Source organism: Talpa europaea (assembly GCF_964194135.1).
Source record: "Talpa europaea genome assembly, chromosome: 15".
NCBI classification, from domain to species: domain Eukaryota; kingdom Metazoa; phylum Chordata; class Mammalia; order Eulipotyphla; family Talpidae; genus Talpa; species Talpa europaea.
In genome coordinates, this window is record NC_140083.1 from 79,603,914 (window position 1) to 79,889,312 (window position 285,399).

Below are 285,399 nucleotides of genomic sequence, written 5' to 3' on the forward strand. Positions count from 1 at the left end.
TTTGGGGGGGATTTAAAGAAATGGCGCTCGCTGGAGTCTCACAAAGACCCTGCAAATTGGCCGGCACGGCAGAGCACCCGTCGCGCCTGCCCCCACAGGGCTTCCACCCACATTCAGAGGCATCCGCCTGCTGCCGCCCACCAGGGGCGAGGCGGGCCTTCAGAGGTGCTTTTAAAGGCGGCGACGTGAAAAACCAAACTCAAACAAGCCCCCGCGGCGAGGCAGCAGCGCGCGCCGGGTGACTGGTCCCCACACTTGTTGAGCCGCAGGGCTCAGCCGCTGCGCACCACCTGATCGCTGCAAAGATGTCTCCTGAGGAGGGCCAATATGGCGACGGGCGCCTCTTGGCACAGCCCCGTTCCCTCCCCCGTGACCGGCGGCTCAAGTGACGCCCATTGGCCGACGAGGAGGCGGTGCCTGACTTCCTTCGTCGCCTCATTGGACCGAGTGACCGAAGGAGACGCCAATTCTCCTTTGCCCACTCCAAGTTCCCGCCCTCAGCGCTCCTTCGGCGTTTAATTGGCTTTCAGTTCTGTCAATATGCGTTCTAGCGTGTCGCTTTTCAGTATTCAGCCAATCATAACTTTTCTGGCTGCCCGCCTGATTTCTGATTGGCTTTGATAAGCTTCATCCTATCCCATTCCTGTCTCCTTTCTTCCTCTCCGCCCACCAGCCTTTGCCCAGACATGCTCAGCATTCTGATTGGTCGGTGGCCTGTCAGTCCTACCAAAGTTCTTCCTATAGCTTCTTCTCAGGGAGCCCGCCTGGAGGGTGACTGGTTTCGTCCCAAGCCTATCATCTCCAGTTCCCGCCCACCCTCACTTCCTGCGTCTTTCACTGGCTTTTAAAATTGAGAGGGCGGTCTCCTTGGGCGGCCACCAGGCACGCAACTTTGTCTTACACGCCTCAGGGAGCAAGCCGCACTTGCCATTGGGTACTCTGCCCGCCTTTCTTCTGCAATTCCCGCCTTTCTCCCTCCCTCATTGGGCGGGGCAGCAGTGAAGGGGCGGGGCCTAGGCCGGGCTTGTGGCGCGCTGCTCCCTCCTCCTTACCCCCCCCTCCCTGTCCGGTCCGGGTTCGCTTGCCTCGTCAGCGTCCGCGTTTTTCCCGGCCCCCCCCAACCCCCCCGGACAGGACCCCCTTGAGCTCGTCCCTCAGCTGCCACCATGAGCGGTAAGGATGAGTCCACTCCAAGCTTAGGGGTGGAAGGGGAGTGAGGGGGCGCGCGCGAGGGCCGACCGGGCGGTCCCCGCCGTGAGGGGGGGCGGGCGGGAGGCGGCGGCGGCGGCCTTGGTCCCGCCCGGGGCGGAGGGAAGGGAGGGAGAAGGGGCAGTGGCGGGGCCTCGGAGGAGGAGGGGGATGGGCCGCCCGCCCCGGGGGAGGGGGCAGCGTGGCCTCGCCCGCCCCCTGCCCGCCCCGGCCACGGGGGACGGGCCTTACCCCCCACTACTCGGCCGCCCGCCTGAGGCTCCTCCTGCCGGGGGCTGGAGTCGCGGGGGCGGCCCGAGCAGGGCTGGCCCCGCCCGGGCCAACCGCCTCCCTGGTCCGCCCTCCGGTCGCCGCCTGCCCCAGGGCCCTCCCCCCCTTCCGTCGGCTTCCCCTCCCCCCCACCCGGCCCGCCCTTTCCACGCCCCTCACCCCGAAACCGCCCTTTCGCTCTAGGGCCCGCCTTCCACCCGCCCTGAAACCTCTGGGCTCTTGCTCTTGGACCCCCGTGGCCCTGCACCCGTGTTCACAAATGCTCCTCCCGTCACGCTTTTTATCTCCTCGTCACCCATTCCCCCCCCCCCCGTCTTGTTATTTTTTACACTTGAATTTTTCCCTCTCTCCATCTCCTTTGACCCTAATTTTAGCAAGTTTTCCATCCACCCACATGTTGTTTTTTGCCTTACCTGTATTTCGGTTTTTTCCCTCCAGGATACTTTTTCTTATTTCGAAATTCTTTCACCATGCCTGCTGCCCTTCACGTTTCCTGCACCAAAAGCACTTCTGTAGTGTTTTCTGACTTGAATGTTACCCAGGGAAGAATGGGGGCCCAGTTTTGGCACCACAAAGACTAAGTCACCTCCTGCAGCTGTCCCTTTTCTTCTAATCCATTTTCTTTACTTTGGTGCCTTGACCTTCCTGTTAGTCATTTCTGTTTCACCATACCCTTCTTTCCCTTTCTTCACTTTACCCTTTTCCTTCCTCCAACCTGAAGTTGTTTATTTGTCATTCTTTTTAGACCAAGATCACTCCATGGATGAAATGACAGCCGTGGTGAAGATTGAAAAAGGAGTTGGTGGCAATAATGGGGGCAATGGTAATGGTGGTGGTGCCTTTTCTCAGGCGCGAAGCAGCAGCACAGGCAGTAGTAGCAGCAGTGGAGGAGGAGGAGGACAGGTAAGTGCCGATCAGGGCAGAGGCGGGAAGGTGTTGAGAGGATGTAAATATTCTTAGATGATCTTCTCTATTTTTCACAGAAAATTTTTAGGAAGGGGTCACATCATTTATAGGTAGGGAAGTAAGCACAGAGTCAAGTGACTCAGATCCCCAAAGATGAGAAGCTCAGCAACCTAAATAGCTTTTGTTTCTGTCATTATCTACTCTTTGCAGTATTTTGCTGTTTATTTGTTGTATCCCGCCCCTGGGGCTGACAGCTGGGTGTCACTAACTCTTCCTCTCCCTTATTTTCTGGCCAGGAATCCCAGCCATCCCCTTTGGCTCTGCTGGCAGCAACTTGCAGCAGAATTGAGTCACCCAATGAAAACAGCAACAACTCCCAGGGCCCAAGCCAGTCAGGGGGCACAGGTGAGCTTGACCTCACAGCTACACAACTTTCACAGGGTGCCAATGGCTGGCAGATCATCTCTTCCTCCTCTGGGGCTACCCCTACCTCAAAGGAACAGAGCGGCAGCAGTACCAATGGCAGCAATGGCAGTGAGTCTTCCAAGAATCGCACGGTTTCCGGTGGGCAATATGTTGTGGCTGCCACCTCCAACTTACAGAACCAGCAAGTCCTGACAGGACTACCTGGAGTGATGTCTAATATTCAGTATCAAGTAATCCCACAGTTCCAGACCGTTGATGGGCAACAGCTGCAATTTGCTGCCTCTGGGGCCCAAGTGCAGCAGGATGGTTCTGGTCAAATACAGATCATACCAGGTGCAAACCAACAGATCATCACAAATCGAGGGAGTGGAGGCAACATCATTGCTGCTATGCCAAACTTGCTGCAGCAGGCTGTCCCCCTCCAAGGCCTGGCTAATAATGTGCTCTCAGGACAGACTCAGTATGTGACCAATGTACCAGTGGCCCTGAATGGGAATATCACCTTGCTACCTGTTAACAGCGTTTCTGCAGCTACCTTGACTCCTAGCTCCCAAGCAGTCACCATCAGCAGCTCTGGATCCCAGGAGAGCGGTTCACAGCCAGTCACCTCAGGGACAGGGACTGCCATCAGTTCTGCCAGTTTGGTATCATCACAAGCCAGTTCTAGCTCTTTTTTCACCAATGCCAATAGCTACTCAACAACTACTACCACCAGCAACATGGGAATTATGAACTTTACCACCAGCGGATCAACAGGGACCAACTCTCAAGGCCAGACACCCCAGAGGGTCAGTGGGTTACAGGGGTCTGAGGCTCTGAACATCCAGCAGAACCAGGCATCTGGAGGCACACTGCAGGCAAGTCAGCAAAAAGAGGGAGAGCAAAACCAGCAGACACAGCAACAACAGATTCTCATCCAGCCTCAACTGGTTCAAGGGGGACAAGCCCTCCAGGCCCTTCAGGCAGCACCGTTGTCAGGGCAGACCTTTACAACTCAAGCGATCTCCCAGGAGCCCCTCCAGAACCTCCAGCTTCAGGCTGTTTCAAACTCTGGCCCCATCATCATCCGGACACCAACTGTGGGGCCCAATGGACAGGTCAGTTGGCAGACTCTTCAGCTGCAGAACCTCCAAGTTCAGAACCCACAGGCCCAGACAATCACCTTGGCCCCATTGCAGGGTGTTTCGTTGGGGCAGACCAGTAGCAGCAATACCACCCTTACACCTATTGCCTCAGCTGCCTCCATCCCTGCTGGCACAGTCACTGTGAATGCTGCTCAACTCTCCTCCATGCCTGGCCTCCAGACCATTAACCTCAGCGCGTTGGGTGCTTCAGGAATCCAGGTGCACCAGCTTCCAAGCCTGCCTTTGGCTATAGCAAATGCCCCAGGTAAGACTTCTGACCTTTTGCATTTATTTGTAGAGCTGAGCATTTCAGCTGAAAGCATTCAGTCTAAAGCAGTTAGATTTGTTGAGGGTAACACTTGTGAAGGGCTTTTTAAATTTTTTTTTTTTTTAGAGAAATAGCAATTAAAATATTTTAAGAGAAATAGCAATTCCATTTAAGTCATTTGGAATAGACTTAAAGGGAAACTCCAGCTAATCTGAGAAAGAAACATGCCTGGGGCATTGTCCTTGGGGTCTCTATACTTTCTGAGTCTTTGGTACTACAGAAAATGGATCTGGAAACTGCTTCTGTGAAGGGCCAGATAGTAAATATTTCAGGCCTTATGAACCACTTTAAGATCTCAGTTACATACTCCTCTTTTTGTTTTTTTTTTGGATCTCCCTTCAAAAATGTAAAATAAGGGCCTCCCTGGTGGCGCAGCGGTTGAGCGCTGGGTTGTGAAGCTGGCCGCAGCCTCTGCAGCACTGGTTCGATCCCTGGCCTCCGGAGGAGGGTCCCACATGGCGCGCAGACCTCTCCTGCCGCCAGCTGCTCCCCTCGGCAGTGTACTTTGGTCCTTCTGCCTGCTCTGCTCCCTGCTCTGGCTCTGGTGAATTCTCTCACCCTCCCGCGCTTCTGACTGTACCCAGTGCTTGTATAAATAAATAAATAAATCTTAAAAAAAAAAAAAAAGTAAAATAATCCTTAGTTCAAGGGCCTTATTCATCCTGCAGACCTACCCCTGTCTAGGATAAGACTTGATCTATTTGTTGGACAGTTACTAAATCATTATTTATCGTGAACTGTGACTCCTATGAGGGAAAAGTGATATAAGGGAATTCAGAAGAATTTTAAACATTAAGGTCCCTTGTTAATCTTTAGTTAACCAGAATAGCTCACTCTGTGAGCAGGCTGATTAAATTCATTTTTTTTTAACTCCTACTTACCTTAAAACTAGAATGTGTTTGCCTCCCCTTACACATGTATATTTGTAATAAGCTTTATATGTAATTTTGGTGCTTCCTAGCTAAGAGCAATACTTCCTAGATTGCTTTGAAAGTACCGTGTTGTACATGGTTGGGAAGGGTGGGGAGAGGAGGAGGAGTAGAGAAAGGTAGGGCCTGATGGAGTGGGAGGAGTTAAGGATTAGGCGAACATTAAAGGGAAAAAGTCATCAGGGAAGAGGTATGTGTTGGAATGTGTGTGGAACTGTTGACCACATTGTTCAGTCTTTCATTTTGAACTGTGCATCGCTGTTGGTTAATTTGAAATTTAAAATACTTGTTTAAAAAGATGAAAGTCCATATAGAGTTTTTTAAATCCCAGTGTAATGGAAGTAATCTCTAAGGCCTCATGAATGGGTGCAAAATACGTTTTTATTCTGGCATAATATATAAAAATAAAGATGGGAAATAATTCAGTAGCAGTTTCTTGTCCTGTTGGAATATATATGGATTTGTGTATTGTTTACTTTTATTAGAGTTCTCAGTTAGAGTTCTTATGTGAGGATAACAAATAGTCATATTTCCTGCCTCCTGTAGTTTTTGAGTATCTGGGATGGGAGTGGGGTCGGGTGTGGGGTCAAATTTACCTGACTTCCTTATATTCTTGTGCTGTGTTTAAAATGACTACATTTGGGGCTTTAACAAGGAAGTCATTATCTTAGTGAACTGGAGATCTTTGAGAGCTGGGCTAGAGGACAGGATCTGAGAAATCTTCTAGTACAACTCCTTGTTTTCTAGGTGAAGACATGGAGATACTGAGAAGCACTTAAGTGATCAGACCACAGCCAGACCTTGCAGTTAATTCTAACCTAGGGCAATACCTGTTAGTTTTTACTCAGGGTGTGAGAAATCCTTTGGAATGTTAAAAATGTTTTAGGAAAAAATATCTGTTTCTTTGAAATTTAATGCTCAAGAACTGGTGAATGTTTGCTGGACTAATATTATGGAAGTAGAAATGAGAAAAGCTAAATAAAAACTGAACTCTACAGTTTGGAAAATCAGGCACTTCGTGGTTTAGCTGTTCTAGCGTGTTTGTTTTCTCTTTACTTTTCATTTGTTGTAGTCCACAGTTTAGCTTTTTTCTAGGGAAAGCAAAGCCGTGGGATTGTTCAAATTAGTAATTTGGATCTTTGCAGTTTCTAAAAGGTTTATAACTTGGGCTCTAGAGAATAGGGCATTCTCACTGCTAAATCATTCTCTGGGGAAGTCTGCCATTTACTATGTCATAGGATAGGGCTACCTAGCTGTCACTGATGGTCTCAGAGCTCAAGAGAATGCCTGCCTTTCTGTCAGTTAGCAGCTTGACAGTCATTAATGAGAGAATGAGGCACTGAAAGGCCATTTTGTGAGAGTTGAGATTGTTTCCTTCATTATTAGCGGTTTTTCGAAGATATGTTTCCTCCTTTCTGGTTAGTTATAATTGTGCAACATTTTTCCTCTTGAATTGATTTGACTTTATCCTTAATGAAACATAATAAAAGCACTTACTGAGAACTTAATGCTTTTTAGCTGTTGTATGACTGCTACAAAGTGTCTTATTTTACCCCTTTTTTTGGTATATTATTTTACTGGAAAAACCTCTTGGCAGAATGATGTGGTAGAAAGTATTGGAGGTGAAATCATGTAGTAAGCTATGGATAGATCAGTGGAGAGCACGCTACGAAGTGAGATATTACTAGATGGTTGTAGAAGACAATAGCTTTCATAGTGTTCACTTAGTCTGTTTACATTTAGTTAAAAAAAATCATCCTTTAAAAATTTTCTAAGGGGCCTCCCCGGTGGCCTAGGGGTTAAGTCTCCCAATCACCTCTATCGCCTGAGCTCAATCTCCCACCAGGGAGCTAATCCACTTAAGGCACAGCAGACCTCTCCTGTCTCGCCTGCTGCTCCCCTTGGCAGTGTATTTCATTCAGTCATTCTGCCTGTTCTGCTCCCCACTCTGTCTCTGGTGAATCCTCTCATCCTCTGCACCTCTGGCTTACACCTCAATTCTTCTATGCAAAAATCAAAAAATAAATCCTCCTGCTTTAAAATTTTTTTTTAAGTTCTTCTTAGAGTGTTTACTTCTGTTTGCTGAAAACATAGGCAAAGGCACAAATTTAGGACATAAATAAACCAACCACCTCTGTAGGCCTGTGTTTGTTTCTCGGCCCTGCCCTTGGTTATTGGTAGTGAGGACGGACCACCCAGTAAACTGAACTTAGTTTCCAGACAGTGAAATGATCTGTGGATTCTTAGTTTTTGTTGTTGTTGTTTTTAAAGTTCGCAGCTTTTTCTTTTTCTTTTTTACATCAACACCCTTTCCTCATCTATCAGTAGCCTTCCTATTTGTAGTCACACTCTCCCATATCTTAGTTTTTTAATTTTTTTTTCCCCTTCAGCCACAGCTAAGTCCTGAAAACCCTTTCTCCACATTGAGGGATGGAGGTTGGCTTGGCTTTGAGTGACCGAGTTTGGATGAATTTGTGGGAGTTCTGCTAATAAAGAGTACAGGGCTGGGTTTTGGCAGGAGAATAGAACATATTTCCTTGATGGCTATAATTCACTCAAGAAGCAAATTTCAGGCACTAAAAATAAAAATTTCCCATCTGCTAGTTTTTATCGGGGTCAGGAAAATGTCTTCTCTTAGAAGTTAAGTTGAATGTGATACCAGTGTTGATGTGCCAACAGTGTTGCTAAACTTGGGGTCAGATTGCTGAGACCTAAATTTGTTAAAAGTTGCATTTTACACTGGTGCATTTGAAAGTTAGTGATAAGTAAATTTGGATGATTAAATTGTGTGAGAGGTATTTTCTATTTTAAAATAATATGCTTAATATAAGAACGACTATTTCAGCATTACTTGCCTTCTTTAATATTGCTTCTTAGGGTAACATTAGTGCATTTTAAATGATTTCTATTTGAGTAGAAAAGGTCACCTTTAAAACCTAGGTGCCTTGATTGATTTGAAATGACTGAAGTCAGTCTTCAGACATTTTCAGTTGCTCCTGTTTATTCATTCCAGTGGCTTTCTGTAAGTGACGTCATTGTTAAATCATGCTGCATTGTGTAATGTGGCCATTTTAGTTCTTAATTAAATAACTAGAGAACAAGGGTGCCTAGTGTTTCAAAAGAACTTAGTATCTTTTCTGTTTTCCATTCTTCTTTTTACCTTTAATTGTTCTACTTTGTAAAGTAGCATGTAAATGTTGCCACTAATTAATTTCTACTCCTTCTTTGTTTCTGATTGTTTTGTTTTCCTCATTGAAAATGTTTTATAATATAAGATGAATATCTGTAGAAAATCTTTAGTACAGAATATTCTGCACAATACTCATTGGGTGTAAGTATTAATAGATAATAAGTTGAAAAGTTTCACTTTGTTGTTTAGTTGAAGTCGACGCATAATTGTTTTCCATACTTTATACAGAAGGTGTGTCCTAGTAGTACGATCTCTTTCTCCGACATTGAGCATTCTTATATAGGCCCAAGTGTGCTGGAAACATTATTTAAAGGGCATTTTCCCAACCAGAGATATTTGCTAATGCTGTGCTAGATTTTAAGACTCCATTCCCCCTAGAAGAGCCTGTAAAACAGGCCTGTAAAACAGTTCTGAAAAACAATTCTGTATATTTATTTTTCCCGTTGGTTACAAATCTGGGTTGTAATTTAAATTTGGACTTTTGTTCCAATGTTTTTTAAACCCTGAATGGTTTATGAAAACTGGGTAGTAGTACTTGTTTGACAAGTTTGGCTGTGTCTATCTAATTTGGTATGAATCCTCCTTCTCACCCTGTATCTATGTCCAAAGTAAATAAACTAACAATTTTGAAGGAGTTAAAATACCTAGGTTAAGACAAAGACTTCCCCTTTAAGAGATGAGAGAACTGTTAAAAATCTTTACATATCTGAAATAAAAATAATTGTTTTCAGGAAAGAAATGTTTGCTGCAAATAATCTAAACGAGGTTGAATGTTATTGAGCTGGATCTTTTCAAATTATTTAATCTGTTCTTCATTGAATTGACCCTGCTTTTATGGCTTAAAAGTTATAGCTCTTTGCAAACGTAATACAGTTAAACCACACTGTCCCAGTTAATAGCAATTAAAAGGAAAATTGCGAGAGCTGGAAACCCTCAACCCCTCCAGTACTACCCTCACAATGACAGAATGAAAGATGTAGAAAGACTGAGTGACTTTCCAAAGGTCACTTGACAAAATTTATAAAGGTGACAGAGATTTATCTTTTGGCTTCAGAGCAACATCTTTTTCACTACGCTGCTTTCTTACTGCTTTCTTAACTTTTCCTCGGACTTCTTTCAAATAGAAAATGGATTTGTTTTTTTACTCAATTCATTTATTTTGAAATGGTACTAACATTTGTAACCTCAAGATCGGTAATAAGGAAAAAAGAAGTAAAGGGAATGGTTAACCAACAATTTTCTTTATAAACTAAGCTATGAATCAGAATTTGTTGTAACCAGATTAATTCAAATTTATTTAATCTGTAATTAAGTGAAATGTAAGCAAGCAATGGGAAGGAGCAAAACGACAAAAGAAATCAAAGATTTCTGTAGTCTTTGAAAACATGAAGGTCAGTTGTGTCTTTTTTTTCCTTTCCCAATTAGAACATATGATGTTTCCTTGACTGTTCCATTCTTCTTTTCTCCCTGATATGTTTGAGATATTCGTATAGCAAAATTTATCTCATAATTGCCCTGACTATTATTTTCTGTGCTATCCTGGAAATTCCCCTTTTTGCCTTCCCTTACCCCTATGTTTGTGATTAAATACAAAACTATGTATTTGTTGAGGACATTGTTTAACAACCCTTGAGAGTCTATATAGGGTTCGGTTTTGTCCAGGCCCTATGTAGTTAGTACATTTACTTCTTCAGTTATACTGAAGTATGTCACCAGTTATACTGTTGGTATATCTAAAAGTACTCTGCTTAGAATTTTTTGGCAATTTCTTGCTCTCATGAAAAAGGGCATTTTAATTTTACACAGACCATTTGTCTTAAAGAAGGAAAAGGACCTTTAACCCTGAAAACTCTTTGGAAATTTTCCTTGCTATCAAGAAATTTCTTTAGCTTGATGTTCTTTTGAAAGAATATATGGCATTACCATGTTTTGATATCCTTGAGTAGTGTTGAGAAATTCAGTAGTATTCATGGTTCAGTTAACTTAAGACAGGCATTTACTGAATACCAGTGTACTTACTAATATACTGTCCCCAGGAGGCTTAGGAATGTGATATGAAGTGTAATAGTGAAAATGTGTTCCAGTTTTTGAGGCTTCATTCATAGACAGATTTAGCAAACTATATTGAACCTTTATTATGTGTCAAGTGTGCGAGGCTGTCCAGAGTCCTTGAAGCGGATAATGGTCCCTGCCTTCACAGAGTTCCGCTGCTGTTGTGCCAAGTTACCTTCTTAGTGCACTTCGAGGGGGGCCCAATTTTCACACAGCTAGCCCTGAGGGTTGCAGCAAAACAGGAAACAATAGGAGCACAGATATTTTGGATTTATATTACAGTCTCCTAATACTGTGTTATATCTTGTCAGGTTATTTTTAATTAAAATGCTGTCCTGTCCTTTAATATTTCCTTTAAAAATTTATCTTTTTGCTTATTATTTTGACTCAAATTTGTAAAAGCACGTAATGAAAAAGGCAAGAGAATTGCCTAAGTATTGTGATTTCTTTAGTGGTATTTTTGTTTACTATTAAATCTTTACTATATACATATTTTTAGGAAAAAGTTGTTTAAAATGAAAGAATATACAAGGTAATATAGAGTTTCTTTAGATAATTACTTTTAAGTAGAAAAACCAACCAAATTTACCATTTTAACTACTGTTAAGTGTACAGTTTAGTATTGTTCAGTATGCTCATATAGTTATGCAACAGAGTGCTAGAACTTCATTATCTTACAAAACTGAAACTATACCCATTAAACTCTTCACTTCCCCTAGCTGCTAATCCCTGGCAACCATTAATTTACTTTTTATTTCTAAGAATTTGATTGCTTTTGTTTTTTTTTAAGATTTAATTTTTATTCATTTATGCCTACAAGAACTGGGGTACAGGCCAGAGGTGTGGGGGCAAGAGGATTCACCAGAGATAGAGTGGGGAACAGAGCAGGTGCATCTACTGAAAAACACTGCTGAGGGGAGCAGTGGGCTAGACCGGAGAGGTCTGCTGCCCGTGTGGGTTGCTTCCTGGCCTGGAATAGAACTCATGTTGCAGTGACTGGATAGCCTGATAGTGCTGAGACTTAACCCCTTGTGCCAGTAGGGAGGCCCTGGGCAGTTTTCTTATAAGATGATTTACAGATTTCCTAGTTTAAGCAAGATCATTAATATACCTACTATTCACTTGTTTCTACATCACTTAAATCTTGGGTATTTATAAAGTCGAAGTAAGATCCTTAAAATGGAGCTCAATGGTTGGGACCTGTGACAAGAGTTATTGCTGTTTAATATTGCACAAGAAAAATTGTCATGTTATGCAATGTATGCGAGCATGCTTTTAAAGAGAAATCATTCTTGGGAAACTGATAATTTCTTACCTCTGTTTTAATTAATGCATTAAAGATCACAGAAAGCTTGTTGCAGTGAGCATTCCTGTTTTAGAATTAATTCCATGGCACCCCTCACTTCCAGAAAATGACAATTGCCTTGTCATTCCAGACAATGAATATTCTCTTGTCAAGCTTATGTAGATGGTTAGAAAACTGCAGCATGGCCAAGCATCTTGGTGTAATGATAATTAATCTTTTGGTCAAATGCTTAGTCAGAGCTGTCTTAATGAAAATGCTAACCTATCATCGCATTTTATTATTTTTCACTAAAATATAAAGTGAATTCAGATGCATCCAGACTTAAATCATTTGATGGTTTTTTCATTATTCCTGAAAACATTCTGACAGCTAACTGGTTTAAGTCTTCAAAAATGTGTTGCAGTCACCAAATCATTACAAAATATTATCATACCACATTATCTAGATGCGCCTCACAACAGAAATTTAAGAAATAGGCTTTTATGTTTTTTTGTTTTTTGCTTTTTTTAAAAGATTTATTTATTTATTTATACAAGCACTGGGTATAGTTAGAAGCACGGGAGGGTGAGAGAATTCACCAGAGCCAGAGCAGGGAGCAGAACAGGCAGAAGGACCAAAGTACACTGTTGAGGGGAGCAGCGGGCGGCAGGAGAGCTCTGCGCGCCATGTGGGACCCTCCTCCGGTGGCTGGGGAGCAGCCGGGGATCGAACTGGCGCTGCAGAGGCTGCGGGCAGCTTCGCAACCCAGCACTCAACTGCTGCACCACCGGGAGGCCCGCTTTTATGTTTTTTTTTTTTTAAGTTTTATTTTTTATTTATTTATGCATACAAGAGCTGGGGTATAGGCCAGAGGTGTGGGGCAGGGGTGGGTGGGGGGGCTTGTTGGTGAGTGAGAGGATTCACCAGAGACAAAGTGGGGAGCAGAACAGGCAGACTGACTGAAATACAATGCTGAGGGGAGCAGCAGGCAGAAACAGGAGAGCCATGGCTCAGCAGGTTGAGCCATGTGGGTTAACTCCCTGGCTAGGGATGGAACTCAAAGCTTGATAGTGCTGGGATTTAACTCCTTGCACCACCAGGAAGGCCCCAGAATTTGGTGCTTTTTTAAAAAGTGGCACCAGCCAAGAAATTTGTCCCTTTCTAAAAAGCCAAGCATCAGCTTACAGTAAACTTTTTTTTTAGCTCCCCTAAAGCCTTAATACTATAGATGACATTGTTCAGAATGATTCTCTTCAGAATGGTACTACTATATTATCTGAAGACCCCTCATAAAGGCAACGGTCCAGGATCCTAGTGAAGATTGTTTGGAGATAGCTGACATTGTGCTCAGTATGTTCTACATGATTATAGCTAAAGGGAAAGAATATATAAAGGTTGCCCTTGGAAAACATAAGCTTTCTGTTCAGTTAGGAAGTCAAGTTCAGAGGCTTTTCTAGTTCTGTTTGAAAACTGCAGTCGGGCCCATGTGGTTGCCTTGTAAGAGTTGAAATGGAGGCTGATAAGGAAACCCACTACTATACGTGAATGGTTCTGTGTCTTGTTTCTCTATACCCTCTTCTACTCTGTCCGGGTTTCTAGTCCCAACCTCTCTTGAGACATTGATACTATGAACAAACTAGGAGCTTGCTAAAAAGTGCTGTTTTCTTTTCATCTGTTATGCTGCCGTGTTATGAGGGAAAAATGAAGTGGTTCTTTGAAAGTACAGTATAAAAATCAGAAATTGTTGGGAAATTGATGGGATGAGTTTTCCACTTTTGGATGGGAAGTTATAGAAGATTGACTGTAAGTGGAATCTTAGACCCAAATACTGTTTGGTTTTGTTTGTTTCCCCTTTTTTATGTACAATTTTTATAGATGACTGTCTCACATCCTGTGTTATATGGGCTGAACTGTTTAACTTTGGGTGTTGTCTTTGATCTGATGGAATTAAAGGGTGAACAACTGCACCTCTGGAACTGTCTAATTGATTGAAATCCTTTGTGAAAGACAAAGGAAGTTTGTACTGACTGAAATATTTAGTATGGACATGAGCGCAAAAGAATGGGACTTGCAGGCAGACACACTAGGGTCAAGTCATAACCTTGCATCTCACTGACTATGGCTTAGGGTAAGTTCTTCATCCTCTCGAAGCTGAGATTTCTTTATCTGTAAAATAGGGTTACTATTAATATTTACCCCCATGGGATTATTCAGAGTAAATGAGATAGAGAACATGTAAGAGCCCATAATCGATGCCAACACATTAATGCCAAATGTCTCAAAAGTTCTATTCCTTTTGTGCCGGTTTGATCCCTGGCTGCTCCCCGGCCACTGGTCCCACATGGCGCTCAGACCTTTCCTGCCACCCGCTGCTCCCCTCAGCGGTGTACTTCGGTCCTTCTGCCTGCTCTGCTCCCAGCTCTGGCTCTGGTGAATTCTCTCACCCTCCCGCACTTCTGACTGTACCCAGTGCTTGTATAAATAAATAAATAAATCTTAAAAAAAAAAAAAAAAAGTTCTATTCCTTTTAGTCCTCTATCCAGCTGGAAGTAAGATTTAGTTAAAGGCTGCTTTTCCACGTTATTCCAAGTTGTTGAAATGTCTAGGCCTTACCATTCTTTCTTTGTATTCCCTTTCAATGTTGTAGTCTTTAAACCACCACAACTCCCTTGCCAGTAAGCTTTGTTCTTTTGTAATCTGTTCTGGTAAAACCAGTAGGTGACAATAGAGAAGGTTTTTAGGATTATTCATGGTGTTCTTTCTTTATCTCTCATTTGCCTGGTTATAAACTTGGTAGTCTCTGCCTGTGTTGTCTCTACAGACAGGTGGCTAGGAAAACATGCTCATTGATGAGCACTTGGTTGGCGCTCTGTCTAACAATAATTGAGTTTATTGATTTCCTGTTTCAACATTTCTGTTCTTACTTTCTGTCCTCATTTTAATAGTTGTTTATTTTGCTGTAAATTTTTCTTTTAAAGATTTATTTATGTATAGAAGAGCTGGGGTACAGGCCAGAGGTGCAGGGGGTGAGAGGACTCACCAGAGAGAGAGTGGGAGCAGAACAGGCAGACTGACTGAAATACACTGCTGAGGGCAGCAGTGGGGAGACAGGAGAGGTCTGCTGCACCATGTGGGTAGCTCCCTGGCCGTCCAGGGATCAAACTCGCACCACAGAGGCTGCAGACAGCTTCACAGTGCTGCGCTCAACCCCTTGTGCCACCAGAGAGACCCTACTTTGCTGTAAATTAAAGAATTTTATTTTTTCCTTTCTAAAACCTGGCTTTATTAAAGTACAGTTTATTTACTTTTCCACTGTCAGTGAATTCCTCTCACCTATCACACTTCCCACCACTAAAGAGAGGTAACCCCAGCACTTCAAAAATGATTATGAAATCATTTAACATCTAAGCAGGTATAAAGGATACTCAAACAGATATTCTCTTACCCATATCATGAAACAGTACATTATAAATGCTATTAAAGTTCAGAAAATGTCTTTCCCTCCTAACTTCTTTAATATTACTGCTGAGCTGAGGTTTTTATCAAGGGATGATTGTTTTGCTTGTGTTTTATTATGCATTTGCTTGCTTTATTGCAAAATGAAAGTAGAAAATTAAGAAACTGGTTAGGTCTGAACTGACTTAATTTGGTGTTACTGGAATTTCATGACTTTCATTTATCTACAATATGAGGGTGATTATACCTGCCGAATTCCTCTTGTTGCTGTAGATGCATGATGTAAAGGTACATACTAACCAATAGATGTCTAAGACATTAGCTAACTGCTCTTTGTAAAATTTTAGGTATGTCCATGTTTCAGATGTTAAACGCCTAAAGGCGAGACACCACCTCTGTTTTTCTTATACAGAGAAGCTTTGGTATGAATATGGGTGCAGAAAAATCATTTGAGGGGAGAATGCTGGTTGTCCACAAAGCACTGTTGATGAAAATTATAGTTGTTTTTTTAAAAATTTATTTATTTATGTATACAAGAGCTGGGGTACAGGCCAGAGGTACGTGGGGTGGGGGTTGAGAGGATTCAGCAGAGACAGAGTGGGGAACACTGAAATACACTGCCGAGGGGAGCAGCGGGCGAGAAAGGAGAGGTCTGCTGCACCATGTGGGTAGCTCCCTGGCTGGCTGGGGATAGAACTTTGTGCTGCAGTGGCTGCAGATAGCTTCAGAGTGCTGTGCTTAACTCCTTGCACCACCAGGGAGGCCCCTTTCTGTCTGTTTTAAAGGAATTTGTTGAACTATAGTTAACTTTTAAAGATAGCTTTAGGGGCCTTCCTGGTGGCACAAGGGGTTAAAATGCAACCTATAAAGCTATCTGCAGCCACTGCAGCACTAGTTCGATGCCCGCCCAGGGAGCTACCCACATGGTGCAGCAGACCTGTCCTGTCTCGCCCGCTGCTCCCCTCAGCAGTATATTTCAGTCAGTTCACCTGTTCTGCTCCCTACTCTGTCTCTGGTGAATCCTCTCCCTCCCCATCCCCTGCGCCCCTGGCCTATACCCCAGTTCTTGTATGCATAATTAAATCTTTTTTAAAAATAAAAATAGCCTTTAGGGCTTTAATTCTTTTACCATATAATTCATTCTTTTAAAATATACAGTTCTAGGGCTCCCTGATAGCCTAGGGGTTAAGTCTCAGCACTGTTACCGCCATAGCACGAGTCCGATCCCTGGCCAGGGACGTGACCCACTTGGCACAGCAGACCTCGCCTGTCTCACCTACTGCGCCCCTCAGCTGTGTATTTCAGATCCTACTATTTTTCTCCCCACTCTGTCTCAGGTGAATCATCTCACCCCTTGCACCTCTGGCCTACACCCCAGTTCTATTATGTATAAGTAAATAAATAGTTATAAAAATATATACAGTTAAGTGAATTTTAGTATATTCAATACAATTGTGCAACTATTACTACAATCTAAGTACCTCAAAAAGAAACACCATGTTGCCAGTTAGTGGTTACTCCCCACTCCCATTCCTCATTTCCCACTTGAAGGCAGCCACTGATCTACTTGCCACCTCTATGATTGTGCCAGTTCTGGGCATTTCATATAAGTGGAACATGTACAGAAGAGTACATACTCTACTGTAGACTGACTTCTTTCATGCAGCGTAATGTTTTCTCTAGCACTGCTCCTTAACTAGTCAGCCAGGTGACTGGCATGTTTTCAGGGTTCATCCCTATTATAGTGTATATCAGCACTTAATTCTTTTTTATTGCCTAATAATATTTCATGTGTGGATATACCATATTTTGTTATCCATCATTTGATAAACATTTGGGTTTCTTCTTTTTGGCTATTACTGGTAACACTGTTATGAACATTTTTATACAAGATTTCCTTTTTTTTTTTTTTTTTAATTTTTTTTTTTTTTTTTAAATAGAGGCATGTTTATTTATTTATTTGTTTGTTTGTTTTGTTTATACATGCACTGGGTACAGTCAGAAGCGCGGGAGGGTGAGAGAATTCACCAGAGCCAGAGCGGGGAGCAGAGCAGGCAGAAGGACCGAAGTACACTGCTGAGGGGAGCAGCGGGCGGCAGGAGAGGTCTGCGCACCATGTGGGACCCTCCTCAGGTAGCCGGGGAGCAGCCGGGGAACGAACCGGCGCCGCAGAGGCCGTGGGCAGCTTCGCAACCCAGCGCTCAACCGCTGCGCCACCGGGGAGGCCCTATACAAGATTTTCATTGACGCTTATATATATGAGTGGAATTACTGAGTTAGATTCAGTTTTAGTGAGTTCTTTTAGTTTGTATCTTTGAGATCTTAAATATAACCTATTGCCTTTCTTTTGTTTATATACCTTACTGTCTTGCTGTTTCATTATATTTCATAAATTTTGAAATTCCCTGCATTAGCCACTCAATCCTGCCCTTTTACTCCTATTACTTATCTAAGCCTTTCTTTTCACTGGAATCACTGTCCTACTATAGATATTTTTTTTTAAAAATATTTATTTATTTATTTTTACAATCACTGGGTACAGTCAGAAGTGCAGGAGGGTGAGAGAATTCACCAGAGCCAGAGCAGGGAGCAGAACAGGCAGACTGACGAAATACACCGATGAGGGGAGCAGCGGGCGTGGCAGGAGCGGTCTGTCGCACCATGTGGGATCCTCACCCATGGCTGAGGATCGAACCTGCGCTGCAGAGGCTACGAGCAGCCTCACAGCCCAGCGCTCAACCGCTGCGCTAACAGGGGAGGACCTTTGTTTTTGTTTTTGTGTTTTGTTTTTATCTCTCGCCGTTATCTAATGGAATAACCCAGAGTATTCCACTTTCCTTTCTTCTAGTACTTTGTCTCCCAACTTATATACTTCTTTTATCAGAACATTTTATTCTACAAATTATAGGGCAGTTATTACATTTGATGATTTCATTTTGTGTGTTCCTAGGGAAACAGAAAACTATATATAACAGCAGGAATTATAGCTTTACTACCTGCACAGCTTGATAGAGTATCTGGCACATGACTTATTCCTAGAAGTGTACTTGCCGTGTTAAGATGAATCACCTTTTAAAAGACTTGATCTATATTGCCAGAGTCCCTCCACCCCCCCATCCCCCAAACATTGTTTTCCTACTGTATGCTTTTGTGTACTTGTGCTACTGGGAATTGTATGAAAGTGATTATCTCTTCATCTTTCTTTTTTAAAAACTTAGTCATTTAGAATTTTTTTTTAAAGATTTATTTATTTATTTATGCAAGCACTGGGTACAGTCAGAAGCGCAGGAGGGCGAGAGAATTCACCAGAGCCAGAGCGGGGAGCAGCTGGCGGCAGGAGAGGTCTGCGCGCCATGTGGGACCCTCCTCCGGTGGCCGGGGAGCAGCCGGGGATCGAACCGGTGCCGCAGAGGCTGCGGGCAGCTTCGCAATCCAGCGCTCAACCGTTGTGCCACCGGGGAGGCCCCGTTTAGAATCTGTTTTGCATCAGATAATGTCATCTGTTTTTGAGTTCATCTCCACCTCCATCATCACCTCCCATACCATGTTCTCCTCTACTTTCCTGTATTCTGCTCAGTGTTCCTGCATCCTGGGATACCTTTAGCTTGCCCATGGCCTTCACCTGTTTGCCCCCATGTGAGTGTCTCTAGAAAACAAGTCTTCTCTGAAAATTACAGACCAGGAAAATTGTCTTTTAAATTATTTTTTTAATACCCTTTAAGTACATTCTTTGAGTGGCTTTTACTGTGTTTATCCCATTAATTTGAGATTATTTGTGTATCTCTTCTCTAGTGAACTACAAGCTCTTCAACTATGAAAATTATTTCTTTGAATCTTTGGAGCTTAGTGTAGTACCTAGAACCATAGATAGCAAATAACTAATAAACATTTCTAAAGCTGACCCTTAGGAAGTCTAGATGTTATAGAGCACTATAGGGATAAGCCCTAAAGGAAATGTACATATAATTAGGCCTGTAAGTTATCTTTTTTTTTTAAGATTTATTTATGCATACAACAGCTGGGGGGTACAGGCCAAAGATGCAGGGGGTGAGAGGATTCACCAGAGACCGTAGGGCACAGACAGGCAGATTGACCGAAATATACTGCTGAAGGGAGCAGCAGACAAGATAGGAGAGGTCTGCTGCACCATGTGGGTTGCTCCCTGGCTGGCCAGGGATCGAACTTGTGCTGCAGAGGCGGCGGATTGCTTTGTAGTGCGGTGCTTAACCCCTTGCGCCACCAGGGAGGCCCAAATTATCATTTTTATTATATATAAATTATATCTTAATAACCTTGATATTTAAGGAGAACTGTGGTCACTTTTCAATTGTTCTGGGAAACCAACTCATTTTGAAAACTAGTAATTGGCAGAATCAGGCATTCATCCTCTCTCCTATATTACACTATCTCAAAAGTAATGAAGTAACTATTAAAGGGATGGATTTGGGAGTCACCTATATGTATATGTATTTTGTGGCATTACATTTTATCATTCCCAGTTGCCATTAAAACTACTATTCTGTTTTTTCCACTAATTTGCTACCTCTAGTTCACTTTGGGTTGGGAAACTAGATTAATGTTACTATTTACAAAGATTAAGTACTATGTATTATGACTCCTCTATTTCTGTTACCTAGAGATGTTTTTATTTCTTGATTTTTGGCCATATTCTTATATAAGTGATAGTGGTCTGAGATACACTTCTTTTCTTTTTCTTCCCCAAGATTTATTTATTTATGCATACAAGCACTGGGGTACAGGCTGGAGGTGTGGGGCATGAGAGGATTCACCAGAGACAGAGTGGGGAGCAGAACAGGCAGATTGACTGAAATACACTGCTGAGGGGAGCAGCGGGCAAGTCAGGAGAGGTCTGCTGCACATGTGGGTAGCTCCTTGGCTGGGGATTGAACTCGTGCTGCAGAGGCTGCAGAAGCTTCATAGGTTGTGTCTTAACCCCTTGCGCCACCAGGGAGACCCCCTGAGATACACTTCTTTAGATGAAATCTATTGTGTGAAAAAGAACATGTTCAGAAAACCTAGTAGATATAGTTTTAAAATTCATTCTTACTGAATTAAAGTTAACAAACACAGTGTTCTCAAAGTGATTCCAGAGTGCTAGGAAGGAAAAGCCTTGAAGTGTCTTTTGAAGTGTATGGGAATCACCCTTATGAAAATTATTGTTTCTTCTTATTTTTGTATTGCCCAAGTTTTTCCTCAGAGGAGAGTAGGTGGTTTTGTTTGTCATGGTGGTAGGCTTGAAAATTCATGACTTCAGTTATACTTCTTCACTTTGAGGGAACTTTAAAAGTGTATAACTATCATAACTATTTCAGAAGCTGATGCTAGAGGCAACCACTGTGCTAGGAAAGACTGTCATTGAACAGTCCCTCTGGTTTGCTAGTTATTTTCATTATAGAAAGGGAAATCATTTATTTATTTATTTATTTTAAAGATTTATTTATTTATGCATACAAGAACTGGGGTACAGGCCAGAGATGTGGAGGGTGAGAGGATTCACCAAAGACAGTGGGGAACAGAACAGGCAGACTCACTGAAATACACTGCTGAGGGGAGCAGGAAAGATCTGCTGTGCCATGTGGTTAGCTCCTTGGTCAGGAATCAGGGATTGAACTCATGCTACGGTGGCTGCTGATAGCTTGATAACACTGAGATTTTAACCCCTGCGCTACCAGTGAGGTCACAGGATGTGATTTTTGACTGTTCATTTTGTAAGAAATTGAAAGGGGGGCCTTTCTAGTGGTGCAGCGGGTTGAGCGCTGCGCTGTGAAGCTGTATGCAGCCTCTGCAGCGCGGGTTTCATTCCCAGCCGGCCAGGGAGAAACCCGCATGGCGTGGCAGACCTCTCCTACCTTGCCCCTTGTTCCCCTCAGCAGTGTCTTTGGTCCATCTGCCTGTTCTGCTCCCCGCTCCGTCTCTGGTGAATTCTGTCACCCTCCTATGCCTCTGACCTGTACCCCAGTTCTTGTATAAATAAATAAAATCTTAAAAAAAAGAAAGAATTTGAAAGAGGGTTGGCTATAGGGTTTTAGAGAGTCCTAATATCTAATTATTTCTTTGTTGCCCTTTTTACTGATTTATGCCCTGCCCTGAATATTATGTTTACATTTAAAAAAATTAGAGGACAGATTGCCTCTTTCCAATTGATTGGGACAAAGGAAATCTTTGGGAATAATGAATCGCTTCTCAACTTTTCTTTTTAAAGATTTATTTATGTATTTATACAAGAACTGGGGTACAGGCCAGATGTGCGGGAGGGTGAGAGGATTCACCAGAGATAGAGCGGGGAACAGAACAGGCAGACTGACGAAATACACTGCTGAGGGGAGCAGCGGGCGAGGCAGGAGAGGTCTGCTGTGCCATGTGGGACCAGGATCAAACCGTTGCTGCAGAGACTGTGGTCAGCTTCACAATGTGGCGCTCAACCACCTGTGCCACCAGGGGAGGCCCCGCTTCTCAAATTTTAATGAAGTTAGGTTATCTTGAAAAATGGATCTAAGGTCATTTGTTTATATTCCCCATAGTTTCATCTGATCTTGTTTCTAAAGATCCGTGACAGAAAGCTGGATCTACCAGTTCTGTAAATTTCTCTTCTGTAGTTAATTTTTGATGGATAACCGATAGCAATATTATCGACCTGTCTTGCCTGCTGATCTACTTGGGCTTATTTCAAAGGATAAATTCTCCATCACCACTAGGGGGAGTGCTCACTCAGTAACAAGTACAGTTTTAGGGCCAATGGATTGAACAGGGTATTGGGGTATTGATGTATGTCTTACTCCATGAGTCCTCACTGTGATTTTCCCATGATATTTTCCTAGTAATATTAGCTACAATGTGTTGAACATTTGCTGTGTGACAGGTACTGTGCACTTTGTTAAGCACCTCACATGTATTACTACTTTTGGTTTATGAGATTTATAGCTTTTTGAAATTGTAATATTTCATCCCACTTTTACTGATGGAGAAAGGGATTACTCAAAAAAAGAAATTACTTGCTCACTGTCAGAAAACTAATCAAATTGGGCCTCCCCGGTGGCGCAGCGGTTGAGCGCTGGGTTGCGAAGCTGCCCGCGGCCTCTGCAGCGCCGGTTCGATCCCTGGCTGCTCCCCGGCCACCGGAGGAGGGTCCCACATGGCGCGCAGACCTCTCCTGACGCCCACTGCTCCCCTCAGCAGTGTACTTCGGTCCTTCTGCCTGCTCTGCTCCCCGCTCTGGCTCTGGTGAATTCTCTCACCCTCCCGCGCTTCTGACTGTACCCAGTGCATGTATAAACAAAACAAACAAACAAGCCAGCAAACAAATAAATAAAGCATGCCTCTATTTAAAAACAAACAAAAAAAAAAACAAAAAAAACAAAAAAAACAAAAAGAAAACTAATCAAATTGTGATACAGGACTCATTATCTAGGTCTGTTTTACTTCAAAAGCTATTCTTTTTTTTTTTTTGTGGGACCCTTGCCGGTGGCTGGGGATCAAACTGGTGCTGCAGAGGCTGCGGGCAGCCTCGCAACCCAGCGCTCAACCGCTGCATCACCAGGGGAGGCCCCCAAAGCTATTCTTTTTTTTTTTTTAATTATTTTTTGGGCGTCCCTGGTGGGTCAAGGGGTTAGGACACAACCTATGAAGCAATCCGTAGCCTCTGTAGCACGAGTTTGATCCCCAGCCAGGGAGCTACCCATGGCGCCCCAGCAGACCTTTCCTGACTTACCTGCTGCTCACTTCAGCAGTGTACTTCAGTCATTCTGCCTGTTCTGTTCCCTACTCTGTCTCTGGTGAATCCTCTCACCCTTGCACACCTCTGGCCTGTATCCCAGTTCTTGTATGCATAAATAAATCTTTAAAAAGAAAAGATTTATTTTTACTTATGCATAGAAGAACTGAGGGTCAGGAGGTGAGAGGATTCACCAGAGAAAGAATAGGGAGCAGAGCAGGTCGATCTACTGAAACACACTGCTAAGGGTGGCAGCAGGCAAAACAGGAGAGGTCTGCTGTGCCATGTGGGTTAGTTCCCTGGTGTGGGATTGAACTCATGCTGCAGTGGCTGATGATAGCTTGATAGCACTGAGACTAACACCTGCACCACCAGGGAGACCCCCAAAAACTATTCTTTTTTTTTTTTAAGATTTATTTATACAAGAACTGGGGTACAGGGCAGATGCGAGGGAGGGTAAGAGGATTCACCAGAGACAGAGTGGGGAACAGAACAGGCAGACTGACGAAATACATTGCTGAGGGGAGCAATGGGCGAGACAGGAGAGGTCTGCTCGCCATGTGGGTTGCTCCGAGGCCAACGAGGATCGAACCGGCACTGCTGAGGCTGCGGACAACTTCACAGCGTGGTGCTCAACCGCCTGCGCCACCTGGGAGGCCCCAACAATGTTTTTCTTATTTTAGAAAGTTTCCCCTCAGGTTTTATATGGTTTCTGGTTTGTAATTCCAAACTCCTTTTTTTAGGCATTTATGTTTAGTTGATCCTATTGCACTTTAGCTAAAAGAAAGAATAAGATTTCTTAGACATCTTCCTGTTACAGTACATAACTTTATCTCATTCTTTCTAATGGGTGTGTAGTCATTTCTTACATCAATTTATCATAACTTCCTTAACCTTCAAAGAAGTTGTAGGGGACTTCCTGGTGGCGCAAGGGGTTAAAATCCAGCACTATGAAGCTATCCACAGCCACTGCAGCACAAGTTTGATTCCCGGGCAGGGAGGTGACCCACATGGTTAGCAGACCTCTCCTGACTCTCCCGCTGCTCCCCTCAGCAGTGTATTTCAGTCAGTCAACCTGTTCTGTTCCCTACTCTGTCTCTGGTGAATCCTCTCACCCCCCACACCTCTGAGCTGTGCCCCTGTTCTTGTAGGCATAAATAAATCTTTTTTTTTTTTTAAAAAAAGGAGGGCCTCCCTGGTGGCACAGGCGGTTGAGTGCTGCACTGTGAAGCTGTCCACAGCCTCTGCAGCACGGGTTTGATCCCGGCCGGCCGGCGAGAATCCCACATGGCAAAGCAGACCTCTCCTGCTGTGCCCGCTGCTCCCCTCAGCCAATGTATTTCATCAGTCTGCCTGTTCTGTTCTCCACTGTTGTCTGGTGAATCTTCTCACCCTCCTGCACATCCGGTTTGTACCCCGGTTCTTGTATAAAAATAAATAAATCTTAAAAAAAAAAAAAAGTTGTACTAATTTATCACTCCCTATGTATAGAAGCACATATTTCCCCAGGTTCTTGCTGATGCTCTGCACTATTAGGGTTTTAACTTTCGTAATCTTATAGGTAAAAATTACGAAAGTCCTTTATAAATGAGTTGGATTGTTAAAATTAGGTGAGATTGGCCATATTTTCATATATTTATTGATTCATAGCATTTTCAGTGATGCTTCTTAAGATTCAAGAATGGGCTGTATCAGTGAATATACTTTCAAAGCTTTGAGGAAATAGTGCTGTAAATGTGAGGTGTCACTGCAAAGCCTGCAGCTAACTTACCATACTTCCCAACTTGATCTTTTTTCTCTCTTCATTTCAGGTGATCATGGAGCTCAGCTTGGCATCCATGGGCCTGGTGGTGATGGAATACATGACGACACAGCAGGTGGAGAGGAAGGAGAGAACAGCCCAGACCCCCAACCCCAAGCTGGTCGGAGAAACCGGCGAGAAGCATGCACCTGCCCTTATTGTAAGGACAGTGAAGGAAGGTGAGCTGACTCAACCTGTTTCTTAAGAGTGTAAAGAAAAAAATTTCATGGATTTGGAGCTAAGAAGAGGGTTAATTTTTTAACATTTAAGACCTGGCAATGTTGCAAAGGGGTCAGAAGTAGTACAGTACTTCTGTACTGTACTTAGGTTATATTATAGCATCTCAGTTCCAGCTCTGATTCTTTCACTGACCATATCGGGCTTTAATAGATGCCTGCTTTCTCCTAAAGATAAGGAAATCAGATGGAGCCAGCTAGTCTTGATGATTATTACCATGTCTGTTTTGGGATGTTCTTTTTTTTTGTGGGACCCTTGCCAGTGGCCGGGGATCGAACTGGCGCTGCAGAGGCTGCGGGCAGCCTCACAGCCCAGCGCTCAATCGCTGCACCACCAGGGGAGGCCCAGTTTTGGGATGTTCTTAACACGGTTGGTTATAAAATAGCTTCAAAAAGAAAAAGAAACTTGTCTACTTTCATACAGTGAGTGTGTGAGAATTGTAAGTTTTTCAGAGCCTATTTTTCCCTCACAATAGACAAAAATACTTAAGTGTCCTGTAGAACAAAATTCTGGCAAATTTTCTCATTAGTAACACCTGTTATTTAATGCTATCTCTGGAGAGTTCTGAGTTTTATTTTTTCCCTTCATATCACTGCTTTTGAAAGAGACTAGAAAGTCACATTATTTTTTCAATGCCTTTGTAAAATATCTATTAAAGTTTTTTGTTTTGTTTTTTAAGATTTATTTTTATTTATACACGAACTGGGGTACAAGTCAGAGGTGCAGGAGGGTGAGAGAATTCACCAGAGAGAGCGGGGAACAGAACAGGCAGACAGACCAAAGACATGCTGAGGGGAGCAGCAGGCGAGGCAGTTGAGGTATGCCATGCCATGTGTGTTTCTCCCTGGTGGGCTGGGAATTGAACCCATGCTGCAGAGGCTGCGGACAGCCTCACAGTGCAGTGCTCAACACGTTGTGCTACTGGGGAGGCCCTCTGTTAAAGTTTTGTCCCAGCAAAAATAAGCACAGAAATAAAAATAGGGCCTCCCCGGTGGCGCAGCGGTTGAGCGCTGGGTTGCGAAGCTCCCTGCGGCCTCTGTGGCGCCGGTTCGATCCCCGGCTACTCCCCGCCCACCGGAGGAGGGTCCCACATGGCGCGCAGACCTCTCCTGCCGCCCGCTGCTCCCCTCAGCAGTGTACTTCGGTCCTTCTGCCTGCTCTGCTCCCCGCTCTGGCTCTGGTTAATTCTCTCACCCTCCCGCGCTTCTGACTGTACCCAGTGCATGTATAAACAAACAAACAAACAAACAAATAAATAAATAAAATTCGTGCCTCTTTAAAAAAAACAAAAACAAAATAAATTAAAAAAAACACTGTATACAAAAAAAAAAAGAAAGAAAAATAAAGAAAACTATCAAAAAATAATTTTGAGGTTTTTGGGCCTCCCTTGTGGCCTAGGAGTAAAATCTCAGCACTATCACTGTTAGTTATAACGTGAGTTCGATCCCTGGCCAGGGAGGTAACCCACATGTGGCACAGCAAACCTCTCCTTTCTCACCTGCTACTTGCCTTAGCAGTGTATTTCAGTCCATCTGCCTGTGCTGCTCCCCACTCTGTCTCAGTTGAATCCTCTCACTTCCCGCACCTCTGATCTACACCCCAGTTCTTCTATGCAAAAATAAAAATTTTTGAAGTTTTTGTAGGTTGCCCTATTTTACAAGAGAAATTGAATCAAAAGCACTGAGTACCATAGTTTCCCTCTAACAAGTTTAGTGGATTTAAATTTCTGAAGTAGGGGTCTCCCTGGTGACACAAGGGGTTAAGACACGGCAAGATCAAGCTGTCTACAGCCACTGCAGCATGAGTTCGATACCTGGCCAGGGAGGTGACCCACATGGCACAGCAGACCTCTCCTGTCTCACCTGCTGCTCCCCTCAGCAGTGTATTTCAATAGATCTGCCTGTTCTGCTTCCCACTCTGTTGCTGGTGAATCCTCTCACATACACCCCACCTCTGGCCTGCACCCCAGGTCTTGTATGCATAAATAAATAAATCTTTAAAAAGAAAATTTTCTGCAGTATCCCCCCCCCTTTTTTTAAAAGATTTATTTATTTATTTATACAAGCACTGGGTACAGTCAGAAGCGCGGGAGGGTGAGAGAATTCACCAGAGCCAGAACGGGGAGCAGAACAGGCAGAGTGACGAAATACACTGCTGAGGGGCGTAGCAGGCGAGACAGGAGAGGTCTGTCACACCATTTGGGACCCTCACCGGTGGCCAGGGATTGAACCGGTGCTGCAGAGGTTATGGGCAGCCTCACGGCCCAGCGCTCAACCACTGCGCCACCAGGGGAGGCCCAAGTATCCCCCATTCTTTAGAACCACCTTAAGTGTGGTTGCATTTCTAATATTTTCTTTTTCTTCTGCTAATATATTCTGTTAAAACCCAAAAATCGTTCCTCTTGGAAATAACCCCAATACTCTGTAGTAGATCACACATGGAACAGATTGGTTTGGTAAGAATATTTCAGAACCAGTTTGTGAGAGGAGTTTGGGATTTGCTCCATGTGGGGATATGTTTTTACATACCATGAATTTGTTAGGGTTCTCATTCCCCTCTTTTAACTTTCATCCAGCCAATATTCTCTTCCACTGAAGTCTCTGATACTGCTCCAGGTTTTCAACTTTTAAACATCACTATTTGGCTCTTGATTTTTATTTTATGAGAAAAGTTCTCAAATACTGTATTTTCTTTAATTTCTCCACCAGCTGCTTAAATGGAAAGATCCTTTATCCTCATTAAGTAAGTTCATAGCAAAAATTACTAACATATTCACAGTAATTCCCATGAAAAATGCTTATATTGGGACTAAAAGTTCCTGAAAAATAAAAGTAACAAAAATCCTAAGTCACCATCCAAATGTCAAACATCGAAATCGATTTAGGAACAGGCAAGCAGGAAAGAAGGAATAAGCAGTAGACAGAAACCTATGGCTTTAATTTTGGCTATTAAAATCCAGAATCAACTAAAGATGTATCTTTTGATACTAAAGAGAAGACTTTTTTTTTTTCCCCCAAGATTGATTGATTTATGCATACAAGTGCTGGGGTACAGGCCAGAGATGCAGGGAGTGAGAGGATTCACCAGAGACAGAGTAGGGAACAGAACAGGCAGATTGACTGAAATACACTGCTGAGGGGAGTGGTGGGTGAGTCAGGAGAGGTCTGCGCCATGTGGGTTGCTCCCTGGCCGGCCAGGATCAAACTCATGCTGCAGTGGCTGGCTTGATAGCAGGGGTGCCACCAGGGAGGGCCTTAAAGAGAAGACTTGAAAAATACAATTTTGGGGTTGTTTTGAGTAGATCAGGTGATTACTGTGGACATTTTGTTTTTTTGTTTGTTTTTAATTTCTGTCTGTAGAATAAATGATAAATAGTTGTATTTTCATTTTCAGGGGCTCTGGGGATCCTGGTAAAAAGAAACAGCACATCTGTCACATCCAAGGCTGTGGCAAAGTATATGGCAAGACCTCACACTTACGGGCACACTTGCGCTGGCATACAGGCGAGAGACCATTTATGTGTACTTGGTCATATTGTGGGAAACGTTTCACACGTTCGGATGAGCTACAGAGGCACAAACGCACACACACAGGTGAGTGGGAATATGAGGAAGAGAAAAAGTTAACAAAATATATATCTATGAAATAATGAGAAGATCTGAGCAACTTACGTATGAAATTGAATTTATGAAATTGGAGTTAATCTGGAAAACCATTAAGAAGGAAGAAGCCAAGTTTTGAGTGGATTTTTGAAGGTGGACGTTTGATGTCATTCTTATTCTAAAAACAAAAGTTTTTATTTATTTATGCATAGAAGAATTGGGGGGTAAGCCAGAGGTACAGTGGGTGAGAGGATTCGCCAGAGACAGAGTGGGGAGCAGAACAGGCAGATGTAATGAAATACACTGCTGAGGGGAGCACAGGCAAGGCAGGAGAGGTCTGCTGCGCCATGTGGCTTAGCCCCCTGGCTGGGGATCGAACTTATGCTGCAGTGGCTGTGGAAGCTTCATAGGTTGGGTCTTAACCCTATGCACCACCTGGGAGGCCCAAGATAAGCTATTCTGACTAATAAGTTTGAGAGCAAAGACTTGGACAAGGTGCCCCTGCTTCCTAAGTCACCAGTGTCTTACCTTCTTCCTTTGCATTTTTGTAGGTGAGAAGAAATTTGCCTGCCCTGAGTGTCCCAAGCGCTTCATGAGGAGTGATCACCTGTCAAAGCATATCAAGACCCATCAGAATAAGAAGGGAGGCCCAGGTGTAGCCCTGAGTGTGGGCACTTTGCCCCTGGACAGTGGGGCAGGTTCAGAAGGCAGCGGCACTGCCACCCCTTCAGCTCTGATTACCACCAATATGGTAGCAATGGAGGCCATCTGTCCAGAGGGTATTGCCCGTCTTGCCAACAGTGGCATCAACGTCATGCAGGTGGCGGATCTGCAGTCCATTAATATCAGTGGCAATGGCTTCTGAAGTCAGGCACCCAGGGCCAGAGACATAATGGGCCATACCCATCACCCCTGGGATGCAAAGTAGCATGGGTCCAAGAGACATGTGGGAGAGAGAGCCATGAGGCATTAAAATGCATGGTGGTGGGAATTGTTGGGGGGAGGATACAAGAGAAGAGATGGGGTCCTGGCACTCACCTATATATCATCAGTACTACCTTGAAGTGGTAAACATTAGTGACAATTCTGTTGGTGCCACTCTTTGAACATTTGTTTGACCCCCCCAAACAGTTTCTTCTTACACTTCTTGTCTCAGCTTCTCCTTCCTGCATTTCCCTTCTCAGCTCCCCCATGATGGATCCTCCCCCTTTTCCTAAAGCCATCATGCCTTGATAAATATATATGATCATTGAAATACTTTTTAACAAAAAACAGATTCTATATTATATATATATAAATATATATATATAAAAGATATATAGAGATGCATTCACCAGGGGTTGACTGGGAGGAGGAAAGAGACCATTCTGTGACCAAAAAACCTTGGTCATTTTTTATATTGCCTTATTTCCCTATGGCTGAGCCTTGTTGTAACACATCAAGCTTTTCCATAGATGTTGTCTTGGCTTCCCACCAGATTAAGCATTCATATGCTTTGCTTTTAGTTTATATATACATGCATAATGGTTTTCCTCTTAATTTTGTCTTTATTTGGGATCAGCTTCTTGCACTCCTTTCCTGACTCAACCCTTTTTTGTCTCCTCTCACCTGATCACTTTATGTTCTGTTTTTGGTAGTGATCCCTGGATGAGGCACTTCTGTCACTCTCTTTTGAAGTCTTTCGTCCCAGTAGCAGAATGGAAAAAGCTTTGAGACCCAAGCTGATGCTCGGGGTAGCTGTGGAGAGAGTGTTCAAAATACTACTGACGCAGGCACCCTCTTGGCGCTGGAGAGTCTTTTCATTAGCTGCTCTAAGCATCAAAAATCAGAAATCTTTCTATGGAATTGTATGAGAGACCCTTTGAAGATTATAATCTGGACTAAACTGTCAAAAGATGGTCAAATAATAGGTAGGGGTTATCAGTAGGAAAACAATGTGCTCAGAAGCAGAAGTGACTCTTAGTAGTCCGGTTCAGGAGTCAGTGGAATATTTGGATTTTTTGCACAACATCTTCCTAGGTAGCTCTAAGCTCTGATGTGTGGGCTTCTGAGTTCACAGTCTGAAAGGAAATATATTACCTCTTTTGAATATCCCAGTAGTTTCTTTCCCATTATGTTCTTAAGGAGCATCAGCCAATGAATCTGTTCGGGGTTTCCATTCTGCAGAACTCCAGAGCACCTGCTAGTGGCAAGGCAGTGGTTCTTTGAGCTTTTCCCTTAACTCTTCTTTGGGTGGATCCTAAGGGAAAAGAAAGCACACAATCATGGGAATGATAGCCCAGAACAAGCAGAAATCTTGTCTTACCACTGTGGTTTATAGGAGAGATCAGGAGAAAACGTTCTACTTTCTCCATGGCCTGATTCCTGAAGAGACTGTTCCAAAAATTATAGCGGCAGGGAACTCTTAGTGCATTTGGCACCGAGATTTAAATACAACCAGAGTTGTCCTCAAGGCCCAGCCATTAAAAAATATTGACTCTCTTGACCTTCTGATATCTTGTCAGAGAGCTTTTCACTGTGAGGAAGTGTGGGTGTATGTAATCTGTTAGGTTGGGGATAGGTTTTTCTGTTAGCCAATACTAAAGGAGACCTGCAATAAAAATTACCCTGATCTGATAGAAAGTGAAGTGTTTATGTATGACTGTGTGTGTGTGTTTGTGCCTGTATATACTTACACACAGATGAGAAATTATATTTGAAATTGTTAGAGAATAAATCAGATCAAAATGCCTTTCAGGCCCGTTACCTGGAAAAATACCTTGAAACCTGGGTGTGTTTCTGAGGTCATTTCTTTGCCTCTGCTAAAATTAATTACAATTATGAATGGGGGGATATTCTACACCTTTAAAAGAAGAAACTATTTTTGTGTTTGAACATGAAACCATTATCCAGCTCTATAGCGGGGTCCTATTTCCTTTCTTATGTCTTTTTTATCGTGACTACAAATAGATGATGCTATGATTCTGTATATTTTATATAAAATCTGTCCAAATTAGGGTTTAGGTGAGTTTGTGTTGTTACTTAACCTGAAATATAGTAACTGTTCATATTCTAAATAGTGGTTCACTCTCTTTGGTCCGTTCTCTGCAGACGTATTACTGTTTTTAATGCTCAGGAACTATTGCAAGGAATTTTCCCCAGATCAAATTTTGTTAATATTGAAGTGAGAGTCATCCATGTCCAGCCACTGACCACAGCCTTTAGTCCCACTGAAGGGCAGAACTCAAAACTTGCTACTTTATGTCCATAATCATGTACATAGACATCTTTTGGAGGAAAGGGACACAATAACTCACTGAAGTGTGCAGTATTTGGCTAGAACATTTCAAGGAATGGAATCTTCTCCAATATGAAATCATTAGATACAAACTACCTTGATGCTGAGGACTAGAGGCTTTTAGGTGATTTGATGCTGTTTCTCTGGGATGGATACTAGTTACCCTGAACTCCCTTCATTAATGCATTACTATGAGTGAATTTTTATCCAGTCCTTTCCATTTGTCCTATATCTTTCTCATTGTTGAAACTTCAAATCCAGTATCTTGTTTGACCCCCAAACTGAGCAACTGCTGCTTTTGTCTCCAAACAGCAGTATGCCACTCCAGTCTTCTTCACAGGAAAGTAGGAGCCTACATTCCTTGAGTCAGGAGCTTATGGCTGAAAATCCCTTTCCCTGAACTTTGGGCCAGCAGAAATTAATGTAACTGACAGGCATATTGATCTAACATTATTTTCATGAGCTTTTTTATTTAATTAAAAAAATTTTTCTTTAAACCTTGCAAGGCAGGGAATGCCCAGAGAAATGGTAATAGTAAAGCACTCATTCCCTGTACTTTTAGGTTGCCCCTTCACTTTCGTCTGTTTGTCATTTGACTGTCTCACTTTTCACCCAGAGCAATAACAACCCATGCCATCTTCCTTCAGGGACTTCCCAGCTGGCGCTCTCCTTGTGGGTGCCATACCGAAAACAAATTAATAGATATTTCTCAGCTTGGTTCAGAATAATTAGAACCCTTGATCCCAAAAAACTATAGATTGAAATGTGGGATAAAGATTATGATTGGGGGAGGGTTAGAGACAAAAGCTGTAAATTACTATGGCTGATTGATTTATTTCTACTATATACATATATATATATATTTTTTGCTTTTGTATATCCTATATAGGAAACTAAGCATTGTATTTTTTTAACAAATCTGAGAAAGCACTATGAACTGCAGATATTTGACTTTCAGAATATATTTTGTATTGTTAATAGCTTCACTTTGTGTGAATACTGGAAGCTGCAGATCTTTGCTAGAATGCGGTAAATTTATACTCTTTTTGAGGGGTTCTGGGGTATTAATCAGGCCCCTGTTATGCTTTGGGGAAGCCCTGGTGCTACTTACTTTCATTCAATTGTAAATACCCTGATGCCTTTTGGACCTTGGAATCAGATCAAATGAGTTCTGGAGATCCAGGTACCAAGGAAATGATAGTCTAGCTGCCTCCAGTGAGTAGCCACCTGAGTAGCTCTCCTGCCCCCCCTGCACCCCCCCCCCCATTCAAAGTTGGGTAGCCTCTTGGGATTGGGAGGAGAAATGTGAAATCTCAGAGTTTCATCTCCCTTAGAAGAGAGCCAGTAACTTTTGTGCTAGGATGAAAGGTGGCAGCAGTAGTTCTGGTAAAGGGAGGCGGATATGGCACTTCTCCAAGCCCGGAAAACAGTGCTTTTGAAAACTGCTGATAAAATATGGGCAGGTTATTACTTTTTGTTGGGAGCCTGTGCTCTCTCCGGTGCCTCTCTTGGCCCTGCTCCTAGGGTACAGACCTAGGAGAGTGAGCAGACCAGCTTTGAGGTTGACTTGTTTTTCTTTGTCTGCCTTCCCTAAACACCATCCCCCAGGAGGACATTAAGCAGCTTTAAGATTAAATTCCTACTCCCTCTTCCAGATTTGGCTCACTTGCCTTAGATTGAAGGCTGGTAAAGGATAAAAGGGGAATCCTGTACTTCATTCCTCCCCCTGGGTCTTCTCCAGTCTGACTTCCCCAGACCCAAAAAAGATTTCCTCCACGACTTTCATTTGACAGAAATCAGTATGTTTTCCCCTTTCCTCGTTATCAAACAACCCCCGCCAGCCTCATCTCTGCTAAGCCAGAAGAGGGCCTTCAGTTACCTTTAGTAACAGAAAAATACGTAACAAACGGGGTTAAACTGAGGCTGCAGGTAAGACTTTGTAGATACCTCTCCTGGGGTGGGGGGCAGGGGTGTCCCTCTTTCTTCAGGAATTATACTGTGCCTTCTCTGCAGGGAATGGGCTTGTCTACCCAGCCCTCTACTTTCCCAGCAACTGCTCTTAGACAGTATAGACAAGGGCAGGTCTTCATATTTCTGATCACCCCTCTCTCCCGGCGGCATCCCATAGCCCTCATCTTGGTCTGGGCACAAAGACTTCAGGTAAAGATGGGGGAATTATGCTGAGATTGACCTGAGGAGACCCCTTCCATGCACATCAATGGCAGCTGCCCCAGGGCCTGCTTCCTCTTCCCCAGCAGTCATCTTCTGAGGGGGAGGCGCAGAGCTCCACTCTGGTGCCTAAAACAAGTTTATTTCTCAGCTGGCAATAACCAGTCTCCTTACCACTGATGCCTTTTTAAATTTCTTAATAATCCCATGCTGTGCTACACATTGTTGGTACCAATCGGATTATCACCAGGGCTATGTGGGGGATACTTTCACGCTTTCTCATCTTTCTTGCTCCCCCACCCCCTTGATCTTGTGTATGTATGATGCTAATCTGCCTTGAAGTCACTCATTACCAATTACCTTCCTTTCTTGTCTCCCCATACCTTTTGTCTCTGGTGTTTTGGGGCTTTTTTTTTTTTGGCCTTTTTGTACAAAGATTAGTTTCAATGTAGTCTGTAGCTCCTTTGTAAACCAATTAAAAAAGTTTTTTTTAATAAAATGCCATGTCTCGTGTATTGAGAAGGTTGGGAATGGGGGCGGGGAGATGTTATGGTATAACTTCATATGCTGGACCCAACAAAGGTTTCCTGCTGTGTTGTGCTTCCGTACATGGTAATCAGCACAAGTGCCCTACCCTTAGCTCCAGGTAAATGGTTTCATGACCAGATCTATGTGTCATGACAACATAGAAAGGTAAAGGATCAAAATGAAGAAAGGCAGCCCGGGCCTCCCTGGTGGCGCAGGCAGTTGAGCGCAGTGCTGTGAAGCTGCCCGCAGCCTCTGCAGTACCGGTTCAATCCCCACCAGCCTCAGAGCAACCCACATGGTGAGCAGACCTCTCATGTCTCGCCCGCTGCTCCCCTAAGCAGTGTACTTCAGTCAGTCTGCCTGTTCTGCTCCCTGCTCTGTCTCTGGTGAATCCTCTCACCCTCCTGCACATCTGGCCTGTACCCCGGCTTTTGTATAAATACAAAAAAAAATTAAAAAAGAAGGGCAACCCCAATCTTTAGGTGTTTGTTGTTGTTTTGGAATACTTTTAAGGAAAAATAGCAAAGAAATTACAGTTATTCCGACAGCCTTTTAGGTTTCAGCCTATGATTTCACTTCTCTTCCTACAAATCCCAGAATCCTTAGTCATCTGTTTTTGCTTACCAGTATTTCTCAATTATTTTGCTCACTTAACTCCCTGTGTCTCCTTTGCCAATCACTCAGCCATGGATAAACTCAGTGACTCTATGTAGCTATTAACAATACAACATTTAAACATTTGGCTTTACTGGGGAGGTGGGAGTTGGGATTGTTTGGTTTGATTTTGCAATCTTAAATGGACCCTTAATAACTATATAATTTATTCAGTAAACATTTTTTAAAGGTTGGTTTATGCATACAAAAACTGGGATGTAGCCTGGTGTGTGTGGGGGGGTGTGAGAGGATTCACCAGAGACAGAGTGGGAAGCAGAACAGGCAGACTGACGAAATAAACTGCTGAGGGGAGCAGCGGGCGAGACAGGAGAGGTCTGCCGCGCCATGTGGGTTGCTCCCTGAGCGGCATCAAATTCATGTTGCAGTGGATGGCATAGCTTGATAGTGCTGTTTCTTTAACCCCTGTGCCACCGGGGAGGCCCCTATTCAAGAAACATTTATTGAGCCATTGCTATGTGCTGGGTACTATGTGCTATGTGTGGAGGATAAAAAAGATCCTACCACCAAGTACTTCATAGTCTGGCCAGCAAGACATATATCCGGAAGCACAAATTTCCCAATCATGACCTCATTTTCAGCAAATGATTGCCTTCCTATTTCATGGGGCAGATGGTAGTGTGGATTTCTTCCTCTCCCTTCCTACAAACTTCTTGTATACTCACCAATACCAATTTACTAGCTTCTTTCTTTTTTATATTTTCTTTGCTAGACCAATCTTGTCACCTGTGCTCTCAGCCTTATTTTCTTTGACTTCTTTTTGTTCCGTGTTTTGAGGATATTTTCTCCTTTTATGGATTCCCTTTTGTTGGCCGGTAAGAGGGTTAAAAATCTCTTCCCCCATTTTGAAATACCTCTTCTTCCTGTTCAGCTAATGATCTAGTTCTTTTCCATTTCCAAAGTTAGTGAAAGTTTACATTCTACTTTCTCCTTCCTTTACTCATTCCTCAGGCTACTTTGTTCAGTACCCATCATTTGCCAAATTGTTTCTCATCTCCATCAGTGACCTGCTTGCCAGCTTCAATGGCCTTCCAGTCATTAGCCCCTTACACTGCATCTTACAGCTTTCTCCCCATGGATTGTGAAACTAATGCTCTTGATTTGCTTTCAGCCTATTTTTAGCCCCTTCTTCCTCTATTCCTTAAATGTTGATGTCTCCGTCTTGTGTCCTTTCCTCACTCTTCCACAGCACCCTCCCGCCTTAAACCAGCCACGTCTGCTCTGTAGCTATTACATGTTGGCAACTCCAGGTCTTGAGACCTATTTTTTCTCTGAACCTGGCAGTCTACTTAACATTTTCATGTGGATGTCCCACAATTAACTTCAACAACATGTAAGAAAGAAAATAATCCTTTGTGTTCCTCATCTCACTTAGCTCTATTATTACCCTTGATCACTTACACTTGAAACCTCAGAATCAGCTTTTAATTTTCCCTTTTATCTACCAACATTCATTTGATTACTAATACAATGCATCTCAATTTTTTCCCTTTTTATTTTTTTAAATTTTTTTTAAAGATTTATTTATTTTTATACAAGAGCTGGGGTACAGGCCAGATGCGCGGGAGGGTGAGAGGATTCGCCAGTGACAGAGCGGAGAGCAGAACAGGCAGACTGACGAAATACACTGCTGAGGGGAGCAGCGGGTGAGACAGGAGAGGTCTGCCGCGCCATGTGGGATTCTTGCCGGCAGGCCGGTATCAAACCAGCGCTGCAGAGGCTGTGGGCAGCTTCACAGCGCTACGCTCAACCCGCTGCACCACTGAGGAGGCCCTCCCTTTTTATTTTAACTTCCACTGCCCTAGGATTCACCTTGGCTATCAGTTAGGTCTTAAAGTGATCTCCTTATTTCTGGTCTTTCTGCAGCCCAGTCTTCCATTTTCCACATGGCGGCCAAACTCCTGACTAAAATCTTTTGTTGTTAGCAACAGTCTAAGCTTCTTGGTAAAGAAAACCTTTCCAATCTGGCCCCAGTCATTTCTAGGGTGATTTTCTGCTCCCCCACCACACACTTTGTATACAGCCCTCTATGCCTTTATTTTCCTGTCCCCTGTGCCTATGACAATCACCCTCCTTTAATTTGTTACCCATGTGCTTACCTTTGAGAAAATTTGAATATCCCTTTCTCTGTGAGACCCTCTGGGCAACTTTCTTCCTTCATCTTTTGTGACCAGATTGGCTTTATTTGATCTGTCTGCTTATATGGTCCTTGTTCATACCCTAGGTCTGACACATAATTCTCTGGTTGCTTGTTGATTGATACATGTCCTTCCTTTCTAGACTGTGAGTTCCTGGAGGGCGGGTATCATTCATATCTTCATAGGCCTAATACCTAATGAATTACTTTTTAAAGACTGGGACCTAATCTTTTCTGCATTGAATGAATAACCCACTTTAGCCTGGTAGTCAGTGAGGTCAAAGATAAATTTTCAGCCCACTGCATACTTGAATTAGGGATCCTGATGAAGATCTTTGTATGTGTGGAACCTGAAACTCTGCTCTGGTCATTTTTCAGGGCCTTCCTGATCCCTCATCTTTCATATTCTTACCCCTTCTATCACCAACTCATCTCTAAATCCTCACTGCCCAGGGCAGTATAGTTCTGTAAACCCAGCTAGAATCTCTCTCTCAGAGTAGTTACCCAGTTTTGGTGAGGAAACTGCCTTTCTGCCTAATCCTTAACTTACCTCCCTCTGAAGGAGACAAGTCTTTCCTGAGACACTCCAGACACAAGAAGCTATTTGACCTTCAGCCCCTCCCCCCCTTATCTGATCTGGGAGCCGGTGGAGGGAAATAGCTGGAACTAAGTGCAGCATTCCACCTCACTGGCAGGGCCCTGCGCCCAGGAAGGCCCAAGGAGAAATGGGCAGTTGTCCATCTGCCTCGAGCCCTGGTCACTCCTCCAGCTTCTGCTTCACAACGGCTGCAATTTTCACTCTCCTTTTATACTGCGTCCGCAGGAGAAAGGCTTCAGAGTCAGTTAGTGCTCAGAACCTGGTCCCTGGTCTAAACCAGACCATTCCCAGATGGTCTGGGTGATGGTCCAGGCAGCCATCACGAAGACAAATGCTAGGAAAACAGGGAACTGTCCCCCTCTGACTCTGATTCTCTTGGGAGCCAGTGTTCACAGGTGTGGAAATAATCACCTCTTACTGTCCCTCCTTAACTCCAGGCGAGAGTCTGGCATTGAATGCCCTCTGCAGCATCAGCCAGATGTGGCAGCATCAGCCAGAGATCTGTCCATTTCCATTGCCTCAACACCCCCCATGCCCTGCCCACGGTTCACAGTCCCTGAAGTATAACAGATGACTGTCCTGCTCTGTGGCCATTCCTTCAGAGGAGGAGGCTCTTGCTGGCCCTGACTGGCCCTGAGTTTCTCCTATGTCTACCGACCTCTGGTGGTGATAGTCTGAACTGTTGCCTTTTCTAGACTGACCTGTGGGCAGGCAATGATGTCTATTTTCTCAACAACCCAAATTCGAATATCCAAATACTATATTAAATAGAAACATAGTTGATTGCCGAATTTTGTATTTGTTTCCAGGCACCATGGCATAATGCAAAGGGCAGAGCCTGAACTCAATCTGACTTAATTAAATTAGACTTAATCTAGGTTGAAATGTCAGCTCTGTTATTATCTGGTACAGTATCCTTGAGCAAGTGACCTAAACTTAGTTTTCTGACCTATAAAGTGAAGGTGATAATAAATACTCAATGAAAGGACAAGATGGCTGTAAGATGCTTAACCCTAGCTTTGCACGTAGGTGCTCAATAAAAATGTGTTATCTTCTCAATAACGGTGATTTTTTAAACTTTGAGAAATTTTCTAAAATTGCTTTGTGATGCTTCAGTTTGGAAACTGACATCAACTCTAGTCTAGGCGTGTGGGTGGTGAAGCCTGTCTGCCCAGGGAGCAGCAGGTCTGTGCCCTGAAAATAAGAGCTAGAAGGGATTTTGGCACCTTGGAATGGCCCTGAGAGTTTGGCCTCACTTTGGTTTCCAGCCTAGGAAGGCCTGACAGGATCCAGTGCCTTCTTCCAGGGTCAGGAAAGGGCAGAGGTTTGAACTTAGGCACCCCTGGGTTCTCAGCTGGGCCCCCAAGGCCCCCTCCTCCTACTTTGCAAAGAAAAGAGGAGGTGACTTAGAGAGCAGGATATGAGAGTGGTTCTCGGCTCCTCCCGCTCTCTCCTTTTTCTCCACACACCCACCTCTCCCCCACAGCAGCCATCTCCCCCACAGACACTGGGATAAGAGGCAGGAAGGCGGAGTTGGGGACTGAGGGATCAGAAACCCCACAGTGCCCTGTATCTGAAGGAAGAGCTGGCCAGGGGCAGCTGAGTTGGCTCAGACTCTTCTCCTGCTGCTGCCTCCTACAGCACGATGCTGGGGATTCTGGGGGTCTGGGCATTGCTCCCCACAGCCGTGCAAGGTAGGTGTCCACAGGGAGGGGCACGGTCGTTCCACTCACCTAGTGAGGGAATGGGCACCTGAAGAAGCAGCCACCCCCCTTGGAAGACTGGTGAGTGGGGTTGGTGAGGGCGAAGCCATGTGCCCCATGGCGGGGGTCAGGTTCAGGCCTCTGCTGACCACATTTCTCTCTGTGACTTTACCACGCTGGCCCTGATAGGAAATGTGTTGCGTCTCCTTTCGGCGGCTGCTTTTGCCAGCGCATTCACTCCCTTCTCGAACCCTCCCCGCTCACCACCCTGGGCCTCAGCACCCCCAAGCAGACGGACCTGTGTGTTCTTTGAGGCCCCCGGAGTGCGGGGAAGCACAAAGACACTGGGGAAGCTGCTGGATACAGGACCAGGGCCCCCCAGGATTATCCGCTGCCTCTACAGCCGCTGCTGCTTCGGGATCTGGAACCTGACCCGAGACCAGGCACAGGTGGCGATGCAAGGTGAATGGCGAAGTGTACGGCAGATGACAGCTCAGAGGACAGCCGGGGTGGGAGACAGGTACATCGCGGGGTGGGGGGGGCAGTGAGGGAGAGGAGGGAAATGAAATAATGAAATGTGTGCGGGGAAAGAAAAAGCTGGAAGAGATGAGGAGCTGGAAGAGATGCCTCTGAGAGAGGGGATTTCTTCATCTTTTCTAGTCCCAGACCAACCTCTCTCTTTCTCTCTGCCCCTCCCCACCCTTTTCCCCTCTTCCTCTCCCTCTTGCTTCTGTTCTCATGTCCCCTGGGCAGGCTGTCGAGACAGTGATGAGCCAGGCTGTGAGTCCCCCCAGTGTAACCTGAGCCTCAGAGCCCACCCTAGCCCAGGCTCCACTCTCTTCACCTGCTCTTGTGGCAATGACCTCTGCAATGCCAACTACAGCCACCTGCCCCCTCTGGGAAGCCCTGGGACTCCTGGACCCCAGGGTCCCCAGGCTGCACCAGGTAGCCACCTGGGGTGCTGAGCTGGGTGGGGGTTGGGGCCCAGGTTGGGATGCGAGGTAGAGCCAGGGCCTTTCACACCCTATCCCCATTCCAGGCTTCCCTCCTCCTGGCCTTGAGAAGTTGGTTGCCCTGGTGACTGAAAGATAAGGGAGCCTGTGACCAGGGTGGGGGTGGGTCCAGAGGCAAGATCTCTGAGGAGGGGGAGAGGAGCCGAGAGTGGGTTTGGGGCAGGACTCCCAGCTTGCCTTCTTGCCTTCCCTTTCAGGCGAGTCCATCTGGACGGCCCTGGCGCTGTTGGGGCTGTGCCTCCTTCTGCTGTTGCTGGGCAGCATCGTCGTGGGTACTCATCCACCCCAGCCTCTCATGTAACCCCGATACACTGCCCCAAAGTTCTGACCCCTCACCAGATGCCCCCCGCCCCCATGCACGGTCCTGAGATCTCTGCAGGCTGAGCCCCATTACTCCCACAAAGCCCCTTTCCCCATCTTCATGCCTATGTACGCTGACCCAAGGGCTCTTCTCTGCCCCAGCCCTCCTGCAGAGAAAGGCCTGCAGAGCGCCAGGTGGACCAGAGCCGGAGCTGGAGCCAGACGGAGGCTGGAGCGCGGGGCTGCCCGAGCTGCCAGACCTGTGCTTCTCCCAGGTGCCCAGAGAGGGGGGGAGGGCACCTCTAGGCACTCCCAGAGGCTGTGCTGGGAGGAAGCCTGATGCTGCAGTGGCTGAGGCTTGCACCCAGCACTCTGTCCCCACCAGGTAATTTGGGAAGGACGTCATGCAGTGGTGTGGGCTGGGCGGCTGCAAGGCGAGCTGGTTGCCATCAAGGCTTTCCCCCGGAGGGCAGTGGCCCAATTCCGAGCTGAGAGAGCTTTGTACGAGCTGCCAGGCCTACAGCACGACCACATTGTCCGCTTTATCACGGCCAGTAGGGGCGGACCTGGCCCCGGGCCCTGCGGCCCCCTGTTGATCCTGGAACTGCACCCCAAGGTGAGGACAAGGAATGGATGTGTGTGTGTTTGCCTGTGTGTATGGGGCTGGCAGCAGCGAGGTCCTATCTACACTCATCCTTCTGGTTTAGATTTTCTCTTGTCTAAAACATTAAAAATTATTTCTGTTGTTTTCTCTTTTTTATTGCACAAGCAATGCTTGTAGTGCCTGGTAATATTTTTAATTCATAAGCTATAAAGAAAGAAATCAAAATAATTCATATTCCCAACCATTGTTAAAGAAATACCTCCCTGCAGAACCCTCCAGATTCATTTGTGTATTCATTCAGCAAATCTTTATGAACTATATGTCAGATGTTGTGCCGTTAGGAAAAACACACTCAGTCCCTGCCTTTAGGATTTTATAGAGTAGTGGGGGAGACAGACGCGGATCAAGTAAACACAAAAATAGTGCACAGTGTCAAGTATGTTAAGTGCTAAAAGATGGTGCTATAAGAATGAGGAGATGGGCCTGAGGGGAGAAAAATGAGCTAAAAAGATGAAGAGGAAGAGGTAGGAGGCAGGGCCAGACCACACACGGCCAGAGGGCCTTCTAAGGACCTGGGACTGAATCAGCACCTACAGTCCTCTAACTCTGAAATCTGGCTTTCTGGAAAATCCCCTGCTTGACCATGTGCCTGATGACCCAGCTCAAAAATCACTCCTTTTAGGGCCTCCCCGGTGGCGCAGCGGTTGAGCGCTGGGTTGCGAAACTGCGCGCGGCCTCTGCGGCGCCGGTTCGATCCCCGGCTGCTGCTCCCCGGCCACCAGAGGAGGGTCCCACATGGCGTGCAGACCTCTCCTGCCGCCCGCTGCTCCCCTCAGCAGTGTACTTCAGTCCTTCTGCCTGCTCTGCTCCCCGCTCTGGCTCTGGTGAATTCTCTCACCCTCCCGCGCTTCTGACTGTACCCAGTGCATGTATAAACAAAACAAACAAACAAACCAGCAAACAAATAAATAAAGCATGCCTCTATAAAAAAAAAAAATTAAAAAAAAAATCACTCCTTTTATAGTTTTCTTTGTTTAACTTTCACAAGACCCTGAAGAGGCACAATAACGGTCGTCAAAAGAGCAATCCAGGGGCCTCCCCGGTGGCGCAAGGGGTTAAGTCTCAGCACTATGAAGCTATCAGAAGCCACTGTGGCGCGAGTTTGATCCCCGGCCAGGGGATCCCTTCAGCAGTGTGTTTCAGTCAATCCACCTGTTCTGTTCCCCACTCTGTCTCTGGTGAATCCTCTCACCCCTCTGGCCTGTACCCCAGCTCTTGTATGCATAAGTAAATAAATCTTAAAAAAAAAACAAAGAGCAACTCTATTGCTCCTTTCCCTGCAGCCCCCACTTGCTCCCCACCTGCTCATTTTTTTTTTTTTAAAGATTTATTTATTTATTTATACAAGCACTGGGTACAGTCACAAGTGCGGGAGGGTGAGAGAATTCACCAGAGCCAGAGCAGGGAGCAGAGCAGGCAGAAGGACCGAAGTACACTGCTGAGGGGAGCAGCGGGCGGCAGGAGAGGTCTGCGCGCCATGTGGGACCCTCCTCCGGAGGCCGGGGAGCAGCCGGGGATCGAACCGGCGCTGTAGAGGCTGCGGGCAGCTTCGCAACCCAGCGCTCAACCGCTGCGCCACCAGGGAAGCCCCCCACCTGCTCATTTCCTACCCAAGGATTCGTCCCACCAACTGGCTCTACCAGACAGGCCTGGCACTTCAGCCAGGTGGTTCAAGAGGCGTGCCCCTGCCTCTTCTGTCTCTGTCGTTGTCCTAAGTCCTCTGAGGCTGCAGAAGGTGGTTGATAGTGAGTGGAGTGAAATTTCTTGGGTTCAGGCTCTACTTCTTTCTCATCAAGGGACTTCCCACAAGATTCCTAAGCTCTCCCTCGAGCTGTTCAGTGGTAAAATGGACGTGACAGGAACACCCACCTGCTCAGATGGTTGAGCATGAAGGGGCAGGTGGGCAGTCACACTGGAGGGCGCTTGAACTCAGCTGCTCTTTTGCCTGTCAGTCTGTTGGGTGTAGCCTCCTCCTCCCTGCCCGCGTCTTGGCCCGAATGTATTTGTGTCTGTCTGCGGGAAGATGCAGGGGTGGTCTGTCAGCTGACCTCTGCTGCCTGGGGTGAACCCACACAGCTTTGTGTGTTCCCCTCTTCTCTCTGCTTCTCCTCAGGGTTCCCTCTGCCACTACTTGGCCCAGCACGCCAGTGACTGGAGAACCTCCCTGCAGATGGCACTGTCCCTGTCACAGGGCCTGGCGTTTCTCCATGAGGAGCGCTGGCAGGATGGTGGGTGAACTGGGTGCCGGAAGCCGTAGCCAGGAGACGTATGGCTACATTTCTGATTCTCCCGAAGCTTGGGTGGAAGGATTGGGTCGAAGAGAAAGGAAGAAGATCGAGGCCCTTCAACTTTTTCTTCTCCCGCAGGTCAATATAAACCAGGCATCGCCCACCGAGATCTGAGCAGCCAAAACGTGCTCATTCGGGAGGATGGGTCGTGTGCCATTGCAGACCTGGGCCTCGCCTTGGTGCTGCCCGGCCTCCACCAGCCCCCCACCTGGACCCCTCCTCAGCCCCGAGGCCCAGCTGCCGTCATGGAGGTAGGTACTTGGATGAGGGCGAGTAGGGCCGGTGGTGGTGCTGGTGGAGCCGGGCCTGCTGCATGGCAGTGGGGCAATGATACCCGCGGTATGGGGACATTGTGACTCGGGAATGAGGGTGCTGCGGTGACTAGTGTTGCAACGAGGGTTGCCAGAGAGATGATTCTTGGCCCTTTACACCCTGCTCTCCAGGCTGGCACCCAGCGCTACATGGCCCCAGAGCTCTTGGACAAGACTCTGGACCTGCAGGACTGGGGGGCGGCCCTCCGGCAAGCTGACGTTTACTCTTTGGCTCTGCTCCTGTGGGAGATCCTGAGCCGCTGCCCAGACTTGTGGCCTGGTAAGAATGGGGGCAGTAGTCCCTCCCACCTCTGCCCCTCCCACCCACTCTAGACCCACCTACCTTCTGACCCAGGGAACTCTGCCCTTCTCCACCTTGGCTTTTTCACCAGGGAGGAAACCCAAGGTTACCTGGCACCTAACCCCTCGTGCCTTTCCCCAGACAACAGTCCACCACCCTTCCAGTTGGCCTATGAGGCAGAACTGGGCAGTGCCCCCACCACCTGTGAGCTGTGGGCCTTGGCGGTGGAGCAGAGAAGGCGCCCCTACATCCCATCCACCTGGCACCGCTTAGCCACAGTAAGAGGCCATGGGCTGGCTGGTGGGCTGGAGACCTGGCGAGCCTGGGCATGGGCTTCAAGAACTTGCCTTCCAAGGCCAACGCAGCTACTCTTGTGTCCCTTCAGCTCCCAACCCTCCAGCTTCATGTCCACTTAGCTCCGGGCAAACTGGCGCTTTACCCCAGTTCATCCTCACACAGCCCGTTTCTGAGACGCATGCTTTTCTCTGCTCAGTCTTGTCTAGTCTATCTTTCTTCTCTCTACCATCAGCAAGTCCTGTTCCTCGGTCCTCTCCTCCAGGAAGCCCTCTTTGGTTTGGCTTCTACCCTGAACTTTGCCTGCAGGATGTCTCCTCTCCCAGTATACTGAGCCCAACATTCAATCAGATAATTGCTCATTCTGCCCTACACATCTGTTTCTGCTTTGACCCAGTAACAGCCAGGCCTAGGTGTGAAGGATTAAAGCATCGCCTACCAGTGTAATTTCAGGGGCATGTACAAAAGGTTTCTTAACAGGAAGTCCCTTCCCCTGCTACCTGGCCTAAAATTTCCACTGCATAAGCATCTGCTGAGCTGGATAACCAGACCCAGGCTTGTTGGCAGAAGACCCTGGTTGCCTGAGAGAAAGGAGAGAAATTTCCCATCAGCATATTAAGATATTAACCTGAATTAGCTCCTCAGAGAATAAGATGAGCCCTTTGGAAGACACCCAGAGGACTGTCTCATAGAGAACAAGATGCAGAGGGCTGGATTCCAGTGAGAGAGAGGGAGGGGGGGAGGCTCTAAGAAGACTCAGACTAGGAATGTTGGAAGTGGGGAGTGGCAGACACTTTTTAACTGAGGGGACTACTTTGGGGGCCACTGAGGATCCTGGGGTCAAGCCTGCCTCCTGGTCATTCTTCTCAGGACCCCAGTGGCCTGAGGGATCTGCTGGAGGACTGTTGGGATGCAGACCCAGAAGCCCGGCTGACAGCTGAGTGTGTGCGGCAGCGTCTGGCAGCCCTGGCCCATCCTCAGGAGGCACACCCCGACCCGGAGGGCGGTGCAGACAGCTGCCCTCCTCTCCACCCCAGAGACTGACTCTCAACTCCTCCCGGATGGCATGCTCCCTTGTAGGCCTCAGCCCAGGGTCTGCCACTTCAGTGGCAGAAACAAGGCCCTTGGTTCAGGAATCCTCAGCGTAACCGCCCCGTTGCTCACGTGTACATGTGTGGGTAATGTGTAGTCCACGTGCGTGCAAACATAAACAGTGTCTGCTCTGCCTTGCCGACTCGCTGAGTGTTTGGACCCTTCAGTGGGCATCTGGTCCACTGCAGTCCTGACCAGAGCCTGGGGGTAGGTGTGCACAGGGAAGAAATGGGGGCCCCTCCTGTGAGCCCAGGCTTCCCCTGACTCTCTTCTTTTCCTCCTCCCTCCACAGCCTTTATTTGGTGGGGTTTCATACTGCGCACTGATGAATACCATGAAATTATATTCTCTGAAAGTGCTCAGAGACCCACAATTCACTTTGTTGGGGTCTGTGCAGTGTCCTGGCGAGTGTCCCCTCTTAAAGCTTGAGTGGGAAGGCCTCACAGCACAGGATGCTGGCGCTGGGTCTTGAATGAGCAGTTGTCCGGCAGTGTTGGGGGCTGTAGGGCACTTCTGCCTGTAGTACCATGTAGTGTGAAGGAAAGTAATCTGGGTAACAAAAGTGTAGGGCGTGTGGTGAGGAGAGAGGGGAGATGACGTGGAAAACTGTAGGAGAGGTCCTGGGAGCCGTGGTAAGAAGATCTCCCTATATTTCTTTCTTTAAAAAAAAATAATTTATCTAATTTATTTATGCATAAAAGAACTGAGGTGAAGGCCAGAGGTACAGGGGTGGTGGTGAAAGGACTCACCAGAGACAGAGTGGGGAGCAGAACAGCAGATCCACTGAAATACATTGCTGAGAGGAGCAGCTGGCCATACAGGAGAGGTCAGGCATCAAACCCATGTCACAGTGGCTGGCAACAGCCTGACATGCTGAAACTTTAATCCCTGCGCCCCCAGGGAGGCCCTCCCTTCATTTCTTGTCAATGTTTTTTCTATGATTACCCCCCACACACACTTAGGCCCCCTTAACACTGGCTGCTCCTCGTGTGCATATTTTATAGCCCTAGCTCAATTTCTAACTCATGCCCTTAGCAAGTTTCTTCCTCTTTCTTTCTCACCCTGCTTGAAGTGTTGATTCTGGGTGGAAAGAAAAGGCGACAGGTCGTAGATAGCACCTGACTTCCGTGGACACTCTACAAACAGTGCCGCTGTGACAGTGTTGGGATGATCTCTAGGCCCTTGCTAGCCTCGTTGTTGTCAAGTTTACCCTCTAGAAAGCCTGTCCACTCTCAAGCTCTGATGTCTCACACCCTTAAGATGGCTCACCTTCTTTCAGACCCTGATCTTCAATTCTCTACCTGACAGCGCTGCTGGATAGGCAAGTACCACCTGCACCTGAAGACATTATACCCAAGCCCCTTCTCTCACCAATGAGGCTCCCTAACCCGCTTCCTCTTGGTCCTTGAGGATCCAACAAAGAAGGTGTTCTTTTTTTTTTTTTTTTTTTAAAGATTTATTTATTTATACAAGCACTGGGTACAGTCAGAAGTGTGGGAGGGTGAGAGAATTCACCAGAGCCAGAGTGGGAAGCAGAACAGGCAGAAGGACCGAAGTACACTGCTGAGGGGAGCAGCGGGCGGCAGGAGAGGTCTGCGCGCCATGTGGGACCCTCCTCCGTTGGCCGGGGAGCAGCTGGGGATCGAACCGGCGCTGCAGAGGCTGCAGGCAGCTTCGCAACCCAGCGCTCAACCGTTGCGCCACCGGGGAGGCCCAAAGAAGGTGTTCTTGTCCCCTCCCCCCACGTGGGGTCAGTTCTCAAGTTCCCCTGAGGCTGCCTGGCGGGGCCTGCTCTGGGCACCACCTCATCCCATCCTCCTAGGCGTGGCAGGTCTGCCATGGCCTCTTGGCCACCTGTACTTCCCTAGTCTAGGTTAAACACAGTCTGGATAATCTTCAAACATGACTTTTCACTGGGTCTTGCCTCTGGCCAACCACCTACATGACAACACTGTGAGAGCCACTCACAGAGGAGGAAATCGGGGGCTCAGAGGGGTTTGGAAATGTGTCCCAGGTCCCAAGATTTTAAATAACAGCTCAGGGCTTTTGGGTCATTAAAAACAATGTTTGGGCATCCCTGGTGGCGCAGGGGTTAAGTCTCAGTACTATTAAGCTATCACCAGCCACTAAGGCCTGAGTTTGTTCCCTGGCCAGGGAGCTGACCCACATGGTGCAGCAGACCTCTCCTTTCTCCCCGCTGCTCTCACCCCCCTTACACCTCTGGCTTACACCCCATTTCTTATATGCATAAACAAATAAATCCTTAAAAACAAACACTAATGCAATCTAATTCATGATAAGCATGATTCATCAAGGTAACAAATATACTAAGTTAAGATGTTACTAATAGGGAGAGCTGGGTGTGGGCAAAATGAAAAACTCTACATTACCTTCTCATTTTTTTTTTAGAGATTTATGTATTCATACAAGAATGGGGGTACAGGCTAGAGGTGTGGGGGGTGAGAGGATTCACCAGAGACAGAGTAGGGAACAGAAAAGGCAGACTGTCTGAAACACACTGCTGAGTGGAGCAGTGGGTAAGTCAGGAGAGGTCTGCTGCGCCATGTGGGTCACCTCCCTGGCCAGGGATTGAACTTGTGCTGCAGTGGCTGAGGATAGCTTCATAGGTTGCATCTTAACCCCTTGCAACACCAGGGAGGCCCCTACCTTCTCAATTTTTCTGTAAATCTAAAATTGCCCTAAAAAAGACAAGCTTATTTTTTTTACAAGCTTATTTTTTTTAAAGATTTATTTTTATTTATGCATACAAGAACTGGGGTGTAGGCCAGAGGTATGGGGGGGTGAGAGGATTCACCAGAGACAGAGCAGGGAGCAGACGTTTGCTGTGCCATGTGGGTTAGCTCCTTGGCCGGGGATTGAACTCATGCCTTAGCGATGATAGCACTGATTCTTAACCCCTAGACCACCAGGGAGGCCCGACAAGCTTATTTTTAAGAAACCAAACAACTACAACCATTTCCAAAACCTCTGAAAAGCCATAAATTCAAATAATAAGGGAGGGTTGTGGTAAGCTTTTACCATGTTTAACTGCAGTAATTTTGAGTAGGTGTGTTGTTATATGTTTTACTGAAGACATCAGAGACATAAAAGCCAGAAAACCTAGGTTACAATCTTGGTTCTCCTAACTGTGAACTCTTAGGAGTTAAGAACCTTAATTTTCTCAGTAAGTTGAATGAATGATTCTCAAAGTAATTTCCAGTCCTATAATTCCATGATTCCGTGAAATTATGGACTTCTAAAAAAATCCAGCTGTGAGGATTACTTCACTAAATCCAGTATTTGCCTAATATGGTATTCTTGTGATCGGTGACCTCATGGTGATGGAGAGGTAAACAAACGTTCTAGAAAATTGAAAACATCCATCCATGAGTCAAGGTGAACTCATGGAAAGGAAACTGTGGCTGAGGAGAGGTGGACAGTGAGAAGAAGACTGAGTTTTTACTATCTGCCTTTTCTTTAACCTCTTGAATTTTCAACGTTTTGCATGTTTTATCTATTAAAGTTAAATGTTTATTCATTAATTTAAAAAGTCTGAAAGTTTTGGGCTGAAAGTTTTGGCATAGTAAAGAAAAGGAGACCAGGCTAAATTTCTCAAATGGGGGGAAAATTGATTGCGCCCCCCGGGCAAGCTCATGGACCCAAGGTGGGGGTCTGTGAAGTCACCCCCATTGTGGGGGGAGATGTCCTTTTATAGGGTGAGGAGAGGTTGGGCAGGGAAACTGGGTTGGGGGGGAAAACAGGTTTAGGTGGAATAAAGTTGTTTTTTGTGGAGTGGAGTTGTTTTTCCCCTGTTATGGCTTCAGTTTCAGTTTGATGGTATCAGTGGTACTGATGTCACATCCATCTTATTTTTTCTATGTGGTCCTTCTCATTCCTGGCCCCTGCATTGACCTTTCAAGGGCCTTTAAGCACAGTACCACAAAGTACATAGCTGGATGGGAAGAAGGTAGGTGATGGAGAAGCCATCAAGGATGACCCCCTTGGTCTTTGGTTTATACAATTCCACAGAGCACTGCAGTTCAGAGAAGGGATCCTAGGAAACAGATTAGGAAATTCCTACATATTTCCATCAAGAATATGTCTGGGGCCTCCCTGGTGGCGCAAGGGGTTAAGCACCGCTCTATGAAGCCATCCGCAGCCTCTGCAGTGTGAGCGAGTTCGATCCGGCCAGAGGGATACCCACTTGGCGCGGCAGACCTCTCCTGTCACACCCGCGGCTCCCCTCAGCAGTGGATTTCAGTCAGTCTGCCTGTTCTCTCCCCACTCTGTCTCTGGTGGATCCTCTCACCACCCCACATCTCAGGCCTGTACCCCAGCTCTTGTATGCATAACTAAATAAATATTAAAAAAAAAAAAAAAAGAATGTGCCCTTCCCTGTGGGCGCAGCACCAGCGTCACATCACCGGTCACGAGGACGGACTTCGCCGGGCCTGGCTCCGGGCGCGCGTCAGGGGCCGGCGGAGTTTCTTCGGGCGGTCCCTGGACTTTGCCCGGGGCCGGCACCTCCCAGCCTCGCCCCGGGGATTCCTGAGCCGCCTACCCGCCGCGCCCGCGCCCCGGAGCCCTCGGCGCCCGGCTCCCGGCCGGGGCGGGCCCGACGCCGCCTCACCCGCCAATCGCAGCCCGGCGGCCGCGGGCTCGCCCTTTGGGTGCCCGCAGAGGCGGGGCCGGCGTGGGGCGACCAGGAAGCCGCGCGCGGGGGGAGGACGCGTCGGCCGGCGCGGGTGGAAAGGTGACCGGGCCCCTGGAGCCCCCAGTTCCTCTCCCCGTTCCCGGGTCGGGGGTCCTCTCGCAGCTGGGCGCCGGGAGCCCCGGGCCCTCCTTCAGGGGAGAGGGGGCGTGTCCGCCGGGGTGGGCCTTTTCGGGGTCCCCTCCTCGCCCGCCGCCGGGCGGTCCCGGCTGGTCTGAGGCGCGTCCTGAGCCGGGCCCGGGGGCGTTCCGCTCGGACGGTCGGGCTGCGGGAGGGCGAACGGGTGGGAGTTAGGGGCGCCGGAGACGCCGGCTGCGGCGGGGGATCTGGAAAGGGGGTGCGGGCGCGAGCCCCCGCGGTCGGGGGGCTGGGGGGCGGCAGGGACGGGGCGCCGGACGGGCAGCGAAGAAGCCTCGGGCGCGGCGGCGCGCGGCTTCCCTGAGAGCCCCGGGGCGGGCGGCGCCGGGCCGGGGCTCGCACCCCCTCCCCGCCTCGGGGTGCTCAGCTCTCGCCTCCGTTTCTCTCCTCAGGCGGCCGCGAGCCCTTGAACATGTGGAACCCCAATGCCGGTAGGTGTTCTGGGGACGCTCTTCCCTCACTCCCCCCACACCCCCCTTTTCGGACGGCCCCGCGGCTGGACTTTCTGTGTCTTCTGCTTCTCCCGCCCGCAAAGCAGCCCTCGATGGCCGCCGCCCGGCGCTCCCCGCCCGGCCCTCTCGGGCTCCCCCGGGGCGCGCCCTTTGCCCTCCCTCGCGGGCTGGTCTCTCCGGCCGCCTTTCTCCTGCCTTCCATTTCCCTTGAAGTGCGGAGTGAGAAACTGAAGACCTTTCTTTTTGTTATTATTTGTTGTCAGGCTCCTGGGGGATTCTAATTTTAATTTATTCTTCGCTTCTATCAGGACAACCAGGACCAAATCCATATCCCACTAACGTGGGGTACCCGGGAGGTTCCAATCCTGCCTACCCACCGCCTGCCAATCCGGCCTATCCTCAATGCCCGTTTCCCACTCCCCCAGGAGCTCCCCAGGGGAATCCGGCTTTCCCCCCAGGTGGGCCCCCTTGTCCTGTGCCACAACCAGGGTATCCAGGAGGCCAGCCCCTAGGGCCTTATCCCCCTCCGTACCCACCTGCTGCCCCTGGCATGCCTCCTGTGACTCCCTTGGCTCCTGGCATGGTCAATCCAGGAATAGTAATGGACAAGAAGATGCGGAAGAAAATGAAGAAAGCTCATAAAAAGATGCACAAACAGCACAAACATGGCAAGGTCAGTGCCTCCTTGTGCCTGTGTGGGGGGGGGGCAGGGGGTGAATTGTAGTCTGAGGACGTTGTGTTGCTCTGGTTATTCCTTTTTAAAAAAAGATTTATTATTTTTTTTAATCTATGCATGCAAAAACTGGGGTGTAGGCCAGAGGTGAAGGGGGGGGTGGTGGTGAGAGGATTCACCAGAGACAGTGGAGAGCAGAACAAGTGCACTGGGCAAGACAGGAGAGGTCAAGTGGGTCACCTGTGCCATGTGGGTCACCTCCCTGGCAGGGGTGTGGCGGTGTGTGTATGTGTGTGTGTGTGTTGAACTCATGCTACAGTAGCTGCCATAGCTTGATGGTACTGAGACTTTAACCCCTGAGCCACCAGGGAGGCCCCCTGGTTCTTCCTCTTAGTAAAGGATTCCTACTGGGAAGAAACTTAAATTATTGACAAGAGATAATAAATTAATTGTGCCTTTTGTCTGGGAGGGGCTAGGCTGAGCCTTAGACTAGATGCTAGAATCAAAAACCCTTCTTGTGTGCCTTTTTCTGTCCCAGAACTCCTACTCACCCCCACCCCTGCCATGCATATTTTAACAAGTCAGACACACCCACTGAGGTGGTCAAAGTGGCAATTAATAGGTCAGTCCTTTCACAAAGCAAAGTCTTGTATAATTGTTAATAGTTAATAATATGGCCCTATTTCCTAGAGTCCTTTTCTCTCTCCCAGTGTTCTCAGAGTGTTATTCATTACGTGGGCCTTTTTGTTCTACCACCCAACAGGAAACTGAGGCCAAGAGCAGTCAAAGACTCTTAGCCTCAAACAAAACCCTAATTTCAAGCTTAAACTCAGCCCCAAGGCTGTCTTCATTCTAAAGGGTAAAAGTAGCTCTCAGGATGAATCTGGAAGAATTGAACCAACCTTGAGCCTCCCCAGTGGCACAGTGCTGTGAAGCTGTCCGCAGCCTCTGTAGCGCATGTTCGATTCCCAGCTGGCCAGGGAGATACCCTCCTGGCGTGGCAGACCTCTCCTGTCTCTCCCGCTGCTCCCCTCAGCAGTGTATTTCAGTCAGTCTGCCTGTTCTGTTCCCCACTCTGTCTCTGGTGAATCCACTCAACCTCCTGTGCCACTAGCCTGTACCCCAGTTCTTGTATAAAAATAAATAAATCTTAAAAAAAAAAAAAGGAATTGAACCAACCTAAATCTTGAGGAGGACTTAATTTACATTTTACTGTCTAGTGTATATTTGCCTCTTGGCTTTGGGCTCATTCCTGAGTCTGTGTCTTTGGTAAAAGTCTGAGGAAAAGCAAAGGTGAAATTGAATTTCTTTAGGGAAAAATTATCCTAGAGAGAATAAAATGTATTTTTATTTTATTTTATTTTATTTTAAGATTTATTTATTTTGGGCCTCCCCAGTGGTGCAGCGGTTGAGCGCTGGGTTGGAAAGCTGCCTGCAGCCTCTGCAGCGCCGGTTCGATTCCCGGCTGTTTTATTTTTTTAAAGACTATTTTTTTTTTAAGATTTATTTTTATTTATTTATACAAGCACTGGGTACAGTCAGAAGTGCAGGAGGGTGAGAGAATTCACCAGAGCCAGAGCAGGGAGCAGAGCAGGCAGAAGGACCGAAGTACACTGCTGAGGGGAGCAGCGGGCGGCAGGAGAGGTCTGTGCGCCATGTGGGACCCTCACTCAGAGGCCGGGGATTGAACCAGTGCTGCAGAGGCTGCGGGCAGCTTTGCAGCCCAGCGCTCAACCGCTGCGCCACCAGGGGAAGCCCATAAAATGTATTTTTAATACCAGTTGTGGGAGTATGTGAGTAAAGAACTTGGGCTAGGATTCATCCCGCTTTCTCCCCCACTTTCCTTCCCTCTTCCAGTCGGGGCTTAGAAAAGAGTAGAGATAGATGGATACATGGCTGCTGTTTCTACTCACTCCTCTTAGGTTGGTAGCCACGAGGAGTTTTTCATGCAGCTAATCAATAAGCATTTATAAGGAAGCAGCTGTTTCCTAGCACTGTACTATATTTGAGCCTACAGTTTACCCCTTGTCTAGGCATTGTCAAGTAAAGAAAGTTGGAAACTTGCTCCAAATGCTATATATTAAACTCCCTGCAATGATTTAGGACAGTGCTGAAGAAAATCCTTGCTTTGGCTGTTTAAGATGGTCCTAGTTTAAGACACCTGATCTTTTTTTTTTTTTTTAAGATTTATTTATGTATGCATACAAGAGCTGGGGTGTAGGCCAGAGATGCGGGGGAGGGGTGGTGGGTGAAAGGATTCACCAGAGACAGTGTGGGGAACAGAACAGGTGATTACTGAAGTACACTGCTGAGGGGAGCAGCAGGTGAGTCAGGAGAGGTCTGCTGTGCCATGTGGGTAGCTCTTTGGCCTGCTGGGGATCTAACTCATGCTGCAGAGGTTGTGTAGAGCTTCATAGTGCGATGCTTAACCCCTTGCGCCACCAGGGAGGCCCAAGACACCTGATCTTGTTAGGGAGCAAGGGGTACTTGGGTGGAGGGACAGGGCACCAAAGAATGGCCCTTGGAGTGATGAAAGGTCATCTGGATCTGATGCTATCTCCTCTCCCTTCTCCCCTTGCAGCATTCCTCCTCCTCCTCCTCTTCCAGCAGTGACTCTGACTGAACACAGGGCTGGACCCTTCCCTCAAGTCTCTCCAGTTCCGCTCTCCCGCCAAGCTTCAGATACCATCTTGTACTGGGGGAAATTAACTCTTGTGTTCTCCCTGACCTTCCCCACCACCACCAGCTGAGCATCACTCTGCTGTTCAGTCATAATTAGATAGGGAAAGCTGAGAAAGAATTGCCATGGACGAACAGAGGCCATCTTGTCACTGCTTGGTTAGAACTTACAACTGATGTTTAGCAAGGGAACTGTTTTGTGAAGATGGCGAGGCCTTTGAACTAAATGCTGAAGATGATTCTAAGATCTGTATAATGTGATTTTTTACTTTCTTTTTTAATACTTGTGGAGGAGATGTCGTGGAAATTTAATTATTGTGAAAAAAACCAACCTGTTCTCTTTTATAATGGTGGTTTACTTGTGATTTTTGGGCAAACTCATCTCCCAGAGGCCTTTTATTGATTGCAGGGCTCCTGGGAAGTGGAGTCCTTTATGGTTGATAAACTCTGATTACCATTTTGGAACTTAATCTCAGGTTCTCCTCTCCTCTTAGTCTAAATAAAGTTTTTTTAAAAATTATTTATTTATGCATACAAGATCTGGGGTGCAGGCCAGAGGTGTGGAGGGGGGTGAGAGGATTCACCAGAGACAGTGGGGAGCAGAATAGGCAGAGTGACCGAAGCACACTGCTGAGGGAGCAGCGGGTGAGTCAGGAGAGTCTGCTGCGCCATGTGGGTAGCTCCCTGGCTGGCCGGGGATCGAACTCATGCTACAGAGGCTGCGCATGGTTTCATAGTTTGCCTCTTAACCCCTTGCGCCGCCAGGGAGCCCCTGTCCATATGTTTCTTAAGTGGAGGGAAACCTTCAAAATTTGGTAAGGCTAAGTGGAGTAAATATTTACTGCCTTCCTTTCAATGAATGTAGGTTCTTAATGTAGGTTGTTTTATTTGCTACAGAGGTTCTCAACCCTGACTATCCATCAGCTATCAGAGAGTAATTTAGGGCTTTGCTCCAAATGTCCTAGATAAGACTCTTTAAGGTTGGGGCCCTATTAATCAGTGTTTAAAAGAAACTGTGTGGATGATTCTGTTGCACAGCTCGGGCCCCTGGTTTACTGTGGCTGTGAACAGCACTTCACATCATGTTTTCAAAGATTTGTTGAGTAAAGGAAAAAGGCAACTAGGAGAACTAATTAATATAGATGCTATAAAATGCCTGTGCATACAAGTCCTTTTTATTTCTAGCTCACATTATTCCTATTGTCCTCTACCCCCACTTTATAATTAAATGGGAACATGCTAAGGGACTTCTTTTGGGCCCAACGTTTATTTTCTCTTTTAACCATGTACCTTGGCGTTGATTCCATATCAGTGTATGTGTGTAAAATTGTCTTAACAGCATTTATTCAATCTTTCATTACCAGAATTTTAAATTGTTCCAGTTTCATGATACATTTAACTGCTGCAGTGAACATTTTGGTACTTATAACTTTGCTGGAGGTTGAAAAATTGGATGCCCCTGCTATACCCAACTAGAAGACTTCATTTTTTGGAGGGACCACTCTGTACTAAATAGCAACCATTTTCAGTAAAGATTCAGATTTCAAGCTGGATACCACAGCAACAGTCGGGCCATATTCCTGAAGGCAGAAATCCTGGCTCTGAGTAGTGGGCATTCCTTATAGATGGTCCTGAACTCTAGTCTTTTTATTGTATTTTAAGCTTTCTATTGCTTTTCTTCGGGCTAGCTTCTTCCAATTACATTACTTGCCTGGCTCCTGAGAGCAATGGGTTTGTGTCCTGTGTTTTTTTTTTTTTTTTTTTTTAAAGATTTATTTATTTATGCATACAAGAACTGGGGCACAGGCCAGAGGTGAGGGGTGTGAGAGGATTCACCAGAGGCAGAGTGGGGAACAGAGGGACAGAACAGGCGGATTGACTGAAATACACTGCTGAGGGAGCAGTGGGTGAGACAGGAGAGGTCTGCTGCGCCATGTGGGTCAACTCCCTGGCCAGGCATTGAACTCAGGCTGCAGAAGTTGACAGAACTGAGACTTAACCTCTAGGTAACCAGGGAGGCCCTATTTTCTGGAATTTCTTACTTCTTTTCTTCTCTTTCAGTATTTGGTATGCCCCTTGCCCTTGCCAAATTACAGACTTTTAAAATTTCGATCATATTATTATTTTTTTTTTAGATTTATTTATTTATACAAGCACTGGGTACAGTCAGAAGCGCGAGAAGGTGAGAGAATTCACCAGGGCCAGAGCGGGGAGCAGAGCAGGCAGAAGGACCAAAATACACTGCTGAGGGGAGCAGCGGGCGGCAGGAGAGGTCTGTCATGCCATGTGGGACCCTCACCAGGTGGCCGGGGATCGAACTGGCGCTGTGGAGGCTGAGCGGGCAGCTTCGCAACCCAGCGCTCAACCATTGTGCCACCAGGGGAGGCCCATATTTGAGGGGGGAAGTGGAAGGAAAAGGCAAAACCCTTATTTTCTACTTCAGAGGTATTTCCTCTTCAGATGACTCCACTGAATTGGGGGGGGGGGTTGTCCAATAAAACCTGATTAATATTGGGCCTCCCCGGTGGCGCAGCGGTTGAGCGCTGGGTTGCGAAGCTGCCCGCAGCCTCTGCAGCGCCAGTTCAATCCCCAGCTGTTCCCCGGCCACCGGAGGAGGGTCCCACATGGCGCACAGACCTCTCCTACCGCTGGCTGCTCCCCTCAGCAGTGTACTTCGGTCCTTCTGCCTGCTCTGCTCCCCGCTCTGGCTCTGGTGAATTCTCTCACCCTCCCGTGCTTCTGACTGTACCCAGTGCATGTATAAACAAACAAACAAACAAACAAATAAATAAAAATACATGCCTCTTTAAAAAAACAAAACAAAACAAAAAAAACCCTGATTAATATTAAGGCCACAATTGACACCCAAAGGGCTTGAAGTTCAAATAACCCTGTATTTGCTTTCTCATTTCGTCTTATTCCCTGCCAGAGCTCTTTTTAAAAAAAGTTGGGCCTCCCCGGTTGCGCAGTGGTTGAGCGCTTGGCTGTGAAGCGGCCCACAGCCTCTACAATGCCGGCTGATCCCTGGCTGCTCCCCGGCCACCGGAGGAGGGCCCCACTTGGTGGCAGACCACTCCTGCTGCCCGCTGCTCCCCTCAGCTTCGGTCCTTCTGCCTGCTCTGCTCCCCGCTCTGGCTCTGGTGAATTCTCTCACCCTCCCGCACTTCTGACTGTACCCAGTGCGTGTATAAATAAATAAATAAATAAATCTTTAAAAAAAATAATTAAAAAATTTGAAAAATAAAAAAAGTTAAAAAAAGTTTTAATGTGGAAATTTACAAATATACACAAGAGTAGAAAAATCAATCTAATAAACTCATATCCCCATCAACTAGCTTCAGTGATTATCAATATCTTGCTAGTGTTGTTCCATTCCACATATTTTTCCAAGTTTTAAAAAAATATTTATTTATGCACACAAGAGCTGGGGTACAGACCAGAGATGGGGGGGAGGGGGGAGAGGATTCACCAAAGACAGAGTGGGGAGCAGAACAGGCAGACTGACTGAAATACACTGCTGAGGGGAGCAGCGGGTGTGACAGGAGAGGTCTGCTGTGCCATGTGGGTTTCTCTCTGGCTGGCTGGGGATTGAACTCCTGTTGCAGAGGCTGCAGATTGCTTCATAGTGCGGTGCCTAACCCCTTGCGCCACCAGGGAGGCTCTGTTTTTCCAATTTTTGTCATAAAAATTATTTTTTAAAAGTTTATAGGGGCGCCTCCCTGGTGGCACAAGGGCTTAAGTCTTGCTCTCAAGCTATTAGTAGCCACTGCAGCATGAGTTAGATCCCCAGCCAGGGAGCTGACCCACATGGCTCAGCTGACCTCTCCCGCCTTGCCTGTTGCTCCCCCATCCCTGCTCTGCTGCAGTGTATTTGAGTCAATCTGCCCTGTTCTGCTCCCCACTCTATCTCTGGTGAGTCCTCTCACCTTCCCTGTACCTCTGGCCTACACCCTAGCTCTTGTATGCATAAATAAACAAAAAAATCTTTAAAAAGACAAGTTTTTAGAACAATAAATACAATGATCACCCCTAAACGGACCATCTACACTCAACAGCTGTTAATGTTTTACCTTGTTTGCTTTATTGATAAACCTATGTGAGTCATTTAAAAGTTTGTTGCCTACATTATGATTTGTTCCCCTTACAATTTCATCAGCATTTTTCCTACATAACTACAATTCCATTATCACACTTAAGAAAACTGACAATACTATTTAATAAGTTAATATTTAGCTCATGTTTGAATTTCCTCAATTGTTCCCTATCTTATTTTTTAAAAACTGGGATCCAAACAAGGTCCACACATTACATTTGATTGTTATTGCCTTCTAAATTTCTCCTCCTTTTCCTCTGCTTTTTTTTTTTTCCTTAAAGATTATTTATGCATACAAGAACTGGGGTATCGACCAGAGGTGAGGGGGATTGAGAGGATTCACCAGAGACAGATAGGGGAACAGAACAGGCAGACTGACTGAGGGGAGCAGCGGGCAAGTCAGGAGAGGTCTGCTGCGCCATGTGGGTATCTCCCTGGCCAGGGATTGAAATTGTGCTGCAGTGGCTGCCGATAGATAGCTTCGTAGGTTGCGTCCCAACCCCTTGCACCACCAGGGAGGCCCTCCTCTGCTTCCTTTTTAAGTACATTGCCTTTTTGAAGAGACCAGTCTAGTTTACTTATAGAAGTCCCACATTCTGGATTTCTGATTATCTCCTTGTAGTGTGATGTATTCAACTTGTTCCTTTATCCATTATAAATTTCCTGTAATTGCAAATTCGTTCAGGTATGGTTAAATATGAACTACTTTTAACAAGAATACTTAATAAATAATGCTATATACTTCTTGATTGCATCTTTTCTAGGACCTCCTGTCAAAGTTGTGCTGTTATTAGTAATGCAATGTTTGATCATTTGGGTAAGGTGATAACTATTAGATCTCTCTATTTGAAGTAATTTTTTTTCTCCCTGTGCGATTTGCAAATAATTAGACTGGTAAAATTAATAATATTCTATTACCAATCTTTCCCTTAAAATTTTGATGACAGATGACTTTTGCCTGAGTTACTGCATGTTGCAGATCAATTTTCTTAACTTAGTCTACATTTTCCTTCTACATTTATTTGCTTAAGCTCTAAAAAAAAAAACAAAAAACAAATTTCCTTAATCCACTAATGATAACTACAACTACAGTTCTTCCTAAAAAGTGTAAATGCCTAACTCCATCTAATTACCACTTTTCCGAGTAAGAGGTTGTCGTAAAAGTTACCCTCGGTGTGGCAAATTAGTTGTTTTTTTTGTTTTTGTTTTTTTTGGGCATCACTATAGATTCCTGTTTTTTCCGTCTATTCTTTTCCCCTCTCCCCCATCCCTTTCCTCTGGTCTCTTTATCCATGGCGACGGCCAACTCTCTCCGCATTTGCGCCTGGGCTTTCCAGCCAGCCGCTAGGGGCCGCTGGTCTCTCCCGCCCCACGCGGCCGCTCTCTCCCACACCTCGCCGTCTGTTACCAGCTGTTATCTCGCTGGTGCCGGTGCGGCCCACGGAGCCGCTCTAGGCTGCCGGGAGGCCGCCCGCTTTGCGTGGGGAAGGTCTGGACGACGCAGTCGCCTCGCCGGTCCCCGGGGCGGTTAGCGCTTCCGGGGTCGGAGGGTGCGCGGGGTTGAAAGCGGGCCGCTCCGCCCCGTCCCCCTCCCAGACCAGCAGAGGCAGCAGCCGGAGCAGCCGCAGCCTGCGCCCTCTCCCGCCCGCCCGCCCTCCGCCCGCCCGCCCGCCCTCCGCCGCCCTCCACCCGCCCCGGGGTCTCTTTCCCCTTTCCTCCTCCTCCTCCTCCACCCCCCCTTCCTCCTCCGCCCGCCCGCGGGGCCCCCCTCGCCTTCCCGCCCGCCCCTATTGTTCCGCCCCCGGCCTCCCGCCCTTCCCCTTCCCGCCCGCTCCCCTTTTCCCCTCAGTCGCCTCGCGCCTGCAGGTAAGCTTCAAAATCCTCCCTCCGCCCCCGACGAGCTCTCTCTCGCCTCTTGCCAGCTTTCTCAGCGGGCTTCGTTCCTCGTCGCGAGCCCCGGCCTCGCGTAGCCCCGCGCGAGCGCCTGCCCCCTTCCTCCGCCTGGCCGGCCATTCACGCGAGGCCCCGGCGCTGGCGCGGCCTAGTAGGCCGCACGCAAGGCCGCTCCCCCTCCCCCCGCCTTTTCCCGGTGGCGGCTGCGCAGGAGGCGCGGAGGGCGCGCGCGCGGTGGGGGGGGCGGCGGTGGATTTGTTGGTTGAGGGGGGTGGGGGAGGCCATGGCCGGCGCGCTGGCCGGGCGGGTGAGCGCGGCTCCCCGCGGGGGTCAGGCGCTGGCGCAGCCACACGAGGAGGCGCTACGAGCCCGGCCCCTCCCCCTGGATCGCAGCGCCCCCCCCCGACCGAACCGTTTATTTTTTTCCCCCCTTTCCTAGTCGAGGGACTGGAGGGGGGGGGAGAAGCATTTTTTAAGTGGAAAATGCTGGGGTGACCGCGGGGCGGGGGGCTGCGCAGTTAAAGAATGGGTAGGCGGGCTCCCATTTAAGGAGTTAAGGACGTTCTCACGGGGTAACGAATTTTGAAATTACAAAATGCCTGCCGATATAGACACAGACCGAGCTATTTATAGGCGAAGGGGTAATGGACTGCAGGATTAACAGCTGGATTACTGGGTTTGGGTGCGCTTGAATTGACCTAGTCGGGAGAGAAGTATGACAGGGTTCCTGGATGATTTGGAATTGCAACTTTCCAAAGAAATGGTTTCACATAGGTTTTTAAATTTTCTGTCCCTTTCGAACTTCTGTTACGTTTGAATAGCGACAAAGAATTAGACTGCCAGGTTTTTTCCGTATCTGTTAAAGTCATTCTTACTGACCTAAGTCTCGTTCCCATCCCCCACCAACACTGTTGTTTTTCCGTGCGTGAAAAGTGTTGAATTCTGGGATCTTGCCAGCAATTAATTATATTCTAAAAATGGGGGAAAGAGGTGCTTTGGGGATGCAAAGCCCATCTTTTAAATAATGGCTCCTCCAGGTAGCCCCAGGGTAGCTTGCCATATACAGAATAGTCTGGCGGCTACTTAAACACTTTAAAAATATTTAGGGTGTGGGCTTTGTGTTGGAGCTAAGTTAAAAACAGTGGCTGGTTTTGTGAAAGGGGAAAGCTAGCTGTAGTTTATGCTGAATTTTGAAGGGATGGATACTAAAAATGTTACTGGTGAAATGTAACAGCTTTGGAGAGATCCTTTTTGAAGTTAACACCGTTAGTTCCTAAAGAGAATGTATTGTGGGTGAAATAGATAACCAAAAACAAACCCTCCTTTACTTTCTCAATTGTACTAAAACAATTGTTTTCAGAGCATAGGTCGAGGGGCAGGGCCTCTGTATTGCCGTTGCTTAAAACAACTACAGAATAAGTTTTTAGCAATAATAGTTTTATTTTTATTGTTTGGAAGAAAATTTAAGCATTACCTAACTTGAAGGTAAAGATTGGTAACAAAGGTTATTAAAACACGAAAACAGAATTTTTCAAATCTGATTTATCAAGTTGGATTGATGAGAAGGAATAGAAAGAAGACTCGGGTTGTACATAATGTATTGAGTCATTGCCTAACGGGGAATGTGGAACCCAAGTCTGCATAGAAGGCATTTCACATAATATATTTTTGAGTGAGATTGTTGATTTAAATCCTTTTGCAAAATTATTCGGTGCCATCTATCAACATTTGAAATTTTGGTGTGATACAGCTTACTTTATTAGAAATTATCGGAAAGGAAATTTACGTGTTTTCTCAACCTGAGCTGCTACCTAACTGACCTCACTGTAGTTGATTTGAGTTTCGCCTCCTGATTTCCAGGTGTTCATCCTGTTGAAGCATATTCTGCTGAAGGACAATTGATGCACTTTCAACGGTTCCTTAAAATCATTGTCAGTTGAAAGAATCATCCTGAGAGTCAGCGAAACCCTACCATTAATCAGAGCAGACTGGAAAGTCTTCCATATTCTGTAACAGAACCTGAGCTGTAAATGGTGTTTAATGCACTTTTGCTGGATGTGTACAAACCTGCCAACTAACAGGCTGTCATTTAAGGAAAGGAGTCAGAAAACATTGATAATGGTGGAAATAACCGGGATATACTACTCCTATTCCTGATTTTGGTTGTGTTTGCATTTCAGTTTTTGGCTTTCACCCCCACCAGTGACCAAAGACTTGACCACTCAAAGTCCAGCTCCCCAGAACACTGCTCAACATGGACACCGGTGTGATTGAAGGTGGATTAAATGTCACTCTCACCATCCGGCTACTTATGCATGGAAAGGTATGCACCAGCTTGGGAAATTGGGTCATAGTAACTGCTAGGGGAGAGGCCAGGAAGAGAAGGCGTGTATCTTGGAGGAGCTCATCAGATTAGCACTGTGGGGTGTTTGGCTTGAGCGTTCTCCTCTAGCACATGGAAAAGTAGTGGGAAAATAGACAGACTTTATTAATTAGGACCTTCCACTGAGCAGGAAGGGCTTAACTGGAGGCTAGAACCAGACTCATTCTTGGATGATAAGATTTTTCTCATAGGGGTTGTTACAACTTATAATGGATGGGTTTCCTCTACCCAGACAATTTAGGGAAAAGCTCCAGGGAGATGGTATATTTGAGATTTTAAGTAGTGATTTATATAAAGTACAAAGAGTATTTCATCACTCCGTCACTTATATTTTAAGCAAAGAAAAGAATAAACAAACATATCCACTCCCCTTTCTAATAAGTCTTAGTTTATCAGTTGCTTTGGGCAGTTAAGAATTCCTTTTCATGATGATGGAACACTTTGAATTACTCCTTATTTGACACTGGTTTTCTCCATTGCAGGAAGTTGGCAGTATCATCGGAAAGGTAAGATGGTTTCACTTCAACCTTAATTACTGTCTAGTTACTTTGGGTTGAAATAGCAGTTGGCGCTAACTCTTGGCTTTTCCTCTTACAGAAAGGAGAATCAGTTAAGAAGATGCGAGAAGAGGTGAGTTATGGGGACCTGGGTACAGTTGCCTTTGAAAGTTAAAGACCTTTAAAACACCCACATATTTTGTTAAAGGAGAGATTGGGGGTGGGGCATCTAGGTAGGTGAGTAGGAGAAGCTGGTATTTATCTGTCTTGATTATTTGTTTATGACAAATAATGTGTTGGGACTACCGGGAGCTTCTGTAGTCTGAGAACAATCATGGAGCAATGTTTGAAATGATGCTGACATTAGTTTGTTGGCAGTGCCTTGCACATCTTATTTAGATAGCGCAGTATATTCTACACAATATGTGTATGCTAAGATATTTTTGCCAACTTAATCTATTTTGGCTCTTTTTTATTCAGAGTGGTGCACGTATCAACATCTCAGAAGGAAATTGTCCTGAGAGAATTATCACTTTGGCTGGACCTACTAATGCCATCTTCAAAGCCTTTGCTATGATCATTGACAAACTGGAAGAGGTTTGTTGTTTACCCTAACTTATTTCTTCCTTGTACGTCTTTAAGTGCCTCTAGATAGCTTAGTAGTTTTTCTAAGAGCTTTTTAAATTCAAGGAGAGCATGGACCATAAGACTCTATAAATGGGTTCTTTGTTTCCTTTCAGCATCCCCCAAGTTTGATCACTTATAGTTTAAAATGAGTCACTTGAGTCATTAAAAATAAAAGGTATGACACTTAACTGAGAATAAATATAAAACATTTGTGTGAGAACCCAGTATCTTTTGTTTTCATTTCAACCAACAGTTTTTGAAGGTATGCCACCATTGTGTTGGTAAACTTTGTCCCCTAGTCCATACTTAGTGAGTTGTTATTATTGTTAAAGATTTGTTTTACTTATTTGTGCATGTAAGAACTGGGGTGTAGGCCAGAGATGCAGGGCATGACAGGATTCACCAGAGACAGAGTGAGGAACAAAACAGGCAGATGTGCTGAAATACACTGCTGAGGGGAGCAGCGGACAAGACAGGAGAGGTCTGCTGCACCATGTGGGTAGTTCCCTGGTCGGAGATCGAACTCATGTTGCAGTGGCTGGCAGTAGCTTGAAAGAGCTGAGACTTAACCTCTTACGCCACCAGAGAGGCCCCCATACTTGAGTGAATTAAATGTGTTTCTGCTAAGGGCCAGGATAAACACTTAAGACACTATAAGTATATATATCTTGCAGCACTATATACAGTTATTGAAAAATCTGGTAACGCTACTTGTGCTTTACTTTAGTGTTCTACTGAGGAAAAGAATGTCTTATAGGTCCTCAGAAGCAGTTATCAGTGACAATGTTACGTAAATTAAAAGAATGGGAGGAGGGGAAAATGCAGTCATTAAAAAAAGGTTTTTTTAACTACTTAAAAAGATCAGAAAACAGCCAGTGCCCGAAGTCCTGCCTGTAGACCCTCCCTCTTCCTGCAGTACTGCTGTTAATCTTGGACTTGGCCACCACAAGCATAGGAGAGTTGGTGGTGGCTTTTTTTTTAAGATTTATTTATGCATACAAGAACTGGGGTACAGGCCAGAGGTGGGGGGCAGGTGAGAGGATTCACCAGACAGTGGGGAGCAGAAAAGGCAGATCTGAAATACACTGCTGAGGGGAGCAGCGGGTGAGGCAGGAGAGGTCTTCTGCACCATGTGGGTAGCTCCCAGGCTGGGGATCGAACTGGTGCTGCAGTGGCTGTGGCTAGCTTCATAGGGTGCGTCTTTACCCCTTGCTCCGCCAGGGAGGCCCTGGTGGTGGCTTCTTGCTAGGGGGGTGGATATTTAATGGTGTAACTGTCCAAAATCAGAAATGTTACCTTTTGATCAGCAAGACCTTGTTAATCCAGAGCTTGTGACTTAAAAAACATTGTAGAAAATCCTACAGTAATTTTTTAGCCAAGTAAGAAACATATCCTTGAGTTTGGGGTTTATGTTTAAGTAGTTGTCAGGTCTGCATACTTACCGCATAGGGATTAGGCCAAGAAATGGTTTGAAGCTACTTTGTTCTCAGAAGAAAAAATTTTACTAGGTTGAACCATGGCAGTTGGGTGGAACATATTGTTAGGGAAGAGACTGTGGGCTTTGGAGCCAGTGCCATCTCTTCGTTTTAAATCTACAAACTTCAGAATTTGATTAAGGCAATTTCACTATCCGTACAGTGGTGGTCATGCTAATAAAATTATAGACGGAAGTACATAATCGTTCTAGTTTTTTATTTTTTTTTAAAGATTTATTTATGTACTAGAACTGGAGTACAAGCCAGAGGTGCTAGGGGTGAGAGGATTCACCAGAGACAGAGTGGGGAGCAGAACAGGCAGATTGACTGAAATACACTGCTGAGGGGAGCAGCAGGTGAGACAGGAGAGGTCTACTGCGCCATGCAAGTAGCTCCCGGGCCGGCTGGGGATTGAACCGGTGCTGCAGAAGCTGTGGATAGCTTCATGGTGCTGGGCTTAACCCCTTGCACCATCAGGGAGGCCCCATAATCCTCCTAGTTTTTAAAAAACTGGTTATTGGAATTTGGGATTGCCTTATTTTGTGCTTTTCTCTTTTTTGGGGGGGGTGCTTTTCTCTTAAATGTAGTTCATTTAATTTTTTTTTAAAAAATACTTATTTATTGTATTTATTTATACAAGCACTGGGTACAGTCAGAAGCGCGGGAGGGTGAGAGAATTCACCAGAGCCAGAGCGGGGAGCAGAGCAGGCAGAAGGACCGAAGTACACTGCTGATGGGAGCAGCGGGCGGCAGGAGAGGTCTCTGCGCGCCATGTGGGACCCTCCTCCAGTGGCCGGGGAGCAGCCGGGGATCGAACTGGCGCTGCATAGGCTGCGGGCAGCTTCGCAACCCAGTGCTCAACCGCTGCGCCACCGGGGAGGCCCTGTAGTTCATTTAATTTTGACTTTAATGTTCTCTGTGAATAGTAAACTTAATTTCCAAAATGAAGGAAAATGTATTTAGTGCTTATTTTGAGGAAGTTTGTAGATGTTTTCCTTTTCAGAAATAGATGTTTTATGGGGGGATTATTTGTGGTGGTGGAATACTGTGGATCATGATATAATGTTGTCCCTTGTTTTCTAGGATATTAGCAGCTCTATGACCAATAGCACAGCTGCCAGTAGACCCCCAGTCACCCTGAGGCTGGTGGTCCCTGCTAGTCAGTGTGGCTCTCTCATTGGAAAAGGTGGTTGCAAGATCAAGGAAATAAGAGAGGTTTGTTCACTTTTGTGTTCCTTTGTTAACTGTTAGTGTGGCTAGGAAAAGTTAGCTTTTGAGGTGAAGATTTTTTATTAAAGTAACAGTCGTAGAAGATTAGAATTTGTGCTGGGAAGAAAGTGTTGCCATTAACAGTTTTCAATTTTTTTTACAATTTATATGTATAAACAATCAGGTCATGAAAAAGTTGAATTTCCAGGTACTGTGTTTGACCTGTTTGCATTTTTTATTAATCTGGCAAATTTTCCATGTGATCACATAATTCTCTTTCATATCTGGAGATACTACAATTTGATACAGTAATAAGTATTCTTTCACAAAGTGCCTGAAACACAGGAGCTGAATGGCAGAGTATATTGGGATGTGGTTGTAACCTTGTTCCCTTTTAAATTGTGGGAGTTAAATTGAATTATGGAACTCACTTGTACTTGGAGTTACTAAATTGGATGTTTTAATGAAAACTTGAATGACAATTCAAGGGGAACACTTGTCGTACATGCCAGAAGAGCAGGGGTTTTGGTTTTGTTCCTTGGTGTATTCCAAGGCACCTGGAATGGCTCCTGGTACTTAGAATGGACCTACATAAATATTTGTTCAGTAAGAGAATCAAAGTGGGTGATATTTGTGGAGAATTTCCTTGATGGCCCAAAAAGCTATCATTAGCTAAGAGGAAGCTGTCTAGAAGGACCTTTTTCTTGACAGCAGGTTAAATTTAGGCTGTTATTCAGCCTTATTCTTGGCTTTCAGAGTCTTAATTTATTTTTAACTGTGTTTAAACAGTCCTATGTGGAATTAAGGGAACAGTGGGAAGGGAGGGTAAGATGGGAGATTGGGTTAAGTGTCTGCTGAACTTTACACTCTGAAATTGCTGGGAAGAATTGAAAGACTACGAGGTGATTTTCTCTGATTTTTGTTTTGCCCCTCCTTTTTTTTTTTTTTTTTTTTTTTTTTTTAATCCCAGAGTACAGGGGCTCAGGTCCAGGTGGCAGGGGATATGCTCCCCAATTCAACTGAGCGGGCCATCACTATTGCTGGCATTCCGCAATCCATCATTGAGTGTGTGAAACAGATCTGCGTGGTCATGTTGGAGGTAAGCCCTCAGGCTCATGCTGAGAATGGGGGGAGGGTGATTCCAGGGAGACAGACTGCTCTATATTTAGTAGGACTAGAATTAGGTGAAGCTGTTAGAAACCTTCACTGGGGGTGGGGAAGGGTTCCCTGAGTTCATACTTTCCTTTCCCCAACTTTGACTTTTCTTGTAGTCTGAGCAAAAATAGAAACAGCTAAGCAGCAGTGATCTTTGGTTTACAGCAATTGTTAGCAGGGTTGGTAGGGGGAAAGAGTCACCACTTCGACCGAGGGAACAAAGGATGTGTTGGGCTTCCTGAGATGCTGTTAAGTTGCCTTTTCGATTACAGTGTTTTGGCTACATGCAACTTCGACAGTGTTATTTTCAAAAAGGTAGTTAGAAAAAAATATCCATGTGGCGTTTTCTGCGCAATGTATGAGGTACTGGTGTATGCTACTCAATTAAACAGGGATACCCAAAATTAAGAGAAAGTAAGAAAGGTCCCGTATTGGTGAGAAAGGAAAGCAGAATTTTCAATTAGAGTTAGGAAGTTATCAGTTAAGCAACTGTATTACTTCTGAACATTGTGTATTATCCTAGACATAACAATGGTGCTTTTATTTATTTTGGCTTTGTTTCCTCTTCAGGCCAAAGTGTAAGAGCCTAAAAATTACCCGCTAAAACATACATGTGTACGAAGAGTTTTCATGTTTGTTAGATTTATTTGAAAGCATGGAGATAATGCCTAAATTATTACAGGGGAATCTGCCTTGATGAGCATTAGTGTGAGCTGTGTAGTCCACGGACCATCTTACTGCTTTAAAGGCAAATAACTGCAGATGATTTGAGATTAGATCTAGCCAGAGACGACGTTGGTAGGTGAGGGGATGGAAATGATACAGTTTTTAATTTAACTGACCTGTGTGAGCTTACGCCACACAGCTGAAGCAGCTTTGAAACCTTATCTCTTTTTGTTTTTTTCCCCTCTGACTCTCTCCCAGTCCCCTCCGAAGGGCGTGACCATCCCGTACCGGCCCAAGCCGTCCAGTTCCCCGGTCATCTTTGCAGGTGGTCAGGTAAGAAAATCTTACTGATGGGCTAGCGTGAACGAGGATTATCTTTGAAATGTCAACTTTGCCAGCAACACACCAGGCCACCCTGCATGCTTGCTGAAACCTGTACTCTGCCCATAGTCTGATCTGCTTTTAGTTCCTTTTTTTTTTTTTTTTCGTATTAGAGAAAGCTATGAATGCCAAGCCTTTATTTAATTTTTATCAGGCAATGGAAGTTTTGTAGGCACTCAGAGGAGGTAATTTAAGGTGGATTGGATTGGAAGAAAGGGTTAAATTTCCTTGATGTCACTACTTCTTTCCCTAACCCCACCCCATCCATGCTTTTTTTTTTATGTTTGGGATGTTCTTTAGAGGTTTGAATAATGGTAGCTAAGAATTAGACCTCTGAAGGAGATTCTGGATGGTGGTCTCAAAATTGGGGAGGTGTCCTGAACTTGAGTGTCCTACAAACTTCCCTTTCCCCCCACCTCACCTCCCCTATTCCCACCCCTTCACTCCACTCCCAAACTCCAGTGTGTTCCCCTCAGGCTCTCAACCTTATGAACACTGGTTGAACCCACATTGCATCACTGAAATCAGACATGGCGTGAGGGTTCAGTATGCAAGACTAGAGGAGGCTGTGGTGCTGTGACCTTTGGTGTTATAGTAAGAACACCAAAGCACTTCCTTAGCCTCTCTCTCCTCCTTCACCATCTAAAACTCTTGGTCCTTGGCACGTGGTTTATTGTGAAGTCAGCTTTATATGATGAGCACGGATCAGCACCGTAGTAGTTTTTGCTTTGTTGGTTAATATTTGAGAAGTAGGTAGGTCAGTGTTTAAAATACTGTGGTGTTCAGGTTGTAACAGTATAAGCTTCATGTTGTTAACTGCCAAAGCAAGTGCATTCATTGCTCAAAATGCCTTTTCCCCACTTTGGGCTGGCCTGTTAGAACTGTGTTATTCAACAGATTTCACCTTGTATTTGAACTGGGAATCATAAGCTTGGAAGTTGATCTCATTCGTTCTGTTGAGTTGGCATAAAACTGAATAAGTTTTGGGGGATTTAGTTTGTTGTAGGAGCTGAAGTTAGTTATGTCACAGTGTTATCTTTAGACAGTTTAGCGCTTGGCTTTTGGTGTTGCTAAGTCTGTATAAACTGGTTTGGTTAAGGGGCACGGAGTCGGTCTAGATAGGAAGGATAAGCAATGGCCCAGAGTCAGGGTAGCAAGGGGGGTTTAGCTGTAGTTTTCCTTTTTCCTGGGGAACTTCAGGTTCCTGCTCTTGTGGATTCTTCCACTCCTGTCTGGGATTATAGAGAGTCCCATGCTGTCATGACAGCGATTCTCTCTAAAATTCTCCCTTTTATTTTCCTCCCTTCCCCACCTCTCCTTTCATGCCTTCCCTCCCTCCCTTACCTTTATTCAGTTGACCACCCTCTAAAAGCTTGTAACTTCTTCCATGAGTGGCCCTATCATGAATTATTCCTCCTGGGCCTTTTTAAAAGGACAAGTTTGTGTGATGTGTCCGTAGATGGACCTATGTCTTTTGTTTCTTGTAACAAAGTGGGCTCTATAGGGGTTCAACTTAATCGCACACTGATCAGGAGCTGCCATCAGCTCTGTTGCCCTACCCCTTCATTCTTACTGAAAATAGCCCAATTGTGCAGTGCGAAATCTGCCACTAGGTAACTTTTTTTTTTTTAATTCACTGATTGCAGCTCGTTTCAAATTGTGTTGTGAGCTCCTTTTTAAAGGAAGAGAAAAAATTAAACAACTTTTTTTGTGTGAATTTCATGCTGGTGACAAGGTGCCGGATTGACAGCCCTGGAGACTGAAATCCTCTATTTATCCACAGGACAGGTACAGCACAGGCAGCGACAGTGCGAGCTTTCCCCACACCACCCCGTCCATGTGCCTCAACCCTGACCTGGAGGGACCACCTCTAGAGGTGAGAGGGGATGTTCAGTCTCCAAGGCTCACTCAATCCTTCCGCCTCAGCCGAGACTGCCAACACGCGGGGGGCCAGTGGCGCTGGTGATTTTTGTGCTGTGGACACCACCTGTCCACGGGGACCTGGACTGACCCCCCCCACCTCATTTCACACAGGCCGCGTAGCCCACCAGATGGTAACACCAACTTTTTTTTTTCTTTTTTTTTTTTCTTTTTTTTTTGTTTTTGTTTTTTGTTCAACCCCTCTTCCCCATTTCCCCACTCCTCCCCATTTTCACCTTCCCACCCCCACCTGGGTGCACTTTTGGGGGTACTGGCCACTGATGTGAGAAGCTTCACATCCTGTTAACCAGCCGCTCCATCCTTCCCTCCCTGTTCCTCCTCGTCCCCACCCCATTGCCCCGCAGACCCAGCTCCCTTCCGGGAGGTTATGGCGTGGGGGGAGGAGGGCGTAGCGGGAGCTGCAAGTACCGTCTATGGAGGGGAGGTGGGCGAAGGCAGGACTCAGAACATGTGTGTCTGTGCGCGCGCTCGCGCGCGCGTGTTCATTCCTCTGGTCAGCTCCCTAGTGCTAGGGGTCCAGTCAGTGTCAGCGCACTGAAGGTCTTCAGGGAGACGTAGAGAAAGATAAGATAGGGGAAGGGAATGTTTCAAAAACATGCCATGTAGGTACGGATGCAAATCATTCACTTCGTCGTGATTTGGTAGAAAGGTTGGGGTGGTAGAGGGAAGAGACCATTTTCCTTCTAGGCTCTCTTGTACACAAGGAGAAAGGAGGACTTGGTCAATTTGAGGCATTGCTTGATCCTACTTCCCACGTTTTAAGAAACAGATGTGTATTTTGCCTTTGATTATAGTGAACGTGGCTCCCTTTATAGGTTTCCTGGAATAAGTCGTCATACTTAGAGTTCAAAGAAGGCCAACTCAGGTCTGACTGTATTTGTGAGATACTATCTTTTCCCTCAATCCCTGGCCTCCCTATTCTCTAGTTCAACTCTGGCTTCCTGGCTAGTTAAAATCTGTCTTTCCCCCCACTGGGTGGCTGTCCGTGATTGGTTTTTAATAGGAACTGTTTTCCTCCTTTTGTAGGCCTATACCATTCAAGGACAGTATGCCATTCCACAGCCAGATGTAAGTTTTGTTTTCACTTCTTGTTTTGAAAAGCTCCCTCTCCCATCCAAAATTGTCTCACTCGTTTCTCCCACATAGACAGAAGTGAGTTGGGTCTTAAACTTCTGCGTTACTGTGTTGTTTTCCTCACAAGGTGAACCCTATATTTTAGTCCTTAAATAGTCTAAGCAAGACATAGTGGCACCTTGTTTATACTTTTGACATTTAATCCCTGGAAATCATAATCTGACAGATTGTATTCTACCTTCGCCCATGTTCCAGATTGTTCCATCTAAAAGATAAATGTTCTATGGTGTATATGTATATATATATATATATATATATATATATATATATATATATAATATTTCAAAATTTGTTATTCCAGGGCGCAGTTTAAATTGACAGTGGACTGTGTATCTTTGCATGGATTCTTTCCATGGGGGGGGGGGGGAGTGGGAGATTGGGTTTTACCCTTGGGTACTCTGCAGTCTGAGGTGACAATTTAAAAAGCATCTGGAGGGGTGGGAAAGGGTTTTATTTATACAGGGAGGGATAGGAAGCTCAGCATTTAGCGGTTCAACGCAGTAAAACCTTCCCTGCCATTGAAAAGTGTTGGTGTTAACACTTTTGTTTAAAGCATTTCTTTCTGCACTTTTCCTCTATCCTTACTAACCCTTTCAGGTGCTGAGTATTAGACTTGGGAAGTTGAGATTAGCTCTTGCTTAGTGGTAGACCCCAGAAGGGCAAGTAGGCTTTTGAAGAGGGATTGTTGCACAACAGCCAGCATAATTTAATAGATGAAGAAAAGGGGTGTAGAAATTGGGGGTGTTGAGGGCTAAACTCAGTTTGGTTTTATCTTAATCTCTTCTCCTTGCAGTCTCCCTGCCCCCTCATCTCCTTCCCTCCTCCCAGTACTGAAAGAACCCTGCATGGTGTGTGTTCCCTAGCACCACTGCACAGTTTGTTTACTTAGCCTGTCTGTGCTTGTCCCTGGGGCAACTGTTGCAATGGCTGCAAACACCTTCATTAAATAGCCCACAAGGGGATGGTCAGGCGGGTGCTGCTGCTTTTCTCTTCACATATTCAGGATGCATTCTTTCTCTTCATCTGACAACCTTTCTATTTCTAACCCTTAACCTTCATATTCTACCCATCCCCAGGATTGTGCAGAGAGCCCCCTTCGTACTCTGTTGTAGTTTGAATAGGAGAGTCAACTGTGGGAATCAGGAGCTCTGCATTTTCAGTTTTGAATGTACTTGAGCCCTGACTCGTATTCTTCTAATGCCAAACTCCTGTTTGTTTCCTGCAGTTGACCAAGCTGCACCAGTTGGCAATGCAACAGTCTCATTTCCCCATGACGCATGGCAACACCGGATTCAGTGGTATGGACACCTCCATGTTTGTTTCTGTAAGGTGTAGTGCAAGACAAGAGGCCAGCCCCCAAGGTCTCAGTTTGACAGCTGTTTAAAACAAAACTTACCCAGCATCCTGCTGGCTTAAACTTGCCTGTTTTCTATGGCTAAACCGAAGGAGGTAAAGTGTTTGTTAACGTGGTTTTCATTTGGGGTGAGTTATTCTGAAGAAAAAAAAAAAGGCCCTTGGAAGGTTTGGGGTGAGGTCTGGGGATGCTTGTCAGGCAAAGGGTAGGCTGATATTTCTTCTTACTCATCCTCACTGCTGCCCTTTTGATCTGATCAGCACCCCCTTTCTCTCCACCACCCATTCACAGACCTGGGTAGAGACAATCCATTTGTGCCAAATTGTGTAGTGTAATTTTTATTTGTTTTTGTTTTGTTTTGGTTTTTTGGGCTTTTTTTTCTGTATAAGGAATAACTTGTCCGATAGGGCTAGGATGAGACCACCAAACTCATTTTCACTTGTATCTTAACAGGCATTGAATCCAGCTCTCCAGAGGTGAAAGGCTATTGGGGTAATGATTAAAAAAAAAAAATCTGTAGTATTCTACTGTTATATTAATAAATTGGTGGGAGTCTTGTTTCACTGCCCATGAACCATACCATCAACATGCACATGGCAGAAAGATGCTGAGAGAGCAAAGGGGTGGGCCTGGTGCCCCTTTGAGGGCCCCTTGATGGATCTGGCCAACCCCCTTCTAAAAATGTTGAGTTTAGTAGCTGCAGTTGAGAGCCAGGACTAGCTTTGAGAGTTAGCCAGCTCGACCTGGTTAGGCCAGGTGTCATCATAGACGGGTATGGGTGTTTGCTGATCAGATTTTTTTTTTTCCTTTTTCTTTGAAAATAAAAACCAGGACAAATTATTGAGCAAAAGACAGGGAATAAAGCTGGAGAAATAAACTCCCCTCACCTGCCATTTTATTCTCTGACCTTCAAGAATAGGTGTTAGGATGGGGAGGGGGAGGAGTGTTAATCTGATACAAGTATATTTAAAGCATCTGTGCATGTGTGCCAAAAGTCTATGGTACCCAGTAACAGGCATGATATTGGCACTGGTGCTAGTGAGCATCAGGTGAGGTGAAATTGGAACACAACAGCAGGAAATCCCAAGCAGAAAAGGGGTAGAAATACAGAGGATTTGGTTAGATTTTGGTCCTGTTTGAGGATTCCACATTCCCTTGCCCCTTCCATTCCCTTACACCCTAATAGGCTGGGCTTTGCAGGAAATGGCATGAAATCAGCTCTTCTGAGTGTACAGAAGAACCTTTCCAGCATTATTTCTACACCCCTCTCCCCTCTTTCCACCTTGGAGGCTTCCAAGTTAGTGGTGAATCCCAACAGCCAATGCTGGGTTTCCAGTTTTGTTTCCTTCTGTTAAGTTAATATGCAATCAGTGGAGATTGGTATGCTGTGTGTTGAACTTTCTTGCTCTCTTCTGTCTTTTAGCAGGTTTGGATGCATCTGCTCAGACTACTTCTCATGAACTCACCATTCCAAACGATGTAAGTGTGCTTAGTTGGCTTGCATGGGGTGAAAATAAGAATATTAAGGATAGAGATCTCTTGAGTAGTTTTGTGCTGCTCTTAGGCTGCTGTAGGGAAAAGAAAATGGGTATTTTTAGATACAAATTAAAAATGTAGTATCTAAAAAGTACATGGGGTCTGAATAAAAACTGATGGAGAAAACTTTTAAAACTAATTTGCTGGGGTAGCAGGAGGCAGGATGAACTTCTGTGTCTCAAAAGTTCTTGTGGAATCCAAAGTCTTAATCCTTACGGCAGTGGTCATTAGATGGTAGTCTGTGCTGTCCAGCATGGTAGACATTAACCATGTGTGACTACTTAAACCAATGATAATGAAGTTAATTTGTCAGTCACATTAGCCACACTTCAAACATTTAATGATCATGTTATTAGCATGTAGAATATTGGGCAGTGCAAATGTAGACTGATTTATTGCTTCTTAAGCAAAAGCTTAAGAAATTGGAATTTCTGTCATTATAGTAAAGTGTTAGTCATGGCAGGCTCAGTTTATGCAACTCTGTTGCCAAGAACCAAAGGTATTTTTAACTTTATCTCTAACCATTTTAAGTAGGTTTTTTATTATCTTGACTCTGCTTTATCTCATCTTTGGAGTTAATACTCTGAGGAAATTCTCCTGGGAGTCTGCTCAGAGTTGAATGGCCAGCGGTAGTGGTCAGAAAAGAATGGGGCAAGAGTTGACATAATCTGACTCAGGTTTTTCAGTCAGGAGTATGTGAGCGTGTGGAATGTGCATAGTAGTTTCTATTGCCAATTTTTGGACCCAAACTATAGAAAGCTGGGAAGGGGTGGGATAGAATTTTCATGCCATGCTGTTCTGTAATTTGGTGTGCCTTGTTGTTTTTCTCCCTTTAAGTTGATTGGCTGCATAATCGGGCGTCAAGGCGCCAAAATCAATGAGATCCGTCAGATGTCTGGGGCGCAGATCAAAATTGCGAACCCAGTGGAAGGATCTACTGATAGGCAGGTTACCATCACTGGATCTGCTGCCAGCATTAGCCTGGCTCAATATCTAATCAATGTCAGGTAAGGGTTCCCTCCTCTTATTGGTGATTACCAGTAAAAGTAATATGCGTGTCGGGGTAAGCGCTGATATATTAGTAAACGTGAGTTTGTTTCAGGGGTGGGGATGAGATAGATGGTTGGGGATTGCAAGAAAGGGAGGGGTTAACTGTAGCCCTTACTTCTTCCTTCCATAGTATAGCTGAGAAATTAACCAGATGGTAATATTTTTGCATGGGGTGGTGGGGGTGGTGGGGGGAGAATAGAATGTTTGCTTTTGACATAATGTGATTTGGGGATTGGAAAGGAAGGAATGTATCTTCACTTGTAGGGCAGTGCTCTGGCTTAGAGCTCCCATACATACGTAGAACCAAATATATTGGGTTGTCAGAAAAGTCATGATGTATTTTTCCTGTTTTTCAAGCAAAAAAATGTGTCATGGCTTTCCTGACAACCCAGTCAGTAGTGGTCTTGCTATACATGTTAATACAAATCAGTATTCTTTATCTGGCTGGGTTTAGGTCATATAGTTCTCACCTTTAATTGAAGTAAGAATAATGACAAGGCAGTTCTTGTGGGTAGCCATTTATTGTGAAAACATCCATTTTCTTCAAATGGCAAATGTGTTCCATTGTTCAAAGCTTGTAGGAAAGAGGAGGCACAAGTATCGGAAAATGCCTAGTGTGTTTTCTTTCTTTGCCCCGCCATCACATCCTTCGGTAACTTCCTGAGGTTTTAAGAATTTCTCTATCCCAGCTTAATTAATGTTACCATTCCCACGATTGTAATAGGGTGGGTCACTTTCTAACGGGCATCCTATAAGGCATTTATATTTCTTGCTTTCTCAGCGCATGTGGTTAAGTCACATTCTTTATTGCTAATATTTTAAGCCAGTGTTAGTCTATTTCCAAAGGGCCTTAGCTGTCTTATGTAGATACTAGCCAAGTCATCATTTACTTATGTCATACTGTCTGGTTTCTCTTGTGGATAGAAATTTCGGTTTTTTGGATCTACGGAAAGGGAAAGGAATTCATAGGTATCATAAGTATGATGTCTCTGTTGTGCTCATGCTGACTGTTTATATTATGGTCTTACATCCTGATTAAGAACTGTAAGTTCTGCAATAGAAGTTCTGATTTTTGTCTTAAGTCTTGCATGTCTTGAGGTATCTAGTTTATGTAGAAAAGACTTTGCTCTGTTTAGATCTGCTTTTCTCCCTTGGAATAAGAGGTTAGTAGCTACAAAGCACATCTGGTTTTTAATGTTCACAATGGAATGGTGGTAACCTTTGCACAGAGACTGTTTATCTTTGTGTTTCTTATTGGGGGAGGGGTGTTAAAATTTCAAGAATCATCTTCTTGGAAGCTGGAAATTGTGTTTTTCTCCTTGAATACCCTTGCCCTGAGTATTGTCAGAGCGTGTAAATGGGGCCTGCTCACCCGGTCCCTTTATTTAGGTCCGTGGCAGGCACCTTAGTTTTCCTGATTGAGTCACTCTTTCCAGGGTCATCCTTATTGAATGATTGGCTATTCAGGATCATCCTGTTGAGTAAAACCGTCCACGCTAGGGATTTGGGTCAAAATTTCATTTAATACCAAAGCAAGGACCGTGCATGAATAAAGCTTCCTCTTCGTTTTGTCACCTAGGCCTAGCTTGAGTGCAGAAGGCAAACTGATGTTATTAATACTAGGTAAGAAGGATTTCTGTCTTTCTGTTGTAGCTGATTTTGGCAGTCTGAATCTTTATGGATTGCAGATGTCCTGAGATAATAGGTAAACAACACGGAACCTCCTACCGTTGTGGGCTAGGTGGTTCAGACATTCTTCAGTGAGCGGTTCTGACTTAGACACATGCAGACATGAGGAGCTGCAAGTTACTGCTGTTATTTGCAACTTATTTTAGAAGTGGTAATTTCACTCTCTTAAACATGGTTGTTTCTCTGCAGTGCTTGATTTTCTCTTTTCCAGCTTCCTAAGGTCTGTTATAGAAGGAAGGTCAGTCAAAAACAAAGAACTTACTATTCTCACTGCCACCTTTCCTTTCACCAGACACGAAACTTCCCTAGTTCTTATCTACATTTCTGTTCTCAGCATTTTTCTTTGAAGTGAGTGACCTACTTTGGTCTTTTGCCTCTTTCCATCTTAATATATTGGTTAGTTTGTTCTGGAGAAGGAAGTAAGCTGAGCAAAATGTCTTTTTAATTCTGTGATTAACATTCCAAAGTTTCACAAGTGACTTGTGAGTAAAACATTTCTCCTTATTTGGAAATTGATGAATACTCTTCCTAGCTACCTGAAATCATTCCTCATTTCTGGGCTGGATCCGTGTGTGAGCTATACATATGGAAGCTTGTGCTCTGAAATGTCTTTCCTCAGTCTATCAGCTTTTTCTTCGTAACAGTGTGAGGTAGTGCTGTGGAATGGAATCTGGCAGAGCCTACATTTATGGAGGGTGGGACACAGACCAGAGAGAGAGACACATTATCACTAGTTGGTATTAGATCTTCCTAATTGCAACCAGAGGCACTTACTGAGAACTGAAGCGGTTTTGTCCTGTACTTTTTCCCTTTTGTGGTCTTCCCGTCCACCCACCCTTTTTTTTTTTGTTCCTTTTTTCCTCTGTTACAGTTTAGAAAACGCTAAACCCTCCTCCCAGGCAGCCTCCGTCACGATCCCTGATCACCTCAGCATCAACCTCTCTCAACCCTCCACCCCTTCTTCTTCTTCTTCCTCCTCCACCACCACCCCCTCGCTCGCCACAGCGGGGACCTCCGACGCACCCTCCAGCCTCCCCAACCCTCTTCCGACCGCCCCTTGTGTCTCCAGTCTGCTTGGCATGAAACCCATCCCTCTCCTGGCTCTAAATGTTGTGTCTGCTGCTAAGGGTACCGGGGCTTCAGCTGCCACCACCACCACCTCTGCCGTGCCATGTGTAACTAACAAACTGAAAGGCGAGAAACAAAGATTCTCTCCCTACTGATTGCGTATCTTGAGGCACTCACTCAAGTATTTCTTGGTTCATTTTGTTTTCCTTTGTTAACATTGGTGAGAACCAACAATTGTGAGCTTGTGACCATTTCCTTTTTACTATTTTGGGGGATAACAGGGTGGGGGTGGGGTCAATGGTAAACCCGTGTTTAGGTTTAGGCCATTTCAGCAGAGTGCCTGTTCAGAGTCTGGCCTGTTGAATTCTTTATCTAGAGCCGCAGTTCTTGCTCTTCTTCCTCGTTGTTACTTTTTTGTAGCTTTATTCTGCCTTGCAATATAAAAATGTGTTAGGCGCTGTGTTAATGAATAAAAGCTTCTTCGTTAACTTTTTCTTAATTATTTAATGGTTATCAGCAGGCCTTCTTGGCCAGATTTGTGTTTCTAGCTGTAATAAAGTTGCCACAGTAAGAACCTTAGTTGACTGTGTGCTGTGGAGGGTGAAAGGGTGGGAACTTGTGATTTGTGGCTGTTCGACTAGGAAGTCTGTAAAACTGATGCGGGCGTTTTTGTACCGATTAATTTTGTTGTCCTTGGTCATTATTCCCCACAAAGGGAGATGGGCCTCTGGCCTGCTAAATTCTGACTGAGGGGTGTGCGGAATCGGCAAGAAGCTTCTTTAGTGTGAACAACAGTTTCTGATTTCTCAGATCCCTTACCTTGTCCGCAGCCGCAGGGAACAAGGCTCTCCATCCGAGGCTTGTTTCCTCTGGAGAGTGGTTGCTCTGAAGATCTTTTAATAGGGCGTGTACACACAGAAATTACTTCTTTCCCAAACTGGAGGAATGAGGTGGGAAAGTCTAATAAAGTTTTCTAGCTTCTGTCTGCGTTCCTCTGCATTAGCATGCCCTCTCTCTGGGACACTGCGCAATCTGTGACACCCAAGTGTGACAAAGAATTCTGTCCATCCCATACTGACCCATATAACTTGACCGAGTAAGTCCCTTGACCTTTCTGGGCCCTGCCATTCGGTCCTCACCCACCCTGTCATGGGAAGAGCATTTTAAACTTGGATTTGGAAGGAAACCTTTATAATAAACTAAATCGTAAAGCCACTCATTCATTAGTTTTAGTTTAAAAAGAACTTCAATTTGCAGATCACATGAATGACTAGTCAGGACTGACAAGTTGTGCTTTAGTTATACTCAAGTGTACTTAATATCCCCGAACTCTTACTCCTTTTTCCTTAGCTCAAGATCTCTCAGTTCTCTCTCCACAAGAGTAAAAATGCTTTAGCTGTAATGACAGAGGCTGCTGCGAGTGTTTTAGTTAGGCGGAGTGCATAGTACCAGATTAATGAAAGTGTAGTGTTCTCACTAGGCCATTGGGGAACAAGTGTAGAGTCTTTTTTTTCTTGATAACCTTTTCCCATATCCCTTTGGGGTTTTTGTGTGTGTGGATGTGCACGCATGCATGCATGCACGCACGTACACGCACATGTTAATTGCTCATAAGTATTGAAGTATATATTATGATGTTGTGGCCCTTAATCCCAGACTGGGCCTATGAATTAGTGTTACTGTCTCAAGTCTGACTGAATGGCTAGAGGGGCCACTTGTCATTGTCCACATGGGATTTTTCCTGTTAGTTGCTCCTTTATCATGTTATGTGGTCCAGTCTCCTTTTTAGTAAACTTTCTGTATAGTTAGGACTGACTTAGTCTTGCGGATAACTATCTCCCCCCCGTCCCTCCCCAGCGACCTGGTTTTTATTTTATCTAGTTCTTAATTTGAAGCTTTCTTAACCTAATGAGTACTTCCTAAAGGATTGCTGGGAAGGAGTCCAGATATTTAAGGGGCCCGACTGCCACCAGCAGCTCTAAAGATACCGGTTAGATTTTTAAGAGCTTATAGCTCCCCCGTGTGGTCCTTCTGTCCTATTGTCCTTAATAAAATATTTTTGGTTGGGTTTTCCCTTCTTGCCCCTTCTGCCCTCTTACCCCACCATCAGTCCCTACGTGGGTTCTATAAATTCTGGACAGTTCTTTTTGATACCGCAGTGCTACCAGACCTCCTTACATGAACTTTCTATATTTTAAGGCCCTAGCTCTACGCTGTTTCTGCCAGCGCCGTGAATGTTCAGGTCCCACTGAATTCTTCCATTCAGGGCCCATTGTTCATGTTGCCCTCTATCAGTCTCGATTTTGAAGTTAACAAGATTCTGCACTATTTAAGAACTTCCTCTTCTGGGGTCAAACAAACAAACAAACAAAAAACATTGCACTTGAAAGTCACTGGTTGGAGGACTCATTTTCCTGACCATAGTCCCCCCCCCCCCCCCCCCGTTTTCTGGCTTTGCATTGAAATTGAAAAGGTATCATTCATGCTCTTGGCTTAAAAACAACAGATTATGTCCGTGAACTATGAACGTGTTTATGAAATAACTTGAAACTGAGTCTTCTACATTTATTTCTGTTCAAAATGGAGACTAAGTCTTATGGATAGCTCTTCTCAGTGAAGCGGGCTGAATGCTTAAAATACCTTTCCTTCAAAGCCCCAAATAGATTCTAGAACCTCAAACGCTCTGTTATCTATTATAGTCAGGTATGTTGGAGGGAGGGGCTGGATTAATAATAGATACCAGAGATGGGGGGTTTTTAGTCTTAAAAACTTAGGCCTAAAAACTAGGGTGAGTGAAATTCTTGAGTATAGTTTTTATAATTGTTAGAGCAGTGATTTTTTAACATCCCTTAGCATTTAAAAACGATTGTCTCTTAACAGAGATAGCCTTCAGTTGATAACAGAGACCCAGACTATCGTAGAGGTGTCTGTGGCGCTGTCTTAGCAGTAGCCTCGTGGTGTGATTTTCAGAGGTTTCCCAAACTGCTTTTTCCATCGGTAGCTTGGGAGGAGCTAACATAAGCTCAGAGGTAAAGAAATAATGCTTCTGTGTATGGGGACCCTGTAAGAGGAGACTTCAATGTATGACATTTTCAGGACGTGTTTAATATCTCCCACCGAGATTTCAAGGTATAGTTTGAGACACACACCAATCAGGTCTAAGTAACCAAGGTCCTGTTTCCTTTAGTTCTGAGGTAATTGGCCTGGGGAAACTTGGATTACAGCGGTTAAAGGATCATGCTACTCGTTTAATCCAAGAAATCGTAAAATGTATCCATTGACACCGAGTCACTGATTATATATTCTCCTTCATATTTCACCAGCCTGGTGGAAAGTTTGGAGGTTAGGTGCAGCTGGCCACTCAGAAAACTAATGTTGAGTTCTTTTTTGTTACAGGCTTTCCTCGGAGACGGGTGGCATGGGGAGCAGCTAGAACAATACAGATTCATCCATAATCCCTTTCTGCTGTTCACCACCACTCATGATCCATCTGTGTAGTTTCTGAACAGTCAGCGATTCCAGGTTTTAAATAGTTTGTAAATTTTCAGTTTCTACACACTTTATCATCCACTCATGATTTTTTAATTAAAGCGTTTTAATTCCTTTCTCTGTTCAGCTGTTACTGCTGAGATGCTGAGATCCATATTTAGTTTTATAAGCTTTTCTCTGGTTTTTTGTTTTTTTTTTGGGTTTTGTTGTTTTTTGGCTCATGAATTTTTTTTTTTGTTTGTCATGGAAATGTAAGAGTGGAATATTAATACATTTCAGTTTAGTTCTGTAATGTCAGGAATTTTTCAAAAAAAATTAAAAGATGGACTGGAGCTTTTTCTTTGTGAATAGAAACTGGATGCCACAGTGATTCATGTGGGTTTTATTCCTTTGTCTTGCTGTTACTTTTGCAACTTTTATCCCTCAAAGGACATGGCCCCTGCTTGGGTTTTGAATATAAGCCTTTATTCCAGCTAAGATGTTTTGTTTTACCTCTTCATCTTTTTTTTTTTTTTTTTTTGGTCCCTTGATCCTATTTTCTCTCCTGCCTGTATTACAGTGACCTCTAGTAGCTTTAGCAAGCTCACTGCTGTTGATCGGTGGGCGGCAGGGGACATATATTTTTCTAGAACTCAGTCTTCAGAGGTTAGGCAAACCTTTTCCAGATGGGCTTGGGGCACATGCTTATACATGAAGGTAGTTGAGTGTACATCTGACTGGGGTTCAGGTTGCTGGGGATGTCTCCCCTTTGTCCAAGTTAAAAACTTTATCTTTCCACACAGTAGGAGTTAGGTATTTTAGGATCTTCTACTAAAATACTTTATAAAGATGTACCTGCTTCAGCATATGCCGATAACTTTAGATGATTGGAGGTTTAAGTGATCTTCATTTAGTTAGAAAAGAGTATTTTCCAAAGCCCTTACAGTATTTGGAGCCCAGCGCTCCTTATTCGGCATGTGTGCTATGCCCATCCCTTCACCAAGAAAACCCTCAACAGCTGGGCCTGCATGGAGTGGTTATATTTCAAGATTTTTCATGGGGTTACAACATGACAGTCCCCACCCCAATCAGGCACCAGAGTAAAAGCAGGAACTTCTACCCCAGTTCTTCAGCCTGAGCCATCACACATGCTTTCATAATCTCCTAACCTCCCCTTAGGCCCTAAGCCAGGGCTTGGGCAGAGAAATGGAGCGACAAAGAAATGAGTTACATTGCCACCTGAGAAACCTCAGCAGCGCGGAGGACCCGGCCATAGCCTCCCTCCTCCCAAGTGCAAAATGTGTAAACAGTAAACAAAACAAAAAAGTGCAGTCTAAGTGGCTCCCTTTCCTGCTCCCCCCGGGTTTTGAGGGAAGCGTCTAGAACATAGCCAACCACTCGCTGAACATTATGGGATGAAGCAGGAAGGGGCCAGTTTGCCCTTACCCACAATTCTGGGGCAGTACGTACCCTTCATTTCCACAGCTGCCAGTGTCTAGTTTTATCAGGTGAGTTGATCAGGGGTCGGTCTCCACCGGGCCTAGTTTAAGGCTGGGCCTGCCCCATCTTTCTCTGTTAATTATGTGGCGCATATATATTATTTATATAAATATTTCTCTATGTACAGGAACAAGAGGGGCTTTCATGGAGGGAGGGAGGCCGGGCGCTGCAAGGTTTCACCACTGTTGATGTCCAGTTCAGTGCTGTCACAGTCTGAGTCCTCAGAATTGCGAGGGCCCTGCGAGGAAGAGGAGGTACAGTGAGCTGCGGGACCCAGCGTCACCAATAGAATAGATGACTTTCTAGTAAACAGTGTGCGGACTTTACAGCTTCCAGACTTCATTGCTCAGGCTATTTTCCCAAGGCAGTAGACTCCTCCCTGATGGCAATTCAGAGCTACCAGCCAAGCGACCCTGCTACCCCCCTGAAGTAGTAGGAACTTGTACGTGGGCCTTTCAGGTTCCACCACCTGGATTATTGGCTTTTTGCTCCAGGAGACGGTGTGCTCAATGACGTGGAGCTTGCATCATTACTTATCTTTCCAGCTTCCGCATCTGTCTCCCCAGTGTCTCAAGTGGTGGACCCTAACACCTGCTGGCTTCCGTGGATTGACTCACCTGCTCTCCTCTGAGTAGGTCCTGGTGTGGGAGAGGCAAGGAGCAGGGTTCATGACCAGGGATCACTTCTGAAGCAGGAGGATCTAGTGGGATTTCTGAGCCCTGGGAGCACATGTCATCAGATCGCTCATCGGGCCGCTCATCAGTGTTGGTACTGCCCACCTCGGGCGTACCACTGGGGGAAGGCTCACTGGCTGTGCCTTCTTCCCCATCGGATGGGTTCTCTGAGCTGAAGGTAGATAGTGACTGGCGCATGTTCAGGCCCTGAGGCCACCTGATGTTGGAGAGACAGAACATGCTAGAGCTTGACTCTGCCCTTGGTAGCCCAGCGAGCCACTGCCTCCTGTGTCCCCGCACTCACCTCTGGCTTGGTGCCAGCTCCACTTCACTGTCCACCTCTCCTTCCTCTTCCTCTGATGAGATGCCACGTTTCTGCAGGAGGGACGAGTAGATTGGTCAAGAGGGAAGGAAGGGGTCATTGGGGATCCAGGAGAAAGGAGTTACGGGTTTGATCCCAGGGACTACGACAAAGGGCTGGGGCTCAGGAACACATCCACACTTTACCTGGCTTCTGGTGACAGCGGCCCTGTACAGCAGCGCGGCCGGGGTCAAGTGCTGGGACCCAGCCCGGCTTCCCCGTCCCGCTGACCCTTCCCTTGCAGTTCCCAGCAGCCCTGCACCGTCACCAGGCCCCACTGGCGGAGGTGGCTCCCCTTTGGCTCCCCCGGGTGAATCCGGGCTGGTTGAGCCAGGTGCTGAGCCCTCACTTGGAGGCGTGTCGCCCCGAGCTGGAGGTGGTGAACCAGGATCCCCAGCTCCCCCTGTGGCGCCCCTGCTCCGGGCTCCCAGTGCTGCTGACAGCAGATCTGGGGATGACGACGACATCTTCCGCAGCAGGAGATCGTGGTGGAGCCCGCGGAGGGCTGGAGGGCAAGCCTCCCAGGCTGAGGGTCCCCCTCCTAGCCCCCCGGGGCTTCCTGGTTCCCCAGGTTCATGGGGTGGCACAGCTGCACGAAGCCCAGGCAGGTCCCCACAGCTGCCCTTGGCGCTGGCCTTGCGGTGACGCGTCTTGCCACGACGACTCCGTCCTGGTGATGGGGGCCCCTTAGGACACCCAGGTAGCCCCACACCACTCAGGGCAGCATCTAGTTTAGGCAGCAGAGACTCTGTCTTGAGGATATCTGGCCTGGCAGGAACAGCGGTGGAAGTTGGAGGTTAACACGTATATCAGTTTGGGCGGTACAAGCAGCTGCTTCTACGACCTTCCAAGTATCTTCCTGGCATCCTCGACCTCCCGCCCTGCCTGCTTCTCCAGCATCCCCCCTTGCCATTTTCCAACCCCAGCATCTGTGAGCGCTGGTCCCACCTTTTGCTGTGGGGTGACAGCTTCTGTGGGACATTCCTCTTTTTAATGAGCTTCTCCATTGTGTTCCCATGCAGGAGGCCTCGGGAAGGGTGTGACTTCAGCAGACCTGGGCATCTCCGCTCTAAAGCTTGTTCCCTCCTAAAGACAGACACCTCAGTTTGGCATGTGACCAGGAAGGGGGACCCAGACTCAGTAGACTGAGCCAGGCAGCTCTGTGAAGACTTGGGATCTGATCCATGAGCTCCCGTGTGGTTACCTGAGCAGCTCCCGCTCTTTCAGCTCCAGTTGTAACATGAGGGCGTTAAGTTCCATGTACAGGTTGTTCGCTCTCTCCAGCTTCCGCTCGTAGTGCTCCCTGATGTCCAAGGCATGTCTAAAACGAGCACAAGGGTTCCTGAGGTGAGCTGGGTCCTAACCGAAGCCTGCCTCTAGGAACTGGTCCGCAGGCCCCGCTGTCGATAGAAACGCCTTCCGGGGCCTCCCTGGTGGCGCAAAGGGTTAAGCACAGCTCTGTGAAGCTGTCTTCAGCCGCTGCAGCACAAGTTCCATCTCGGCCAGGGGGCTACCCACATGGCGCAGCAGACCTCTCCTGTCTCCCTGCTGCTCCCCTCAGCAGTGTATTTCATCAGTCTGCCTGTTCTGCTCCCCACTCTGTCTCTGGTGAATCCTCTCACCCCCGCACCTCTAGCCTACACCCCAGTTCTTACATGTATAAATAAATAAAAATAAATCTTAAAAAAAAACAACCTTCCCAATCCCAGGCACAAACCTGAGCTCCTCCCTCCTCCGCATCACCAGCTCCTCCTCTAGGCGGTGCAGGCAGGTCCCTTCTGACTTGATTTTTTCAAAGTGCAGCTTTACCTCTTCGCGCCACTCTGCCTGGGGTGGAGAGACAGTGAGGGCTGAGGGCTGGCCCACTTCACCCGGCAGGCCTGACGTCTGCAGGCGCCCGCACCAGCTCACGTGTGTGGGTGTGAAAAGGAGCGGGGCACAGGGTTGACGGAAGGGGGGGGGTCTAATCTGTTCCGTCCCAGTCAACACTGCACGAGCCTCCCCTCAAAGGGCATCACCTCTCTGCAAAGAGAGGGAGCTGGGGTGGTCATTTTCCTACCCACAGCCCACCTGGGACTTAAAGTAAGTCTCCTGGGGTGTGGAGAGCACGTCCGCTGAGGCGATGTCCAGATGCAGCAGGATCTGTCGAAACGACGGACGGTTTCGTGGTTTGCTGTTCCTGGAGGGAAGGGAGTTGGGGGAGAAAGTCGGCAGCCTCAGGAGGGCCCAGGAAGGAGCTGGAGCACCTTTGCCCAGTGTCCCCGAGAGCCCAATGCCAGAATGTACCCTGGTGCCAAAAGAATTCACTGGCCAACTCTTCTCAAAGCCCGCCACTCAGGAAACTTAATCCTGTCTTTGCCCAAAACGTTCTTTCTGCATAACACCATTGAAAGCAACACCTTGAGAAATGTTCAATGAAAGACAAGTCTTCAACCCTCCTTCAAGATCTCAGTTCTAGAGACACTCCAGGGCCCTTATCCTCTCCTGCAGGCCAGAGGTGTGGGGGGGTGAGAGGATTCACCAGAGACAGAGTGGGGAGCACAACAGGCGGAACTACTGAAACACACTGCTGAGGGAGCAGCGGGGAGACAGGAGAGGTCTGCTGTGCCCTGTGGGTCGGCTCCCTGGCCGGGGACAGAGCTCGTGCTGCAGCGGCTGCTGACAGCTTCATAGTGCTGAGACTTAACCCCTGCGCCACCAGGGAGGCCCCCTCTCCTGTATTTTAAGGGATTGAGTGCAATCCTGCTTGGCAATTACCCCTATTTCACACAAAAGGTTGACAGGGGGCACCACTTCCCGGAAGTCACACGCAATCTCTGTCCGCACCCCTTCGCTTCCCAGGTGTGGCGGGCCATGCTTCCAGCCCAGGCCACCCTTACCAACACTGGCGAAGCAGGATTTTGAAGCCGTCAGGGCAGCTGGAGGGCACAGGCAGATGGAGACTGTTGCTTCCCACACCCCAGATGATGGCTGAGGAATCCACATCTTTGTAGGGGATCTCACCAGTCAGCAGTTCCCACAGCACCACACCAAAGGACCTGGGGATGAGAGGGCCCCTCACTGGGAAAGGCTCTCCTGAGGCCTTGACTGCTGCAGATCCGTGTCGCTCGCAGCCTCGGCAGCCCCCTCCCTCCCTGTCCGGCCACCTGCTATTCTCAGTCCTCAGCCTGGTCCTCACCAGATGTCGACCTTCTCAGACACAGGCTCATTGCGGATCACTTCGGGGGCCATCCAGGCCACTGTCCCTGCAAAGGACATCTTGGTGCTCTTGTCACTCAGCTCCTTGGAAGTGCCAAAATCGGAGATCTTCACCACATCGTCGTAGGTGATGAGCATGCTGGTAAAGAGTGTAGTCAGCTGGGGTCCGGGCCCCGACACACCTCACCTAGCTGCAGTAACTCTACTTTCTAGTTTACTAATATTTAAGATTTTATTTATTTTTGCATAGAAGATCTGGGGTGCAGGCCAGAGATGGGAGGGTGAGAGGATTCACTATAGAGACAGTGAGGTGCAGAACAGGCGCATCCATTGAGATACACTGCTGAGGGGAGCAGTGGGTGAGAGGTCTGCCGCACCATGTGGGCAGCTTCCTGGCTAGGGATCGAACTCAGGCTGCTGTGGAGGACCGTCAAAGTGTTAGCGCTATCACCTTGACCCCTAGGCCACCAGGGAGCCCCTCCCACCTTTCTATTTTAAATCATCTGGGATACCCAGAAGCAGGGCGTTCACCACAGCCCTTCCAAGATAAGAATGTCACTTGGAGAGGGCTTCTGAGACGGCCACAGGGCTTGAGCAGGGTCTGAAAGCATGGAGAGGGCCACAGGCTTGGGGTGGGTCTCTTAAGGTCATGCATGCCAGCTTCTCCCTGCTTGTTTGCTTACTTACTTGGGGGACTTGAGGTCTCGATGGATAATCTTGTGCAGATGCAGGTAGTTCATGCCACCAGCGATGCCCATGGACCAGTCAACCAGCAAGGAGGGGGTGACGGGCCGGCCGGCCCGCAGTACCTCATACAGCTGGCCCTGGGCGCAGAACTCCATGAGGATGCAGTAACAGGGAGCCTGGGTACACACGCCCCTGGGGAGCCAACACAGTGACATGAAGGCCCCGGCTAGCCTGGCCATCGCCCCATTCACCCTGAAGCCCCATCCCCACCCATGTCACTTGGGCGTCTGCTAGGAAGGGTGGGGTGGACCCCTGCTACCCAAATGGGTCCCGGCCCTCAACGCAGCCCCTGCCCTGGACCTCACTTGAAGGTGATGATATTGGGGTGCTTCAGCTTTCGCAGGTGCTTGATGTCCGTCTCCTTCAGGTCCCGTACCTTCTTCACAGCTACCTCCTCCCCGTGGAAGCGCCCCAGGAACACAGCTCCCTGGGCCCCAGAGCCCACCCACTGCAGGTCCAGGATTTCCTCAAAGGGGACCTCCCAGAGGTCTGTGGAGAGGAAAAACAGTGGCACAAGGCTCAGAGGCGGCCATGCTCGGGCCTTTGTTGTAGCCAGGCAAAGAGCAATCCTTGGCTCGGCCGAAATGACTCAGGGAGGGGGAGGCAGCAAAGTAGTGAGAACAGGCCAGGAAGACTAGGTCTGAATGAAGGGGACGGAGACGCCTGGGGAGCCAGTGGCCGCTGGATAAGGGCCAGGGCTGGGCTCTGGGAAGTCATCAAGTGTAGGGCTGGTCATCAGATCTCTGACTTGGGGAGACAAGGGGAGGGCCCCCCATGAGCACACGACCTACCTTCCTGTTGCTGCTTGTGCTCCGTGGAGTAGGCTTTGCCAATCATGGTCCAGACAGGCCGCAGGCAGCCAAAGAGGCCTTCCAGGAAGCCGCTGCCGCTCTGGCACTGCAGTCGCACCTCATCTGCTCGAACTCTGGACGCCCGACTCTCAGGGGACCCAGCAGCTCCCCCCGGGCCCCCTGCATCCTGCTCATGCAGCTGCAGGACACTGTTGGCGAAAGGCTCAGGGGGCGGCTCTCCACCCGGGGAGGGGCTGGGCCCGCCCCCGCCCTGCCCGCCAAGAGGCACGACATCCCGCAGTACACACTGGGTAGGTGTCAGGTCCTTCTCGGGGGTGCAGTCAGAAGTGTCTGGGTCCAGCTTGCGCATGGACGCCTCACTGAGGGTAGACACGAAACCCCCAAAGGAAGGGGAGGGCGTGCGGGTCTCATGGAGGCAGGCCATGACCTCTGGGCCCCGGTGTGAGTGACGGACCCTGTGTGGAACAAGAGGGAGAGGCCGTCAGAGCCACAGGTGTGTCAGGTCAGGGTCCTCACGCCAGAGGCAGGGGCCCGAGCTGGGGAGTTGGGATCACAACATCCCTCCGGGAAACAAGACCGCGTCTCCCCCTCAGGAACGCATTCCCCCTCAGGAAACCCGACAGGCTTGGGCCTCGTAGGGTAAGGTAAAAAAGCATCAGGCTTTTCTGCCCTCCCGCCATTAGGATGGATGATAGATCCTTGCGGTCCTGAACGCAGGCCTGATGGCGGCACCTGGAGCGGGGTGTGGGCCTATGGAGAGGGGATTCACCTGGCCTGAGCCTGGGCTTTTCAAGTCGGCGTCCCGGGGGCGCCAGCAGAACCACGAGAGAGCAGAGAACAAGAGCACGAGAGAAGGCCGGAGAGCCCACAAAGAGTGAAGACTTGCTGGGGGCCAAGAGGCCTGCCAGCCTCCCGGCCCCCAGCACCCCTGCCTGCCGTGTGCCTGGTAAATCCCAATAAAAGCCTGAAAAGCCACTGAGGGCTCCAGGACTCCCTCCTTTACCCCTCGGCTCAAATCATAGAGAGCCTGCTCTGTGGCCGTCCTGCCCCTACAGGCCTCCTCTCAGACATAAGTTTTCCTCACAAGTGCAGGGAACACACCTATCATCCTTCTCAGGTAGACGCAGGCAAACTGTCTCAAGCAAGTACTAATGGCACAAACTAATCCCTGAGACCTGTAAGATTCCCATAATTCATCTCTGCAGCACTCATTTCTTTCACCTGAGGCTCACAGCATGCAAGCCAAACAAGGGTCCCTCAGATGTATACCCTTGAGTCTCAACTGTAGGCACACAGGAGTGACACGCCTAAGCCTCTCAGAGCAACGCAGCACAAGGGACACTGGCCGCACTCCGTGCCAGCTCAGGTGCCATTCCTGGAGCTCCCACTCACGACCCCATGCATGACACAACCGAGGCCCTTCAGCAACACTAAACTCCAGTGAGGGGCTTATCCTGAGGCCCACTTAGAGCTCACACCTGGGCCTCCCTCCCGGGTGCTCGCAGGTACACATCTGAACGTCTTCAAGGTGAGTGAAGGTTGTGCACACAGCTCCACTATTGGCCCAGTAAAGCTCAGGAAAGGCAGACCCATTCAAGGGGGTGCAGACACTGTGTCAGGACAAGCTGCAGTCTACTGAGGCCTCCCGGGGGTCCAGCTGCTCCCCGGGGATCAGCTAGAGAAAGGCCTGCTTCCTCTCTTGCTCCAGGGCCCCACTCCCAGCTTCTCAAACTAAGACGCAGCTTTCCAGACAGTGGGGGTCCGTCCCAGTTCAGACCTGGGAGCTATTTATTTATTTTATATTCAAACGGGCAGGATTATTATAAAAAGGGGAGAGACGGGATGTCAGGGATGCTTGCACAGACACAAGTGGGCAGAAAGAGCTGCCCCTGAAAGAAAGAGGTTTGTTACAAGAGAGGCTGCGTAGTCCCAGGCGGGCAGCCTAGAGAGAGCTGCCTCAGTGCTTTGCCAAGGGAGAAGGTTGGTGAAGAGCAACACCTGCAGTCACAGGCCGGCAGGAGGGCTGCTGCTGGGTGCAATTTAAAAGCAACTGTTAAAAAAATCTGAATCCTGGGCCTCCCTGGTGGCGCAGGGGTTAAGTCTCAGCACTATCAAGCTATGGCCAGCCACTGCAGCAGGAGTTCGATCCCCAGGCAGGTAGGTGACCCACATGGCGAGCAGACCTCTCCTGTCTCGCCTGCTGCTCCCCTCAGCCGTGTATTTTGTCAGTCTGCCTGTTCTGCTCCCCATTCTGTCTCTGGTGAATCCTCTCACCCCCCACAACTCTGGCTTACACCCCAATTCTTGTATGTATAAATAAATCTTTAAAAAAATTAAAATCTGAATCCTAGCTTTGCCCCTACCACTTCCACTTCCTGGCTGCTGTATTTGGTCCTCAGTTTCTCCACCATACAAAGGGACAAACTAGCTGCCATCAGACACAGTGAACTCTTCAACCTGCGCCACACTTGACCAGAGTTTGACGCCACACACCTCTGACCCACACCCTTGTTCTTTTTTCTTTCTTTTTTTTTTTTTAAAAGATTTATTTACTTATATAAGAACTGGGGTACAGGTCAGAGGCACAGGAGGGTGAGAGAATTCACCAGAGACAGAGCAGAGAGCAGAACAGGCAGACTGACCAAAGACACTGCTGAGGGGAGCAGTGGGCGAGGCAGGAGAGGTCTGCTGCGCCATGTGAGATTCTCCCTGGCCGCCTGGGAATCAAACCTGCGCTGCAGAGGCTGTGGACAGATTCACAGCGCAGCGCTCAACCTGCTGCGCCACTGGGGAGGCCCTCCTTTTTTTTAATAGTTAAAAATTTTTAAAGATTTATTTATTTATACAAGAACTGGGGTACAGGCCAGAGGTGCGGGGAGTGAGGGGATTCACCAGAGACAGAGTGGGGAGCAGAAGAGGCGGATGTACGGAAATACACTGCTGAGGGGAGCAGCGGGCCAGACAGGAGAGGTCTGCCGCACCATGTGGGTCAGCATCCTGGCCAGGGATCAAACTCCTGCTGCAGTGGCTGGCAATAGCTTGATAGGGCTGAGACTTTAATCCCTGTGCCACCAGGGAGGCCCAGGATTCAGATTTTTTAACAGTTGCTTTTAAATCTTACCTAGCAGCAGCCTGGAATCTGCATATTTAATGAGCACCTCAGATACTTTTGAAAAGCTCTGACCCAATGCTGTTCTATTTTCCTTGCTGTGGCCTCACACTGCCTTAATTCTAGTCTCATCAGTTGCCTCACCTGGCCCAGGACAGCTCCCTTTTAAATGGTCTCCAGGTTTTCCAGGGCTCCCACCCTGTTCCCCACTTCGCTTCTGAGAGAATCTATTTCTAAATCACAGAGGCCGGCATCCCTTCTTCAACTTTTTTTTTTTTTTAAAGATTTATTTATTTTTATACAAGAGCTGGGGTACAGGCCAGAGGTGCGGGAGGGTGAGAGGATTCACCAGAGACCGAGCTGGGAACAGAACAGGCAGACTGACTGAAATCCACTGCTGAGGGGAGCAGCGGGCGAGACAGGCGAGGTCTGCTGCCCTATGTGTGATTCTCGCCGGCGGGCCGCGATGGAACCTGCACTGCCGAGGCTGCGGACAGCTTCACAGCGCTGCGCACAACCCGCTGTGCCACCGGGGAGGCCCCAGCATCCCTTCTTCTGCTTCAAACCCTTAGTAGCCCCAGTGCCCTTGGTCCAGAGGCCTCACCTCAAAGTCCTGACCCCTCTCCAGCCTCCCTCCACACTGTTGGTCCTCAGGCCATGCAGCACTGAACCAGACACCACACTCGGTTAGGCTTCTGTGTCCCGGCACCTAACGACAACAGCTGACTCGAATGGAAAGCTCCAGATGGATGCTAACCCATGACAGGTGCCTTCGCTCATTTAGTCCTCAACACAAACTCTAAGGTAGGTATTCTCAAGCCCAGAGTGAGCTTGAAAGAGGCTCAATGGGGCCTCCCTGGTGGCGCAGGGCGTAAAGTCTCAGCACTATGAAGCTAGCCGCAGCCAGGAGCTACCCACATGGCGCAGCAGACCTCTCCTGTCTCCCTGCTGCTCCCCTCAGCAGTGTATTTCAGTAGATCCCCCTGTTCTGTTCCCCACTCTGTCTCTGGCCTACCAGGAAAGCTCTCCTCAATCCCGATTTCTTCTCCTCCAAGCCTCATGCACCCATCCCCTAGGTCCACCTCCCGCTCCCCCTCCAAGCTACTGTCCCTTCTGGGCCGCCAGAGCTCATGCGCCTCCTCCCTCGTGGCTCCCGCTATCCTGGGTGCAGCGTGACCGGCCTCTGGCCCCTGACAGCCTGGACTCCCCGAGAGCGATGACTTCACTCGGGATCCCAAGGCTGGAGCTGCGGGAGGGTGCTCAGGAAGGGGAGCCCGCCGCTCCCCGGCGAGGGTGTCTAAGGCCCGCGCGAGCTCGGCTCCCCCACGCCCCAGAACCACCCCGCAGGAGGGTCGCCACTGGCCCCTTAAAATTCCTGAGAACACTGCGCTCGGAGGGCTGAAATCCCAGCGAACCCCCAAAACAGCTGCGCCGCGGCCAGAGGCTGGACGACACCGCCGTGCAAACGGCAAACAGCCCTCGCGGGGACCCGCGCCCCGGGAGCCCCTGCGGACCCCGAGGGCTCTCGCCGGCGCCCCCCGCACCGGGCTTTCGGCCGGATGGCCGAGCAGGGCGGCCGCGGGCCCCGCGGGCCAGGAGGGGCGGCGGCTTCGGGGCGCCCGGCCCGCTCGGTGCCCGCGAGGCCGGGGCGGGGGGGGGGGTCGTGCCCAGCACCCCGCCCTCCCGATTCCGCTCCGGCCGTCGCGCGGCGGGGCCGCGGCGGGCGGTGGGGAGCGCCGGGCGCTGCGGCGTAACCATGACGACGGGCCCCAGGCGGCGCGTGAAGTCACCGCGCCCAGATTAGCCCGCGGTCACGTGGGGGGCGGGGCGGGCCGGGCCCCGCCCCTGACCCCGGCTGGCCTCGTGCTGGCGGCCCCGGGCCCCGGCCCGCGAGGCGCGACCCCCGGCGGCCCTGGGGCTCCCCGCGCGCAGACAGCCCGGCTGGCCCTGGGCAGGCCGCGCCGAGCGGGCGTGGACGGGAGGCGCAGCGAGACGGAACCGGGCGGCGCGGCGGGAATCGCCCGAGTCAGACCCGACGAGGCTGGATGGAGGAACCGGAGGACACGGCGGGGAGACGGGCCCGAACGCGCGCCCGCGGCGCCTCCCGCCCGGTCCGCTGTCGGCGCGCGGGGCTCCGCGGGGGCGCCACACCCAGCTTTTTAAGGGAATCTTTCGGGCTTCACCTGCCGGTTGGCAGCTGGGAGGCTCTGCCCAGGGAGGCGGCTCTTCGCCCGGCCTCCCTCCAGCTTCCCCAGGGGCCCCGTATCCAGGGCCAGCGCTGAGGCGAGAGGGAGAGAAGCCATTTCACCTGCTTGTCGCGCCGGGCAGCGAAGTAGCTGCAGGAGCAGGAGCAGGAGCAGGGATGGCGCTCAGGGGAGGGAGGGGCTCTGCCAGCTCGAGCGCCCTCCACCCCGCTGGGAAGCTCAGGACAACTTCTAGAGTGACCTGAATGCTCGGGGCAGAGTCCGTCCCCAGGGAGCTGGAGTACCCTGGAGAGTCCTCTCTCCCCGCAGCCCCCTCCTTTATCTCTGGCCTGCCAGCTGTGTCCTACTGCTCCAGCTGGCCTTGGCGCCAGGGTTTTGGGGGCTGTCGTGGTTAGGAGCCCCTGGCCCAGACGTTTGTCATCCTGGGGGAGGGGCGCTGTCTCCCGGGCCATCAATTATGCAGGGCATGGGGGAAGGGCAGGGACTTGGCAGGTGGGGGTGGATGTCCCAGTCACTCAGTCAACCACACTTGCCCAGTGTTTACTTTATGTAGAACTCTGCCCTAGCTAGAGTGAGGGGACAGGGGAGCCCCTCGGTTTCACATCTTCCACAGAACTTGTTCTTGGGCACCCTGGGAGAACTGAGTGCCCTTCTGGAGCCTGCAGGGGTGGAGCAGCGGTAGGGAATCCCCCACCTCACTCCTGCCATTCTCCTGCTGAGATGCTAGAGGCCTGTGAATTGTCTCTAGCTCCCTCCTAACAGTGGAACCTCAGTGCCACGCTGCTGGCCTGGCTGTCTTGGTCAGCTGAGAGGCCAGGCTCTCTACTTCATGGGGTCTCACACTCAGCGTCTGCTGGCCTTGGACCCCATTTTGAACTGAGGCAAAAGGGGAAGCTTCCTTTTCTCCCCGAGTGGGAGTGGGAAGGAAGGTCTTTACAGGGAAGGACACCAGGGCTTTGGGGTGCCAACTCCAGCTCTGCAGACGCTGGACTCTTGAGCGGATCAAGGATGCTCTGACCCATCATGCTCATGCCTCCCACACTTGCTTTTGTGTTGCTTCTCACAGGATCTAGGGCCCCGGCCCCAGGGTTGTCCCATCAGCTGGAAGGGACCACAGCTCTCGTCACTGTGCTCACAGGGGGAAACAGTTCTCCTGGGACCCTGGGGAAAACCGGAGATCACCCTAAATCCAGGCACCCAGCCTCACAGAGGTCAAGCCCCAGGGCCCCTGGGCACCACTCCCTCTTACTCTGGCCGAGTGGGGGAGAGGGCGACAGCACTGTTTAGGGAAAAAGAGCCAACTTTGGATTTGGGGAGATCAGAGCTAGCACCTCGGTGTGGGACGAGTTAGTTTTTGGAATGCAGCCTCTGCCAGACTCCAGCTCAATCTCGGCTCGTGGCGGGGTAGGTGAGCCACAGGGAAGCCCGAGCACAGTGCTTGGCTTCTGGCTTTGTCCTCCAGGTTGGCCGGACAGTGGGTCTTTGTGGATTCGGGAGAGGCCGTCTCTTCCACCTGACCAGAAAAAGGGGAAACTGGGGCTCCGACCTTCTACTTCCCAAGGACAAATCTTAATTTCAGGTTCCAGTGGAACCAGGTCACAAGGACAGTCCTTCCTCTATCAGGTCTGGCTTCCCTCTACAGACCCGCTATTCCACCTCCTCTGGACTGAGGGGAAGGCCTAACTCCCTGCACCCCACCTTTACCGCCTGGCCAATACGGCCTGGGATCACCCTTTAGCCCTCCCTTCCCATTAAGGTCTAGGGGGAGAGAAGCAATGTACTGTGGGTGACAAGAGTTCCTCCTGCTTGGAGCTTAGATGGACCTAGAAGCTCAGCCTATAACAAAGAGCTCCTGAGCTGGACGTGCATTTAAAACCTAGAAGGAATTGTGGGTATTTTTATTTTCTTCTTGTGGTTTAACTATATTTTACAATATTTGTGTGATGACTTTGAATTGCTTTTAAAATAAGAAAGCAATCTATCTTAAATAGAAAAAGATGAAATAAAAATTATGGCGTGCCTAGCCATTCCTGCCACCTGGCTCGGGAACACTATACCATGGAGGAGGGTGGTGGCCTCCGAATCCGAGGTGTGTCAAGGTCCTGCCTCTCTGTTCCTGCCCTGTTGGGCAACCCCGATTATGACTTCCTAACAAACCTCAGTCTTTTCCTCTCCAGATGGCCGGTGGTATTATGTCACCCAGCGGCAATGCGGTATAGACGAGGTGGATCAGAGCAAGGGCCCTGGGGCAGACAGACCTGGGTTCATCCTAAGTTTGGGGACGGGGGCTAGGAGAACGGGTAAAGGCGTCAACTGTAAGGTGCTAGGTAGAAACTGGGCTTTTGGTGATGACGTGCTGCAGCGGGTACGGATGTGAAAGGATAACGCTGTTCTGACGTTTACAGAATGTTATAAACCAGTTTCCGCAATTAAAGTTCCTTTAAAAGCCCTAAGTTTTTTTTGCCGCACACGGATTTTCCTTATTCTGAACAGATCACTTAACTTTTTAAAGTTTCTACTGTAGAGATGCTCACACCAGCTAACTCGCAGGCCTGTTGGGGACCTTACTGAGATAATCCAGACACAGTTCCCGGCCCAGGACTGAGGACGCGGGAAGCTTCTCACAAGCATTAGCTGTGCGGAAAGTGCAGAATAAGTAGTAGTTTGTTTTTTTAATAAATGTGATCCCCTTCCTTCTTTTTCCTCCTCAGAGGCAGTAGGGAGGGCACGGGTGGAGGCAGTGAACATACATGAGGGGCGCAAAAAAGGGCAGAGAAAGAAACCAAAGGCACGGGCTGGTGATCCTGGGGGCTCTCTCTGGGGTAGCGCGCCTGCCTCCTCCTCTCCTGCTCCCCTCACACATGACCCAGGCCTCTGGGAGCAAATGAAGCAGGACGACCAATCTCTGCGTCCAACCCCTCACGAAGCCGAAGCCCCTATGTGCCCAGCTGGCATCATCTCAACACAATCCCCCTTCGGCCCCAGCAGGGGCTCCCAGAGGGCTGACTCCCAGACCTTTTTCTCCCAGACCCTGGCAGGACAAGCTGGGAATGCACAAGGTCAGCCATTGGGCGACTCTGGGGTAGAGGGACTAGAATTTAGGATCCTCTTACTGGCAAAACTTGAAGCCCACATCGCCACCTCCAGGGGGAGGACTAAGAAACAGCACTTGGTATTTAGAGGGGCCCTGCCATCTTCAGCTGTAAGGACACGCAGGAAGTCCCGAGCCACTCTCTTCCTTAAACTTCTTGCCTCCTCTGGGTTGGTTATTTAGTTGTGTTTTCACATGTGCTGGAGTTGGGGTGTCACACTGTCGGCCTTCCCAGCGGCACCTCAGTCTCCCCTGTGAGTGATGGCTGAGGGGCAGATGCCTTTCTCCACCCTTGAGCGTAAAACGGGTGAGGACAGGCCTTAAAGCTCAGAGGACCCTCAGCCACAGGAAGGCCCAGGGTACACCTGGACGGACCCTTCCTCCCTAAATCCCTTCCGCTCACCTTCCCCTTCGGGCTCTCTGACGGAAAGTCAGAGCTCACAGAACCAGAGTCCACCCCGCGAGTTGAAAGGGAAGTGGTGTTTCTAGGGGTGTATGCTGGGAGGACTCTGGGTCAGGACAGACCTCCTCTTTGAGGGCCTCTCCACCCAATAGGGAGCAGGTAAAGGAGTTCAATTCTGAGGCAGAATTATTTCCTCCCACTGTCTATGGAGCCTCTGAGCCGTTCTCTCTCCCCTCAGCCAAGGCCATGGTTATCTCAATTCTGCAGAAAGGATTCCTGCTTATTTTTTAAGGCAAGGAATTCAAGGGGTGTGTGGAGAAAAGAGGGGAGGTTCTGGAAGGGCCTGGGCTGGGGAGCAGGGAAGGAGGACCAGAGGGGATGGAGAGAAAGGGAGAAAGCCACCTCCGAATGGGGGAGGGGAGGATGCAACAGCTGGATGGAGCGGAGAATGCCACAGCTGGAGGAGATAAGGGGCATCGGCGCGCAGGGGAGCATCACCTGGGCATCCGGAGACAGCCGCGCTCAGCCCAGGATGCTCAGGTGCAGCCTGCTAAGTGCTGGGGGAGGAAGGAGGACGGCGGTGCACCGGGCCTTGCCTTTGCTTTCCTCCCCGAAAGGGCCAACTCTCACCTCCGGGAGACCCAGCGCGAGGCTGAGCGGGCGGAGAGGATGTTCTCTTCCCGCTGTCCTTCCCGTCAGGCTCCCCAGCATCCCTCCGCCCGCAGCCCTCACGGTCCTTCCAGCCCCCAGGCCCCCCGCCTCCAAGCCGGGCCGCCGCAGCCCTCCTCCGCTCCCCGCCTGCCCATCCCCGCGGGCGTCGGGTCCAGGTCCCCAGCTCCTGCATCCCTGCGGCCTCGGCAGCCCCGCGCCGCCGGCCCCCGCCCGCCGCCTCGGCCTCGCGACCCTCGCGCGGCACGCGGACCCCAGGACCCGGGCCCCTCCGGGCCCCCACCCCCCACGACTCGGCCCGGCTCTCACCTCGGGGGCTCCGCGGCCGCAGCACAAAAGGCGGCGCTGCAGCAGCTCGGCTCCGGATGCTGCTCCCGCCTCCTCCTCCTCCTCCTGCCGCCTCCCCCCGCTGCCCTCGGCCGGACCCGGGCGCTGTCGCGGGCGAGGCTCGTGCGGGGTCCTGGCGCTCGGGCGGCGGCCCCGGCCTCCTCCCCCCACCCCCCTCCCGACCCCGGCCCGGCCCCGCTCGGCTCGCACTCCCGCTCCTCCCCGGGCCCCCGCCCCCGGCCCCCCGGGACGGACACGCCCTGAGCGGAGGCTGCTGCGCCGGAGCCGCCGGCCTCTTAAAGGAGCCCGCAGCCGCCCGCGCGCCGGCCCGGGCCGGCCTCCCCGCGGCGGGGCGCGAGCCTCACGGCCCCGGCCCGCTCGGAATGCCCGAGCCCGGCGGGCCCGTCCCCCCGCGCGGCTCCAGGGCCCGCCCTCGCCCGCAGCGCCCCCGGCCCCCGCCCGGCCTCGTGCGCCCGATGACCCGTCGTCGCGCCGAGGCCCCGGCCGCCCCGGCGCGGGGAGGGACCCCGTCCCGCCGCGCTCCCTAAGCCACGCGCGCTCGCGCCTGTCCCGAAGGTCACGGGCTCACGGGGGCCGCGGGCGCGGGCCCGGCCGGGAGGGGCGGGCCTCGGGGGCTGGCGGGGGGGGGTCTGGCTCGGGGGCCGCTCAGCCTCGAGGGGCGGAGGGGACCTGCTCGCGGCCCTTCGGCCGAGGCCCACGGTGGAGGCGGGGACGTCCACGCGCCTCGTCCCCGTCCGCCCCCGACGGCCCGGGCCGCCACACGGCCGTCCCGAAGGGGCCCGAGGAGAGCGGGAGCCCCGAGGGCTGCGCGGCGGAGTGAAGGGGCGGGGGCGGAAGGACACCTAGGAAGGGGCCACTTCTCTGAGGCCGGGGCGCGACGGCCGGGCCTCGGGCCAGGGCTCGAGGGCAGCTGTCACCGACCGCCGCCAGGTGCGCCCGCCCCGGGAGGGCCGAGCCGGGGCCCGACGGCGGCCTCGTCCCTGGACCAATCACGACCTCTCCCCGGGGGGCGGGGCCAGGGCGGACCCACTCCCCGCTGTCCCCGCCCCTCTGGATGAAGCAATCAATCGCAAGCCCCCTAGAGCAGCTGAGCACGGTGGGGACGAGCCAATCACGGCGCACAACGCCCCGCGCATGCGTGACCCTGCCCATTCAGCTGCGACAAAGCCGGCGCGCGAGCTCTTGGGTGTTGCAGTTTTCTCGGAATTCGGAGCGCTGTCCCCCTCCCCCCCCACACCTGTCCCGGGCTCGAGGCCGCCCTCACTGTCCCGCCCCCAGCCGCGTCCATCCTGCTAGTACGCATGCGCAGAGCCTCAGCCCAAGGCGGAGAGGGACACGGAAGGAAGGGGCGGGGCGCCATCTACGGAGAAAAAACAACCCAAAACAAAAACCGCCCATCTGCTCGCGAAGAGACGGCGGAGGGGCCCGCTCCGCCCTGAAGGCGGTGCTGTGTGCCGGGGGCCCCTCGCGGAGGGTTGTGGGGCGGAGAGCTCCCCCCTGATGGAGACGCATGGAGCCGGGAGGGCGGGGGACTCCATCTCCCAGCATGCCCCGCGGGGCCCGGCCGGCCGCGACTCCGGGCTCGCCCCGGCCCTAGCGCGTCGGCGGGGTTTCGGGGCGCGCGGAGGCTGCAGTCACGGTGGCGCCCGCGGGGACGGAGGAGGGAATGAGTGAAGAGGAGCAGGGCTCCGGCACTACCACGGGCTGCGGGCTGCCCAGGTGAGCCGCCTCGGCCCGCTCCCTGCGCGCGAGAGCGCGGCGCGGCGCGGGGTGGAAGCGGCGCGGCCCCAGCATGCACCTGGCCCGAGGGTGGTTCCCGGCAGGCACCGTGGTCGTGGTTGGTGGTTCCCGGCATGCACCTGGGCAGTGGCCACTGCCTCCAGCTCTAGTAGCTTGGGTTGGCCGGGTTCCCAGACTGCACTGGGGCGCAGGGCTTTATGCCCCCGACATTCAGTACATTTGGTGGGTACGGGGTTCCTGGCCTGCACTCTCAGGGGACATGCACTTCAGCCTGCACTGGGGGACAGGACCCCCCACCCCCCAGCCTTAACTGAGGCAGGGACAGGGCATTCCCTCGCTTGCCCTGGGGCAGTGGACCCTGCTTTCCCAGCCTGCGCCTCTACTCCGCATTGAACCCAGCCAATGGCTGCTGTACTGCCTGGGGTCCCCTGGACCCTGTGTCCCCCATAGTGCTCCTGGGTCTGACATAGCCGTGCTTGGCCAGGTGGGTGCAGAGAAGGGAAGTGTGATGAGGGTCTGTGCCCCCCTCCCAGTATAGAGCAAATGCTGGCAGCCAACCCGGGCAAGACCCCGATCAGCCTTCTGCAGGAGTATGGGACCAGAATAGGGAAGACGCCCGTGTACGACCTTCTCAAAGCCGAGGGCCAAGCCCACCAGCCTAATTTCACCTTCCGGGTCACCGTTGGCGACACCAGCTGCACTGGTGAGGAAGGCTTGGGCAGCCTGGCTGGGGTGTGCATTCACAGGGCCCCATTAGCTTGGTTTCTTGGAATCTCTTCACAGTCCTCTTCTCCAAGGCCAGTGAGGAAGGGAGAGATTGCAGGGGGAAGTCGCTGACTGGATTGGGAGAACAGGAGGCGGGTAGGACGTGGGAGAGTTAGAGGAGCAAGCAGGACGCCACAGTGACCGTGCAGGTGATCATCATTGGAGAGGAAAAAGAAAGAGGAGGGAGGGAGCATCCCGCTGTGCCGGGCTCTGTCCCAGGTGCTAAACCAAATACCTAGGCCGTCTTCAACCTCAACCTGCTCCAGTGACGTCGCTGCTGGTATCCTCCTGTTGAATGTGAGGAAACTGAGGCTCAGAGATACTCAGTGGCTGGTGTAAGGTCACGTGCCTTGTAAGAGGCAGAGCCAGGCTTTGACTCTAGAACGAGTTCTCTTTTGCTGTTCCAGCCATCTCTGTCTGTTGAGAGAAGACAGTGCTTTCTGGAAGGAAGTCAGTCAGAGATCGAATCCCGTTCAGGAAATCTATGCTCAGTAGTTCTACCAGACATAGCTTGATTTGGGGAGCTCATGGGAAGATAAGGACCCTTCCTTCCAGCAAGTGGTGTAACATTTCCAGCCTTGCGCAGGGGGAGGTCATGAGGAGAGGCTGTGGGATGCTGTTTCCCCTTCTGTCCTTCCAGTGACCTCCAGTATTGCCCACGCCCCCTCTCTCAGGTCAGGGGCCCAGCAAGAAGGCAGCCAAGCACAAGGCAGCTGAGGTGGCCCTCAAACACCTCAAAGGGGGGAGCATGCTGGAGCCAGCCCTGGAGGACAGCAGGTGAGGGGGGAACAGCCCAGGCTTCCTAGAGGCCCTTCCAGGAACCCTACCCTGCCCAGGAGGCCCGGTCTGGTGACACAGCCACCTTGAGCTGGCCTCCTCCTCAGTTCCCTCTGGATCCGAGCAGACTGCTTCCGCAGTTTCCACTGTGAAGGATTCTGGGGGGGTGGGGGGAATGGCCAGCTCCAGTGGGGGGTTATGGCTGTGGTTTGGGGCCCAGGTTAGGGAGGGAGAGAGGTGGAGGCTGAAGAGAGTTGCTCCCTAACATGTCTCCTCTTTCTAGAAAGATGCCCTTCTCCCTTCCACACTTCTATGATTCTTGCTTCAGTTTGTTTAATGGGGTGTTTGGCAGCAAAGGATCCCTAGGAAGGAGCTCTGATGGTTGAGCTTTGGCTCGAGTGGGAAGCAATTTTCTTAGGGTATGGGCAGGTCTGGAGGACCTGGGTTCCTCATCCTCTAGCGCCCCCTCATCATGTGTGTGAATCAAAGGCACCCTTCCCCTCGGGAAGTTTTTTTTCTCCCCTAGACTCTTCACTGCCTGAGGACGTTCCAGTATTTACCGCTGCAGCGGCTGCTCCTCCTGTTGCATCTGCTGTCCCAACCAGGTATCTTGTGACTCCTGACTGCCTGAGGAGGGGGGAGGGACGGGCCCTGCTCCTGGCCCCCAGGCCTTGGTCCCAAGCTGGTCAGGCATGAGGAAGTCAGAGTAAACAGAGGATGGAATAATTGGGGACCAGTTTGAAGAATTTGCAGCAGCCGATAAGCCCATGTGGATGGTGTCAAGGGTCTCGTGGCTTCTGTATCGGCTACAAGACGGTCCTGGGTTTGCGGCCCATCAGGTGCCTCCAGGGACTGGACATAAGGCCCCTCCCACTGCCTGGCAAGGTGATGGTCCAGTATTCGAGGAAATTGAAAAGGGCCTGGCATCCGGAGACCTCACTTTGGTGGGGTGTAGGGAGGCATCAGGCTGGACGTGTGGACAGACGACTGCCTTCCTGGCAGGGAGGACGGAGATGGTAGTGGGGAGACCAGAGCAGAACTTAGGGCTCATGGGGCAGCTTCGAAAGGATCACAGCCTCAGCTGGGCCCTGGGCTCTTTTTCCTTCAGGAGTCCCCCCATGGAGGTGCAGCCCCCTGTCTCCCCTCAGCAGTCTGAATGCAACCCTGTTGGTGCTCTGCAGGTGTGCCCCCCCTTTCCTGTGCATGCCCGTCTCCCCTTGAACCAGGCCTATGAGGGGAGGTTATGGGGGTGGTGACCTCGTTCTGATGCCTTTTCTCACCCACCCCCCACCCTCCTCTAACCTGGCACCCCTTGTTTCCCCCTTCTAGGAGCTGGTGGTGCAGAAAGGCTGGCGGCTGCCTGAGTACACCGTGACCCAGGAGTCGGGGCCAGCGCACCGCAAGGAGTTCACCATGACCTGCCGAGTGGAGCGCTTCGTGGAGATTGGTAACCTGCCGGAGGGCGCGGGCGTGGCGGCTCCAGCCCCGGGCTGCTCCCCGCCGCTCTGCTCCTTCCTCTCTCCTTTCTTGCCCGTGTCCTTCCCCGCTCTCTGGCATTCTCTGAGGGGCCCCTCAACCCGAGTTTGGTGGACAGCCTGGGTCTTCCCAGTGCCTGCTGCGTCATCCCGGCAGCCCTCTCCCACACTCCCACACACAGGCAGCGGCACTTCCAAAAAGCTGGCGAAGCGTAATGCGGCGGCCAAAATGCTGCTTCGAGTGCACACGGTGCCCCTGGATGCCCGGGACGGGACGGAGGCAGAGCCTGACGACGACCACTTCTCCATTGTGAGTGGCCTGTGCTGCAGGCGCCGGGCGCCCGGGTGTGTGACTGGGGAGTGAGCCTCTCTGCCCCCCACCCCCGGCCTCCACTGCCCTCTTTTGAACCTGAGGCCCTTCCTCGGCCTCCAGAGTAGGCCCGGGTCTGCCTGGTGAGTGCTGTGGGGCATTGGCCGGGCAGGGCCCTTGCCGGTTCTGTCACCGCAGCGAGGGAGGCCGCCTGGCCTGGGGGCCCGAGCTCTGGTGGACAGGCCTTTCCGGGATCAGCAGGGTGAGCTGGAGGGAGTGTTCTTTGGGCTTTTCTCCCCCAGCTGTCGTTGAAAGTCTCTTACGTGCCTGACTCCTGCGCCCCTGCTTGCATCTTTCTCACTGTCCTCATGTCACCAGGGCGTGGGCTCCCGCCTGGATGGCTTTCGGAACCGGGGCCCGGGCTGCACCTGGGATTCTCTGCGGAATTCAGTGGGGGAGAAGATCCTGTCCCTCCGCAGCTGCTCCCTGGACTCCTTGGGTGCTCTGGGCTCTGCCTGCTGCAGTGTCCTCAGTGAGCTCTCTGAGGAGCAGGCCTTCCACGTCAGCTACCTGGATATTGGTATGGCTAGTTGGGGGGCTGGGGGCCAGTGGGGACTGGACCAGAGCAAGTACAGATGGGTACTAGAGAGGCCGGGTGGGTGTGGTGAGGACGCAGATACCCCCCTCCTGGGGGCTGACGCCTGCCCAACGTTGCCTCCCTCCCCCTCCCGGTCTCCAGAGGAGTTGAGCCTGAGCGGCCTCTGCCAGTGCCTGGTAGAGCTGTCCACACAGCCCGCCACCGTGTGCCACGGCTCTGCAGCCACCAGGGAGGCGGCCCGTGGGGAGGCTGCCCGCCGGGCCCTGCAGTACCTCAAGATCATGGCAGGCAGCAAGTGATGGACTCACAGACGGGCCCCCTCGCTTCCTGCTCTTCCAGCGTCCGGCCCACGCACCTGCCCAGCTCTGGTACCGAGGAGGTGCCATCTCTACCTCTGATGCGGACTGCCTGCCTGCAGGCTGAGGGGGGCTCCGGGCCAGGAGCCAGGGACCACAGGGCCTCCGCTGGCCCAGGATCCTTTTACTGGTGGTGACGAGTGGGAATGAAATTGGCAGGCTCTGCCTGAGAGCCCAGAATAAATACGCTGCTCCTTGGATTCCTAAACCTGCTCTTTCTGTTTCTCCGGGTGGTGCTGATGGCAGAGGAGCTCGGCATCGGCAACACCTGCCTGCTTGTTCCCCACATGTCCCCATGTTTGCCTTCTGGTGGCAGGAGTGGGTGCAGCCACCTCCAGAAAACCCACCTCCTGTGCTCCTGGAGAGTTTGGTGGGAAGAGGGGCCGGTTCCCGCCCTGGGGCTCCCTCCTAGCCCTTAAGTCCCAGACACACACCTGAGGACTCAGCAGGCAGACAGCTTTATTTGGGGGAGACATGGCCCTGCTGAGGGTGGGCCTCGCATGCAGGCGCTGGAGATGACGTCACTTCTTCCCAAAGCGTTGCGGGGCAGCCAGGTTCCAGAACAGGGAGCTGGGGCCCTCCCCAGCGCGGGGGCTCAGCCTTTCATTGCTCCAGGAGCGCGGGGCGTTTCTGCCGAACCTTAGGAGACCATCCTCAGCTGTGGGCTTCCCCGCCGCTCCCGCCCCCGGCCTCCCCGCCCCGCTGGCCCCTGCCTTGCGCCGTCCCTTTCACACTCACCTCTGGGGCTGAAACAGGAACGCCGAGCTCCGGCCCGGCCTCTGCATGGCCTGCAGCAGGGCGCGGAAGAGTGACCCTGCGGTCTGGGCATCCTGTGGCGGGCGGGGCCCGGCGTCTTCCTCCTGTGGGGCGGGGGCATCCGGGAAGGAAGATGGGCAAAGGCCTTGGACTTGGAGGTCACCGGAGGGAGTGGCTTCGGGGGCAAATTGTAGGAGACAGAGCAGCCAAGGAAGACGCTGGCAGGCAAAGAACCCTGGAACCTAGAGGACAAGTGTCACGCTGAGACGGCGAGGGGCTGGGGTGCCAACTTACCTGGAGGATGCCGTCTCCTTCCTGCCAGCCCCCGGGGCCTGGGGCGCCGGTGCCGAAGCCGGGGTCTGCCAGGACCAGCAGCGCCAGCAGCAGCACCGTTGCCCGCCTGGAGTCCATGCTGCCGTCTGCCTTCCTGCAGCCACCGCTGCCTCTTATACCTGCGCCCCGGCCCCCGCCCCCCGCCCCCCGCAGCCCGAGGGGACTCTCGCAGGCAGTGGAAATGCACTGCTCCATCAAGAGCCACCTGGGACCCCTCCCGTGGCACCCCTGGGACGTCCTGCTCTCAGCCTCCGGCCCCCAGCCCAAAGCCGGGAGTTAGAGACTTTATTAGATGCATAAATCCTGTCTCCAGAGCTCGGGAAGCATCATTAATTGCAGACGCTTTGGCAGAGCCAGGCCCTGGAGGGCCTTCAAGAACCCCAATCCCTCAACAGGTTGGCACGCACCCATTGATCACCCACGCCCGTTCTTAACCTGTGGAATAAAAGCACAGAGTCCCGTCAGGGAGGGCGAGGCCTCCTGCTCCACATCTGGGCCAGGGAGGAAGGAGGCAGCGCCAAGTCAGTCTTCGGGCTGCAGTCAGGGTCACACAGGCCCCCCGACTTCGCACCCCGTGGAGGGTTAGACACTGGATTACTACTGGGGTCACCTGTGACTGGAAGAAATGAGATGCGAGAGGAGACGGAAGGTTTCCCAGCCCCTAGGAAGCCGGGGTGGGGCAGTCTGTGCCGACGCCGCCCGGGAGAGCCGGGCTGAGGCGCGGCCTCGGCGCCGGGTCGCTGCTGCCACCCCGTGGCCACAGCCCCGCACTGCGGCCCGGCCTCCGCCTCTCGGGCAGGGCGGGGTGGAGGCCCGGAGCCCCGGCGGGGAGTCCAGCGAGGCCGGGCAGGACCCCGGGGCCACTGCGGCTTTGTCCACCTCCCTCCGGTCACCGCAGCCGCTGCCTGCCGCGGGCTCTGCCCCGCCGGGGCCGGGACTAGCATCCCGCCTTGGGAAGCACCAGCCACTGCCTCTCAGGGAGGGTCTTTCAAAGGCATCGGGGGCGGTTGCCCTTCTGACCCGACTCCTCTCTTCCTCCGCACTCCCAGCTGCCCCGGACTCTGTGCCCGCGGGAGAGGGGTGTGGTGGGGAGGGCCTGAGGCCCAGCCTGGAGCGAGCTGCCACCAGCTTCCTCACGAAACACAGCAGCTGCTGTCTGGAGTGAATATTGCTTGAGATTCGTTTTTACGATGCGCTCAGCACAGGGGCTGGCGCAGAGCACCAGCCTCCACCGTCCCGGGGGATCCTCCCTGCTCACGGGTGTCCCCGGCAGCTTCCCCTCCAGGGAGGGTCTTGGACCACTTATGCTCCGCTCCCTGTGGCCTCCACCAGGGGTCTGGTCCGCCTCAGGAAGTCTCACGGGACACGCTCCTCTCCCCCACGTGTCCGAGTCCCCGCCTGTTTGATGACAGATTGGTCTTCCGCTCGCGAAGGTCTTTTATTGTTCAAGGGGAAGAGTCCCCCGCCCCCTTTCACGCAAGGCATCTAGAAACTAACTTATACTTTGGCTGTTGATCTGGACCTGTTTGGTTTTTTTTTTTTTTAAAGATTTGATTATTTATATGAGAGCCGGGGTACAGGCCAGAGGTGCAGGGGGTGAGAGGACGCACCAGAGACAGAGCGGGGAACAGAACAGGCAGACAGACCCAAGACACTGCTGAGGGGAGCAGCGGGCGAGACAGGAGAGGTCTGCCGCGCCATGTGGGTAGCTCCGCGGCCGGCGGGGATCAAACCGGCGCTGCAGAGGCTGCGGACAGTCTCACAGCGCTGCACTCAACCGCCCACACCACCGGGGAGGTCCTGATCTGGATCTTTTAGAGACTACGTTCCTATTAATGCATCCTCAGTTGGGGGAGCTTTTCTGTGAGCTTTGTCACCAGCAGCTTCCAAGCACAAAACCACTGCTGAGAGGAGGTCAAGTCCGTGGGCAGACGACGTCCTGTGGGAAATGGGTGTGGCACCCCAGTTCACCAGTAGAATGAGGCGACCACTGGAGATGGTTGTGAGCAATAAAGGCCTTGATAAATGCCAAGCATCGAGCGTCCTTCTCTAAGAGCAGGTGGCATCAGAGGTTGCTGGAGGCTCACCCCCTGCTGCTCCTCCCTCTGCCATTTTCCGGTCGGTTGCCAGTGACAAGCGGCCCCGAGCTGAGGCTGCAAGCAGGAAGGGGCTGGTCTAGCTGGCCCGTGTCCAGAGGGAGGGCTTGGAAGGTGGGAGATTGCCCTGCCTTCATTCTCATCTGCACTCCCCAAGCCTCTCAACCTGGTGTCCACCCTTTTCTGGACCCCCATGACCACAACAGTGAAGACCACACTCTCCTGAGGAGACTCAGCCTCCCCATCTGTCAATGGTATCGTGCATCAGCCTCGAGCAACTTCTAACCTGCTTCTCTCCTACTGGCACACCCTCAGAGGCGCCCGTCTGCCTCACTCTCTTCACTTGCGATGATTATGAAGGAAAACCCAGAAGAAGTTGGCAGGTGTCCTACACCTCGTTGCTCCCCCTAGTTCCTGACAGTTTTTCCTGTGAGCTCTTACCTGCTTCAACAAGCTCCACCTCTCATTTCCAAACCAACGTTTCCCCCCCATCCCCCCCCAAATCTTCCCTTTCTGTCTTGTCTCTGAGCGCACTCGCCAGGCACGCTGGGAGCTCCTTGAGGGTAGGGCTCGTTTTGTTTTGCTTGCTGGGAAGTGGGCAGGGGCAGAACATGGAAAGGTGGGAGGTGCATCTCCACGCACAGGACAAGCAAGTGCTCCCAAGATCCAGAGCTCTGGGGCCCAGGGCAGGCGCCGGCCTGAGCTCTGGATCCAAGCGGGCTGTTGTGCTGGTCATTTACATACAGCACCCACCTCCCCGACGCTGTCTTCCCCACGTCAGGCGGGATGAGAATCCCTGTTCTTCTGTCCTAAGAAACAGGAGAGGGAGGAAGAAAGATCACAGACGTGAACTCCCGGAAAGTTTGGACAACCGGGCCTACAGGTCGCAGCACCGAAGCATCAGACGTAACAGTGTTTCTCTTGATCGTTTAATGTTATATTTGCAGCATAAATAAGGCACAATATATGTCAGGGCAAGGGAGAGAGGGAGAAGGCATGGCCGGGGAGATAACTGCTAAGTGGCGGGGGCACGGGAGGGGTGGTTAGGGAGAAGAGAGCGAAGCCTCCGCCTCAGCCCGGGCCCGGGAGACTGTGAGAGCCTGCTCACAGGGTCATGCTGAGCTGGGGGAGGGGAAGGGCAAAGATGGTTTCATAACAAAATAGCCTGTAGCGCTGCATCCTCCCACCTGTCAAGGTCCACCCGGGGACCCGGGAGGCCCAGCCCTGGGTGGAGACCCTTGACGAGGCGCGGAGTGCCGCTACGTGTCAGGGATACACACATGAACAGAGACGACCGCAGGCGCGCGCGGCTTCCCTTACAACAGAGACTGTTAGGAGGCTGCAGCCTCCGCGGTTGGGCCGGAGGGGCCTCTCCTTCCTGCCTGAAAGGTGCGCGCCTGCGCTAAAGCTCCAGCTGGCCCTTCCCGTGCAAATAGTGCAGTGACCAGTCTGCAAGGGGTCATGGGCACCTGTCCAGGCTGATGCAGGACAGACTTTAGGGATAGGCAGAAGGAAGACAAACCTAGACTGAGATGAGTGATGTGGTTGTTGTTTTCACGGGAGAGGAGGGAGCGACTGGAGGAAATGAAGGTGTTAGTGCTAAGGCAGCGGATGGCATCCAAACATCCCTGACACCCTCTAAGAACTTCCCAGCTTGCCCCTAAGGTAACAGTTCTCAAGCTTTAGTGTGTGTTAGAATCACGTGGAATGCTGGGTAGAGGCACCCCCCAGAGTTTCTGACTAGGTCTCGGGTGGGCCTCGAATGTGCATTTCTAACAAGCTCCTGGATGACAGCGGCACCGGCGCCGCTGGTCCTGGACCGTGCCCAGAACCGTGGCCCGGAAGTCAATGAACCGGTGCTCACGGCCACGGCTGACACGTCCCTCATCAGCAGGTCATGCTTCCAGATAGCTCTGTGCTACCAGGTCCAGGCATACCAATAAAGTCAACCCTAGCAGCTACAATACAAACCTGCCCTTCTCTCTCCAGCCTCTTCTCACTCTGGGGTAGGACTTGACCTCAAAGAGAGACTAAGGAACTGGTACAGAGGGTGGGAATGTCGGCCAAAGCCACCTAAGCTCATTCTTTCTGGGTCACCACGTTGGAGGGCAGGGGCTTGTCTGTGAGCACGCACGTGTGCAAACAGAAATCAGTTCTACACGATGGGAGGGATGATTAGGGCTGCAGGAGGCTGAGGGAGGATGGGGGTTCCTCTAATCTGCCTTACGATTCTCACCTGTGCTGTTCCTCCCTCCGCCCCTGTCAAACAAAAGTCAAAACAAAGCAGAAAGAACATATCAACAAAGGCATATGTAATACAGCTAGGAGCACTGGATTCTAAACAGACTGGTTATGAAATAAAAAATAATAATACATTTCCTTCCTGTGTATACAATGTACAGTATTAATGGAAAATAATGATTTGGGGATGGGAAGGAAGTGATGAGGGGGTTTTGGGGAGAACTGTCTCAGGGTAGCACCTTTAAAGGAGCCTCTCCTTAGGAGTGGGAAGCAGGGGAGCCTCAGAAACCAGAGGAGGGATTTTTTTGGTGTTTACTTTGTGGTTTGGGCTGTGGACAGGGTCTGGCTGTGGTTAAACAACCTGTCCTCTGAGGTGGGGGGTGCTGGAGGGCAGTGAATCAGGAAAGGGACCGAGAACAGGACGGGCGCAGGAAGGCAGCCAAGGTGAGGTTCAGTGAGGCCACCTCCTCTCCCACCACCACTGAGCGCATATGGTCTAGAGCCTGGGGGCAAGAGCGGAGCGGAGGCCGAAGGAAGGTTGTATCTGGGACATAGAACCAATGGGGAAGGGGTAAGTGAAAGAGGTTCTATTCTTTCTAGGCTTCCCTCATCAGGGGTGGGGGTGGGGGTGTCTCACTTTTCAAGATTAAGCAAGCTGTCTTAAGGGAGGGCGGCCATGAGACCAGAGGACCTGGTTCTAGGCCTTGTGTCTATGGCTTGGGTATTCAGCAGCTATCTTTGGGGTGAGGTGGGAGGCCTGAGTTCTGCCTGCGTTCACTTGAAGAGTCTGAAGACTCCACACTACCAACTACTTTCAGAAGGTGCCTTCTCTTAGGGTCCTAGAAAGGCCAGGATCCTTCGGAAGGGCCGAGTGACCCTCTGTGATGCTGGTTCTGGTCCAGTCAGGTCTGGAAGGCAACGAGCAGGGGAAAGCAGCCACATGGCTGGCAGCAGTAGCAAGGTAAGTGATGTTACCTTGACTGTCAGCAAGGTCTCAGGGTAAGTAACCGCGAGGCCTTCTTTGGGAGACGCGGGACAAAGCAGAGAGCTGCCTGGGGGGGTTGACCTGCCCTTTCCTCGTTTCATTGCTCCTTTACTAGTAAGGCTCTGGGAGTGTTCCTCATGCAGGTCCTTAATACGAACTTCCCAGTGACAGAAACAAGGACTCAAGAGAATCAAGACAAAAGGCCAGGAAATGACATAAGCCTCTCTACGAAAATGAGTTGCTCTACGCAGGGGCCGCTGGTGCACTCACACTCCCTCCAACGCCGAGCAGTGGGGCAAGGCCAGTGTGCAGGGGTGAAACATCTGCCTGAAGGGGAAGGGAAATAGTCAAGGGTCTTATGAAGGCTCCTCGGGAGTCATAAACTCAGTCAGGCTTCAGGGCAAGGCTGCTAGTAGGACATCAAGATAATAAAAAAAAGAAACAAAAAGCAGGAGAAAATCCCAGGGAGTGACTGTCTAAAGGCAAAGTCCTGAGAACAAGTTATGGCTGTGAGAAAACAATTTTTTTGGCTGTTGTTTTTTAAAGGCAAGTGGAGTCCCTGGGGGAGGTGACCTGCATCCTGACCATCTGCCGTGCCATTTGCGTGTCTGAGTCACCTCATGGGCTGTTCTCATTGGGTCCTGGGCAGAGAGGATGAGAAAACGAGGTTTTCTTTCTCTTCACCAGGTGTGGTTATTCAGCACTGGCTCTGAAAGGCAGGAGAGGAGACAAATAAAGGCAGGACCTCCCGGGGCTCCACACGTGGTCATGGCGTGCCTCCTCTGTGCCCACTGGGTCTGCCCTTCTGAGAGGCTCCGCTGCAGGCAGCAAGGAGCGAGGTGTGCAAGGCGGGACTCAGGGCTGTTACAAAGCAGGAGCCAGCTCTGCCAAGGGCAAATGGCAAGTAAACCCCAGAGCAGTTTGATGTCACCAGAGGAAAAGGAAGGGGACCGCCTCTCAGTGGGGTCTACCTGATGGCAAGGGGCCGGGTGCTGGGCTGTGCGCGCCGGGACAGCGCCCCTCAATGCTGAGAACTACTGCTTCGGACTGGATGCTTCATTTGCTGAGGCTCCCGGGACAGCGGGCGCTGATGAAAGTAAACCAAGGGTCCTGAGGCGTGTGGAGTCCTCACTAGGACGGGCTCGCGCAGAGGCTGTCTGCAAGCGTGTGGAGCCCACCTGGGCCACGTGTTTCCTGCTGGACCCGGGCCTGCTGCTCAGGGATTCTGCGTCAACAACTTGGCACTGGAGTTCAAGCCAAGGAAACACTGACTCTCTCCAAGAGGCCCCTTCCCTTGCCTCTCCTTCATTTACACCTGCAGTTTTCATAATTCATAGGAGTGACTTGTGTTATTTACTACCAGACGAGGCTACGTTTGCTGCTGGCACCGAGTCACAAGTTACCTAATTTATTACCTGGAATCAACCTTGATTCTCACTTTAAGTGTGGAATTTCACAACATGACAGAGCCATTTCCATCAAACTGACTTCTGCCGACTTTGGGGCCAGAGGGCATGACTGTTTTGGGGACATTAGGAGGATGACAGACTATAAGTCAGAAAATCCTGACAAAACTATGCTAAACTTCCACGGCTGAGGGATGAAGTGGAAAGAGGAAGGGAAGCGGGAACTGAGCAGCAGCAACCCCAGCGCGGAAGGCGGCACCAGGCGCAGGGCTGGGAAGAGGGTGCTGTGCAGGCACTGACGGTGATGGACGGCAGGCGTGACTTTTTCCCCTAAATTTTAGAATGCATTGAAGATTCTAGTTCCAACCTTTTTACGCATAAATAAGTTCCAATAGGAGTCTGTTAAATTTCAGTGATAATAAATAAAAGTGGTTATGAAATTAAACTTTAAAATGTTCAGATAAAATATTTACCAAAAAAAAAAAAAAAAGCAGTAGAACATGTCGTCTGACTGGCCCACCAGCACGTGGCTCTGAGGAGACAGGAGTCTTGGAGCTTAGAACACTTCCCATTCCTCTGTGACAAAATTTGAGAAGAAAAAAATAAGCAAGCAAACTGGCAGTTATTTTGTATGTCTGTTTAGGAGAGATGAGAAGGGACATTTTTGGTTTGGACAGATGGCAGAAGGTGGCTCTGGGACAACTGGAAGGGTTTCATACTGGAGGGCTATTAAAGCTGACCTGTCTATCCACAGGCCTCTGGCTTTGGCTTGCTTACTATGGCCCTGACAGGAACTGCATAGTTCAGAATCAAAGGAAGATGATCTTGACGGGGGAGAAAGAGGGACAAGAGGGATGAACTTCTCCTGCAACCCAGCTTTTGAATGAATGGCTAAAAGCAACAGTCCCCAGTGTCCCGGGCGGGTCAGACCCTTCACTGAGCAGGCTCTTCTGCTGAGATCAGTTACTGCACCCTTCTCTCCCCCACTCAGCCTAACACTCAAGAAACCTACTCAGGACCTTGCCGTGAGGTGTCACAGTCCTGGCGCCTGGACTACAAGGAGCAATGCATCGATGGGGAAGAGCAGAGAGACCAAGTGGCCAGACTGGGGGCACTTGTGAATATAAGCTCGGAGCTCAGAAAAGGACAGAAGGATGAGGTGAAGCGGTGGGGAGCAACAGTCCCCACATGACAGCCTGTAGGAGGGCTGCATCTGAATGAGTTACAGAAAGAGACAGAGGCAGTAACAGGGACAGAGGGATGGGGAGGGAGACAGGGGTGGTTGCCCGGTAAACTTGGAAAACCTAAAAGAATCAATCCAGTAACCTGAGGGAACGCGCTTAAACCACACTTCTTGCTTGCCCCGACAGGGAGAACTGAGGGACACAGCAGGGGATGGGGAAGGAATCAGCCAGACCTGGCCTCCTCCCCTCTCACGACCAAGCAGTGTCTAATAAGGCCACAAGATGAGGCTGCAAAGGCCGTGGGAGGAGGGAGAGATCCCATCCCCGGACTGGAAAAATACAAGAGACAAATGAAGTACACAGAGAGCTCTGGAAGTAACTGAGCAAGAACTCTAAACTCTGGGGTTTTGTTTCTTTTTGTCATTTTTGTTTCGGTGGCAGGGAGGGAGAAGGGCGATGGAGGAGCTGGAGACACTGCGACTCCATACGTAACTGCGCCTCTCCGCCAAGTGAGTGTGTCAACTAGGATAAGCAGTTACCGGGAGACAAAGTCCTGAGTTCATGGGGTGACTGGGGATGGGTCAGCGGTGATAGACCATCAACTCTAGCCTCCTTCTAGCTAGCAGGAAGTGGCATGCTGGTAAGAAACAAGAAGGCAATAGCCACGGCTTAGTGAGCAGAGAGGGCACGGAGAAACCCAAAGCTCAGAAGTGCAGGGTTAGTGTTAAAAGAGACAGGAACACGTGCACGGGTAGGGGTGATTGTTCAGACCATCTGGAAAGCCCTTTGGCTGTGGGTATATTAGAACCCCCACCTTGGGGGATGTTCTATGTGGCTCTGGGGCTGGGAGGCTCCTAGTACAGATGTCAACACACATGTCCTGAGGCTGAAAAGCCTCACATCTGTCCATTACTCACAACACACACATTTCTCCCCATGTTGCCATGTCCAAGGCAGACGGAAGGGGATTAGATGACATCTTTCTCGGCTCCCGGAGGGCGAGCGCTGGCTGGGGACCTCTCCACCAGGGGAGGCATCATCTGCCCGCAGACTGGGACTGTGGGGTCATGATCACATGCGACTGTATTGGCATGCTCAGTTCTGTCCTTTGGCTGGCCATCTGTGTGAGGACTGAAGTGGCCACAGCTTCAGCTGCAGAGCGGACGCTGAGGCCATTGCTAGGGGCTGTTGCTGAGCTGTGCTGAATCACAGGGGCTGGAGAACCCGTCGGCTCTGAGCTTTCCTTGGGGCTTTCTGCCAGGAGGGAGGGCAAAGAGCAGAGAACAAGTGGTTAGAAAACAGAATGGGGAAATAATTCTAAAGGAGCCCAAAATATAATGAAGCCCATTTTTCTTGGGGGGGGGGGAGGGTGTAAATCGCCCATTTTCTTGGCTTCTAAGTTATGAATGGGCTAGGAAATGGAAATTAGGAGAAGGGAGGCAAGAAATAGGCCCAAATTAATCCATCTATCCCAATAAAGCAAATCTCCAACATGTTAATTACACTGTCTGGCTTCTAGGTCTTTGTAGTTCATTATCCCTATTGGAACACTCTTCTTGTTCATGTATTTAAAAGTGATTTAAATGGATTTTTTTTAGCTATCCTCTGTGTAACTGTCACAAGAATTGAATCATTACATTATTTTTAATGTTCCTTTAGTATGTAGTTATACCACAGGTAAGCTTGATAAACACCAAGGTACATTCCCACAATGTTATAAATGACCAGTCCTTGGTCAAGGTTCGCTTAACATGACAAACTATAAAAGAGGTCTGTTAGGCCTCCTGACTATCAATTAGGTGGGCGTTAATGATTTAAGGCATTTTTTATGAGCTATATCTCTCTCCACTGAAAGTGACAATAACATTTTACTGCTGGACACAAATATCTAATCAGTCAAGGAATCTTATTAAACATCGGACAGACTCTATGCCTGCTTAAACAGAGATGTGTGGAACAAGGGCCTAGTTTTTCAGGATTCAATTATCACCTCCTCTGTGAAGCCTTGTCATTCTCAGAAAGTAATTTTCATTGTTTGTGCTTTCAGAGCACATGTTCATTTATTCATTAAACATGTACCACGCCCTGAGCTACAGAAAGGGCAACATGGGAGCCTTGTCCTCAGGAAGCTGCCAGTCCAGGGGTGATTGTGCTTATCTCGCTTACGGATTGACATGTTTATCTTCTCATAATGCTCCGAGTCTCTCAGCGGTAGGGACAATGTCTCATTGTCTTGTGTCAAGTGCCTACCCTGATGTCTACACTACACAGCAGGAATTAAACATTTCTTTGCTGTAACAAATAAGTCGCTTAATGGATTGATTAGCCTGCCAGAGTTCTTAGAGGGGTGAGTATAAAACTCACCTGTATATAGACCATACTGATGAACAGTCCTGGTCTCCACGAGCCCTTCAAGAGGAGCCCATCGAAAGGATTTGAAAGTTCAGTGATCACAAAACTTCCTGAGACACTTTCTTAACTTGGTTTACAGAACACTTAACTGCTCAGTGGGTTTTCTTCCTACCTTCCTGACTGCTCACTCTCAATCTCTTTCGTAGATTCCTTCTCATCCCTCTGACCTCTAAATGTTGACGTACCTTAGGGCTCAGTCCCAGAACCTCTCTTTTTCCATCTCTGTGCTGTCCCTTGAAAATGACATTTCATCCACTTACACGGCTTTGAAAACTAATGACATGCATTAGCTCCCTAAGTTGCACCCTCAGACTTTCCTCTGAACTGTGGACCCACATAACCAGTCACCTGCGCAGCATCTTCATCTGCAAAGCTAACAGGAATCTGTCCAAAACTGAGCTTCCAATAACCTCCCAACCATTTTCTCCTGCATTGTCCCATATTTCAATGAGAGATACCTCCTTGCAGTTGCACAGTCCAAAAATACCAGGGCATTTTTTTCTTCTTCTTTTTCTCATATATAACACCCCATCTGGCCTGTCATTAAACTCTGTCACTCTGAAGAAAAAAATGTATCTGAATGTAACCCCTTCTCACCACTTTTACTCCCACCCTCCTGGTCCAAGGTTTTCCTGTCTCTTGCTTGTACTCTTGCAACAGCCTCACCAAGTGGACTGCTTGCTTCTGCTTGTGCACGCCTGCACTCTCTAAAAAGGGCTCCTGTTCAATTTTAAGCCAGATCAGTCATGTCACTGCTCTGCTGAGCTCTCTAATGGTCCCCAGCATAGCGTAAAAGTTGAGGGCCTCTCTGTCACTAACGAGAAACTACATGATGTACTCCCACTTTCTCCCCTACCTAATCTCCAATGACTCTCCACCCTGCTTTCTCTCCAATCCAGTCACACCAGGCTCTCTGATGTTCTAGAATGTGCCAGGCACACTCCTACTTTGAGTCTTTGCAGTTGCTGTTCCTTCAACTTGCAGAATTTTTCTCCCTTGTAAATGCATGGCTAATTCCCTCACTTCCATTAGCTCTTTGTTCAAAGGCCACCAGAGCAAAAATTTCAACCTTGCTGTCAACATTTCATATTGCTCTTCCCTGTTTTATTTTTCATTCCAAACATTTACTATTATCTAATATACCAGATATTGTACCTATTTATCTGGTTTTATTGTCTATCTCACCTACTTAAATAGCCCTCTGTAAGAGACAGCCCTCAAGGGGAGGGATTTTAATCTAATCTATTTGGTTCCTTATTATATTTCAGTATGTAAAACAGTGCCTGGTACTGAACAGGCTCAATCAGAATCTCCTTAATGAATGAATGTTCCCTGAGCTATATATTAAAGTTAAAAATTTAAAGAGAGATGTTTAAAATTGGTGATACGGTTATTCTCTTCCTATGGGAAAACATCTCTGAAATGATAGTGCAAATAATTCAGTTGATCAAAATTAATTTATTTTAATTTGTAAGGGAAAAATTATTTATTAGCTTCTACTGTCCATAAACAAATGGTTCACAATATTAACTGCAGGACTGTGCTTATCCTGAGCTGACTCTGTGGCCATCTCTAATGCTATTTAGTGTGAGCTCGTGGGATGTGAATCTTGGCTCTACCGCTTTCCCAGATGTGTGATAAGTGACTGAGAGCAGTTTTGTCATGGAGGGAATATCTATTTCACTAGAGAATTATGAAGATGGTGGAAAGGCACCCAGTAAATATTGTTACCCTTTATCTCCAACTATGATAGACAATTAGGATAACTGTTGTTCTCAAAAAATCTCTTTTGTTGGGCCTCCCTGGTGATGCAGGGGTTAAAGACACAGCGCTGTCAAGCTATCACCAGCCGCTGCAGCATGAGTTTGATCCCTGGCCCAAAAGACCTCTCTTGTCTTATTCGCTGCTCCTCTCAGCAGTGTATTTCAGTAGATCTGCCTGTTCTGCTCCCCACTGTATCTCTGGTGAATCCTCTCACTCCCCCCACCTCTGGCCCACATCCCAGTTCTTGTATGCATAAATAAATAAATCTTAAAAAAAAAAATCTTTAAAAAACAAGCTGTTTTCTTGGTAGGACTGGCTACTTCACAAAGGCTACTCACTTAGCAGTCTAGAGCTCCCCAGAACATTCAGATTGGGGTTATAGGACACAAAAGTACAACGCAATAACTGACTGACCTTGCTTAGGTTATGAGTCACTCACCTAAGTAGCCTTGGGTCTTTTTCTGTAGTGCAGTAACTGGGCAGTCTTTATGAGCTAACAAAAGCTGTTTCAACTGAGCCACCTCATTGCGTAGTAACGTGACTTCATTCTGAGGAGGGAGGGAAGAAAAGAGTATCAAGAAAATGTATCCTCTGTTCTTAGACCCCCAGTGGCTGTCTCCAGAGTGAGGACAGAATACTGCCTGGACTTTCTCCACTGAATATGGGAAAGACTCCTGATCCAGCAGGTTCCGGATAGGGCTAGTAGAGTCATGAATTCAATGACAGGTGCTGCTTAAAGTGAAAAAATAGGGATTTAAAATAGAAAATGACTCTTATTTAGGATAACTATGATCATACTAAAATTAATAATGCATAGGTCCTTTACCTAAAAAAGCCTACTCACTGGAATCTGCTAAACAGAACTATGTACTCACATGCATACAATGCTCACTGTACCTTTCTGTTCTTCTAGCAAAAACTTAGAAACCTTATACATATCCATACTTTACAATGTAATTACTCCGTAGAATGTACTACTAAGCTATTTAAAATGAGTATATGTCTGTGTATGTATATATACTCATGTATTGTCTTTATAATGAAATATACTAATAAATAATCAGGGGAGAAAATAATGTTCAATAAGCTATCTGGAGTATCACTGTTCTGTGCTTGCATGGTATTTTCTTTATTATGAGCAAATACATTTTCCTTTGGGTGATCCCACGACCCCAGTCAGATTCTACTGATGACTTAAAGCAAGCACCCTGGGATGCTTAATCTAATTCTCTTCATGCAAACGAGCCTATGGGTGACACATTCTAGTAGCAGATTCTAGGAGCAGATGACGGCTTTCCTAATGTGTGGGGAGAGAGTTTAACCTTGCTAACAGATTCCGACTGCATTCTTCCTGGGACATCTGGGTCTTTCCCAGTTTAAAGCATTACCTATCTTCTATTGTCTCACTATTTTTGATTCAATCAAACTCTTCAGACTGAGCAATCCTAATAATCACCCACAACCCACTCACACTGAGCTGAATGTTTTGAGATGTGAGTTCCTCTGCCTTTTTCTCTAGGGAGGACACCCATAGCTTCCGCTTTTGCCGGCAGCGGGAGGCTGCAGCCCGGTTACGCTCCAGGAAGCGCTGGCGCCGCTCATCTGGATCTTCATCCACAGTGCGCCGCCTTCGGCCTCCAGTACTAGGAGTGGGCTGGGCTGGTGAGACCTGTTGCCCAGGGAGGAAGAAATTACTTGATGGGAATGTCAATGCTTGCCAAGTTAACCTGACATTAGGCAGATGAGTAAGATCTGGTAAAGTGATGTACCAGTCTCTGCTAACCACAGTGAGTCACTATGGCCCCCAGCTGCTCTCTGTGGCAGTTCCTCTTTTTGCCTCCCATTTCTCTCCAGTCTTCTCAGTCCCATATTTAGACAAATCACAATTCAGTTGGAAACTGATTATTTCTGAGGCAGACAGACGAAATGAAACTAGCATCACTTTTTGTTTCTTAACAATAAGGACTCTTTTAGTCAGGGAAATCTAGCGGGGGGAGGATTTCAGGGGAACTTTTAGGGAGACTGGAATAAAAAAGGTTAAGGAGGGCCTCCCCTGTGGCCCAGCGGGTTGAGCGTTGCACTGTGAAGCTGTCTGCAGCCTCTGCAGCGTGGGTTTGATTCCTGGCTGGCCAGGGAGAAACCCACATGGCACGGCAGATCTCCCCTGTCTCATCCGCTGCTCCCCTCAGCAGTTTCTTTGGTCTGTCTGCCTGTTCTGCTCCCCGCTCTGTCTCTGGTGAATCCTCTCACTCTCTGGTGCCTCTGACCTGTACCCCAGTTTTTGTATAAAAATAAATAAATCTTTAAAAAATAAAAGGTTAATGATCATGGATTGCAGAAGCAAAACTACAAACAACTGCATGCTATATACAAGTTTCAGAAAGAGAAAACATGTTTCTATTCATTTTACTGCCAGTGAGATATAGTATATTCTCTTTTATTTATAATCAGTTATTAATCATCATCATCATCAAGTCATTGCCTTGTTTGTTCTGTTGTTTTTTTTTCTTTTTTTTTTAATATTTTAGAGTTTGTATTTTTTTATTTTATTTATTTATTTTATTTATTGATACAAGCACTGGGTACAGTCAGAAGCGCGGGAGGGTGAGAGAATTCACTAGAGCCAGAGCGGGGAGCAGAGCAGGCAGAAGGACCGAAGTACACTGCTGAGGGGAGCAGGGGGCAGCAGGAGAGGTCTGCACACCATGTGGGACCCTCCTCCGGTGGCCGGGAAGCAGCCGGGGATCGAACCAGCACTGCAGAGGCTGCGGGCAGCTTCGCAACCCAGCGCTCAACCACTGCACCACCGGGGAGGCCCTGTTGTTGTTGTTGTTTTTTTTTTAAAAAGATTTATTTTATTTATACAAGTGCTGGAGTATAGGCCAGATGCGTGGGAGGGTGAGAAGATTCACCAGAGACAGAGCGGGGAACAGAACAGGCAGACTGACGAAATACACTGCTGAGGGGAGCAGCGGGTGAGACAGGAAAGGTCTGCCATGCCATGTGGGATTTTTGCTGGCAGGCTGGGATCAAACCAGCGCTGCAGAGGCTGCGAACAGCTTCACAGTGCGGCATTCAACTGCCTGCGCCACCAGGGAGGCCCCCATTTGTTTTTGAACAAAAAAAATTTTTAAGTTCCCTTACATATTGGTGATACAGAACTATCTTTTGTTTTTAAATTTCAGGCTCATGTCCCTTGTCACTATAGCGCTTTTGGGTTACTTTCCGTTTCTGTTAGCTGGCATTGTGTTCAGAGAAGATCAATTTTATAATAAAGGCCAAAATTAAAATCTAGAAAGGTCAATCATCTGTAGGAAAGAAGCTATATATAACATAAAACAATGCCAAAAATAAACTCTTCTTGGACCTGTTGTTAGCAGAGAATATTTACATTAGTAAGGTCCCTAATGCCAGAGCTTACATCAGTTGCGTGAGAAGAAGCACAGCTTATGAAAAAGAAATCCTATCATATGCTACTTCAGGTCCTATTTAATCATGTTCTCCATTAATATAGGTAATCAGGAGAAAATTTTATTTATTCAAACTAACATTATCTCTCCCAAAAGAAACAAAATAGAGGAAATTTCAAACTCAATTTAATGAGCTAGAGGCCTTGGGTCATAGCATTTCATTGGACATTTACACTAATTTTCTTGAGATTTTCGATTTCCTCTTTGTCCTGACTCACTGGAGCACACATGAAGACTGGTGCTTTAGAGGAAGGAGGAGGAAAGGGAAGAATAGGTTCTTATTTGCTCATAGGCAACTCAGTAACTCATGCAGGGAAAGGAGGTGAAAGAACAGTCAAGAGGGAGTGAAAGTGCCACAACCTGGGGACGGGGATGACTATTTAACCTCAGGAGACTGCACAGGAAGGGGTTACAGAGGGTTCACAGGCTTAGCTTCCAACAAGAAAGCTCAAAGGGTGCTTTATTGTTGGCCACATGGTAAGCCAGCATAAGGCCACTGAAGGTGGTGTGTGGTAACTGCCAGAGCAGGTGGTGACATCAGGAGTCAGGAAAAGGGGCTGGGCAAAGGATGCTGCTCTGGAAACCAATCTCACGTTGTCAACTCTCCAGTATGATAAGAAAGTGAGGTCCATTAAGTTTTCAAAAAAACTTATTAAAACTGAAACTGAGGCCTCCTTGAGATAAGAATTGGCCATTTAATAGGACCCTTTGGTTTTTCTAAGACTTTAATTTCTCTGTGATAAAAGGGATTAAGCTGATAAGGGAAAGGTGTTTTTCTTAACACTCGTCTAGTGAGCCATCTTATTATTTATTTATTATTAAAAAAAAAACTTATTTATTTATGCACACAAGAGCTGGAGTATAGACCAGAGATGCAAGGGGCAAGAGCATTCACCAGAGACAGAGTGGGGAGCAGAACAGATGGGGTGACTGAAATAACACTGCTGAGGAGAGCAGCGGGCAACACAGGTCCGCTGCACCATGTGGGCCAGCTCCCTGGCTGGGGATTGAACTCAGGCAGTAATGATGACAGCACTGAGACTTAACCCCTAGGCCCTGAGTGAGTCATCTTAATACTGTGATATCACATTTTGTTAATATTTGTTATTATGGGATTTCTGCTATAAAATCTAGTAAGGCAAGCTTTTTTTGGTTTTGTGAAATGTAACAGATGGGAAGACTTCTAGGGGAGCTTCCTTTGTGTGGTGTACAATGTGGTCACATTTTGGAGGATTGTTCAGATACATCATTCACATATTAAAACAAATAAAAAAACCCTGAAACTTCCTCTGTGACAGTTCTGCATCACCCAGTTTCTGTTGTACATGGGTATAACGCAAGGGAGAAAGAAGAATGATGCCTTTTCCCACTGTCAAGCTGCCAAGGAGAACCAAAGCACAGGCAGATACCCAAGAAAGCTGAAACATCCATTCTTCTCTCATTTTTCTGTTCCTTGAAAGCAGATACAGCTAGATTCCCCCATCCAAGGGGGCCACTGACCTGTGGCTGGGCAGGGGATGGGGCATCAGGGTGTTGGATGAGGATCTGACTCTGCTCTGGACGGGCCGTCACCATGGTGCTGGCAGTACCTACCACCATTCCACAACCACCATTCACTGAGGAGACTTGTTGGGTTAGGGTGGCTTTCAGTCTCTGTGGGGGAAAGATAAGAAAAAAACAGCCTTTCAAGGGTGAGAAGTAAGGCCTTACCGACCTAACAGCTGAAATCTCCAGATCCATTTTCTCTTAACAGAGAAATTAAGAGAAAATGGCAGGGAGAGAGAATGTGCACCTGGATCTCCAAAATGCCTACTCTGTTCCCTGGCTATCATCCTGGACACAGTTGGAGGGTGGGGGCTTGAAGCACTAGAGTCCAGATGAGAGCGCACTCCTGGAACCTGGCCAGAAGCTGGTTACACAGCTATTCACCTCTTGGCCAGCTCTCCTGCCCACTCATCCTCTCTCCATCTGTCGCCCTGGAACTGAAACAGCAAGTGTTCCACACCAAACAATCTGTGCTGCCTCTTTTTACGGTCACAGTCTATTTACCGGGTTTTAAAGGTGGAAGAGAGGAGATACGAGTCATGAATCAGTCTTTTCTTCTCCAGACCCCACGACAGGGTGTCTTTAGCTTTGCAAGCCCCAGACGGTTTCTTTGCTTAACTCATTCAATAAACCCAGATTGATACCACTTCTTTTAGGAGGGCCTACATTGCCTCAGGCTGGGATGTACTCACCATTTTGGCTTCTGATGGCATAGGGTGGCCAGAGGGAGAAATGGAGCCACTGCTGTTAACTGGTGGACCAGGGATACCAGGAATGTTGGGTACCATAGACACAGGTCTGGCCAGCTGGAGCAAGGGAAAAAAAAAAAATCAGAGGGAACATAATACTATTGGTGGGACAACAGCTTTCCAAAATTAAGTGCTTTCGACATTGGCCTGTTCTGTGCAACCTGCCCAGAGGGCACGCAGGGACAGTCTGGGAAATACTTCCTCCCATGGAGCACCACAGAGTCCTTCAGTGCTGTGATAATTCCTGCGGTAAAGGCTGGGGCTGTATCTTAAAGTGGTGGACAATTTGAAAGGTACTAGGTGCCAAGTGAAAGCAACCAATCAGCAAGCTGGCAAGATCAATTCCTGACCAGAAGCCAACTGTCCAGATGAGTCTTTGTCTAGTGTTCCATAGTGCTGGACTGGCAGAGGTTTGAGAAGAGTTTGGGCAGACAGCCATGCTCAACTAATACAGACCAGAGTCCACATTTCCCTGGGGCTCATGTGTGCTTATGAGCATTCAGGTGGAAGGGAGGGATTAGTGTGTTGGTAGGGTTGGCTGCCCCAACTACAGAGCTCACCGATATAACAGAAGGCATCTGTACCGGAGGCCCTGTCAGCACAGGCATGGTCTGTCCATTAGCAAGATGCATGACGAGAGGGAGGGAGCCAGTGGGAGACCTAGAGGAGACATGAAGTAAAATGTTCATAATTCAGATCCTTCTGCCCATGGAACTTTCTCCTATAAATTACAGATTTTCCAGTCTTCTCCAGAAAAGTTACAGGACACCCTCAAGGGAATTTTGACACCCTCATGAAAGTGAAAAAAGTAAGGAACCCTACCTTACGGATGAGAGAAATGGCAAGATTTTTACACCTTGTAAATTAAGCAAATATCACTGAACTCAAATGGGCAGGAATTAATCCTATTAAAAGTTTAGAATAAGGTCTCCCTGGTGGAGCAAGGGGTTAAGTCCCAGTGCTATCAAGCTATCATTAGCCACTGTGACACTAGTTCAATCCCTGGCCAGAGAACTGACCCACATGGCACAGCAGACCTCTCCTGCCTCGCCTGCTGCTCCCCTCAGCAGTGTATTTCAGTACATCTGCCTGTTCTGCTCCCCACTCAGTCTCTGGTGAATTCTCTCACCCCCCATGCCTCTGGCCTATACCCCAGTTCTTATATGCATAAATAAATAAAAATAAATCTTAAAAAAAAAGTTTAGGACAATTAAATAAACATCCCTACCACTAGCATATATAAATTCTGTCATGCCTTATGCAAGAGAGACTTGGACCATATTGAATCAGTGTTTGCAAAGCTGAATTATGTCATATGACAGTCAAGTTCGAGTAAGTTTCTCCTGTTCCTTTCCATGTTTTGCTCTACTCTGCCTGAAAAAGAAGTTGTGCCTTTGCATTTTTCCTAGTGGATCCAGAAAACAGCAAGTTTTTTTTTTTTTAAATAATAAATTTTATTTTTATATTCCCCCATACAACTGCACATGCCCCATTCTGACCCCAATCCCTCCCCTCCCGTCCCCCACCCCCCAAAAAGTGTCTCTGGTTCATAGTTTTTTGTTGATTTTGATTTTCACTTTCTTATAGTTATTCATTTTCCTGATCCCTTATTTAAGTTTTCTAGATTCCTGCTATGAGTGAGACCATCCGGTATTTTTCTTTTTCTTTTTGGCTTATTTCACTGAGCATGATCCCTTCCAGCGCCATCCATGAAAACAGCAAGTTTTAAGAGACTGAATGCTACAACAAACTCTTAACCCAAAGATATCTGGGGAGATTTCAAGTCATCCCTTTAGGAACTCTGTGTGGGCCATGCTAGGAGTGAAGACAAACAAAATTAGGAGTAGCAAAGACCAAGAACCCCAACTGGGGCTGAGAGGAACACCTCATTCAAAACAGATGACTTAATGAATGGGTTCAGCCCCTCATTCAGTAGTACCCAATAAAATTCTATGTGATATGGCCAAGAACTAAAAAATACACACCCCTAGGTGGCCTCCACATTATGATGAACTTCCTAAAGTTTTAGGGAATCTTATTTTATTATTATTTTTTAAAGATTTATTTATTCATGCATACAAAAACTGGGGTACAGGCCAGAGGCACAGGAGGGTGAAAGAATTCACCAGAGACAGAGTGGTGAACAGAACAGGTAGACTGACTGAAATACACTGCTGAGGGGAGCAGCGGGCGAGACAGGAGAGGTCTGCCCTGCCATGTGGGAATCTCCCTGGCCAGCCAGGAATCGAACTGGCTCTGCAGAGGCTGTGGACAGCTTCACAGCGCTGCGCTCTGTGCCGCCTGTGCCACCAGGGGAGGCCCGAATCTTACTTTAGGTTAAAGAAGTATTAAACTTCCAAATTAAGAAAGTATACCCCCAAATAAATACTTGTTTTGTCTACTAAACAGATAAAGGGAGGATTTATTCTGAGAGACAATCTCAGTGACTCATTTTCCTCAAATATTCAAAAACAGCGCCTGTTTAATCATACAATTTCACAAAGAGGAAAAGATTCAGGCTTCACTGCTTCTTCCTGCTTTCTTTACTTACCCGAGTTGTCTGTTAGATGGTGGAGCCTGTGTGATGACGGAGGTTGGGGAGGGAAGGGTTGGGTGAAGTGGATCATAGCCCAAGTGGAGAGGCAGGGACCCAGGGCGGACGATGGTAGGCGTAGGGGTAGAGATCACAAGAGGCTTTGGGGCAACCTCCTGGGGAGAAGAGACCCACAGATTACAAAATGCTTTAAGAGGCTTCTTAGGGGGAAATACAAAGTGGATAAAGTCTAGTACAAATTTACTGGAAAGAGCATTCTGTAAATCATGACCTGATTCCATGGCTCATGGGCCCAAACCTCACTCACCCATTCAAGAGGGATGAGTGAAGATCTTTTGGCTATAGCCTTTCAGGGATGATGGCAGTAAGAATGCGATGACAGCTGGAAAAGTGCTTGAAATCTTTTTCAAAACTCTTTTACCATACAAATTCTAAGGATTGTTATAAGTGTTCACAATCTCGATACTCTCATCTTAAATTTGATGCCCAAGTGTCCTCTGATCTCTAGTGGGGAAAAGGAGGCAGAAGACTGGTGTTAAAGCAACCCAACATCTCCTAGATCCTTAAGAAAAGGGCTATGAAAGTTTGAATAATGACCCTACTGTAATAAGACCAACTGCTTTCCACGGTTAACTTGTTTGGATTTTAAACTGCCGGTGGCTACATTGGCCCCCAAAACATCTCCAAGACAGCCGTCTGGACCTGGTTGCTGATGAGAAGGTAAGGGGAAGGGAACAGTTGTAATGCCTGTGGAGAGGTCAGTTTTGGGAAGTTAGCAAATCAAATTTGGAAGGAGGTAGATGAGGTACAGATGCCCATTCCACAAAGGATAATAAAATGAATAAGCATTAGCAGAGCAGCAGACTGGAAGGAGGCAAGAGGGGGCTTCTGAGGTTCTGGCAATATCTTGGGTATGCCTACACTGGCTGTTAGTTAAAATTCAGTGAACTGTATACTTATAACTTATGTGCTTTTTTGTGTATATGCTGTATTTTGATAAAATTATGAAAAAAAAAGTAACACTTCATAGAAGGTTTCCTTGAACAATAATAATCAGAGTCCTAGTAGATATACCATATGAGTTACTAGAGACTTCCCTTGGGGAAGATTTTTAATTTCTAAATTGTTTAATGTCCAATTTATGTATTATGATTTTTTTCACTTAAATGAAGTACAACATACATAGAGTACATTCATATAAAGGATACAACTAAATGACTTTTTACATGTATCAGTTATGATAGAGTTCATTTCCAAGATCACAGGTTTCCCTGTGTCCCTTCCCAATCCTTATCTCCCCTCATAAGAGGTAACATTATTCTGAGTTTTAGTATTATCAAATAGTTTTTGCCCTTTTTGAATCTGATTTAAATGGAATCATAATGTATGTAGGTTTGTGTACGAATTTTGTTGTGTTCAATAAGACATTTATGAGATTTACCCACACTGCTGTGTGTAACATTAGTTCATTCTTCTTTCCACTTTAGAAATAAACCAGATATACTTACTCTCTGTTGGTGGACATCGGACTACTTCCAGTTTTTTGATTATTATCACTACACTACTACGAACACTCTTATATAATAGTTTTGGTGAACACATGCATTAAATTCTCTTCCTATAGATTTAGAAATAGAACTGCTGGGTTAGAAAACAGGCACAATTTATATAAATCTTTCAAATAATTAACATTTGTTTCAGCATTCCCCCTGTTCATATATTATTTATACAATGAATAAATCAAAACTTAACCTATCAATTAACACTTGACATGATTCTTGGTAGAGAATTTTACCTTCTCCTTGAGTGGTGGGGAGCAGGGGCTAGAGGCAGGGCTGTCAGGTGGGGATGAGTCTACCTCCACTGGCTCTTCCTCTTTGATTTTGATGTCTGGTGTGGACGGCAGAGACATGTCAAGGGGCCCAGCAGCAGCCTGTTCAAAGAGAAAGGAGTATAGTTCAACTCAGTGATTCCTCTCAGGTGGAGTCTGTATCTTTCCAGTTACACGATGAGGGAATGTATTCTAAGAAGTTCAGATCTTGGTCAACATGCTGAACTGAAAATCAAAGCAATGTGGAGCCTAGCTTCTATGCACAACTCTGGCCAAATCATTTTAACTTGTCAGGACTTGTTTCCCTAACTATAAAATGGAGGTAACATCTGCTTTGCCATAAGTGAATATTTATAAAGACCCTGAAAGAAAAACAAAAATATGTCATTTAAACCCCTGTGAACATTATTATTGTATTCTTTCTCAGAAAAATAAACTGACTCCTGAATCTATTGCCTGTCTATTCCCAACCAGTTCTGCTGGCTACTAGGGAGCTGTAAATGCTTTTCCTGCTAACCAGAATGACTAGGTCACCCAATTATCAAAAGCAAACAAAGACAAATCAGCTATTAAAGCCCTGAAAACAAGACAGGAAGATCTTCTTTGGGGAACTCCCCATGCTTCATGGTGATCACACCCCAAATCTGGTGCTACAGTCTAGAGGTTAGAAAGACAGGGTTTTTTTTTTGTTGTTGTTTCGTTTTTAATAGAGGCATGTTTTATTTATTTATTTGTTTGTTGGTTGGTTTGTTTATACATGCACTGGGTACAGTCAGAAGCGTGGGAGGGTGAGAGAATTCACCAGAGCCAGAGCGGGGAGCAGAGCAGGCAGAAGGACCGAGGTACACTGCTGAGGGGAGCAGCGGGCGGCAGGAGAGGTCTGCGTGCCACAACCTCTCCGGTGGCCGGGGAGCAGCCAGGGATCGAACTGGCGCCGCAGAGGCTGTGGGCAGCTTCGCAACCCAGCGCTCAACTGCTGTGCCACCGGGGAGGCCCCAGAAAGACAGGGTTTTCGGGCAACAAAGAAAGTAAAGGCTGATCATTTGATATCTGAAAGAAATTAGAACTTTGAGAAGCAGGACTAGAGACAACCAGTAAGGACAGAAGATACTTTTCTGGCAATGATGCAATCACTTCACAGAACTGAGGAGGCGTAAATGGCTTTGCAGGGAACATTAAACCATTGGAGATGGCGGCCCTGACGCTGCACCATGACAGGAGGGGCTGGCACTGCAGCTCGTTTCATGACAAGTAGGTCCTTTGTTCCCATACCCTTCTCATACCTTACGTTTTTTAATGAAAGAGGAAGTTATTTCCCCCTGATTCTTCCCTTACTACCTTAATCCCTAGAAACCTTGGCATTAAGAAGAATGGAAACAATCTGGTGCTTACTACATTAGAGAAGGTATTAATGGTTTTTTCTCTCCATATGATTGGGGTGAACAACAGCAACAATGGTTTCATGTCTGCTCTCATGTTTTCTATATTGCTAAGATGTCAGGCCCAACTAAGCTCACTGTGGGATCCTTGGAGTCAGAGGATGGTGGGGAGGAAAGGTCTCTAAGTAAATACAACCGCAGGCTTAAAATGCCTAAGGGACATCTAGAAAAGCTGTGGTTCAGCAAAGTGTTAGGTTTATTAAACACTCCTGGAGACATTCCAGCGAATCTGTGCATCTCATCAAGTAGAGTAGAAGATCATCTCTGTTCAGAAGGAAGAGACCTAGGGATACCCACTGAATAAAGGTATGGCCAACTATGAATGGCCTTCAGAGGTGGCAAATAAGCTAAAATGGCAGTGGAAAAGACTCAACACTTTTAAAAGAAGGCTAATTTTCTTGAATTTGCCTATAATGAATTTGGCTTCAAATCTCTTATATTCTTGTGAAAACAATTTGACTGGTTTCTCTGATCTAGGGGGGACGAGATAGGGTAGCTATAAAATAAAATTATACCATGTAAGCTGAAGCAGCTAAGAGATGAAAGACCTGGGTCTCTGAAGAAAAAGAATGATGAGAAAACTATGGATAATTTTGCCATTTGTTAGAACCACAAATACATGCCACTGAGTTGGCTCACTTTATTTTAGTGTGAGAGATACAGCATTAAAAGAAGGTAAGAGACAATACTGATGACAATACTTTATCCTGCCCTCTTATCATTTATACTGGATGAAAAAACATGCACAATTGTCTTGCTTCACCTGGATCTCCCTCTGAAAAGGAAAGAGCTCCCTGGAGATTTTTCCTTATAGCATGACTTTCCTATATTCTGGCGGGATTCATGCCTCTTTGCTCCAAATAATTAAAGAAGATCTGTGTGTTAAAGTGCATATGTTTTGAGAGAGAGAGACTGGAATTTTTCTGAATTATTAGGGAACACAGACCTGACTTTAAATAGTAGCTAATAACCCAGAATTCTAATTCTAAAATAAACTTTGACCTTTCTCATTTCCTTTTTACCCAAAACCCCTTGTTCTGTGGAAACTAGTTTTCTTTGACCCAGCTTCTTGAGTTTTCCCTTAGGTTTTCCAAACTAAAGAATTCTCTAGTAATCTGGAATATAAAGACAAAAATCAGAATCACAGCACCTCAGAATGTGAAGGGATTCCAACTTTCAATCTTCTCTACAATATCTATACTAAAGTGGCATACACATAATTGACCACACTTTCTGACAGTTTCTACCTGTTGGTCACACTTTTACCTTTGGGAAACAGAATAACTTTAACTTTTACATCAAAGTTCCTCAAGTATTTGAAGACTGCAATTGTTTTCATACTAAACTTTCCCTTCCAAGCAAAACTTCAATTTCTTGAACTGTTCCTAAAGTAGCATAATTTCTAGTTCTTTCATCATCCTTCCTGATCTCCTTTGAAAGGCATTAATAACATCCTCTTCAAGTTAAATGTCTTGAATATTATTAGAAACTTACCTGAAAGTAAGAGCTACAAACAATGAAACAAAGATGAACTTCAGTGTTTTCTGATTCACTGACTGAATGAAAACAGTCCTGGTGGAAGTCTGAATAGCTCAGAAAAGAGTGGAATTTGGCAAAAATAAAATGTCCAAAAAGATATGAGTAATTTATAATATTTTAACACCTTCCACATAGCCAGAATAACAACATAAAGTATTACTGAACTAACACACTCCACTGGGAGGGAAATAAGACTGATTTTCAGTAAAGAGAGACTTGGGCTGATCCATCATCTGGAGACCTAAAATCCTGGGTGGCTAAGATTACAGAGCACAGCCTGATTCTGTAGTACCAAGTACACAGTCTTCTGCTCTACTGCTCTAACCAATTAAGCAAGTTATCCCCAGGGCACAAAGAAAATGGCCTAGATCTGAATACCATCAACTTTTCAATCAAAGTCCCGCCTCTTGCCTTTTTTTCCTCTTCATCTGAAGCTTTCTTGAATTCATGTTCAAAGGAGCTAGCCAGTTCATTGAAGAGCCCCACTTCCTCACAGTTCTTCAGGAATCTAGTCGGAGTAGGAGTTTGATCTGTAGACATGAAAAGAAAACTCAATCTTAGTTTTGACCTGAAATTAATAAAACCTGAGAGTATATAAAAAACAAATCTTTATCTATTTGGAGAGAGAGTCTCTGAGTTAGGGCAAGTCTGCTCGTACAGAGGCTGATGCTAGGCCACCAGAGGGTGTCTGTGCTGTGTTGCCTCAAGGCCAGCAGAGGGAAGACAGAACAACGTTTTGTTGTGTGACTATCCACATAACCACCTTTTTCCCAGAGGTGGTTTCATAGCCCTCACCCCTAAACAAGACCAAACCACCCACGCAGGTGGCGTTTGGAGAACCTCCAGAACTGAAAATCAAGTACAGTTCAGTGACATCTTCCCTTTAAGTTTACTCCCTACTAGGTCTGAAGTAAGCAGGTATTAGCAGATGGATGTTAAAATCTGGTAAGAAAGTGAGAATCAGATGATTGAGCTTGCTTACTAACCCTTACATATGAGAAATGGTGCCTTGTGTTTTAGTGGTCGCTGAGGTAAGGGTGTTACTTCTAAAGACATTTCAGGCAAATCTAGGGGCTGGAGAACAAGAAAGTAAGACCATGAGCTAGAAAAGGAAACTAAACAACAGACCTCATTTCACAGAGACCTGGGGTAAGAGCAAATTTCAGAAACCAGAATATTTGGATTTAGATCTGTCAGCCAAATTATCCTCTCATGGGCTGTGCAAACCTTTTCCCAACACAGTGCCTCTGCACTTGGGAAGAGAAAGGCTCTGGGTAATCCATGAACCATTTTGAGCAATATGAATTTTATTATTTATTTAAATTTAATTTTTGGACAATATATTGATATGATTTCTCCCCTCAGGTGTAACCACAGTCCTACCTCCACCAAAGAACCCTCAGTCCATCACCATGGTCGCTTATGCTCCTGCTCCCCTATTATCAACCTTTCTTACCCCCTACTCCTCCTCCTCCCCTCATGGATGCTTCTTATCTTTCAAGATTTGTCTTTGTCTCACCCTTTGTTTGGTTTCTCTGTATTGCACACATAAGTGAAGCCATCTGATATTTATCTTTTTCCTTCTGACTTATTTTGCTTAGCATTAACCCTTCCAGCTCCATCCATGTTGCCACAAATGGCATGAGTTTGTCTTTTTAGATCACTGAACAGTATTCACAACATGAATTTTAGAACTGAGCTTCTCTCTTCCCATCCTGCTCTTCCAGGTTTCCTCTCTGGTTTTAGTTGGCACACCAGTCAGGCTAAGGGATTCATCGTGTAGCCCAAACCACTAGACTGAATGACAGAAACAGAATGATTTTTTTTTTTTTAAGTTTTTTTTTTTTAAAGATTTATTTATTTATTTATTTATTTATTTATTTATTTATTTATTTATTTATACAAGCACTGGGTACAGTCAGAAGCGCGGGAGGGTGAGAGAATTCACCAGAGCCAGAGCGGGGAGCAGAGCAGGCAGAAGGACCGAAGCACACTGCCGAGGGGAGCAGCGGGCGGCAGGAGAGGTCTGCGCACCATGTGGGACCCTCCTCCGGTGGCCGGGGAGCAGCTGGGGATCGAACCGGCACTGCAGAGGCTGCGGGCAGCTTCGCAACCCAGCGCTCAACCGCTGCGCCACCGGGGAGGCCCGAAACAGAATGATTTTTTTTAAAAAGATTTATTTATTTATTTACACAAGCACTGGGTACAGTCAGAAGCGCAGGAGGGTGAGAGAATTCACCAGAGCCAGAGCGGGGAACAGAACAGGCAGATGGATCGAAGTACACTGCTGAGGGGAGCAGCAGTAATGGCAGGAGAGGTCTGTGTGCCATGTGGGACCCTTGCCGGTGGCCGGGGATCGAACTGGCACTGCAGAGGCTGCGGGCAGCTTTGCAGCCCAGGGCTCAACCGCTGTGCCACGGGGGGGGGGGGGGCATTGATACATTGTTTTAAAAGATTTATTTATTTATACAAGCACTGGGTACAGTCAGAAGCGCAGGAGGATGAGGTGTTTCACCAGAGCCACAGCAGGTAACAGAACAGGCACACTGACGAAATACACTGCTAAGGGGAGCAGCGGGCGGTAGGAAAGGTCTGCGTGCCATGTGGGATCCTCACCGGCGGCTGGGGATCGAACTGGGCTGCAGAGGCTACAGGCAGCTTCGAAGCCCAGCGTTCAACTGCTGCACCACCGGGAGGCCCAGAAACAGAATATTTAAATGATATTTAAGGAGCGTGACCTGGGGTTAAAAGAGCACTTTTTAGTATGATCAACTGAGAATAGTCCAGTGGGACTTTCCATGGAAACAACATAATTTAAAAATATTTAAACAAAAACTCTTCTGAATCATAGTGTTTGGAAAAGTTACCATTACCTCCCAAAATAGTTTTAAAAGGTTCTTCAGCAGCTTTGGTTGGCCAGTGATAAAGCTACTTTTTCTCCATCCTTTGGAGAGTAGAGGTAATGTCACTCTTTCTGCTTAGAGTATTGCAGTCATGACACACACAAAAACATTACAACTTAAGTGGAACAACATAGAGCAGTTAAGGGCATGGCTATGACAAAAGAAGGTCTTCTGGGGTCCTCTCTGGTGGCGCAAGGGGTTAAGACGCAACCTATGAAGCTATCTACAGCCACTGCAGCACGAGTTCGATACCCCGGCCAGGGAGCTACCCACATGGCACAGCAAACCTCTCCTGACTCACCCGCTGCTCCCCTCAGCAGTGTATTTCAGTCATTCAGCCTGTTCTGTTCCCCACTCTATCTCTGGTGAATCCTTTCACCAACACCCCCCCTCCTCCCCGCCACCTCTGGCCTGTACTCCAGTTCTTGTATGCATAAATAAATAAATCTTTAAAAAAAAAAAAAAGAGGGTCTTTTGGATCTCTGATCTAAGTTTCAAACAAAATTCTCCCATTCCTGAACAAATCGCTAAACTGCCTGAAAACATATACAGAAACCCTCAGTCTGTCCTGATGATTCTGTAAGAGTTAACGAATGTCTACTGAACACTTTCTATGTGTTTGGGTGCTACGTGCACAGACTTGTGTGTGCACACTTGGGGGAAGACTGGGATAAGAGTATAGGAGTTTTGCCCAACTATAAGCCCTGACAGTTGCCTGAGGGAATTAGGAGAATGTTTTCTAGCTGAGGAAATAAAATTAATATACATAGATAGTATCACAGTATACAGCTCCTGCCCCGCCCCCTGCCGAAAAATAAACCAACAAAAAACAGGTGCTATTATGTGTAGAGGATAAAATTGTGGTAGAAATTAAGACAAATTAATGACAGAGTTGTTAGGAAAGGTTTCAAGAAGTGGGACTTGAGTTGGTCTTTATCTGGGAGAGAGAAGACTTGGAGGATAAGAGCAGAAATGCAGGTGAAGACACAGAGAGAGACCAGGTATGGACTCTGTGTATTGATGAGGAGAAAAAGGTATGTCTAGGTTAAAAGATAATCACATTGGGCATATAAGTTGTTCATAGAGTTGAGTGTGACCATAGGACTAAGTTGTGGGAAGCTTGAAAATTCAAGTATAAATAGCCTTAAAGTAAGAATATTAGAAGCAGATGAGAATAATTTAAGGAAGACTTTATTTTCAATAAAGTGCAAGATGGAGGGCCTCCCTGGTGTCCCAAGGGGTTAAACACCGTACTATGAAGCAATCTGCAGCCTCTGCAGCACGAGTTCGATCCCCGGCCAGCCAGGGAGAAATCCACATGGAGAGGCAGACCTCTCCTGTCTCACCCACTGCTTCCCTCAGCAGTGTATTTCAGTAGATCTGCCTGTCCTGCTCCCCATTCTGTCTCTTGTGAATCCTCTCACCCTCCCCGCCCCAAATCTCTGGCCTGTACCCCAGTTGTTCTACACAATAGATAGATAGATAGATAGATAGATAGATAGATAGATAGATAGATAGAGACAGACAGACAGACAGACGGACAGATAGATGGACAGACAGAAAGACAGATAGAAAGACAGATTTGAATAAGAAAAACAGAGCCAAGTAAGTTTTCAGTAAGGGGCTGGAACACATGTGAGACAGGTCTTATTTCAGTGATAGGTAGGATACTGTAATTCAACCTAGACAGGACAGCTGAATTCCCAAGCAATGCAATGAGCATTCCAAAACAGAATGCAAAGAATAACAGGAAGACATTTTCTCTCCTGAAGACGGCCTTGCATCGATTTCTCATCACTCCCAGAGACTCAACATAAGCCTTTTCATCCATTTGGAATAATCTCTGCAACTTTAATAACCTAAGTATACCTCAGAATTTTCTCTGATTAATTCCATTTGATATTAATTTTGTTAATATGTATATTGTTTGTACTTAACTATAAATTTTCTCACATATATATGTCTTTTTTTTTTTAAAGATTTATTTATTTTTATACAAGAACTGGGGTACAAGCTAGAGGTGCAGGAGGGTGAGAGGATTCACCAGAGACAGAGTGGGGAGCAGAATAGGCAGATGGACCGAAGTACACTGCTGAGGGGAGCAGTGGGTGAAACAGGAGAGGTCTGCCCCGCCATGTGGGTATCTCCCTGGCCAGCCGGGAATCGAACCAGCGCTGCAGAGGCTGCAGACAGCTTCACAGTGCTGCGCTCAACCTGTTATGCCACCGGGGAGGCCCAATTTTTTTTCACATATATATGCCTTAAGACATGTATGTGTTGTCCACATATGTATTTATATCCTATGCCGTCTTCCCTGAGGACTTTCCCCTGGCTTTCTTTCTTTCTTTCTTTTTTTTTTAAAGATTTATTTATTTATTTATACAAGCACTGGGTACAGTCAGAAGCGTGGGAGGGTGAGAGAATTCACCAGAGCCAGAGCGGAGAGCAGAACAGGCAGATGGAACGAAGTACACTGTTGAGGGGAGCAGCAGGCGTGGCAGGAGAAGTCTGTGCGCCATGTGGGACCCTCGCCAGCGGCTGGGGATTGAACCGGGCTGCAGAGGCTGCGGGCAGCTTCGCAGCCCAGCACTCAACCACTGCGCCACGAAGGGAGGCCGTTTCCCCTGGCTTTCTTTTTTTTTTTTTTTTAAAGATTTATTTATTTATTTTATACACGCATTGGGTACAGTCAGAAGCGCGGGAGGGTGAGAGAATTCACCAGAGCCAGAGTGGGGAGCAGAACAGGCAGAAGGACTGAAGCACACTGCTGAGGGGAGCAACGGGCTGCAGGCGAGGTCCGCGTGCCATGCGGGACCCTCCTCCGGTGGCCGGGGAGCAGCCGGGGATCGAACCGGCGCTTTAGAGGCTGCAGGCAGCTTCGCAACCCAGTGCTCAACCGCTGCGCCACCTGGGAGGCCCTCCCCTGGCTTTCTTAAGGATCACCAATGACAATGTCCCAGGAATTATGACCCTACAAGTTCTCAGCAAAGGGCCTGGTATACATTGTAGACATTTAAATCCAATAAATATTTGCTCAATAAGGAATAGGAGATCTGTAAAGGCAAGTCCCTTTCTTCATGTACAGAAGTATGGAAAAATAGGTTCCCCCTCTCCTTCACTACATCTTGAGTTGCATTTTGGCTAACGGTTCTTAGAGAAACTGTGTGTACCTTACCTGTGTTATTGATGGGTGTAATAACCATTGGCTAAATTTCCTATTGGCTGAATACTGAGGGAAGATTGCTTAACTTAGGCTAAAGCAGACCACCTCATAGCATCAACATAAAAAGCCCATTTTGGTTAGTATATCAATCTAGCTGAAAGTGGCACAAGAGAACTGCTGCCAGGGTTGAGAGTAGCTGCTGAGAGCGCTCCCTTGAGAAAGGCATATGTAAGCAAGACAAGATCTAAAACAACTGGTGAGAGGTTCCAGGTCACCCAAATTGGCTTAGAAAAGTCTCACTGGCTAAATGTCTTGTTTGAGCTTTGGAAATGTGCCCTCAGTGGTGTTTGGGTTTACAAGGGAAGCTAAATTTATGAACTGACAATCTGCCTGCTCTGGGAAAACTGACACCAGGTGGAAGAGAAGCGGCCCGGTTAGGTCGGCTTTCTTTTGTTCACCTCTTCACTACGGATAGGGAGAAACGTCAAAGGCACCTCTTGTCTGTAAATCTTCCTAAGTCAAAGAAGGCAAAGAGGGAATAGACTGCAAAAAGCTAACACAAAAACTCAACACACCTACCCTCAGAAACCGCAGAACTCAACCTTCTATTAAAACCAGAGTGGAGGGCACAATAGAAACTTGGAAGCTTTTAGTGCTCCATTTTCCTGATTAAATGCAGATCACATCAGGGCTCTTAATGGGAGAAGGGGAGTATCGCTCCCAGTACATCTGGTCCCTGGTATTAATCTTAACTGTCTGGTGATATCAAGGCACGTGGCTTCTGGGACAGCAAATACCTGCAATGATGACTGAGTCAGTTCGGGCTGGGCCAAATTTCAATGTCATCTCATGCTTGTGTTTATGAACTGCCAGGTGGTCCTCATTTGTAAATCTCTGAAATGAAACAGAAATGGAGATTAAAAAAAAATAAGCGATTCAGTGCCCTTTTAAAATGTCCTACTAAACATGCTGTAATAAGGTTGTTCCCTGGAAAGAGACTGGAGGAGGAATGGGAAGGAGAAAATGCTGGAAATGACAGAAAAGGAGAGGAGATGGGATGAAGAAAGGGAAAACGTGGAAAGAGAAAAAGAGGCGCTAGAAAGTAGGACAGGAAGGAGAAGGGGAAGACCGTAGCAGCAACTGCCCTGGAATACCGGGTCCAAATGAGAGAAACAGACAGATTGTTGGTGAAGTGGGATCCAGGCAGGAGGTTCCAACTGAAAAAAACATTAAGACAAACTTGCAGAGGACAAGGGGGAAATAATTTTTAATAAAAACAAGAGAGGAGAAGGAAAGGTTGGGCACTCACTGGTCATCACAAAAATAGGAAATTCAGAATGAAGCTCTCTGTGGTTAAGGCTGAATTGGACTATTTATGAGGGGGCTAACAGGGAGATAAATTATGCAGGATTAGGAGAACCATTTAACTTCCTGGCCCCCACAGTGCTGCAGCAGGCGCCTGCCCAGCTATTTGGCTCAGGGTTTTAATGAGCCAGGATGGAGCTGTAGAGGACAGAGGCCCAATGGCCAGCAGTAATGGCACACACCAGCCCCATCGGCCAAATGCTGCCTCCCCTCATCGGGCAGCCCGCCTGGGTTCCATCAGCCATAAAGGGGCCAGTGCAATGCTGCTGGCTATATAATGGTAGACTAAAAATGCAAGCAAAAATGTTTTTGTTGGGGTAGGGAGAGGCCTGTAGGCAGCATGAGGGAAGGGAAAAGAGATGGTATAGACATTTTTATTTAGGGATTTGTGTGAAAAAAAAAATGAGAAAGTGAGGCTAGTTCTGCCTCAGTTTTGTGACTGAACAAAAATTTATGTTCCCATCCTTTCTTTAGGGGGTTGAGGTGAAGGGAACAGATGAACAACACGAAGAATGATATCCTCAAAATTCCCTTTGAGGCTGGCTGGCCATGTTCCTTCATTAAAACATGCCTGCGACATAGTAACAGCTTGGATGCTGCAGTTTTCCACAGCTCCTTCACCAGCCCGGATCTGAAATGTGGTTCTTTTTTGTTTTTAAAAATAATGATGGGTAAGTCGCCTCTTTTTACTCTCCTCAATAGATACATATCCCCCATCAAAACTTCAGTTCTCTTTTTCAAGCTTTTTTTTTGACTGTAATGAAATAAACAGGAGTTGGCCCCAATTTAGCTCCCATCCAATCAAGAAAGAAAACTAAACTGTTAAATTTCTTTATTTCTAACTGCAAGTAGCATTGAAATTTGCTCAGAGCCCTTTCGCAACTAAAGCCAGCTTGAGATCTAAAATCCTTCCAGGCTAGGGCCTCCTGCTGGCTCAAGGGGTTAAACACCGCACAATGAAGCAATTTGCAGCCTCTGCAGCACGAGTTTGATCCCCGGCCGGCCAGGGAGCAACCCACTTGGCGAAACAGACCTCTCCTGTCTCGCCCACTACTCCCCTCAGCAGTGTATTTCGGTCAGCCTGCCTATTTTGTTCCCCACTCTGTCTCTAGTGAATCCTCTCACCCCCCATATCTCTGGTCTGTACCCCAGCTCTTGTACGAATAAATCAATCTTTAAAAAAAAAAAATCCTTTTGGGCTAGGCCTATAGGCCTGAAAAGCTGAGGGAATTTTCAACTGAAAATTGTGTAAGAACCAAGAAGTAAAACAGTGAAAAGAAAACTACCTTAGTGGTTTCTGATGGATTTAGGACAAAAGTGAATAAAGCCTGGGGAGATTTAGACAAGAATTTCAGTTTTCTCTATTGGTGGTTAACCCTAGGCATCAACTTTTCCATCATAGACTTTTCCCTAAGGAAAAGAGGTAACAGTCTGCTAATCAGGGATATATTTATAAGCTGAACAGGTCACTGTGAAGGGCCTGGAATTGTCAGGTATTCAGTGAAAGGAAATGAGCAGTTTATACAATGAAGAAAAAACATTTTAGGGAGACAGATAGGAAGAGTGGTGGATTAGGCAAGAGTATAATATACATTTTCAAAATGTATTAGTAATTTTATAATATATTTTTTTAAAAAGGTTGAAAATTTTTGTGCAATGTTCTAAAATCTAGAAGAATAATTTTCATGCAAAAAGTCGTTGCCTACCATTACAAATCTAGTTTGTTCAAAACTGAGCTGAGAGAAAGATTTTAAATTTCTATCAGGTTTTTGCTCTGGTTAGGACAGTTTAACATTTTATTTATTTATTTATTTTTTTTAAAGTTTTTTTTTTTTTTTAATAGAGGCATGCTTTATTTATTTATTTGTTTGTTTGTTTTGTTTATACATGCACTGGGTACAGTCAGAAGCGCGGGAGGGTGAGAGAATTCACCAGAGCCAGAGCGGGGAGCAGAGCAGGCAGAAGGACCGAAGTACACTGCTGAGGGGAGCAGCGGGCGGCAGGAGAGGTCTGCGCGCCATGTGGGACCCTCCTCCAGTGGCTGGGGAGCAGCCAGGGATCGAACCGGCGCCGCAGAGGCTGCGGGCAGCTTCGCAACCCAGCGCTCAACCGCTGCGCCACCGGGGAGGCCCCCAGTTTAACATTTTAAAAGGCAATTCCCCTTCTGTTCCAACTGCTATACATTCCTTCATTGTCTTACTTGTCCTCTACTTTTTCCCTCTGCTGTCTGCCCATACTCCTTTCTACCCATCTTTGCCCCCTTCAGCTGTTTTTTTCCAAATCTAAAGCTGAAGGTGGCTGAAGGGATCTTCCACCTATCAGCATCTCAGAGGATTTTGGTAACTGTGAAAACATATAGGAAAAAAATTACATCTATTTCCATTAAACTTTAGCCAAAATTTAGACTTCCTAATTAATAGTAGAAATAACACATATTTTCCTATCACATTACAGATATCTCAATATCTTTATACTCATTACTACTTAGAAATGGGTATCGTAATCATCCATCATTAGAACATATTATTTTATGCAATTAAAAAAGTACATAGGTACATTATCAAATATTTTAAAAACATTTTTGATAATTGTATTTCAAAATAATTAATTTCTTTTGTAATCCTATATATTTCATTTAATTAACTTAAAAGCATTATTCTGAGGAGGAGTTCACAGGTTTCAAGCTCTAAGTGGGGGTCATGACCACAAAAGTTAAGAATCCCTGACTAAAACAGGTATTCTGCTTCAGGGGAGCAGGAGGAGCCGAAAGAGAGAGTTTTAAGAAGCAGATCACCAGCTCCAGTTATATCTTCTTGCTGTTTCTTTACAGTTCTTGCAAGGCTAGAGTAAGAGGGGAGAATAAATGTCTACTAAAACCTTTTGATAAAAGTGAATGTGAATATGGCTTGTACTTATTATTCCCTTTATTTGTTTTCATTTATTAAGAATTAATGCTTAAAGGGCCTCCCTGGTGGCGCAGCGGTTGAGCGCTGGGTTGCAAAGCTGCCCGCGGCCTCTGCTGCGCCGGTTGGATCCCCGGCTGCTCCCCGGCCACCGGAGGAGGATCCCACATGGCGCGCGGACCTCTCCTGCCGCTCGCTGCTCCCCTCAGCAGTGTACCTCAGTCCTTCTGCCTGCTCTGCTCCCCACTCTGGCTCTGGTGAATTCTCTCACCCTCCCGCGCTTCTGACTGTACCCAGTGCATGTATAAACAAAAAACAAACAAACAAATAAAATAATAAATAAAACATGCCTCTATAAAAAAAAAAAAGAATTAATGCTTAAGAATTCTAGGTCAGTCTTGAACTGCATGCTGAGGAAACTATCCCTTTAAAAGTAATTTTTATAATTTTTTTTATCTTATTAAAACTCATAGATTAACCTATTGAATTAAAAGTGGGTGGAGGGGGCCTCCCTGGTGGCACAAGTGGTTAAGACACAACCTATGAAGCTGTCTGCAGCCTCTGCAGTACGAGTTCGATCCCTGGCCAGCCAGGGAGCAACCCACATGGCGCAGCAGACCTCTCCTGACTCACCCACTGCTCTCCTCAGCAGTATACTTCGTTCAATCTGCCTGTTCTGTTCCCACTCTGTCTCTGGTGAATCTGCTCACCCACCGCACCTCTGGCCTGTACCCTAGCTCTTGTATGCATAAATAAATCTTAAAAAAAAACCCATAAAACTATTAAAAAAATAAAAAAGTGGATAGATGGCCTCCCAAAAGGATTTCCTTTTTGATTTATTGCCCTTATGAAAATCTAGCTGCTAAAAAAAAAAAAAAAGAAAAAAAAAAGAAAGAAAGAAAAGAAAAAGAAAAAAGAAAAATAAAAAAGAATTTAGCTCTCCCATTTGTTAGTACCCTTAATGGGTCTTCTTTGCTCTTTAGTCTTACCTATGACTAAGGTTTTGGCAAAAAGCCACTCACTTAAAGAACACTCATTCTAGCTATAGTCTAAATAATAATTTTCAATGAATGTATTAATTATCTCCAAGATAACAGAGGGCTGGTATCATTTAAAATGGGGACTGGAGAATATGAGTAACACTGGATCAGGAAGGCAGTGTATATGCCTTGGGAAGGATTTGTATGGTAACAGATTCAGGGCCTTATTTGTTGAAGTAAATGAATCAGGACAACTTCTTGGCATAAATGGGGGAGGGAAAATATTATGTGCTAATTTACACCCTATCTAGAGATCAAGATTATTTTGAGCTGTCCTATTCAATATGGCAGTCAGCTGCCATACATGGCTACTAAGCACTTGAAATGTGGCTGGTCAGAACTGAGATACATTACTGAAAGTCAAAACACACTGGATGTGGAAGACAGTATAAAAAAAAAAGAAAAAAAGAATGTAAAACATTTTAATTCTATGTTGATTACATGCTGAAATGACCGTATTTTGGATATATTGGGTTAAATAAAATATATTAAAATTGGGCCTCCCTGGTGGCACAGGGGTTAAAGACATAGTGCTATCAAGCTACCACCAGCCACTGCAACATGAGCTCAATCCCTGGCCAGGGAGGTGACCCACATGGTGCAGCAGACCTCTCCTGTCTCGCCTGCTGCTCCCCTCAGCAGTGTATTTCTGTCAGTCTGCCTGTTCTGCTTCCCACTCTGTCTCTGGTGAATCCTCTCACACACACCCCCTCCCCCACACCTCTGGCCTACACCCCAGTTCTTGTATGAATAAACAAATAAATCTTTAAAAAATATATATATTAAAATTGATTTCACTAGCTTACTTTTACTTTTTAATGTGGCTACCAGAAAATTTCAAATTACTTGCATTTGTGGCTTGTATTATATTTCTTTTGGACAGTTCTGATTTGGATAATATGCTCAAAGAGCTTAAGGGAATTTTAATTATGTGCCAATCTTGACTTTCTCCCCACCCCCCAAACCCATTTTCTCTAATGCAGTTTATGCTGTATGGCTGCAGTTCTTAAGCAGGGGCACAAACTGCCCCTGGGGACATTTAGCAATGTTTGAAGACTTTTCTGCTTGTCAAAACTGGGGAGATGCTACTGGTGAGGCCTGGGGGATGTTGTTAAATATCCTATAATGTACAGGACAACTTCCCCAAACAAAGCTTTATCTGATCCAAAATGTTGAATCCTAGGGCGAGTTAGGGATAATTAGGCAGCCTCAAGGGCAGTGCAGGGACTTTAGGAGAGTTAAGGAAGGTTCCAAAGATAAGGACAACAAATTCCAAAGGGACTAATCAAACACCCCAGAACTTATGACATTAGGGACGAATTTTATGACCTTAGGGTCAACAAGACATTCCAAATAGAGGGCAATGAAGAAAAAAAGGTAAGGGCTGGGACACAGAGACTTAGTTCTGGGCACAGAGACATTTAGGCAATGAGTGAGACCACCCAGAACTAACCAATCACAAAGAGACTGGTGGAGCTTTAGAATAATTAGGGGAAAAGGTCTATATTCTGAGATACGACTCCCCTTGGGCTTCCTTGCCCCTCCCTGGCCTGGTTCCATGGCCTGTCCCACTTTATTTCTGTTACTTTTCTCCTTAATAAATGTTTTCTTTCTCTAAACAAATCTGCCTCTACTTGCTTGCTTGCCTGAGCTTCTGCAAAGCTCCTGCTGTGACTTTGTGAGACATCAACCCGTGGTGGTCTAGTGGCTGGGACTCTGTGCTGCCCCTGCAGCCTGGGATCCGTTCCTGGCTGGGAGACTAGACCTGAAAATCTACAATTCCGGTATCAATGTCAACTGTGTTTCTGTTGAGAAACGCTGCTACACGGTAACAGAGAAAGAGAAAGAAACAAGAAAAAGGCTGTTTTTCAATTTCCCTTGCCAAACTGCCAACACATGTTTTTGGATCTGAAACTTGGAAGGAAAAAAACAGACAGAAAACTCCCAACCTCATTTTGTAAAATGGCTGATGTTCTACAGATCTGCAAATACTTAGGAGAAGGAAATTAGGACGATGGAGACAGAAGGCACGGTAATTGGAAGAACAACAGATTAAATGGAATTCTCATGCATTGCCTTGTTAGTAACAAGAAACAATACTTAAAACAAGTCTGGCTACTTCTGATTTTCACTCCTCCATGAAGAAAAAAATAGCAAGAAAGGAAATTTTCTTAGTTTAAGAAATGTTAAGAAGCATAAAATGGATTATTAGGACAATGAGGAAATCAATCTGAAAACTCATATTGCAGAATGGGCAGGAAACATCTAGTTTCTTATTAACAAGTTTTCATGGGAGGTACTTGGTAAAAACGCTTTCCATTTCTAGGAGGTTCTACTCTTACCCAGGCTTCTTTAATAGAATTTGGAATCCTACTTACTAGAAATCTAAAAGAACAGAGCTAAGAGTTACGAATGGCCAGAGGAACGAAGATGGTGGGAATATATTTCAACGAATGAAGTCTTAAGACTTGTAACATTTGAAAACTGAACTATAACATACAGAAAACACACACTTAGGTGCAGAGCTCAATGAATTTTTCTATGTGTCTATGTAATTAACAACTCAAGTGAAGATATGAAACATTGCAGGCACTCAAAGAGAGCGATCATGTTCCTTTTTCCTTAAGCTTATAAATGAAATAATTACATAAAACAGTATACGATCTGACACACAGTATGTGCTCAGCTAGTTCTGTCATCTTAAATCTCAAGGTAGACAGGTAATGCAATAAAAATAAAATTTTTTTTGTAGAATACTTCTAAGCAAGTCATTATTTAAAGAAAGTTCTTTTCCTAATCCAGTAAAGACTAGTCTCCCAGAAGCTTTTTAAAATAACATCACTAAACAGAACCAAAAAGAAGGCTCAGGCCAAACTAAGCTAAATTTTCACCTACTGGCTCTGAGCCAGACACAAGCATATGGGTATTAGAAATGTAATCATTTCAAGCTAAATCCTTGGTAAAGTATTGTGACCAGTGAAATTTCTGAGCAATATACAGTTAATCCCTAGTCAAATGCATTCCTGAAATGTTGTTTTTGGCCACTACAGCTCCAGTTTCCATAAGAAAAGTTAAAGAACATTTAAAAATGCTCTTCTATCCTGACCGATGGATTAATTCAAGTCCCTTTCCTTGAAGGGGAGAAGGGGACAAGTCAGCCCTCTTTAGTTATTAGGAAACGAGCTCTGAAAGCCTAAACTGTAGGGAACAATACAAGGAATTGAGTTTGTATTTGTGATAGCCTGAAAAGTCATTTATGCTCAAACCTAACTACCCCCTACTCTGAAGTTTCTGGGTTTGGCAGCGCTTCATGGACAGAATGGCTTTCTTTTATTACAGTATGCACACTTGGGCATATTTTGATGGAAAAAAATAATATGGAAAATCCACACAAAATCTGAGAAACAATGGGGAGCAAGATCTAGAATACAGTGGTATTGATGCTGAGCAGGGTTAAAAGAATAACTGACCTTTTTTTGGAATACAATTTAATCACTTCAATTGATCACACATTCTAAAAGAAACCAGATCTGCAACAGTCTTGATAAGGCTTTTCACTCTCACTGCAGAGCTTTTATTCCCTGAAGGTTACCATTTATGCTTGGGAAAGGAAGAAGGGAAGGAACTAAGTACACATACCTCAAAGCCAACATAACGTTCATTTATACCTTAGTCAATCCTCGGCTCCTGCTCTCTACTTTAAGATGTTGTGGTTTACTAAATGAGTCACACATCCTGCTTTGAATGCTTCATGGCTCTTGAATGAATCATTTCAAAGTACAGGATTGTTCAACAAATAAATACAACCACAGCAGCAGCGGCTCATATGCTTCATGTGTGAGCAAGGTAATTTATAGAGGAAAAATAAGAACAGGAAACTTCTTCCCAAAATACCCTAAAAAAGAAAACGTTAGGAGAATGAAAGAGGATAAACTAAAGAGAGGTAGGGGGAAAACTATCAAGTTGTACCTAAACTAAATTCCTTTGTCTGTGGATTGAGAAATTTTCTGTTTTGGGAAGAACATTTGAGTGACTTAAAAAGAAGATTCGGGCAGCTGACTAAATTAGTTCATTTAAAAAGAAGGAATTTTGATTTTCAGAACTCCTAAGTTTATATCAACCTCAACTTCTAGAGTATGGAGAATTCAAAAGGCAAAGAGTGGAATTCCACAAAGAAGTTGGGGGAAGAAAATGTTACTTTCCAATTCAAAACCGTGTCCATAGAGGAACAGAGAACTTCTGGTGAAAGTATATCAACTATGAAAAGAATAACCTCAACAAAGGCGACCAAACGAAAAAGAAGTATGAAAGAGGACAAAACTTCTTGCAAAACCGAGAAAGCACAAGACAGTGATAGAGTAAAACCTGAACGGAAGAAGATACCAATTCCTCCACTGCCCTTGAAAATCCCACCCATCAATCTGCTTCACCGGGACATTGTGCGGGCCTGGGGTCGGGAACTAAAGCTGAGCACCAAGGGCCAGAAATTAGAAGTTTATAAGAGAATCTGTGAATATGCATATCCAAATCAAAAGGATATTCCCAACACTGCAAAGGAGGCCAGGATCCTAAAGAAATCAGAGCTAAAAGCAGTGCTAAGCAGTGGGAAAATAACTCCGGAAAGTTCTGAGGAAACTAATCCTCCTAAAGTAAATGCTTCTCCTGAGGACAGTGTGCCTGCACCTATCCTCCAAGAATCAACTCTCGAGACAGTTGACACGGTGGTAGTGACAACATCTGCCCCAGATGCTGTGTTTGCCTCCTGGACCAGAATAACAGCCATGGCTGGAAGGATGGAGGAAATACAAGAAGTACAGTCACCACCAGAGTCAAGTGATGTTAGGTGGTGTGTTATTCATGGAAGAAGTCTCCCTGCAGACAGAGAAGGCTGGGTCCGCCTTCAGTTTCATGGGGGACAAGCCTGGGTACCTGAGAAACAAGGGCAAGTGTGTGCCCTGTTCCTGCTCCCCTCCTGCAATTTTACACCCCCACACCTGGAGGACAATATGTTGTGCCCCAAATGTGTCCAAAGGAATAGGGTATTGATGAAAAGCCTCCAATAAGATTATATTACCAGGAAAAAGTCACCAGCTATGATTAATTTTAATGATAAACAGACAACTACAATCAACTGACAGCTGAACTCCGGGCTCCTCCACGCTTCGTATATTCTGAATTAAATGATTTCAGACTTTTAAGTATTTTAAAACCAAGTGAAAGGGAAACAAAACATGTATATTAAACAAACTTTTTAAAAGTTTTCTTATGGAATGTCTCTGGAATCGGGGGAAAAAGGCACTTTGCCTGTATTTTCATTTGTAACTGTTATGTGTATATAAATCTATGGCTTAAAAAGGTGTCTAGAGTTACTTCCAAATCATAAATGCATAATATATTGCATTTAAAAATGTACATAGCAAATATTCATTATCTATTATATTTTAGGAGACTGTTACTATGTTCTTAGTATTAAACCAAAAATTATGACTTTCAAAAAAAAAATAAATAAAAAGAAGGAATTTTGAGATCAGACATTTGATAGTTGGTCTGAGGCCATCCAGTAGACATATTAGCTCCTTATCAAGGCTTCTCTTTCTTTGTGGAAGTATCCCTAGCTCCTAGAACAATATCTATACACAGGAGGAGTTTAATAAATATTTTTTAAATAAATGGCATGTTTTAAATAAATAAGCACGTTGCACCAAAGTACTATAAAGCACCCTCAACTTACAAAGTTCTTGTCCATGTGTACAACGGTGGGAGAATTTTCACTCATATCCGAAAGAAGAATTGGTATTTTATTTTATTATTTTTTTTTTTAAAGATTAGGAATGTCCTTGATCTTTTTTTTTTTTTTTTTTATAGAGGCATGCTTTATTTATTTGTTTGCTGGTTTGTTTGTTTGTTTGTTTTTACATGCACTGGGTACAGTCAGAAGCGCGGGAGGGTGAGAGAATTCACCAGAGCCAGAGCGGGGAGCAGAGCAGGCAGAAGGTCCGAAGTACACTGCTGAGGGGAGCAGCGGGCGGCAGGAGAGGTCTGCACGCCATGTGGGACCCTCCTCTGGTGGCCGGGGAGCAGCCGGGGATCGAACCGGCGCCGCAGAGGCCGCGCGCAGTTTCGCAACCCAGCGCTCAACCGCTGCGCCACCGGGGAGGCCCAGAATTGGTATTTTAAATACCAGTGCTTTCCTATGGACTAGAGACCGGGTCCATTCAGAACCAAGAATATCCTTATGGGGGGTGCATAGAGTAAGAAAGAAATTCAATTTCAAAAATTAAGATGATAGGAAAAGGTGAAAATGGCAGCAAAGGGAATGTAAATCACTGGGAAGAATTTCTTGCCTCTAAGGGGGAGAGGATTAAAGTTACTTCCAAAACAGAGTCTAAATAAATGTAAAATGCATCTACTTTCTGGTCCTCTCGTACTTTTCTGACTGTATTTTCTCCTACTGTTAAAACAGTACTAAAAAGGCAGTAAAAACAAACCCAAGGGAGAGTGCGAGGGCAGGGGATAGGTCACTGTCTATGGGTTCTCACCAATGGGCTCAATTGCAAGACCACTTGGCTCAAAGTCCAATAACAATGGGGTTTATTTAACAAACAGGAGATTTGGGAAAAGGAAGGAGTTTCTAAGGCCACAAATGGCTGGCTGTCTCACCCCAGATAATGTCCACAGCATTCAGAAGTACCAACAAAGGCTGCTTGTGCAAGATGGCACAGTCCCTCAACAAGGGCCTGGAGTTGGTGGCAACCAGAAAGCAGTGGGCCAGGATACAACTTACTGTAGCAGCTGGAGGTGCTCACATGTGGGGCTGCTGAGGTGACACACAGAAACACACAGCAACAATGTGAAGGCTGGGCTGGACAGCATCGAATGGTGGATTGGACAGTACTGAAGGCAACAGCACTGGGAGGTAGTGCTGGACAATCAGAAGCAGTGGACATGCAGCATGAGTTTGATCCCTGGTCAGGGAGCTGAACCACATGGCACAGCAGACCTCTCCTGTCTTGCCCACTGCTCCCCTCAGCAGTGTATTTCAGTAGATCCTCCTGTTCTGCTCCCCAGTCTATCTCCAGTGAATCCTCTCACCTCCCTCCCGTACCTCTGAATTACATCCTGGTTCTTGTATGCATAAATAAATAAAATCTTTAAAAAAAAAAAAAAGCAGTGGACAGCTCTCAAAAATGTCAACAGTGCTGGACAGCATTGGCCAGTAGTGTTGGTCACCACCAGTCACCAGAAGGTGGTGTCAGACACATCAGTGTTAAGAGCTCCTTATGAGCTACTGGCCTGAACCAATAGCTAACAGTTTTTTGAGAAGTACATTTATTATCACCAGGCTGGAGGCCAATAATACTTTTTATAGGTGATGTCAAGAGGCAGGTGCAGGGGCCAGGTCTCTAGAGGTCTGGTGAATCCCTCAGATTGACTGCTCCATGCTTTTTGGAGGCCAGATGTAGAGTTCTCTCTTCAGAGGCTGGGAGCAGACTGAATTCAAGCTGGCTCTTGTTCTGCCTTAAATCCTTTTTCAGGTCTCCCACCCTACAGGCTTGATTGGACCATTTTTAATTCTATGTGTCTAATTTGAATGTTTGGCACCAATCAGTTTACTACCATTTTTCAATCCAAATAATTAAGTCATCCCATGGAATGAAACTGAGCTCAAGGGCCTTCCTGGTGGCACAGGCGGTTGAGCACAGCACTGTGAAGCTGTCTGCAGCCTCTGCAGTGCCGGTTTGATCCCCACTGGCCGCGGAGCAACCCACATGGTGCAGCAGACCTCTCCTGTCTTGCCTGCTGCTTCCCTCAGCAGTGTATTTCAGTCAGTCTGCCTGTTCTGTTCCCTGCTCTGTCTCTGGTGGATCCTCTCAACCTCCTATACCTCTGGCCTATACCCCAGTTCTTGTATAAATAAATACATCTTAAAAAAAAAAAAGAAACTGAGCTCGAACCTGACTGGTCCACACAGCTAGACTCTGATTGGTTTATTTACAATCCTGGCTCCAGATACAAAAGAGAAAAGCCTGCTCCCAGCCCAGACTGACCTGAAATAAGGGCAGGCTCAAGGGCTGGAGGGCTCTGGTTTCACTCTTCCACAAATGCTTTCTATACAGGTCAGCATAATGACCTACAAAGTCTACTTGTTTTCAATTTTGTGCCTCTACGAAATTCCTCTCTTCTCAGACATGACTTTATCTCTTCCCTCAGCTATCCTAATGTGATCATTTGAAATACAATTGCTTTTTGAAAGCTTATTTAATACTTGTAACCTTCAGTGGCTTGTCTTTCCTAAAGTTGTATGGTATTTCAATGGCTTGTTTTATATAATTTAGTTTAGTCTCTGTAGTCTCATAGTTTCATCCTTTAAAGTAGACAGTAATCCACTAGAGGGTTAAAAAGCGTCTTACACTTATCCTTTGCCCTCCTACCCTCCCTACCTGCCTTGTCATCTTAGGACTTGGTCCAGTATTGAGCAAATAATAATTAGATATTTAGTAAGTTCCTGTTTCAGTGATTTGGTGAATTTTTATATAATGACATGACAATACACTGTTGAAAAACTTTATCACATTTGAAATCCAAGACCTTAACAGACCTTAACAGAATGGTTTAATGCCTTTTCATCTCTATTTCCAAAGCAAATTTCATTATGAAAACAAGTGAGAATTAGTGTATCTTCCTCACTATTTTGTTAGACACTAGATTCCCCTTATCACAAAAAGGCACCTAGGATGATTTCAGTATGCTAAAGTTTATTGCTGCTGTATATTGGTTGTCTTGGGGTATCTGGTTTCATATCTGAATTTCATTTTATTATCAACTAAAATGCTCTGTGCAAAAAAATGTCAATTCATAAATGGCAACCTTTTCTTTTGTCATCCCCCAAATAGCGAGTGGTATTTTAACGACATTCTTTTGAGCATATTCTTTTAGGTTCCTAATTACTTAAATTTTATAGGGCAGAATATCAGCATCTATAGGAGTCAAACAGTGTCAAAAACAAAACAAAACTGGATTCCTCCCTTTTATTGTGTACACTGAGTATTGGACTAGAAGAAAAGGTATGTTAACAGTTAACAAAACAGTAGGGCGTGGAAGGGGAAAAGAAAAACATGAAAATCACAGTCAACATTGAATTGCTGGATCTTCATCATTATGGTCTGGGAATAGTATCAATGGACTATTGTTTATCATACCGACCAATGGTGCAACTATTCCTCTAAGTAGCAGAAATCTTAAACACTCAGCAACAACTGATCATGACCAATGTGAAAAATCATGAGCCCTTTAGGCGGTGTCTTTGGCCAAGTAGGTTGTAGGTCCCCAATAAATCACAGTCAAAAGGAAACTGAGCTCCAAAGATCATATAGGTCAATTCCCACAGGGACTGGGGTAGTGTAGGAAAGAGGGTGGTAAATACAATTTCTTATCAGTTTAAACTGGAAAGGTTATTTCAGCATTTTGTTTAAAAATCTTGCTTATTACTTGATGGGACTGAAAATGTTAATATTACTCAAGATTTCAATGTACTTTAGCCAAAAGTCCTGGTCATCTCAACTTTTATTAAAGTTATCACATTAGGGCCTCCCCGGTGGCGCAGCGGTTGAGCGCTGGGTTGCGAAGCTGCCCGCGGCCTCTGCGGCGCCGGTTCGATCCCCGGCTGCTCCCCGGCCACCAGAGGAGGGTCCCACATGGTGCGCAGACCTCTCCTGCCGCCCGCTGCTCCCCTCAGCAGTGTACTTCGGTCCTTCTGCCTGCTCTGCTCCCCGCTCTGGTGAATTCTCTCACCCTCCCGAGCGTCTGACTGTACCCAGTGCGTGTATAAACAAAAACAAACAAACAAACAAATAAATAAAAACATGCCTCTATAAAAAAAAAATTCTAAAAAAAAAAAACAAAGTTATCACATTAAAGGAGTAAGTATAACACTTTTCTTCACTCTCTTACTTTTATTATTTTATTGTGGTAAAGAGAGAAGGTACCTGACTAAGTATTTCATGTATATAGATCAGTTTTTGTCTTTTTGTGATTGTAACTTCACTTAGCATATACTGTAGCATTCTGCAGAATTTTCTTGCTTTTAAAATCTGAATAATATCCCATTATATGTATATACCACATGATGTTTAACCATTCATCAGTGAATGGACACTTGGTTTGCTTCCACACTTTAGTTATCATGAATAATGTTGCTATGCATGTGGGTGCATAAGCATCTCTTCAAGACTCTGCTTCTAATTCTACATACCCAGAGGTGGAATTGCTAGATCATATGGTAACTCTATTTTTAACTTTTTGAGGAATCACCATGCTGTTTTTCACATTGGCTATATCATTTTACATTCCCACCAACATTATACAAGGGTTCCAATTTCTTCACATCCTCACCAACACTTGTTTTCTGCATTTTTTTTGAGAGTAGTCCCCCTAGTAGGTGTGAAGTGTTATCTTGTAGTTTTCATCTGTATTTATTTAATGATTAGTGATGGTGAACATGTTTTCATAGGTCAAGCCAACAAGACACATAAATGTCCTCTGGGGGTACAGGTAGAGAATATACATCTGGCAAAGCTTTTTTTTTCTTCTTTATAAAAGGGAAAGCTAGAAAAGGAAAGTTCTTGCTCTATGCTCTATTCTTCCTTTCTTCTTCATCCTCTCATATTGGGGATAAGCTTGAGACTTAAAGGTGAAAGCAAAAAAGCAAAAAAATAAAAAAATAAAAAATAGCAGAGCAGAGTGGTAGAATGAAGCATGAGTTCAATCCCCGGCCATGGAGCTGACCCACATGGCACAGTAGACCTCTCCTGTCTTGCCCACTGCTCCCCTCAGCAGTGTATTTCAGTAGATCCTCCTGTTCTGCTCCCCATTCTGTCTCTGGTGAATCCTCTCAGCCCCTGCACCTCTGGCCTATACTTATCCAGTTCTTCAATGCAAAAATAAAATAAAATAAATTTTTTTGAAGAATTAACACCAATAGATTAATTATCTTTCTTTGGAGGGCAGCTAACTACTTCAATGGCTTGAATATTTAACAAACTTTATTTTATTTTATTTTATTTTTAAAAAAGATTTATTTATTTATTCATAGACGCACTGGATACAGTCAGAAGCGCAGGAGGGTGAGATAATTCACCAGAACAGGGAACAGAACAGGTACACAGAAGAAATACACTGCTGAGGGGAGCAGCGGGCATGGCAGGAGAGGTATGCGCGCTATGTGGGACCCTCACAGGAGGAACCGGCACTACAGAGGTTGCAGGCAGCTTCGCAGCCCAGCGCTCAACCGCTGCACCACCAGGGTTGGCCCATTATTTAACAAACTTTAAAGCACCAGTGCCTAGGAGCAGAAAAATTCCAGCAGGAATTCAGTGGTGCTTGGTTCTATGTCACTTACATAGCTAACTGCTTTCTCCAAAACGCGTTACTATTTGGTAGACCTTTTAGTATTTGCTTTCCAGATGTGGTCATGTAGTTGGGTACCACTAAAAATCTCAAAGGGATACTTTAGTTTTCAACAAAACAAGGGAAGTTTCTTTTTGGGTCAAAATAATTGTTAAGGTCTATTAAATAGTACTATTAAATTCTTGTTGACATTACACATTTATGTTTTTCAATCTAATCTCTCTTCTTAAATTCTTATTAGGATATTATAAAGTATTGACCCCTGAAAAATGTATGAAATACTTTTATTTTCCAGTTTCCTACACATTACATATTGCCATCTCTGAAGCTTATGGGTGGGAGGGACAAATTGACAAGTTAAAAGTGTGGCCCTTAACCATTAACAGGAAAATCACTGTGTCTTGGCTTGGGCTGCTAAAAAACTTCATTATGGAAAAAAGAATACTTTAAATTTTTCTTGTTAATTATAGGAGGTTCAGAATGCTTTCAATGAGCTGTAGAGAGCACATAAAAGTCACCACACAGAGCCTACAATAACTATAACCTTACTTTTTAAGGGCTTATGCAATTTAATGTTGTAACAATTAAGCTAAAGAAAAATTGAAGGTGGGGAAGGGAGAGGAAGAGAGTGGGGAGGGAAAGGGGGGGAAGACAGGGACAGAAACAAGAACAAGGAAAGAAATATTGAGATCTCAGCTCCACAACTGAGTGCTTATATGGTTGGGACAAGATTACAAGATTATACTCATTCACTCAAAATAATTCTAAAATGCTGTAATACATTTTTGTTTTAAATAAGCTATTGGGGCTTCCCTGGTAGTGCAAGGGGTTAAGTGTCAGCACTACGAAGCAATCACAGCCACTTGCAGAACGAGTTTGATCCCCAGCCAGGGAGCTACCCACATGGCGCAGCAGACCTCTCCTGTCTCCCGCTGCTCCCCTCAGCAGTGTGTTTCAGTCAGTCTGCCTGTTCTGTTCCCCACTCTGTCTCTGGTAAATCATCTCACCTCCACCCTCCCACACCTCTGGCCTGTACCCCAGCTCTTGTATGCATAAATTAAAAAATAAACAAATAAATAAATAAGCTATCAAAGTATAAGTGCCTTGAGCCTTAGCAACTATAAAAAAGATTACAGGCTGGTAAAGAAATAGGAAAAGACAGATTCAAATTGTTTGGCTGGTCTCTTGAATAAACCAAAAGATAGTATGGTGCACTGATTCTGACTTCTCACCTTAATTTAATGTAGGAGAAAAGAATTATTACCCTGTTCTGTTGATATATTCAGTTGGTTGATTTTGTTTGTGTCTAACTTGGAAAATTAAAAAAAAAATTTTTTTTACATCGTTGTTCATTTTTAAACAATATTTGCTTTCCCTTACCCCCCCAGATGTAGTCCCCATGGAATTTCCTTTCCAGTCCCCTGTGCTCTTCCCTTCCTCCCTCTGATCCCTCTCCTTCCTCCCTTGCAGTATGTTTCTGATTTATGACTGTTTTTGCTTTGTTGTGTTTTGTACTATTATTTTTTTTTTACACTGATGTCTTATTTGGTTCCCCTATATTCCTGCTATAAGTGAAACCATCCAGTATTTTTCTTTCTCTTTCTGGCTTATTTCACTGAGCAGAATTCCTTCTAGCTCCATCCACGTTGCTGCGAATGGCATGAGTTTATCTTTTTTGATTACTAAATAATATTCTATTGTGTATATATGCCACATCTTCTTGATCCAGTCATCTATTTTTTGGCATTTGGATTGTTCCCAGGTTTTACCTATTGTAAATAGTGCTGCAATAAACATAGGTGTGCAGGTTTTCTTCTGAATCAATGTTTTTGTGTCCTTTGGGTAGATACCTAAGAGTGGAACTTGGAAAGTTTTGATGAACTATCTCTACTTTAATAAAACCTAGCAAAGGGGAAACTCCTTAAGTTTTAGGCATTTGACTATTAGTTGTCAAAGGTATTTTCTGAATGCTGAATGTAGGTCTACATTAAAAGAACCCAAGCAGGGCCTCCCCGGTGGCGCAGCGGTTGAGCGCTGGGTTGCGAAGCTGCCCGCAGCCTCTGCGGCGCCGGTTCGATCCCTGGCTGCTCCCCGGCCACAGGAGGAGGGTCCCGCATGGCGCGCAGACCTCTCCTGCCGCCCGCTGCTCCCCTCAGCAGTGTACTTCGGTCCTTCTGCCTGCTCTGCTCCCCGCTCTGGCTCTGGTGAATTCTCTCACCCTCCCGTGCTTCTGACTGTACCCAGTGCATGTATAAACAAAACAAACAAACAAATAAATAAATAAAAACATGCCTCTATTAAAAATAAATAAATAAATAAAAGAACCCAAGCAGGCAAAGCAGGAGGAAAGAATGGAATCCGTGCAGGCTAATGGAATCCGTGATCTAATATTTGTATATACTGTGAAAACTTACCCACATGCTTCTTGACTGTCAGAGTGAACCACCACAGCAGTAATATCAAGCACTGTGGAAAACGCCCATCAGCCTCTCTGGCCTCATCTCCTGTTGCTCTCTATCATATCATAATTTGTGCTCCAACAACATCAAATTACCTGTAGTGTCTCTGAACATACCATGCTGTTTTACTCTTTTGAGTCTGCTGTTTTCTTATGCGTAGAATGTTCTTTTCCACCTTCTCTGCCTGGCAAATTTCTATGTATTTCAAAACCAGCTAAAACATCATTTTCTCTATGAAACCTTTCCCAGTATCTATCATACCTTTGGTACTTGCAAATACATTATTACATTTATCATATTGTAATACTACTACATTTTTTTTATTTCTTTTTTTTTTATAGAGGCATGTTATTTATTTATTTATTTATTTGTTTGTTTGCTTGCTTGTTTGTTTATACATGCACTGGGTACAGTCAGAAGCGCGAGAGGGTGAGAGAATTCACCAGAACCAGAACGGGGAGCAGAGCAGGCAGAAGGACCGAAGTACACTGCTGAGGGGAGCAGCGGGCGGCAGGAGAGGTCTGCGCGCCACGTGGGACCCTCCTCTGGTGGCCAGGGAGCAGCTGGGGATCGAACCAGCGCCGAAGAGGCCACGGGCAGCTTCGCAACCCAGCGCTCAACCGCTGCGCCACCGGGGAGGCCCAATACTACTACATTTTTATGTGTCTGGCTCCCTACAGGTCAATGAATACTTTGATATATTAATTTTTAATCGACATATAACTGACATATATTAGTTTGAGGTGTACAACATAATAATCTAATATTTGTATATACTGTGAAAATGTCATCACAATCAGTCTAGTTAATGTCCATCACCATACACAGTCACAAAATTTTTTTCCCTTGTGCTGAGTCTTTTAGTTACTCTTAGCAACATTCAAATATATAATAAAGTATTATTAACTACAGTCACCATGCTGTACACTGCATCCCCATGACTTATTTATTCTATAACTGGAAATTTGTTCCTTTTCACCTCCTTCACGACCCTCCATCCACTTGCCCCCCTTGCTCTCCACGACCCCACCCCTGCCTTATGATAGCATGAATCTGTTCTTTGTGTCCATTAGCTTGGCTTTTTTCCCCTCTATCTGCATATAAGCAAGATAATTTACATTTGTCTTTATCTGATTTATTCCACTTAGCATAATGCCTTTAAAGCCCACCCATGTTGGTGACACAAATGACAAGATTTCATTCTTATTTATAACATTCTATTGTGCGGTAAGTACATTTTCTTTACCCAGTCATCCATCAATGGATACACAGGTTGTTTCCACACCTTGGCTACTGTAACAAGGGGTACATCAATCTTTTCAAGTTAGTGTTTTAATTTTCTTCAGACAATGTACCTTGAGGCAGATCCATATTTAATTTTTTGAGGACCCTCAACACTGTTTTCCATAGTGGTTGCACCAATTTACCTTCCCACCAACAGTATGTAAGAATTCCCTTTCCTCCATGTTTGCATCATTTGTTATTGTCCTTTTGACAACAGTCACTTTAACAGATTTGAGGTGATTTCTCAGGGTTTTAATTTGCACTTCCCTGATTAGTGATGCTGAACATCTTTTCAAGTACTTGTTGGTGATCTGTATGCTGTCTTTGGAAAAATGTTTATTCAGATCTTCTGCCCACTTTAATGTGAGATTTTCTTCTTTTTTGCTATTGAGTTGTATGAGTTCTTTACACATTTTGGATATTAGTCCAATATCAGATACATGATTTGTGAATACTTTGTCCTATTCAGTAAGTTGACTTTTCATTTTATTGATGAGTTCCTTTACTGTGCAGAAGCTCTGTAGTTTGATTTTTTTTTGTCTTTGTTGCCTTTTATTTTTGAATCAGATCCAAAAAGTCATCACCAAGACTGATGTCTGGGAGCTTTATACATATTCCCGTCACTAGTATGGTATCTGGCAAACTACAGATATTCAAATATTTTTTTTATTAAACTGAACCCACAAAGGCTAATGAGGATCTGACTGAACTGAGAAAATTATTCACAAGCTAGTTTCTGGAAACCTGTCCTTAGTTTTACTCAAAGCTGGAGATACCTGGCAAAAAACACAAAGATAAGTGTCTTGATTTTATTCTTATTAGGTATCTTTTGTTTGTACTAAGTCTCTCAGTAGAGATATTTGTGAAAAACCACATTCATTTTTTGACTGTGGCCTAAAATGATAACAAATTGTTTCAATTACAAACTCTCACCCTATTATGTCAGAATGTAGACAAACCAGGAGGTGCTAATGGGATCCTATTAACCTTCATAACACATTACAATAGCCCCATCTGTTAGTTCAGGGAAGAGAGGAGAGAAAGGATAAATATGAAGGTCAGCATACTGATGGGTGTCAGGGAGGAATTAAGTTTCTGGTAATCCTAGCCCTCACTTTCAGGTAACAATTCACTGCAGCCAACTGCAGATTTCAACCACAGTATAGGAGGCCGATAAGACTCCTAGATTATGAAGCTGCCCTGACAAAATACCACAAACCTAGTGGTTTAAGCAACACATACTTATTGTCTCAGAATTCTGGAGGCTGGAAGTCTAAAATCAAGGTGTTAGCAGGGTTGGTTCATTCTGAAGAATCTGAAGGAAAATTTGTTCCACACCTCCCTGCCCTAGCTTTTGGTGATTTGCTGGCAATCTTTGGTATTCCTTGGCTTGTGGCAGCACAGTTCCAATCTTTATATGGCATTCTCCCTGGGTACATATTGGTGTCCAATTTCCTCTTTTCATAAGGACACCAGTCAATTAGATTAGGAGCACACCCAACTCCAGAATGACTTCATATATTGACTAATTACATCTGAGACCTATTTGCAAATAAGGTCACCCTCTGAGTCTTAACCTTCTGAGGTTAGGATTTCAACATGGGGCCTCCCTGGTGGTGCAGGGGTTAAAAACAGCACTATCAAGCTATCACCAGCGACTGCAGCCCAAGTTTGATGCCCGGCCAGGGGCCGACCCACATGGCGCAGACCTCTCCTGTCTCGCCCGCTGCTCCCCTCAGCAATGTATCTCGGTATACCTGCCTGTTCTGCTCCCCACTCTGTCTCTGGTGAATCCTCTCACCTCCCCTGTACCTCTGCCCTAGACCCCAGTTCTTGCATGCATAAATAAATAAATCTTGAAAAAAAAAGACTTCAAGATATAAATTTTGGGGGACACAGTTCAACCTCTAACAATCCCTAGAGATATGTGCATTTCCTAATTCCTAGAACCTGGGAATGTTACTTTATTTTTTTTAAAGATTTATTTATTTATGCATACAAGAGCTGGGATACAGGCCAAAGATGCGGGGGGTGAGAGGATCCACCAGAAACAGAGTGAGGAACAGAACAGGCAGACTGACTGAAATACACTGATGAGGGGAGCAGCAGGCGAAACAGGAGAGGTCTGCCTTGCCATGTGGGTTTCTCCCTGGCTGGCTGGGGATCGAACTCATGCTGCAGAGGCTGTGGATTGCTTCACAGTACGGTGCTTAACCCCTTACGCCACCAGGGAGGCCCCATCACAAATATCTTTATAAGAGAGAGCCAAAGGGAGAAACATGAGAAGAGGAGGCAATGGGAAGAAAATAGAAAAAGAGACTGGAGTGATGTGGCCACAAGTTAAAAATGTTGGCAGTCACCAGAAAATGGAAGAGGCCAGGAAAGGATTTTCCTGAGAGCCTCTGGAGAGTGGGTGACTCTGCTCACATCCCAATTTTGGACTTCTAGCTAACCCTAAAATAAACTTCTGTTGTTTTAAATGATCCAGTTTTGATAATCTGTTAACATTTGCTACCAGAAATTAACAGACACAGAATCTTCTGATACTCTGATACTCTTCTGATACAATTATTCCCACTCTAAAAGCAGAGAGAAGCAGGCAAACATAATAGATAACACTTAAATTGCAAGCAATTATACCCATAGTTACGAACTTCTCACCTGTCTACTCCTGAAAAGAAACATCAATTAACAGGTACCAGATATCAGCACTGCATCTGACTTGTTTATAAATTACCTATAGGAATTTGTGAGAGAAACTCTTCCACCTATCAACTCCCCTTTCCTTACCACAAACCAGATATTCTGATATAACTGTGGGCCACATTGGATGTCTATAGTGGTTCTATATAGGTTATGTCCAGATTGGTCCTATTTAAGAAGCACTTTATTCAACAGGATTTTTAATTCCAGAGTGTCAGATGTGTTGATTGGCTTGTGCAATTCCCATTTTCTTTCTTTCTTCTTTTTTTTTTTAAAGATTTGCTTTATTTATTTACGCATACAAGAACTGGAGTGTAGGCCAGAGGTGCAGGGGGTGAGAGGATTCACCACAGACAGAGTAGGGAGCAGAACAGGCAGGGCTACTGTTGAGAGGAGCAGCTGGCAAGGCAGGAGAGGTCTGCTGGGCCATATGGGTTACCTCCCTAGCTGGGGATTGAACTCATGCCTCAGTGGCTGGTACTAGGTTGATAGTGCTGAGACTTTAACCCCTGCACCACCGGGGAGGCCCCTGCAATTTCCATTTTGTATCTATTCATGCAGTCCTTTATCATGTCAATTTTCTAAATACATAAAATATCACTTAAAGGAATTTGTTTGTTTTTTTTCTGAATACTAGCTTTATACAATAGGTAGACTAAGTTATAATACTGGGTGAGCCCAGAAGGCACAGAATGAATTCATCATAACTGGGAGTATGCAAACAGAACTGTTTGCATAATCAAATAGGCCTTGCAGTTCACACATAAATATATTAATTTGGGAGTCTTTAGTCTACCCTTTTCTCCTGACTCCCTTACCTGCAAACACTTGATTTTCAAGTAAAATATTCTAAATTCACTAGCACAGTGAAAAAAACTTAGGGTAGCAATTGGAGGGAGACATGCTCAGCTATGGGAGACATTCTGCATTTAGGCTCAGTAAGTTGAGGAGGAGCACCACTGAGGATAGTATACTAGAGAATCATAAATCATACTTATTTTTTCGCTATTTGCATGGTTAGATAAATATTAAAGATAAGGTGATCTGCTGGTAAAAGTAGGTTGAAGTTAAATGCAGGAAAGATAAGCTCCTTGAACACAGGATGAATGTCCCATTTCACCTAGTGTCACATTCCTAGAGAACAACACAAAGCTGAGTATATAAGCAACACTCAAAAATACCTGTTAAATTAACAGTACAATTTTTTTCTGTCTACTGGAACTTTCCTTAAAGGAAAATAAAGCCCTAATAAGAACCTTACTCAATTCTAAAATTCTAGGAATCATGACCAAAAACGGAGTAGAGAGGACCCCAATCTCCTGGTGGCATTATGGGAAACAAATTGACTTCCTTCTGCTTTGAAGCTTACGGAGGACACAGGAAATGACTGAGACAGAATATACCTTGTTCAAAGAAATAACCATCAGCTTATCCACTTGAAACTCTTCTCACAATTCAAGGATAATATGGATGCATCAGGAACATAACTTATACATGTACAATTTAGTAACAATGCCAGAAAAGTTTAGATTCTTTTTTAAGGTATATGGTAGAAAGGAAGGAAGCAGGAACGGCTACAATGGATTAATTCCATTCTTTTTAATGATGCCTTAATCTATGCTAAGATAGTTGTTTTCAAACTGTGGGACTTGATCTGTTAGTGGGTAATAAAATCCATTCAGTGATTTATTTATTTATTTATTAAAAAAAAGTTTTTTATTTTTACTTATTTATACAAGCACTGGGTACAGTCAGAAGCACAGGAGGGCGAGAGAATTCACCAGAGCGGGGAGCAGAGCAGGCAGAAGGACCAAAGTATACTGCTGAGGGGAGCAGCGGGCAGCAGGAGAGGTCTGCGCGCCATGTGGGACCCTCCTCCTGTGGCCAGGGAGTAGCCAAGGATCGAACCGGTGCTGCAGAGGCTGCGGGCAGCTTCGCAACCCAGCGCTCAACCACTGCGCCACCGGGGAGGCCCCAATTCAGTGATTTATAATCAGCATTTTTTAAAAAGATTTATTTTTATTTATTTATGCATACAAGAACAGGGATATAGGCCAGAGGTGGGTGGGGAGGGGTGGAGAGCGAGTGGATTCACCAGGGATAGAACTGGAAGCAGAGCAGGTGGATCTACTGAATACACTGCTGAGGGGAGCAGCCGGCAAGAGAGGAGAGGTCTGCTGTGCCATGTGGATTAGTTGCCAGGCCAGGGATAGAACTCAGGCCGAAGTGGTGATAGAGCTGAGACTTAACCCCTACACCAACAGGGAGGTCCCCAGTTTTTCTTAAATATATCAGATTAAGTGAGGTCACAAGGCAAAGCGGTATCCCCAAAATTAGAGAGAGATTTGGAAGAGATACAGTTACTCCTCTAGCAGAAAACTTCATGGGAGCCAAAAACCTGAACTGTAAATGATGAATTGCTGGAAGCTCACTGTAGATAAAACTGGAAGCTAAAAAACTCTACGGTGGGGAGCAGTATAAGAGTCCCCCTCATTTGTACATTTTACTTCCAGGAGCTTCATCCGGAGCTCACAGTGAGAGTCAACTGAACTGCGACAAAGGAAGAAAGGCAATACAATGGAGCAAACATAATCTTTTTTACAAATGGTACTGGCAAAACTGGATGTTCACATCCAAAAAAATGAAATTAGACACAGATCTTTACAAAAATGAACTCAAAATGGATCACAGACATAAATGTAAAACACAAAACTATAAAACCCCTAGAAGATGGGTCTCCCCTGGTGGCGCAGGTGGCTTAGTGCAGCACTGTAAAGCTGCAGCCTCTGCAGTGCAGGTTAGATCCTGGCCGGCAGGCGAGGGCCCCAAATGGCGCAGCAGACCTCTCCAGTAGCGTGCGCTGCTTCCCTCAGCAGTGTATTTCAGTCAGTCTGCCTGTTCTGTTCCTAGCTCTGTCTCTGGTGAAGACTCTCACCCTCCCGCGAATCTGGCCTGTACCCCGGTTCTTGTATAAATAAATAAAATAAAAATCTTTAAAAAAATAAAAATAAATAAAACCCCTAAAAGACAACAGGAGATAACCTAAATAGTTTCTGGTTTGGCAATGACTTTAGATCTACAAACACCAAAGGCATGATTCATGAAAGGAATAAATGATAAGCTGAACTTCATTAATATTAAAAACTTTTGTAAAAGACAATGTCAAGAGAATGCGAAGATAAGCCAACTTGGGAGAAAATATTTGCAAAAAACACATCTGAACTGTTATCCAAAATCTACAGAACTCTTGAAACTCAACAATTAGGAAACAAACAACCCAATTAAAATTTGGGCCAAAAACTTTATTTAAGAGACACCTCACCAAAGAAAACACAGGTGGCAAAAAAGCACATGAAAAGACTCTCAACATCCTATGTGTTAGAGAAATACAAATTAAAGCAACAATGACATACCACTACACTCCTATTTGAATGGGCTAAATCTAACGACAGATAACACCAAATACTGGCAAGGATAGAGAGCAAGAGATACACTAATTCACTGCTGGTGGGAATGCAAAATGGTACAGTCACTTCGGAAGGCAGTTTGGCAATTTCTTGTAGCACATTTTTACCATCTAACCCAGCAATCATGCTCTTTGGAATTTATTCAAAGAAGCTGAAAAGTTATGTCCACACAAAAACCTGCACACAGGTATTTATAGCATCTTTATTCATAATTGCTAAACTTAGAAACAGCCAAGACGTCCTTTAGTAAATGAATGGATAATCTGGTACATCCAGATAATGGAATGTTATTCAATGCTAAAAAGAAATGAGCTATCAAGTCATAAAAAGATGTGAATTAAAAGCATACTACTAAGTGAAAGAAGCCAACTGGAAAAGATGACATACATATTATTCCAACCAAATGACATTGTGAAAAAGGGAAAACTATGGAAGTAGAAAAAGGATCAGTGGTTGCCAAGGAATGGGGCTGGGAGGAGGAATGAACAGGTAAAGCACAGAGGAATTTACGGCAGGGAAAATACTCTGTAGGAACCATGATGATAGATACAAGTCACTATACATTTGTCCGATAGTACATACAATACCAAGAGTGAATTCTAAAATAAACTATGAATTTGGGTGATTATGATGTGTCAGTGCATGCTCATCAGTTTTAACAAACGTACCGCTCTTCTCATGGGGGATGCTGACAATGGAGGAGGCAAAATATGCATGTATTACAGGCAAAAATACGTGAAATCTCTATACCAAGTCTCTATGTCTTCTCAGTTTCACTGTGAACCTAAAACTGCTCTACAAAGTCTTTAAAGGAAATTGTAAACCAATAAGCAAAGTAAATAGCTTGTTGCATGTTTATTCTCAGAGTATGCTTGAACAATATCCTAAAAGATTCAGCCAGAAGCGGACTCCTACATTGCGTATCATTCTCATATTAACACAGAAAACACGGCAGCAAGTCCGGCTTCGAAGCCAGTATTGGTTCCGTGACAGGGCTCCAATGCAATTATGCCCTAGCTGCTGAGTTTCCTATCACCACTCCGCCTTTGTTTCAGAGACAGAATTCACAACCTTCTGTTCCTGCGGTGGAGGAAGAAATTGCTTCTCAGAAAGGCTTAGCTCACTGCATTTTACTAGATAAAGAAAAAACAAAAAGCCATTGGACTCTGACAAGCCGATTACTGTCTATGGGAGAGCAAAATGCCTCCCTTAGGACTAAGAGAATAGTCAACAAGGTGCAATATGTTTAACCACAGCTCTGCCAAGAGCTGCTACATATGTGCACATGGCTGTCTCTTCTCTGAACCATCACATGTGCATAACTGAAACCACAAGACTCCATAAAGCCTCATCTGGCATACAAAGCACAAGAATGCTGAAACAAAATCTTCCCTTCCCACTTTTGCAATTATCTAGCTAAAACTTACAAGGGAAGAAATGAAAGGCTGAAGAGAGAACAGCTAAATTGTTGAATCTTCTATGGCACTTTATAAAACATACTTAGATACCTGACTCCTGATAATTTTAGAGAAATTGCTTTAACTGTCCCCTATCAAGAGAGCCAAGGTGGACTAAATCCCTTCTTTAGTCCTAAAATATAGTCATGTGTCGCCTAAGGATGGGGATACAGTCTGAAAAATGTGTCATTAGGCAATTTTGTCATTGAAGGAACATCACGGAGTGTAATCACACAAATCTCGATGGCCCACCCTACTACACATCTAGGCGGGATAGAGGGACCACCATCCTGTATGTGGTCACTGCTGACTGAAAAGATATAGGACTGTACCTAAAACTGAAGTAAAATGACAACTATCTGAAATTATGCACATAACACAATGAAAAAATTAATACATACAGATTGCCACTATATATATTATAAATTATGCTTACCGAAGTAGACAGACGTCTATAATACTATCTTGCCCACACTGGTATTATATATACAGTTAATTTCACCTATAGACCACAACTGAGATCTTTATTTTTTTTTAAAAGATTTATTTTATTTATTTATACATACAAGAACTGGAGTATAGGGCAGAGGTTCATGGGGTGAGAGGTTTCACCAGAGACAGAGTGGGGAGCAGAACAGGCGGATCTACTGAAACACCCTGCTGAGGGGAGGAGCGGGCGAGTCAGAAGAGGTCTGCTGCGCCATGTGGGTTGCTCCCTGGCCAGCCAGGGATTGAACTCATGCTGCAGTGGCTGACGACAGCTAGATAGCCCTGGGGCTGTAACCGCTGCACCACCAGGGAGGCCCTCTTTCCTTTTGTTTAAGTAATGAGCCATCACATTAGGTTGTCACTGTCTCACTGTCTATCTGATAACCTCTGAGGAGCCAAGCTGATAGTCTCTGCATACGTTGCTGCCCTAAATCACCTTTTCTTTGCATTTATGTTTTGTGAGAACTCCTGTCAGGACACACATACACACATTCATACACATAATTTACTAGCCTTTCAGAAGTACTCAAGGAAGTAAACAAATGACAACTTTGATACCTATAGTAATCATTTTGATATTTTGTAACCTTGCCCAATGTGCCATTCTCAGATCTGAAGCCAAGAAAGTGAGACACGGAAAAGACAAGACTCAGTGAATGCAGAGTTAGTTTTAGAGTCCACAGTTATTCAATGAATCATTATCAGAATCAAGAAGGAAAATGTGGCGCCGCAGCTGTGAAGCTGTCCGCAGCCTCTGCAGCGCAGGCTGGCCAGCGGGGGTCCCACATGGCGCAGCAGACCTCTCCTGTCGCCCCTGTGCTCCCCTCAGCAGTGTATTTCAGTCAGTCTGCCTGTTCTGTTCCCCACTCTGTCTCTGTGAATCCTCTAACCTTGCCTCCTCCTTTCCCAGCGCACCCCCTCCGCCCCGTATCTTTTGGCCTGTACCCCGGCTCTTGTATGCATAAATAAATAAATCTTTAAAAAAAAAAAAAGACAAAGATGCCATTAAAAAAAAAATTTCCTTGTAACTACTTAGCCATATATTTTCATGTTAAATGACAAATGAAATGTTCATTGTATTAAAACACCTCAATTCGTAAAGGAAACGGAAAGAACAGATATATGAAAATGTTATGAAGTCAAAGAAGGAAAAAATCTATTATGGAGAATTTTATTGTTCAATAGGTAAGACCCTCCATGTGGTCATACATCAGAAATATCAAGAGAATAAATAAGCTAGCAATCACTGGGAATATCATACATTTCACTTGACTGTTGACATACCCATACCTTAATTCCCCTTAGTCATATTCCTTCTTTTTACTAATCGGTATCGCAGCCACTATAACAAATGCCCTATTACTACAGCACATGACAAATAACATGAAACCAAGACACCACCCTTTGCATTGGGGAGCTTACAGGCATAAAACTAAGATGGGAAAGAAGTTAATACAAACCAGGAAGTGATACAGGCTTGAAGTCACAAACGTGACACCACCAAGCTTTTCTGGGCCTAGTAATAGAGGCCACCTAAGATTTTTAGGTTCCTGTTTTGTCTGTATTTCTGGTAGAATTAATCTTTCTTCCCATCTTAAAATCACATCCCTGCCACAAAATGGTGGTTGCTTACCTTACAAAAAGCAGTATTCCTGGGCAAATAAAAAATATTACAAAATAAGGTTGAGGCATTTGCAAAAAGTCTCTTCATTTTAGTTAAGAATTCTTTTTCTATAGAGACAGAACTCAGATATCAATCGATACACAGATATATAGCCAGATGCCTGTATCAGTAGTAAACTATAGATTTACTTAGTAAAGTCCTAGTAAACTAGGACTTACTTAACTGATTGCATTGAACTATTAACCAAAAAATTACTTCTTATTCTTCCCCCTCATGTTATTTTTTCTTAAAGATTTACTTATTTATGCATACAAGAGCTGGGGTATTGGCCAGAGGTGCCGGGGTGAGAGGATTCACCAGAGACAAAGTGGGGAGCAGAACAGGCAGACTGACTGAAATACACTGCTGAGGGGAGCAGTGGGCAAGACAGGAGAGGTCTGCTGAGCCATGTGGGTTAGCTCCCTGGCTGGGGATAGAACTCACGTTGCAGTGGCTGGTGACAGCCTGACAGCACTATTTGTCTCTAACCCCTGCTCCACCAGGGAGGGCCCCATTTTCCCTCTGTTAGATGTGCACATTTATATGTATGGAGAAGAATAAGAAAGCAGTTCAGTGCATTAGTTAAGAGTGCTAGTCTGGAGACTCTCTGGGTCTGTATGGTAGCTCCATTACAAAATATTGTGTGACCCCATGGTGGTGGGTGCTGTGTGAAAACATACACTGGAATGGTATGATTTTATACCTTTAAATCATACAGTGTTGTAAACCAATGTTGCCTCAGTTAAAAACAACAACAACAACAGCTTCAAATGATAAAACAAAACATTGCATGGCCTTATACAAGTTATTTAACCTCTCTGAGTCTTGGTTTGTTGTTTTGTTTTAAAAGATTTTATTTATTTTTGCATAAAAGAACTGGGGTGTACGCCAAAGGTGAAGGGGGTGAGAGGACTCACCAGAGACAAAGTGGGAAGCAGAACAGGCGGATCCACTGAAACACAATGCTAAGGAGAGCAGCGGGCGAATCAGGAGAGGTCTGATGTGCCATGTGGGTTAGCTCCTGGGCTGGGGATTGAACTCTGGCCATCGTGGTGGGTGTCGCGGTGGTAGCGCTGAGCCTTAACCCTTAGGCCACCAGGGAGGCCCAGTCTTGTAGAATGAGGATTTTATATCCTCCCTTAGGAGGTTTCTAGGATTGAATAAAATAATACCTATAAAGCATTTCTGCACACTATACATGAACTCAGCTTTTGTTACTGTTGCTACTACTATTTTTACACCAATAAAGTTAACCAATTTTCTTCTCTCCCACTCCCCCCAGTGCTCCCTTGGTAGAATATCATTTGCCTGTATAAACACAATATTTCCTCTAAGTTATATAGCAGACATCTGCACTAATTGATGTTAATCTTGAGCATGATGCTACAGAGCCTACCCTAAGCTAATGTTCTTTTTACCAGAGTCAGCTCAGGTCAACAAGTAAGGATAGTAAATTAGTATTAAGCCAAGATTGGAAGGTTCTCCTATATAGCCTGGAAGTTCAAGAGATCTTACCCAATACCAGGGAGTTAGAATTCTAAGTAAATAGGAAATTGAACCCCAAAGCTAGAACAATCAGGTCACTTTCTCTCCCCCAAGTTTTATCAATCTAAATTTCCCAGACTAGGAAAGGGAAGAAATATCTTTCTATCCAAAGAGAATTAAGTTGTTTCTAGTGTTTATTGGGGCCCTTCTTAAAATTTATACTTCTCAACTAGTTTCTAGTAGAAGGAAGTTGAAATAGCCCAAAACGAAACTAAGAAGTAAATCTGTTTATCTTTGACATCTTCATAAGTTTCCAAGTCTCCTTTGCTTAGGGGCCATTCCACCTAAGTCAGTCTTCATCTATTATCCTCAAACCTCAAATAAAAACTTCCATTCCTTTATGTAGCACATATTACATCTGTGGTTAAACTAATTTATACTAAAATGGGAATGTTAGCTCCCATACTTTTCTAGCTACTAATTTAATTGAATCTTTAATTAATGTAGCAGTACGGAGGTTTATATTTGGATAGGAAATCCTTCCTGTTTACCTTTAAATCATAAGCGGCCCATGGAAGGGAGAGACTTTGTCTTCCACCTCAACAAAAAAGGATCATAGGTTCTACTTCCTCTTGCTTTCCCCAGTGCTGATACCTCAGCTATGTCCCATTCACCCTGTCCTTGCCCCAGACACTTATAACCACTAAAAAAAGTCACTAGGCAAGTCAAATCCTTGAACATCAGGAAGACTCCCAGTAGAGAAGAAAGGCTGGCCATCTACATCTTCCTAGAAAGGGTCTTGGACTTTAGAGGGACCCTGAAGCTGTGACCTCCTAGTTTTTCTCCCCTTTCTCCACCCACTCCCTATCACTTGCCTATATGCTTACAACTGTATCATGCCTGCTGCCAAAGTGAGCACTCTGCTTGCAATTTTTTTTTAAAGATTTATTTATTTATTTATACAAGCACTGGGTACAGTCAGAAGCGCGGGAGGGTGAGAGAATTCACCAGAACCAGAGCAGGGAACAGAACAGGCAGACTGATGAAACACACTACTGAGGGGAGTAGCGGGCGTCGCAGGAGAGGTCTGTCGGGCTATGTGGGACCCTTGCCGGCGGCTGGGTATTGAACCGGCATTGCAGAGGCTGCAGGCAGCTTCGCAGCCCAGGCTCAACCGCTGCGCTGCCAGGGGAGGCCCTATGCTTGCTATTTAAAAGAAGTTAGAGGATTGTAATATACTAACTCTAAGACATTCTGGAAAAGGCAAAACTATGGAAACAGTATAAGATCAGTGGTCATCTGGGTTTGCAGGGGAGTGAGGGAGCGAAAACTAGGTGGAACAAGGAGGCAGTTTTTAGGGCAGTGGAACTATTATGTATAATACAGTAGTGGTGGATACATTTGCTCACCATAATGGTTGTTAATCATTGGTCAAAACCCACAGAATGTACAACACAGAGTAAACCCAAGTGTAAACCATGGACTTAAAGTTAATAATGATATATCAATATTGGCCCATCAGTTATAACAAATGTACCACACTAATTCAAGATAAGGATGAGAGTATGGAAGGAGGAGGGGTTATGGGATTTCTGTATTTTCTACTCAACTTTCTGTGAATGTAAAATCGCTCAAAAAAATCTTTAAAAATTGCTCTAAAAAATACTATTTTATTTTATTCTTTGTTTAATTAGAGGAAACTCTGGTTAATAACTGTGACCAGGTACAACAGCTAATAGGACCAAGATAAGCTGTATAAGAGGAAGGCAAAACGCAAGAAAAATAAATTTAGGGCTTGATCTTAAACAGGAGAGGACAGTAAATAAAGACATGGAAAGAGGCTTGAGTAAGTATGAGAAGGAGAAGAAGACAATACTTAGCTTTTTTTTTTTAATAGTGAGTGGTGTGCAAAAAACTAAACTAAAGCAAACGTTATCTCCTTCAGAAAAATAGAAGAGCAGCCAGGTTAATAAGGGGTACCGAGATATTCAGCAGAACAATCACCACTGTTCAGCCTCTGGCATTCTTACCAGTGTCACCCCGATTCCTCTCCCTGTGGCTAAGAAATCAGAACTTGTCATTATAACCAAGTCTGCAACCTGTGCTGGTGCCAATCTTTATGGTCTATTGAGGTATTTTTCAGGAAAATCAAGGGATAATTGCCCAGTATCAAAAAAAGATCTGACTCTTGGGAAAGGAAAGAAGGCTTTCCTTTTGTCACAGGATGATTCTCTCTGGAATAACATAAATGGCTCTTCGAGAGACTGTGTCTTTGATAGGAGAGCTGCAATTCTGACAGTCAATCTGCTGAATGCCGAACAGAGCACTCAGCTTTCTACAATGACTTAAAGGACACCGCAAGGCTGCAGATTTATTCTGCTGACTTTCCCTGCAGAGCTACTCAAGTTTTTCAAAGGCAAAAAGGAAGAACTTTTTTCTTCCAACCCAGGAAATTGCAAATTCCACCTGGGATCTAAAGAAAGAACTATGTTTGCTCAAAATATGACATCATCGATGTGAATAAGATTTAAAAGCTGGAATGATGGCTGGCAATTTTATTCTTTAGAGCAGAAGTTGGTTCAGCTCTTCCCTCTGCCTCTGCTGGAAGAATCAGCCACACAGGGCACATGGTATGCCAGACTGAGAATGGGCTCATTTCACAAACTTCATTCTCATTCTCTCTGTATTTCCACATGACAATTGCAAATAGTCTAGATTCTTACCAAAGTACAATCTCTGGTAATACATTTCACTGCACAAAGAAATTTCAAAGTAAAGACACAACGACAGAGAGACCTCAAAGCTTCCATCTTTATGTCATACTTCTTTTTAAAAAAATCCTATCCTCACCCTGATAATTTCGTGAGAATCTAAAAAGCAAAATCTACCTACAATAAACTATTAATAGCAGCATTCTCTCTCAAATTTGTATATTTGATGAGATTTTGAAAAAGAAAAGCTTTCTACACATCCTACTTGAAAGTCATAGCCATGTGCTTATGATTTATAAGATAGTCCTCTGACACTAAATGGATTCAACCCTCAACAAACAAAAGAAAACTAGGTTTGAGAGTTTAAAAAAAAAACAACCAATTTCTGTTTAAGACCGGTTTGGTACCTCATGAGATACAAAACAATGGTTGATAAAAACATTAAAATTTAGAGGTAATCAGTTCCATTTTGATTTTTAAAAACATGTATCACTGTACTGAGGAATAGTATTGGAGTGAGGGGATTAGTTTAGCAAAACACAGTACAGAAATTATAAGCTAAACCAGAAAGAAGATTTTCCCCCAAAAAAGAAAATTTTACAGAAATGAATGAAGAGGACAGAAAGGGCTTTTCTTTAATAAACACTAACAAACAATATAAATCTTAAAATTTTAGACATAACCAAAAGTCAAAAATGTCAGCCAAATGAAACTGAGTTATGTGTTTACTAACACTTGCAACAATAACCCTTTCAAAAGGGTTTATTATTTGGTTATAAGACTCAATTTAAGTTCAAATCCTGGCTCTGACCAAACTCCAGCTGAAGGGGCTTTTCTTGTATTATAAAGTCCAACTTCAAAGATGCATTGTGTTTTATTTAAGTCACTGGCATACGGTTAAAAAAAAATGTTTATGTGTGCCCAGTTCCATTCTTTAAGCAGATTGCTGAAGGTCTCTTTCTGCTATGAAAGCGCTTCCAGAGAGCATCTCTTGCACCTTATTCATAATGCACAATTTATCGGCATTTCTTTTCCTTTCTAAATGGCCGGGAGGGAAGAAGAACGCCATAGTCACTGTGTGTGGTTAGTAATGGCGCTTTTACTTGTCATTGTACAAAGCCTGTTAAATATTTACAACACAGACAGCAATATCTAGTACTAAACACCCAGTTGTGAGTTTGAATTTTTTTAGAAATAAATCTATGACAAGTTTTTCCCAGCAAAACGCCAGAAGACTTTACTAACAGCTTCAAGAGACTCAGCGGGTCCAGAGGAGCAGTTATAGGCCATCTGGTGATTACTTATTATTATTTATACAGCACTGTAGATGTACACACAGATGTGTTATGAATCCACATACAGAGTAGGCCCTAACAAGGGCTTCAGACAAAATGCGACTGCTGAGCAAGTCAATCTGCATTAAAGAAACACGCTAACCAGAGAGAGGGAGCACACTGGCTGTTCTTCAATCTGCTGCATTACTGGAAGAGTATTTGATAAAAGAATGAAGAATTCTATATAATGATGACAATATCTTGTAAGTTAACAATCTAGCTATATGTGGTTTTGAGGGGTGGTAAAAGAGGGATTAATAAAGGATAAGTTCTCAGATCCAGAAAGCACTTTATAAACTCAGCAGTTTGTAAAAGGGGCTAGGAAAGGGGCCCTCTCCTGATTTAGTAAAAATTGAGATACAAAAATAACAGGATTCCCTCCCCCGCCCCCCCGCCTCCTACCAGGAATGCTCTGAGAACAGTTTCTGGGCTCTCATTTCACATATTAAGCCAAACTCACAGAAAACAAAAGTGAGCAACTGAAAATTTTGTCACTTTAATTTCTTGGTTCTAACCCCAATTAGGTTCATAGTCTTTCTTTCTTTCTTTTAAGCAGACTGGAGCAAGGATGCTTTTAATCTAGTAAACTCTTAGCAAAATAATAATAAATGTAACATGAAAAAAGAAAATAACCAACTACATGTTTCTAAGGGCCACTGTCAAGAGCACCAGTCTCACATTAAAACACTTAGTTAATTGCTTTTAACACCTCTACATTTTTATCCCAGTTCCAATTTTGTTTACATGATCAGAACAGTGGTCTCTTTCCATCACAAAATAAAACTGCATCATTCAGACTAGACTGAAAGTTATTACAAAACTAACATATTACAAAAAACAAGGTTAGCATTTGGCCTAATTATGTATAATGCAGTGTATTTTCAGCTGCATGACAGCATGCAGGCACTCTGACCAGATGGGAACTGGATGAATTATTGAATGAAATATGAATTATTAAATAAAAATTTGAATTTTTTTAAACTCTTGGCAGGGGGTGAGGAAGAAAGGCTTATTTGTTCGCCTGAAATTGTCCTCACCTGTCGAAGCATGTAATGCTAGCATATATCACCACGAATGGCATTTACCTACCAGAGTCACTTCTTTCCTTGGTATTCTCCAATTCAAGATGGTCCCCTAACATAAAGAATTAGTAATCAGCATCAACCCACTCTTCTTTGGTTTTCTTTTGTGTTAATGCCAGGTTATAGAGAAACTTGCCAAAAGGATAGAATTAAAAATCTAGAGTTCCATAGTACCAGCATGGCCCATTTATGGGAGGGCTGGGATAAAAGGAATAATCTCTATAGATTTGTGTTACATAGGCAATAAAACATATACCTTTGTAGCATGCCAGCATTTAACCAATCATAGAAGCTATTTGTTGCCTCATATATTACAAAGCAATAGAGATTTAAGGGATAATGTTCATGGAGGCAGAGGATACAAAGCAATAAACAGCATTGGAGGTTGGTTAAATGCCAAGTAAAGCCAGACTGCAGCACCATAAACATTATTCCTATTATATGACAAGATAAGGAGGTAGAAGAAGCTAGGGTACTACCGCTATTGGTGGTCTTAGAATGGAAGACGGGCTCTTGAGGTCTGTGAACCAGTTATAGGTTTCACATCTCAGAGAGATATGAACAGAAACTCAACTTGCACCTAACTGCCCTCTGGGAGAAGATCTGGTAATATATATCTGGGGCGGGGGGCGGGGAGGAGGAGCATGAGGAGTGGGGAGAGAATAAGAGTCCCTCAAGTCATAGTGGACAGAGAAAAGATCAAAGGATTTTCTTTAAATGGATAATTTGATACAGACAGAAAGGACAGAAACCTTTCTCAATGGCTAATAACAGAATAATACTCTCCATTAGTAGCATCTCTTCAGAGGAAAAGTATTCCTGTTCTTAAGGAAATAAACATTCTAAGTAGTAAGTTTATATGACCAGTTTCTGCTCAAAGACTTGATTATGATAGCCAGAAGGACTACTTAAATCTGTATAATTTGGATTACAAACCAATGTCAAGTGTCTGAGATGGAGGTATAGGAATACAGAATTTGTGGGCTTCTGGTAATTAAAATTGGACCAAAAAACTTCCAAAAGATAGTTATCTAACTGTACCCACATGAAATAACATCTCATATTTGAGATTACTGAGAGATATAGAACAATTTTATAATCTACCTTCAAATAAAAGTCACCCCCAAAGCAATTCAAAACTTCCAAGACTTTCTACACTTGTATTATTTTATTTTAACAATAGCACAGAGGCAAAGTCACTTTACAGTTAACAATGTCTTTAAATAGATGTTATCTTTTTTTTTTTTTTGTGGGACCCTCGTTGGCGGCCAGGGAACGAACCAGCGCTACAGAGGCTGCGGGCGGCCTCCCAGCCCAGCGCTCAACCGCTGCGCCATGATGGAGGCCCTAAATAGATGCTATCTTATAAATATTTTGAACACCCATACAACTCAAATCGAACCACCCCTTTGATACAAGGTATCTGGGGCACTGTTGCCTTAACAACACCAACCCATTCTCTGGAGGCACTGCTATTAACTACTCCTGTTACCAAATTCCATAGAGTGGTATTAGCAGGAATATTGCTTTCCCTTAGTTCCACAGCAAGAGGGTGATGAGGCCTCAAGAGAAACAAAGCATCTCAATAGGAGAATAGGGTTGAGAGCGCTCAAAAAACTATCATCTGCCTTTTCAGATAAGAATGCAAAGAACACAACCTTCAGCAGCCATTTTTTTTTTTTTTTCAAACAAACGTACATGCAGCATATTTAGAACTCAGCTGCGTAGCATCAGACTTACTGTTGGGAAGTGGATCATGAACAGAATCCAAAAATAACAGCCATTAAAGACCTAGCAACCAAAACATGTTTACGTATCCACTGAAAGCCTGGTGGTTGTGATTATACGGTGGAGAGCATAATCCACTAGTCTATTTTAGGTGAGTTTTCCTTTCACCTTCCCTTAATATTAAGGCATAAGATGATTTCTGAGTTAGGGGTATATAAGGTAAAGTCTGGGTAGGGAACAGATATTAAATTGTAAAATCCTATAGTTTTGTTTGTTTGTTTTTAAGGATCTGGCTCTTCAATTACAATTTGCTTTCATTCCTTTTTACTCTAACAGGTAAAAGCCACAGATTTTTTTTTTTTTTAATTTTTTATGCCAGTAAGTTCTAAACCATGTCCTGTAAAAATTATCATGGTCCTTAGTATTTCTGCTGGGATTTACAGAGCCTTTTTATTATTCTACCATTTCTAGAATAAAGAATTTGAATCAATGATAGTAGACTATAAATAGCTTCCAGGCCTCAGAATGGCTCTAGAATGCAACCATTTTTAAGGGATTAAAAGGAAGTTGGATGACAGAACCAGGGTTGTTCACTTTACCAAATTTATCTTCAGTGCCAGATTTTCACTATTTCATGTAACATAAAGGAATCACAGTAAATTTTATATAGACATTTTACTCTACAGTTATTTGTACTAGGTGCTGGGAGAAACTTGGAAGGAGACTATAACTAAATAACTACAATCATCTAACCATAAAGTTTTTTATATGCAAAGGAGGTAAAAGGATGAAATCATGCTACCTTCAAAGCCTTAAGCAGTAGCTTCCTAAACTTTCTCTATGAAACAAGTAACTTGAATTCAAAAGGTAGCAATCTTCTGAGTTCCACACTTGACAGGGTGGGGAGCCTTCAGAACCTACAGGAGAGGTTATAAAGAATCGCAATAACCAAAATACCAACAAAGAACAGAAATGGACAAGTAAGGGAATGGGAAAAACTTATGACAAACAGAACCCAACAGTACAAGAAGGAATCAAGTAAAAAGTCCCTTCTGTTTCCCTTCCTCTAGTCCAAAATAATACCAAAACAAAAACAAACATAAAATCCTTCTAGAATTTCACAAAATGTCAGCTAAAATTACTCTTTTCTGATAAGACAATATGAAGAAACCCTACTTGTATCTTTCTTCATCAGAAATCTTATGAGATGTTTTTCCTGTATACTTTATTTTTATCATACATTTGTATTTCTTTAAGTCCTTGTCTGGGTGATTTAACGCATACAGCAAATCAGAGGGGGTACAGATACTGAGCAGCTTAAACATTAAGTGAAGAAAAGCAAATAAAAGGAAAATAAATCTTTTTTCCCAAAATGCAAAGTACTAGGTAACAATTACATAGTCACAGTAAATACAATTATTCACAAATTCATACAAAAAAATTTGGAAGAATCAGGTTCAGAAAAAGCTGGCTAAAAAAATGCAACAAATATACCCTATTCTTCCAACTGGCTTGTTTTGTCAAAAAAAAAAAAAAAAAAAGAAGAAGAAGAAGAAGGGCCTCCCTCGTGGATCAGGGGTTAAAGTCTCAGCACTATCAAGTTATGGCCAGACACTGTGGCAGCATGAGTTCGATCCTGGCCAGGGAGTTAACCCACACATGGTGCAGCAGACCTCTCCTATCTCACTTGCTGCTCCCCTTAGCAGTGTATTTTAGTCAATGTGCCTGTTCTGTTCCCCACTCTGTCTCTGGTGAATCCTCTCACCCCCTGCACCTCTGGCCTACACCAAACATGCAGTTAACAATAAAGGTAAAAGCTTTGACAAGGAAGGAAATAAACCCTATAATGCTGAATACTTCAGGATACAATGGCCTTTTAGTCCTTCTGAAAATTTTAGCATTCACTGGAATTTAGAGTCATCCCTTTGTTCATTTCTTATTACCACCCCCCCACCCCCCCATTCCCATTCACCTCTCAAATTCCAAATCTTAGGAATCTCTGGAACTTAAATCTCTCTTCTTTTTGTCTAAGCATTTAAAGTGTTTAATAGACCAAGTCTGCAATCTCACATACCACCAGTAAGTGTCACTGGACAGTCACATGACATATTCCTAAATGAAAAGAAATTCAAGCCTCAGGTTCGATAAAATCAGTTCATGAAGTCAGATAAAACTTTCTTTGTATTCCTTTGTATTCCTTTCCTTCATGCTTTGTGAAACATAGCAATAAGGAGGATCTAGGAAGAAGAGTTAACAAGGTGCAAGTTCAAGAAAATTACGTTATTAAAAAAGTATATGATAAAAATATATGACACATAATATACACATGCAAACAATACATGGCAACTGACACAAAGAATAAGGCATTTCATGGTGTCAGATAGGGAAAATGGCTGAGAAATCTTGTAATTAATATATTCCTATGAGATTTTGAGTTCTGTGTTAGGTATGTATTTCACAGATATATTACCCACCTTAGCTGCTAACAATGATTTTCTGAATCAACAGTAGAAACATTTTTTTCCTTACTTAAAAAATTCAAATAGACCCTGGCAAATTGGGGTTCATAATGAATGGGCTCATTCTCAGCTGCCTATCCAAATATGTTAAGCAGACTTTTATATCCATGAGGGTTGAGGAAAAGATATTTCTAAACTTGCTTTGTATTTAGATGGACAGCTTTAGAAAGGAGTAGAGAGCAACATGTATTCTTCAACACTGTGTGCTGGGAAACAAACGCCAGTAGAATAACAATATGAAAGCGAGCAAGGCAGATTTCATTATGGTAGAGTGTCTACACTTCCTCATAACTTGGATTTACACACTGCAAATCCGCTGATCTGATTACCTCCAGTGATCACGTAAAATACCGGCTTTAAACTCTTTGCCTTAGTGATAAAACAGCCACTTTGATTCACAACGAGACATTCACAATAAAGTATATTGTAAACGTACCTGTCCACAGCCCGGGGCATTGCACACAAACGGTCTGTCGTCTCCCATATTTCATAGAGCAGAGCGGAGCTGAGGAGGGGGAAGAGGGGGAAAGTTATGTTAAATACGCTGGAGTAAAAAAAAGTGCTTCAAAAATATCAAGCCTAGAAACAGGTGTTCCAAGATGCCATCTATCAAAGCTATAAACACAGGCTACTTTGGGGAGACCCATTAGACAGGTGGCATATGATCTACTGTGCCTCAATGGAAACTTATAATCACAAAAATTTAGACCTGAATAGTCAAGAAATTTCCAACCTTTTGCTAGATTTTCCCTTATTCGGCTACAGTATATAACATACTTCTCTAGCCCTCTGAATTACAGTCAGCGCAGTTCCCTATGTCAATAAATCCACTGAACGCTCGATGCGGAAGCCATATTTCTGAACTAGAGAAGACCAAAATTTGTCATTTAATTAATTAAGGGATTATAGGAGGGGTGCTCCATTTTACAAGGCCATAATCTGGCTCCCTGGTGTATAAACTACGAGACTGTTGGCAAGGGCCGTTTATCCCAGATTATTGCCAAAGAAAACAAAGCACCCATCCTATTGGGCTGCACGGGAAATGATTTTCATTAATAAAAAAATAAAAACCTTCTCTCCCCACTGGGAGCCTCCTTCTCTCTCCCCACCCCCAACCCCCAATTGTCTGGCAAATGGAGAAATATTGGTGCCCTTCCCCCCTCTGATTCTATTTATGGCTAGGTTTTTAAAAGCAGCAATAAAACAAATGTCGCCTCTTTGGGGGTTTACTGGGTGAATATGTTCCGGCTGTTTGTGCTGCTCTCACCCAGAGTTCTTGGGCTGCTCTGTTGCAGCCAACAGATGTGTGTTGCTGCAGGGGATTAAAGAATGGCACTAAAAGGCATCACCATCCGTCCTCTCTATTTCTCCAAAGAATTTAACAGGGTTTATATTTTATACTGTTGTTGTTTTTTAATTATTGAAGCTAAACTCTTGAAATGTTGATCAAAATTCTTTGTCAAAGAACAATAATTCTAATATGAATATGTTTCTCATGTCCTTACTAGGAATAAAGAGGTAAAGATGACTAAGGATTACAAATGCAAACCCTAGTAAAAATATTTCTATTCAACAGCATTTTGAAAGGGTAGAGCATAAGGTGTGTGTGGGGTAAATAAAAATTTTCTCAATAAACTCCCAAAGGACATTTTCAAATATCCTTCCACTATAGAGAAATGTATATGAATGTACACAGGAAAGACGAAGGGGAAGAACTACAATTTGAATAGGCCTAGACACGTTTTCAAAACTGTAGCCAAACTTCACATTTTTATCTTGGAAATAACCTAAAATGTCAGGTTAACTTTAGTCGGGTCTACATTAAAATAAAATGTTAAAAGAGTTGGACTGTGCCTGGTAATCAGAAAACCAGGCTAAAACTCAGAGGATAGCTAGATAACATCTCTTCTACTTTCTTAAGTCTCACCCTAGGGGTGGTAGTCTGATCATTAATTCCACAACTAATCAGTGTTTAAAATTGTGGGGTGCCCCATAAAATAAAAAGGACTTCTTAGTCATCTTTCAACATGATAGGAGCAGGGTCTAACTATGAAGGAAACTGATGCTGCAGCATTGCTGTAATGGAAGAGAGCCTGTATGTACATAGGTGTACACAGATTTATATCACATTTAGCCAGGATAAATTGCTTCAATAAATTCTGTTCCTAGGAGATGCCAACTCAAGCTGATGATTGGGTACTGGCAAAATGAGAGCTTTATTCTTCTTCACACAGCCCTAGGACAAGGGAAACTGGTTTGTGTGCTTGTTTTAAATACATGATGATTTTTTAGCTCTTTCTGGAACAATGACAATTGTGCAAAAAATAAATACAAGCAAATAAATGCAAAGATCAAGGTCATTATGGCTGAAAACTCAGCATTTTGGAAAGCAATTCATTTCTGGAAAAATTCTAACAACTGCTACACTGAAGAGAGTTTCACTTCTAGTCCCAGAACCTGCTTTTCTAACATAATCATGAAATAAGAATTTTATTTCAACAAGGTCCTTTAACATATTTTCAACCAGTAAGTAAATTAACAGGGCTAGAACAAACATAAAAGGACTAAGCATGCTTCCTTATTTTTACCTTAGTTCTGTTATTCGAGGTTAAATTTTCTATTTAGAAGAGGGGACGAGTCCTGGCTGAGGAATGGGTCAGGAGTGGTACAGGAAGTGATTAATTAAATTTTTGAATAGGCTTCTCTCAAACTATAATCATAAATTTTAGCTTTGCACAATCACAAATTTTATTTAACTGCATCCTTATTAGCAAACAGAGGTGAAAAACCATGACTTTCTAAAAGTGCAGGGAAAAGGCAAAAATGAGTTGGGGAGAAAAGTGCTAAAATATAACAAAAGTAAGCATTTTCATGGCTATTAAATATTCAAATCTGACAGTCACTAACTAGGTTTCCTGCTTCCTTCCCAATTTGCTGGCTTTTGTTTTGCCATTTTCAACAAAAGGAAATCACAATGGGAGGAAGAAGGCCTTTTTTCTTAAACACCCACAACTGTTCTTAAATCATTCCCTCAATCTCGTCTTTTTTCATGTCCATCATTAATATTTTTTCACTTTAAAATGATTTGTCTTTTTAAAAAATCAAATATTTAACAATAATGATGTTTCCCCACTTAAAAAAATATACAGCTAACATTTAAAAAATGTCTTCATTCCCAGTCTGCTGCATCAACTACTATATATGAAGAATGCTATTATTTATTTCTATTTGATACTTAAATCTTTAAATATAAGAAAGGCCCAAATGATGTCTCAAAAACAAAAAACATATTTCTGTAGTATAAACAGGCTGACACAAAGCATAAAGTCTTGACTCTTGCTGTCATTCACTAGAATTTAACTCACAGCCCATTTGTTACTGTACTTGCTTGACAAGTAGATCACGTGTCTAGCATAGCACACAAGTCTGTCATCTGCTTCTTGAACTATTCTTCATGATGAAACTCAAGCATTTTATAGAACTAAGTAATAAATGGCAGGCAAGGGATACCACACATTTAGAGACATTTCCAAAGGGAAGTGAAATGCTTTCAGTGGAGATCTTAGAACAGGAAAACAAAGATGCATAAAAAGGCTGCCCCAAAGGCAAAGTGTGCTGAAGAAAGGCTCCTGTGCACTCAGTCACCAAATGCATAAACGGTAAAAACTAGTATCTACTCAAAAGAGAACATTATCTGAATGCTGGGAGAGACATGAAGAAAATTCAGGCTTAGAGAATGATTTTTAATAATTGGGGTCATTTTTGTTGAATAGTTTTGACAGAAGTATACTGATTATGTGTATATATGTATCCTATGTATCTAACAATCTATTTTTAAACAGAATGAGGATGGATAAGTCTATCACTGAGGTTTACAGTCAATTCTCTGGGTCTGGTGGCAATGTGATTATTTCTTCAATAATCCAACTGATGTTAAAAAGAGGAACCAACTTTAGTAAGAAATAAAAGTCTTGTACAAATACACCACTAGTTTTATAATAACAAAAAGCAGAACTTAATAGGTACAAAAAATGAGAAGGACATACACATTATAAATATCAAGCAGTTCAGAATAGATATTATTCAGTCATTAAAAAAACAAACAGGGGCCTCCCTGGTGGTACAAGGGGTTAAGATGCAGCACTATGATGCTATCTGCAACCACTGCAGCAAGAGTTCGATCCCCGGCCAGGGAGGTGACCCACATGGTGTAGCAGACCTCTCCTGTCTCAGCCGCTGCTCCCCTCAGCAGTGTATTTCAGTACATCTGCCTGTTCTGTTTCCCACTCTGTCTCTGATGAATCCTCTCACCCCCCCACACTTCTGGCCTACACCCCAGTTCTTGTTATGCATAAATAAATAAATCTTTTTAAAAAATTAAAACAATAAAAACCAAACAATAAAGAACTACCAAGTGCCAGGCAAAATAGAAAATTAAAAAGACAATAATCCTTTGCAAAAAAAAAAAATTTTTTTCCCACTTATCTGTGTTAAAACCAGAGTGAATAGTAGCAAACACAGTAAAAAATCAGATTCTGTTCAGTACTATAGCAATGGGGAAAAGAGATCTTAGTATCGAGCCAGGTTCAGTTATGAATCAAGCTGGGGCAAGTGGGAACTCATAGTCAAGGACCAGGTGGGTACCTATGGATAGAAAACTACTAAGATAGGGGACTCCCTGGTGACCAAGGGGTTAAAGACAGAGCTATCAATCTATCACCAGCCACTGCAGAACGAGTTAGATCCACTCATCCACTCAGCTGGCCAGGGAGTTACCCACATGGCGCAGCAGACCTCTCCTGCCTCCCCTGCTGCTCCCCTCAGCAGGGTATTTCAGTGGAACTGCCTGTTCTGCTCCCCACTCTGTCTCTGGTGAATCCTCTCACCCCCTACAACTCTGGCTTATACCTCAGTTCTTGTATGCATAAATACATCTTTAAAAAAGGGGGGGCCTCTCTGGTGGCGCAAGGGGTTAAGACGCAGCCTACGAAGCTATCCATAGCCACTGCAGTTCTTGTATGAATAAATAACATAAAACTTAAAAAAAAAAAACCTACTAAGACAAATCATCAGGGTAAGGGGGGTTCTGGCTGAACCAACCTAACAGGATTCTGCTGAGGACACACAGCATCACCCGGGACCTGATTAGATATGAGAGTGATCAGATATCAAGGGTGGAGGGGTTCTTGCTAAAACTGGATTTTACAAAGAAGTAAATGAAGGTTCAGGAGCTGAGAAAGTCTGATCAGACAAAGAACTTGTCATCTGGTATGAAAACTGCCAAGTAAGTGGTAAGAATGATCACTTCATTTACACATTCAATGTGAGGTTGATCTGTACACATACTAGATCACTTGCTATATTTCTCCTATTCTTTATAGTCATTTACCATTCTTTTTGCTAGCAACTCCAGTGTATAAATAAGAGCACAGAAAGGGGGGGTTGCCAGTCTTGGTAAAAGATGAGACAAGGAAGAAACTTGAAACAAATACCCACAATTCACTTTTTAGTCAAAAGGTTAATTTAGACATTTTTAAAATTAATTCACTAAATGTTTTATACAGTGCCACCATACACTCAAGGCTCCAGAATTCAATAGTGAATGAGGTTTCTGCCCCCATAGTACTTTCGTACAGTTCAAAAAGAGACAAATACAAAGAAATCGATTTTAGAATAGAAATTATTGTTAAGAGAAATGAAATGGTGAGATTAGTGACTAGGAAAAGGACTACTCGGTTTCAGGAATTAAAAAAGGAAATGGCTGTGTTATCTATGACCAAAAACAGGCCGGGTAGGATACAGAGATCTAGGTTAAATAAAGATTTCTGGAAGTTTTTCTTCACACAACACAGTTGATATTCAATAAATATTTACTGATTTAATCTGAGGTTGATAGTAAGGAATATTTTGCTGAAATTTCATACTTTAAGCTTTTTGCAGAAAACCACTGAGTTCACAAAACAGTATCTAAGCAGGTATTGACATATTTAAAACTATATACAGTAAAGACAGGTTTTTAAATACATATTTACAACTACTTTGTGCCTAAGGCACTTTATGTGACTACACCTAACCAATTCTATGGTTTATGTGACTACACCTAAACAATTCTATGGTTTCTTAACATTTGGTTAGAGTGTTAAAATTAAGGAGGCAGGTCTCTGTCAAGTTAAGCTTTAATTAATCCTTTATTTATTTATTTGTTTGTTTGTTTGTCTGTCTGTTTGTTTGTTTGTTTGTTTTGTTTATACATGCACTGGGTACAGTCAGAAGCGCGGGAGGGTGAGAGAATTCACCAGAGCCAGAGCAGGGAGCAGAGCAGGCAGAAGGACCGAAATACACTGCTAAGGGGAGCAGCGGGCGGCAGGAGAGGTCTGCGCGCCATGTGGGACCCTCCTCTGGTGGCCGGGGAGCAGCTGGGGATCGAACCGGTGCCGCAGAGGCCGCAGGCAGCTTCACAACCCAGCACTCAACCACTGCGCCACCGGGGAGGCCCTTTAATTAATCCTTTAAAACAAGACCTAAGTCAGAGCTGTTATGATATATTTTTAATCAAAGGAGTAGCAGAAAGGACTTTTGGTAATACATATTTCAACAATATTTCTGGAAAGCAATCTGTCAATATTTATACTAAGTGTCTTTAAATGTTTTATATCCTTTGAACAAATGATTCTTCTGAGGACGTTATTCTGAGGCTAAAATAAAAAATATAGACCATTTATATATTAAATTGTTCATCGATTATATATATAACAAAAAAGAATAGGCATTAAATTAAATGTTTAAGAAGAATGGAGAAATATAAATTAAGGTACTGCCTCACAACAGACTATATTTAAGTTAAGAATGTTTCTGAAAATTATTTAATAACATGAGAAAATGCTATACATTAAGTGGGGAAGGGGGGAGCAGGATATAAAATTGTGTATGTACTACAATTCCAAATCTATAAAAAACAAACAAAATAATAAGCATAGAAAAAGATGTGGGAAATAAGATCAAATGTTAATGTTGTATCCGGGTAATGATATTCCAGGTGTTTTTATTGTCTTCTTTGTACTGTCACTATTTTCCAAAGTCTCTATGATGATGACAGACTGCTTTTAATAAATCAAAACCATATAGTAAAATCTCATAATAAAAGTGAATCCTTATCTGCATGATTTAAAAAGGCATGTCCAAGAGTTTTTTTTTAAAAAGACCCACATCTGCTAGACTATTCTAAATCCTTAAATAGTACATTTACAAATCATAAAGTTGCTTGTTCTCTACTTACTACAAAGCAACTTAAAAATGAAGTTCAAAATGGACTGCCAAATTTTTTTCTAAAATTATAAACTAACAGCTTCACATAGAAATAGACATGGGGTAAATCAAGCAATTCAAGACACTTCCTCCTTTGTTACCTTCAAGGACCCATTTTAGAATCTCACGAATGCTCCTTAACAATCAGTGTGACTTATATGAAACACTGAGAAATTGCCACAACCATCCATCACAAGGGGAATAAAGAGAGCTGAAACTAAGCTTAGAAGGTACTGAACTTCTTTCAGTTCCTCTAAAAATGAACTGAAAATTTTAAACAGGCATCTGAACAGAGTTCTATTGGCTTCATTCTCTAAGAGTATTAAAAAGAAAGACATTATATACAAACAGTTCTCTTCCAAGAACAAAACTTTAGCTACCAAGTTGCAGACTCTAAAATAATTTAGCTGCTGCTATGCAGAGTACAAACTGAAGCTCTCCACCACTGCTGTGTCAACTTTTTATTCTCCAGAGGGTACTCAGTACTGCTGTGGTTTGTATTAATTACATCTAGAAATTTGCTTAAGGAAAGGATTCCAACAAACGTATGAACTGTGAGATTATAATACAGGTTCTATGAACCCCAGGAAACAATAATCTACTAGGTAAAAGATGATTTAGGAACTGAAATTTCTATTCATAAGTTTTAAGTTCAATATCCATTATATTATTTAGCATAAAAACAGCTTAACATAAATATTATTTCATTAGTAGGTAAACCATCTGCCCCCCAAAAGATTATACTAATTAACTTCATTGGTTTATGTCAGGGTTTTTGCAAAGCACTTTGTTAACTAACAATGGATTGAAAATTGAGGTAGAGAATTACAAAAAAATAGGCAAAAGATAAGTCCAGAGATTGAGGTTGGCCCGAATCCTGGTTACAGTTCCACAAGATATAAAAGATATAAAAATGAACACCACATCTTTTTATAACTCCTGAAAGTTGTATAACAATTTGCATATTAATAACTACTTCTAATTCAACTATGTTTTCCAAAAGTTTGGCATACATATAACAATTATTTCTCATATGTTTAGTCTATGAATTTGAGGTACTGCAAGTTGTTGGAGCATTAATTTTATATAAATTTAAGGGCCTCCTTGGTGGCACAGGGGTTAAGTCTCAGCGCTATCAAGCTGTCGCCAGCCACTGTGGCATGAGTTTGATCCCCAGCCAGGGAGCTAACCCACATGGAGCAGCAGACCTCTCCTGTCTTTCCTGCTGCTCCCCAAACAGTGTATTTCAGTAGATCAGCCTGTTCTCTGTTCTGCGCCCCACTCTGTCTCTGATGAATCCTCTCACCCTCGCTGTACACCTCTGGCTTACACCCCAGTTCTTGTACACATAAATAAATTAAAGTAAATCTTTTAAAAAAGAGAGACTGCTACATTATAAAAGTTTAAAAAATTTAAAATGTTCCTACCCTTAACATTCAGCATACTTTACCATTATAATTTAAAAATTCATAATCTAATTATATATCAAGGATTGACAAACTCCAACCCATAGACCAAATCTGGTCTGCCACCTGTTTTAGTATCATTCACAAGCTCAGAATCATTTCTATCTTTTTAAATGGTTGAAAACAGTGAAAGAAGAATATTTCAGGACATGTGAGAATTATATGAATTTTGAATTTTTGTGTCCATAAATAAAGTTCTATGAACATAGCCACACTTATTCTTTGTATATTGTCTATGACTGCTTTCAATGGCAGAGGTTAAGTGTTACAAGAGACTTTATGATGCCTGCCTGCAAAGCCTAACATATTTACTATCTGATCTTAGTTTGCCAACTCCTAGTATTTATAACCATTACTAATTAAAACCCATGGTTGTGGCTTCCCTGGTGGCGCAAGGGGTTAAACACCACACAATGAAGCAATCATAGCCTCTGCAGCACGAGTTCGATACCCGGCTAGCCAGGGATCGAAATGTACATGTTAAAATGTATGTGTTAAAAGGTGTATGTTAATTGTTAGTAAGGACTTTCATACAATGACCATTAACTACTGATTTCTGACTTTTCAAATTTTATAAGTTAGGTTTTCTTTTCCTTTTTTTTATTAAAGATTTATTTATTTATGCATACAAGAGCTAGGGTACAGGCCAGAGATGCGGGGAGTGAGAGGATTCACCAGAGACAGAATGGGGAACAGAACAGGCAGATCTACTGAAATATACTGCTGAGGGGTGAAGCAGGCAAATCAAGAGAGGTCTGCTGCGCCATGTGGGTTTCTCCCTGGCTGGCCAGGGATCAAACTCATGTTGCAGAGGCTGTGGATTGCTTCATTGTGCGGTGCTCAAACCCTTGCGGCACCAGGGAGGTCCCAAGTTAGGTTTTCTTAAAATAAGGTTAATTAAACTAGTCCCATTGTTATCAAACGTTAGCATATTCCACTGAGCACCTTATAAAAACACAGATTACCAGGCCTTCTGAACTCTCTTGGCTGCAGGTACAATAATCTACACTTCAAAACTCTGGGTAATTCTGACACAAATAGTTATTAGCCTACCCTTTGAGGAGTAATAAATGGCTGGAGAATTTATATTCCTTTCATGAGGTAAACAAGTTTAAATGGCAGTTCTCAAAGTGATCTGAAAGAGTCCCTATAGATCCCTAAGACCTTTTCAGAAGGTTCATGGGGGTTCAAACAATACATGGGCAAAGATCTATTTAAATAGCAAGGTTAGGGCCTCCCCTGGTGGCGCAGGCGGTTGAGCACAGTGCTGTGAAGCTGTCCCCAGGCTCTGCAGCGCCGGTTTGATCCCAGCGGGCGGTTTGATCCCAGCGGGCCGGTGAGGGTCCCAGAGGGCAGGCAGACCTCTCCTGTAGCGCCCGCTGCTCCCCCCAGCAATGTATTTCGTCAGTCTGCCTGTTCTGTTCCCCGCTTTGTCTCTGGTGAATCCTCTCACCCCCCCATGCATCTGGCATGTACCCCAGTTCTTGTATAAATTAAATAATCTTTTAAAGAAAAAATAGGGCCTCCCCAGTGGTGCAGCGGTTGAGCGATGGGCTGCGAAGCTCCCCACAGCCTCTGCAGCACCAGTTCGATCCCCAGCCGCTGGCGGGGGTCCCACATGGCATGCAGACCTCTCCTGCCATGCCCACTGCTCCCCTTGGCAGTGTACTTCATCAGCTGTACAGATGCTGCCTGCTCTGCTCTCTGCTCTGGCTCTGGTGAATTCTCTCACCCTCCCACGTACTCAGTGCTTGTATAAAATAAATAAATAAATAAATAAAAGAAATAAAAAATAGCAAGGCTAGTGCACTTTAATGTAACATATGTATTAAAAGTTCGTAAATGTCACTTCAGATTCTACATAATAACTAAAGTTTAAGAAACTATCCCTTTTGGGATTCTAGCGTAGTATCAAAGACTACAGTTATATGCAAAGAATCTTTTTCCTATTATTTATCTGTAAGCACCGTTTTCTTAATATACTTCAACCCAAACAACATATACTAACAGACTGAATGCAGAAATTCTTCCCCTAGGGCCTCCCTGGTGGTGCAGGGTTTAAAGTCTCAGCTCTATCAAGCTATCCCCAGCCACTATGGCATGAGTTCAATCCCTTGCCAGGAAGCTAACCCACATGGTGCAGGAGACCTCTCCTGTCTCACCCACTGCTCCCCTCAGCAGTGTATTTCAGTCAATCTGCCTGTTCTGCTCCCTACTCTGTTTCAGGTGAATCCTCTCAAGCCCTGCCCCCCACACTCCCCCTCATCTCTGGCCTACACCCCAGCTCTTGTATGCATAAATAAAAAAAATAATTAAAAAAATACACAAGCTGCAGCAGAGTACCCTAGACTGATCAACCCAGGAGAAGGTTAAAGTCAATTTCTAAATTTCAGGATCAGACAAGCAGGGACAGGTTTTAAAGAAAGGAGTCAGCTTAAATAGACAAAACTGTTTTACACAAATGACTGAAAATGGATGGAAGGGAGAATGAGGCAGAATAACTTAAGGCAACACATGACCAAAGCTTGGAAACTATTTGGAAATTGTTTCATATAGACAACTACTTAACTAGAACTTTTTTAAAAGAACTATTTTGAACTATCTTCAAAAAGGTTAATAAAGCAAAAACAAAGAAGCAACAGTTTGCTCAACTAACAGCAGGAAGCAGAATCTGAAGTAATCAGAAAACATTATGGCTATCTATGTTTGGCCTCAATATATATTTTTGAAGTAGAAAAATTCAGGGGCCTCCCTGATGGCGCAAAGGGTTAAGTCTCAGCACTATTAAGCTATCAGCAGGGTCTGCCCCAGCCAGGGAGCTAACCCACATGGTTAGCAGTCTTGCCTCTGATCCCCTCAGCAGTGTATTTCATTACCTCCCCCTGTTCTGTTCCCCACTCTGTCTCTGGTGAATCCTTCCACCCCCCGCACTCTGGCCTACTCCCCAGTTCTTGTATGCATAAATAAAAAAATAAATAAATATTTTTTTAAAAAAGTGGAAAAATTCCTGAAACTGGTAGGCAGTCAAAAATCTCATGTTGCATTTTGGGTTTTTTCCCTACTCATTTTCAGGTAAAGTATTCAAACAATAAACCAATAGCTATCAACTCTAAAACACTTACCTTTAAGGATAAGTTTGAAATTTTCATGGGCTTAAATAGGCTGCAAACAATAACAAACCTGACAGACAGACATTAATATTAAACCCCTGTATGAGCTTGACCCAGGAAAGGAAATAGCTGTACTATCCCAAAATGACAATTAGACATTAATATTAAACCCCTGTATGAGCTTGACCCAGGAAAGGAAATAGCTGTACTATCCCAAAATGACAATCATGGAGACACTCAGAAAATTCTCAAGAAAAAAGACCTATTTTCTAAGGCTGTTCACATACTGGAAACAAGGTGAGCTATTTGGGGTATTCCATGCTTACTGACTGATTTTCAGCAGTCACAAAGATATATAAAATTAGCAAACTATTTCTTGGCCAAAACCTAAAAAATGAAAGAAAATGGAACTATCAGAGACATGTTAGTACCAGAAATACCAGAAAAACTATGTTAAATAAATCCAACATGGTGTTATTCAAGTTTGATAAAGCTTAAATAAACATTAATGACAAGAAGTTGGTGCCAACATAAATCACTTACTGCAATTGTATGTCACAGTCAATAAATCACCCTGTTCTTATAGTTAGGCAGGTATCTGTTCAAAAAGAATGCTCTAATTTTTAATCTGAAAAACAAGGAATTTTTCTACTACATGGCAAATTTTGAGCCTCAAATGAAAGTTGAATAATTTGGCAAATCAATCTCCTCTCTCCACTATGTCAGAAAGAAGCACTATGTCAGATAAGTAGATAATTCTGTGCAAAGAAAACAAACTGAGTTTTGTGAGAAGGTGCAGCTATAGCAGAATAACACTGTTCTCACACAGGCCTAAACCACAAACTCACAAAGTGACTCAGATTTTCAGTAGTTATTTATTAAGGATAAATGCAACAGGGCCTGCCTGGTGGCTCAAGGGTTAAAGTCTCAGCACCATCAAGCTATCGCCAGCCAGCCACTGAGGCTTACAAGTTCGATCCCCGCTCCAGGGAGCTAACCCACATGGTACATCAGACTTCTCCTGTCTTGCCCATTGCTCCCCTCAGCAGTGTATTTCAATAGATCTGCCTATTCTGCTCCCCACTGTCTCTGGTGAATCCTCTCCCCACATCTCTGGCTTACACTCCAGTTCTTGTATGCATAAATTAAAAAACAAATCTTTAAAAAAACAAAAACAAAAAAAATGAACTGAATTTTGTTTTATTATACAGAATACATTATTCATATAAAAAAGTTTCTAAACAAAAGGACAGGAAAACAAAATACTATGAGTTAACAGAAAAAAACAGAAGCATTCTTTCAATACAAAGTGTTCACCAGGGAAATTCTGAAGAGAAAATGTCATGATAAAATATGAAATGATAAAACATGAAATGACCCAATGCAAAATATTTTTTGATTTTTGTTTTGTTTTTAGCTCAAAGGAGTTATTATTTCATCATTTATGTTCCTTGCTTTTTGTTTATTCATTCCCACTGGGTCAGTAGAACCATCTCAATTTCATTTTCTTTACAGTCTATTTTTCTTCCTGATTCTTCAACAGTCAGTTCCTTGATCTGAGAGTCTACTTATGAATGTTTGGATTGGAAAGGACCTTGAGGGGTCACCAAGTCCATCCTTCTGCTTTCCAGGAGAATTTATAACTAAACAATCTCAGAGGGATGCGAAGATATCAAAAGAAAATGCATCCTATATTTAACAGCAAGCTATTTTATTCTGCACAAACATTTCCACTCACAATTTGCAGTTTTCTAAAAATGAAAGTAAAAATTAAATCACCAAAAGAGGAAGGTGTTTTAAAAATGCAGTTATCAGCTAAATTGCTCAAACATAAACTCAACTATCAGGTCTAAAATTAACACACAGGGAAGTTGTTGGCTGCCAACAAAAAGTTTTTAGTCCCTAGAGATGTCTTCTGATGTTCGATATTATTTGTAGCCCCATTTCACTTAAAGCACAGAGCTGGACAAATTTAGACCACCACAGCAATAAATTATAATTACAAATGGCAATTATACATGTATGTTTATTTCATTTATTTATGTTTAAAGAATTGGTACAGGTTTTTATTCCAAACAGAAAATAAAAAGTTAAGTCTAAATTGGAAATGTCAATATTATGGGGAAGCTACAACACAACTGCTATATGGACAATAGTTAATATACTATATAACTTTAATATACTATATAACTTACAATGTTTAGGGAGTTATATCTTTCTAAAAATTTGAACTCATAATTAAAAAAAAACAAACAAACAGGGGGTCAGGGGAGGAAGAATGCAGAAACTATAGACTGGTGAAATACTGTTTCCTGGGAAGATTGTAAAATGACCTCTGAAATAGATGGCTATGAACAACTGGCAAGTAACACAGGGATCTATACAGGGATATATAAACATCAGCATAAAATAGCTAGATAACAACTTCTGCCTAACTTCAATTTTTTTTTTTTTTTTGACAGGATCACAAACCAAGAAACTCAGGAATATGTCAGAGACAAAATATATTTATATTTCAAGAGGACTTTTTTTTTTTTTAACAAATAATGGTATTATTTGAAGGAACTTTTTTTTTTAATAGAGGCATGTTTTATTTATTTATTTGTTTGTTTTTTGTTTATACAAGCACTGGGTACAGTCAGAAGCGCAGGAGGGTGAGAGAATTCACCAGAGCCAGAGCGGGGAGCAGAGCCCGCAGAAGGACCGAAGCACACTGCTGAGGGGAGCAGCGGGCGGCAGGAGAGGTCTGCGCGCCATGTGGGACCCTCCTCCAGCGGCCGGGGAGCAGCCGGGGATAGAACCGGCGCCGCAGAGGCCGCGAGCAGCCTTGCAACCCAGCGCTCAACCGCTGCGCCACCGGGAAGGCCCTCAAGAGGACATTTTCAACAGGACACTTCTTGATACTTCGCAGTATCAAGTATTCACAGTATTGATTTTACCCAAAAGATTGATTAATGAATATCAACCTAATGATAGTGTACTAATGTTATATAGCGCTGCTCTACCCTTATTAATTTTACCAGTGACTAAGACAAAAATACAAGTGTCACATTAATATTGTTTAAAAAAAATCTGTCAGTCGGGCCTCCCCGGTGGCGCAGCGGTTGAGCACTGGCTGGCGAAGCTGCCCGCAGCCTCTGCAGCGCTGGTTCGATCTCCGGCCACCGGGTGAGGGTCCCACATCCCACATGGCGCGCAGACCTCTCCTGCTGCCCGCTGCTCCCCTCAGCAGTGAACTTCATCAGTCTGCCTGCTCTGCTCTCTGCTCTGACCCTGGTGAATTCTCTCACCCTCCCGTGCTTCTGACTGTACCCAGTGCTTGTATAAATAAAGTATAAATAAATAAATAAATAAATAAATAAATAAATCTTTAAAAAAAAAATCTGTCAGCAATATAAAGATAGCAGGAATGGTTAACACCAAAAAATACATCAAAACTAAAAAGATGACAATTACAAGGATAAATGGAAAGTCCTCAATTACATTTAAAAAATTAATTGCATACTTTAATGTGGCCTTAAGCTTTAAGGATACACAGAGTGCAGTTTTTTTTTTTTAAAGGTGTCTCCTTGCACATTGTATTCATAAAATGATATGAGATGTTATATTCAGACTAAGTAAGAAACCCTAAAAACTCGGGCAACTAAGTTGATGAGGAACCTGAACTTTATTAAAAATGTCATTTAAGGGGTCTCCCTCATGGCACAAGGGGTTAAGTCTCAGCACTATGAAGCTTATAGGCAGCCACTGCAGCACAAGTTCGAGCCCCGGCCTAGAAGCTAACCCACACGGTGCAGCAGACCTCTACTGTCTTGCTGGCTGCTCCCCTCAGCAATGTATTTCAGTTAATCCACCTGTTCTGCTCCCCACTCCGTCTCTGGTGAATCCTTTCAAATCCCCCCTCCTCCCTGAACCTCTGGCCTGCACCTCTGGCCTGCACCCCAGCTCTTATATACGTAAATAAATTAAATCTTTAAAAAAAGAAGTCATTTAAGGAATAGCTGGTGTTTACTACAGAAAGATGTCTTGGAACACATCATCATCAAATATTTGGCAGGCTACCGTGTTGACAAGGAGTTAGGTTTATGTACCGTAGCTTCAGGTGGCAAAGTAAAGCACTTCAGCATAATATAAAGAATGTTCTGACAGTAGAGTTCTAATAAAGGAACAGGATATCTACGAACTAGGGACCTTTTCCTTATAGCATCCAGAAGTTAAATCATCACCCATCAGGGATTCCAAGTATGTATTTTCACATTTCAAGAATATACCTGAAATATACAGAAATATTGAAATATACAATTTCATGAATATACTTGATTGCAAAAGAAACCTCTGAGGAGAAAGCAACATTTAAAAACGAGATGCTTAAAAGTTGTTTTGACATGTTTCTAAAGTGATAGAAGATTTTTTCATGAACTTTAAAGTCATAGTACCTTTTTCAAAGACACCAACAACAAAGTAAATTAATGCTTTTTCCTTTTTAATGAATACTTCATTTGCTTTTCTCAGAGAAACAACATCTATACCTTAACTTTAGTATATTTATCAAGGGAAAAGGGGCAATTATATGCCAGCCTACAAACTAGTGTCAAGAGGAGAGCTGTATCTATTAGACATTTGTAAGGCAATGCTATTTGCTCCACCTAAAACCTCCTTACAAGGAGATGGCTCCTTATCAGAGGTGGATAAAAGGCTGCACTAACACTGACTCCCTCCTAGTGCAAGCCTAGGAAAAACTTAGTCTTGACATATACAAAACAGTACCTTGGAGAACTTCAGAGCAGCTGCGTTGAGGAAGAAACAATGAGGCAAAACGATAGCTTAAGAGTTAGCTGAAAAAATAATTTTCATTTTGGATTGGAACTAAGGAGAGGAAATTGGAAATATGGTGGTCTTTAACATTTAAAAGCCATGGCAGACCTCCCTGGTGGTGCAAGGGGTTAAGTCTCAGCACTAGGAAGCTATCTGCAGCCACTGCGGCATGAGTTTGATCCCTGGCCAGGAAGCTGACCCACATGGCACAGCAGACCTCTCCTGTCTCCCTGCTGCTCTCCTCAGCAGTGTATTTCAGTAGATCTGCCTGTTCTGCTCCCCACTCTGTCTCTGGTGAAGCCTCTCACCCCTCCCCCACACCTCTGGCCTATACCCCAGCTCTTGTATGCATAAATAAATAAAATAAATCTTACAATAAATAAATAACAGCCACGGTAAACAAAAATGCTTGCAAATAACACAAACTATCACAAGGTGTAACCATTGATCCACAAGTTTAAAGATGAGTAGTGCTATCAATCTCTAGTTTTCTGCTAGATGCTAACACTAATGAGGAAAAAATAATCTTGCCCTTAATTAAGTGTCCAATCAAAGTCATTACAAATTCTAAGATGGAAGGATAAAACAAGGGACTTTGCTCTCTCACTGGATGTTTCTTTGTTCTGGGTGTCTAATAGCAATGCTCTGAATGTGAAATATTGTAACCCAATTCAGTAATTATTGCTTAAGGGTCAGTAATTAATTGGTCTCAAAGTGCTGTAGGGGCAACTTCCTGGCCAGGAGAAAAAGCTTCAAATGGTTGCTGAAAACCAAGGGTTAATATAAAGCAACATCCTCTGGTTTCTCTTCTTATAACAGCTTTTTTGGTTTTCCAGGTATTAGTTTGCTTCTCAAAAGTAAAAAGAGAAGAGAGGTAACATAAAAGACAAATCTATGGAATAGTAAAGAAGTTGTTAAATGACTGTTTTAGTTGAACTCATTATTAAATAATACACAAGTATCAAACAAAGGGCAAAGGCTTGTCCCTTTTCTGTAGAGAATTAAGAACAAACTGGTAAGACTACTTAGTGCGGCTGCCAAACTTTTCTTTAGCTTCTTTCCTTACAGACATGTTACATTTCGCAATAATCTCCATTTACCTTACATCCTCCATGTATAAGTACAAATTGTGCTTGATTTCCCCAACCCTTGCCCTAAGATATTATGACATATCTTTAGCTTCTGAATCTGGACACTAAGGAAGAAACTGAATTTTTTTTCACTTTCCTGAAATATGTATCTATTTTAATGAGAATATTTTTAAAATATATACGCTAAGGAACTGCAATCCTCCATTCAGCCACTCTTCAATAGAAGTGGGTAAGGTACGTTCAGCAAAAACTTCAGTTTGCATATTTTTCAGTGCGTAGAATACCGATAAAAAGCGATGGGACTACTAGAATGCCACTACTGCAAAGCTTTTAAACACAGAAATCAAGTGAGCTTGCCGAGAAAACTCTCCGTACCCCCTCACCCCCGCCACCAAACCTACACAACCCTCAGACATACTAAAACCACCCTCTGCTAAGTAGAAAACAAACTTAGTTCGGAAAGTGGCAAAGCGGGAATCTGGGTAGGAGGTGCCCTGAGTAGTAAACACCCCAATAAGAGAACATAACAAGCAGTTCAGAGCAACATATAACTCCCTAGGAGGCTCCGACTTGGAGCGCTTGAGGTCCCAGGCCCCCATCCGGAGCTCAGGAAGAGATCAAGTGTGGGAAGAGGGCAGTGAGAAAGGAAATCGCACAAGGGATGGAAGTGTTCTGTCGCTCCTTCTCTACCCCCGTCCCAGCATTCTTGCAGGCGGGCCACCAGACGGGGTGCCATATCCACCGACAGCCCGAAATCAGTCTCCAGGCTGCTTCTCAAGCCTCGGCTAAGGACCTGCCCACAGCAGCCCTCCCGTTCCCAAGACTTTCCTTAACTCCCCAGAGCGATGCCTCTGGCGGCCTCGCCCACCCCTGCGGAGTCTTCCTGAACTCATTCACTTACTTTGCTCCAAGTCCCTACTTTCTCCCCGCTACCATGTCCCTGACAGCCTTTCTCCTAAAGCCGTCGAAATGCCATGACTCTCGCTTCCGATTATTTGGCCCGACCTACCCTTCCAGCCCCAGCCCAGCCCTGCTTTCACCTCCGGGTCCCCACCTCCTGCCCGGGACCCTCCCTCGGGGTGCCAAGCCCCCAGCCCACTCCGAGCGCCCCGGGTCCTCGAGCAGCGTGGCACCCTCCCCTCTGCCCCTTCCAGGAGACGCCACCGGACTTTATTCCCTCAGGATTCAACTCCCCTCTCCTTGCCACGCCCTGTGCCCCCCCTCGGGGGGCTACTTACCCCAAGTTCTCCCCACACTTCAGGCCTCTGGCCCCGCCTTCCCCCCAAAGGAAGGAGGCGGGAGACAGAGGAGAGGGGCGGCACTCCGCACGGTAAAGGCGATCTCCCATTAGTGCTCGTCGCCGCCAATCGTGGCTTCCTTCGCTCTCATTGGTCAGCGTTAGTCCATGCCCCACCCTCTTCCTCAGACAGGGCCCGGCCACCGCCTCAGCGCCCCCGTCCAACGCAGCCTGGGAGGGGAGACCCCGGCCTGGGACCCGGGGACTGGCCGGCGGTGACGGGGAGCCCCCCGGCGGGCCACGGGCTAGTTAATGTTAACAGGACTCACCCGCTGGTAGCGCCGTCGCCTCCCGCCCGCCCGTGCTCGATCCCACAATCTGCCTCCAGCTTCTTCTTTCCCCCCTCAGCGGAGCAGATACTTTCCTCTCGTCCGGCCAGGCGCGCACCTCTCGCGAGAGGCGGGGGTGGGGGCGGAAGGGCGAGATCTGCGGGGCCAGCGCTGGCCGGGGGCCGAGGGGCGGGGCCGGGCCGGGGCCGGGGCCGGGCCGGGCCGGGCCCGCGCGGGGGGCGCCGCTGGGCCGGGTGGGCGCGCGCGTGGGGTGCCCGGCGGTCGCCCGCGCCCGCCTGGGGGGTGGAGGGGGAGAAGGGGCGCGTGACCTCACAGGTGTGTGCAGGTCGGGAAGGTGCAGTAAACGTTGCGGGAAGGACTTGATCTCAAAGGAGCAGGTTTTAAAAAGACAAGGTCAGGCCGCCTTAAAGCTGCGTCAAAAAAGAAGAAAGTGGGGCAGCACCGAGGCGGGTGCACCAGGGAATTCGGAGTTTCATGCAACGAAGTAGTTGCATTTCTTCTTTGCACTTAGAATAGCATCACTTGGCCATAGTCTCTGCTGCGTGTGCGGCTGGGTTTAGGGGGTGGGGAGTGGGGTGCAGGGAGGAGTTGTGGGGTTGAGGGCGCTACCGCAAAAACTGGCTAATTGAGAAAAGGGGGACAGGGTGTTTCTAGTGTCCTCCAGATCGTAACGTTATGGCAAAGTAGCTGGAAATACCCTTAGCTCTAGAACTGGAATTAATTGGAATGTGAATGTACTGGGGGGAAACAAGCCGCCTGCACAGCAGCCCCAACTCAGTCATTTGACTGGTCCTGTGGGCTCAGGTGAGATGATTTTCTGAGTCTCTTGACAATGGGCCTAGCAATCCCGTTGTACTCACGAAGAGTTGTCATGACCAAGTGAGACAATTTAAAAAACTGCTTGAGGATTAAATAGCACTTTATTTATTACTCAGCAGGTGTGTTAATACTTAATGTACTATGTGCAAAGCACCACTTTAGGTCAAGGGGAGAAGAGCAGACAGACCAAGTCCCTGCTCTGGTAGAATTTACATTTTAGTGGTGATGAGGAAATGGTTAATAAGTCAATAAGTGGGGCCTCCCTGGTGGTGCCAGGGGTTAATATGCCGCACTATGAAGCTACGGGCAGCCACTGCAGCACAGTTCCATCCACTTGGTGCAGCAGACCTCTCCTAACTCGCCAGCTGCTCTCCTCAGCAGTGTATTTCAGTGGATCCGTCTGTTCTGCTCCCCTCTCTGTCTCTGGTGAATCCTCTCACTCCCTGCACCTCTGGCCTGTACCCCAGGTCTTGTATGCATAAATAAATAAATCTTTTTAAAAATATGCCAATAAGCAATTATTTCAGTTAGTGAAGAGTGGGGCAGGGTAATGAGAAAGTGAGGAGTGGGGAACCCCCTTGGTATTGAGGAAAGGCCTCTTTGAGGTAGTAACATGGAACCTGGAGTTGAACCGTGAGAATTAGAGAACCTTGGGAAGACCCTGTTAAAAGTTTCTCATGTTTATCAAAATGGTAAATTTCATGTTATGTAGTTTTTACCACAATTAAATTATGATTATAAGGAGAGTTGACTCAAAATATTACCTCTGGAATCTCTGTTCCCTCAGTAACTTCCTTCTGCGGCTTTAATTACTAAACTTTCTGAATGTCCTCCCCACAATCTCATCTATCCTCAGAGCATCCTCTGAAAGGGGGTTTCTCTGCAGGGAGTAAAGGTGAAACGGACTTGAAATCATATATGTTCTTGTGAAGTGAATCGGAAAAGTTGGTAAGAGTCTTGGCTTCCAATCTACTCTCCCTTAAAACAATTCCTACCTAAAAGAATGCCAGAAAGAGACCTTCAGTATATGTATATATAGAGAGGATTCATATCTAACAGAGATCACATTACAATTAGGGGAAGAGATCTGAATATTGTCTTAGGACAATTGGCTATAATGCTATACAGACAAGATAATAAATATAATAACCAACAGTTAAAGGTTTTACTGTGTTCCAAACACCATTCTAAGTGTTTTATATATTTTAGTAGGGTTTCCTCAAATTTACATCTAACCCATATCTCTCCCCTAAACTGCCGATTAATATCTCCAACTACTTGCTTAGCAAATCCACATCTTAATGTCTAATCAATATTTCACTTACCATGTCCAAACAATTCTTTTTTCTCCCTCATTTTCCCTTTCCCTACTCTTCCCGAACTTAGTAAAAGTTACCTCCTTTGTTCCGGTGTTTTAAATTTACATACCTGGAACTTTACCTTTTTATTTATTTGTTTTTTTAAAAAAGATTTATTTATTCATGCATGCAAGAACCGGGGTACAGGCCAGATGTGCGGGAATGTGAGAGGAATCACCAGAGACAGAGCAGGGAACAAAACAAGCAGACTGACTGAAATACACTGCTGAGGGGAGCAGCGGGCAAGACAGGAGAGGTCTGCCGTGCCATGTGGGTAGCTCCCCAGCCGGCTGGGATAGAATCCCTTCTGCAGAGGCTTCGGACAGCTTCATAGTGCTGCGTCAACTGCCTGCGCCACCAGGGAGGCCCAACTTTAGCTTTTTAAAGTATGTAATTGACTTTTTTGTATATTCACAAAGTTATACAGCTACTACTGATAATTCTAGAACATTTTCACCACCCCAAAAAGTTCTCACTCATTAGCAGTCACTTCCCATTTAACCCTCAGCAATCCCTGGCAAGTTTACTTCCTGTCTTTGTAGATTTGCCCGTTACAGTCATTTTATATAAATGGAATTATATATGACCTTTTGTGTCTGACTTCTTTTGCTTATGCATTATGTTTTCAAGGCTTATTCATGTTGTATATATCAGTACTTTATTCCTTTTTTAATTGGTTAACTTATTGACTGGATATACCTTTCCTTAGTTAATGGACACTTGCGTTGTTTCCATTTTGGAGCTATTATGAGTAATTTGCTTTGTGCATATTGTAATTTGCTTTGAACATTCATATTCAAGTCTTTATGTGAACATTGTTCTCCATTCTCATGATAGATACTAAGGAATGCAATTGCTGAGTCATATGGTAAGCCATGTTTACCATTTTGAGAAACTGACAAACTTTTCTAAAGCAGCTGCATCATTTTACATTCCTACCAGCAATTTCCAATTTCTCCATATCCTCACACTAACTTTTTTTTTAGGAGGGGGGGTCTGAAAAAAGTTTTATTTATTTATTCTTTATTTATTGTTGTTTCCTACATTCTTACCAGCGCTTTGACAGTGTAGGGTTCCCACCTCAGGTGTAGTCATCATGTCACTCCCACCATTGAAGCACCTGTCGTTCTCCACCAAAGTCCATTGTGCTCCCCTTGATCCCCCTCCTCCACTCCCTCTTGCCTTCCTCCTGGAAAGGCACAGGTCTAAGGTCTGCTTTCAGGGGTTTTCACACCAATAATTTCATTGTCCATCTTACTCTATCTAGCCTTCCTAGTGGATGAAGTGGTATCACACAGTGGTTTTGATTTACGTTTTCCTAATGATTAATGTAGAAAATCATCTCATGTGTTTATCGGCCGTTTGTATGTTAAATCCTTTGTGCATATTGTAATTACTAGATTCATCAGAGAAACGGTTTTGCAAATATCTTTTCCCATTCTGAGTTGTCTTTTCACTTTCTGATCATGTCCTTTGAAGAAATTGATCTTATCTTATTTTTAGTGTTCATATTTACTCTAAGAAACCACTATTTAGGGCCTCCCTGGTGGCCTAGCCATGAAGTCTCGGTGCTATCACTGCTATTACCTGAGTTCTATACCTGGCCAGAGAGCTGACCTACATATGGTGCAGCAGACCTCTCCTGTCTCGCCTGCTGCTCCCCTCAGCAGTGTATTTCAGTCAGTCTGCTTTTCTGCTCCCCACTCTGCCTCTGGTGAATCCTCTCACCCCCTGCACCTCTGGCCTACACCCCAGTTCTTTTATACAAAAAGGAAAAAAAAGAAAGAAACCACTATTTAATCTAAGACCACAAAGATTTTCTCCTCTATTTTCTTCTGAGATCTGAAATATTTTAAATAATTTTAGCTCCTAAATTTAGGTCTTTGATCCAAAAATCACAAGATAACTTTTGTATATGCTACGAGATACGAGTTCACAGGCAATTTAAGTGTACAAATCTTTTACTTTTGTTAAATTTATTTGTCAGTATTTTTTTCTTATTGATGCTATTATAAATGAAATTCTATTTATTTATTTATTTATTTGTTTATTTATTTATTTATTTATTTATTTATTTTATTTATGCATGGAAGAGGGCCTCCCTGGTGGTACAGGCAGTTGAGCGCTGCACTATGAGGCTGTCCGCAGCCGCTGCAGCGCGGGTTCCATCCCGGCAGGCCTGCAAGAGTCCCACATGGCGAGACAGACCTCTCCTGTTTCGCCCGCTGCTCCCCTCAGTAGTGTATTTCAGTCAGTCTGCCTGTTCTGTTCCCCGCTCTGTCTCTGATGAATCCTCTCACCCTCCTGCGCATCTGGCCTGTATCTTGGTTCTTGTATAAATAAATAAATCTTTAAAAAAATATTTATCTATGCATGGAAGAACTGGGGTTCCTCTGTGGGCAATTTTTTTAATGTATGGGGTGTAGGCCAGAGGTGCAGGGGATGAGAGGATTCACCAGAGACAGAGTGGGAAGCAGAACAGGTGGATCTACTAATATATACTGCTGAGGAGAGCAGCGGGTGAGACAGGAGAAGTCTGCTGTGCCATGTCCCTGGCCAGCTGGGAATCGAACTTGTGCTGCAGAGACTGCGAACAGCTTCATAGCCCTGCAGTCAGTCTGCTGTGCCAGTGGGGAGGCCCAATTTTATCAAATGTTTTGTCTGTTGAACTGATATTGTGATTTTGTCCTTTCTTATATTAATATGGAGTATTAAGTTGATTTTCTTATATTAAATCAATTGTGCATTTTTAGGATAAATCCCCCTTGATCATGGCACATAATCTTTTTTATATATTGCTGTATTTTTTTCCAATTTGTTGAAGATTCTATCTATCTATCTAGATGTATATTTATACACACACATACATATATATGAGATGCTGGTCTGTAGTTTTATTGCCTTATGATTTTTCTCTCTAGTATCAGGGAATCTAGAATTTGGTGTCAGGGTAAATTGATCTTAGAATAAACTGAGAAGTGTTGCCTCCTCTTTTATCTTTTGGAAGTGTTTGTGAAGAATTAGTGGCAATTTTTTTTTTCAATGTTTGGTAGAATTCACCTATGAAACCATATGGTTCTGGAAATTTCTTTGTGGGAAGTTTTTTTTTTTTCTTACCACTAATTTAATCATATATGATTGGTCTATTCAGATTGAATATTTCTTCTTGAATTAGTTTCTGTGGTTTGCATCTTTCTGGGAATTGTTCCATTTCTTCTAAATGATCTAAATTGTTGGAATATGATTTTATAATAAAATTCCCTTATAGTCCTTTTTACTTCTGTGAGGCTGATGGCAATGTCCTCTTTCATTCCTGATTTTAGTAATTTAAATGGTCCTTTTTTCTTTTAATTTTTTCTTGAGGTAACATTGATTTACAACACTGTATATAATTCAGAAGTAAAGCATCACACTTCTTCAGATGTATGTTACATACCACACCCCCCACCAAGGCACCCATAGTCCTCCATTGTAGCTCATTGGGCCCCTTCCTCACTTTACTGTTCACACTCCCTCTACCCCTCTGATATCCTCAGTTCTATAGTTAGATTTCAAGAGTTTGTGAGTGGTTTGGTTTTATCTGGCCTTTTGTTTTATTTCTCTATATTCCACATGTATTTGGAATATATTTGTCTTTCTCCTTCTGACTTATTTCACTTGGCATTATCCCCTCTAGTTCCTTTCATGTTAAAGGGACAAGGGTTCATCTTTTGAAACAATTTTTTTTGCTGTTTTTATAGCTGAGTAGTATTCCATTATAAATCTATACATCTTAATCTACTCATTGGTCCTTGGCACTTAGATTGTTTCCATAACTTGGCTGTTGTAAATAGGGCTAAAATGAACATAGGAGTAGTTTTATCCCTTCAAATTAGTGTTTTTGTATTCTTCATATAGATACCTAGGAAAGGAAATGCTGGATCAAATGGCAGATTTTTTTTTAATATTTTGAGAAACCTCTATAATGTTTTCCATAGGGACTGGACCAGTCTACATTTACACCAATAGTTTGACAGGGTTCCTTTTTCTTCCCATCCTCACCAAAACTTGTTACTTGTTTCTTTTGTATCATTTGGATATGAGCCATTTTCACAGGTGTGAAATGGTATCCCACTGTGATTTTGCATTTCCCTGATGATAAGTATGATGAGCATTTTTTCACGTGCCTGTTGACCATCTGTATACATCTGCATATCTTCCTTGGAGAAGTATCTGTTTACCTCTTCTGCCCATTTCTTGATCAGGCAAATCAAAACCACAGTGGGACACAATACTTTTGGAAACTATCCCTCAGCATGAAAATGGACTACTATACAGCAGTTAAAATGAATAAATTACATTTACATTTATCAGCTTGGACAAGTCTTAAAAACCCCAATGTTGAGTGTTGGATTGAAACCAAGGACCAAGTAGCAACACCCAGCCACCGAAACCATGGTAGGCATGCTTATCATAATGGACAGCGGAGTCAAAACAGCAATCCCTAGTGGTGCAGGGTTAAAGACAAAGCCCTATTAAGCTAACGCCAGCCACTGCAACATGAGTTCAATCCCTGGGCAGGATGCTAACCGACATGGTGCCGCAGATCTCCCCTGTCTTGTCTGCTGCTCCCCTCAGCAGTGTATTTCAATAGATCTGCCTGTTTTGCTCCCTGCGCTGTCTCTGGTGAATCCTGTCACACCCCACACCCCTGGCCTATACTCCAGTTCTTGTATGCGTAAATAAATAAATCTTTATAAAAAACAAACCAGCAATCACAATAGCCTGATATTCATAGACCTATAATGTTGGTTGATCGTGATATTTCTAGATGTGAAATAGGAAGCCCAATAAAGTTATTACTGCATCTGTATGAGAAAAGTTTTAGGCAAACAAAACCTGAATTATAGGAAAAGAGTTACTAACCCTTAGTCAATCCCCAGATTTGAGATACTTTAAGGAATAAGAACTCTTTTTTTTTTTAAAGATTGATTGATTGATTGATTGATTTATACAAGCACTGGGTACAGTCAGAAGCGTGGGAGAGTAAAAGAATTCACCAGAGCCAGAGCGGGGAACAGAACAGGCAGACTGACGAAGTACACTGCTGAGGGGAGCAGTGGGCGACAGGAGAGGTCTGCGCACCATGTGGGACCCTTGCCCAGTGGTGGGAGATCGAACAGGCGCTGCAGAGGCTGCGGGCAGCTTCGCAACCCAGCACTCAACCGCTGCGCCACTGGGGAGGCCCAAGGAATAAGAACTCTTGAATGAAGGGAGGTTAGGTCCTCTTGGGTAGGACCCCAGCACACTATCAAAAACTTACATGGTTATAAATTTTTCAAAGGATATAGCCTTTTACCAGGGCAACTGAATTTCAGAAAAGGAAATAATCAGGCTTTTGGGGGACTACTGAGTGGCTAATACTAGCTCTAGGAGGCCCAATATGTCACTGTGGCCCACCAGTTGGAGTAGGGACTTTTGGGGGTCAGATGGTCAATGGAATTTTAGTTCAGATCCTCCTCAGCGTAGACCCATTGGGTCTCTGAATCCATTCTATGTTTATTTCTCCAGTTTCAGAATGCATAATCCATTGAACTTACCTATTTCGACTTGCAGAAGACAGATGGATCTTGGATATTGATAGTAGATCATCATCATCTTAATCAGATGTTGATTCCAATTATAGCTGCTGTAGGAGACATGGTTTTATTCCTTGATACCTGAACTGAATTTCCATCTGACATGAAATTGCTTTTTTTCCAATAGCCAGGATTCAGAGGTCTAGCAATCCAGGGGTAAAAATGGGAGAGGCATCATTCAATATTACCATTAGTTACACACTAGCAAAATTTTTGCTCCCTCTCCATATGCTCTGCTGACCTAGAAGTTTAATTCTATTTTTTTTAAAGATCTATTTATTTATGCATTCAAGAGCTGGGGTACAGGCCAGATATGCGGGAGGGTGAGAGGATCCACCAGAGGCAGAGTGGGGAACAGAACAGGCAGACTGACTAAATATACTGCTGAGGGGAGACAGGAGAGGTCTGCTTTGCCATGTGGGTTGCTCACTGGCCGGCTGGAGATCCAACTCATGCTGCAGAGGCTTCGGATCACTTCATAGTGCAGCGCTTAATCTCTTGCGCCACCAGGGAGGCCTCAGGTTTTAATTCTAAAGGGAGAAATGCTTTCACCAAGAGATATAATCATTCCATTACAGGAAGTTAAGGTTGCTGCCTAGTCACTCTGGACCGTTAAGGTCTTTGAATCAAGAAGTGAAGAAGGTAGGTCTGAGTTAGCTGGGGTGATGGATCCTGACTGTGAAGCAGAAATTTGTGGACTGTTACTCCACAGTGAAGTTAAGGAAGCAATGTCTGGAATACAAGTGATCCTTTAGGGCCTGCATTCTTATATTTATGTGTGTCATCCATTTAGACATTTTGAGTTAATTTTTGTATATAATGTAAAAGTAACCAGCAAATTTTGTTTAATTTACATTTTGTTTTAGACCCTTTTGCTGAACAGTTTATCCTTTCCCTTATTTGAATTACATTGGTATCTGCTGAAAATCAATTGGCCATATATGTGTGGGTCCATGGTAAACACTATATCCATTTTATTGGTCTCTCTCTCTCTCTTTTTTAAAGATTTATTTATTTATGCATACAAGAACTGGGGTACAGGCCACAGATGAGGGGGGTGAGAGGATTCACCAGACAGCGCAGGGAACAGAGCAGGCAGATTGACTAAAATACACTGCTTAGGGGAGCAGCGGGCGTGTCAGGGGAGGTCTGCTGTGCCATGTGGGTAGCTCCTTGGCCGGCGGGGGATCCAACTTGTGCTGCAGAGAGGCTGCGGATTGCTTCATAGTGCGGTGCCCAACCCCTTGTGCCCCCAGGGAGGCCCTATTGGTCTCTTGACCCATATTTACACCAATACCACTTGATTTCTGTAACTGCACTGATTTCTTAAGAACAGGCAGTATAAATCCTCCAACTTAGTTCTTTTCAAAGTTGTTTTGGTCCTAGGTTCTAGGCATTTCCATATACATTTTAGAATCAGCTTCTAATTTTCTAAATTGTGGAATCTCCAGTCTCCCCAGTTCTCAGAGATACTTGGTGCCCAGAGTACCTGCTAGTCAGCTAGAGTGGGGTCTTGCAGGGGGCCTCTCACCAAGGCAAATGTCCTGGTATGAGTAACATACTGGGAAACCAGTATCTGCTGATCATAGCAGGCAGATATTAGAACACAGATGATATGCTTAGACTGGCAGGAATAATGGAGCCCCCCAGGCAAGAGCCCAGGCAGAAGCTAGAGTCACTCCACCCTAGCTTACATCCCTAATCCCATCACCAACGCATGTACACTCCCAGCTTATTTGCCCCACCTTTGTACTCTGTGTTAATAAATACGAGACTGTCTTTGGATGGGGGCTGCACATTACTTCTGGGGTAGCCCCTCTAGGCTTCTCATTGCTCCACATGGAGTTTGAGTAATCTTTCCCTCATCCTGTGCCACTTCCAACACTGCTGCCCTGAGAGGCGACACTAAGTAAAGAAAAAAATATGCAGAGTTGGGCCTCCCCGGTGGCGCAGCGGTTGAGCGCTGGGTTGCGAAGCAGCCTGCAGCCTCTGTGGCGCCGGTTCGATCCCCGGCTGTTCCCCGGCCACCGGAGGAGGGTCCCACATGGCGCGCAGACCTCTCCTGCCGCCCGCTGCTCCCCTCAGCAGTGTACTTCGGTCCTTCTGCCTGCTCTGCTCCCCGCTCTGGCTCTGGTGAATCCTCTCACCCTCCTGTGCTTCTGACTGTACCCAGTGCATGTATAAAAACAAACAAACAAACAAACAAACAAATAAATAAATAAGTAAAACATGCCTCTATAAAAAAAAAATATGCAGAGTTGAATTTATAGATCAGCTTGAGGGGAAATGATGTGTTAATATTGTTGAGTATTCTCAACATTTGTCTAAATACATATACCTATGTTATTTATTTATTTATAAAGTATTATTTATTTATTTATACAGCACTGGGTACAGTCAGAAGCACGGGAGGGTGAGAGAATTCACCAGAGCCAGAGCGGGGAACAGAACAGGTAGACTGACAAAATACATTGCTGAGGGGAGCAGCGGGCGGCAGGAGAGGTCTGCACGCCATGTGGGACCCTTGCCGGTGGCCGGGGATCGAAGCGGTGCTGCAGAAGCTGTGGGCAGCTTCACAGCCCAGAGCTCAACCACTGCGCCACCAGGGGAGGCCCTACCTATGTTATTTAGGTCTTTAATTTCTTTCAGCAACATCTTGTAGTTTTCATTGTATAGTTTTTGCGAATCTATTTGTCAAACTCATCACCATTGCATATTTTTTATGTTATTCTAAATGGTTTTCTAAAATTTCACTTTCTGATTATTTTTGTTAACGTATATATATAGTTGACTTTTAGTATTGATTTTGTATCCTGTATCCTTGCTAAACCCACTTTTTAGTTCTAATGGTTTATTTTTTTTGTAGATCACAGGATTTTTCTGTATAAATGATCATGTTATTTATGAAAAATGAGAGTGTTAGTTCTTCCTTTCTAAAATGTATGCTTCTTATTTATTTTTCTTTCTTTATTGTACCAAATAAAATCTTAGAAGCAATGCTGAATATAAATAGTGAGAGCAGAGATTTCTTTAATTCTCAGTGGATTTTTGTGCTTAATTAAATTATTAATATTTTTAAAAATTCATGTCAAACATAAAAGAAAGATAAAAGAATAGTACAATAATTTTTTTTTCTCTCTGAGCCATTTGAGAATAAGTTGATAATATGGTTTCTCATCAACTCTGAATATTACAGTATATGATTTCTACCTAGTAGGGCCCCTCTAGGTATCACAATAGAGGTACTAGAATCAGGCAATTAATATTTGATACATTACTGCCTTATAATCATGGACTCTGTTTCAGTTTTGTTAATTGTCCTTAAAATATCCTTTAGAACAAAAGGATGCAGTCGGAGTCACATACTGGCATTTAGTTGTCATGTTGCATTAGACTTCTTTAACATGGAATGGTTTCTTTGTCTTTCCTTGACATTCAGACCTTGACAGTTTAAAAGATGACAGACCTGTTATTTTGCATAATGTTCCTTATTTGCTATTTCTAATACTTTCTCATGATTAGATTCAGGTTATACATTTTTTATCAATAATTACAAAAGAAGTGATGTTGGTCAAGTTGCATTCTATCAGATTCTATCAACCCATTTTGATTTGTCCCACTAATGGCAAAGTTAATTTTGGTCTCGTTTATGGTGACGTTTATTTATTTGATCAATCCCTTCTTATATATGTCCAATCTTTTGTTGCTGTTGTTGCCCATCTTCCCTCCCTGTCTACCGATGTCTGTTGGAAGCCCAAACCCCATCCCAGGCTCTCACAGTGCTTGCTCCCACACAGAAACAGAAGAGTCTTCACCCTTTTCTGGCTCCAGTACTCTACGATGGAGCAGTGTTACTACTTCTACCTACAAGACTCCTACATGCCCTACCTAATGGCTTTTATTTTTTTTTTTTATTTTTTTTTTTTAAAGTGAATTCTTTTTTTTTTCTTTTTTTTTTTATAGAGGCTTTTTTTATTTATTTATTTGTTTGTTTGTTTTGTTTATACATGCACTGGGTACAGTCAGAAGCGCGGGAGGGTGAGAGAATTCACCAGAGCCAGAGTGGGGAGCAGAGCAGGCAGAAGGACCGAAGTACACTGCTTAGGGGAGCAGCGGGCGGCAGGAGAGGTCTGCGCGCCATGTGGGACCCTCCTCTGGTGGCCGGGGAGCAGCCGGGGATAGAACCGACGCCGCAGAGGCCGCGGGCAACTTCGCAACCGAGCGCTCAACCGCTGCGCCACCGGGGAGGCCCCCTAATGGCTTTTAGACTGAATTGTTCAGGAAAGAAGGAAGAAGACAAGAAAACAGGTTCATAGTTATTTTATTTTCTTTTAAAGATTTATTTATTTGGGCCTCCCCTGGTGGCGCAGCGGTTGAGCACTGGGCTGCAAAGCTGCCCGCAGCCTCTGCAGTGCTGGTTCGATCCCCAGCCACTGGCGAAGGTCCCGCATGGCGAGACAGACCTCTCCTGCTGTGCCCACTGCTCCCCTCAGCAGTGTGTTTCATCACTCTGCCTGTTCTGTTCCCTGCTCTTGCTCTGGTGAATTCTCTCACCCTCCTGTGCTTCTTACTGTACCCAGTGCTTGTATAAATAAATAAATCTTTTTTTTTAAATAAAGATTTATTTATTTATTCATACAAATGCTGTGCTGCAGACTAGAGGTGTGAAGGTAAGAGGATTCATTACAGACAGAGTGGGGAGCAGAACAGGCAGGTCTACTGAAATACACTGCTGAGGGGAGCAGCTGGCGAGACAGGAGAGAGCTGCTATGCCATGTGGGTTACCTCCCTCGCCAGGGCTTGAACTGGTGCTGCAGTGGCTGTGGACAGCTTCATAGTGCTGTGAATTAACCCTTTGTGCCACTAGGGAGGCCATTACACCCCAATTCTTATATGCATAAATAGAAATAAATCTTAAAAAAACACTATTAAAATTGATAAATTTGGACTTCATCTGAATTCAAAACTTCTGTTTTTCAAAAGATCCTTTTTAAAAAATGAAAACACAGGGGCCTCCCTGGTAGCAGAAGGGGTTAAGTCTCAGCATTATGAAACAATCTGCAGCCACTGTAGCACAAGTTAGATTCCTGGCCAGGGAGCTGACCCACATGGCACAGCAGACCTCTCCTGTCTTACCTGCTGCTCCCCTCAGCTATGTATTTCAGGCAATCCACCGGTTTTGCTCCCCATTCTACTTCTGGTGACTCCTCTCACCCTCCCCGCATCTCTTGCTTACACCCCAGCTTTTTTATGCATAATAAATAAATCTTTAAAAAAAATGAAAACACACCATGGAGTGGGAAAATACAAATGTAAAACATCTATCTGATAAACGATTAGTATCCAGAATACAAAAAGAACTCTTATTGCTCAATGATAAGGAAAGCAACAACTTAATTAAAAAAATAGGTAAAATATTTGAACAGATACATCAGATAAAAAATACAGATGCAAATAAATACATAAAAAGATTATGAACATCATTAGTCCCTATAGAAATGCAAATGAAACCACAATACCATAGCAATACACTCCCACCAGAATGGCTAAACTTAAAAATACAGACCCTGCAAAGTGCTAGGGAGGATGAGTAGCAAATGGAATCCTCATATTTTCTTGTTAGGAATGCAAAATACTATATCCCCTTTGGAAAACAATTTGGCAGTTTCTTAGAGTTTACACATACACTTATTGCACAAACCAGAAATCCCACTCATAGGTATTTACTCAAGAGAAATAAAAACATATGTCTACACAGAGACCTGTACATGAATGTTCAAAGCAGCCTAATTATAATAGCCCCAAACTGGAAACTACCTAAATATCTATCAGCTGGTGAATAAGTACACGATTTATAGTACATGTATAAAATGAAACACTACTTAGCAATAAAAAGGAATAATACATGCACCAGCACAGATGAATCTCAAAAATGTTATGCTAAGTGAAAGAAGCCAAACACAACACCCTGCCTACTCTATGTGACACCCTTTAATGACATTCTGAGGAAAACAAAATTCTAGGGACATGAATCAAGTCAGTTGTTGCCCTGGCGGTGCCTGGAGAACTTCTGGTGTGACAAAAAAGTCCTGTACCTCAGCTGTGATGGTTACATTATTGTGCACATCTGTCAAAACTCAATACATTGTACATTTGAAAATGGTGAATATGTAAATAATTCCTCAGTAAGCCTGAATTAAAAAAGAACCACCAGTAGAAATGATTGTGGTTTTAAAATGTGTCCACAGGGCCTCCTTGGTGGTGCAGGGGATTGGGATGCAATCTATGGAGTTCGATCCCTGGCCTGGGAGCAGCCCACATGGCATAGCAGACCTCTCCTGACTCGCCCGCTGCTCCCCTCAGCAGTGTATTTCATTCTGCCTGTTCTGTTCCCCACTCTGTCTCTGGTAAGTCCTCTCACCCCCCGCACCTCTGACCTGTACCGCAGTTTTTGTATGCATAAATAAATGAATCTTTAAAAACAATAAAATGTGTCCACAAATTCTTTGACACTTCTCACTTCAAAAGGTGGAACCTAATCCCAGTCCCCTTGAGTCAGACCCCTGGACTGACTAAATGTACTCTTCTAATAAACAGAATGTGGCAGAAGTGATGGTGGGGACTTCTGCGGATAGGCCATAAAAAGCATTGCAGCTTTCTCCTTATTCTTGCTCCTGGGGATCACTCACTCTGGAGGAAGTAGGTACTCTCCAGCTTTATGGAGAGGCCGACCTGATAAGGAATGGAGTCCTCTCGCTAATAAATATGTGAGCAAGATATCTTGGAATCTTATCCTTGAGCCTATTGCTTAGTGAACTACAGCTGTAATCCCTGACATCTTGTCTGTACCCTCATGAGAAATCCTGAGCCAAAACCAACTAGCTAAGTCAGTCTCATATTCCTGACCTACAGAAACTGTGAGATAATAAACATTTGTTGTTTTGTGCCATTAAGTCTAGGGTAGTTTGTTACACAATTATAGATAACTAATATTGTAAGAAATGGGGGAGTAATCTGAGGTGAAGCTGGAGAGGTAGGTAGGGACTAGGTCTTGTAAGGATTTGCAGTCACTGTGAGAACTTCAGATTTGATTCTGAGCTCAGTGGTAAGCCATTGGTGGTTTTATCCAGAAGAAGAGTTATAATTTCATTTTCAGTAATTACTTCACTATAGAGTGGTCAAGAATGGAGGGAGAGGGTCTCCCTGGTAGCACAAGAGGTTAAGAAACAACCTATGAAGTGGTCCGCAGCCTCTGAAGCACAAGTTTGATCCCTGGCCGGTCAGGGAGCTACCCACATGGCACAGCAGACCTCTCCTGACTCGTCCGCTGCTCCCCTCAGCAGCGTGCTTCAGTCAATCTGCCTGTTCTGTTCCCTGCTCTGTCTCTGGTGAATCCTCTCACCCCCCACACCTCTAACCTGTACCCAGCTCTTGTATGCATAAATAAATAAATCTTTAAAAAAAAAAAAAAAGAATGGAGGGAGACCAGGTTATTTTAGCAGTCCATGTGAGAGATGATGGTGGCTTAAACTGCAGTGGTGACAGTGGAGATGGTAATAGGGGAGGGGGTAGAGGGATCAAGGTTGAGCTTAGGGTTTATCTGAGTCATTAAAATGAGAATAGGGCCTCCCCAGTGGCGCAGCGGTTGAGCGCTGGGTTGCGAAGCTGCCCGCAGCCTCTGCAGCGCTGGTTCAATCCCCGGCTGCTCCCCGGCCACCGGAGGAGGGTCCCACATGGCGCGCAGACCTCTCCTGCCGCCCGCTGCTCCCCTCAGCAGTGTACTTCGGTCCTTCTGCCTGCTCTGCTCCCCGCTCTGGCTCTGGTGAATTCTCTCACCCTCCCGCGCTTCTGACTGTACCCAGTGCATGTATAAACAAAACAAACAAGCAAACAAATAAAGAAAAACATGCCTCTATAATATAAAAAAAAAAAAAAATAAAATAAAATAAAATGAGAATAACAATGAAAGGAACATATTGAGAAAAATGATGGAGGAACATAAGGCCTGAATGAATGTATTTGAAAAACGACAAATTTGCCAACATGGTGGGAATTTATGGTGACTGATGGGAGGACAGATTGGTGAGAAAGTAGTGTGAAAAGACAAGCACGAAGGCCTCCCTAGTGGTGCAAGGGGTTAGGACGCAACCTGTGAAGCTGTCTGCAGCCACTGTAGCATGAGTTTGATCCCCCAGCCGGCCAGGGAGCAGCTCACATGCCGCAGCAGACTTCTCCTGGCTCACCTGCTGCTCCCTCTGCATGTGCTTTGGTCAGTCTGCCTGATCTGTTCCCCACTCTGTCTCTGGTGAATCCTCTCACCCTCCGTACCTCTGGCCTACACCCCAGCTCTTGTATGCATAAATAGATAAATCTTAAAAAAAAAAAAAAAAAGAAAGAAAAGACAAGCATGAAAGAAAGGCCTGCTTGGTCACCATTAAGTTATGTGGACTTCATTTGGGCTGCCATTGAGGATTTATTTTATTTATTTATACATACAAGAGCTGGGGTGTAGGCCAGAGTTATGGAGGGTGAAGGGGGTGAGAGGATTCACCAGAGACAGAGTGGGGAACAGAACAGGCAAATCTACTGAAATACACTGCTGAGGGCAGCAGCGGGTGAGTCAGGAGAGGTCTGCTGAGCCATGTGGGTAGCTCCCTTGCTGGGGATCGAATTCATGCTGCAGTGGCTGCGGATAGCTTCATAGGCTGCGTCTTAACCCATTGTGCCACCAGGGAGGCCCAATGGACTGTTTTTGTTATTGGTAAGGCTTCTAGTAGTTAAGTTTTGGGGAATTCAGAAATTATATGTGGATTTGTTTGCACAGGGTTCAGCACACCTAAGCTCTCTGGAGGTATCTCTCTTAGTTACCTCAGTTGATAACTAAGAAACAGCAGAGATTGAGAATTTATAAGATCTGTGACCATATTGGGAATAGCGTGGGCCCATTCTCCAGTATGACTGTTATGTTTATAAAAAGGGGAAATTTGGACAAATATGCACAGGGGCACTGCCATGGCCACATGCAGGCGTAGGTCTATAAGCCTAAAATTATCAACAAACCACTAAAAGCTGGTTGGGGCTGGGGGAACAGGACCAGATTCTGCTTCACAGCCTTCAGAAGGAACTAGCTCTGCTGACACCTTGATTTTCGACTTTCAGCCTTGACTTGTGAGCTAATACATATTTTTGGTTCCAGCCATTTAGTTTGTGGCCCTTTATGGTGGTGCTAGCAAACTAACACACCATCTATGTGACCTTGGGCAAAATTATTTTATCTAATTTTAGTTAGATAACTTTATCTAATTCTTAGTGTCCTAATCTGTAAAATGGGAGTTACTGTATCTGCCTATAGTCCAGTCACGGTCATGAGGATTAAATGAAATGGCATTTGTGAAATGCTGATATTAGCTGGCACTACATAAATACTAGTTCACATTTGAAAGACACCGCCATTACCCAAGGAAATGGGGTGCCTTTGAAAAGTTTTGGAAAGAGTGACCGTAACTATCGTGTGCAATACAACCTAAAAGTAACAGGATAGCTAAGATGATCTTGAAATTCTTTTTTCCTGTTGGATTTCCTTAGAGAGGAGGCTTGGAATTGTCTTGCTCTCTGTGGCAGTGTGACTTCTTTTGGGATAGGACACTAGTGCAAGAACTAAAAGCACCTTCAAAGGCAGGAAGATGGAGGCTAACTAACATCCTGTGTTGGGGTACAGGTGGAAAGGAAGGCGTTGAACAAAGCTAGAGAAGAATGGCCAGCTGCCTCAGGCCTCTGGGCTTCCTCGCTCACTTCCTTAGGTAAAAGATTTAGGCTGGGGGTTGTCCTCCTCAGCTCCTTAAGAGAAATCCAACAGAGGCCTCACCGGTCTCTGGAACACCTAGTCCTTTCAGGCAGAGTGTCCCTTGCCAAAGCAAACAATCCCAGCTCTACGATTGTGCTCTGGCTGGGGTAGGGGAGAACAAAGATCCCTTTCTTTGCTTCCCCAAGTCTATTACTCCAGCCAAAGGCACTGTTTACACAATCTTCCCTGGTGAAGAATTTGTTCCTTTTCTCTCTAGGTTGTGGCTGGAAAAGACTGACTCCCTCCTTAACTATTCTTTTTCCCTAGGCTCCTGGTTAGGAAAAGAGTCCAATACTTGAATCTCCCACCCGGAGAGAAGATGTCAGCACACTTAGGAGTAACTCCAGGCCCTTTTGTGATGTGACATGACTGAGAACCTCAAAGTCTTAACAGCAGAAAGCTTGTCTGGCTGGAAAAGGGAGGCTGGCTATAGAGAGTAGGGGTTTGTCTCCATTTCCATTCTTACACTGTCACTGACTTCCAAGAGATTCCTAGGCTTTTCTGGATCCATATCTATGAGTGATTCAAACAATCAAAATCCAGGGCAGATTTGAGTACCCTCTGAAAAAGGATGTGATAAGGTAGATAGGATGAAAACAGTGTTTTCTAGTGGGAAAGTTTCCCTTTAGTCTATTAATTCTAGCAGTGCATGTTTCCCTCAAATCTCAAAACAAAAGTAAGAAGGAGAAAAGGAAGCCCCAGGGTAGAGGAGTCTAATATTAGCTCTGGCAGAGAATCCCAGTGTTAAGTTACTCCTGGTAAATTGGTAACTAAGAAACAGCAGAGATTGCGAATTTACAAGATCTAAATCTCTAACAAAGTTAAAAAATCTAATTTCTTTTATTTCTATGACATCTCAAGGAACTGTGTCTGTTTCACACATGGAAGGAAGTTGAAGTCCAAGGAGAGTTAACCAAAGGTAACTTGAACCCAGGATTCTGGCACTTTCGATCTGGTCAATTCCAGAGGGTTAAACCACTTTTTGAAAATTTTATGAGACTTTTGCACTGTACAAATTTTCTCTGAGCTAAATCCCCACTGACTATTCTGTTGCTAAGGGAATTATGGGCTAGCTGTTTGTTACCCTTTGTGGCTATGTTTTGGAAACTTAAACTCCTTGTACCAGCTGTTGGGATCTATGGATGGAAAGACCTTAGGGGTGCAAAGGGGATACAAGTCTGTTTAGTCTCAATACCATCCCTGCACACACACACCCCTCCTCCCACTTGCAGCAAGTTGGTTTCTATAAAAGCAGCTACACAGTTCCTGGAAGGCTCTAATCCACAATGGTTAAAAATACCATCTTGGGGCTGAGCTGAGTCAACTAAGTTGAGTCTGCCCAGAAACCCAGGAAATGAGCAGTGAGGTAAAATGAACCCAGGGGGAAGCAAAATTTTACCTTTCTGTGAGGTAGCGACAGGAGTGGTAATGATGAGGAAAACAGATGAGTCACCTTCACTGAGAAATCTAAAAAACTGTCTAGATTTGTCTTTCTCTCTCCAGTGATATCCCGGCCCCTATGCCTTGTGCTATGTGGTATAAGGCAAGGATCATGGGTGACGGGCTATTCTTTTCTATGGACTCATGAGTCTTGAATCTGAGTCTTGGTTTTCTCATCTGTTAAAACAAGAAAAAAGATCTAAACAAATGTCGTAGCTATGAATGGTACAAGTGCATGACATACAATTTTTGTTTAAAGGACTTCCTGTTTGGCCTTCCTGAGCTAGATACAATGAAGTGAAGCAAAGGGTCAGATAAATGACCTTTTGGAGTCAAAGATTTAGATGGGGTCTCCCTGGTGGCACGGAGATTAAAGTCTCAGCGCTATCCAGCTATCACCAGCCACTGCAGCATGAGTTCGATCCCCGGCCAGGGAGCTGACCTACTTGGTGCAGCAGACCTCTCCAGTTTTGCCAGATGATCCCCTCAGCAGTGTAGCTCGGTAGATCAGCCCGCCCTGCTCCCCACTCTGTCTCTGGTGAATCCTCTCACCCCCCACACCTCTGGCCTACACTCCAGTTCTTCTACCAATAACAAAAAAAAGACCAAAAACACCAAATGCTTTTTGGTTATTTTATCAATTTTTGATAGTCAGTTTCCTTTTCTATGCCAACTATATGAGGAAGAAACTGTAAAATGCCTATTATATTTTCTGAGCTCCATGGAGACTAAAAAAGCAAATTATAATTAACATAAGATATTGAACTTTGATGGAACTAACCCTTTTCAAAAACTCAAGTTACCTCCATGTGCACATACATAACTTCAAGGATGAGATTATCCCAATTTAGTAGGTGAGGAGAAACTGAGGTCCTAGAAACTTATTAGTGATCTGTCCAACATCACAATGGCCAGTGATTGATTAGAACTAGAACTAGTATCTCCTGATTTCAAATCATGTGCTATTTCTAGAACTATAAAGTAGAAAAATTTCATTCCATAATATTATCAAAGTTGGAAAGATCTTCAGAAAATTAGCTCAATGACCCTCTCTACTAAAACAGCACTATTCTACGAGTTGTTGGCAATTTGAGCTGCCCATAAATCTCTTGGGGCCTGAAACTGAGAGGACTCAGATTGCCTTGACTGCTCCTGAAGAAATCTGCTCCCAAGCTTCTTACAGCACCATCTCATCATTCACCTCAGAGAGAAAACACGTGGGCCACTCAGCCTTACTCTCAAGGCACTTAGGTTGTTAGTAAATTCAATCCCAAAGAAAGGGCCAAGGAGAGAAAGAAAACAGATACCTGATGGCTTGGGGACGGAAGGGGATAGGCTTATCAAGGCCCAGATTCAAGTGAGCAAAGCAAAGGGAGGACTCCCCTCATGTTCAGCTATGTGGGTGTACCACCGGCTGTAGCTGTTTGTGTGAGGTGCATGGACAGTCAGCAGCATACAATATATTCTGTATAATAGTAATCTGGGGGTAGAATTGCAATCTGGAAGTAAACTGTGGTTTCACATAGCACAAGGGTAAGGATAAATGATCTAGGGTGACCGGCTGCCTTGCATGTTTTACTCTGGGCTCAAGTCTCTGGCCTGAGTTTTAATTTTATAGTCATTGAATGAACCAAAAGAAAAACTGTTGTGGTCATCTGCATTATCATTTCTGAAAGGATTTCAATTTATATTTACTTATTTCAAGCATGTATAGGCCTTATTCCAAGTTTATCTAGCTTTAAAAAAATACAAGTAGTTCTTTACCTTTATACTAACTCTACAGGGCCAAGTCCTTAAAGCACGTGTAAAGGAAAAAGCTTACCTCTGCTTATTCTGCCCTTTCCTTCCTGCTTGCAGAGTGACAGCAACACCGGGTCTGGGAGTCCCAAAAGATCAACAGTGAGTGCAGTACCCTGGGTTCAAGGCATGATCTTTGCTTTGGTTTCAGCTCTGCTAGTGAAAAGTTCCTTTTACTTCCCCAAGTGTTTCCTCACATGGTTTAGAAAATTAAATAAAAATGTTGACTGACACCGCCAAAGTGCATCATGCTATATATACATCTAGGCCTACAAAAAAGAACATGAGCCTCTGCCTCAATCTAACTTGGAAGATAAGGCACAGATACTCGGGCATATGTGTACACATATCCACGATTTTTCATAGCCCACAAGCAGAAGAGTATGTCCTGCAGCCCTTTATTGGGGCAAGTACTCATTTGACTGATGGTGGATGGAAACCAGATGAAAGATTCGTGGAATGCTCAGTCTTTCACAATAACAAAGAGAGTTTAAAAAAGGAAAGTAAGCAAAGATTCAGGGAAAGAAAGCAGAGATGGCTAAAGGGCAGAGTCTGAAAATATGGTAAGAAAAGGAAAGCATTTGAAAAATGACATAATCCAATTTAGATAGAGTATGGAAATAATAAAAGATAAAGCTGAGTAAGTTGAAGTCAGACTTTTTAAAATTGTAAATGGCAAAACCAGTGCTATGTACAAGGATTAGCCTGTGGTAGTGGTGGGTATAAGTAGATGCTAGAGGGAAGAAACTGGTGGCAGGCGGCCAGTTAAGAGGTTATTGCAATAGACCAGGTGGGTGGCAAGGAGGCCTGAGCCAGGATAGAAGCAGTGGAAACAGAGCTCAATAGTCAAAACTCCTAAGCCAGCACTGAAAGTTGCTACTGACCCGATCATCCAAGGTAACAGGCCATCCCAGGTGAAAACTATTAAAAAGGAATGCTAATTCGAATAAAGGTTTCCTGACACAGAGAATGAAGAACAAGTGAGCTCAGATCCACGTTCTTCAGAACTGTCACCACCCTCTAGGCCTTCTGGGCTCTCCCAGGCACCTGGCCAACTGTGGAAAAGAAATACACACAGGAGACTCAGAAACATCTTATTAATACAGTATTTATTTGTCTTCCCTGTCAGACCCTGAGCCAACCACTTTCCCCAGGCTGCCTGGGGAGGTACAGGAAAAGGTACAGGGCAGACGAGACGCGGGAGAAATAACTATGGGAGGTGGAGACGGCTCCTTCACATGGCGAAGAGGATGAGGAAGGCTACCATCAGGCAAAAGAGCCCCATGGCCTCTGAGAGGGCAAAGCCCAGAATGGCATAGGAGAAGAGCTGTTGCTTCAGAGAAGGGTTCCTGGGAGAAGGGGAGAAGAAAAGACTGAATTTATAGTTCACACAAAGAGAAGGACAAACATCAACAGTGGGCTCTGGAGAATGCATCTCCTCACACTCATCTTATGTAACGAGTCTTTCAGGGTAACACCATTTTGCCTGAATTCTTTCCCAGACATTAAAAGCTCTACAAGAAAGGGGACAATCCCAAATCCCCTAACATGGCCCAGATACACACATTGCTCCCTCTAGTGGACCACCCATATCATCATCGTAATTTAAGACCTCTGGGTCCCAGACATTTATTTGGGGCTCAACCAAGATGCAAGAGCTATCCAGAGTGACAGGGCCTATCAGAGCAGAGTTTTCAAACTTTAAGCAGCAGAACCCCCAAATTTGAAACATGAAAGCCAAACTGCAAACTGCAATGGTAAAAGTGTGGAAATCTAAAGGACTGTTTGATTGGCCTCTCCTCCTCTAACAGTCTCTGGGAGCATACTCTCCAAACCCTAGGGCTTAATGGAACACAATTAGGAAAACACTGTACAAGACAACAAGGGTGTCAGTGGGAAGGGGACCACCTCTCATTTCAAAACATCTAAAAGTTTCGGGCTTTAAGAACCTACAAGTGGTCTGTGAGTTTAAGATAAGAATTAAAATGGGATAAAGGACTCCCAACTTTGAAAATCATATATAGTTTCTATTTCCCTTACTCTGTCACCTTTGAAATCCTTGACAGGTAAGGTAAAGTAACAGCAGCTTTGAACAGAATTGTGAACACAGAAGCAGCTAGGCTTTTGTTTCATAAAAATTCTAAAAAAATAAACCTACTTCTCCAAAGACATTAAGAGAACTTGTGGGTCTCCAGAGGATTAATTTAGTTCTGACAGCGAGCTGCCCAGAGGTGGTGGGGACCAAACAGTCCCCAGCGTCACGGAGCAGTGGGGCTGGCTGCATAGGCAGTTTTCCCAGGAGTGATAGGAATTCCCTGGGACGGGGAAAAACAGCAGTGAAGCCACTATGCTGTTCAAGGCTCTTAGATCAGGGGCAGCAAACTTTTTCTGTAAAGGGCCAGACAGTAAATATGGACAGTCCCCAACTTATAATAGATTTTATTTTACTTTTCGATGGTGTGAAAACCATTCATTCTGTAGAACCACACTGTTTCCTGGGCAGTGGCAGTGAGCCATGTTCACAGTCAGCTTTTTAACCCTCAGTATTTTCTATTTTCTAACCTTCAGTATTTTCAACATACAATGGGTTTATTGGGATGTACCACCACCCAATCTATGTTTTAGATTTTGTGGGTCACCTATGATCTCTGCTGCTACTCTTTGAAAATGTAAAATCTATTCTTAGCTCAGCTATAGAAAACCAGTCTATGGCTAAGATTTGGCCTTTCTTCCTTAGTTTGTTGACCTGCTTTAAACCAAAGCTGTTCAACAGAACTTTCTTCAACAACGGCTATGTTCTAAATCTATGCTGCTCGATAAGGTGACCACTAGTCAGTGGAGGTACTGATCACGTGAAATAGGGTTGATGTGACTGAGGAACTGAATTTTAACTCTGTAAACTTTTAATTCATTAAAGGTTAAATTCAACAGTCCCATGTGGCTATTGGCTACATCATAGTGTAACAGAGCTCTAGATTCCCAAATGTATGAGAAACCAATGGAGCATCTTACCTGGCATAACCAATGATGAGGCTCCCAAACACAGTCCCAATTCCAGCCCCAGAGCCAGCCACCCCTACTGTGGCAGCCCCAGCCCCTATGAACTTGGCTGCTGTGTCAATGTCCCTTGAAATGGCGCTGGTTTGGAAGCTGCGGCTAGGAATAAGTGAGTTCAGCGGACGCGGGGCTGCCAAGTTGCTGAGGCTCTATGAAGAAACAGTAGGTAGAAGATAGTTTTTAAGAAACCACTTTTTTTTGGCTTTGGACACTTTTGTAACATTAAAACCCTTTATCCTGTCAAATCTCATGGTTTCATCCCCAAACAAGATATTTTAACTCCCTAGAAACCATAAAATGCTGCCAGGTAAACTTTTTAATGCAAGACATAGACTTCCAATATTTTCAGGACTCAGGAATGGTCTGAAGCCTTAGCTTGTTCTTGGTGCCCCAAAGAAATCCTTTTCCTGGGGCTAAGTGCTGCCAACTGAAGTCAGTAAACTAGGTAGTGATGGCAGTTTTCAGCAGTACATATGGGCATGTGTTGCCAGTGGCAAAAGCTGCAACACCACAGCGTGTATAGTATCAACTGTCCTCCAAATCCACCTAAATCAATGGCCTGTGATGATTGTCCTCAGCACTCCCCCTACTGGTCCTGCCAGGTAACCTTTCCCACCCCATACCCCCAAACCACAGGCCCAGTTCGACCTGTACCTCGTCTGTCAGTGTCTCTGGTTGTTTCAGCACCACAGTAGACAGTGACCTACTCAGCAGCTGAGAGGTGCTCCTGACCTAGTAGAATGACACAGGGCAGGGTCAAGGAAGGCTGCGGAAAGGAGTTTTAGAACTACCCCACGTTGTTATGTGAATGCCCCTTTTATTCTCCAACTTAAACCAGAATTTCAGGAAATTCTAAGTTCTAGAACCACCCATTCCCCCCTGCTCCTCAGCCTTCTCTGATTTAAGGAAAGTGAGTTTATTTCCTTTTGGGTCACCCTCCCAGGATCCTTCTATAAGTCTTGTAAACAAGGAAAAATTTAAGCCTCAGAAACACTTGCTTCACTCAGTAAGATATATGGAGGAAATGGTCAGTCCACAAAAAGGAAGCAAATGATTGGAGCATTTGCCTCAGAATACACCCTTCTGAAAAACAGGCACAAAGATCCATGCTCAAAACTCAGCCCCTCCTGGTAGCCTTTTCTGACTCACTCTAAGCCGGTGTTTCCAAAGCACACATGATGATTAACAGCCAGGACTTTTGTCAGAGAGATTTACACTCATATCTTAGCTTTATTTCACCTGTGTCACCTTAGGACAAGTCACTTAAGTCTTCCTAAAGCTACTGTCTATCAAATGGAAATATATCTCAGGGTTGATCTGAGGAGTAAATGAGATTACTCATATACAAATGCGTAAACTTGGTACAAGGCATAGCAAGTGCTCAATCAATGGGTCCCATGAACACCATCACTTTTATTTCAGTTATACATGAATGAACCAATTGCCTCTACCACCTATTGATTTATAATTTCTTCCATGTTGTTTCTGAATCAAATAATTTTCCCATCCATTTCTAAGTTCCCGTAGGGAATGCCTAGCTTTAGCTTTCTGACACCAAGGACAAACGCAACAGTGTGCGCATTCCAAGTTAGGTAATCTACTTCATGGTTACTGTTTCTAGTGGGGTTCCAGACTACAGGAACACAGTTTCAGGATAGGATAACATGATCTTAGTCTAGAGTCTCATCAATACTCTTCTATTGAGAAGAATTAACTGGACTCCAAGGATACGGGGCAGAGACGTGTCTATTAAGCATTCACTCTTTCCTATTAGGCTCCCCGCTTTCCAGCTGTCAAGAACAAGGAAGAGACAAGATGTCCCTTCTTAAAAACTCTCAGAGAAAAGACAGGTACTCACCAAGGAGGGGGTGGAGGCGAATTTGGCGCAGGCATACATTTTCGGGGGGATGAGGGGCTGTAGCAGGCAAGCTGGAATTACAAAAGCAGCATTGTAAACATTGTTCATGCTAACCAAAAGACAACCTTATTTGTAGAAAAGGCACTCTGGAAAGTTTAAATAGCCCAGAGAGCAGAATGACTGACCTCAATTCATCAGCAGAGATGGAATGAGAATCCCAAAGCCAAGATTGCCTCCATACAGCTTCCAAGATTTTTTTGTTATCAAGTGACTCTCCCTTGTCTGAACTAGTAGCAACTTAGTCCCAGCTTTAAGACCTGTTATCCATTTTGTAGCCTTATGGGTTGGGGTGGTCAGAGGAATTTCTCTAGTGTCCTCTGCTTAAGTTTTCCTTAATCTTTATACAAAAGGAGCCTTTCTCAATACCTGTCTAAGCCTAAAAAACTACGTTTTATGTGGCAAAATACATCTGAAGGTGTGAATTTGTACTTCTGAATTGTTATAGTATTGTAAACCAACTCAAACAACAACAACAAAAAAGTTGCTCTTTAAAGACATTTGGGAGGGCCTCCCCGGTGGCGCAGCGTTTGAGCGCTGGGTTGAGAAGCTGCTCGCAGCCTCTGCAGCGCTGGTTCGATCCCCGGCTGCTCCCCGGCCACCGGAGGAGGGTCCCACATGGCGCGCAGACCTCTCCTGCCGCCCGCTGCTCCCCTCAGCAGTGTACTTCGGTCCTTCTGCTGCTCTGCTCTCCACTCTGGCTCTGGTGAATTCTCTCACCCTCCTGCACTTCTGACTCTACCCAGTGCTTGTATAAATAAATAAATCTTTAAAAGGGAAAAAAAAAAAAAGACATTTGGGAGATATTTGTTGAAGGTGAAGACACTGCTTACCAATCTCCAACAATTTTTTTTTACTGCACTACCTGGAAGTATTTAATTCCTCAAAAATACTTCAATCTATTACATTAACAGGGTGAGGCCGATCAATAAGCAAATCTGCCTTAACTCTAACTAGTAATAACTGTGGAAGTATTCGCTTTCACCGTTAAACGCAGGGCGTTCAATGTGTCTTTCTAAAATTTAAAACAATGCTGATGCACTGTAGGTGACTATGTTGGTAAAACTGAACTTAGAAAAGAACAGCGGTTGAGCACTGGGTTGCGAAGCTGCCCGCAGCCTCTGCAGCACTGGTGCGATCCCCAGCCACCAGGCGAGGGTCCCACATGGCCCGCAGACCTCTCCTGCCGCCCACTGCTCCCCTTAGCAGTTTACTTCGTTTGTCTGTTCTGCTCTCTGTTCTGGCTCTGGTGAATTCTCTCACCCTCCCATGCTTCTGACTGTACCCAGTGCTTGTATAAATAAATAAATCTTAAAAAAAAAAAAAAAAAAAGAATATGCCTCTGTCTTCTACGAATAAAGTGTTTTGAACTGAAACTGGAATGGACTGAACTGGATTAAAAAAAAAAAAGAAGAACAGATGAGGTTTCTCCAAGTGAAGTGAGCAATCCACCTGAACTAGAATTATCTGGTGTATATATGAAAATTGCTTATTTTTGGAGTCTACCATAGAACTTCCAGGCAAAGATCTTAGGGGATAAAGCCCAAGAAAGGAACTGTATTTCTTTCTTTCTTTTTTTTTTTTTTAAAGATGTATTTATTTATGCATACAAGAGCTGGGGTACAGGCCAGAGATGCAGGGGGGTGAGAGGATTCACCAGAGGCAGAGTGGGGAACTGAACAGGCAGAGCTCCTGAAATACACTGCTGAGAGGAGCAGCTGGTGAGTCAGGAGAGGTCCGCTTCCCCATGTGGGTTTCTCTCTGGCCAACTCCCTGCAGAGTTCATAGTGCGGTGCTTAACCCCTTGCGCCACCAGGGAGCCCAAGGTACTGTATTTCAATCAAGCTTCCCAAAAGATTTTCAGGTACCTTTAAAGCTGTCTTAAAACTATGGTAGTGGTAAAGCCAGGAAGTGAACTCCTCTTCTTCTAAATTAATGCTTCTTAATATGCTATGACTTAAAATATTCAGTGAGTTGTAGGCCTATTAAGTGACATTTCCTTAAGTGAGCTGGATGCAAAATCATCCCAGTTTACACTTTTGAACCCAGAATCTTAAGTTACTTTCGGATTCATGGATGTCTTCAACTCTTGTCCTGTCTATAACTCTTGACTTCTGCCCATATGTAACTCTAAACCAATTTTACTGCTGGTTGTCGTGTAAGTCCAAAATTTCTTTTTTTTAAAAAAAAGCTGAGGCGAGCAGCGGGCGTGGCAGGAGAGGTCTGTCGCACCATGTGGGACCCTCGCTGGAGGCCGGGGATCGAACTGGCGCTGCAGAGGCTGTGGGCAGCTTCGCAGCCCGGCGCTCATCTGCTGCGCCACCAGGAGAGGCCCCCAAAATTTCTCTATAGCTTTAAAAAGGAGAACTTTTTCAACACCAAGGCAATTAATCCAAAATATCATCATTTGTGAAATAAAGTTATTAGGAGGATTAAGTGAAACAGCATGTTTAAAGAATTTAATGTGATCTGGCATGGAATATACCCACATCAAAGGTTGGCAATTAAGGGCGTCTACGAGAAGTGCAGATCCTTCCACTGGTCACCTAACAAGTCTGCGACTATTAAAGAGTAACACCTTGAACACCAGCACTAGCCTTAATCAGAGGGCCTTAATCACGGATCTCCTCCTCAGTGCAGATCAGTGAAGGGGTTACAGTGCCACTGAAACATTCCCTTCCTTAAATCTTCTTTTCCTCTTGGGGGCAGAGTCTAGGGACAATTAATAAACCCCTGACAGGAATGGGGCCAGGTGGGGACTCCCCATGCCGGTCTCACCACCCTTTTGGGACTGCTACTTCTAACGGAAACCCTCACTATTAATCCACCTCTTGTGTTTTTTTCTAACTTCACCGCAATGGAAGGGCAAGCAGGTCCTGGGAGACAACCACTGGCTCCAAAGAAAGGGCCTCTCTCGGCTACGGTTCTCCCTCGCTACAGCCCGAGGGAGGGGGGCGTTCTGGCTGTTCTGTTCACTTCTACCACGTGCACAGTTTACTTCTTAAATCGAAGGGTGCTGACTTCGGGACACCTGAAGTGCTGGGATAGAAAATCTGGAGGTTTCAGGGCAGGGCAGGAGTCAGAATGAGAGAGGGCAGACAGAGAAGGGGGTTGTGACTACTTGGAAAGGGTAAGAGAGCGAGCAAAGGGCGTTGATAAGGGCCCGGGTTGGGAAAGGCGAACACGAGCACTTTGGGATTTGACTCTCGCCAGTTCCGAGGCTCCGACCCTACCCCCAGCCCCCAGAGACATCCAAGATGGCGCCAGGCCCGCGCGGCTGGAGGTCACCGGCACGCGGGAGGGGCAGCCTGCGGTGCGGGGACGCCGGGGGCAAAGGAGGCCTTGCGGACCAGGGTGGGGGCATGCAAGGTAAGGCCCTTAAGGCATCGGCGCGCGGTGGGGTGCCCCGCGCGCGTGCGCGGCGCAAAGTGGGTGCTAGGGCCCAAGGCCTTACCTGCTCCCAGTGCAGAGAAGACGGAGAGGGGCAGGGGGCGGGAATAGCGCAGGGAAGGCTCGGCGCATGCGCTGCCCCGACCAACGAGTCGCCGCGCTCGGGCTAGAGCGATAGCAAGAGTGAGGGTCGGCCGAGGCGCCACAGCGCCGCCAGCCAGCTCTGTGCGGGCGCGCGGCCGCTTGCGCCACCTGGTGTTTGAAAGGAGAACTGCAGGAGGGGCCGACGTCTGCAGGAACGAGGACAAGCTGGCCTCGGAAGCCCTAACGTTTGGTCTGCACAGTGTTTGGGATCCACACCTGTCCCCCTCCCAAGCATGCGCTGTCACCTTGCCACCCTCCCAATGCAATGTGAAATAGCATACAATTGGAATTTGGGGGACAGTGCCCAAAATGTAGCAGGAGGAACATGTGGTTGTGAGGGCTCCTGCCTGCTGTCACCGTGGACTGGAACTTTATAGGTGGAAAATCCCTTCAATAGGCTAATAAACAGCAAAATGCCCCAGCTACGCCGGGTTGGCCTACTCCTTTATTTCCCTTTCCCTCTCTCCTGTTCCAGTGATCTGCCGAGAGGAAAATCAGCACCAGCAAACCTAGACGCCAGGGGCTGAAGATGACGGGGAATCCAGGACGCGGACCCAAGCCCTCTCTCCCGGGCCTCAGACAGTCCGGGCATGACGGGCCCCTGTGACCCGTGGTGAAGGTGGAGGCCGCGGGGACCCGCGCGAGCCCCGGCCCCGGTCACCACACAAGCCGAGACGGGCGAGACGGGCGTGGGCCCCGGGGGACGTTCCTGGAAGCGCCTCGGCCTCCCTCGTGCCCTGCGCTCCCCCTTAGCGGGGCCTTCCCGGTCCCCATCACTCCCTTAGGCCTCGCTGTCGCCCAGACGGGATCCGAGCAGCCCCTGGAAACGCAGGGGCAACGCCGGCCCGCGCCCCTCACGTCAGGCACAAGCCATCCAGGCACCCGGCGTGAGCGCAGCCAAGACAGACGGGGAAAGCTCACCAAACCCCATAAAAAAGAAAAAAGAAGAAGAAAGCCTCGGCTGTAAATAAAGCCAAATCCGCCGCCCTCTGAGGGGCCGTTCGTCCTCCCCTCCTTGGCCCCGTCCTTCCCGCGCCCCCGCCCGGCTCCCGGCCCCGCGGCGCCCCGGCCCCGAGCTCCTCCATTTAATCGGATTTGGGAGAAGGGGAGGATAAATCACGGCAGCAGCTTTACGGTCCCGGAGGAGATGTGAGCAGCAGCCAGGCACACCCCGGCCGGCGATAAAAACCGCCGCTGAAAGCCCACGGAGCAATTTCCCGGGACCCCGAGCGACGCCATTACAGGAATGTAATTTTGCCCGGATGAGGCCCCGAGTTTAATTATCCTCGCGGAGGAATTTCAATGCGGCCAATCCATCTTGCAGGCGGGCGGCAGAGGGATTTATATGGGCCCGTTATTTCACACCGATCCTCCATCTGCATTTTTATGGCCCTGAGCTGCTGAAAGGGAGGAGAAGGAGCGGGGAGAAACAGGAGGAGCGCGAGGGGCGCGGGGAGGGGACTTCCCGCCCGTCCTGAACCCGGGTCCCCTCGCTGAGGATTCTCACTCGTTTCCCTGAAATCCCCTCATCTCCCTCGGGTTCCAGTTGTTGATGGGGGGGGGGGGGTTAGGTGGGGGAGCGGGCGTGAAGGTGAGGACTGGAGCTGGGAGGCTTAGGAGTCAATCAACAGGTATTTTTCAAGTACCAGCATTGCAGGGCACTAAGATGCTGTGAGGAAGAGGGAAGACAAGCTAGCAGGCTTCCCCCACCCCCAGGTCTCCCGACACCCCCACTCCTGCCAAAACCGAATTTCTTCTCTCTCTCAGCTTCACCTCCTTGGAGGCAAAAAGTCGAGTTCTTGGGAACCGCCACCACCAAACGGTGGTGAAATTGTTTGTTGCAACAATTTAAACCCTTCTCAGATAGAACTAAAAATCCTAGCGAAGGATTGGAGGAGAATGAAGCTGGCTCTTCCCCAAAGTTGTTATAGCTTGCAATATTTAATTCTCTCTGACCCCCATTCTGTGGTGGGCTCTGGATTCATAGAAACCTGGGTTCCCATATTGCTGTGTGACCGTGGGCTTGGGTTTAACTTCTCCAAATCGATTTCCTTCTATAGAAATGAGGAATAATAAGTTTACTCACTCCATGGTGAATATTAGGATAATATACGTGAAGCTTTTAGCTTGAAACTCAGTAAGGGTTTAAGAAATGCCAGTAATATTAGCAGTAATAGTAGTAATAAGATTATTGTTTGGAGCATTGCAACTCAATTATTATTGTAGGCTTTTTTTTTTTTTTAACAAGGTCCTTGCTGTGCAGTCTCCTGAAAGAGAGTCAACTGTCTCTGAACTTTTTCACCTCCATAAATATTGCAAAACAAGTTATTTGACAGGTTGGTGGGTGGAGATCAGTGAGGAGGGCTTCAAATCCTGGGGGCTGTTGCTACGAGGTCGAAGCCAGAAATTAAATCAGTCAACCTTGAGTGTACAAAAGGTGGCTGGAGGGTTTGTGAGGGGGAAGTGAATAAGAAGACAACAAAAGATGACTAAGAGAACATTAATTGAAGGTCTAGAGATCTTAACTTGGGAGACAGTCCTTCCTTCACTTGACTGAGAGAAAACTGGGGTCCAGGAAGGAAAGGGTGTGGAGCCAGAACTATCCTTGCCAATCAATCCCTTTCTTTTCCTACCAGACCATGTAACAAGGCTGGCCTGATTGGCCAGTTTTTCTAATGACTGTTAGTGGCAGATTCTGACTGGTTAGCAGCCTCCCTGCACAGTGGTGATGAAAAAATGAGATTGATCTTTTCTTTCTTAGGATTGGTTAACAACCCTCAGGGGGCTCCGGGGCTCATTTTAATTGACTGGATAGGCTATGAGGGAGGTGCAGCACCTCTCATATAGAAATTCTGAGTATTCTTTTCCATAAAGGTCACCAAGAAAGAGTCTTGATTGGCTTACGTGTTTGTCTTTGCAAGGGAGGAAGCACAGCAGCTTCGAGAAGAAAAATCAAAGGAATCATGCAGGCATGTCACGGTTCAATTTGAAAACCCAACCATAGGAAGGGATTCACAGAGAGGAACATAAGAGACATGTAAAAAGAGAGAGGCTAGGACAGAGAAATGCACAGGAAAGTAAAATTGCCAGAGAGAAGAGGAAAGGTTTGAATAATTTGTTTTTCATTCCTGATGGGTTGATGAGTTGATGAGAATGATGATGTTTTTCATTCCTGATGAGATGAGGCTACTTTATGATGCATTTTGCTGGATGCACATGTTGCTAGCAACTAGTGTAGAAACACCTGTTCTGGAGGTAGGACTAATCTTAGTCCTGCTACTAACTAGCTGAGTAACTGATAGTTACTTCATCTCTTAAAGCTCCAGTTTCCTTATTTGGAAAAATCAGAGAGAGAAGTAAGTGATATTTGAGGTTCCATTCAGTTTTATTTTTGTAGGATTCTCTTTCTTTTGGCTAACCAGGTAAGTTTTGCAAGTTGAAGTAGTATTTACACTGCTAATAAGAACTATTCTTAGGTCTTGAGTTCCTCTATTTGTTTGTGACTGTTAATTTTCAATTTCCTGAGGGTGGAGGGCACTGATTGATGGATTTTCTCCCATTTGTCGAATCAGTTCCCTGGGATGGCAGGATTGTGAGCCAGCAGCAAATCGCCATACTCCTGGACAAAAATAATAGAAGATGGAGGAAAGGAAAGGATTATTAGGCTGCTAAGGGAGAGATTGTTGCTAGAGCTGGTGGCAGAAAGATTGCTTAACAGGTTTTTGCTGGGGAAAAAATAAGTTCCTTTGAATTTGTGCATGTGTACATATTTATCTAGAAGCCATGATTAAATATCCATGTGAACAGATTTGGTCTCTGCCATTTGGTGGCTCCCAAGTCAAGGAACACAAGCAGGCAAAACAGGAAATAAAAGTCATTGTGATATATTGTGAAGAGCTAAGGACAGCAAACTAGAAATCTGAGTCTAGATTTTCAAAATACTACAAATTAATTATGTGACTTTGAGAAAAATCGCTTTAGCTCTCTGGGCTTCAGTTTTCTCACTTGCAAAATGGAAGGAAACACTAGATGATTATAAGTTCTTTCAGCTTTAACTACAAATAGCATAGACATGTCCTTCTTGGTTTGCCCTGTCTCCTGACTCCATGTAATCAATATTTACTGAGCATCTACTTACTCTGTGCAAGATATTGTGCTACATATTGTGAATGGGAATGACAAAGGAGAGCACACAGCCCTTGCCTTCATAATGTATAATCAGTAAGAAAGACATGTACATATGTAACTATAACATGCAACAAGATTTAATAAATTATATGGGTAAGAGAGGCTGAGGAGGCAGTATGCCTTCTAGCTTAAATGATCAAGGGGCATCATGATTAATAGACTTTTCCCTTCTTTCTAGAAAAATAGGTAATATTTGAATGATCTAAAGAAAAGAATACAATGTATAGCATTTATTCCACAGATATTTTTTGAGATCCTACCATGTGCCAGACACTGTTCTATTTTTTTAAAGATTTATTTATTGATTGATATAAAATATATAAAATTAAAATATTAAAAAAGATTTATTTATTTATGCATACAAGAACTGGGGTGTTAGCCAGAGATGAAGAGGGTGGGGTGAGAGGATTCACCAGAGAGAGTAGGGAGCAGAACAGGCGGATCTACTGAAATACACTGCTGAGAGGAGCAGTGGGCGAGTCAGGACAGGTCTGCTGTGACATGTGGGTTGCTCCCTGGCCGGCTGGGCATCAAACTTGGGCTGCAGTGGCTGGTGATAGCTTGATAGCGCTGTCTTTAACCCCTGCGCCACCAGGGATGCCCCTTGCCTTATATTTTTACATATATTATTTATATTAGCCCATTTAATTTACCATTCTAAGTGATATAATGTTGTTTGTAGACTTATTTACTTGTTCTTTTCATTCAGCATTATGCTTCTAAGATTCATCCATGTTGATGTAAGTAGTAGTTTATTTTCATTGATGTACACTAGCCCAGCCATCTGTTGATTGATTTCCCTGTTGATGAATATTTCGGTTTGTTTCCAGCTTTTTTGCCATTATAAACAATGCTGTGCAGAATATTTCTGTACCTGTCTCCTGGGGTATAGGAGCAAGAGTTTCCCTAAGATATATATCTATGTAGCTATAGGTACATATCTGTTCATATCCATGCTGTTCATATCCTACAACCCAGCTATTCCTATATATGGGGTTGTAGGAATCTACAACAATATATGGGCTTGAAAATCTACAACTTTCCTAGATAATGTCAAATTATTTTCCAATTTTTTAAAGATTTATTTATTTATGCATGCAAGAACTGGGGTACAGTCAGAGGTGTGGGGGGTGAGAGGACTCACCAGAGACAGAGTGGGCAACAGAACAGGCAGATCGACAGAAACACACTGCTAAGGGGAGCAGTGGGTGAGTCAGGATGGTCTGCTGCACCATGAGGGTAGCTCCCTGGCCGGGAATCGAAGTCGTGCTTCATTGGCTGCGGACAGCTTCATAGGTTGCGTCTTAACCCCTTGGGCCACCAGGGAGGCCCCTATTTTCCAATATTTATGGCTACCCAAGTATATGAGTTTCAGTTGTTCTCCTGGCCTTTGGTGTTTAGTGAGTCTGTGGATATGAAGGATATATCATGGCTGTCCAAATTTATATTTGCCTGATATTAATGGGGTTGATCATCTTTTCATATATTTATTGGTCACTCATGTTTCCTCTTCAGTGAAATGCCTATTCATGTCTATCTTTTGCCCACTTGTCTATTGGGTTATTTGTCATCTCCCTATTGATTTTTTTTTTAAAGATTTATTTATTTATACAAGCACTGGGTACAGTCAGAAGCGCAGGAGGGTGAGAGAATTCACCAGAGCCAGAGCAGGGAGCAGAGCAGGCAGAAGGACCGAAGTACACTGCTGAGGGGAGCAGCGGGCGGCAGGAGAGGTCTGCGCGCCATGTGGGACCCTCCTCCGGTGGCCGGGGAGCAGCCGGGGATCGAACTGGTGCTGCAGAGGCTGCGGGCAGCTTCGCAACCCCGCGCTCAACCGCTGCACCACCGGGGAGGCCCTCCCTATTGATTTTTAGGAATTAACAAATATATAAAAATAACCTAGTACTGGTCTGTTGTTAGTGGCAGCTTCCTACTTCGAGTTTGTAGAGGGGTTGGGATTTTAGCAGAGGCTTAAAGGATGGATGATTTCAGTTCTTCAGAGTCTTCTTTTAGTTGGATTAATTCTTAATTTGTTCATCAAATATTTATTGACTGTCTAGCCAGACATTATGCTTGACATTGAGAATACAAATATATCCATACTTACCGCTTAACACTTTGGACCAAAGTCCAGTTTGGTTCGAACCACTGACATCTCTTGCTGAGCACTACGATAGCCTCCCAGTGCCTAACCTGATTCCAGCCTGGCCTTGCCATAGTCTATTCTGTTTAGATCAGTTCACATAACTTTCAATCTCCTAGCAGTTTTCTAGTACTCATAGAGAAAATCCCAGGGTCAACTATTGTGGGGTCCTCCTGATTGACATATCATTCTCTGACTCTTCCTGGTAGACATCTTCTGTCTCCACATCCTAGGAACCCCTAAGAGTCTCTACAACCCATGAGCTCTACCCCCTAGGCTGACCTTCCTCTAAAGTTGGTGCTTTACCTGATCACCCTGCATGAATCCAGCCTTTGTTCTACTCCCTCCATTTTCTCCCCACTAAGCAAAAATGAAATCACCATAACACCCCGTCCCCTGCTCTGTCCTTACTTTTTCATTGCTGCCCGAGACCCTAGCCCTGCCTTGTGTACTAGATTGGGGGCTCATCCAAAAACAAGGCTCTTTCCCAACATTGCTCCACAGAGGTGAAGACAGGGTTACGGTTCATGAGAGCTACTGACGAGTGCTGTCTGCAGCCTGAAGACGCCCAGACATAAAGGACAGAAGTGTAGCAGGCCAGACAGGTGACTACACGTGTGCATTGATGATTACATACAGCCTCTTCGGTATGGGAATAGCAGAAGCCTTGGCAGCCCTGAGAGGACAGGGGAGAGAAAGCCAACACCTCCTTTTGTAGTGAGCTAAAAAAGTTTTTGGAGAGACCCTTTTCCAGCTCATATGTGATGATTGGATGTTCACGCCATGGTGTGAGATGTGCGTCCCTCAAACCTTGTTATGACGCTGGCATATTACCCTTCTGACGTGAAAAAAAGAGACTGTGAAGGCTGGGGCAAAAATATGAAGATTTTTTTCAGAACTGGCTGTCTGGGAAGAGTATATCTGGGGAAAGGGAGGTTATAAAGGAGACAGTAATAATCTAGGCATAACACTCTCAGCTCAGGCGGGGACCATGTGGGAGAAAATGGAAGAGCAAGTTGTCTTGAATGCTGATAAATGAGAAATGCTAATGGCATAATAGCTTTGACAATCTGTTTGTTTTGTTGACTGTAGCAGCTGGTTATTGTTTTAATTCTTGGTTGTCAGGTAAAGATACGGGAAGAAGGTGTGAATAATCCAAAGTCGAAAACTCAAACATCATTTCTCAGTGACCAGGAACAAGGTAGCAAATACACATGGCTTCTGTCTTTCAAACAGAGACCAACCCTCTTATGCAGTGGGTCTTACATGGTTTCTGAGCCTGTGTAGAGTCTTACCACATACTGTCTCTCTAGCCACTTCCACAGCTGGAGTGCCCTCTTCCTCCTCAGTCCTCCCAAATTCTGCTCTTTATTCTGGCTCACTCCTGCTGTGTTGAACATCCCTGGCTCCACCCTCTTCCCTCCTTCCTCCCCCTTCCCTGGAGCTCTTCCTGGTCTCTATCACCTACAAAACATTCATTGTCTTACTGTCTTTATTGTCCTGTATTTTTCTTTTTCTTCTTAAAAAAGATTTATTTATTTATGCATACAAGAACTGGGGTACAGGCCAGAGGTGTGGTGGGGGAGAGAATTCACCAGAGACAGCAGGGAACAGAATAGGCAGACTGACTGAAATACACTGCTGAGGGGAGCAGTGGGCGAGACAGGAGAGGTCTGCTGCGCCATGTGGGTAGCTCCCTGGCGGATAGCTTCATAGGTTGCATCTTCACCCCTTGTGCCACCAGAGAGGCCCTACTGTCCTGTATTTTTCTACTCTTTCATGTGTGCAAGTGTTGCTCCTTGATTAGAATCTAAGTTTATTAAAGGAAGGAACTTTTTTCTATTTTTCTTCCATTTCCCCTGGTGTCTGTCTATTCATTCAATATACATTTATTCAGTTCTGTGTATCTAAACTATGTCAGGTGCTGGGAATACTAAGAGGAGCTAATGATGTAATAAATTTGATAACTACCTATAAAAGTATTGTGTACATAATGGGCCCTCAATGTGGGTTTGATGGATTGATGAAACATGTTGCTTTTCAAGTAGGCATTCACTGAATGAATGAATGAACAAAAAATGAAAAACAAGCCTCCACCCCCAATTCAACCATTTTGGGTGTACCCCTCCTCTATGAACCTAGTTCTGGCAGACTTAAGGGTAAAAGACTGGTTTGATGGGAGAAGTGTCTTTAGAGTCATCAAAACAGAGAACCTACTGTTTTTTATTAACTAATTTTTATTTTTTTTTTTTTAATTTTTTTTTTTTTTAATAGAGGCATGCTTTATTTATTTGTTTGCTGGTTTGTTTGTTTGTTTTGTTTATACATGCACTGGGTACAGTCAGAAGTGCGGGAGGGAGGGTGAGAGAATTCACCAGAGCCAGAGCAGGGAGCAGAGCAGGCAGAAGGACCAAAGTACACTGCTGAGGGGAGCAGCGGGCGGCAGGAGAGGTCTGCGCGCCATGTGGGACCCTCCTCTGGTGGCCGGGGAGCAGCCGGGGATCAAACTGGCGGCGCAGAGGCCGCGCGCAGTTTCGCAACCCAGCGCTCAACTGCTGCGCCACCGGGGAGGCCCTAATTTTTAATTGAAGAAAAACTGCATTATAACATTATAAGTTTCGGGTGTTCCTTATTGGAGAGAGACTCCTTTTCAAGGCAGTGTTCATTCCTTCCTTTAAGGCCTAGTATTTTCAGGCACTGGTAAATATGTCATTTTGCCAATATGTCATTCAGGCTGGTGGGTTATGAGAACTGTGCCTATATAATAATAAAAGTCATTGGACTACTACTTTTGTGCTGACTTCTTTACATGAATTATTGAAATTCTAACAACAAATCACAGAGTACATAAGATTATTGTCAGAAGAGGAAACTGAGGCACAGCTAGTACGCAGAAAAGACAGGCCTTGAATCCTGGAAGTTTGATTCCATACTGTACTGTCTCTACAATGAATTGAGAGAGTGGAAAACTGCCATTTGCTTGCTGTGTAACTTGCAGAAATCACTTCAGCTGGGGCCTCTCTAGTGGCATAGGGGTTAAACCTCAGCACTATCACCTCTGCTGCCTGCGTTCTATCCCCGCCAGGGAGCAGATCCACATGGCGCAGCTGACCTCTCCTGTCTCACCTGCTGCTCCCCTCAGCAGGGTATGTCAGTGGATTCACCTGTTCTGCCCCCTACTCTGTCTCTGGTGAATCCTCTCACACCCCACACCTCTGGCCTATACCCCAGTTCTTGTATGCATAAATAATAAAATAAATCTTAAAAAAAAAAATCACTTCAGCGCTGTGGTCCTTAGCCAGTTCTGTCTGGCCTTGTGGCCTAAAGAGCCCAGCCCCAGTCTCAAAGCCTATTTTTTTGAAGTCCTGTGCTCTTCCCACCAGTTTCAACTGCTTAAATCTGGTGGTGATCCCCTAAATATCATATTTTATCTCCTTGTGGGAGATTAAAGGGGCAATGTGTAGTGTTATCATTCATAAGATGGGCATCCTTTTTTTGAGAAGTTATATGAAGACTTTGATGGCTTCATGAAAGACCGGGCCTTGGGGGATATGGAGAGAGCTGCAGGACCGCTGGACGTGATTCCTTCTCATGACTCCACCTATCAACTCCTTAGTGGACAACACTTCACTCTATCCAGGATGCATGGCATCAGGGTCTATTCAAGGCCACAGAGCCCAAACCAGGCTGTGATCAAAAGGCATGCGTGAGTCTAATTAATTTCTGAGTGTGCAGCTTCATTGACTGGGCTGAGAGACTGAGGTCAGGGAATGTGAAAGAACAGGCAAAAGTTGACTTCTCTGAGAAACCTCCACATGAAAACCAAATTCTCCCCAATTCTCCATTTTGTCCTTCATAGCTCCCAGGTTTGCAGACAAAGGATAATTATCTGAACAAGTGTGCACGGTTGGCTGGCATTAGTATTTTAAATTGGTATGCTTAAATAAAAACATGGTTTTTGGTTTGCTGTAATATTATTATTTGGTTCAGCTCTCCCTCTTTAGTCGCTGCTCTTCTTTAGTCCATGCATTAAGGGTAGCCGTGCGTTCTGACCAGGGCAGCCTCTGCTGGGGTGTCTGCTGGCATCTCTTCCTGGGGCTTCAGGCAACCTGGCAGGATGGCCCTTATGTTGCTGTCTACACCAGCTTCCTGAGTCTCCAGTTTCATCTTGTCATTTTTGAAAAATCATTTGCATGGTTACCCTGTATGCCTTTTTCAACCTTCTCCATCCCTGCAAAAAAATGCTAGAGACCAAGAAGAAAAATCCACCAAAGAGAAATCTCTCTCTCTCTCTCTCTCTCTCTCTCTCTCACACACACACACACACACACACAGAGTGGACTTCATCTCCCCTTTGATCATATTCCCCAAAATAGCAAATCAAGACCACTTCTGAAACAAAAAATAATCACAGGAGGAGAGAGAGAGAGAGAGAGAGAGAGAGAGAGAGGATGAAGCCTTGGGGAGGGGATACATTTGAGGTTACTGAGGGACTGCTTTTCTGGAGCATCTACCGCTGTGCCAAGCTGCAGGCTGTAACTCTGGTTACAGGTTAGAGTTCTAAGTGTAGGTGGGAGCGGAAATTGTCGGGGGCTGATGAGAGAGACAGTCCAGACCACTGAGGTAGGGATTCAAAGAGAAGTCTTGGTCCCTGCTTTCTTGGGAATCCCCAATATTTGAGGGGACGGGTTGGAGACCTATGGATCAGATGGGTGAAGCAGAGGAGACCAGGGAATAGAAAAGCTTTGTTTACAAACCAACATTCACACAATTGCAAATGAACTCACGCGGGAGCAACCCCCACTAGCTTCAAATGCAGAACAGAATTGGGAAGGGGGTCGACAGCAAAGAAGCAGAGTTTAGAGAAAATTTGCAAAGTTTCTTGGAGGGAGCGACGTGTGGGGAGGGGAGCTGGGTTAGGAATCTCAGTGAGGGGCGCTGAGCCGGGGTGTCCTCGCCACCCTCTGGCGGAGGCCCCCGGGGTGAGGTGCACCCCGGCCAGGCCCAGCTCCCCGGGTCCCTTCGCCCGATCCCGCCGCCTCCCACCTCCTCCCTCTTCATCCCCGGGCCCTGCATCATCACCCCCTGCTCCCGCTCCCCCCTGATAAAATCTCCTGACGTCTCTTCAAATCCAATTATCGAATTAATTGACGTACTAACCGAGAGGCAAACAGATAGGGGCGGCAAACACCCGGGACTCAGATTTATCCTCCGGCCTCCACAGGCCCGGGCCGCCGAGATTTACTGGGCCTGGAACACCGCGGCAGTTCAAACCTTTGATTAATCATGTTTTTCTCCCGGCCCCATAATTTAGTTGCTCTTTTTCCCTCCCTGCCTTTTTTTTTTTTTTTTTTTTTTATCAGTGGAAACAGAGACCGAGTCCTCATCAGCTTCAATTACAAATATTAAGCCCCCGGACAGCACTTTGACAGAGAGGCGGCCGGCCCCCCCTCCGGCCCGCCCCCCTAAATCATGCCCGAATTAACATCACAATCGGCGGCTGGCGCTTGTTCAGATTTAAATGGTGGCATATTGTTGGCGGACGGTCTGGTTCAGACCTGCGGGTCGGCGCCCCCCGCCGCAGCCCCGCCGCGCCCCACCGGTCCTCGGGTCCCCCGGGGGGCAGCGCCTCGGGAGCGGGGGAGGCGCCGGCGCCGGGTCTGCAGCAGCGGAGGCTGCAGCGGGGGTGCGCCGGCGCGGGGCGAGCGGGCTGGGGCGGGAGGAGTGGGGTGCGGAGGGCAAACCCCGCGGGGGCAGAGGCGCCGCAGACGCGGGGTGGCCCCGGGGAGGGGCTGAGGAGAGGCGCGCCATTGGGCTTGCGGGGGGCGGAGGCGAGGAACAGGTTAATGCCAATAAGATGCAAACCAAGGCTCAGAAGCTGCGGGTTTGGGGAGCCACAGGAAAGCCCCTTGGGGCAAGGTTATGACCTCCTTGGCCTCTCAGGGCGCGCGGGGCACCCCTGGGTCGCGGCGGGGTGGCCTGGAGAGAGGTTAGAGTCTTGAAGGAAGGAAGCGGGGCGAGCTGTCGCCTTTTCCTGAGCATAGCAGAAACGGTTGGCCCTAAACCACAGTCGGGGGTCTTGAAGGCAGACCTCAGGGGGGACTTCCTAAGTGGGGAGACCGGGGTGAGGCTGAAATGCCCCTTGGGAAGGTTTCGGCTTGCAAGACTCTCAAGCAGCCAGCTCCTCCGAAGGCGTTTGGGGAAAAGATGCAACTCTTTGGCTCTGTCCCCCTCAAGTGGGAGAGCAAAGAGAGAGTCATTCCCCTGACCCCATTAAAGAACTCGGGGAGGAGAATGTCAACCCCGGGGAGCGGGTCCAGCTATTCCCGCATCCACCTGTCCAGGCAGCCTCGCCAGCACCTGTCTCCCGGACCCGGTTTCCGCCTAGCAACATCACAACCAATCAGCGTGCAGCGAGGCCCTGCCGCTGGGCTCATCCTTAGCTGGGATTGGCTGCTGGCGTTCTGCGCAGCGCGAGTTTTCATTGGCTGGCGGCCACCTGTATGGAAATGCCAATCCCCGAGCCGCGGCCGGGCCGCGCGGACCTGGACCTGTGGCTCCCGGCGCCGGGACCGCGAGCGGCGAGCGGGGCGAGCTCCTGCGCCGGCCCGGCCCGCTCCTCCTCTCGCCCCGAGAGCGCGCGCAGAGTTTTCCTTTTTCCCTTGGCGCCTCTGCCTAAGGCCTACACGGACAGAAACCCAGCCAAATAACGCAGGAATAATGCGAATTTGTATGCTTTTCGCATCACCGCGTTCTCTCCCTTCAATGTCAAGAGTTTGCCCCTTCCCGCTAACGCCGCCGAAGTCCCTGCCCCTTTCTCTCTCCACGTCCATCCAAGAGGCCACTCCTCACCGTATGGCGTCTCAGCCCCTGCCTCTCGCCACCCCAAGCCCTTCTAGCTCAGCGCCTCCAGCTCCTGACGAGCCTCTCCCCTCCCTGCAGGAACCAGGCATCTTGCACAGCATCGGTAGCCTGGTTTAGGAGGAAGTTGGAGGGGGAAGAGGACATCCCCCACCCCAACACACACACACACACACACACACACACACAACTTCCATCTTCGCTCCCCATCCATTTTCTCCGAGGGAGCCGAGTTTGACAGCGAATTCATTCCGAGCGGGGAGGGTGATTTATTCTTCAAATATACCGACAAGTGCGGGCATGATGGAGCCCATTAAAATGTTGGGAGATTGTTTTTATGATTGAAGTCTGTATTACTCCAACCATAAAGAAAGAGAGCAAGGAGTCATTAGCATTTTCATGATGGTGTATTTCTGCTTGTCTCCGCGCCATCACTCATCTTTACTGCCCGTCCCTTTGCTCTCGCTCTGCTACAACGAGGAGAGACTGCAGCCTGAGTTGGGGTTGGGGGTGGGGGGAGGCATGGGCCAGAGATCCCCCCAGCCGCTCTGTCCTTCACGCCAAATCCTCAGCCTCCCTGGGACGCAGATCAGGGGTGAAAGGCCAGATGCAGACCTCCGCGTGCGCCTCAATTTTCTCTTGCTGGCTCCTGTGAGTGCTGGCGTGGTGGGGACACGGGTTCCTGTCCAAATGGTGCTTGGAAATCCAGGTAGACAGGAGTTGGAAAAGGAGGCGTTCCGCTTCCCGGCCGGTGCACCATTTAGGGTTCTCCCAGGTTATCCACCTACTTTGGAGTGGGAGAGTAGGAGAGAGGAGCTCCAAACCCTGGGGGTTTCAGCAGGAAGTCAGGAACTTGGACATGTGGCTTCTGTCTCTGCTCCTCCAAGTCATTTACAAGACTCTCCAGTTCCCCAAAGACTAAATTCATATGTCCGTGGAAATAATGGAGAGCAAAATAGTCACCGCCAAGACAGGATGGAGGAGGAGGCTGGCTGTGGGTGAAACTGTCTCCAGCTGCCCAAGGATGGTTGGCCTCACCTGTCCTCACCCCCAGCTTCTGCCATAACTCTTAATATAGAGAGACATTCATTCTCAGTCAGGCACAACCTGCCTGCATGTTCTTTGCCTCAAATTGAATGGTGGTGCTAGTTAAGGGGTGGTGAAAAATGGACGTGTTAGCTAGCAAGACGTTAACAATGGCACAGAAACCAAAATCTGTGCCAACAGCTTTTGAGAAAAGAACCAGTTAAATGCAAGGTCACCTGGCAGGAGACTGGAAGCAAGTCTCTTCAGCCAGTCTCCCCAAGGATGGGACTTTGGGCAGTACTTATGGGGTTGAAGAACAAATTCAGAAATCGCAAGTTGGTAGAGTCTCATTGGTTGCTTTCTGCTAAATCATGGTCTAACTTGAATTTGGATTCAGAACTGCAACAGACCGAGCACCCCTTGTTTCTGAGTGTTTTCTCTCTGACCATGAGTGAGGCATCTTAGTTCCACCTTCCATGGCTACTTTCAGTCTAGGCAATGAGATGTCATGTAGAGGATAGCAAACACTCTTCTGGGTCTGCACTCTGAAACATAACTGGTCAGCTTATGAAAGCTTATTTTTTCTTTCTTGCAAGATATGCCCAAATAGCAAATTACCCTCATGACTACCAAACCGTTCATCGACTGACCACTTTCCTGTTGGTCCAGTGCTTTCTCGTTGATGTCTTACTACTCCCTGAAAGGTAGGTTTCACTATTACGATTCCACAGATAAGGAAGCCAAGGGTGAGGTGAGTGTGTGTGTGGTACCAAAGGCCACTAATCTAGTAAACAGAAGAATCAAGATCTGCCTTCATTATCTAATGCTATCTGAGAAGGAATTCAGGATCTCTACAGAGGAAGTCAGTGATGGATTCCATGCACTCCATGGGGGTTCATAAGAAAGTAGAGAAGTCTATCTTGTACGTGTTTAAAGATTTTGAGAGAAATCTTACCAGGAACCATTCTCCTTTGGCCATTGGATCTAGAGAGTTAGCTAGCAGTTAGCATTGCTGGGACTAATCCCTCTTTAATTCAGGGAACATTTATTGAGCACCTATTGTATGTCATTTTTTGATGAACCACACCCTCCCTCTACCAAGATGGGCAACTCATAGGGCTTTGGGGTCCTAGGCAGGGTTAGACCAGACCCCCCCAGTCAGTTGGGCAGAGGTGGAGCAAAGGGAAGGGTGTAGAGGAGAGAGCCCCCCTACAACCTGCATGGTGCCCAGAGGCGGCTGCAGCAGCGGCCCTAGATTTACAGCTGCCCTGGTGCTGATGCCATAAAAGCAAACGATCCTTCTCTGTACTAATTTCTGTGTAATTAGATCTCTCTTGGCATGGAAAGTGGGGAGTGGGGGTGGCTAGGAGAGGAGGGTGCCAAGGACTCTTTGCAGAGGTGGGAGGAGGGGCTGCAGGACACACATGGCCTCATGAGGGGCAGGGTGGGCACATGGCTCTGCATGCACCGTGACAGCTGAAACACACAATGGTGCACATGTGCATGGCAAGGAGGCAGAAGAGTCCTGCCATGACAACATCCTGTGGCCAGGATGGGGACAGACAAATCTGGGATCCTGCACAAAGATTTTGAAGTCTGGAGAATAACTCATGGCCTGTCTGTATACATGGAAGATTCTCAAATTCTGGGAGAAGCTGCAAGAGATCCCTCCAGAGGTAGCTAGAGGCCAAAATCTCTCAGAGAGTTTCCAAGGACAAAAAAATTCCTGCAGATCCACCACATCACCAAATTTACAAAATACATGCATACACACTCACTTACATGAAAGCAGAGACACACTTCTCTAATTTAATGCAAACATTTCAGCTTCAGCATCAAATAGAAATGCAATCATGGGGGCCTCCCTGGTGGTGTGAGGGGTTAAGTCTCAGCACTATGAAGCTATCTGCAGCCACTGCAGCATGAGTTCGATCCCCTGCCAGGGAGCTGACCCACAATGGCACAGCAGGCCTCTCCTGTCTCCCCGCTACTTCCCTCAGCAGTGTATTTCAGTCAGTCTGCCTGTTCTGCTTCCCTCTCTGTCTCTGGTGAATCCTCTCACCCACTGTATCTCTGGCCTGCACCCCAGCTATTGTATGCATAAATAAATAAATCTTGGAAAAAAAAAAAAGAAATGCAACCATGTTTGCTTCCCCTCCCATTGCTTGCCCACTCCTATAGGCAGAAATTAAAGGACGAAAAAAGTCATCCAACCTGTTGCCTCCCCCCACCGACCCCCACCCTCCATGAAAATAATGGAGATCAAAATGGAGAATGATGGATCACCTATGGCAAAGACAGTTGCTTCAGCAACACCTGGAGCTGGCTTTACACCGAGGAGAGAATGCCCTGCCTCCTCCTTGGGGCTTTCAACATGCTACACATTCCGAGAAACTCTCCTAGTGATGAACTCTACAAATGATCCCTAAAAGTATAGTCTTAAAGTCCTTTTGTAAAAGTAAGTGTCCGTTGAAGATACTTGAAGATGGATCCTATTCAACTAGGAAAAAAAAAAAAAACCTGCAGAAAAAAAAAGAAAAATAGAGAGGGAATGATCCTGGGTGTTGCCTTCACTGGGAAGAACAAAGTCTCAGAGGGGAGAAGAATACAGTTGTTATTATTACTGCTCTTCCCATTTCCTCGCCACGATGACGACGGCCATTTGGAACAGCAGAGCGAAGTATTCTTTGTGCATTGGAGCGCATTTGTGGAGGGACCTCTACAAGGCCTCTTACCGACCTCCCTCTGCAGCCTGGCTCTTTACTTCATAAACAGTTTACCCCTGTCACTGGCCAGCTGTGGGGGTTAGAATATTCTTCAGTGGCGTTGAAATCTATCTTCTTTTTAATTTCAGAATATAGTAACTCTAACTACCTGTCATTTCTCCTTGAGTTATTCTAATGTTTTAAGACCAGTTCCATCAAAGCATTAACCATCCCCCCACAGTAGCAATAACAATTAGATACCCATTGGAAAATCAGGAGATTCTGATCTCCAAAGATGACTGTCATGTACTTATCTTAAGTCCTTGTTCTAATGGGTAATTCCTGATTAACCTGAGTAATGAAAATGTATCACAATAAAGAAGGCTTTGTCATGCATGGTTATTACTTCATAGGGCTGTCCTTCCAGATACTTGCCATCACACAGGGTATTTCTATTCCAATAAAACATGATCATGATGTGCTTGGCTAATAAAAAGGAAAAAAATCATGTATTAAAATATGTTTTAAATGATTTGCATGAGTGATAGAAATATCAAGCACCACCACCATCACTGTCAACACCATCCTCAGTTTGCCTTTTGAAACTCCCCACCTGTCCTGGGGGGCAGGAGGCAGATAAAGGAAGGGGGAGGTAGAAAATTAGCACCTATTAAATATTACCAATAGCCCCGTGGGTAGATAGGTAGGTATTATTCTGCTCTTACAGGTGAGGAAATTGGGCTCAAAGAAGTTAAGGCCAAAAAGCTAGTAACCTGGCCATCACGATTTTAAGCAGGGTAAGTCTGATTGTGAAGTCCTCACTTTTCCCCCCAGACCCAGACGGGTTAATTTCACTTGGATGCCAGCAGAGCCTCTCTGGATGGATCTGCGCTGCTTATGGGACACTGGTCAGGAGTTGGGCTGGCTCAGAGCCCTCCCCCTTCTCAGACAACCAGACTCCCCACCTGGGAGTCAGGAGTTCGTATTGTGGCTTGTGTGTCTTGTCACATAACTGCTTCCCCCAGGGGTGCCCACCCATAGTGGCAGGCTTCTCTGCATGCACCATCACTGCTGCACAGTGACCCAGGCACCGCGGAGCCACAGTGGACTCACCAGAACTCACGCGGGCGGCGGCACCTGCTCTTCTCCCGGGCGGTGGAGCGCGCGGCCAGCAGGGGTCGCCGGCGCACCAGGAATTACCCCTGGCTGGGCCTGGCTCCTGCGGCCAACACAGGCTTGAACTGTTGCTGTTCCTCTGCGCGGCTCCTAAAATCTCCCGCTAATCCCTCCCCTTCCATGCTTCACCTTCCTAGCCCCGAAGCCACCCCCAGGCCCTGCAGATTCTAACGCTGAGCGGTCAGCCCATGATGCAGCACCCCACTCCCCAAGCCCAGCCCAGCCCAGAGGCCCGGGATTCTGGCTGTCAGCCCTGTTTTAGCCTGGAGAGCCCACCTTCTGCTTCACCCTTAGGTGACAGGCATGCTCCATGCTTTGCTCCCCCTCTCGTGCCTCCCCAACATCTATTGCTTCTCAGCCTTCTTCACTACACTCAGTCTTGACTACCTTTTAGTCGTTTCAACCTTCGTGTAAGCATTTGTCCCAGACACCCTCAGGCCCCCAGTGTCCTGTAACTCCCTCATCTGGGGAGGGCCTAAGAATGAAGGCGGCAGATATCTTGTGCAGTGATCTGGGCCAATAGTTTTGGATGATAAATCATGGTTTCGGGAGTCCCCATGAGGGCCCAGGTTCCCTGACATACAATAGGAAAAGGGGCCTGTAGGAAAACTGTGGCCACCTTTTGGGAGTGGCATCTCTGCTCTTTTTCTGAGTCTCCCCTCCCCTGCTGTAGCCACAGCACCCCAGCTTTTCCAAACCCCCATCACTCTGCAGCCCCCGCCTCTCAACTCCTGGAGCACGGTGATTGGCGGCTGCCTGCTGCAGGGCAGCTGGGTTTATGACTTTGCGGCAGCTAGGGAGAAAGCAGGGTCAGAGACAGAAAAATGGAAATCGACCGAGAAATTAAGAACAATGAAAGAGTGAAAGAGACAGAGCGAGAGGCAGAACAACCTCAAGAATAACAGATACCAAAAGTCTAACCGAAGAGGGACAGACTGCAGCAGAGATGGCCACAAAGGAAATCAAGAGCTGCTGCTGAGATGAAGACATTGTGAAAAGGATGGGGAAAGGGAGAGGAAAGCACAGACGGAAAAACACTTGGATTAGTCCTGAGAGGAGGGCCGTGCAAGGCTTTCCAGGGCAGTAGGAATTGCTGGTGGTGTGCAGACAGTGGGGCAGACAACTAGGGACCCCCAGAAATTCTAAGTGTCAGAAAAGGCTGGAGGATGTTGCAGTTAATCCAGTTCTCCCTCCTATGCTTCCATTCACCCATTCTGGAGCCTTTTCCACGTCCACACCCTCTTGGAATTTAAGGTTGTTGTAGAAACAGCCTCCTTAACATGACCCATGGCCTGTTCGGAAGAGTTCTGCTCATTTCCGTGAAATGGATGGGAAAGTCAAGCCCCGAGGCTTGGGAGGACTCTCTGTCAGGGCTCTGCTTCGCAGAGTGTGCATAACATGCCAGGCTGTTGGCTGTGGTGGCACCTCCACTGGCACGTACCAGGTTTACCTTGCCTCCATTTCTCCGTGGGTCCTTTCTGCTAATATATTAGCTCCTTAACAGCAAGATCTGTGTGTGCTTTTCTCTGTGGCTCCCACAGTGCTTTGTTCTTGTTTATTGAGTGAATCAATGAATGGCCCCTGGAGATGGTTAAACAGAGGCTGGATGACTACCAATGAGGGGCGCAGCCCAGGGAGCTTCTGAAGGAGAAGTCAGAAATGCATCTCTAAGCGCCCTTTTGGCTTTAAGGCTCTGAGTCTCTATCTACAAACCTGAGTTTGCTGCTTCTTTTTCCTATTTCTCCAAATATGCAGGGGTAAGATGCAAAGCAGGAAACTCAAAATTACAAAGCACCTGTTGTGTGCCAGGTTCTGTAAAAGGCCAAGGACACATCTGACTCTAGTCATCAGAGTGACTTTTCTTGATTGCTATTATCCAGGTTGTGCATAGCTGAGTGCTCAGAGAGAGGAAGAAGTTTGCTCCAGGTCACATGGTTAGGAAGTTCGACAAATCAGGTGTGGAGGCCCCAAAGCCTATGTGAGCACCACAGCAATTTTTCTACTAGTTTGGAAGATTCCCCTGGTTTCAGAAAGGCAAAGAAGGAGTAGAGAAATGGGGGAAATAGAGAAGACATGGCTTCCAAATTTGGGGTGGGGAGAGAAGTTCTGGACTTAAGGGGGGGTGAGGGTGGGGTTGTGTTTGTTTGGACATTTCTGCTCTCACCTGATTAGCCACCAACCTGGGGAAAGAAAAAAAATGTGAGAGACTAGGACTGAGGACCTGAAAACGGGGTGCTAAGCACTGGAATGTCTTGCCATAGGCTATGCTGTTGGGACCATGGGGCAAAGGGGTGTTGTTAGAATGCAGTCATAAGAAAGCCAGGCAGGGCCTCCCTGGTGGCGCAAGGGGTTAAGACATAGCACTATGAAGCTATTCGCAGCCACTGCAGCTGGAGTTCGATCCCTGGCCAGGGAGCTGACCCACATGGAGCAGCAGACCTCTCCTGTCTCCCTGTTGCTCCGCTCAGCAGTGTATTTCAGTCAACCTGCCTGTTCTGTTCCCCACTCTGTCTCTGGCGAATCTTCTCACCCCCCCCCCCCGCACCTCTGGCCTGTACCCCAGTTCTTGTATGCATAAATAAATAAATTAAAAAAAAAAAAAGTCAGTCGTTTATCTTCCTGCTGGGAGGGATGCTGGGAGTCTAGAGATGTCCAGATTGTGGGGAGTGATTCAGTGACAGGCCTTAAGAAAGTGCTGTGCAATAGGAACAATATAGGTCACACAAGTAATTTTACATTTTTTAGTTGCCACATAACAGCTAATATTTTATTTAACCCAGTGTGTCCAAAATGCTATCCCTTCAATATGCACAATATAAAATTATTATTTTACATTTTTTTTTAGTACTAAGTCTTTGGAATCTATTATGCTTCTTGCATTCATAAAATCTCAATTCTGACAAGCCACATTTTAAGTGTTCAAGAGCTACGCGTGGCTGGTGGCTACCACAGGGGGCAGCGCTGGGCAGGCTCCTGCTTTGAATGGCTTTAGCGTGTGCCTCACACCTGACTGACCTGAAGCAGCAGTATCTGGGATGTTGGGCCTAGACATATCGGGTCCTGCCCTGGATTTTTCGTATGTGGTGACTTAGGACTTTGTTTTGTGTGAGTCTGGAGACAGCCCCAATCCAAACGGTCAGAAGAGCTGTATCCACTGCAGGGCTGTGGATTCCAGCTGCACAATAAGCTTCCAGGTGTAACAGTCTCCTCCCCCTCCTCCTGCCGGGTCGCCCGGTGGCTTGCATCTCCTGGCTGGGAACGCAGTGGCTCCAGGAGCCGCTTCCCTGGTCTCGCTGCTGCTCTGCCGCCCCTGCTCTCGCTCCTGACTCCTTCCCTGAGCGGCTTCCTGTCTCTCTGAACGTGCCTCCTCAGTCTTCCCAGGACTCCACATCCGCCAACTTCCCTTCCTGGGATGCTGATGGTTTCCTGAGTTTGGCCGTTTGCCTTCGTACCCTCTCCTTCTACAAGCAGGGAGACTGGGTGAGCTTTCTTCACTCTCACCACCCTGACTTTCAAGGAGCTACCACCAGCTCCACACTCTTGTACTTAAGCGTCTATCCAGCTGCCTGCTGGATGTCTCCTTAGAAAACCCCAAAGACATTGGAAATTAAATTGTACTGTCTTTTCCCTCAAATATATTAGTCCATTTGTATTATTTATTCAGCGAAGGCATCATTGGTTATCTGGTCATTGAAACTAGAATCCCAGGATCAGCTTGACCCCTTCAGTTCACTTCCCATATCTAATTTTCGCCAAGTCCCACTGATTCCGCATCCTAAAGAATTCTTCCCCTTTGGTCTTGACACTGCTGAGATTCAGTGCGCATCACTTTTGCATGGGCTATTACAGTAGGTTCCTAACCAGTTTCTCTGGAAACTGCACCATCTGGCAAACTTGAGGGCAGGCACTCCTACTTGTTTGGTTTTTTTAAAAAAGATTTAATTATTTATTTATGTATACAAGAACTGGGGTACAGGCCACAGGTGTGGGGGGGTGAGAGAATTCACCAGAGACAGAGCGGGGGACAGAACAGGCAGACTGACTGAAATACACTGCTGAGGGGAGCAGTGGGCGAGTCAGGAGAGGTCTGCTGTGTGGGTAGCTCCCTGGCTGGGGATCGAACTCATGCTGCAGTGGCTGTAGCTTCACAGGTTGTGTCTCAACCCCTTGCACCACCAGGGAGGCCCTCCTACTTGTTTTTGTTCATGCTGTTTCCCAGTGCCTATAACAGCACCTGGCACATGGTGGTACTCAACATTTGTTGAGGGACCATATGAGCCAGTTTCAGTAGCCCATCTTTCCAGCCCCACTGCACACACGATATTCACTCTGCAGCCTTAGCTGAGTGTTTATACTTCTGAGCAATTTGTATCTGTGCATTTTGTTTCTTCTGTTTGCACACACTTGGCTCACGGATCTACTCATTCTTTAAGACTCAGCGCCCACATCTTCACTCACAGGAAGTTTCGTCTCCTCCTGTCTTGGTTAACCAACCCCCCCATCTGCCCCCCCCCACCCTGTGGTCACACTGCGCATCCTCTAAAGCAGCTCTTCTCCTGCTTTCTTGTATTGTGTATTGACAATTAGCTTTCTGAGGGGAGGGTTTTTGACTGAGCATAAGTGTTGGGATTTAATGCATGAAATATGTCTATCTCAACTGGCATCACGCTCTGTTCTTCCGGTACACAGGCACTTCAGTGGTGCTGGTAACAATCTTTAAAGCTGGAAACTCCAGTAATGTTCACATTACTCTTTACACATATTCTTTTGCATGAAACGCTTTGTTAAAATAATTTAGAGATGATTTCTGGAGGACTGACTTGACTCTACTTTAGGAACTTAAGAGCCTCCCCTCAAGCTGCTTACAGTCAAGAGAGGAAAAATTTGTAAACATGATGTAGTATATATATTTTTAAAGATTTATTTATTTATGCATACAAGAGCTGGGGTACAGGCCAGAGATGCAGGGGGTGAGACGATTCACCAGAGACAGAGTGGGGCACAGACAGGCAGATTGACCAAAATACACTGCTGAGGGGAGCAGCAGACGAGACAGGAGAGGTCTGCTGCACCATGTGGGTTGCTCCCTGGCAGGCCGGGGATCAAACTTGTGCTGCAGATGCTGAGGATTGCTTCATAGTACAGAGCTTAACCCTTTGCGCCACCAGGGAGGCCCCTGATGTAGTTTATTTTTACAAGAGCTATATGTGGTATCTCAGAGGATAACTAAAGGAAGTCAAGCAAGGCTTCATGAAGGAGGTGTCCTCCAAGCTGAGGAAAAAACATGTGTTCAGAGATATTCAAAAGTAGTCCCATTTCTATGGACTGGTTCAAGAAGTTCAGGGTTCCTTAGACTAGAATGGGAAATACTGGGACCGAGCGGCCACTAAACCATCTGTACTTGATGTTTCCGTAGGTAACAGGAGCTATAGACGTTCAGAAAGCGGGGAGTGATGTTTGGAGCCATTCATCTCACACCAAATACGGACACCTGAGTTCCTGTCTGCTGCTATGTGGTCTTTTTCTTTCACACTGGGGTCTCCAGACCAAGCAAGTCCAACAGCTCCTGTGGATGCTGGGAAGCAGTGGGGAGAACGACGTGACGTTACAGAAGGGAAACAGTAGAAAGGCTGAGTTGCCAAAACAGCCTATGAGCAGGAGAAGGAGCCAGAACTGGAACCCAGCTGTCTTCCCTCCTGGCCCTGCAGTCTGAGCTCCCCTTCCCTGAGCTCCCCATCAGGGTTACGCACTGGATCCTGGGGCAGGAAAATCATGAACAAGAAAGAGAAACAGCTGTAAATTTTGGGGGGACTCCCAGCAGAGGCGGTGCAGCTGAAAGTCTAGATGCTCCCATCAAGGGGTCTACTGAGCAATGGAGGCTTCATGGACAAGGAGTGTGGGGCAGGTTGGGGAGGCGAAGCAGGTCTGGGCTGGGGAGAAAGGAAGGTGAGCCATGGAAAATGTCAGAGGTGGGGAAGAACTTACACTGCTGTCCTCAGACGTGCTTTCAGCGCAGCAGCCTGCGTGTCAACGGCCTCATGTGGCTCTGGAGAGGTGCATGTGGCTTGGCAGGGCTGTGGGTGGGAGCTGGGACTTGTCTCCCTCCCTCTTTTGCCCTAGGGGACACCGTTTGGGAAACCAGGATGTCTGGGTTCCAGATTCTTTCCTCTGCAACCTCCCCCAAACATAAATCACAAGTGATTTCATTAAATGCACCTCCTGCTGGGGATGTTGGCTCATAATTCCTCTCTGATTAACCCCCACTACCCCGGCAACTTTATAGGCCAAGAGAGGGAGGGGACAAGGGGGAGGGGAAAAGGAGGGATGGGGGGAATCCCAGGCGGTGATGGATGTCTCTGTCAGCCCAGCTCGTATTTATTAATAGTCTTAATACGGGAAGCAATAAAGGAAGAGAGGGATTCTATTAATTAAATCATTGTTATAATTAACTTTCATTAAAGGAGATCAATAAAGAGGAGTTGAGATGGAGAGAGGAGAGATCCATTATCTCTAATTTCCTTGGAAGGAATTCAGAGGAGGAGATGGGGTTGCTAGGAGACAGCTACACGGGGGAAGAAGGAAGGATGTAAGATGTCATCCAGGTGGGGCTGGAGGGGGGAGGGGGCAGCAGGGCTTCAGGGGGTGGGGGTGGGGGGGTGGGGGGGGCCGGTGGCCAACCAGGGGCCCTGAAGAGAAGAGGGTGGCTGAGAAGGGCTCCTGGGGCAAAGAACAGGCGCGGCTGGCGCAGGGCTGAGAGCCTGGCTGAGCATGCAGGTCCTTACCACATGCTTTACGACGTCGCGTGTGTCTAGCCCGGGAGGCTGCTTAGAGAGGATGAATGTGTTTTTGTGACTGTGGGGTCAGTGTGCACATGGCTGTGAGGATGACGAGAGGGAGGCAGGGGCAGGAGGCACATCCAGCGGTCTTTGGAGGTGCAGGGCTTTAAGGCATTTTTTAGAAGTGGCTACTCGCAGGTGTGCATTCTTGAGAGGAGCCATGCCTGTCTGCGCCAGGGCACAGCGGTAGTGGCTGTGGAGAGCGAAGGTCTGAGTGGTGGGACCCCCGCCCCCCATCTTCCAAGGTATGCACCTGGGTCGGGAACTCTGGATCCCACCTGGGAACTAAACCCCAAGCAGAGCTGATAGAGACCCACCAGTGTGCTCCCTCCTCACCAAGCACCCCCAAGCCAACTGTCCCCGAGACCAGGGGTCCTCCTGGCTCTGCCAGCCCCAGCGGTGGCCAGCACGCGCGGACACACAATGGGAAACACCAGTGGTGGCACCCCACCAGGTAGGGAGGAGCCCCCTGACCCCCTGGCTTCCATCACTGTCTGAGACCAGATGACCAGACGTCTTTGCTCTAGTCACACCTCATGGTAAGAACACATTTTATTAGAATAGTTATACATATCATATAAATATATTTGTCTAAACTACAGGCAGGAGAGAGAATATTGAGGGAAGCTCTTATTGCTGTGGGGGGGCCTGGAGAGGGAGGAGGGGCTGGGAAGTAGGGTACCTGGGACGTTTGCTCCCCCTTCCCTCACAGAAGGCACAAATGCGTTGTTTCTTTTCATGTGAGGACACTGGGGGGTGGGGGCAGGCAGGGCAGGGGATAAGAATGCAGAAAATCTCAAAAATACAAAAGAAACCGCCAAACTTAATATCTAACAGTGAGGAAAAGAGTGGGGGGTGTGGAAGGCAGGGGGCGGGGTCAGAAAGAGAAATCAATGAAGCTCAACTGAAAGAGACCTGAAGAGGCAGGAAGCCCATGGGCTACCTCGATGCAGGCTCCAGAGAAAAGTCAAGTAAACAAACACAGTAAGAGGGTGGGGTGCCCCGGGAATTGGCTTTGGGGCCTTGAGGGGAGCATGAGGGGAGTGTAGAGTGTGTGTGGTGCTGGGCGGTGGTGCGGTGGCTGGTATGAGTGACAGAGCAACCGGGCTGGGAGAGGGTTTTCCTTCCTTGGGAAGGCCTCCTCCATCCTGGTTCTGACAAAACCGCTTTCGGGGGGGTAAATTCAGCCACTACTTCCAAAAGGGACCGCTGCCTGTCAGAAGCGCCTGGTAGGGCAGGATGGAGTTGAGAATTTGGGAGGAAAACAGGACCAGGGAACACAGTGTCATGGAGCCCTGTGTGATGGCAGATGGGCATGAGACCTACGTGTATGCCTGTGCATGAGTGAGTGTGTGAGTGTGTGTGTGTGTATGTATTTGTGCATATACCAGGGAGAGTGCAATCACTCAAAGGTGAAGGGATCCTGGGTGCTGAAAAAGAAGTGTCCGTCCATGTGGTCCTCCAGGGCATCCTTGTCGCTCTCAGCGGGGAAGCGCTCCTTGCAAATAGGGCACTCCTTCCAGGGGGGGGTGGCGGGGCCTCCAGTGCTGGCCTCTGACAAGGGACCCACTGCGAAGCCACTGATGAGAGAGACGGGGGGTAAAGCGGTGTGTCAGCGGGTTCCGATGCCTGTTTGTCGTTACCAAGGAGAGGGAGCCCATGTACCCAGCTCCCAGCTCCCGCTGCTCCTACTGCACAGCCTGGCGGCCTTCTCCCAGCCTCTCCACCCTGCCTTTCCCACCACCCAAGCCTTAGCTTCCCGGCTCCAGCACCCTTGCCCTCTCCCCTTTACTCTCTGCTGGTCGCTGCAGTGCAGAGCCCATCCCCCAACCTCTTGCTCTCCTCCCTCCATCTCCGTCTGCTGCCTAATGAGGCTGAAAATGAGTCTGACATCGCCCTTCATCTTCCTGCTCCAGCCAGGAGGGATGACAGCATCACCCCCTCCCTGCCCTGAGCCCATCTCACGTGCAGGCAAAGATGGGGGCAAGGTGATAAACTCTCTCCACCCTGCCTTCCCCTCTTGGCCTGGGGAAGAGACGGGAGCGCAGAGGGGCATTCTGATACTTAAATCCTCCCGCCCCAAAGCTGCACTGCCCAGAGGTGTCCTCAGGGAAGTGAGAGAAGAGGGCGAGCATCTTGGGTGGCCAGATGGACGCTGGATCCCAGCTTCTCTGTGCCTGCCTCTGGGGGCCTCCGTCACATCCCTTCCTCCCTTGATGGAACTTAGGTACCTACCTGGTGGTTGGGGAAGGGGTAGGGGCAGGTGAGAGGGGATGCAGGGCAATTTGGGCTCCACGGAGGATGGTGCTAGAACAACACAGAAGCCAGTTAAAGGCAGGGCCTCTGAGTACGCATGTGCATTGATAAGATGGGGGAGAAAAAATTACCTGAAGGCAACTGGGGTGTGAAGTGGTGGGTCATTTTCTGAGTCAACCACACCCACATCTCCTTTTCTTGGCTGGGACCAAGAAGAGGGAGGTACAGGGAAGGGCCTGGATGCCCTGTCCTCTGGGGCCCTCCCGCCACCCTCCTGCCCGCCCCCTCTGGCACGCACCTGGCCATGTCGTAGAAGGCATTGCCCAGTTCAGGAAGCAGCAGGTTGGCCTCCTCACCCCCACTCTGCACAGCTGCCATCAGCACGGACTTCTCATCTTCAGCCTCCTGGGCACCAAAGAGACATGGTTGGGTTCTGGGGTGCAATCCCAAGTGGGGGAGCAGCGAACTGTGGTAGGTAAGGGAAGAGCAATCTAGGCTGGGACAGTGGAGAGAGGGGCTGGAGTGAGAGTGAAGCAGGAAGCACGTTCTGACAGGGGATGGCAGAGAAGACAATGACTGTGGGGCAAAGGGGCTAGGAGCAATGAGGCGTCTGCGTCAGCCTGGGTTTTGGGGTGGTATCACTGACAGGAGGCTTTGAGGAGAGGCCTTGAAAAGAAGGTGGGCCCTACTCTCCTCCACGGTAACAGAGCGCTGCTGGCTAAGATCGCCTGCTCTGGAGACTGGGCCAGCTGGGTGAGGCCCTTCTGCCAAGCGCCTCTTCCCGAGCCTGCTCCGTCTCCCCTCACTGCTCACTGAGTCAGAGCTGCTGTCCTCAGCTGGCCCTGAGAGGTGGGGAGCGATGGGAGCCGGCTGGCTGATGACAACGAGGGGAGAAGCCTCTCGTGGCCCGACAGAAGAGGAGCCTGGGTCTCCGCGCTCACACAGGCCGTAGGGCGGGAGCCTCATGTCTTCTGGGCACTCGTCCTCAGAGTCTGTCAGAGCTGCCGGGCAGCCTGTAGGCAAGAGAGTGGGCAAAGAAAAAAAGACTGTTGTCATTAGGTGGCTGGAGCAACTCGGACCCCTCTACATGACAGGTGCAATTAAACTAAACGGGCCAGGGTCTGGAAAAAGGCAATTATTTAGAAGGCAGCTCCCAGAGGAGTCAAGTGGGCTTTCCCCAGGAGGGGGAGGTGAAGCAGGGATGAGGTGTCATGAGATCGGGGTGTACAGACTCAGGCCAGCAGTGGCCTCCTCATCCTCCGTGGCAGTGTCCTCATTCCACTTCTCATCCGCCACCTTCTCCAGGCGGGCCTCCAACTTTCTCATGTACTCCAGCAGCTCCTGGAGTTGGGGAGAAAAGGGGTGCGAGAGGTGGGGAAAGTGCCAAGCCTGCCTCCGAGACGAATTCTGAACTCCTTGGGATTAGAGGTCCTCACGCAGGGTGGGGAAGCCTGAGGTACACCCCCTCTCTCCCAGGAGCCGCCTTCACCCCTGACAGCCTCCCTTCCAGCAACTCTCTGTCCCACCCCGTCAGCTAACGGTCCTGCTTTTAGCCCCTGGGCCCTCTTAGAGATACCCATCTCTAAGCCAAGAGTTGACAAGGATTTCAGTTTCTAGCTCTCAAGTCCTCAGCTCTGGCATCAGGGGCCTGCACTGGGGCTCTTACCTGCTTCTCCTCCTGCAGCTGCTCCTTCTCCTTCTGGAGCACACGCAGGGCTGACCGCAGCTCTGTCAGCTCCCGCTTACTCTCTGACAGCTGCACCTGTGGGGAAAGGGCCAGATGCAATTCGGAGCCTAGAACGTACCTCTAAGAACCCAGACCTGACATCTAGAACCACATGCCTCCAGGGTCCTCTCTTGTCCGAAACACACACACGGACGCCCCAACACTCTTCTTCCATGAGTCTCGTCTTGGCCACGGGAAAGCCAGTCACCTGAGTCCGAGCGTCTGTCTCTTGAGTACAGACCTGGGCGACTGCCACTGGGCTGGGGTTCAGGGCCTTGGCCACAGCAGCCACTCTATACTTCCCTCAGTTACCCCGACTAGGCCGAGAATGCATGTGCTGAGCAGAAAGGGACACTGCATGTTTCAAAACAGCAAGGGCTGGAAGGCTTGCAAGTGAGATGCACCTGCTGGAAGCAAGCAGCCAGCACTCTGACCCACAACAGACATGGCTCCGTGGTCTCAGGAGGCTGTGGGAACAGAGCACATGGGTGTCTGGGGCCTCACCAAACTGGAGTCCTTTTCCTGAGCCAGTTCAGTCTTGAACACTTGGTTTTGGGTCCTCTCCTCCTGAACTGCCTTTTCCAGTCGAAGTATCTCTGCACTCAGCTTCAGGATCTTGTCCTTCTCTGCCTGGGAGATGACCAAAAAGGAAATTGGCAGGGTAGAGGCGAAGGACAAGGGGTGCTACTGGCAACAGCACCATCCGTTACAGTGTCCCTTCCTTTATGGAACTGAATTTTGGGGCAGCAATTTCCCCCTCTTGCCTTCCTCATTCCCTTCTCCCCTGTGTGAAGGGAAAAGACAACAATACACCTTGCTGATCGGGAATGGGCATCGTGGCAGGCTGGCAGGGCCTGGTGCCCCGGGTGGTAAACATTTCTGACTCGAGATATAACCATGATGATGCGCTGGAGACCAGGATTGGGACACTGTGGGTAGGGGTGGGTCACACCCGGACAGTGACACCCCCAAGACCTCTTTCTCTCCTTTCAGGGGATCTGCCTACACAGATCTGGGGGCAGTGGCCAGGAGCCTGTTAGGTTCCTCTATCCCTTTACCTCCATGTTCTGCAGCAGCCCCGCCCGCTCCTTGTTCCACTGGCTCTTTTCTTCCTTCAGGTGCAGACTGAGCTCGGCCAGCCTGCCGTTGACTCCTGCCACTTCCAGGCGGCTACGGTGCAGCTCGGCTATGGTGCGGTCCCGCGCTCCTGCGGCACTGGCCAGCTCCTCCCCAAGAAGGGCAGCTTTCTGCTGGCTGGAGGCTGCCAGCTCCTGGGCCCCTCGAAGCTGCTCCTTCAGGGGCTCCAGCTCCGCCTCAAGTGAAAGGAGGAGATCAGAGTTCCCAGGGAAACATTTGTGACCCAGCAGGTAACTAAGCTCCTTCCTCTCCCCACCACATCTGGACTCAGGATTGTGTTGTTTATTCTTTTTTTTTTTTTAAAGATTTATTCATCTATTTATACAAGAACCGGGGTACAGGCCAGATGTGTGGGAGGGTGAGAGAATTCACCAGAGACAGAGTCGGGAACAGAACAGGCAGACTGACTGAAATACACTGCTGAAGGGAGCAGCGGGCGCGACAGGAGAGATCTGCCGTGCCATGTGGGACCCTCGCCGGCTGGCCGGGGATCAAACCGTGCTGCAGAGGCTGCGGACAGCTTCACAGCGTGGTGCTCAACCGCCTGCACCACCAGGGGAGGCCCAGGATCGTGTTGTTTATTCTTTAGCCATGTTCTCCCCCTTCTCTCTGGTCTTTTATACAACTACTCCTTGGAACTTTCTATTTCCTGTTGCCCAGGGGCCTTCACTCACCAGCCGCTGCTGGGTCTGACTTAGGGTGTCCTTCATCTGGGTCACTTTGTCCTTCAGTCGCTGTGCCTGAGCACTCTGTTCCTCCTGCCGGCCTTTGGCTTCCTGCAGTTCCAAATTCAAGCGCCGGTTCTCCTGTTGTGCCATTTGGAGCTCAGCCTGAGGGGTGAAGCATAGACAGAGAAAGGGAGCCTGAATCTGGGGTGGCCAGAGAGGTAAGCCATCAAGATGAGACAGGTCAAGGTGCAGTTCTCAGGTTTCATACCAACTCGAGCCATTAGCTCTTGCCAGCCCTTCTCCGCTCGAAGGGACTCAATACTGAACATCCAGTCTCCAGCTCTGGGAAAGAGGTCTCCAGCTTCACTGCGCGTCCACTCCTGCTTCCCTACTCTTCCTTTTACATTCAAACTCACTTTGAATTTCCTATAGGCCCCTCAAGCTCAGCACATTCTGCCTCCCATCCCATCCTGGCCTTTTCTACTCTTATTTTTGTCCATAACACTAATTACTTTCCATATGCCTCAGGCTGACAATTTGGTGCCAGGCTTAGAGGTCCATAGAAAAATCTGTTGCTTCTCCATCCTCCATCTTGTTCACAGTCATTTTGTCTTTTCTCATTTCTATTATTGCCACAACCACTTTAGCTCAGGCTGGTCACTTCTTGCTTGGACTGATAAATAATCTTATTACTAGCTCATTTTCCACCAGGTGATCATATTAGTTTTCCATAAGTACAGTTCTTTAAGTCCATGTCACCCACTTGAAAATCATCAATGCCTCTCACTGCTTACAGACCAAAGACTAAGATCAAGGTCCTCTTGAATCTGATGTAGGCCTTAAAACTCTTCCCTTCACGAATCCAGCTGCCCAGAGTTCCGCACTTGACAGCTTTGTCACATCTTTTTCTATTCTAGAACGGGCTCTCTTCATTTCTGACTGTCAAATTCTACCTATTTTTTACTGCTGAGCAAATGGCTTTTGAACAATCTTCCACAGATGATTCTGAGGAAGCAAGTTAGAGGAACTGCAAATACTGAAATTACTAGATTGTGTTAAACATTGATGACGACCAATTCATCGGACATGTGTGTCCAAGTTAATTCATTTTTGTACAAAACTCAAAAAAAAGTTTCTGTTATATTTTCTACTGAATTGAAGAACAAACTGAGGATTACAAGGTGCACAATGCAAAAATTATTATTTGCACCTACTTGTGTGTGACTCAAGGGGTTTTTGATATTGTACAACCAAAACAAAATTCAGAAATACATTAGCTGAGGTCTCCATAACCCCCAGTGTCAAAGTATAGTGTTCATCAACGTGCTCTAATTGACTTCATCACCTTATAAGTGATGTCACATGTTTGGGTTTCTAAAAATAAACTTATCTAAAAATTATAGTAATGGAATTTTGCTTTTTTTCAATTCAGTGAAGTTCCACATAAGACATAAAACTTCAGCGGAGGCAGGGAAGAAAGGGTTCTACTGCTTAAAAGTCTGAAAATACGAGGCTACTTTATGGCCCCCTTAAGCCTTTCCTAAAGTCCCTAAGATGATGCGCTTCCACCCACGTCCATGAAGCAACGTAAAGGTCTACTGCACTCCTCTGGCGCCACTATGGTCCACTTTGACTAATCCCGATTTGGGCATTTATCTTCTGTTCCCTAGGAGCATGCACATGTCTTCTTTACACTTATGTTTCCCTTGGTGCCAGCCCTGGGATGGGACTCAATAAAACCTGGAAGGACAGTGGAGACAGCACACCATCTCTGCGGCCCTTACCTCATTCTGCTCCTTGTCTGCTTGCACCTCCTTCAGCTGCCCAAGGAGCTTCTCCTGTTCCCGAGTTAGCACCTTCACTGTGTCTCTCACCCTGTGGGCAGAAGATGGGATGTTAGTGCATCGGCTGCTCATCAGAGAAGGGATAAAGGCTGGGACTAGTATCCCGAGCTCTTCTCTTGGTGGCCCTCCTAGCCAGGCTCTCGCTTGCCTCTCAGGGGCTCAAATCCCTGGCTAAGATGATTCTGCTCTGAGCCCCACATACCTGAGGCTCTCAGCTCTAAAGAGCAAACCAGAAATAAACCTTTTCTCTTCATGTATCACTTTAAGGAATGTTCTACTGATGGCTCCCTGGTTGTTTTTACTCAACCAAGAGACCAGAATCCAGTCTTTTTTAGACAGGGGGCAGTCATTATTGATTATAAGCTTCTGGTCTAGATCAGAAGTCAGCAAATTTTTCAGAAAGGGGCCTGATAAAAATATTTTTGTATGCAGTGTCTGCAGTATAGATGTGGTCACAGGCATTTTGTAACAGCATGGCTGTTCCAATAAAACTTTATTTATTAGCACTGCCATTTAAATGTCACAAAATATTCTTTTTAGCTTTTTTTTCAACCATTAAAAATAGTCAAAATCATTCTTACCTTGTGGGCTATCTAAAAACAGGTTGGCAGGCTAGATGTGGCATGTGGGCCACCATGTGCTGACCCCCTGGTCTAGATAGCCCCTAGTCTTTTCCAGATGCTCAGTCTGATCCCTGCTTTTCTCATCCATGACTCAGAGTCTAGTATCTCCCTAGGCCAAGACCACCATATCCTGGCTCACAGAAGCCTTAGGGATCAATTCCTTTATTACTCTGGGCCTTGGATAATATCCCTCTTTCCTTTAAAGAGTTAAAATATATATATGAAGCCCACCAACACTGAATGAAAGAAACTTATATTATTTGATGAAAGAAAGAAGTATTAATTCTAGTGAAAATTTGAAGGCCTAGGCATGGGAGGTGGTCATTATCTGTGCTATCTGGTAGAAGAAAGCAACTTATTCTATGTGACTCCACAGGTTTACGCCAGGACCAAGGGATGAAAATTATAGGCAGGCAGAGACTGGTTCCATACAGGAGAGAGAAAAACAGCTACTGTCCCACACTACAAGGCACTGCCACCCGACTTGGTGATTTTCTCTCTATACCCTCTTAAACACCTTTCATTTCTCCTAATGCTCAGATTCTGTGCCTGATGATATATGATTTATATCTTTCTATGGGGGAGAGATTCCAGGATCACCAGCTCCGAGATGTCCGACTAGTGAGAACAGAGTCTAAGCTTACGCTTTTCTGTGGTAAAATCTGAAATCCACCCTCTCTCCTCTTGCACTGACTATCCCATCTAGTCTCTTCTTCCAAATCCTCCACCCAACAGCTCCTGCTTGGCTTTTGGTTCATAATAAAAGGTAACGATGGTTATTTCTGAAGGGGAAAAATACAGAATAGGGTTAGGAAAGATGGAAGAGAGCTAGGTAGAAAAAGATATCCCCGTAGGGGCCTCCCCGGTGGCGCAGGTGATTAAGTGCAGTGCTCTGAAGCTGTCCGCAGCCTCTGCAGTGCCAGTTCGATCCCCGCTGACCTTGGAGCAACCCACGTGGTGAGCAGACCTCTCCTGTCTCACCCGCTGCTCCCCTCAGCAGTGTGTTTCGTCAGTCTGCCTGTTCTGTTCCCCACTCTATCTCTGGTGAATCCTCTCACCCTCCCACGCATCTGGCCTGTACCCCGGTTCTTGTATAAATTAAAAAAATAAATCTTTAGGGCCTCCCAGGTGGCGCAGCGGTTGAGCGCTGGGTTGCGAAGCTGCCCGCGGCCTCTGCAGCGCCGGTTCGATCCCCGGCTGCTCCCCGGCCACCAGAGGAGGGTCCCACATGGCGTGCAGACCTCTCCTGCCGCCCGCTGCTCCCCTCAGCAGTGTACTTCGGTCCTTCTGCTTGCTCTGCTCCCCGCTCTGGCTCTGGTGAATTCTCTCACCCTCCCGCGCTTCTGACTGTACCCAGTGCATGTGTAAACAAAACAAACAAACAAACCAGCAAAACAAATAAATAAAGCATGCCTCTATAAAAAAAAAATATATATATATAAAAAAAAAATAAATCTTTATAAAAAAAAAGATATCCCAGTAATTGGAATCGTCTGAGAAAAGTTGAGAAGGGAAAGAGAATCAAGTGAGTCAAAGAGCAGTCTTGCCTCCTCAAACAGGAGGGAGTGTGGGGGGGGGGTTCCAGGAAATAGAGGAAAGTAGTGGGGGTAAAGGAGGTCGCCGCACCTGTCCAGCTCCACCTCCTTTGTCAGCATTTTCTCACTGATGGTCTGGATGTCGTCTTCCAGCTCCAGGATGCGCGCCACATGGTCTCCCTGTTGCCGGCTGAGGACGTCCCTCTCTTCTGTGAGCTCCCCGTGGGACCGGGAAAGCCCCTGGAATTAAGGTTCCCCCAGAAAAGGAGACACGTTGACACTCATCTCTCAAAGAGTGGAGTAAAGGCTTAGGAGGAGCATACCACAGCTTGACTCTCCTTGCCCCCCACCTTGTCACTTTCCCTGAAAAAGAAACTTAAGGGAACAGTCCCTTATCAGTGAATACGGCCACCTGCACTGGACGCTAGCAGGACTGTGTTCAAAGAACTGAGTCTTACAACGCATTTGGGATGTGTCTCCTGTCCTGTCAAATTTAATGCCACCTGTTACCCCTTAAATAGGTTTAAGTTCTTTGATGCCAGAGCCATCTTAAAAGCCATCAGTTCTTTGATGCCAGAGCCATCTTAAAAGCCCACTAAAGTCTCCCTTTTGAAGCCCTCTTCACTAGGTTCAGTCATTTTGGACTCTGGTTGAGTAGCTGGCTCACGTCCCCTACATGGCCCAACCCCCACCTTGTACTGCTCCACCAGCTCAGCGTGCTCCTGCCGGGTGGTTGCCAGAACCTTCTCGAGCTCCTGTACTTGGCTCCTCAACTCCGTCACCTGCTCCTCCAGCTGCAGTTTCAGCTGCATCAGGTCATTCCTCTCTTGCTGGCTCTCATCCAGCTGGTTCTACAGGGGCAGGATGAGAAGGGGTGTGTGCCTGTGAAGGGTCTATTCTATGCGCCTGTCCCCATCACTCTGCAGATGCATTTTGGGATTGGGAAGTCATATCAGCACAGGTTATAGAGAGGAGGGTTAAGGGGAAGCTTAACCCATCAGCTCCCAGCATTCTTAACTGTCCACCCCTCTCTCACCTTTTCCTACCCTAGGCCGGGTCCCTTCTTCACCCAGCAATTGCAAGAATCCCTCATCTGGAAAAGTCTCTGTCAATCCACATGGATGAACAGGATGACTCCCCCAGTTTTACGCTGTCCAGAGTCAAACAGATGTGGGTTTTGATCTCCACATGACTTTAACCAGCTGGGTGACTTTGAACAAGATTCTCTGAATCTCTTCTGCAAGGAGAGCCCTTAGGCTGGTTTATTGTAAGGTAATTGTAATCATAATGAATGTTGCAAGGAATGTGGGGTAGGAGCTTACTTATCTCTGACTTGTGTGTAAGGTAAACACCTTCTTCCTATTCCTGTGTCGATTCCTTGTGTTTAGAGGGTTGTAGAGGGTAGGAGTTTGTCTAAATGACAGTTGAGCTACTCATTTTACTTTCTGAGGCTTCCTCAGGCCTGTCCGCTTGTCTGGGAAATGCACTTCCTCCCCACCTGGCCTTGGACCTCACCTTCCCTTGGAAAGGCTCCTTGCTAACATCTGCCTCCACTCCCTAATTCTTCTTTATGTGGTCTATTTGGTCCAATAGAAAAATAATACAGGGCACATATATAATAAAAAAAATTTCTAGTAGTTAAGAAAGTAAAAAAAAAAAACAGGTGAAATTAATTCTAACAATATTTTATCTAGTTCAGTCTATCCAAAAAATTATCACTTCAATGTGTAATAAATATAAAAACTACAGAGATCTTTTACTTTTTTTACATTAAGTCTTCAAAATCCAGTGTGTCTTTTATTCACAAAATGCATCTCAATTTGGAAAATACGTCTCAATTCCAGGGCCACCTGTGGCGAGTACCTCCAGGAACAGAGGTGCAGGTCTGTGGCCCCAGCGACCCTCTCTCCCTCGTCCCTTGTGCTGGACGTGGGTCTCACTCTCCCTGTCCTCTAGAGGTACCTTCCCTGGAGTGGCCTCCCTTTACCCTTTGGATCTTTCTCCAGGCCTAGGGCAGCAGCACTCGGAGAAGGCAGGCTCAAAGGGTTCTCATGAGAACTTGAGTTATGTTGGCCTGCGGGTGACTTGCTTTCCTGCCTACATGTCCGTGTCTGTCTACTGCAGACTGAGCTCTTCAGGCCAGATCTGTGACACTCCTAGCAAGGTCTCCAGCTGAGGCTACAGACGAGGAGAGAGTGGCGTGGGCGAGGCTCCTGCAATGCTGTCCTCCCACTCCCTCGCAGGGGCAGCTCCGGCGCTGTTCTCACCTGCAGCACGGTTGCCTTGGGGACCACGAGCAGGATGTCAGAACCACCGTCCGTCTCTTCCAGCGTCACCAGCTCGTCCATGGGTCTTGGCTCTCGGAACTGGAAAGGGGGGCTCTGCCCACACACGCGGCCCTGGCGGCTCACGTACCTGAACTGGTAGAGCTGGGCTCCCGGCTTGGGCAGGTAGCTGGCTATGGGGAGATGAAGCAGACCCAGGACCCCGATGTGACCCCAAGTCCCCCCTACCCTGAAGGGTCTTTGATCCACTATCTTTGGCTCCAGTCCCCTGATCCCTGCTCCATGTATTGTTTTCTCTCTCCTCCACCTCCCAGAGGCTATTTCTGTTCCCTGGATGACTCCTCTCACCCCTCTCTGCCTAACATTCTCCTTCTCTTTCCTGTCCCGACCCTCCTTCTTAGTCACCATCATCCTCATGCCAGTGGCCATTTATTGAATATCCACCATGTACCAGACAAAGTGGTAACACTTTGCCTGTATCATTTTGAATTTTATATTGTACCTATAAGCCAGGCAGCCCCTGTGACTGTGACGATACCAGACACAGATTAAGTCATTAGCTCAAGGTCAAATAGCTTGTATTAGTGTTGAGACTAGAACCCAGGTCTTTCCCAATCTAATGGCCAACTTCTTCTCAATATATGATGCCACTTTTCCTTCCCTACCCCTCAGCTCCATAAGAGGAGTCCCTCCTTCCTGCAGGAGATAGGTTAATTGTCCGCTACAAGTCCTTCTATCTCTAAAGCTCTGTTTCTGGGATAATTCCTTTATTTGATGTCCGCTGAGCCTTCCAGGATGTTACCTTTTTTATTTATTTGCACTCACTTTCCCTTGTCCTCGGTGCCTGACTTTCCTGTCTCTGAGCCCAGTATCTCCCAAGCATCTATCTCCCCCTGGTTTTTGAACTTCTGTACCTTGGAACTGGACACTGGCATGGACAGGGGAGCCATCAGTTGTACTCTCAGGCACTGAAGACCACACAAATGTATGGTAATCCCGAACACAGGCAGCCTCCACCTGTGAAGGCCCAAGGAAGGAGAGGGGAATGTCGATGGAACTACCAGCTCTAGGGGGGTAGAAGTAGGGTGGTGGTGGTGGTGGCGGGGGTGGGGGGAAGCAGAGGCAAGAGAAAACAGGACAATGCAGGGGCACTAATGTGTCAGGAGAGAGCAAGACTGAGATGGGAGAAGATGAACTCTGCTTAGAGAGGTGCCCTTTGTCCTCTGGGACATCTCCTTTCTTTCCAAGCAAGAGGCTGAGAATTCAAGAACCCAGTCATTCCTCTGTGCCAACCAACCCGGGGTCCATGTGCCTGAGCAAAAGAGGTTCCAAGTATACCTTGAAGATGCCAATCCAGTCGCTAGCACTGGGCACGGTGCCTGGGGGAAGGGTGTAGTGACATTCCACCTTGGTGTTGGGGATGTAAGTCCGGGCTACATTTAGAAAGGTGACTCCACCCCGGGATGGTGCCCGGCTTAGTGATGATTCTTCCATCCTGCCCTCGAGATATCTGCCCTCCTATGAAACAAAGGGTTAATATGCCAAAGTCTCTCCACTCCGCCTCTTTGCACCTCCTCCCCAGTCCCACTCCACCTCCACCACACCTCGAGAGGACGGCCTACCTGTTTTTCAGACCCTTTAGAGGTGTCATTCTTAGCCCCTAGTACATTAGTTGGTCTTCTGAGTCAGTCCCCATCCTGTCTCACACTGAACCTCTTCTGAGTCATACACTCTTCCTACAGTTAAGATCACTCTAATTTCCACTCCCTTCTTACTGCCCCATTAACCAAGTCTCAGTATCCCAGCTCTGATCCCTCACTCCTTTCTTTCCCATTCTCTTTACATTTTTTGAGCATTCCAGATTTTTCCGCTTCCATCTCCCCATCCCATGCCCCACATTCTTTGGCTTTGAATTAAAAATCCAACTGAGCTGTGGAGCCCCCTCATTCTGAGCAGTTCTACTTGCCCACTCCTGAGCTTGCTGATCTAGCTGTACCCTGGAAGGACTTATGACACCTGAGTCTTCAGAGCTGGAGTATAGCCCAATACTCAGGTGCCCTCAGCAAGCCGTCCTCACCCCTCTTTGAGCTGTATACCCCCAGGAATAATAAAAAATCTTTCATTCTCAAGTGAGAGAAAAAAGGGAAAGGGAGGCTATAAGGAAAGACAGGTTCTGTCCTCAACTTCATTACTCCAGAGAGTCAAGAATTCTGGAGGCGGCTGCTTCAAGGGTGGAGTGAACACTCAGCAGGAACGTGGTGGTGTGGGGAGATGGAATGCGGGGGCCTTGAGCCAGGAAAGCCCCACCCCTGGGCAGGGTAAAGACTGGACGGTGGGAAGTAAGGGGCCCTAGAAGGAGAAGTGTGTGTGTGTGTGTGTGTGTGTATAATGTTGGGAGAAAAGAGTTCAAAAAGAACTTAACACTCTTCTCCTTGGGTCTTGTTTGGAGAAGACCCAGAAACCAACCGCTTTAACTATATGTTATCCCAGCGCTAGTATTCCCCTCCCCATTTTCTCTTGAGGGTTATACTCAAGTCTAAATGCTTGCTCTTCATCAGCTTGGACTAGTAATTGGAGGCATACTATAGGATGGAATTTAGAGGCAGAGGTGTTCCAAGTTAGGTGGGGAGTTAATAGGAAAATATGGGGGTGGGGTGAGGAAAGAAATCCTCCTCCTGGATTGGAAGCAATCCAGCGAACAACTCATCCCAGGGCTGTGAGATGACCCTCTTCGTCTCTGTTCACAGCCCACTAATCTTCAACCTGTGTCAGCTGCAGCTGACAGCGTCCAATCAGCCATGACCACGAGTCATGTGCATTCCCCCAAACATCACAAACCCAGATCAGACTGAAGTTAAGGGGGGGTAGGAACTTTAAAACAGAAACTCAGGAGAGCATATGAGCCAACTCCACAAAAAGGAGACAACTCCTTCCAAAATAGAGACTGACAGGAGATTAAGAAGTTTCTCGGGATTTTCATCTCTCAAAAATCCCTATTTAATAAAACATAATCCATGTCTTCTCCAAAGACAATTCTGGCTTTCGAAGGGGGAGATGAATTGTCCCAAAAAATGCGAGATTGGGGAACGCCAAATACTCTCCACAGATAAAAGCCCTAACAGCTGGAAATATTTCCCAGGCCCAAAGGGAAGCTCTGGGCACCTAAAGTGTATATGTGTAGCCAGAGTGGGAAGAGGGGCCCCACTCCCCTACTCTACAGCACTCTAGAGTCCCTTGACACCCTACACCTTGGAAGGTTTCTGTCCCCAGGGATTCGGCGGCTAGTAAAGGCCTTTGTATTGGCCGGGAGGGGAGAGATAAGGGGAAAGAGGTTTGTGGGGTTTAAGTCTCGCCTGAGAGATAAGGAGCAAGGATTCTATTCTCCCCCAAGTCACTAAGCGTATCAAGCTTCATAGACAAGGGTCGACAGGAAGATGAGGCAGCGAGGGGGCACCCCCTGGTCTGGGCCCCGAGAGACCAAGAACTCCCCAAACAGTGGGGAGCTTCTTCAGTAAAGATAGTGTTAAAACCCAAAGGCCCCGCATACCCCTGCTACAGTTCCCTTAGACTATCCTTTCACAGTCTGGGAAGTGGGGTGGCCCCCCTCACAAAATCGCCCCCAAATTAGGCCAAGTTTCTTACCCCACAGACGGATCAGCTGTTCCCTCACCTTTCACCAACAACAAAAACAGCACTCCGACTGTGGGAGGGGAGGGAGAAGAGTGGGCGCGAGGGCTTCTGGGTTTGTAGTTCCTCGGCGCCCTTTTGACTGCGGATTGGCGCGAACTCGGAACTACATATCCCAGAAAGCCTTGCGCAAGGCGGGCGGAGAGGAGGACGGCCTTGGAGGTGGCCTCTCTACTGCATCCTGGGAGACGTAGTTCACATTGCCATGATAGCAAACGAGGGTGTGGCGGCCGAAGGACTTCATAGCCCATGATGCCTTAGAAAGGGGCAGCCTGGTTAATGGTGACTGCTGGTTTGTAACGTGCGTGGTTGGGGGTGGGGAGGAGTTACGACTCTAACGACTTTAGTGTAGTTTTTTGCCGGGTAGGGCATGTCTGGGTACGTTCTCCCGTTTACTTTTCAAAACCTGTGGGTTAAGTAGTGTTGTCATTCACACTTTACAGACGAAGAAACTAAACCCCAGAACGGTTGAGGAAGTGGTTTTAAGTGTCAAAGCTGTGAGATGGTAGAAGTCGGCCAGGTTCTCTCTACACCTAGGGCAGTGCCTAGGGCAGTTACTAGCCTTTAGGGGGTGGGAAACCAATCGCTGAGGTAGCAGCTTCTATTTTGCTTCAACCTCAGAGACAGCTCTTGTAAAAACTATGTGTTGTTCACCGCCAACCGTCTTTTTCCTACTTGAGGATTTAAGTGCCAGGGGCCTGCCAATACTCATACACCTGGACTGGGCTCCCTTCCAGTGGCCTCTTGGTCTCAGAAGAGGAAACATTGCCTGAGGTGGTGGTGGTGGTGAGGTGAAGTGAGAAGAATGAGGTTGCAAGGGTAGCCTGGCAAAATTCATGACTGGTCATAGCTCACAAACAAGCCACTTAGAGGCCCCAGCTGACCCAAGCCTTTTAACTGGTTTAAATTCATTAGGATAACAATACATGTTGTTCCTGTATTTATTAAGGAGAGGTGAATGATTTATAGTCCACTCATACTCCAAGTTATGTCAAAGGAGCACCCTTAGTCTTCTCCCTTCTAGGTAGTGTGAGACATTTAAAACCTCTCTTCCTCATCTCTGTTATTAAGGGATTATAATCTAAGGATTGATTTGCTTTTCCTAGGTGTCCGCTTTAATTCTCTGCTGCACTTAAGTTGTGGAGTGTCTGTCATTTCCAAATTTTCTGGTAGTATTTTGCTTTTATGACTGAATAGGGTATCTGGTGCCTGCCTATGGGTGCCTTTCATGTGAGGATCTCCAAGCATTTAATAAGTTGCTGGGCTTCACAAATAGTGAGGTGACATGTCTGTGTCATTAGTCAGCATTTATGAGATGGGGAACAAACTGCTGGATGAGGAGAGGTTCAAGGTCTGGGGATGGATTAAAAGTGAGGCTGCTCAAGGACTCAAATTTCAAGTGTTCTTGGAGTATTTTTCCTACCTAGAATAAAAGCCTGTAAGAGAACTCACTCACAGGTGGAGCTAGAGATTACACCAACTTCCATTTATTGGAATGTGTTCTATGTTAAGGATTTTCCCATTTAATACAACAGCCCTATATTGCAGGCCTTTTATTATCCCCATTTCACATATGATGAAGATTGAGGCACAGGCAATTAAGTGACTTACTTGGGGAGGTCATCCAAATAGTAAATGATAGAATTGGGATTCAAAGATGAGAGTCAAATATACCATACTCCCACCCCAGAAACTTCTGGTATGTGATATTTACTCTCATTGTTCTAAGGAACAGAGCTATTACTTAATCAGGAAATAAATGTTCACTGAGCATTTATAGGCAAGGCACAAGGTGATGTAAAACAGATTGATTCAACAAATATGTGTGTCAGGTACTAATCTAGGTATTCAATGAATTTTGTTGGCAGGATGAATTATAAAATATAGATATTGAAGGATGGGTTGAATTTGGATAGTTTGACAGGACAAGGTCTAGGAAATTTATTCCAGATCGAAGTAAAAATTCGGAAATGGGAATGTGTAGTGTTTACTGGAGCCTAGGATATTACACAAGAACAGCACATTAATTTCAATTTCTTTTCAAACTCAGATTAAGGGTAATGACTGTCTGAAATATTGTGTTGAGAAGGATTGTGAGTAAAGAGTGCTGAAATTAATTAGTAATGTCTGCCATATATTCTAGGTGGAAGATGTCAGTGCTAGTAGATTGATTTTTGTTTAAAATTATTTATTCCTCCTTCCCTGCCCAATGCCATGTGACTTGCAGTATCTCTTTTAGAAAGAGTATATATTGGGCCTCCCTGGTGGCAGAAGGGGTTAAGCACAGCACTGTGAAACTATCCACAGCCTCTGAAGCATGAGTTTGATCCCTGGCTGGCCAGGGAGTTACCCACATGGGGCAGTAGACCTCTCCTGTCTTGCCCACTGCTCCCCTCAGCAGTGTATTTCAGTCAGTCTGCCTGTTCTGTTCCCCACTCTGTCTCTGGTAGATCCTCTCACCCCCCACACCTCTGACCCATACCCCAGTTCTTGTACGCATAAATAAATAAATCTTTTTAAAAAAGAAAGTATATATCTTATTTCATTGACTTTGGGCTCAATCATATTTCATATTTTGGCCAATGGATCTGAGAAGATGCGACTCTCACCATGTTTGAACATGTGAGTTCACTTTCTTGTTCTTTGCCACTAGAGTGGGCATATTCCAAAAGAGATGAACGAGAAGGCCCAGGAAGCAGAACTGCAGTCTGCCACAGCCTACATACACATGAGTCAGAAATAAACCTTTGTTGCCATAAGTCACTGAGAGTTCAGGATTGGTTGTTATTGCAACAAAGGTGCTGATAGTTGTACCTGGACAATAGTATCAAGTTTGAGAGGTAATGGTATAAAGTTTGAAAGATGAAGTTTGAAAGGCACATTTAAGCTAGAGAATAGAGACTGTTGATTGGCAGAGGAAGCAGTGTTCTACGTGTTTATTAGGATCTGTTTCCCTTCTTTTTCTTGGACCACAACTGGACCACATTTTTCACTTTTCCTTTAAATGATGTTTTCCATTTCTGGCCCATGAAACCTCCCAAAGAATATCCTTTCTGTTTTTTCCTTTCTGGCTTGATGCCTTTGACCTTAGGCACAGTGACCTTGAAGTCACTTGTTAAAGATGGTGGAGCAACAGGTTGGAAGGAACCTGGTTCTCTGAATCTACTTGGCAGAGAACTGTCCACTCATCAGAAACATGCATTTTGGACTTCAAGTGACCAATCCATCAATTTTTATCTTATTACACCACTCAAATTTGGGGCTTTATATTTTATGGTAGCTAGTGGTTTCCTAACCACTACAGGTTTGGACTTGATTCCCATCAGGAATGGGAAGTTTGTCACTGATAATTTTTTGAACAAGGGAAATAACATTGTGAAGACAGGTGAAAGTGACAGTTATAGGAACTAAAGAATACTTTTGAGTGAGGTTTTAGGCCTGTTGGTATTTTCAGACTAAGGCTTCTGACTGGAACCAGGATCAGATTGACATGGTCTTTGGAAGATTCTCTGGAGGGTGTGGAAGGCACTGCTGCAAAGGACTTTCATCTTCTTGAAGCTTAATCTCTTTTCTTTTGCCAACGTCCTAACTCTGATATTGCTTCATACAGCCTGGTATGGGATTCATAGTAAATTTTGAATGGAAGTTGGTTCTGGACTCGTTTAATGCTTTGAGGGGCTATTACTAGTTGAGTGCCTATTGTGTAAGACAGCTCTTTCACCCATCAATTTATCACAGCAAATCTGCAAGGTTTTATCCAAATTTTACAGATGAAGAAACTTTCCCCAAGTCTTTCAAGACAATCTGCTTATAAAACCGATACCATTTCCAAAATAACAAGATGCTTTCTCAGAAAATAACAATGGCTGTATTTACTGAGTGCATGCCATGTGCCAGGCACCCTGTTGGGTGCTTTACAAAATAAAAGCAACTAATGTATCAGATATTGAAGTCATTACTAGTGTTTTCAAACACTGGACACTGTGAGAAATAGTTGCCTTAGACTCCTCAGGTGGCCATACCAAACTACCATAGACAGGAATTTATTCCTCACATTTCTGGAGATGGGGAAGTCCATGATCAAGGTGCTGGCTGATTACGTTCTTGAAGAGAACGCTCTTCCTGACTGTAGACAGCTGACTTCTCACTGTGTTTTCACATGGAAGAGAGTGAGAAAAAGCCACTTCTCTGGCCTTTTCTAATAAGGCCACAAATCCCATGATGAGGATTTCACCCTCGTGACCACATCTAACCCTATCACCTCTCAAAGGCCCCATCATCCAATACCATCATAGTGCAGTTTAGGATTTCAAGATATGAATTTTGGGTGGACACATTCAGTGAATAAACAGTAGGAAAAACATTAACATCATTTTAGGGCAAAATCTGGTTCTTTGGGACTTTTCTTTAGGGTTCCTGACTTGTTTTCTTTTGTCCTCATGGTTCTTTGGCTCAGTTCACCTCACAGAAGGGTGTTTTGGGGCTCCAGGTAATACATCAACATGGGGTTTATTTTACAAACAGGGGAGACAAAGAACTTACTGTATCCACAAGATGCGGCTGTCTCACCAGGTAGCATCAGTGATGGTCGCCGCCGGTCACCAGGAGTGCTGGACAGCACTGGCCAGTAGTGTGGTCACTACAGGTCCCTCAGAGGCAGCGTCAGAGACACCCAGTGTAAACAGCTCTTTGTGAGTTGTCGGGTTATACCGACAAACAGCTCCTTGAGACACCAGGCCCAGGGCCTTTGGTGCTCCTTTCAGGGACTGTCAGAGACAGGACTGGACGCCCAGTGAGTGACAGAGGTCTTCGGCTTTTCTTCCTTTCTTGGAGGTCAGCTGCTAGACGCTTCTTTTCCTCTTTCTTCAGAGGCCAGGAATGGAGTCTTCCCCTTCTTTCTTCCTTCGGAGGCTGGAACCATCTTCTTTTCTTCAGGAGCTAAGGAGCTAAGGACGTCTCTCTCCTTTGGGGGCTGACATCCTCTCTCCCTCAGCTCCCTCCTACCCTGGCTTATGTCCTTCTTTGGTGCCCCACCCACAAGTCTGATTGTACCATTTCTCAATCCTGATTGGACCATTTAGCACCAATTAGCTCATAGCTCACACCTGATTGGCCTATTCCACGATCCAGGAAGTACACTGTTACATAAAAGGTCTCTGAGGAGCAACTGCCACATCTGACAAACTGGCAATTACTGGGCTCTGAGGAGCAGCTGCCACAACTGACTTGTGGTGCAGCAGCGGGTGAAAGCACACCACTGCTCCTGCCAGCTCCTGCTGGCTCCTGCTGGCTCCCGCTGCGGAGGCGGCTGGGTTCTGGTAACATATTTATTTATTAATTATTATTATTTATAATGTTTTGGTTTGTTTCACAGAAAGAACAAAGATTTTCTTCCATCTGTTTTGTAAGTTTAGATGACACTAAACGCGGTTGTTTGAGAGTAAATTTTATTTATAATAAATAATATGTGTGTTTTCTTTCCCCCCCACCACCACCATCCCTTGTGTCCTCTTGTCCCTTTGTCTCCCTCTTAACCTTAGAGCCTCAGGGTGGTTCTTAATGTCCACTGGTTTTTGAAAGTGTTTTACATTATCGAGTTGTCTGCTAGGTATTTGTCCAGTATTTTTTTTATATCATTCTGACTTACTTTGCTGCACATAATTCTCTTAAATTCCCTTCATTTTGTTGAAAATGGCAGCATTTCATCTTTTATTTTGGCTATATGACACCCCAAGGCGTGGATGTACCACATATTGATCTAATTGTCCATTAACAGATATTTAGGCTGCTTCCACGTTGTAGCTATGAACATTGTGGAATATCTGGGGTTTTTTTGCTAATGGTTTAATATTCTGTGTGTATATGCCCAAGGAAGGGGTTGCTGAGACATACACTATTTCCATTTTCAGTTTTTTTTAAAGATTTATTTATTTGTGCATATTAGAACTGGGGTACAGGCCAGTGGTGTGGGGGGTGATAGGATTCACCAGAGACAGAGCCAGGAGCAGAACAGGCAGATCTATTGAAATACACTGCTGAGTGGAGCAGCTGCGCCATGTGGGTCAGCTCCCTGGCTGGGGATTGAACTTGTGCTGGTGCGATAGCTTCATAATGCTAAGATTTTAGCCCCTGCGCCACAAGAGAGGCCCTAATTTCATTGATTTTTAGTACAGTCTTTTTGATCTCTATTTCTGCTCTTGTTTTTATTATTTCCTTATTTCTACCGAATTTAGATTTTTTTAAAAGATTTATTTATTTATTTATTTATTTATTTATACAAGCACCGGGTACAGTCAGAAGCACAGGAGGGTGAGAGAATTCACCAGAGCCAGAGCCGGGAACAGAACAGGTAGGCTGACGAAATACACTGCTGAGGGGATTAGCGGGCGTGGCAGGAGAGGTCTGTCGTGCCATGTGGGACCCTCGCCAGGTGGCCGGGGATCGAACCAGCGCTGCAGAGGCTGCAGGCAGCTCCGCAGCCCAGTGCTCAACCGCTGCGCCACCAGGGGAGGCTCTGAATTCAGATCTTATTTGTTCCTCTTTTCTCAAGTTGCCGTAGGTGTGATATTATTAGATTATTTATTTGAGATTTTTCTTCTTAATATGGGCTTGTATTGCAATTATCTTTACTCTAACAATAGCTTTTGCCATGTCCCATAGATTCTGGTAGCTTGTATCATCATTTTTGTTCATCTCAAGGTATTTTTTCATTTCTACTTTGATTTTCTCTTTTATCTAACTGCTATTAAACAGCATGCTTTTTAGTCTGCATGTATTCATCATTAGTTCTATTGACAACTGATTTGGGTACCAATCTATTCTTGAAATATTCCAATTGCATTTGAAAAAATGTACATGCAGCATTTATTTTTGTATACAGCATTTTTTGAGTGAAGTGCTCTGTAGATGTTCATTAGACCTAACTCCTCAGTTAAAGCTATGGTTTCCTTATTTATGCCTGTCTTATTGATCTTTCTAGTGTTATAAGTGGAGTATTAAAGTCCCATAGTATTGTTGTTGTCAATGTTGGAGAGATCTTTAAATGATTCTAATCTGCCCACAAATTCATACGTCTATTTGTGTCTCATTTATTCTACCAGAATTCACAAGCACTAACTCCATGAAGCACTCATAAAGATCTCCTTGCTGAGGGGCCTCCCTGGTGGCACAAGGGGTTAGGACGCAGCACTATGAAGCAATCTGCTGCCACTGCAGCACAAGTTTGATCTCCAGTCAGGGAGGTGACCCATATGGTGCAGCAGACCTCTCGTGACTGGCCCGCTGCTCCCATCAGCAGTGCATTTCAGTCAATCCGCCTCTTCTGTTCCCCACTCTGTCTCTGGTGAATAATCCTCTCACATACACACCCTCCCACACCTCTCGCCTGTATCCCAGTTCTTGTATGCATAAATAAATAAATCTTAAAAACAAAACTCCTTGCTGAAGAAGAGATTGGAACCCAGCTAACTAAAATGTTGGTGGGGCATAAGGTTACAGGATGATTGATCATGGAAATAATCTTTCTCCCCTCAAGATAATGTTACTCATATAGTTTTCCTTATTTTTATATTCTAGCGAAAAGGCTGAAAATTTTTATACTATTGCAAAATAAACAAAGCTGTGTTGTGATCACAATTTAAGTACTTGATTTCATTCACTTGACCTATCACCTTTCTGGCAGTAGCAAAATACTTCTCCCTGGGAAACTGCGTGGGTGGGCACCTCTCTTATGCTTCCCAGGAATCCTCAGTGGTGTGGGAATGGAGAGGGTTAACCTTGGTGCGTGGGTGAGCAATAAGGAGGCAGCACAGTCATTTTGCTGGGAACTGACTCTCATTTGCTAGAGAGAGTGGAGCAAAGTGTATAGACTCAAGGAGATACTTACTTATCAGGGTATGGGGTACAGGGAGAGAAGTGGGATATTTAGATTTTCAAGTTATTTTGATATCTGTGGAAGTGTAATCCTTGAAAAGTTAACATTTTAGATTTTTAAGCATTTATCACTTAAGTCAATGTGTGCAACAGTCTCCCGTGTCCCACCCTGTATCCGGGGGGAAGGAAGCGTCATGGCTGATCCCAGCTTCCTGCCTTGTGCATCTGAGCTGATGATGGTCTTTCCTTGAGATGTGGATCTTGGCAGAAGGAGCAGGTTTGGGCGGGGTGGGGTTGGAATAATGGGGTTGGAATGGGGGTGGTTGTTCTTCTGTTTCTGGTCATAGGGAGCTTGAAGGACCACAGGCATCCAGAAAGTCATTTCTTGTACTGTGGAGCTCGGCCTTCCTGGTCATTTCTGTAGCTCCAAACTTCTTGCTCTTACAGGAGCAGGTGGAGGGTGGTTTGGAAATTCAGATACTGGGAGAAGCAGAAGCCCCCAATCAAGGATAAAATAGATAAAGTTTTGTGTGTGTGTGTGTGTGTAAATACCACTAGGAGCTGGTTTCGTGATTGCAGAGACAGTAGATATTCCTCCGTGTTGTGCATAACATTTGTAATTATTACACATTAACTAGTGCACATAAAAATGCATGGAGAGGCCCTCCCCCTTCTCAGCCCCTCTCCTAACTGAGACACCCTCTTCTTTTCCAGTTGCACCTCCCAGCCCCCTAGTTCCTGTTGTATTAGATTGGGCTGGTCACACTCTAAAAGAAATACCTGGCTGACTTCCCTCTTGTCTGTTCAGGGCAACTCCTCTGTGTGCCTGGGTCAGAGTTGTTGGGGCGTGGGGGGGAACATCTATTGAGGAGCCAGGAAGGGGGTAGAGATTGGTTTAGTCTGATCTCAGGGGATGGCCTTGTCTGTCTCTATCTGGATCCTTCTTTCTGTCTTTTCCGCTCACAGATTGTGTGGCATTTTGAAGGGAGGAGTGCCTGGGCACCTAGCCCGTTACTTTCCGCCCCAATCTGGCCTTGGGCACAAGCCACATGGTGCTGGCCATCAGCCTGGACTCTTGCCCATCCATTATAGCCTCAGCTGCTAGGCTGGCACAGGTATCAGAGGATCTTCTACTAGGCTCTGCCCTCCCCCAATTCTCTTCCTGGGGCTAAAGTGAAAGAGTGTCAGATGGAGAACGCACACTCAGGGTGGGGAGCCAACATGGACATACATCCCTTGACGGTGAAAGGGATATCTGAGCCTTGAGGAGGGCTGTTGGGGAGTATGTGATAGTCCAGGGAAAAGGATTATCTGGGTGTGTGCTAAGGCTGGTGCGGTGTTGGGAAGAGACAGCAAAGTATTATGAGGAGCGTGAAGGCGTGAGGCCCTAGGAGAACCTCCTCTCTCTCTCCCGCTCTTCCTGCTCTAGGCCTGTAGACGTGTGCATGTTTCCTACTGCGGCCATAGCCCCAGGCGGGAGTGCATGTAGGATATTGACACAGGGGGGGTCTTTAGCTGTGCCCTGGCAGCATGGAGGCAGAGTTGGGGTGAAAGCTGTATGTCAGACATGTGACTGTACCCCTTGAGGGAGGGCTATCTGTGAGACTGCTGTTTGGGTGCAGGAGAAGACACCAGGGCTGAGGCTCGGGGCCTTGCAGTCTCTTGGTATGGACCAATGGTATCTGCTACATGGGGTACGTGGGCGCAGAACTCTTCTGCCTTTTTGACGTTCCCCACTAAGCCCCTTTGCTTTTATGAACCCCATTAGCACTGGTTTTTGACAACTGAAAGGAATCTGAGGAGGATTTTTGCTTTTACAGAAAAAGGCCAAAAGTAAAAATAGCTTCTTTGCTACACCATTTCAATGTATGAAAGGTTTCCTAGGAAGGTCCTGCTTTTGGGTCTTGGGAAAAACCTGCACCCTACACACACACACACACACACACACACACACACACACACACACACACTGGTGGTGAGAGGCGCTTTCGTTCCTGAGAGCGGAGCCTGGTCCCGGTCCAGGCTGCGTCTGTGCCCGGGAGTGAGGGATGATTTTGGTGAGCGGACTGTCCCCGGGGAGTGCTGGTCATGCCTCACCTTTACACCCGTGTGAGTTGTATGTTCAAATATGTGAATCCCCTGTGGAGATGTTGGGGGCGGGAAGCCTGAAAAAGATGGAGAATTTATGAGCTGCTTTTGTCGGGAGACAGTCGTAATGAAGAAAATTCAATTTTCTGCAGCTCGGAGAGTCAATATGTTAAATCTCGGAGAAGCTGTAGAGTGACAGCGGAATGGCAAAGTCAATGGGACGTGTGGGGGGGGTGCTGTCTATCTGTGTCTGCAGGGAGGCTGCCTCCTCTCTGTACCCTTGAACTGCAGCTGGGGGACACCAGATACAACCAGATACCCGGGTTCCTGGAACTGAGTTCCCTCTCTCCCTCCTCCATTTTGGTGACCAGCTTCCTTGGCCTCCTGCTTCTGAGGAGAAAGGTTGCACCAGGTCGAGCTACGATTCTATCCTAGTGTCACCCTAGGAAGTCCCTCTCACAGTCTAGCCAGCACTCCCCCTTGCTGTAGTTACTTATTTCAGAGCTACTGGGTTTTTTTAAAAGATTAATTTTTTTTACAAGACCTGGGGTACAGGGCAGAGGTGTGGGGGGGGGGGTGAGAGGACTCACCAGAGACAGAGCGGGGAGCAAACAGGCAGACGGACTGAAACACACTGCTGAGGGGAGCAGCCAGCGGGCAAGACAGGAGAGGTCTGCCACACCATGTGGGAATCTCCCTGGCCGGCCGGGAATCGAACCCTCACTGAAGAGCCTTCATAGACAGCTTCACAGCCGGCGCTCTGCCTGCTGCACCGTGCCACTGGGGAAGCCCCACAGCTACTGTTTTCAGCCCACAGCGATTTGTAGGAAAATTTGTTTTTCTTTCTAACTTTTCATTCCGATTCCTTTGACCCACTCCATGCTGGCTTCCTGTTTTCCAGCAGATTTCAAATTTCCCCAGCCAGCCTTTACCGCCTCCCTGCCAGGCTCCTGATCCAGCAGGCAGGAGTGTGGTGGGGGCAAGGTGGTGGGGAGACAGAAGTTGGGGATTCCTCTGTGAGCCACAGTGTCACCAGGAGCCGTGATTAGCCGAGCTGCTGGCTGTGTAATTGGTGTGTGCCCGAGTCCCGGGGGTCTGGTGTGTTAACAGCGGGTCCCTGTGGTGAGTAACGAGATCGTGCCCATGGCTGGTTGCACACACTAATTAATTAGTGCTCCTCTGGTGTCGAGGAATGAGGAGCTGGGGGAAGTGGTGGAGGGGTGTCTCAAAGCCAGAGAGCCCAGCTCTTCGGAGCCCAGGGGTCACAGGAGGTTCTGCCAGAATGGGGGCCTTCAGGCTGGCGTGCAGCATGGGGGTCGGAGCTCTCCAGGCCCTGGCTGAGGGTGTGTGGGGGCACCGAGGTCTGGGCTCCTGGTTGGGGGGCGGGAGGTGGCTGGAGGGAGGACACTGCCTCAGCTTAGAGAGGTCTCCAGGCTCTGGGCCTGCTGGACGGCTTCCTCTCTCCAGGGGACTGAGAGACGAAGGGAGTGAATTGGGGATGAGACATTTCAGACTCTGTAGCCTCATTTCTGTCCCCTCTATCTTCGCCTCACTAAGCGCGGCTTCGCCACGAGTCATTTCACACTTAACACATGCACACGCTGCGCAGTGCTCCCCAGTGCTTTCAGACCACTCTCACTTTGGGGACCGGCCCCCCTGGTCGTCAGGGAAGATACCAGACTCCTAAGCCCTTAGGTTGAAGTTGGAGGCAGGAACTTCTGAAGCGTGGGAACTGGAATGGAGATATTTGGGGGAAACACCATGGAAACACTGACATGGGGGGTGGGGGAGGTGGGGGTCGTGGGGACCCTTTGGGGAGAAAGCCCCGCCATTTCCCAGGACAGTGTGATGGCTCACAGCAGCAAGAAAGAGTAAGGTGAGAGGGAGGGAGAACTTGCAGAGGGCGGACAGCTGCACCTGTTTCCAGTCAGAACTCCTAGGCCTGGCGCGGGGAGGGCGCAGGAGGAAAAGGGCCCCCTAAGAGCGGGAGGCAGCAAGGTGTGGCGGGAGGGGGAGACAAAACAGAGCCCCGCGGACAAGGCGCTGGGGCTGCAGCGGGGATGCTGGCTGCGGCGTGGAGGCGCCGGGCCTGTTCCTGCACACGGTAATTGCTAAATTACCCGCCATCTGCTCGCCTTTCAGACATAAATTATCTGCGAGGAGAAAAAACGCAGAGGCTGCGCGCTTTCCTGCGCGCCCCTAAACCCGCGCTAGGAGCCGAGGGGGCTCTTCCTCCTCCAGCCGAGGGAGAGGAGGTGCGGGGACCTGCCGGCGGAACAGCCACATTTGCCAGTCTTCTCTGAGGGGCTGGACCCGAGGTGACCGGCGCCCGGGCTCCCTCGGCCTGGTGCTGGCGGCTGTGCCCGCGGGGCCAGGCCTCCCGGGGTCGCGCCGCGGAGGCGGGGCTTGTCGTGGGGGCGCGGCCTTCCCCAGGTGCCCCCGACGGCCTCTGCACCCCCCCCCCCCCCCCGCCGCCTCCAACGCCCTGGCCTCCACCTCTGCTGGTGGGGAGATGTCTCCCCCCTCTCCTCGGCACCCGCCCTGTCCTGTCGGCCAGAGGGGGGAGGGCGAGGCCAGAGGGCACGAGGGGAGCGGAAAGGGACACCCCTCTTCCTTCATTCTGCTCTGAGCGTCGCCTCCTCTGCCCTGGGTTCTGCAGGGTGGGGGGTGTGGAAGCAGGTGTGGGAGACACGACTTGAAATGGATCAAAATGGGGGGATGCAGGGGCCGAGAGCCGGCTGCGCGCGAAGAGGGGGCCCACGGGCGGGCGGGGGGCATCTGGGGAGTGGCCGGGCCGGAGCGGGGGGGGGGGGCAGCAGGACGGGGAGGCCGGCTCTGGGGTGCAAGGATGTGGCGTGGGGGGGTGCACAGGGCGCGCAGAGCGGCAGCGGGCAGGACGGGCGGGCGAGGGACGAGGGACGGGGTGGGGCCGCGTGGAAAGAGGACGGGGCGCCGCCAGCGTGGGGCGCTGCCCGGAGAGCAAGCAGGGCCGGCCCGCGTGGGCGTGGGGGGCACAGACAACAGCCGAAGCCGTCGGGCCCTGAGGGGACAGCGAGCAGAGACGCGGCAGGGGAAACAGGGCGTCTGTGGGCCCTCGGAGAGTCCCCAACAGGTGCGGGCCAGACCCCCGAGCCCCGGCCCGCGCTGACGCCGAGGCCCGACTGCAGGCGGCCCAGCCCACCCAGGCAGCTGCGGCGGGGGGTGGGGGGCGACCCCCTGGCCCAGTCACCTGCAGGGCGCGCCCACCGGGGTGGGGGCGGGCCGGGCGCCTCCCAGCCCCGCGCGGAAGCTAGTGGGGTTTCTTGCGAGCGATTGTTTAGTATTCATGGGGCGACGCGATCTCTCCCACATCTGCTTAGCACAGCAAGTCCTGTCATATAACTGTCTCCCGCACTGTCTGTCCATAAAGAATGTCTCGGAATTGGTGTAATTCAGAGAAATTAATGACGACTTTCCGCGGGACGGCTCCCTGGGGGATGATTAACACTTCATCGTCCATCTGATGCGCGGGGCCCGGCGCTCCATCGCGAACATTTGGGCCGCGGCCAGCCGCATTAAAGGTTATTACGGAAAACGCGACCTGCAAACGGGCGAGAGGCATGATGGGCCGGGAGGGGCGGGGGCCGCGCGGGGCGGGGGCGTCGGATGGAGCCGGCCAAGTCGGAGATCAAGTTTCCGGAGGTGTCCGCACCTGGGGGTCTGAGACCCGAGCAGCCTGGGTGTGCGTGTCAGCGTCCGCGGGGCTGCAGGACGAGGGGATGGGGGAGACACGCACCCCAGGGGCCGGGGACCCGTAGGGGGTCCCTGTCTATGGTGGACGCTTTGCTGATGGAGGCTTTCCCTGTCTCCGACTCCTCACATGATTGGGTACACTTTAGACCCCACCTTACAGGTGATGAAACTGAGGCTCAGATAGGGCTGACAAGTTTTCCTAGGGAACAGCTCACGCAGAAGCAAAAGCAGGACTTGAACTCGGGTCCTTGGCTCCTGAGCTCCTGCTTCCAACTCAGAACTGGGCAGAGCTCCTTTCTCAAGCCTGCCTGAGTTCCGCCACCCGGGAGGCAGAGGGGTGCTCAAAAATGTTTGTCCCGTGAACAAATGAATGATCTTTACAGGATCCTCTTCCACAGTGTGGGCCAGAGTCCCAAAGACTCCAGCGGCAGGAAGGGGAATGAAGCAAACAGTGCCCGTTTGGCCAGGAAATAGGTTTCCTGTGGATTTCCATGAGCCTCCACTGGACTTTCTAGACCTCTGGAATCTAGAGGACTGGGCTCTTTTTTTTTTTTTTTTTAACATTTATTTATGCATATAGGAACTGGGTGCAGGCCAGAGATGCTGCGGGGGCGGGGAGGGGGGTATTTACCAGAGACAGATTGGGGAGCGAAACAGGCAAGAACAGGCAGATCTACTGAAATACACTGCTGAGGGGAGCAGCGGGCGAGACAGGAGAGGTCGGCTGTGCCATGTGGGTAGCCCCCTGGCCAGGAATCGAACTCGTGCGGCAGTGGCTGCTGAGAGCATCATAGTGCTGAGACTCAATCCCTTGCACCACCAGGGAGGCCCCCAAGTTTGGGGAATGTCTAAGGAGGTTTCTAGCTCTAGGCTCAACCCATTTTCCTTTGGGCAGGGGGAGGACCATGACTGCTGTGACAGCTCTGCCGTCAGCACTACCCAGCGACTCCAAGCCAACCCCAGGCCCCTCGGAGGCCTCCGCATGGCGGTGTCTGCATTCTTACTGAATTTCACATGAGCTGCATTTGGATCCCTTGTGCTGGGAAGTCCTTCCCGAATCTAACCTCAAATCCTCTTATTGCACCGTGTGTCTAAGAAGCCCAGAAAGAGTTTGTGAATTGGGACGTAGACTCTCCCCAGTTCCCCTAGGAGCATGGAGTAGTTTTTCCTCTGGCTGGAGGTGGGTCTGGAGCGTAGTGACGTGGAGAGTGTGTGAGGCTTGCAGACGGGTCAGGCCATTGTCGAGGAGGAGCGCGTGGTCAGCAGGACAGTTTCAGAGATGGACGCGCAGAGACCATCGGGTCTACCCTCTTACAGTCTTCCAGAGGAGGGAGGCTCACCCTGTCTCCGCTGCTACAGGGTGGCCACTTCTGGAAAACCCAGGTCCCTGACTCCTGATCTAGGGGCCTTCTGAGTGCCCGGTTGCAGGCACTACTATTCCCTTGGCTGGGGAGACAGGAAGGCGCTTCAGCTAGACCGGGGTGCTGACCCCCCCTTCCTCTCACTTAAGCCTGTAGTGACTCCTCTGCCGACTTCCCAGTCCAGCTTCGAGGCCTCTCGCCCACTGACACCTGTTCCTTCCCATTCTCCCTTCACCAGGCCCGTCTGTTTGGTCTCTTAGCTGCAGCTGGGAAGCCAGCCCAGAATTCAGCCCTCTCTCCCCCTCTCCCTGCCTCACAGGTTGTCTCCAGTGAGATCCATCTTCTTTCCTCTTCAGTCCTTTCCAATATTGCCCCCTAGTCCCCTCCTCCAGGGAGTCTTCCTTGATAAATGTCCTGCTTCTGGATCCCAAACTTTCTCTTTCTAAACCCATACCAGGGTACCTACTGGCCTCTCCCTCTCTATTTTCCAGTTGTGTGGTTTGTCCCTGCTCTCTCCTGCAACTCCCCTGGGATCCCCCAACATGGACTGGTTTCTCCCCAAGTGCAGGGGTGTGTTTATCCCTGTCTCCTGGGTCCCCTCTCCATGCGTCAAAGGGTCAGGACTGCAGTGAGAATTAACTCAACCCTCCCCCATTTTCTGGGTTCCTGGAATGGCAGAGATAATGGTGTCCAACTGGTTGCATCACTAGGCGAGAAGTGGGGGTTCAGACTCTCCTTCACCCTTGTTTTATTCCTGTTTAGGCCTCACCCCAGCCCCTCACCCTCCTACTCCTGGTTGCCTCAGACCCAGTTAACAGTCCTTGCTAGGCAGCCCTGGAGCCCCCGGGATGTTGGGTCTGGAGCCCCACCACAGGCTTCTGAACTTGGGTCTCACCCTGCACCTGGCCACCTGCTCTCCTAACTCTATCTTTTGAGACTCATTTTCTCTTTCAGGCTCCTCTCCACTCTGCCTCTCCTTTCCCAATCCAATCTTCCCCCAAACCACCTATTCCCAAAACCTGAGTTCTTTCAACAAGTGCTTCCTTTCCTGCGGGGGAAGGGGGGGGGCTGTAGCGTTCTGGAGGAAAGGGTCCTGGCTCTGGTGAGAAACCAGCTCTAGCTGTGGCTCAGTGGGTGCTGTGGCCGCCACCTTGTGGCTGGTACTGACAACTGCAGGGTTAGGGTCCCAGTACTCAGAGTGGAACCTTCCAGAAAGGGAGAGGGCTGAACAGAGGGGCTCAGAATTCCTAATTGACATTGGAGGTTTCCTCAGGGAGTCTTGAATTCCTAATTGACAAGGAATTAGAAACCTGGGAGGGAAGCCAAGTAGCAAGGACACTTCTAGATGGAGAGAGATAATTGAAACACTGTTCTCAAGTCTCAAACCTGCTATTCAGATCCTCTCTTCCTGAAAATACTCTGAAAGGGAAACAGTCTGAAACAAAAGCTGGAGGGCCCATGCTGTTACCTGCAGAACTTCCCAGCACATCCCCGAGTGTATCGGGAGGCCGCTCTTCTGACATCTGCACAGCAATTTCAAAGTTACCCCCGCCCCCCTCCAGCCTGTGCTTTCTCCTACCTTCTCCAGACCCCCTGAGCACAACATGCCCAGCCCACCCGGCCTGTTCAGAGATGTCTAGATTCCTTAGCTTTCCCACGGCAACCTGTGCTGTGGCTATGACCAAGAGGCGAATCTGGGAAGTCCCTTCTCTGGTCTAACTCCTGGACTTCCTGTGGCACTGGAAATGGGCAGAACCACCATGTAGCTGGCAGAGCTGCAAACGGGAAGGTGGCTGGAGAAAAGAACCTGTGACGAGAGAGGGAAGTTCTGGAACTGCCTCGTTTCCCCTCCCACTGCCCCTGCCCCTGTCCCCTTGGGTCCCTGGACATGAATGGGGCGGGACAGGGTGGACCCTTTCACTGGACTGGGACTTCAGGAATCACTCGTGCTGGGGGCCAGGGAGGCCTTGGGGTCTAATCATGGCTATTGTTATTCTATTCTGTAAAATGGGCGAAGTAGGGGGAGGTAGAAGAGGTGTTTGTTTCCACCAGCCTGAGTCCTTCTGATCTCACCTAGAGACCCTTAGAAACCTTTTCCCTTGCCGCCACCCCAAACCCAGCTCCTC

General features: G+C 46.3%; 10 protein-coding genes across 43 annotated transcripts; 6 read left to right on the plus strand and 4 right to left on the minus strand.

The window, feature by feature from the left end:
- Window positions 1-2,229: 2,229 nt before the first annotated feature.
- Window positions 2,230-29,412, plus strand: SP1 (Sp1 transcription factor; the record flags this gene model as incomplete). Of its 2 annotated transcripts, none has more annotated exons than XM_084254709.1 (5): window positions 2,230-2,382; window positions 2,682-4,200; window positions 24,719-24,887; window positions 28,339-28,538; window positions 29,099-29,412. In XM_084254709.1, the coding sequence occupies exons 1-5, from the start codon at window positions 2,239-2,241 to the stop codon at window positions 29,410-29,412; spliced, it is 2,346 nt and encodes a 781-aa protein (XP_084110835.1). In that variant the 5' UTR covers window positions 2,230-2,238. The 2 variants fall into 2 exon arrangements, with proteins under 2 accessions (XP_084110835.1, XP_084110836.1); XM_084254710.1 differs by having other exon boundaries at window positions 2,826-4,200.
- Window positions 29,413-39,573: 10,161 nt separating this feature from the next.
- AMHR2 (anti-Mullerian hormone receptor type 2) lies at window positions 39,574-46,005 on the plus strand (the record flags this gene model as incomplete). Its single annotated transcript, XM_084255845.1, has 11 exons — window positions 39,574-39,622; window positions 39,911-40,093; window positions 40,385-40,576; window positions 40,842-40,916; window positions 41,107-41,219; window positions 41,330-41,560; window positions 43,722-43,836; window positions 43,975-44,147; window positions 44,340-44,487; window positions 44,650-44,786; window positions 45,673-46,005. The coding sequence occupies 11 exons, from the start codon at window positions 39,574-39,576 to the stop codon at window positions 45,844-45,846; spliced, it is 1,590 nt and encodes a 529-aa protein (XP_084111971.1). The 3' UTR covers window positions 45,847-46,005.
- Window positions 46,006-51,155: 5,150 nt separating this feature from the next.
- PRR13 (proline rich 13) lies at window positions 51,156-54,491 on the plus strand (the record flags this gene model as incomplete). 2 transcript variants are annotated; one of them, XM_084254712.1, is made up of 3 exons in its annotated part: window positions 51,156-51,174; window positions 51,504-51,868; window positions 54,450-54,491. In XM_084254712.1, 3 exons carry the CDS (start codon window positions 51,156-51,158, stop codon window positions 54,489-54,491), a joined length of 426 nt encoding a protein of 141 aa, XP_084110838.1. The 2 variants fall into 2 exon arrangements, with proteins under 2 accessions (XP_084110838.1, XP_084110839.1); XM_084254713.1 differs by having other exon boundaries at window positions 51,654-51,868.
- Window positions 54,492-62,787: 8,296 nt separating this feature from the next.
- On the plus strand, window positions 62,788-82,131 carry PCBP2 (poly(rC) binding protein 2; the record flags this gene model as incomplete). 18 transcript variants are annotated; one of them, XM_084256301.1, is made up of 14 exons in its annotated part: window positions 62,788-62,856; window positions 63,399-63,422; window positions 63,514-63,546; window positions 63,894-64,010; window positions 66,599-66,730; window positions 67,695-67,823; window positions 68,792-68,878; window positions 70,710-70,802; window positions 71,894-71,935; window positions 73,227-73,299; window positions 73,809-73,847; window positions 74,779-74,834; window positions 75,729-75,898; window positions 82,095-82,131. In XM_084256301.1, 14 exons carry the CDS (start codon window positions 62,788-62,790, stop codon window positions 82,129-82,131), a joined length of 1,101 nt encoding a protein of 366 aa, XP_084112427.1. The 18 variants fall into 18 exon arrangements, with proteins under 18 accessions (XP_084112427.1, XP_084112428.1, XP_084112429.1 ...); XM_084256302.1 differs by having other exon boundaries at window positions 74,782-74,834; XM_084256303.1 differs by having other exon boundaries at window positions 68,804-68,878.
- A 1,677-nt stretch (window positions 82,132-83,808) lies between these two features.
- Window positions 83,809-89,888, minus strand: MAP3K12 (mitogen-activated protein kinase kinase kinase 12; the record flags this gene model as incomplete). Of its 2 annotated transcripts, XM_084254714.1 has the most annotated exons (14): window positions 83,809-83,904; window positions 84,284-84,557; window positions 84,645-84,715; window positions 84,848-85,469; window positions 85,650-85,787; window positions 85,906-86,022; window positions 86,419-86,528; window positions 86,772-86,880; window positions 87,581-87,739; window positions 87,880-88,038; window positions 88,587-88,778; window positions 88,952-89,135; window positions 89,438-89,646; window positions 89,746-89,882. In XM_084254714.1, the coding sequence occupies 14 exons, from the start codon at window positions 89,880-89,882 to the stop codon at window positions 83,809-83,811; spliced, it is 2,577 nt and encodes an 858-aa protein (XP_084110840.1). The 2 variants fall into 2 exon arrangements, with proteins under 2 accessions (XP_084110840.1, XP_084110841.1); XM_084254715.1 differs by having other exon boundaries at window positions 89,438-89,888.
- Window positions 89,889-100,933: 11,045 nt separating this feature from the next.
- Window positions 100,934-105,246, plus strand: TARBP2 (TARBP2 subunit of RISC loading complex; the record flags this gene model as incomplete). 9 transcript variants are annotated; one of them, XM_084255846.1, is made up of 9 exons in its annotated part: window positions 100,949-101,001; window positions 101,556-101,725; window positions 102,462-102,564; window positions 103,074-103,169; window positions 103,646-103,745; window positions 103,894-104,011; window positions 104,222-104,349; window positions 104,728-104,929; window positions 105,089-105,246. In XM_084255846.1, the coding sequence occupies 9 exons, from the start codon at window positions 100,949-100,951 to the stop codon at window positions 105,244-105,246; spliced, it is 1,128 nt and encodes a 375-aa protein (XP_084111972.1). The 9 variants fall into 9 exon arrangements, with proteins under 9 accessions (XP_084111980.1, XP_084111972.1, XP_084111973.1 ...); XM_084255847.1 differs by having other exon boundaries at window positions 103,673-103,745; XM_084255850.1 differs by having other exon boundaries at window positions 103,673-103,745; window positions 104,728-104,881.
- Window positions 105,247-105,774: 528 nt separating this feature from the next.
- Window positions 105,775-179,259, minus strand: LOC311184521 (cyclic AMP-dependent transcription factor ATF-7; the record flags this gene model as incomplete). 5 transcript variants are annotated; one of them, XM_084254609.1, is made up of 12 exons in its annotated part: window positions 105,775-105,942; window positions 106,042-106,163; window positions 118,920-119,028; window positions 119,952-120,149; window positions 123,451-123,603; window positions 124,188-124,301; window positions 124,805-124,904; window positions 126,796-126,953; window positions 128,594-128,731; window positions 132,019-132,137; window positions 138,471-138,567; window positions 179,205-179,252. In XM_084254609.1, 12 exons carry the CDS (start codon window positions 179,250-179,252, stop codon window positions 105,907-105,909), a joined length of 1,392 nt encoding a protein of 463 aa, XP_084110735.1. The 5 variants fall into 5 exon arrangements, with proteins under 5 accessions (XP_084110735.1, XP_084110736.1, XP_084110734.1 ...); XM_084254610.1 differs by lacking the exons at window positions 105,775-105,942; window positions 106,042-106,163 and adding an exon at window positions 115,341-115,558 and having other exon boundaries at window positions 128,657-128,731; XM_084254608.1 differs by lacking the exons at window positions 105,775-105,942; window positions 106,042-106,163 and adding an exon at window positions 115,341-115,558.
- LOC311185101 (developmental pluripotency-associated protein 4-like) lies at window positions 147,118-148,044 on the plus strand (the record flags this gene model as incomplete). The annotated part of the gene is made up of 1 exon (XM_084255555.1): window positions 147,118-148,044. The coding sequence occupies one exon, from the start codon at window positions 147,118-147,120 to the stop codon at window positions 148,042-148,044; it is 927 nt and encodes a 308-aa protein (XP_084111681.1).
- A 40,901-nt stretch (window positions 179,260-220,160) lies between the features above and the next one.
- On the minus strand, window positions 220,161-223,994 carry ATP5MC2 (ATP synthase membrane subunit c locus 2). Its single transcript, XM_084254979.1, has 4 exons — window positions 223,934-223,994; window positions 222,730-222,807; window positions 222,031-222,224; window positions 220,161-220,367 (listed from the first exon to the last, which is right to left on the minus strand). Exons 1-4 carry the CDS (start codon window positions 223,970-223,972, stop codon window positions 220,253-220,255), a joined length of 426 nt encoding a protein of 141 aa, XP_084111105.1. The 5' UTR covers window positions 223,973-223,994; the 3' UTR covers window positions 220,161-220,252.
- Window positions 223,995-253,861: 29,867 nt separating this feature from the next.
- On the minus strand, window positions 253,862-266,027 carry CALCOCO1 (calcium binding and coiled-coil domain 1; the record flags this gene model as incomplete). 2 transcript variants are annotated; one of them, XM_084255737.1, is made up of 14 exons in its annotated part: window positions 253,862-254,039; window positions 255,014-255,120; window positions 255,529-255,728; window positions 255,948-256,056; window positions 256,382-256,477; window positions 256,946-257,071; window positions 257,500-257,754; window positions 258,253-258,408; window positions 260,031-260,121; window positions 262,340-262,488; window positions 262,941-263,099; window positions 264,516-264,706; window positions 265,448-265,550; window positions 265,872-266,027. In XM_084255737.1, 14 exons carry the CDS (start codon window positions 266,025-266,027, stop codon window positions 253,862-253,864), a joined length of 2,076 nt encoding a protein of 691 aa, XP_084111863.1. The 2 variants fall into 2 exon arrangements, with proteins under 2 accessions (XP_084111863.1, XP_084111864.1); XM_084255738.1 differs by lacking the exon at window positions 258,253-258,408 and having other exon boundaries at window positions 264,516-264,607.
- Between the last annotated feature and the right edge of the window lie 19,372 nt (window positions 266,028-285,399).

Coding starts and splice junctions, on each gene's coding strand:
- ATP5MC2 (XM_084254979.1), bottom strand. CDS start 223,972: ATGTATGCCTGCGCCAAATTCGCCTCCACCCCCTCCTTG. Junction 222,808..223,933: donor TCGCCTCCACCCCCTCCTTG/GTGAGTACCTGT, acceptor TCATTCTACTAG/GTCAGGAGCACCTCTCAGCT. Junction 222,225..222,729: donor CAGAGACACTGACAGACGAG/GTACAGGTCGAA, acceptor GTTTCTTCATAG/AGCCTCAGCAACTTGGCAGC.